The sequence below is a fragment of the Dermacentor albipictus genome, chromosome 1 (genome assembly GCF_038994185.2).
Source record: "Dermacentor albipictus isolate Rhodes 1998 colony chromosome 1, USDA_Dalb.pri_finalv2, whole genome shotgun sequence".
Classification (NCBI taxonomy): domain Eukaryota; kingdom Metazoa; phylum Arthropoda; class Arachnida; order Ixodida; family Ixodidae; genus Dermacentor; species Dermacentor albipictus.
In genome coordinates, this window is record NC_091821.1 from 494,657,524 (window position 1) to 494,938,975 (window position 281,452).

The window sequence follows — 281,452 nt, forward strand, 5'->3', positions numbered from 1 at the left end:
GAAGTTTGCTACTAATGAACGTAAATTAAGACTTTGATGAAATCTAGTCTGGTCTGGAAGTAATGGCATAATAGGAATAAAATACAGTACTCCGACCAGAATGGAGGTAGTAAAAAAATTTTAAACGTTTCGGCTTCCACACGGAAGCCTTGTCCACTGAACAGGCTTCCAATGAATGTAAAACGAATTGGACGGTAGTTTTTAGGAGTGTTTGGTCCAGCAGCCTTAAACAGAGGAATAACAGTCGCCTTCTGCCAGTCCACAAGAAACTTAGCAGTTGATAAACATAGAATAGATATAAAAGCATTTGACCTCATCATTGCAGTGTGTATATTTGAGAATTCGGACCATCGCTGGAGGCGGTGGGATATAATTCTACGTTTCGATTAAGATTTGAAGCATATATATATATATATATATATATATATATATATATATATATATATATATATATATATATATATATATATATATATATATATATATTATTACAATATCATCGAGCGATGCTCAAGAAACGAGCCGCCGCCAGAACGACGATGAAGTTGGTCGGTGCGCTTCTCTCCTCACCACCCATTCTCGCCCACTTCGACCCTTATGCCCCTACACAATTGGGTACGGATACCCGCGGTCATGGCGTAGGTACCGTCTTAGCCCAGGGTCAGCGTGGCCAGGATCGCGTTATTGCTTATGCGAGCCGCCTCCTCACATCATCGGAGCGCAACTATTCCATTACGGAACGAGAAAGCCTTGCTGTAGTCTGGGCGGTTGCGAAGTTCCGCCCTTACCTTTACGGTCGCCCTTTTTCCGTAGTCACTGACCATCATGCTCTCTGCTGGCTTTTTTCGCTAAAAGATCCTACAGGCCGGCTTGGTCGATAGGCTTTGAGGCTACAAGAATTTTCATATTCCATGGTGTACAAGACTGGCCGCCTGCACCAAGACGCTGACAGCTTGTCGTGTTACCCTGTTGACGACTCTGACTCCTCTAATATTGCCAGTGCTTTTTGCGTATTCTCTGTATCACAGCTGCTTTATTTCGCCGACGAGCAACGCCGTGATGCCCACATCAGAGAACTCATCGACCTTTTTGAGCACTCTCCGGCCGATGCTACTCTACGCCTCTTCGTCCTCCGCGACGGTACTCTGTACCGTCGTAACCTTCATCCGGACGGCTCAGAGTTCCTCCTTGTAATACCTAAACACCTCCACTCCACCGTTATAGAAGAGCTCCACGACGCACCTACGGCAGGACATCTCGGCGTATCTCGAACCTATGACCGTGTACGCCGCCGTTTTTTCTGGCCGGGTCTTGCCCGTTCCGTACGACGTTACGTCGCCGCTTGTGAAGTTTGCCAATGACGTAAGAAGCCTTCCCAGCTCCCCGCTGGTTACCTGCAGCCGCTCGACATTCCTGCCGAGCCCTTTCATCGTGTCGGCTTAGACCTTCTCGGCCCATTTCCGGAATCTACATCAGGGAACAAGTCTGTTGCAGTCGCGGTGGACTACGCGACCCGCTACGCCGTAACCCGTGCTCTTCCGACCAGTTGCGCAACTGATGTTGCCGACTTCCCTCTACATGATATTATTTTGATGCATGGTGCTCAGCGTCAATTGCTAACAGACCGGGGCCGTACGTTTTTGGCCAAAGTCGTCGACGACATCATGCGTGCCTGCTCAATACGGCATAAATTTACCACCTCCTACCATCGCCAAACGAACGGCCTCACTGAGCGCTTGAACCGCACCCTTACAGGCCTGCTATCCAAATACGTTTCCGACGATCACCGTGACTGGGACCTGGCTCTACCTTACATTACCTTTGCATACATCTCTTCCCGTCTCGAAACTGCTGGCTTTTCCCCGTTTTACCTCTTGTATGGCCGCGAACCAACGCTACCACTGTACACTGTGCTTCCGTCCCGCCACAGCTTCAACTAGCGATTATGCCCGTGATGCAATCGCCCATGCTGACGACGCTCGCCAACTTGTGCGCGCTCGTCTAGAAGTGTCTCAACACAAGGACAAGCAACGCTACGACCTCCGTCCCCGTGATGTCCATTTTGTGCCCGGTCCCCTTGTGTTGCTCTGGTCAACTTCACGCAAAGTTGGCCTATGTGAAAAACTCCTTTCTTGTTACACAGGACCATATCGCGTGCTCCGCAAAGTGACCGATGTCACCTATGAAATCGTTCTAGCCACGCCCACTATGTCCTCCGCTGTGACAACCAGTGACATTGTCCACGTCGCCCGACTCAAGCCCTACAACTCTCCACGCACCTAGGATATTTAACAGCACCCTGATGGTGCGTTTGCCGCCGGGGGGTAGTATTACGATATCATCGAGCGATGCTGAAGAAATGAGCTGCCGCGAGAATGACGATGAAGTTGGTGCGCTTGGCGCGAGCGAGTGTCGGCCTGGCTGCCTGGCTCCAGTGTAAATAGCCTGTAAATAGCCTGGACTGTCGGTATATATATATATATATATATATATATATATATATATATATATATATATATATATATATATATATATAGTGTAATGGGTGCACTGAACAGTTTCGAGGGTAACGTCTCTTCGTAACCGAGGAGGCAGGTGATGCAGAGCAGGAACAGCTGGTTGCCCGAACGGCTCACACTCGTGCCAAGCACTGGCGATCCGGCTGGCCCACTGGTTGCACAGCAGGCATGGCAGAGACGATCTGGCTGGCCTTGTTCTTGTGGTCTTCTTCTTCATTACAATTACCCCCGGTGCAAACGCGGAGCGATCCTGGCGACTTACGACGTGGAGAAGAGCGGGTCATAGAATTGTTTCAGGCGGCGCACGTGAACAACATCCCGTCCACGGCGGCGCTTGTCGGATGTCGATGTAAGCGGCTCTATGACATAGTTGACCGGAGAGGTGCGTTCGACGATGCGGTATAGTCCATCATACTGCGAGAGAAGTTTTGTTGAAAGTCCAGGCGTGGTAGAAGGCACGGACAACAAGACAAGGGTGCCGAGGGTGAAGTTCGGATTCGTAGCGTCGCCATCACGATTGGCTTTTTGTCATTGTTGGTCAGCGGAGGTAAACTTTCGAGCTAATTGACGGCATTCCTCGGCGTATCTGGCGACGGCTGAAACGGTAGCACATTCTGACGCGTCTGGTGTATAAGGGAATACCGCATCGATGGTATGGGAAGGATCACTACCGGGGAGAAGAAAGTATGGAGAAAATCCTGTGGTACTTTGTGTAGCCGTATTACATGCGTACGTGACAAATGTTAGAAGGATGTCCCAGTTTGTATGCTCCGATGAAACGTACATGGCGAGCATATCACCAAGCGTGCGAATGAAACGCTGTGTAAGTCCGTTAGTTTGACGATGGTACGCCGTGGTGGTCCGGTGAACTATGCGGCATTGAGGAAGCAGAGCTTCAACCACCTGCGACAGAAACACGCGGCCCCTATCACTCAGCAGCGCCCGAGGTGGGCCATGACGAAGAATGAAAGGATGGAGCAGAAAGGATGCAACGTTACTGGCAGTCGCTGCAGGTAGAGCAGCGGTTTCGGCATAGCGTGTAAGGTGATCAACTGCTACAATAATCGATCGTTTCCCAGCCGGTGTTAGTGGTAGCGGCCCGTGCAGGTCAATTCCCACACGGTCGAAGGCACGAGCAGGACACGGAAGCGGCTGTAATAAACCGTGGGCCTGATGAGGCGGAGATTTGCGGCGTTGGCATTGCGGGCACGAGCGGACAAACTTTTGGACAAAAGTTAACATTCCTCGCCAGTAGTAACGTTGGCGCAGGCGCTCATACGTCTTCAAAACGCCTGCGTGTGCAGATTGTGGGTCAGTATGGAAAGACGCGCACATGTCGGAACGCAAAGTCCTAGGGATAACCAGGAGCCACTTGCGGCCATCGGGCTGGAAGTTGTGTCGATACAAGAGGTTATCTCGGACAGCAAAGTAAGTGGACAACCTGGCGACGCAGGGAGCGGGAGATGGGAGATGCAGGCGAGCCAGAAAGGAGTTCCAGAAGAGAGGCCACCCAAGGATCCTTGCGCTGTTCTGATGCGAAGGTGTCGATGTCGACCGAGGATACCGCCTTAATGGTGGAGAGGGAGGCCGTGTCGGCTGGCAGCGGAGAGCGGGACAGAGCGTCGGCGTCAGTGTGCTTGCGACCTGAGCGGTATATGACGTGTATGTCGTATTCTTGAATGCGGAGAGCCCAGCGCGAGGGCGTGATGGTCAGTAACCACACTGAAAGGCCTGCCGTATAAATAGGGGCGAAACTTCCCGACTGCCCAAACGATGGCCAGGCATTCTTTTTCTGTGACGCTGTAATTGCATTCCGCTTTGGTCAGCGCACGACTGGCGTAAGCAACGACGTACTCGGAGTAGCCAGACTTGCGCTGCGCAAGGACAGCGCCAAGGCCAATACCACTGGCATCGGTATGCACTTCACTTGGGGCGGTGGGGTCGTAGTGTCGCAGTATAGGCGGAGACGTCAGGAGACGGCGTAAGCTCACGAATGCGGTGTCACATGCAGGAGACCAGGAGGATAGGTCGTTGGCGCCACTTAAGAGTTGTGTCAGACAGGCACGTACCCAGGATTTTTTTTCGGGGGGGGGGGCACCACCTTCATCATCATCATCATCATCACGTTTTAAGTCCACTGCAGGACGAAGGCCTCTCCCTGCGATCTCCAATTACCCCTGTCCTGCGCCAACCGATTCCAACTAGCGCCCGCAAATTTCCTAATTTCATCGCTCCACCTAGTCTTTTGTCGTCCTCGATTGCGTTTTCGTTCTCTTGGTACCTATTCTGCAACCCTAATGGTCCAACGGTTATCTAACCAGCGCATTACATGACCTGCCCAGCTCCATTTTTTCCTCTTGATGTCAATTAGAATATCGTCTATACCCGTTTGCTCTCTGATCCAAACAACTGTCTTTCTGTATCTTAATGTTATGCCTAGCAATCTTCGTTCCATCGCTCTTTGCATGGTCCTTGCTATGAAACGTCTTTGTCAGTCTCCGACTCTCTGCCCCATATGTCAGCATTGGCAAAATGCACTGATTGCACACCCTACTTTTCAATGATGATGGCAAGCTTCCAGTCAGGAGCTGGCAATGTCTGCCGTATGCGATCCAACCCATTTTTATTCTTCTGTGAATTTCCTTCTCATAACCAGGGTTCCCTGTGATTAATTGACCTAGGTAAGCATGCTCCTTCACAGTCTCTAGAGGCCACAGGTGGTCCTGATCTCTTGTTCCTTTGCCCGGCTATTTATCATTATCTTTATCTTCTGCATATTAATATTTAACCCCACTCTTACACTCTCTTTGTTAAGGTCTCCAATGATTTGTTGTAACTCGTCTGCATTGTTGTTGAATAGAACAATGTCATCGGCAAACCGAAGGTTGCTGAGATATTCGCCGTCGATCTTTACTCCTAAGCCTTCCCAGCTTAATAGCTTGAATTCTTCTAAGCAAGCAGTGAATAGCTTTGGAGAAATTGTGTCTCCCTGTCTGACCCCTTTCTCTATAGGTATCTACCTGCTTTTCTTGTGTAGAATTAAGGTAGCTGTAGAACCTCTGTAGATATTCTTAGGCGAAAGACGAGTCAGTAAGACGAGAAACTATTTATAGGTTATATTTACAACAAAGCTTGCAGCGCTGACCGGTTAGATTCACAGCGCGAGCCCAGTTCGTTCTTCCTCCTCTTTTCTGGAGTGATGGCACCCACGCGCCTCGTTCAAACAAATACCACACGCATGTAGCAATATTACTCCGCCAGTTAATCACAGAAGCAAACAAAATCATCGTCATGCGGCCTTATCAAAATGGCGTCGTGCTTGATAGCTCCGGATGGTCCGCTGTTCTTGAAGAGTCTTTCCATCGGCGGAAGCAATGAGGTGTGCAACAGACATGGACAAGGTGTACGGAGTCTGAGTATATTTCACTCTTCAAAAGTCTGCGGTACAGTTCTTTTCACTGCTGAGCCGGTTTACTCATGAAACTTCACTGCCAACTGAATGGAAGCTTGACAATAAATAGTTGCAGCGAAGCAAGCATTTCAGTTCAATAAAGAATTAGGCTTTCGTCATTCCACTGTAATAGGCGAGGGAAAACGTGTAAAATTAAGCGCTAATAATTTTACTTTTTTGTGGTTACCGCCTTATTTGGGTAACAGGAAAAGTTTGAAGTACGGATTATTTGCAGCCTCGTGGAGGAACAGTGGCTGGTTGTAATGAGGGCGTGGGCGAGGCTTCACTGTAGACTTAAGTTGTCTCCGACTATAGTAGCATTTTTTGTATTAGCTCTGGAAGAATTATAGCGAAATATATATTTGCGGAACAATCACAGTTTTTTTGGATTCCTCGTTTACTGCTCCAAGTGCGAAAATGACTCGTGTTGTTATTTGGGAAGTTGCGTACCGCTGTGTGGTCGCCAGTCCCATACAACCACGTAGAGCGCAGGATACTGCGATTGTAGACGTACTGCGCCCACCGCGAAAGGTTAGAAAAGCACCCACATAAGCACAATAGAGAAGTGGCTACATGAGGCGGTTCGACCGATAACTGTAGAAGCGTCATTCAAAACACGTAATTGTTCTCCGCTTCCGGCGGCGTTTTCTCTACTTCCTTTTTAAATAAAAAGATGTTGATCCATAAATATTTTCATAAGCAACGGTTATATTTGCTATGTTTGTTGTTAAATTCGCCTTTCCTTGCAGTTTGGTTGTTGCCTTGGCTCTCTCCCTTAGTAGATCGCTTGATTTCTCAACTCCTTGCGATTTTTGTTTCCAGTTGCCAATTTTGCACGAAAGGTGCTATACAATTAGGGAAAAACCAGACGAGGTAACGGGTGACAGTCATCTTGATTATGGGTTTAAGGGTTATTGCAGGTTTTCGTGATGGACGATGTTTCACATTATTTTATTTCCCACCTTATCTAACCCATATCACGTGTATATGATTCCGGGCATCTGCCAGCGTCGCGGCGAGCTGTCATTCAACGAAATAATGAAGCAAAAGGAAAAGTTAAACGCAATTGGCGTTTTCTCTGCCCGCAACTCGTTCCACGAGACTACAGACCAGCTGACTAACAGCCGCATCCCTTGCCTGGTCACAGGATGAGCCTAAACAAAGAAGGCTGAACTAACAAAAGCAACAGCTATGCGCGTGACAGTTGAATGAATGGTGACAAATGAACGCATCTCGAGGTAATCGCGCGGGCGCCGAATCTATGTGAAAACTGGCCTTCACATCCCAAGAGATGCTGATAACTACCGCCATCCAAAAGGAGTGAAAAAATTACCGACGATTACGTTACTTCCTAATGCGAAATTTGAGCGCAGCAAATAAGCTCGGCCTCGGCCGCGCGAACGGTAGAGTCTTCTCTGCGACGGCGATGAGCTTCTGCTTCAGCCTCGCTTATTGCTGGTTGCTCTCGACGGCGGCGATGAGCCTCCGCTTCGGCGGTGCGAACGGCAGGGTCTTCTCGGCGGCGGCGATGAGCTTCTGCTTCAGCCTCGCTTACTGCTGGTTGCTCTCGACGGCGGCGATGAGCCTCCGCTTCGGCGGCGCGAACTGCAGGGTCTTCTCGGCGGCGGCGATGAGCTTCTGCTTCAGCCTCGCTTACTGCTGGTTGCTCTCGACGGCGGCGATGAGCCTCCGCTTCGGCGGCGCGAACGGCAGGTTCTTCTCGGCGGCGGCGCTTAGCCTCTGCTTCGGCGACGCGTACTCCTGGATCATCTCGACGGCGGCGACGGTAAGCTTCTGCTTCGGCGGCACGCACCTCTGGATTCTGACGGTGACGGCGCTGGGCCTCTGCTCTGGCAGCTCGTTTAGCAGCAGCAGCAGCAGCAGCAGACGGAGGACTTCCATCGGTCGTCTCGCTCATGGCTCAGAAAGAACTGGCAGATAATTTCGCAGTGGCGAACGGCAGCGGCAATTTCGGCTCGGGCGGTGCACATATACAGATCCGCCGCCACCGATCTGGCTCTCTGATTGCCACCGCACAGGGGTTGCATTGGAGGAGGAGCGAAGAAAGGAATTAAGTTCGAGCCGGCGCTTTGACAACCGGAGACTCGCAGGAAGAGGGGGGAGGGGGGCGGCGTGTACACCCAGCGGCAAACGATGGGGGCAGAAGCGCGCGCCGCAAGCGGACAACACGATAAAGGGAGGAGGGAAGAGATAGCAGCGACTGACTGATGCCGCTGACGCCGATAGTGTGTCAACCCCAGCTGCGGAGTTGGTTTCAGGGACAACGCCGCCGATGCCGACACAAACAATATGATACCCTCGCTTCCTTAGCGCTAAGAACCAGGTCTAGCCGTGGGAAGGTGGTCACGTATTCGTCGACGTGCCAGGGCCTACGTGAAATAACCGGCGCGTCAGCAACTGAAGAGCACCCTATCCGCCACACAAGAACAGGGGGGGGGGACCCTTTCCTCCTCTTTCTGCATGGCGGCGACGGTGTTCTATGCAGTCACGTTATCTTGACTCTCTAGCGGCGTCAGCGGCATCCAGCGGTATCAGTCGGTCGCTGCTAGCGCTGGGGGGATGAAAGGGGGGCGGAGCTGGTTACGAGGCCGACGACAACGCCGACGACGACGCGAAACCCAGGAACGGACGCCAAAGAGCTGCGCTCTAAAAGGCAGCATAATGCTGACCGATGAATAGCTGCCAAGTCTCAACATTAATCTAGCAGCGCTTTAGGAATCTGTGAGGAGTGGTGGCGTGGGTGGGGAGGGGGGGGGGGAGGGGGTATGCCATTTGATATCGTGCCTGGTGTCAGAGGTGATATTCATCATCATCATCATCATCATCATCAGCCTGGTTGCGCCCACTGCAGGGCAAAGGCCTCTCCCATGCTTCTCCAACAACCCCGGTCATGTACTAATTGTGGCCATGTCGTCCCTGCAAATTTCTTAATCTCATCTGCCCACCTAACTTTCTGCCGCTCCCTGCTACGCTTCCCTTCCCTTGGGATCCAGTCCGTAACCCTTAATGACCATCGGTTATCTTCCCTCCTCATTACATGTCCTGCCCATGCCCATTTCTTTTTCTTGATTTCAACTAAGATGTCATTAACTCGCGTTTGTTCCCTCACCCAATCTGCTCTTTTCTTATCCCTTAACGTTACACCTATCATTCTTCTTTCCATAGCTCGTTGTGTCGTCCTCAATTTGAGTAGAACCCTTTTCGTAAGCCTCGGTGATATTCGTAAGAGGTGATATTATCGAGGCAAAATTACGAACAAAGCGTCTGAAGTAAGAACAGAGGCCAATGAAGGCGCGGAGTTCTTTGAGTGTCTTAGGTTTCGGAAATTCTGCCATGGCGCGAAGTTTTGATGGGTCGGGGCAAATGCCGTCTTGTGATACGACGTGACCTAGAATCATGAGCTTGCGCGCGGCGAACTGGCACTTTTTCAGGTTCAGTTGCAGGCTGCGTTGGTCAAGGTCGTCAACACTTGCCTAAGGCGAAGAATATGCGTGCTGAAATCAGGGGCGAACACAACGATGTCGTCGAGATAGCACAAACACGTGCTCCATTTTAGGCCGCGCAAGATATTGTCCATCATTCGTTCAAAGGTAGCAGGCGCATTGCATAGGCCAAATGGCATCACAATAAATTCGTATAAACCATCCGGCGTAATGAATGCAGTTTTAGGGCGATCAACTGCTGACATCGGGACCTGCCAGTAGCCCGAGCGTAAATCCAATGAAGCGAAGAATTAAGCGCCTTGCAAGCTGTCCAGAGAGTCGTCAATGCGTGGTAGAGGGTAGACGTCTTTTCGCGTTATCTTATTAAGACGGCGGTAATCGACGCAGAACCGAATAGAACCATCTTTTTTTGTGACGAGAACCACCGGTGATGCCCACGGGCTATTGGAAGGTCGAATGACGCCGCGCTGAAGCATGTCGTCCACGTGCTCACTGATCACCTGACGTTCCTTGGCGGATACGCGGTACGGGTGCTGCCGCAATGGCGCGTTGGAGCCAGTGTCGATGTGGTGGCTGACGGTTGACGTGCGACCCAGAGTAGGCTGAGCGACATCAAAAGAAGAATGAAACTGGGCAAGCAGGTAAAGAAGCTGGGAGCGCTGCTCGGAAGTAAGGTCGTCGGCAATGAAATGTGTGAATAAGTCAGGTGATAGCGGAGCAGAAGTCAGCTTAGTTTTCTTGAATTACCCTGTTTCAGACGAAATCTTTGAGAATACTCCTTTCGCTAGAACGAAATTTGCCACATTTCCTTGTCCCGTACAATGTACGGGCAAGAGATGCTGCGACACACCCTGCCCACTGTTCTGAATAAATTATTGTCAAGGGGTATAATTTCGGAAACATGTTCACTAGCTGACATGAGAAGTGCAATAATTCTCTTATATCTTCTTTTTGAGAGCCGCGTTTATGTATTTTTTCTTATCTTGCTGCGACGTATCGTGTGCAATTTTATCTTGCTGTGATGAATGTCTGTGTTTCTTTTTTTGACTATCATGCTGTGTTTTTTCTGTTCTTATGCTATGTTCACAAACTCATGTATATACGAGATGTTTTTGCCATTTTGTAAATAGCCAGAACAATACCATGTCGTTTACACATTGCGTTTTCGCTGCGTGCCTTGTACAGGGGGGCTGGGGCCTTCCCTCAAGTGACTGCGTTCACTTTTTGCCCGGGCCTACCCGCATCGTTAATTTTTAGCGATGTAAATAATCTCCACTTTTACTTTTACTTTAAGCCAGCTTTTTCTTTCCAAGTGACGTCTGTTAGGAAAATTTGCTGTTAAATATTTTAAATAGATTGAACAGTTCATTTCGGCAAAATCAAAGGAAACAAACGTACCAGAAAATACATCAGAACAAAAATGTTGCTACAAAAATTCCTACACAGCTCCCCCGTTTTGTGTTTCAGGTTAGAATTGGTACAGTTATTCTTTAATTTAATTTCCAACCCTTTTGCTAAAAAGCGTCCATGGCTATACACGTCAATGTCCACGACACAGGTTAAATCCAGAGCGAGGTCTCTGGTGCTAGAAAACCAAAGCAGCTGTGAAGTGCAAGAAGTCAATAGTTCGCTTTCTCGGACAAAAAACCTATAACTGTTTACCGGAAACTTTGTTTTCAGTATGCTCCTTAAGGAGTCTAACGCATTCGTTGGACGTCCTATAATGCAGTGCAATCGCAATGGCAGTACTTGCGAGTACTGGCATTGCATCCGCACATGTATTGCTGCAGTGCTTGCGAAATGCACGCCCTGAATTAACGCTGGCGTGCAGGAGAAACTGTACTGTCGTATTTCTGCGTTCTCCCCACTGCAGTAATCGTAGCATAGCTAACGCGGCTGCAATGGAAGTGAGCTGCTTACTCGTACTGGCAGCTTTCCCCGCCGAATAAACCCGCCTCAAAGGCTGTCCTTTCTCCCACCACCTGATTAGTCTCTCTCTCTCTCTCTCTGCTACGAAGCCCACATATTTTTTTCTTTCTTTACTGGGCCAGATAGTGTGACACGTCGCCATTCAGGTTGCCTTAAGAAAGCGTTGGCATTGAGCGCGCGTCAGGTGCTTCCCATTGCTCTTATCCGCCGCCTCTCGAGTACGAACATCCCGGGTGGCCTGTCCACATGCGCAGAAAGTAGGGCCAGCGAAGACGTTTTACGACGCCCGCTTCTCGAAAGCGCTTTCCTCGGGGCATGCGTTTCAGGGCGCGCCCAGCCGGCTGCGAGCGAGTAGAGAACCGTGTGGCTTGAGCGGCAGGTGAACTGGCGGCGGAAGCGCTGCCCACGCTCGCGCAGGGCGGCTGTGGCGCCTGACGTGCGAAGGAGTGCGCGACGATGGATCCCGCAGTGCAGGTGGCGACCGACGACACGTTTGCGGCGTTTGACGAGAAAGCATTGCCCCCCGCCACCGGTGCTTGAAGCGGGTGAGTCGCGGCAGGTCTTCGCAATGACTCAACAAAGAAAGCTTCCGTTTATTCGACGATTGCAGTGGGGCAGTGAACCCGTGTAGCACATACGGCGCGACGCCGGGAAACCTGTATGATCAAAATTATTCATAATCGATAAGTATACTGACACGTGAATTTGATAAATGCAGTGGTTGTGTTAAAAATTAAAGAAAAATACTAGAGATCGCTACGTTACTAACGAGCCCGCACTCCCTCGTTTTAGCGAATAATTTATTTATTTACTTATTTATTTTTGTTGTATACATTTGTACATCAATTTAATATGAACTGAGACCCTAAGCTCAAGCACTAAGGGGTCAAAGTGTTCATTATGGCATCGTAAATGTGGAATATGTGCATCGATAAATAATGAATATTACTTTCAACTTTGCCGAAGCAGGAAATATGTACACGCATAATAGATGGCTAAAAGAAAGCTGATACATGTAAACGGCCGAACCTATGCTGAAAAACGCGCGAAAAAACGCACTTGTTCTAACCAGTCTCTGAAAGGTGCGGAAACAAAAGAAGAATGAGAAGAGTAAGACCACGCAGAAAACACACGGGTGCGAATTTACAAGTGTATATGCGCTTCTCCAGGACGGCATTCATACATGTATCGTGCAGCTACTGCAATGATGATTTGCCGACGTTCAGTGATTTGAACAGTGCGTATATATTGTATATGCACTGTGTATTGAGTGAGCTCCTGAACGCTTTGCGGTATGGTGAACGCGAGTTACATTATGTTTCCGGGACATTAAAGCACTGCAGCGTAATACCTAGCCCCTTTATCTTGGATTACCCACTAAATCGCCACTTATATATTTGAATTTTTTATCTCGCAAGAGCGGTAATGCTTTACTACTTAGTGAAGCTCCCTACTGCAACGTTCTGCTGCTTTCAACGATCACCACTAATTCTTTAGTGTAAAGATCCTAAATGCCGCATGTATTCTCTATCATTACACCTGTGTTTGGCTTGCTAATATGCATCTACCACTCTCAGGATGTTTATTGAGGTCAGTATGCAATGCAAGATATTCACTGACATTGGTTATGGAACGTTAATATAGTCATCAGCGAATACTCAGTGATGAAGTGGTATTATTACAAACATTGTTCTTATGTATTAAAACGTGGGCTTCAGGAGGTGGGCGTGTCGAACGACACATATATACGGTTGATAAGTATGCTTTACCTAAGGCAGCAGTTAAGTGCCGGGAACCAAAATATGCTTTAAACTACTAAACTTTAATGCGTAGGAATTTTTGGCTAGACGCCCGATGTCATTTTTTGCTCCGTTCCGTTCGTCTTTGCGTTTGATGTCCCATAGCGTTAGTCTCGAAAAATATGCACCGCCCTCTATAGGCTTCAATGGGCGAATTTCAGTGAATACACAAACCTATGTTCGCTTATCGCCTCCCACTTGTGGGCGCACGAACATACGACGCGATATTATGTCAGCCAACACGGCAGTTATAGTTAGTGCACATATTTGCCTAAACTTTGTCGTGCTGGCTTTCAATTGCTTCGTAAACTCATCACTTCAAACCAAGCATTGTTTTGTAAACAATTAAATAATCACCATTAAAATTGTCGAATGGCAGGATTCGGAAGCTGAGCATCTAGTACAGAAGCCCGATATTGAAGTAATAACGCCATGGACACACTTCATTATCTGTTTCCACACATTCGGCAGACATATTCGTACGAACGGCTGCCATCAGCTTACAATATTCACTTTCCCACCGCTGCGCTAAGCTCGGGGTTAAGATTAGCAAACTGTAATTTTGACACAAGAATCCATAAATAACAACAGCTCATCATCATAACCTAATTTATAAAACACGTTTTTTTTTTAAGTTGAAGCTTGTTTCTCACAGAGAAAAAAGGCACAGGACACAAAACTGCACGAAAACCAGCTTGACGTGGTCCTGATCGCACCTTCACGTAGTTTACTCACACTTTAGGCAAAGTAAGAGTCTACTCGTCACGGATTTCTATTTCTTAGAGCCATGAGGTTTCTCCAGATGCTGTGAAGGCGGATAAGAAAGAACATGTCATAAAGTATACTGTCTCGCCCTGTATGGTACCATGATGGTGGGAGCATATAAATTGCATAAAGTGTTGCAATACCCGGAGCGCTGTATCTACTTTGTCTTTATAAGTTTTTCCTCAGCACCGAGATACGTGGCCTTACACAACCTTATTAGTCTAATTGATGCTGAGAGTATGGGTGCTCACGTCTTTACTATGCTGCGCTGGACATCACGCAAGTATGATATCACAGCACACCTTGTCTTTTCCCTAAGTACTATACCATGCTTCTCACAGGGTACATTTCAAGACTTTAGGGAAATCTTGAATTGCTTGCTTGAAAAAACTAGCGTGGGTGTAACGTAACCATTTAGCTATTCAGTATACTGCAGATCTGCTAGATAAAGCATAATCAAAAGACTAAGATTGTTTATGTGGTTCCATTGTTCTTCCACACAAAGTAAATTAGTCAGGTGGCAATTTGGTAAGACAACATTCGAGCATAACGTCTGCAGTGGCATTGTAGGTCAGCTGAATTTGCACCATATGAACTGTTGATATGGGCAGTTATGTAGTGGATGAGACGACGGCACACATTGAAAACATCTGTGGAAGAAGACGTAGTGAGCCCAGTGGTGAGTGCAGGGTTCCCTATTATTCGGCGGATAATGCCGGTTGCGAAAGCAGTGATATGTGACCTGGAAAGATCAGTGTAATCAGAGTGGCTTTGTGCAAAAAACGTTAACCATCTTATTTGGCTCCACAGATCAATCTATATGGCTGTGTGTGCATTTGCACAAGATGTCAATGTAACATTAAAGGTAAGTGTCTAAAGAAATGAGCACAGGTTGCTTTTTTAGTTTTCGTTTGGGTAAAGTGTCTGGACCTAAAGAATCATTGGTTTTGATGTGTTTCATTTATCTTTGTAAATCTACAAATTTAATAAACCGAATTGGTTCAGATGTTTGTAATATTCACATGGATATCGTTAGGCAATGCCCAGCACTAGTAGAAGGAATATAACAGCAGGCTGCCACAGTGGCACGATCATAGTATTCTGACCACTATGGAGCTACATTACCAGCATAATGCTATTTTATGTAAGCACTGGGCATTACCACAGGTTCCCTGTTTAACGAAACCCAAATGCCCCTTCATAAAGGATTATAAAAACTATATTTATCAGTGAGCTAAATATAATGTTTACCGTCTCTTTGCACCGAAGTATACAACGCCATTTTGAAATTTCAAAAGTGGCTTGACTCCATATTTTTCAGCCACTTACACTGAGCCCTCCAAAGCAGGTTCGGTAGCTTTCTTTTAGCAATGTGAATGCAGTGCAGAAGCATTGTGCTGAATGGGAGTTGTGGGTGAGCACCGCAACAGGTACTTCACCTGCATTTGTAGCAGCCAGCAGTACCGGGAGGGTGCTATATGAGGCATCACAGGATGGTATTGAGTTTACAAAGATAATTTCGCATGCTCCATTGAGCTCCTCTGTGCGTCTCAATATTGGGGTCATAATTATGTCCACGCAGAAGTGGCCATCCTCTGACCGACCGAGCTTGACAACGATGCCTGCACTGAATGAAGAAATGCGAAATCAATTCGTAAGATGGTGACATTTGACGCACGAAAACTAACATGTTCTGTCCACCAAACTAAAATGTGACTAAGAGCATACATAGATCTGTTAGGTGCAGAAGGGTTTGTAATTAATTTCTGAACCGGAGTGTCGACATTACCTCAAACCAAAAGCTGCATAAATTTCTTTATGTGAAGTAGAAAAAGATTGCGATGTCACATATATGATAATTCAGAAAAACAGAAGAACACGAAACCAACTTTGATGACTAAATTGATGGATACAAAGTGCTCAATTTATCAATTGTAAACAGGGATCATTTGTGCAGTCGACTTTCGTTACACTCGACAAGTACGTTGGAGTTTCTTCTGTTTATTTAAAGAGCCTGCGAGAACTGGGCACCATGGTGAGAAAGTGATACTGAAGGCAGCATCAAATTTAATAGATTTGAGGGCGACTAACAAAAACTTCAATTTTGTTATTTAATTCTGAAATTGTGTTCCACGGTGTAATAGGCTTGCAAAATTTCTGTTAGTACCGCTGTAAAATATGTTCGATATGTGTCCTGTGTGGGAAAGCTCATGGAGCACGTTGTCCTAACGAGACTGACCAACTATCTCGAGGATAACGACGTTCTCCCCCTACAATGTTGGGCTTCCGGAGAAATTTGTCCACACAAGATGCAATGCTCCAACTTAAGCATCAAACTATAGATAACACAAGTCGAAAACCAAAGCTATGCTAGGATTGGACCTAAAGAAAGCTTCTGACAGTGTTACCCACGAAACAATACTAAACAGAATAAATGAGCTAGGCTTGGGCCAGCGAGGATACAGTTATATACGAGACTTTCTTACCAACAGAATAGTACACATTAAGACAGGAGACCTTAACTCAAAAGAACTACAGATCGGAAGGGCAGGTACGCCCCAAGATTCAGTAATATCACCGATGCTGTTTAACCTGGCTCCTATTGGATTACGAGCAAAGCTACAAGAAACTGATGGCCTCAATCATACCATCTACGCTGACGATATCACCCTCTGGGTGAGCGATGGCAACAATGGACAGGTTGAAAAAACATTACAACGTACTATAGAAGGAGTTGAACAATACCTAGGAGGAAACGGAGTGGCGTGTTCGGCAGAGAAATCTGAGCTCCTCATTTATGTACCGTCGCGACGTCGCCGAAAACCATGAAATTACGAGGAACGAAACAATCAGGAAATTCACCTAACTACGGCAGAAGGTACGCCCATACCCAAGGTTGAAAAGATCAGAGTATTGGGCGTTATCATTGAAAGTAACGGCTACAATGCAGAGACCATACGCAAATTAGACAATATATCATCTCAAATCATGCGACTACTTAAACAAATAGCCAACAAACATAGTGGAATGAAAGAAGGCAATCTGATTAAACTAGTCCAAGCATTCGCAATAAGCACAATAGCATACGTGGCACCGTACCTACGATGGTACTCGTCAGAAAAATACAAACTAGACTGCTTAATCAGAAAAATCTACAAGCAAGCAATCGGACTCTCCATCACCACCAGCAACGATAGACTACTGCAGCTAGGCCTCCAAAATAAGCTGGATGAGCTAATCGAGGCACAACGAATAGCACAATACGAACGCCTGTCCAAAAATTATGCAGGTAGGCAAATAGTGGATCGCCTAGGTATAAGGTATCACACCCAACATGGCGTCAAAGTAGATATGCCCAGACACATTAAAGACATGATAACCATCCCTCCAATACCCAAGAATATGCATCCTACCCACCATCAGGGTAGACGGGAAAGCAGAGCACGCAATATACAGAAGAAATTCGGTAACAGCAAGGATACCACATTTGTACACGTAGCTAGATACAGACACAAGCGCGCCTACACAGCAGTTGTGATAAATTACGAGGGAAAATGCACAACGAGCACAACAGTCAGCACGCTACATGCAGAAACCGCACAGGCAATAGCTACTGCGCTAGCCTTAGCACAAACACCAGCGGGTGTAATCATCACTGATTCCCAGAGGACCATACGAAACTTCGCCAACGGTCGAATCTGCCCAGAGGCACTACGACCCCTAAAATTAGCTAACAACCGCGACAAAGGTGTCGACCTCATCAGGACGCCCACTCATACACTACCAGACGGTAGCAATGAGGCGGCGCACCGCATGGCTCGAGAACTTATGGACCAAGTCTCGGTTAACCGCGCCTCACCGACTACCGATGAGTGGGAGTGGGAAGATCGAATGACAAGATTTCCCGAAATTAGATAACGCCATCTATTGCAGAGGCGTACCTTCCCGCCACCGCACCCAAAATTAGGCAAAAACCAGTCTGTAGAATGGCGGCAGTTACAAAGCAGATCCTATCCGAGTCCAGCTATTCTTGGTGTATGCACCTAATACAACAAGATTTACACCCAACGGAAAAGTGCAGACATTGCAACTATAGAGCCACCCTGAAGCATATCCTATGGGAATGTACGGCTGTAATACAGAGTAACGGTGATGCAGCTTCAAACAGCGACAGCCTCCGCGCGGGCTGGGAGTCTGCGTTGCTCAGCTCGGACCTGCAGCACCAACTTTGTGCCGTCCAGCGAGCCGAGGAAGCTGCCAAGGGTCAATAACCCTTGGCTGAAACCTAGGCGGGGTCCAGGCCCACCCCACCAAATCGCACAGCACTGAATAAAGTCATTTGAATGAATCAATGAATATATGGCAGTGCAGTGCACGTGAAGAAACGTCAGTATTGTCTCATTGTAAACATGGCCACCTCACTTAACGTGGCTCAGAATGGTACTTTGAGACAAGTACCAGAACAACAACCTTCTGCTGTCATATTCGACAAGTGAAGGAGTAAAGCATATTAAATTTCATTGGAAAATGTAGGCTACGTGTGTGTAATGCATCCTAGTTACGGCAGCAGGTGCAATGCAGTAGATAAGTCTGAAATGGTGAGACATCTGTGAAAAACTCCACACCCAGGTGAATTACCTCAAGTTTTTAACGCCAGTAACTAATGCAGCTGCCAAAGCGGAATTAAGGACTGTTCGCCAAGTAAATGTGGATTCAAGTCATAGACCAGCCAGTCCTGACATGATCCAGCTTCTCAAAGTCTAAGCAAGATGGATGGTATAAGCAAGCAAAGTGTGGCAGCTAATAGAATAGCTTAAGCGGATAGGTAAAAACTGTTTTAAGATGGCATAAAAACAAAGGGACATGGAATGCTTACTGCAAGTGTCATTTTGCAATGTGACAGTCCTCGACCTCATATGGCCTGTACAACAGTTGCTAATATTAATGACGCCCACATAGAGTGCGCCAGTTCCTCCATTGGCACCAGACCTCACTGCGAGTCTCCCCAGTGCTTACTTTTCTTCGGCGAGAGGAGGCACTGGGGGGAGAGAAGTAACGTGTGTCCTGCTAGTCTCGCCAGTGCCTATGAAGGAGGCGCTGGGAAGACTAGCAGGAGACACGTTACTTCTCTCCCCCAGTACCTCCTCTTGGGGAAGAGAAGTAAATATTGTATGAAGAGGTACTTCAAGTGGTGCATGACTGTGCCGCCAATGAAGATTTTTCTTACGCAGACATTCAGGCACTTTGGAAGTGTTCTAAAAAGGGTAATAATTGTGGGAAGATTACGGGGGCGAGTTTTCCTGGAGACATTCTGGATCGCATAATAAATAATTCAGTAGAAAAATTTGCTTATATTTGAGTGGCCTTCATACTTATTTATTTGATTAGGGGTGCATTACTCTAAGGCCACAGTGTCACACTAACCACACCTGTCTTACGGTAGATATTGATACATGAATATTGCGTGTTTCTTATGGACCATGCACGCGGGCGCCTCCACGACGACTACGAATGCTCTCTGGCACTCGAGCTGTCGGCTGAACTGGCCAGCGCTGCATTATCCTTTCTAAATATGCTTTGTAAATAGTCTCCAGATCTTAATTCTTCATTCGCGTAATATTTTCGCGAAGGTGCGGCGTATGGTTCTGGCTCATGTATAAAAGTCTATGCGCTTGACCAGCAGATCAAATTTTTGACGATCGCTGACTGTGTTCGCCATTGTTGTTTTTTGAGTGAAGCCTGTTTTTTAGGGCACAAATACGCGAAACAAAACGTTAGCCGTCACTGCTACGTGAAATTTATGAACTTTGTGAGCGTGCATCGAAGCTGCCAGTGCTTCTTAGTATACACGTTTAACTTCTGTGTTATGAGCAAATAATGTGCAACACAGATAAGCCATTTTCTTCAAGCTTGGACATTGAGGCCACTTCTAAGAATGCTCTGTGACCAAGCTTCTACCCACGGGAGACGCACGAATCATAAAAAATGGCACTTTGTGCACGTGAACAAGGTAACATTTCAGCTTTATTATTTCGACTTGTGCAGCAATGCGAGGCTCACTGGGGCGAATTCTGTGACCTATTGTTCGTCTATGATAGCATGAAAGAACGCAATGTTGCTTTTCAGAAATATACTCCCACGTCGTACTACTGCCACGTGGTACTTCTACTCCCACGTGGTACTCCCACGTGGTACTCCCACGTGGTACTGGTACTAATACTCCCACGTGGTAATTCTAGATCAAGCTACATTACATGTAGAGTGCTTCTGATATGTAAGTGATGCCTTCTCTGCGAAAATGACATTTGTATGGTAATTCTAAATACTGGTGTGCGTTCAACTTCGCTCAGGGTTTGTTTGCTTGTAGGGTTGTGGTTCTAGAGTGATAAATGGCACAAACACTCCGCGCTGCTTAATCGTAATGTCCGCATGATTTTCACCCGTCGACCACGTGTAGTCCATTAAGCTTGCTTCCGCGATTTGTTCTCTGTCGAGTGTGCGGTAATGCTTAACAAATTGACTAGTACACTGACATTCAAGAACGCGTTCACGAAATTCAGTTTATGTTGGAGCACTCGTGATTTGTTTATGGTAGGAGCTGCGCTCGCTGTGCATTCGCATTCCAACAGGCAAAGTTTTGTCAAAACTGCTTTAGAATGATTGCAAAACCATGTTGTCAATCCAGAAAGGACATCTGCGCGTTTCTATACCGCCTGTGGAATAGAAAACGCTAAGTACAAAAATGCGGCCTAACCGTGCAGCACCTGTTCCCCAAGCGTGTATCACACTTGCCTAGAATGGTCAGTGGAGCGAGCTTGTAAATATATTTTGCGAAAAAGAAAGCACATGCCAACGCCGCAGTTAGACTACCAATGGTAATGCCTCATATTCTGTCCATTCGCTATAGAACAACCATGTCTTTAACTCGGTAGTCAGTGCCAGTTAGCTGTTGCGACCATCCACTCAACAAGCCACTCTACCACTCTTGACTCGTGGGATTCTCATTCTACTATATACAGCTGCCGACACTAGCCCTGCAGGCAGCGCTTCACATTCAGCGCTCATGTGTCCAGCATGCTCGAGCATAATCTGGTATATAACAGTACATTTCATTACCTCCAACGTGACCGAATGTCGCCGCTAAAATTTCACTGGAGGCGTCTGGTCCAGAGCAGCAAGCATATCATTGAAGCCGCATCTGCCGTGGCATGAATGCCCAAATGCTGGCCTTTGAATATGATTGTCTATGCTGCATTTTAACACCAAGCCCTGGAATACATGATCAGTAATTATTTTAGGAAGAGTTATAAATCTACAAATAAATATTTTATTACAAATCTGTCGGTTCGTGGGTCCTGCAGCGCCCAGGGAAACATGCTATTAGGCTTGTCGTATATTGTATATATGTGGCGATGAAAACGACCCAAAAGAAACCCTAAAGCCTAACCGCACCCTCTTCGGCACGCTGCTGTCCGTGCGCCAATGCCGCCGGAACCAACTCGCACAGTGACCGCTTGTGGTAGCGCCACGCGTACTTATATTATGCCAGGGTGTCCGTGCGGATGCCCTGGCATGCTATCTCTTTCAGCAATTCAACATAGTGTTTCGTGCAGCCGCGAACGGAGCACTATTGCGTTACACTTGACTTACTCCCAATCTATTATTTCTTATCTTTTCATTTACTGTCCACTTAGCTTTTGCACTTCTTCACAGAATATTTGACCGCCAGGTATGATATAGTTCCAAATAGTGGGACTTCTTTTTGAATTGTATAGCCGTTACAAAATGTAACGCGCAGTAGCACCTAGCGCTGTATTATGTTTTTTTTTCTCGATCCATTCTTCTCGCTACTTTTTATTGGCTCCGAGGCTGTTGAGACGCCGCGAGTCCAGTAGCCGAAACCAACAATTGTTGCGTCAGAGCGAGTGAGGATAGGCCGAAAAAAATTGATTGCGAGAACACTCCTTAAAAGGACACTAAAGCGAAACAATAAATCAGTTTATACTAATAAAGTATTGTTTGAGAACCCTGCAGGCTGTCATTTCAAAAGAATAGTTTGATTATTAGAGGAGAAAATGAAGGTCCAAGTATCAGTATTTGAATTTCGTGCCGAAACCCCAGCGCCGGTACGTCAGCGTGACGTCAGGGATTCCAAAGTATGTTTTCGCGTTTGGGCCGCGCTGGCTGAATAAAGGTTCCCGAAACTTGTTAAGTTTATAATTTAGTTCCTTTAGAACACAATGCAGTCAATCTGTACCACTGTATATAATTAGTAGGCCCTAGAAGATGCCATCAAAATCTAAGACGTCACAGCCCCCAGGTTAGGGAACTTAAGTAGGCGTCGCCACCCGTATTTCGTTCTTGCGCTTTTTCTGGCTTACCAAACGTCTTATCGTTGTAAGAGTGGTGTTTTTGGTGTTGTAGAGCGGTAAATAACTGATGCAGAAGAAATCATTTTTCACTTTAGTGTCCCTTTAAACATTCCCGTCCCTATTATTCTCCTTCTTGTAAGGCATCCACACGGCGTCTCATGACCGGCTTCAACGGAACCCCTGCACTAAGTCGGAAGCCTGTGGAAACATGCGCACGCTCGGTTTTCTTCTCGCCTTCTCGCTGGTAAGCGGCAACGACCTGAACGATTGCCGTTGTGCTTGGCTTGGACTCGACCAGCAGCAGCAGCTCGCGATCTACCAGGGGCGACCGCCAGAGACGCCATCAGATGGTGCCGTAGTACCAGCGGCTTGGGCCTGCTTTCAGAACCGCATCTACGAAGAAGGGTGAGTGAGGCCTCCGTTACGCGCGCCTAAATGAAAATCTACTGGCCCTCTGTGCGTGTATTCTTCCTTGTGTCTATGTGCTGGTGGCGCTACACTGAAATTCCAACTGGTAAAACCGTCTGTAGACGGTTAAGCGCCAGCAGATGACGTTGTATTCCACAGCATGTGCGCCTTTGACGCCAGTGGATATTATTCCGAAGCGTCATTGAAGGAAAATTCCTAATTTACAAAGAAGCATGATGTATTTTTTGTGCAGCGCTCACAAATCGACGGACGAAAAAGAAACACATAGGAGAGGCGCTGTGTTTCTGCTTGGTCCTTCGTCGATTTGAGAGCGCTGCACAAAAATACATCATGAACACTTATTAACTCACTTAGTTTTCTATCGTAATGCAGTTATAAAGAAGCACCCTAGCGGAAGCTAGGGTGCTTCAGGTGAACAAGGACCTGAACTTCGGTCTTTCCGAGCTATTTACTGATCACGTGCATGTACCAGAATGCCGACTTGGGTTTAAGGTAAAAAAATACTGAATTCCTTATGGTCCACCACTAGAATAATGGTATGATCATAGACTGCTTGTCAAACATCGCGAAGAGTTTGAAGTTTACCCACCGTGACCTACTATACATGCACATGGCGCAAGTTTGTAAAAGCAGCTGTGCCTTTCACAAAAAGCTCTCGACATGTTTTTGTGGCACACCTGCGCAGGGGGAATGCCGGCTTCGGTTTGCGTACGCAGCTCCTAGTCGGCCTAACCTAGTCAACATATTACAGCGAAGCTGCTTACCTCTCGCCCCCGCATGCCTCCCCCGCATGCGTTCTCAGAGGGTATACCCTGGGCGGCTTGTGTTCTTATCCTGGTCAGGAATGCGCGCAGCCGACCTTTTGGAGGAGAGAGGGAAACAGTGTGGCGATGGTGCCTGTGCCCGTGGCCTGCACTTCGGTGGCCATAACGCCATGCGTGTTGGAGGGGCCGGCCTTGCTGGAATGGAGACAGCTAGGCGAGAGGGGGAAAGAGTGTGCAACGGCGCTGGAGCATTGGAGACGGGTAGCAGCAGAGGAGGAAATATTGTGGTGACCTTGCCTGTGAACGTAGCCTGCGCTTTTGTGGTTATAACATCACATGCGTCGGAGATGCCGGCGCGGCAGCGGCAGATGAATGGGAGGTGCGGTGACTGTGGCGGCGCTTGTGTCGGCGTAGTGTGCTGCTCTATGAAAAAAAAAAACGTTTTTACGATTCCATAATGTATGCAGCCCATGTATGCAACCTACGCAGCTTGGCTGGTAATCCGCCCCCATATATATGTTGCGGCCCCATGCATTTTTGTTCTTGCTCAGATGGTCCTACCTGGAAGTGGAGACGAACCCGGAAGTAGAAGATGGCATCCAGGCATACGCGGCCGGCGCTCTTGAGGCAGATTTGACTCGTCAACTTATGGAGAATCACTGGTTGAACATGTTCGGCGGATACTGTCGTGGCAACCGCCTTTATTGTAACCGTCTTCGCCGGTTTTTCGATGCCTACCTCAGTTTCTCCCAGGGAATGCAAGACTTACATCGGGAGACGGACTCCTACTGGCGCATGGCAAGTTCTACCGACTTGTTTTTTCACACACCTGCGAAAACAAATCGTCATTACCAAAAGTTATTAAAAAATGGAGCAATAGGTTGCTATCAATACTGAAATAGATCGATGCGTTTCAAATTTTGTTTTCTCTCCTATAAAAAGGAATGTGCAACTTTTAGACGCCTTGATTATACTCATTATGCGAGATCGAACGACTAAATACGGCTGTTTGCTTGCAGTTGTCCACTTTTACTCTCTGTGTATTCAAGAATGCAACAAGCATGACTCAAGAAGGTCAGTGGGAAACTGGTCCTTTTAAGCTTTAAGGAATGTGTTTCAAGAATTATATAATAATTTAGAGACATAGATACCACAAACAAAACATAAGTGACATTTATATATTCTTGAAGGGGCAGCGCAAGAGGACGAAGGCAGAAAGCAACAATACACAGGACAGCGCTATATAATTCTGCTATATAACGAAAGAAAATAATCGTTAGCTAAGCAATCTCACTTTATATTACTTATGATGCTTGCAACCCCTTTTATGTATGTTATACCGGTAATGTATGTAGTGACTTCGGAATACCGGCACAGCATAACATGGCGAACTCCCTCACGAGTTGACTCAATGTCAATGACTGGGGAAATTGAGTGAGCCCGATTGAGTCTTAGGGTCACAAGTCAAGTGAGAGGATATGAATTCATGTGAGCACGCATGAGTCCGAGTGGGCGCAATTCCGACTAGGGGTGAGTCGACGTGTGGTGAAAATAACTTTAACCTGAGTTTTAGTGAGTCTCAATAAAGTGGAAATTGCGTGAGTCTTAGTGAATGTAATTCCGGCTGGGTGTTAGTGCACGTGTGATGGATATAACCTTATCCTGAGTCCTAGTGAGTCCCAGTAAGATAAGGATAGCCTGAGCCTGAGTGGATGGCATTCCGAGTAGGTGTGAGTCGACTTGTGATGAAAATAGCCTAAACCTTAGGGAATCTCAATAAACTGGAGATAGCGGGAATCTGAGTGTTCGTAATTCTGACTTGTGAGTTCACGTCGGATGGAAAATGTACAATGGCAGCCAAGAGCTGTCGCAGGATGCTTGCAATGAGGTGAGTGGCCTCCCGCAAGCCCCGCATCTCCACTGCCAGCTGCTGTTGCACCACGCGGGAGACCCTCAACTCCTCCACCAGCTGCTGATGACGATGCCAAGCAAATTCACTTAATGAAGCTACAAGTTGTGCAATGTAAATGTTTCATTCACAATGTTTCAAGAGTTATAGTTTCAGCAAGATTGTTCTTGAAGGCAGTGCGAACATAAGCATATGACGTCAAGAGTGATAGTACAAACTGTATACGGTCTGTCATGTTACACAAACATGTTAAAAGGCAGCAAATGCCACCAAGCCGCCTTCGCCAGTAAGACGTCAGCATTTGTGATTACTTGAATTCATATAAAAAAGTTAATCACGATGTGGTGGTATCCAAATATTTTGTAAACTGCTATGTGACGGTCTGAGAAAGCAGTTTTAAACAACCCTCCAAATGAAATATATAAACATGCACGAGCCAATGACCACATCAGCACAATAAATACAGATGCCTACCATGAATAATCTTGCTGTAACTTATTTTACCATGCACACTGATCCCCGCTCAAAAATTAAATCCTGGGGGAATTGTGCGCGCCTGCCTATTTTGCTCGAGCAGCATCTGGTGAAATCTGGTGGCATGCGTGTTTGCCGCCTTCGCCAGCTGCCCCTTTCGTGCATATTCATTCACGGTCCTGCAGGTTGCATCTTCTATAGTAGCTGTAACGGAGGTGCCTGTGGGGCTGCTGCCGAGATGACTGTCCTTAAGTATAAAATCAGCAAACAGGATAATAAAATGTCTGTGCCCTCCTGTATAGAAAATTTACTCGTTCAATATCATATGTGGAAGCCCACAAAAATAATTCTGGCCACAACCTGTTGACAATGTAGACACTAAGTTTGGATAGATTTCTTTCTTTATTTATTTGTACACACTGCAGCGCAATAAGCACTATAGCAGAAGTGGATTAACAGAGTAAAATTATACAGAGAAAAGTACGATACAACGATGAGGGTTAAGTGCTAGGACCATTCATCCTGGATAACAGATAGAAAACTTCGGGGTGAGCATGAGTGAATAGAGAATTCCAGTCTTCTATGGAACGAGGGAAAAAGCTGAAATTAAACGTATTATTGCGTGCAAAGTAGGGCATCAAGTTGAATTTCTGATGTCGTCTCGCTTATGACGCTGGCGCTAAATTAGTATAGCTTTTCGCAAGGCTAACGGAAGAATTGACGATGCTGTGCAAGAGATCTAACGATGCTATGAGGTGACGTAAACAGAGCGAAGTTAAATTACAGGAATGGAGTGCACAAGAGGGTGAAAAGTCACGATCATAACGGTGACATATAAGTCTTACAGCTTTTTATCTGAATTGCTTATGGCCTGTTAATCTCACTGCTTATAAGGGTTCCAAATGACAGATGCGTAGTCAACAACAGGACGGATTAGATATTTATATACCAGTACCTTAGTATCTTTTGGTGAGTTGCAGAGTGTACGAGGTAGGCAACCTATTTTTTAGTGCTTTGTTACAAATGTAATGAATGTGATTAGACCATGATATGTAATGCGTAAAAATAACACGTATATACTTATATTCTGATACCCTACACACAGCGCGGTTATTGGAACAACAAAAATGAGAAGATTTTTTACTGAAGGACATAAAAACGGTTTTATCGATGATAATGTTTATTTGGTAGGTGTTGCACCAAGTGCAAAACCTAGCAAATGACTCTTGGAAACAGTAATGATCATGAGAGGAGTTATTAACTTCATATAAAACTTAATCAGCGGCATAAAGACTAATGTTGGAAAAGATGTTAACAGACAAATCATTTATGTGAATTAAAAAAGCAGTGGCCCAAGAACGGAGCCTTGAGGCACGCCAGATGCCACAACAATAGCAGCAGATTCGGTTGAGCTACAATAGACGAAGTGGGAACGAAGTGAAAGAAAACTTGAAATCCACTTAACTAGTTCAGGCTTGTTTAGTACACCGTTAATTATAGCAAAGTGTTCAGAATGTGATGCCGTGTGAAATGGTTTAATGAAGTCGATAAAGATAGCGTCAACCTGGTTGCGAACTTCAAGGTTAAGGAAAATGTCATGCGTAAACTCAGTTAACTGTGTTGTCGCACTAAAACTGCGCATAAACCTATGCTGTATGTTAGACAGCGTATTATTAGATTCCAGGAAAGCACTGTGCTTATGAATGATATGTTCTGACATTTTCCATGGCTGTGTTGTTATTGAAATCGACTAAATAACTGAAAAAAGAGTGATTATGCTTATCACCGGATTTATAGAGAGGAAGCACTTCAGCTAACTTCAATGAGAAAAGAACAGTGGCAGGTAATAAAGATTTGTTGTATATGACCGTCAGATATTTTTATGACCCCAAGGAATAGCAAACTAAGGATGCATTGTGTATCCCTTCCGCACCGGTGAATTTCCTGGTACCCAAGATTATTACGAGGTGATGAATGCCTTGATTGTTGAGGTCAAGGTCAGTCATTCCTTCAAAACAAACTATAGTTGTTATTGGGTACAAAAACGGATTGAAAATACTTGTTGATAGCATCCGAAATTAATGATGGATCACTGATGACGTCAATATCAATTTTGAATAAAGCGGGTGAAGCATCACTAGGTAAAATAGGGTAGCAAAATTTACGAGGCCTAGTTCTTAACAAATGAGGCAATTGTACGCAAAAAAAGAAATCTTTGGACGTTTGCATTTTCAAATTAGGTTCCTATTTTGCCTTGTTAAACCTGTCCAAGTTTATGGGATCCTTTGTAGTTTAGAACGCCTAAGCCTAGGGATACGACGAGATAAATGGAAGGTGTCGCTTGTCATCTAGGGAAGGCTGGCATTAGTTTTCTTAGTTTTAATGGGCACAAATCGTTCAACACGTGACTTCACAAGATCTTCAAAGTAATTAGCAAGACAGTTTACATTCGGTCTGTCTGACAGACAGCAAAAGGTGTCGAAATGACCAGCTAAGAGATAAGTAACAGAATTGTCGTCCGCACCAGTGAAGTCAGGGAAACTATTAAACGTATAGAGTGATCTGGAGGCTAGACAGGAGAGCGATAACAAAACAACTTTATGATGTGAGAGCCCGTCAAGTATTTTCACAAAAGAATTCATTTTTCGCTAAATCAGCGCTTAAGAAACCAAGTCGAGGACGGAATTTAACCTACCGTATTTTCGCGATTCTAAGCACCCCCCCGATTCTAAGCACCTCCCCTTTATTTTCGCGAAAAAGTTAGGAAAAATGTTTGCATGCGAATCTAAGCACCCCCCCCCCCCCTATTTGTTAGAAAGAGCGCGTAGCGAAGGCCACCAAACGCGCTCATTGCTCGGCGGACCTGCACGCTCGCGGTCGATGCTTCTGTTGGACGCGTTTCACGGCCATCTGACCCCGGAGGTAAAGACAAAGTTTCGGAACTTCAATAGCGACGTGGTTGTGATTCCGGGTGACGTGACGCCAGTGCGGCAACCCCTCGGCGTTTCAGTCAACAAGCCCTTCAACGCCAATCTCCGACAGGAGTACGAAGAGTGGGTGCGAAACCCTGACCGGAAGAAGACGCCGACGGGAAAGCTGCAGAAAGCGTCCCCATCAACCATCGCAAAGTGCATTTCGGACGCTTCGAGGCGGGTCCACGTGGACATTGTGGTCAAATCATTTAAGAAGTGCTCGATCACAAACAACTTCGATTTCGATGGGGGCGAAATGCGAAAACACCCGTGTACTTAGATTTAGGTGCACGTTAAAGAACCCCAGGTGGTCAAAATTTCCGGAGTCCTCCACTACGGCGTGCCTCATAATCAGAAAGTGGTTTTGGCACGTAAAACCCCAAATATTATTATTATAACTTCGACGGAACGGAAGACGACCTGCTGTGGGATACCGAGAGCAGCGGTTCAAGCGGTGCGACGAACTGGAGTGGCAGTGATAGTGACTGAGCATCCTACACAAACAGTGGGTTCACTGTCTGCACCGATTTTTCTTTTGAATGTTTGCAAAATAAAATGTTATTTCTCGCACCCATCTCATCGTGATGTCGAAGCGAAAAGAGAGAGAGAGGGGGGGAGGTCATTCTAGGTTTTTCGAATCTAAGCACCCCCCCCCCCCCCTCACTTTGGGAATCGCGATCGTCAAAAAAGGGGGTGCTTAGAATCGAGTAAATACGGTAGTTGCTCTAGAAACAACATGAGTGAGCCCAAAGGAGAAGGAAACATGTAATAAATAATTACAAAGTGCTACGTCACGGCCTGGGGGACTTAGCGAAGGCCAGTGCATGCCAGGAGCATTGAAATCATCCATGCAGATAAATTGTGATGAAACAATTTTAGTCAGGCACGTGGAATATGCAATGACATGAAAGACATCAAGGGAAGAACCGGGTGGACGATATATAACGCTAATTACAATACATTGATTATTGAAGAAAATTTTACACCACACGGTTTCTGTATCCGGAGGTGAGGGCAAAACTGAGAAACGAAGATCCGAGCAGACAAGCAGTCAGTGCCGTGCTTCGAGTCTAAGCGCTCGGCAATAAAACCGGGTTGAGTGAACTCGGAGTCACAAATAATACTATTGTAGCGGCAGCAGCATCGGCGTCGCACGAGAGATGACGTAGATGCTCGCGTCTACACGAGGCACGAGCGGCTGGCACGCTCCGGCACGGGCTAGCGTTCCGAAGGAGATTAAAAAGAATGCTACGTTAAGAGATCGAGTGTCGGTTCTTCCTCTCCTCCGAGAGCCCGAGACTTTGCCGGTCTACGTGGTCTCTCGTCGCCACAGTTTGGTGACTCCGGACGTGATACTGCCATACGTTCCTGTGGTATAGACGACCATGGACCAGACCGACGCTACGAGAGCTCAAGGCCAGAACCCTTCCGAGGAACGCGGTGAGCCCTCCTGTTCCGCCATCACTGTCCGCCTCCCACACTACTGGGACCAGCATCCTTCGGCGTGGTTTCTTCAGGCCGAAGCGCAATTTCAAGTCGCTGGTATCCGCTCTCAAGCCTCGAAATTCCATTACGCCGTCGCAGCGCTCTCACCCACCGCCATTGACGAGGTAGCAGATTTGTTGAACTCCCCATTTTCTGCCGCCGCCTATGACGATCTCAAGGCAGCACTGCTACAGCACACAGCAGCTTCACAATGTTCTCGCATCGCGCAGCTTCTGTCCGCTGAAGAACTCGGCGACCGACGCCCTAGTCAACTTCTTCGCCGAATAGGCCAGCTGCTCGGAAACAACGCGAGATCCATCGACGACACGCTGTTGCGCGAACTGTTTTTGCAACGACTCCCGGCTAACGTGCAGATGGCCCTGGCGTTAGCCTCTACCATGGACCTTACCGCACTTGCCGCTTTGGCCGACAAAGTCATGGAAGTAGCCACCCCAACCATCGCAGCCACGTCACCGTCTCCTGGTGACAATACAACCGCTATGCAAACTTTTCCCTGCTCTTCCGCAATGCAAACTCCGCTCGACTCCTTGTGTGAGCGCCTGGAACGCCTCATCTGTGGAGCGGAACGTCGCCGCACATCTCGTCGCCCACGCATCCGAAGTTCCAGCAGATCAAGACACACAGGCACCCGCAATGAAACCTCAATTACAATGCCTGGCGTTTGCTACTGCCACCGCCGTTTTGGAAACGACGCTCGTCACTGTCGGCGTCCCTGCGCTTGGCAGGGAAACAGGCCGGCCGACCTATAATGGCGACGAGTAGTCCGGCCCAACACACAAGTTAGGGGACAACGATTCTTAGTCGACACAGGTGCTGACGTCAGCATTCTCCCCGCCCAGCACTCCGACCGAAAAACGACACCTGCGGCGTTTTTGCAAGCCGTCAACGGCATCAGGATTCCAGTTTTCTCGTCACGCTCCGTCATGCTAAACCTTGGCCTTCGACGAGCGTTCCGCTGGATTTTCCTGGTTGCGGACGTCCATCGTGCAGTCATTGAAGCAGACTTCTTGCGTAACTACGGACTCCTTGTGGACATCTAGCGACGCCGTCTCATAGACTTCGTGACCTAGCTATCTGTTCCCGGCGTCCCATCACCAGGCACATCGCCCATAGTGCCTATTTCTGCCATGTTGGACAAACCTTTCGCCGCGCTCCTACGCGAGTTTCCCACGTTTACGCGCCTGCCGGACTGGACGCGACCGGTACAACATGACGTTTGCCATCACATCGTCACCTCCGGCCCACCGGTCTATTTCCAACCCCGGCGTTTGTCCCCGGAGAAACTCAAGATTGCTCGCGCGGAGTCCGAACACATGTTGCAACTTGGCATCATACGCCCTTCCTCCACTGACTGGGCATCACCACTTCACATGGTGCCTAAGAAGACGGGAGACTGGCGCCCGTGCGGCGATTACCGGGCACTAAACGTCACAGTTCCTGATCGCTACCCTCTACCGAACATTCAGGACTTCACGGTAGCGTTGCACGGTGCGACGATCTTTTCTAAGATCGATCTCGTTCGCCCCTACCATCAACTACCGGTCGCTGAAGAAGACATTCCGAAGACCGCCATCACGACACCCTTCGGTCTTTTCGAATTTCTCCGCATGCCTTTCGGTTTACGGAACGCGGGCCAATACTTTCAGCATTTCATCGATTCCGTCCCCAAAGGTTTGCGTTTCGTTTTTGCATACATTGACGACCTTCTCGTCGCAAGCTCTTCCGCAGAAGAACATCTTCACCATTTGCGGTTGTTGTTTTCACGCCATGCCAGTAAAGGAATTGTCATCAACGCCGCCAACAGTGAATTCGGTGAACCCGAACTCGAGTGCTTCGGTCATATCGTCGACGCTAATGGCATACGACCTCTGCCGTCCAAGATTCGCGTCATCGAAAACCTTCCCCGACCGACCACACTCACCAAGCTTCGCCAATTTCTCGGATTCATCAATTTCTACCGCCGATTCATTCCCGAGTGCGCACGACTATGGCTCCGCTAGACGCTCTCCTGGTAAACAAACGCAAACAAGTGCTTCAGTGGACTGAAAAGGCAACCGACGCTTTCACAAGAGCCAAGTCATCCCTCACCGATGCCACGCTGCTTCGACACCCAAAGCCAGACGCACCGACTGCCACCATGACCGGCGCTTCAAACAGCACCGTTGGGGAAGTTCTGCAGCAATTAATCGAGAATGCGTGGCATCCACTCGCTTTTTTGCTCCAAGAAACTGAAGCCTGTGCAGTACCGCTACAGCGTGTTCGGCCGTGAATTACTCGCTGTTTACCTGGCTATCAAGCATTTTCGCCATCTCCTCGAAGGCCGTGCATTCACTGTCTTGACTGACCACAAGCCCCTTATGTACGCAACGAATCGTTCGGCGTCCTGTTACTCGCCCCGCGAGATTCGACACCTTTCCTAGACCTCCGAGTTTACAACAACGTTCCGCCACATCAAGGCCACCGACAACGTTCCAGCCGACGTTCTGGGTCGTGTCAATGTCGTTTGCACGTTGACAACGGAACCTTTCATCATCGAGGTCGATTTACTCGCCAGTCAACAGTGTGACGACACTGAACTTCGTACACTCCGACATTCGTCAACGTCCCTGAAATTGGAAGACGTCGTTGTGACCCCAGGTGGTACGGCCGTCGTCTGCGACACATCTAACGACACACCTAGACCATACATTCCGGCATCCCCTTCGCAGACGTCTATTCGAAACCGTGCACAACATGTCGCACCCTGGGATACGCGCGACACAGAAGCTTCTTTCCAATCGTTTCGTTTGGCCTCTGCTAAACGCGCAAGTTCGCGATTGGGTACGCTGCTGTTTGTCGTGTCAACGCTCTAAGATCCAGCGTCACCCCATCCCGCCTGCCAAGTCTTTCCTTCCACCGCATGCTCGTTTTGAGACCGTACACCTGGACCTCGTCGGCCCTCTCCCACTTTCATAAGGTTACTGCTACATACTGACATGCATCGACCGTTATACACGGTGGCCGGAAGCTACACCAATATCTGACATCTCAGCGCCCACTGCGAGCTTTCGTGTCTACGTGAATCGCAAGGTTCGGCTGTCCATTCACAATAATCACCGATCGCGGTCGGCAGTGTGGCTAAGCACTCTTCAACGAGCTACTCAAATTACTAGGAACGACATGTTTTCGCACAACTGCTTACCACCCGCAGTCCAATGGACTAGTTGAACGTTTTCACCGGCATCTCAAGGCCTCCCTTATGGCACATGAATCGCCGGAGAATTCGGTCCTGCATTTGCCCCTCGTCTTACTTGGCATTAGAGCCGCACTCAAGAGCGACCTAGGTTGCTACTGTGCTGAGCTAGTTTACGGCACTCACCTACGCCTTCCGTGCGATTTCTTTGTCGCCACCCCCAAAACGCCTATGCCATCACCTGCCGAATAAGTTGCCGAACCGCAAGCCTTTTTCAGCCAGATACGCCTCGTGCCTAAACGTTCACAAGAAGCAAGGTCCCCGTACGTTTCTCCCGCACTCACCTCTGCTATCCACGTTTTCTTGTGGAACGGTGTCGTGTAGAAGTGAGTGAGTGTCAACTTTATTATTAGAAGGGGTAAGGGATAAGGGAGGCTAAGCTACGTAGGCTTCCAGGTCGTGCTTCACGATGGCGTCCTCAGCTCGTGCCAGGACCCGTGTTTGGATGTCTCGGTCGGTGCCTCCCATTGTTCGTCGGGGGGGGGGGGGTGGCGAGACGAGGTCGGCGGGCGGGGGGTCTTCCGGGCAGCCCCAGAGGATGTGGTTCAAGGAAGCAACGTCACTGCACAGGCAGCAGCGTGGATCAATGACACCAGGGTGGATGTGCGAATACACTAGGGGGCACGGAAAAGTGCGGGTCTGGAGGCGACGCCAGGCGATCTCGGACCGCTTGGGAAGGCTGCCATGTGGGGGTGGGTAGCCGTACCGTTCGAGGCGATAGTGCTGGGTAATGTCGTGGTAGGTGACCAGGGGCTCCGGCACCGGGGCGTCCGACGCGGAGGGGCCCACCGCTCGGTCGACGAATCCTCGAGCGTGTTGGGGAGCCGACTCGTTGCCGGGGTGACCCGAGTGGGCGGGGACCCAGACCACTTCAATGTGACACGGTTCGTCCTCCAGTAGGAGTGGGCGAAGGAGCCGTAAGGTGGTAGGCGAGACGAGACCTCGGGCGAAATTGGAGATGGCGTGCTTGGAGTCGGAGAGTATGACGCTGGCGTCGGTCGAGGTGGCGGCTAAAGCGATGGCCGCCTCCTCAGCCTCGACGACGTACGGCGTTCGAACGGCGGCGGCCGTGATTGTCGGCCCCGAGGGTGCCGAGGAGGGCGAGACGGAGATGACTGCGAAGGCGTCCCCGGGCGAGGCGTATCGGGCCGCATCCACGTAGGCCATGGCCGGGTGGTCGGCGTACTTGGCGTGAAGCATGCCGTGCAGCCTTTGCAGCCACACTACTCCGGGCCATATCGTGTTCTAGAGCGTCTTCCGACGACGTTTGTCGTGAATGTCATCGGCCAATCAGACACAATTGCCCTGGAACGTCTGAAACTCGCCTACATTGAAGCCCCCGCGCCATCAGCTCCACCAGTATGCGACGCGACCCTGCTGCATTCTTCGCCGCCGCCTGCGCACGTGACACCCAAGACCAACGCCAAGACACGCCGCGTCACGTGGACTTTCCATCGTTCGTCGAACTTTCCTCCTCTCTAGGGGTGGAGCCCTCTGTAGCGGCAGCAGCATCGGCGTCGCACGAGGGATGACGTAGACGCTCGCGTCTACACGAGGCACGAGCGCCTGGCACGCTCCGGCACGGGCTAGCGTTCCGAAAGAGATTAGAAAGAATGCTACACTTATACCCCTGTCACACGGTCGCGGCTAAAGTCCTTTTAACTCCCTTCAACTGAGAACGTCTTCATCTCGAGGGAGATGCGCGCCGTGTCACACGGCAGTCCTTTAGCAAAGGAACTTTAAGGAAGTTCCTGGCGAAAGGAGATGGAAGATCTCCCTTGCAGACAGAAGGCAGTACTCTTGTTCCCAGAGTGCTTGAATTTCGGGTTAAGAAATCACCCTTATTTTTATTAATTTCACTTTTACCCGCAATTATAACTGTTTTTATTGCATATAATATAGTATTTGAGCACTGACAAAGATATTTGAGTTGAGCAGCTGCATTCGACTCTCGAACCGGGCGTTCTCGGAATGGCTGCTACGTTTGCCCTGACTGCGCCATTTTTTTGTGTTTTGGTCAACGCTATCGCACGTCTCGCGCATGCGGAATGAGTGATTCACGTCTTTCCCAAGAATATTTAGCAATATATAACGTGTTTCTTTCATGACTGCGTACGAGGTGAGCAGCGCCTAATGGGCCCCCAGCGGTAGCTTTCAAAAGCTCGCTTATAGGCCGTGCGACACGGAGCTAACTCCTTTGAGGTGAAACTCTCTTGCGGTCCTTTAAGGGAAGGAAGTTTGAAGGAAATCCGAGTTGCCCGTGTGACACGGGTATGAGAGATCGAGTGTCGGTTCTTCCTCTCCTCCGAGAGCCCGAGACTTTATACCGGTCTACATGGTCGCTCGTCGCCACACTATGTAGCCATGAGTCAGTGATGCCTGCAACATGAGGGAATAAAGAGAAATAAGAGACACTAAGTCTGAAAGTTTTCTAAAATACTGCAAGCGTTAACGTTCAAGATGACGAGGTTATCGAGCTGGCCAGAACGATGTGAAGTAGGGGATGACCCGGGAGTCGAAAACACCGGCCCGCAAGGTAATATTTGAGTGGGTACTTTTATTAATGTGTTTAAACTAATCCCAGTTATAACAAACCTTCTCAATGAATGCATGATGGTATTTATTTTTATTCGTGCACCATAAAGGCCCTTTTACAGGCATTACATAGGGGGTTATATAACATTACATAACAAATCAGTGAATAAATAACGAAACTGTAGAATCAAAACGAGCGCCATTTGCTGAGACCATAACTTGATAAAACAAACTGGAAAACACACTGGAAACACATAGAACATACTGTAAAAGAGTAGAACTACAATGGTAGTGATAATAGAGAATAACACAATTCTAAGCAGTCGGCACAATACAATTCTAACAGTCGGCACGCAATAATCACTTCAGTTTGCTAACAAAAGTGTCTTGGTTGTTCACAGAAATTATTTCCGCTGGCACCTTATCCCAATGGTAAATGGCAAGGAACAATGGCGAATGACGCATAAGCTTGGTACGAGCGATCTTTTGTTGTACTTTAAAGCCGTGGTCAAATCGGGGAAAGATACGATGGATGGATGGGCCTGTTTGAGATTCCCTTTGAGATATGAGATTCTGTGACTGGCGCAATATTGTAACAAAGAAGGTGAAAGTGAAAGTCGGTAACTTTACGACACAGCCATTGTTACGAAAAGGAACTGATGCTTCTCAGATTTTTTTTTCGAATTGATCTAATCTTGGCAGAGAAATCTTCTGTAATGGATAAGTTTGAGCCCTTGAGTTTATAACAGTTTCATAGGATCACGTTTTTGTCGTTCAAGTCATGAAGATTTAGAGTGATAGGACGAGTGTGACCAGCGCGTGCTCTACCAAGCCTGTGCACGCGTTCAATGTGGGCACAGCTAATCTTCAAGGTCTTGCTAAATACAGACGCAACGTTGGACAACAGTATAGTTGCGTTTTCACTAGGGCTTTCCAAAATACCGTGTATTATCTGATTGTATCTCCGAGTACAATTTTCTAGGTCATATCTTTTTAAGACCAGCTTGGTAATTTGAGAAGGAGTTGATTTCTGCACGTAATTCACAGACTGAAACTAGAGTCATTAGTGATGATTATAATGCACTTACACGCGATTTTAACGTATCAAAACGGCAGGCGACTGTCTGTTGAAACGGCTTGACGCCAGCAATGTTTCGAGCCAACTTATTTCGACCAATCAGTAGTTTATACATATTTCGCATACAGAAAGATTATGAGTTTTATGGCATACAGGAGGAGAGTGTGCGTCAGCAGCCTCATCGAGAGCGGTGTTAGAACCAGTCGCACACCGGGCTTCAGGTTTATTACGGGACTGATTGCTTTCACTGGTTCAAGCTGACTTGGACTGGGCGCCTGGATTGAGTTCTACATCACCACTCAGGATAAGACAACTCCCGCAATGTAAAACGTGTAAACACCAAGGCACTGGAGTGCGTGCGCAAGGATGCAGCAGCAAAAATCAATCATCAGACCGAACACAGAAAGTGTTGGAGTAGTAACGTACCTGCACGAAGAGGAAGCAACGATTTAACATCGTACTGATGCTGCCGCAACCTGGCCCACTGAAGATTAGATCGATGCGCAGGCTATTAATACTCCTGGTTGCAGACGTGACAGACCGGTAGTTGTCGGTAATTGGCCGATCAAGAGGCAGGTCACCGGCATGACTGACATGCAGAAGTTTGAAGAGGGACACGCCGGAACTATCACTTATCGCAGTGATAAGGTAGTCCCAGAGCGAACACTCGGTGGAACTTATGTGCCGGGTGAGAAACGACGAAGCAAGGTGAAACGAAGCTAATCCAGGCATGTGACATCCCAGAAGTTGTGATCCGCAAAACAGGCAAGGCACTGCATGAAGAGAAAGCAACGAATAAACATCGTACTGCTGCTGCTGCAACCTGGCCCAATCAGGTTGCCAAAAGCAAAAAGACACATTAGCATTACTAAATTCTACGTCGAAAGTAATTTCTATATTGTTACTTGTATGCTACAGAAGCTGCCTTACATATGGTATTAGTAGTATAAACTTTTTTAAAACAGGGTTGAAGTGCCTCAGACAGGCTGGCCAACGTTTCGATAGGTGGACCTATCTTCGTCAAAGGCGGCCTCGTCATCCTCGGCGTGTTAGTTTTAAAGGGTTAGTGTAGTGACGTCACGTGCGGGTGTTGTCGCTGGCGGCTGGTTTTAAAGAGAGAGATTACAAGAGGGAACAGGCGTTCTCGTCCGACGTCTGTGAGCCTCATTCTCAAGACGAAGGGACAAGAGTGTGAGAGTGGGCACGCGGGGAGGAAAGAAAGGAAATAGAAGCGGACAAAAGGGGGGAAAAAGGAGAAAAAAAAAAAAGCAGGGGGAGCCAGGGCCGTGCCAAGACACAACAAAGGGGGGGGGGGTGAAAGAAAAAGAAAGAGAAAAATGAAATCTTTAAGAAATACGGGGGCTTGGGAGCGTGTTGGGGATGCGAAGGGTTAGGAGGTATTCTGGGGAGTCGTTGGCGGCATGTTTTTGAGGCATTAGAACGGCCGGTCAAGCAATAGGTCGAGTAATTTTGAAATAGTTAAGGTGGCGACGCGGAGTCCGCGGTGCAATGTGCGGGGTAACTGAAAAGCAGCGGCATGGTCTTTCAAGGGGCACTGCCCCACGCGCTTAACGTAGGTGTCGTTACGGCGGCATCCAGAAGGCGATACTCCGGGTTGAGGCGCCGAAAAAGGCGTATTGACTTCGGAATGTGTTGTCGAGGGGGTTTCAAAAAAAAAAGACTAAAAAAAAGGGGGGGGCAGTGGGAAGGGGGGGGGGGCGAAATCGGTATAGGAAACAGGAGGGTGGCGCGTGCAGAAGCGGGCGCGGGCAAGTGTACATGGAAGAAGGGGATCGTTCACTTGGTGTAGACGTAAAATCCTGAAAGAGTACATTTAAATTGAGTAGTAGGCATTCCTCCGAAATGAAAGAGTAGGTGAGGTTAAGAATTAAAGTTGGCTGGTGGCCTAATGTGTTTTGTGTATTGGTTGATGATATGAGAGTTTCAGATTTAAGTTACAGCTTTTAAAGATTCTAAGTTGCCGCTACTACTAAATTCTCAAACGCACTCCCAAACGTGAATAACATCCTAAGTAAATACTACCCGATTCTCACCAGCAACCAGAAACTTAAGAAGATTTTCCCCGACCCTCCCAGAGTAGCCTACAGACGCAACACTAATTTTAAAGATGTTCTTGTGCACGCCAAACTACAGAAAAAGAAGAAGTTGGGAACCAATCCCTGTGGTCGCCCCAGGTGCTCTACATGCAAACACATTCAATCCACTACTACAGTAAAAAGTACAGCGTCGAATTACACACACAAGGTAACTTCGGCTTTCACCTGCACATCAAGCAATGTAGTCTACTGTCTAGAATGCGCCGCTTGTAGCAAACAATACATAGGTGAGACCGGACAACAAATCAATACAAGACTCAATGGTCACCGCGCGGACACAAAACACAATTTACCCAAAGCAGTAGCCAGCCACTTTAATGAACATGGACATATGTTTGACAAAGCAAGGCTCTATATACTACAAACAAATTTCCGTTCCCCTCGTGAAAGGAAGTACACGGAATCATACCTCATACACAAGTTTAATTGCCTACACCCGACAGGAATTAATTTGGCACGCGGCAACTTAGAATCTTTAAAAGCTGTAACTTAAATCTGAAACTCTCATATCATCAACCAATACACAAAACACATTAGGCCACCAGCCAACTTTAATTCTTAACCTCACCTACTCTTTCATTTCGGAGGAATGCCTACTACTCAATTTAAATGTACTCTTTCAGGATTTTACGTCTACACCAAGTGAACGATCCCCTTCTTCCATGTACACTTGCCCGCGCCCGCTTCTGCACGCGCCACCCTCCTGTTTCCTATACCGATTTCGCCCCCCCCCTTCCCCCTGCCCCCCCTTTTTTTTAGTCTTTTTTTTTTTGAAACCCCCTCGACAACACATTCCGAAGTCAATACGCCTTTTTCGGCGCCTCAACCCGGAGTATCGCCTTCTGGATGCCGCCGTAACGACACCTACGTTAAGCGCGTGGGGCAGTGCCCCTTGAAAGACCATGCCGCTGCTTTTCAGTTACCCCGCACATTGCACCGCGGACTCCGCGTCGCCACCTTAACTATTTCAAAATTACTCGACCTATTGCTTGACCGGCCGTTCTAATGCCTCAAAAACATGCCGCCAACGACTCCCCAGAATACCTCCTAACCCTTCGCATCCCCAACACGCTCCCAAGCCCCCGTATTTCTTAAAGATTTCATTTTTCTCTTTCTTTTTCTTTCACCCCCCCCCCCTTTGTTGTGTCTTGGCACGGCCCTGGCTCCCCCTGCTTTTTTTTTTTTCTCCTTTTTCCCCCCTTTTGTCCGCTTCTATTTCCTTTCTTTCCTCCCCGCGTGCCCACTCTCACACTCTTGTCCCTTCGTCTTGAGAATGAGGCTCACAGACGTCGGACGAGAACGCCTGTTCCCTCTTGTAATCTCTCTCTTTAAAACCAGCCGCCAGCGACAACACCCGCACGTGACGTCACTACACTAACCCTTTAAAACTAACACGCCGAGGATGACGAGGCCGCCTTTGACGAAGATAGGTCCACCTATCGAAACGTTGGCCAGCCTGTCTGAGGCACTTCAACCCTGTTTTAAAAAAGTTTATACCACAGTGTGCCATTCCATCTGCCAGCCCCTTTCTTGTATATGGTATTAGTAGTTGGACAGAATATAACTTCGTTTTGCACAGCGGGATTTAGGCGCCACTTTTTCTTGTAGCTGAATAAGAGAAATAAATTATTTCTCTTTAAAAGGTTAGAACTAGACATTCATTTCTTTCTTTAAAGAATTCGTAATGCAACAGCTGCTGCAGTGCCTTACAAGCAGTGCCACTTATGCGCGGCTCCGTGCCCACAGAAACGTGGGGTGGTGCTCCCGGTGGATGGGGCACCTAAAGGGAAGCTGAAGAGTCTGTCGAATTCAATAAGACGCTCATATATGGATGCGGGAACCTTATAAACCATGTAGGTAAAATTTGGGTTTTTTTTTCACTTAGGATCGACGTAATCGTTGGTTGAAATTGCGCTGTAGCTCCGCCCTCCGTTGAGTGAGCGAGCGGAGCGGAGACCGGAAACCGCGGTGTTGTGACGCCAACTCTGTTTCCTTCCTTCGCAGCGTCCGCGACCGTGCCTGACCGCGCTTGTTTCTGCGTGCGTGCCACCGTAATCTGCTTCGATTGACCCTGCATTCCTTTGTTGGTGCGTCTGCGTGTATGTAGAGTGGTAGTCAACGTGCGTGGTAGTCAACGTGAGTGGTAATCAGCGTGAGTGGAAGTCAACGTGAGTGGTAGTCAACAGATGAAGGTCACTACACGTACTGCATGAACCGGGAAGCTCTTCACGCGTTTAAACCGTCTTTGTAGATTGCCGACAGCTTTGGACAGCGCACAAATGCCGACGATCGCATCCCCGCTTACGTTCCACGAGGAGACATGCAGGAACACAACACTACAGTTGTTTGACCGGAAAGGAGCTCACTAGATCGGCGAAAGATCGGCGAGATCACTAGATCGCTTTGCAAAAAACATACTCACCAAAGAGCATTTCCAACACGAGGAGATCCCAAGACTTTGCTTTCGTTCGCGTCGAAAGCACTGCTCGCACCAGCATCGTTTGCTTCTTCGAGAGGCCGGCTCTTCGCAGTCGGCTCGTACATGTAGGGAGTAACGCCGCGAACTCCTCAGAAAAACGCAGTCTCTCTAAATGTTTCATTACCGTCTCAGAAAAATAGCACCAAACTACTTGGCACCGCGCTTCATGTGTAGCGGCAGCGGTCGGTTACTAGAGTTGACGTCACGAGGCGCACCGACCAATCACAGGTGGAAACGAGATGCGCGAGCTGGGGGTGTCCGCTGCTGCACTTTTCGTCGAAATAAAGTATATTTGCGCTTTCTTTCGCTCAATTTCGATACGATATTCGAGTTCGGAGGGTTGACAACCATTATGTACAGATGTTCACTCATTTTTTCTGGGAAACCTTTCAGCTTCCCTTTAAGCAGCAGGCTTCTCGTCACTGAAACTGTCATGCTGGAACAACAAAGCACAGTAGACATACTATGTGAGCATTGCACACAATGAATATTGTCACATTGTGATGACGGTGAAGAAAGCAAAAAAAGTTAGAATGATGAAACTAGAGTGTTATTGTATGTACGAGTGCCCTCAAAAACAGGCCACACTCAAATAATGGCGACAGTGGCGAACACAGTCGGCCTCGTCGAAAACCTGATCTGTGGTTCAAGCGCGTCAGCTTCTGTACATGGTCCATCGAAGGTTCCAGAGTAATCGCTGGGGACCGCGTGTCTTCCCGAAAGTGCTACACAATTCACGTCGCACACACAGATTACAGAAGCTTGGGTGACAACAGCTAGCGGAAAGAACAATCGATAACATTTGAGAAAGTTCCTATACATGCGGGCGCGTCCCGCACTGAGCAGTAACATTTGTTAGATGGTGAAAAGCGGTCACCCGAAAAACATATACAAGCACATGTGTCAATGCACCCCTCTCGAAAAGCATCGTCCCGATGCTACAAACGTAACAGGCGCGCGAGATTTTCTTCACCTTCAGGCCGCTTCCTCGTTTGCTTGCTTCGCGGCTTGATACAGATTCTGCCGCTTTGAAGAGCTGGCCAGTTACGCTTACGCGTAGAATCTTACTTTAATTCAGCGTAATTAGCTCGTACGTGCATTAGGAAAGAGCTAATTATGATTTGTGTAAAACATGATGCAGTTACTAATCACTAGACTAACATTGTTAAAGCTGGGGGCGAACAATTCATGATTTATAAAACGATACATGATCAATCATGTATGACCAACAAGTTTACGTAGAATTAAGATGTTCCGGTTACCCAAGAAGTCGCAGTTTCGCCCGAAAGACGAAGCGTCGATTGAAATAGCAAATTATTAGAGCACAATAAGAAGTAAGTGTAGCAGATATAGTAGAAGTAAGCGGTAAATCGTCAATGAGGAACACCAACCAAACGGGCCCCAATATTCAACCCTGGGGAACGCCTAGGTTAGTGGTTTTTTGTGTTGAAAGAGAATCATTTGCATGAGGAGGCTGCGTCCAAACATTAACATAAAATTTGTGGATTTTTACATGACAAAACCACGATTTGATTATGAGGCGCACTGTAATGGGTGCCTCCGGAATAACTTGCACCAACTTTAATGCGCTCCTAAATCTTAGCACATGGGTGTTTTAGCATTTCGGCCCATCCAAACGCGGCCAGTAAAATAGCTTTGTTGAGATTAGAAAGGTGCACCATGTATGCGTAACAATCAGCTTCATGAATATACGTGATCTGTGATTGTATCAAATGTCTTAGCCAAACAAATACACAGCTTCAAGGAGTAGGTCCTCGCCTATCGCAAGTGCAACTCTATAGAGTCCTTGGCGGTAACCAGAATGATGATCTAATAAGTTAAAATTACACGGCTGTAGGTTACTTTTTAATTTACTGCAATAAAGAACGGTAAAATGTAAATCGGGCTATAGTTAATGCATTCGTGGTCGCCTTTCTTAAAAAGAGAAATTATTTTTCGTGCTTTCAAGCTTTTCCGAAACAGCAGCTGAAAAAGTTTTTGTTGAATGAATTTCGCCAAATAGCCCAGAGCTCTTTCGATGCAAGCTTTATTTTAAAAGGGGAAATTCCATGAGCCCTGGGGCAGCAGTCTTTACCGATAAGATAGTTTCGTTAACTTACTCTGGTACTGAGGGATACGAGAAAGAAGGAATGGTAACTGTACGTAAATGTGGGCAGTAGGCGTTCTGAGTGAGTGTTTTTCACTGTACGTACTAGTGCGCTGAAGCGACAACTAAAGGTCGTCTTGTTTCACCGTAGCGATGGGAAAACATTGAACTTTTACGAGCAAAGCAATTGCATTATACGGCTCCACTCGCGACTTGCCAAATTAGCACTTTGTAAGCCCCTCTACAACCGTGAAAAACACCCTCTTCTCACTTTCCGCACTTGTGTTAAGTTATCGTTCAATTATATAACTTTCGTAAGGATCTTTATCTCGCACTGCACAAAACCAGTGTTGTGAAAGCTATGGCGCTTTTGCTTAAGCGAACACTCCTTCCTGCAGGTTGATTTACAGATGACGCAGCTTGCCGGTCTCAACGACGTTTTCGAAAACCAACAGCTCAACTACAAGAACCGCTTAACAAGAACATCGAGAGTTTTGTACGTATGCACTAATTTTATGGCGTAATTGGTCCGGTGTCCGTAGTAACCCAAGGCAGTGGTATGTATTATGGGCATAATTTGCAGATTTAAGACAACACTGCACCTGCCGTGATAGCGCAGTGTCTACGAGATTGTGCTGCTGCGATCGGCACGGAACGAAAAAGAAAAAGAAAGAAAATGCTCATGCGGTTGCCTTTAAATGCACATTAGGGAAGTCCGGGTCGCCAAAATATTCTAGAGTCCCACACTACGGCATGCCCTATCACCTGGTATTGACACGGAGAGCCCAATGTTTTAAGGTAACTTTGTCAACCGAATGTCGGCCGTATGCATCTCCCAAAGTGGAGCCTGTCCATCGACGAAAATAAATTCTCATAAGATATTGATAAGCTCGCCGTTCCCAACCTCTTAAAACATGCGAATAAAGTACGGTGACACGCCGAGGACGGTGCTTAAAGACAGGCTTCATTGCACGCAGCCGTGGCATCCTAGGGAAAAAACAGTTCGATTTCACTGCTGAGCCCGAGGTCAGGGGTTCTATCCCGGCTGCTGAGGCCGAAGTTCTGTAGAACGCAAAAGAAGAAATGCGGCGGAGGGCGTCAGTAACTATAATTTCATCGGGCGCTGTAACCGGTTAAACATAGATAAGTAGTAATCGAATGTGTACAAAAACATTTCAGGGTATTTATGAAGGGTGTTGTGTCGGGCGAATCGGTTGTTCCGTACAAACCGAAAGACGAAGTACTAGGGGATTTACGAACACGAGCACTTCTGTTTGTCCGATCCCTCGTCCTTCAGCTTTCAGTTCGTGCGCAACAACTAATATGAGGTATTTGTGCATACGCGTGGTCACGCTATCCTTATCGAAAGAAATGTAGGCTCGAATCGAAGTCAGGAAGATGTGTGCTCTCAACGAAAAACGTACACTGGCGTGTCTTCTTATTCCCAGCACTACGAGAGAGTGCGATATACGACAGGGTACGCAGACTCATAAATGAAGCAAACAGTTGGATGTCAGCTGCAGCTGAGTTACGATTATGGGTGCCGTCTGGGCTTGAGGCCAAGGCGTGTTGCGCGTTTGCGGACGCTGAAGCGGTGATAGAGATTAGCACCGGTAGAGGGCACGTAACAACAGCGCGTACAAGCAGCTAGCACCAGCTCCAGCTCGCTGGACAACGCTTTTAGACGGAAAAGGTTCTAGTACTGAGATATATTAAAAAGCAAAAAAATAATTCCTGCGCGCCCAGCCACTGTGGTGGACGAGGTTGCCGTTAAGCTCATTGATGCACTAGGGCCACAAAGTGAAGAAGCCGTGCTGAAAGCAATAGAAAAAAAACTTACAAGATGGGCAAATACGAGACATTTGACGCCAACGTAGAATGAATTTAATGTATTAACGTAGGAAGAAAAAGGTACAGTTGATTTTTATAGACCGTTGTTCATTTATTTTGCTAATATAGAGGTTAATAATGCTGGCAAATAAAACTGCAAGCATGGGTACAATGATTTATTGGGAGAACACGAGAACGGGTTCAGGAGATGTATTTCAATACTCAGTGTATTGAAATATTGAGAAAAGAAAGGGGACCACTACATGTGGCTTTTATGGACAATACCGGCGCATATGACAATAGTAACCGCAACTATTTGTGGGATTGTAGCTCGCACCGACGCCTCTACGAGCTGATACTAAAGGTTGTCGCCCTCTATCGGCACGGCAAACGATCACGAAAATGAAGTTGGGCGGAGCCTGGTCGCGGCGAAAGCAAGGCGCGTGCTAGTCCGTTCTAAGAGCCTGCTATGCTGGTCCTCTTGTCCTGGCGCTCCGCTGCAACATCTCGGTTCGCGACACTGGGGACTCCGGACTACGATATGACCGACCCCAGCAACCTACCGGCCTTAGGCAACCTTCCCGCCTCATGCTACCTCGCGCGCACAGGGCGTAGCAGCCCTACAGCTTCGCCTGCCCACGTTCGATCTGCACCACATCGCCCCGGAGGCTTCTCAGTATCGTTACTTGCTTGCCAGCCTATCTATTGAAGTTGCTCATGAGGTGGCGGACGTCATCGTTTGCCCATTGGGGGATGTTCTGTACCAGCAACTGAAGCAGAGTATTTTAGACCGCGCCATGGCGGTCTGAGAGCGCGCGCCTCCAGCAGCTGCTCGCCTCCGTGGACTTGGGGGGTCGCCGCCCTTCCCGGCTGTTCTGCAGCATCCGACGGCTCCTAAGCTCACGGGATATCTACGCGAACGGTGCACTGTTGAAGGAGCTCTATCTGCAGCGTTTGTCGCAGACCACCCGCCTTGTCTTGGCCTTGTCTATTCTGGTTGCTGAAGGCATAAGCAAGGACTGTATACAGCTTTTGAGAGAGATTTACCAAGAAAATGCCGGTTGCGTTGAATGGGAAGCGATGAGGAATGAGCAGCTAGTTAATATGTCTAGGAGACTAAGGCAATGGTGCCGTTATTCCGGTTACCCTTTATGATGTACGCGGTAAAGCTGCACAGAGTGCCAGAAGGAATTAATATAGGGCTTAATCTCGTACAAAACAGGTGGGCACCATAACAGAGCAGCAGCTCCGAGGTTTGTTTTATGCGAGCGACATTAGGTTGCTTGTCAACAAAGTAATATGTAACCTGAAATATCTGTGGACACGAAGGTGAACTTTTAGGATTAAAATGTAACGTAACAAAAGCCCAGTCCTACGCTATCCAATAAATACTGTGAGCGCAGGGTGCCAATACATGGCCAAGAAATAGAGCGAGTAAAACAGTACAAATACCTCCCTGCATGACTAAGCGAAGGCAATAGGGTATATGGAAGCTGAGTAATAAGCAATAAGAGCAAATGGGAAGAGAAATGCTGCCCTACTGGAATACTAAGCGCAATGGGAATACAATGGTTATGAGGTGCTCCGGGGTATGTGGAAAGGTGTAATGGTTCCATGACTCACATTTGGAACTGCGCTCGTTTGCTCGATGTAACAGGTACGATCACCACTAGATGGCAGCCAAAAGTCAGCGAACGCATCGCGCTGCGCGCTCACAGGACGACTACAAATGAAGCCATACAGAGTGATGTGAGCTAACAAGTTTTGAATTCGTAGCAGTGCCCCGTAAGATTGATTAGGAAGAATGACTGAGGAATATGAAAGAAACTAAATGGTTTGCCAGAGTGTTCAAGAATTTGTACGAGAATATTCGCTCACAGTGGAGAAAAACAACTAGGATTGTAATTGGCAAGCATAGGGCCGGTATAGTAAGCAACATGACAACAAAGAACGTTAAAGGGAAAGTCAGGGAGCCTGAGACTATCTTCTGGGTGTCGACAGCCGAAGAGAAACATACTATGAGTAATTTCTTTTTTTGCGTGAACTTAAACTGCGTTAGAAACGAGACACCAAGATAGATGAAGACAGGACGAACGCAGACTAACAACTGGCTTATTGAAATCACGCAATGTTGCCTCTTCGATCTATGTGCATGCGCAAGCCAGATCATAACCGTGTGACCATGGAACGCTCCCCCTGGAAAGCCCTATCTACCGAAAAAAAAAAATCATGCTCTTTCTTGAAAAGATACACTGAAGGTTCGCTGACGCACCTATGTGGGTCATGTCTTGCTATAAAGGAAGCTTCCAAGATTTCACGTGTCCTTTGGTCCTTTTCCAGCCCTAACGCCTTCGTTTCGTCAAACATTAGCTTACACTTGTTCCCACATGACCTATAATGAACTGGCACGTGCTTTCCGCTGTCATATTTTAATGACTTAGAGTCCTTCATTAAACGATTGTTAATACATATTCCGCATTGCCCCACATAGAACATTCCCCAGGTCAACGGCAACTCGTACAGCTTCTCTGTTCTTTTTCGCACATGCATGGTCCGTATAGCAAGTTTTCCTCAGGCCCTACTCCAGGCCATAGCTGAGTCGCTGTTGAAGGCCATATGCCACCTTACCACCGCCACTGTGGTTCTGTTGGGACAAAAGCGGGGAGGGGCGAAAGTTTGAGGTAATGACATATGTCCATAAAGTTTGTAATGGAATGAAGAGGGTGGCCGGAAAATTCAGTGTTGATGTGATTTTTTCAGCGCCCTGCAAGTTGTCGCGTTTATGTGGTGTTCCTAACGTAGAAAACGCAAGAGTGATGGTTGTAGCATAAAAAATAGACGCACGTATGTACCCTGCGGTATCCGGCGGTTATTTGAGGCTCCACTGGCTTGCTTGAAGACATGGGGTTTCCTGACAGTAGGGGGAAAGTAAACGTGCCAAATAGAAATTAGGTAAACGTGGTTGTAGGTTTGGTGGTAAAAACGTAGGGAGACAAGAAACAACAGAGGAGCACAAATACGTAGTTCCGAATAGCGGATAAGAATATTTGATGTTGGGCATTTAAATAAAAAAGAAAGTAAGATAGACAAGACATGCGGCAATATCAGAACAATAAAAGCTTGGTGGCGCCGGGAACCAAGCCATGGCTCATGCGACGCCAAACGTCGCAGGCATAGCGCTGAATCGTCTCCGATTCTGTTCAAAAAAATTCTGTTTAATCATTTTTAGCCGCCTGCTGTTTTTCACAAAAAGCGTGTGTAAATTGCTTTCCTCAGCATTGTAAACTATCATAAACACTTCGTGAATATCTCAGGAGCACAGGGATATCATACTTCCAAAGACAGACACTACATTTTGTTAATTATTACTCGTTTTTTTTCACCACGTGTTGGCGCCCATGCAAGTGTGCTTCCATTTCTACAAAGGAACCAAATTAAATCCAGTGACATCTTTGTGAATACTCAAGCTTGAAGCCTAGAATTACATCCACAGCTTTCTTGTATAATAGCCTACCTCACACAAACAATACTTTAAACAAACACCTGATTGATTTGCATATTTTTTCAGTTAAGCTTATTTAAACAGACCACGTGCTGTTTTAAACACCAAGTATATAGCACCTCAATCCGTCCGCATCCACGCTTATAAACCGCTGTATACATAAAATATCTGTTAGGAGCTAGGTATTAACCCCTAAGAACAACTTCTGAGCATTATTTTACAAGGATTGATTCAACAATTGTTAAACTTTGCATGCAATGTTTTGTTATCTGGCCATTTTAGCTCTTTGAGGGCCGCCACCTTGTGAATAACAACACACTAAGACTTAGGACAAGGAGCAATCCTTGGATATCTACAGGGTACAGACAACCTCAGGAGCTGTATGGTAAAGCATCGTCCACTTGGCAATGGGGCAAAACACAAAAGAGCAGAGAAACAGTACTGCGGTGAAACATCCCTCATTTTCAAAGGGGCAACTCGGGAAAAAAACAAAAAAGGGGGGACCTGCCAATTGAGCAACAACGAGCTGAAAAAAAACCTTCCACAGTGAGATAAGTGCAGTTTCACAAGGTGAACAACTAATTGTAACTATAAACCAGAATTTCAGGGCCACAGAAAGATGGGCTAAAAGAAGAGCGACGAGAGACACCAAGTGAAAATGCCTGGTTCAGGAGGATCCTCTCAAAGACGAGAGAGCAAGGAAAGCCAGTGCATCTCTAGGCCTACGAAAATGAAAGGCATCTCCACCATGCCAACAGGTGATTTTATTGCAAAAATTTAAGCACGGGGAGGTAATATTACAGATAACAGAGAAGAGTTAATTGACTTAATCATTAAGAATGACCTCATAACATTAAATAATATGAATAGGAAACCCACATTTGATTGCAATGGAGGAAAAAGTTGGTTTCATTTAACATCAGTATCTTCAAGTATGCATAAACATATTAGGACGCGAGAAATTATTACAGGTGCAACCAACAGTGATCATAGGTACATGAAACTTCAAATATTTGGAACAAATTGTGCTCCAATATTTGAAACAACAAACGAAGGATAAGTAAAAGCTGTAGAACTTCTAAACATAAGTTGGGAAAAAGAGGTAGAAAATTTAAATTCTTCGGTAGAATGAGAAAATATTGTTATTTAACTTTACACTACACTAGATGACGTGTATAAAAAAACAATACAGATTTACTGAAGAAAAAAAAACAAGGCAGAATATGGTAGAGAACAGAGTTATAAATAAGAAGGAAAAAATAGAGCAATGAAAAGGGTGTAAAGAATGCCGAGGAGATTTAAGAGATATTTACAAAGATTATTATTATAGAGAAGACGACTCATATGTGGAAAATTTGGCCAGTGCAAAGAGCAGAAGTTTGGATAAATTTATATCCAAACCAACTAAAGATCCTTTCCATGTAGCATACAAACTTGCTAGAGATCAATTAAGAATCGCTATCATGATTAGTAGTATGAAAAAGAGGACAATTCAAGAACAAGTGCATTAAGAGAGACAGTAGATTGTATTTTAGAAAAATTATGCAGAATGACCAATCCAGTAGTAGTGTGAGATATTCGACGGCTAGACGCCGAGGGCGATCGGCCAAAGGAACAGATGACCCACGCAGCGCCAGGAAGACAATGACGTCCATTCTTTCAGCGACGCGCTTTTTGAGCGCTAAGCAGCCAATCAGGAGGCGCGAAAATAAAGAAGGATATCGCGGCAAGCGGGGCTATCTTATCTACAGATTCCAACTTGGAAGGCGACCAGCACCGCGAATGTTACAGTAGTTAACGGAGCAGAAAACTTTAGTAAAGAAATTTGGGAAAATCAACAGTATAAGGAGATGTTCAATTTACCGATATACGAGATAGATTCTGTTATTAGCGGCTTAAGAAAAGATGTAGCCGTAGATCATGATGGTTTAAGAACTGAGATATTTCAAATGATGTACAAGATGCATAAAAATTATTTAAGCATTTATTCAACAACTGTTTCAAATGGGGACGTTTTCCAGAAAAGTGGGAAGACTCAAAAATAATAATACCGAAAGAGGAAATTTTTGAAAAGCCAGGAGATTTCAGACAAATAGCCTATAATTCCATTTTTAGTACAGTTTTAGAGAAACTGTAAAGATGGAATATATTTTCAGTTAAATAGAAAGAAATTATTAAGAAATCAATAAGGATTGAAACACTTTATCAGGGCATGCATTAGGTAACATGAATATGAAAGTGGCAAAAGCATTATTTTTTTTATTGATATGATATAAGGAGATGTTGGCGCGCAACTTAAGGTGCCGGCTACTCCTTATCTCTTGGGTGGTTCCGTCAGACATAATTCAGGGTTCACGGTTACATATCACATAATCTTTTCCCACAAGCACCAGGACTTATAAAGCAACGTTTCCACAGGAAGACTATGACAAATGTCTCCACACCTATGTAGTCGAAAGTCTAAAAAGTACAAACGATACTGTCGCCTAATAACACATTTTCTAGTCAGCGGGTCAGCGGGTACATACAATATACATGGCAAATGTCTCCACACTTATGTAGTCGAAAGTCTCAATAGTACAAACGATACTGTCGCCTAATATACATTGTCTAGTCAGCGGGTGGTATATACATCGTGTAAATATATTAGCACATACAGTCACAACAGAGCAGTCAACATAACATAATTCCCAAACAGATGGATATATAGAGTGACATTGAAATGAACAGAACAATGAAAGCACTAATAACGTCCAACGATACCGCTGTCTTCAAAAAAAGTCTTTAGTGCTTTTAAAGCGCTCTTCTGCAAGGCCGTTGTTGGCCAAGGGCCCAAAAGTTTCCTTAAACTGAAAGGTCTGCGGTCTAATTTAATTAGCGCTGATTTAAGTCGGCATCTTGTGTGTCGTGATGTGGGCAATCTAGAAGGAGGTGATATATATCTTCATCTACAAATCCACAGTCAGATTCGGGGGTTTCCGCTCGGCCAATTCTGTGTAAGAAATGCTTTGTGTAGGCAGTGCCTAGCCTTAATCGATGAATAAGCGTTTCCATAGTTCTATCTAATGACAATGAAAATTTGAATTCAATAAATGGATCAATATGATATAAGTCAGAGCTCTTAGAATGCTGGTCAAACCAAGTGTTTCTAGACATCTTGAAAGACGTTGTCCCTATGATGCAGCGTAATTCATTCTTTGATATTGGGAGCGGAGCCGTATCATCTTTCAAGTGTCCTTGTCGTGCTGCTTCATCGGCTGCTGTGTTACCAGGAATGTTGCAATGCCCTGGTATCCATTGGAATGCTATTGCATGTTTCGCTTCGCTTGCCTTTGTGAGGTTTTTAAGTGTTTCATATATTATACTGTCGCTGAATGTTTTCCCCTTTGTGCTGCAGAGTGATGTTAGAGCCGCCTGTGAATCGCTGAAAATTACTCATTTTTGTGCTTCTGTTACTGACAATATAAATTTTACCGCACACAGGATTGCGAACAGTTCAGCCGTTGTGGACGAAGTCGCACGAGATAACTTAAATGATTCTTGTTTGTTGAGGTGCGGTATAATGAATGATGAAGTTGAAGAGGTTGCTGTACTGGAGCCGTCTGTATAGACGTGTGTGTATCCTGAATACCGCACATATATCTGGTATAGTGCTAGTTGTTGAGCAGCTTGAATGAACATGTCTCTTTTGCTGAATATCCCTTCTACTGACAATTCGATTTTTGGAACTGTAAGCAGCCATGGAGGATATTCGATGTCTGAGTTCCAAAATTCATTTCCTGGCAATATGTGAAGATATTTTTGAATTTCTATATGAACATAACTTCTATCTCTTTTCATTATGTTTAGAGCCAATGGGTGGTTTTTATGCTGGGTTTGAAGACGGAAATAATGCCGGCATGTTTCTGCAGTTCGCATAACTGGAAATGGTGATTGGCGAGCCTCAGCTATTACAAGAGAACTCGAAGTCGCTCGTGGAACTCCTAGACATAGGCGTAGTCCTCTAGCTAAAAGTCTTTGAAGTCTCTCTTCTGACGTGTGGGAAAGTCCGTGTAAAATGGGCGCGGAATACGCAATTTTTTGTCGTATTAATGCATTGTAAACAGTCAGCATGGACAATACTGATCCGCCCCATGTTGTGCCTGCAAGTCTGCGAAGTACAGTCACTATAGCATTGACCTCGTTTTCGAGTTTTTTTAAGTGGGGTGCCCAGGATAGCTGCCTATCAAGTATTATGCCAAGAAATCGATGCTGTGTGACAATCATTAGAGGGTGTCCTTCCAGATTAAGAGTGAAATTTTTTAACTGCCTCCGAGTGAAGGGCAATACAGCAGTATTTGCGTGTGATAGTACCATTCCTCTTTCTCTCAAAAATTGGTTGATGATATTTATGCCCTCTTGCAATGCCATCTGGAGTAGTTGAGCATTAGACCCAGATGTCCAAATACACACATCATCTGCATACAGTGAAAACTTTAACTTTGATGGCAGTCTTTGCGTTAAATGAGCCATGACGCAGTTAAAAAGGAAGGGGCTGAGTACGCTTCCCTGTGGTACTCCCTGTTTGACAATGTGTTCGTCACTCTTTCCTTCACCCGTCTGAACAAATATTTTGCGACCTGATAAAAATGCAGAAATCCATCGCAAGGACCTGCCAGACAGACCAAGTTCCAACATGCTTAGCAAAACATCAACGTGACTAACGGTATCAAATGCCCTCTTGATGTCTAAGAATACTGCTATAGTCATGTTTCCACGTGCACGCTCATGCTCCACACAGGTTACTATATCTGATATTGCATCCATTGTGCATCTATCTTTTCTAAAACCTACTAAGTAGTTGGACAACACCTTCGTTTCATTACACCACCACTGAAGTCGCGCGTCAATCATTTTTTCCATTACTTTGCATAAACAACTTGTCAAACTAATGGCGCGGAAGGATTCAAGGCACAAGGGCGTCTTACCAGGTTTTAAAATTGGTATGATTCGAGCGACTTTCCAAGAGTCAGGTACAGTTTGCTCTATCCATAAGTTATTATAGATGTCTAAGAGCGCATTTGTACCTGTCGGTCCGAGGTTTCTTAGCATATTGTACGTAATGCCGTCCGGCCCAGCAGCGGATTTTTGGCGACATGATGCAATTGCAAATTGGAGCTCGTTTAATGTGAAAGTGTGATCTAATTGAGTATGTTGGGCCCAGTAGCAAGCAGTAATTTTTCGCTTAGCCAACTCTACTGAAATATCAAATTCTGCACATTGTGATGAAAAAGCAGATCTGGAAATAAGCTCACAAAATTCATCTGCAACTATTATTTCACACGTGTCCCGGGCTACAGCGAGAGAACGAAATGGGAAGCTTTCTGTTACAGGTCCGCTTAAAGAACGAATTACTAGAAAAATTCGTGGGACAGTCGTGTGAGGAGACAGCGTGCCGCAGAAATCGCGCCAGCGCCGTTTGCCTAAGCTTTCCATTCGTCTGCGCATTACATTGTGTATTTTCTGAGCGTTTGTGTATGCTTCTAAACTTCCGCTCCGTCGGTAAGCTCTTTCGGATCGGCGTCGGATGGCTCTTAGGTGTTCATATTCTCCGTCAACTGCAGCATAATCTTTCGGTATTGGGACCTTTGTGCATATGTTCATATCCTGCAAAAATTCTGTAAATGTTTCCTCTGTTGCATGTTGGTTAATTTGATCCGTTAGGCGGTACCGAAAAGCTTGCCAGTTGGTTAGTCTGCTGTAACGCCTGATATCATAGTGCATGCTAGGGTGGTTAACAAGGATGGGAAAATGATCACTTCCGCGCGTTTCCATATCTGTTGTCCATCCCACACCATTCACTAGATCATGTGAACACAGGGTGACGTCTATGCAGCTTGAGTAATTATATCCACGAAGGAATGTTGGCGACCCATCGTTTAAAACAGTCAAGTTGCATTTATCTATGGCGCACTCAATAACATTACCCCGTGCATCACAATGATCACTGCCCCGGATGATGATGTGTGCGTTGAAGTCGCCACATATAAATACATTAGAATGAGCTATTTTGAAGATATCCACTAGCGCATCTACTGAAATCCGGTTTGAAGGTTGTAGATATAGATTAATCACTGTTATACAGAACTTGCCAAAGGATACTTTACATGCGATGAATTCCGGGAAGTCTGAATCACTGGCCTGAATTTGATAAGATGGTAGGTCCTTTCTGACGCACAGGAGCACTGTGCTAACAGTACCTTGACGAGAAGTCTTATATATCACATAATTCGAGAGGCGAAAGTCGTCAGTGATTCCCGCCTCTTGAATGCAAAGTATTGGGAAGTTGTATTGCACAAGCAGTTTACGAAAGTCAGCGCACTTTCTTCGAAGACTGTTGGCATTCCACTGAAATATGGAGACATTTTTGTAGCGGTTATTCATGTAGTGCCTGCCGCAGTTTCGGCCCGGATTGTTGACACAACAGTGCTTCTAGAGGCAACACGGCTTTTACTTCCGGTAGGTTGTTTGCTTCCGGCAAAGCAGATAGGATTGCCTTAAGAGCTGCGAACAGCATTGGCAAAATCAGTTGTGTCACCGATGCTGTGGTATGTTCGCTATTAGCTGGTGTTACTTCTGCAGTAGTTGCATAAGGTCGCTGAGAGAAATGTGTGCGAGTACAGGAGCTTTCTTGTGTATTACTTTCTGCCTGTTGTCCTCTGGGTTTCCGTAGCACTGATGCATAAGACTGGGCGCTTGACTGTGATCCTCTTGATTGGTCTCTTGATGGCACTGTTGGTTGTTCTCTAGAGGAGGGATATCTTGTTGGTGGTCTTGGCTGTGGTGGCTCCGGTGCCCGCTGAGGTGGGTGATCTGGCACTGGATGAACAATCTCGAGGTTTGGTGCGGGTTCATTACGTCGCGGTTGTCTTCCATGAATGAGTTCATGTCGACGCATTTGTGTCGCTGCTTTTTTCTGTGGGCAGCCTGAGAAGGAGGCGGCATGGTTCCCCGCACAGTTTGCACATTTAGGTTGAAGAAGTGACTTGCACTCCTTGTGGTCATGGTCTTCTGAGCAGATTTTGCATCGACGTGTGCTACGGCAGGTTTTCGCCATGTGCCCAAATCTCTGGCAATTATAGCAGCGAAGTGCGGGTCCTAGGTATTCCTCGACAGGGTGACTGGTGAAACCCAAGTAAATTCTTCCAGGAATAGGGCGGTCGTCTCTGAAAGTCAGGATTACCGTGTGAAGTGGATATGACTTCACTGCTCCATCTTCTTGGCGGGAATACCTTATCTGTCTGCGTGCCGATATAACTCCTGCGTCTTTCCAGAAGTCTAGGAGTTGGTCGTCTGTGTACTGCAGAGGCACATGCTTTACTTTCCCAACGTTTCGCCTGTACGACTCTGGGATGAATGGCTTGACTTCCAGGCCGCCTACACTTGAGAGCATCAAAAGGCGTTTCGCCGATGCCAAGGAAGCAACGCTGACACTGAAACTTCCATCTCTGGTCGTCCTGAAAGACTGTACTTTTTCTTTGGCAGCGGAAACTATTTCGGCAGACACTCAGTTTGGATTTACTTGCCAAAAAGTAGTACCTTCACTTGTTGGGCGAAAGACAACCGGAATGCCTTCGGCTCGCTTTTTCTTATACGTGACCACAGTGAATGGTGCATCTTCACCCATCTCTTCTTCATCACTTAGCTCATAAGACGATGTTCTATCATCGTACTTGCCGTCTTCTAGGTGAGGTTTCTTGGTCTCGGCTTCACCATCAGCCATCATTCCTGAATTCACTGAAGTTGATTCTGAGTTGGGGAATTGGGAATTCAGTTCTGAGTTGGGAATTCATAGAAATCCTCTATTAGCAATAACAAAAGCACGTAAGACTGTGGCTAACAGTGCGTCTGACGTTTTAGCAAATACACCCCCAGTAAATCTAGCAATTCAGAATAAAACTACAATGTTGAGCATTTTACTTAGAGATAAACCATTTGTTTGGTATAACCAAACATTCAAAAATGATAAAATATTGAAACGGGCAGAGATCTAAGTTTAATTGGGACAGTGTTTGGGACAGTGTCACTATTGCACAATTACAGACCTATTTCCGTTCTGCCGTTCTTTGGGAAAGTTATTGAGAAACTAATTGAAGTACGACTAACAAAATATCTCTCTAAATTTAATATCATCTCTCCATGTCAGTTCGGTTTTCGCCCCGGGTATTCCACAGAGCTGGCACTTATTCATCTTACGGACCAACTAAAAAAAATTTATTGACGAGGGATTTCTCACCGCCTCAGTTCATCGATCTAACGCAAGCATTTGATAGCATTAATCATAATATCCTATTTTCTAAGCTCGAAGCAATAGGCATTTGCGGTCCCGCCCTTTCGATACTAAAAAGCTACTTATATAACCGGGTTCAAATTGTTTCAGTTTCCAGTGCTTATTCTCGACAGCGAACTACTAACATCGGTGTGCCTCAGGGCTCCATCCTGGGGCCACTCCTGTTTTTAGTTTACATTAATGATTTGCCTAACTGTCTTTCTTCGACAAAATGCATTCTGTACGCTGATGATACCACTATATTTACTTTTCATAAAGATATCTCATCTCTCGTTAACAAACTAAATGCTGACTTAGAAAATATTCGGAGGTGGTGCAACGTTAACATGTTATCTATTAATGCATCTAAGACTAAATTTGTTGTATTCTCTTCACATCAGCGAAACATAGCGTCCATTCCATCTATCAGTCTTGGTCCCCACTGCCTTCATCCAAGTTCATGTTCATCTTTCCTTGGCGTTCTACTTGACTGTAATCTGAAATATCACAATCATATTGCTCACATAAAAAAGAAAATAGCTTATGGTATACGCATATTAATTAAAGCACGCGCTTACTTCACACGTACCACATTGCTCTCACTTTACCACTCTTTCGTCCACTCTCACATTACTTATGGGATCATATGTTGGGGAAACACCTATAATACTTATATTAAGTCTTTACAAACAATTCAGAACCGAGCCATCAGAATAATTACATATAGTTCATGGTTTTCTAATGCCACTTCCCTACTACACGAGAATAACATCCTTACTATTTCCGGGCTCACTACATACAACCTCGGTATATTTTTCTACAGATTTCTGCGTAATGAGCTACCGTCGATCACATTTTCACCATCTAACTTGACAACTAATAGTACCACCAGATTCGCGTTAAATAACAATTTTCTTTTACCACAAATCCGCACTAACTACGGTAAACAAACCGTGGAATTCACTTCCATATCAGTATGGAACACTCTTCCTCTCATCATGAAAACTACAAGATCTTTACACCAATTCAAAAGGGAACTGAAGATGCATTTATTATTGACAAACTAATGAGAAAATTTACTGTATCCGTTTTTTTCGTTCTTTCTTGCTTTTTTGCCTTTTTGTTTGTTTTTGTTCTTGTAAATAAACTACTGGTATATTTTTCACATGCAATTTTTTATGTTACTGTGAGATAAGCTAAACCTTGTTATTATTTGTAATGAATTCTGTATTTTGCTCTGTTAACGTTCATTTCCTGTTGCTTGTATAATACCTTATTATATGCTACTGTTGCTTTGCGATGTCAATTATCATAACTATTTTTGTACAGGAGGTCCCGATACAGTCTTTGAATATGGGACCTCCTCCTGCATACTAAATACATGTAATTGGACCCAAATTCTAACAATAAATTCCGATTCTGATTCTGATTCTGAGTGTTTACTTTATACAAGCCATGGCCGCTACAAAGAGTATGGCCGAACGTTAGGTTAGCCCCACTACGTCATCTCTTTCGTCTTGTTGGTGATCGTCGTCTTTGTCCCTCTCGTGGCACCGTAACAATATCAAGAATACTAGATAAATGGAAAATTCACCTTACAAATTGTCATGCATCCTTTTAGAACATAAATAGACAAGGCTATTGAATGTAATATATATACCGATTGTTCTTGCGATTTAAATAACCCAGGAGCAGCATTCATAGTTTCTAAATATTTCTCTCAAGAATTTGCAACAAGGCACCTTTCATTAATAAAATATAATATTCACATTGATGCCGAAGTTATAGCTATAACAAAAGCATTAGCATACATGGAAGAACCGAATGCATACAGTTCTCAAACAATTACAGACAGCCCGTTAACCTTAAAAGGCCAGAATTTTCCGTATAATTTACATTCACACACACACACACACACACACACACACACACACACACACACACACACACACACACACACACACACACACACACATATATATATATATATATATATATATATATATATATATATATATATATATATATATATATATATACTTACAATTAAAGGGAAAATTGCAAAGGTGAACAAGAACCCTCACATAATATTAAGATATGTAAAAGGACACAGAGGAAACGATGATTATGCAAACGATCTAGCCAAAAAAGCGATACTGTAGGGCGAGAAAGTAGAATTGCCCATAGGTAAAAAACTTATTAGTAGTCACCTAAATTACAAATATATATTAACCGGAACACTCAGTGGAGACAAGAATCATATCGGGATAGTAGTTAGTAAGAGAATGGATTGGAACCATTGAACACATTCCAAATTTATTCTTGGCCAATCAGAACATATCACAATTTTCTACAGGCCATGGCCGGTTTGCGCACTACCTCCAGAGGTTCACAATTAGGGAAAGCAGTGTTTGTATTTGTGGTAAAGATCCAAATTCTTTTTAATATTATTTAGCAAATTGTATAAGAACTAAAATGTATCGAAACCAACTAATAATGAAATTTGGAGAATGTACAGTAGGAAAATAACTGAACCCACATATGACAAAGATGTACTTTGTATTTTGAATGAAATGGTAGATTATGTAAGTAAAAATATTTAGTGAAGAAAGTACAAAATTGAATACATTATTGCAGATTTAAACAGAAAAGACAATTAAAATCAACTATGACTCTGTGTTGCATAAATAAGAGAGAAATATATGAGCTTATATCAATGCAGGGCAATGCATTGATGATGATGTGTGGTGTTTTATGGCGCAAGGGCCAGGTTTGACCAAAGAGCGCCACGACATGTGGTAATGTTGACGATGTATTGTGGATGACATGCACAATGAACTCATCATGGTAGATGTGATATGGCTGTAAAAGGGCCTAAAAAACTTACGCTGTAAATGGAGTGGAATATATAGGTGGTAAAATAATGACGGTGACTAGGACGTGATGTGGGCTATGGCAATGGGCTTTCGTTAAAATATGATGCAATGAAAGCATAATACTGACACCAGAGTTTCAAGAGAGCCCTTGAATGCAGGGCTGTTAGTCGTGTGCTTAAAAGTTGCCTGGCCAGATGATCTTCAGGGTGTCCGTTTCGGCTAAAAACTCTAAGACCGTTTGCAGATTAAAAAGAGGTTCATCGCTAAGAAAGAATGCAGGGTGAAGGGGTAAATTATCGCGATATGCAGCAGGGAAATACTTTTTCCTCTCTGCTTCTAATGCAGGGCACTGAATAAGAGCATGGAGGACAGTGAGATTATTGCCGCACTTAACACAAGTTGGAGGATCGTCCCCAGTCAAGAGATGAGAGTGGGTGCCGTATGTGTGGCCTATCCTTAATCGGCAAAGGAGTACTTCCTTGTACCTTGCTATTTTCCCATTTATCCAGTTCCCCAGTTTTGGTTTTATCATGTGAAGCTTATTTATTGCTTGTTTATCCCATTCGCCTTGCCAATGATTCCGCAATTTACTGCGTGGAAAAGGCTTTAGGTCTGTGGCAGGGATGGGGATATTTGAATCGGCATTGCTAAAAGTTACTGACCCAGCGCTTTCGTCAGCAGCTTCGTTGCCTTTTATACCTTTGTGACCAGGTACCCAGCATATCACAATCACTTGATTGCACATATATAGGGAGCACAACAGACTGTACAGCTCACTAAAAACTGAGTTTTTATATTTTCTTGGTCTAAGTAGGGCTCTGACTACGCTTAATGAGTCTGTAAATACAATAGCCCTAGCAAGTTTTGTAAGCCTAATGTTTTGAACAGCCGAGAGTGTAGCGTAGGCTTCAGCTGTAAATATACTTGTGTGTGGATTTAGTGCACAGGATACTGAAAATGAAGGTCCCAGAGCTGCGTAGGAAACTCCTTTAGAAGACTTGGAAGCGTCTGTATAATATTCTGTACAGGAGTACTTCTCCTGAAGTTCACGAAAATGGAATTGTAGATGTGCTTCTGGTGCCCTCTTAGATATTTCTACAAAAGAGACGTCGCATTCAATTCGTCTGCCATTCCCATGGTGGGAGCAGGCGAGTGGGTGCCATTTGGACATTCTCTGGGACTAAGACACCTGTTTCTTCTGTCAGTGTTGTCAAACGAAGGCTCAACGGGGGTCTAATAGCTGGGTGGTTACGAAATAATCTGGCTGTAGACTCTTCATGAATAAGTGAGTGGCATGGATGCTGAACATCTGATTTGACCTTGAGAGCATAGGAAAAGGTTAAATATGTCCTTTGGAGATGTAATGACCATTCATTACACTCCACATGCAGGCTTTCTACGGGACTTGTCCTAAATGCACCTGTAGCCAGGCGTATACCCAAGTGGTGAATGGGATCTAGCATCTTTAAAGCACTAGGTGCAGCAGAGCTATATACTATTGCTCCATAGTCGAGACGGGACCGTATAAGGCTTTTGTAGAGGCTCAAAAGGCATCTCCTGTCACTTCCCCAAGATGTGCGGGACAAGAGCTTTAGCAAATTCATTGTCTTCAGACATCTCGCTCTCAGATATTTAAGGTGAGGGACAAATGTTAGTTTAGAGACTAAGATGATTCCTAAAAATTTATGTTCGTGGCTGACAGATAGCCGTTGTCCATTAAGATAGATAGCAGTGTCAGGTAATATACCTCTCTTTTTCGAAAATAGAAGGCATGTGCTTTTTTGGGGGTTTAACTTGAATCCATTCTCGTCAGCCCACTTAGATATTTTGTTTAGGCCAAGCTGTATATGTCGCTCACAGATAGAAATGTTGCATGATTTAAATCCTATCTGTACGTCATCCACGTACACTGAATAAAACATTGTTCGTGGTATGACGCTATAGAGGGAATTCATTTTTACGATGAAGAGCGTGCAGCTCAGTACACCACCTTGTGGCACACCTGTTTCCTGCGTAATTTGTCGAGACAGCACTTGACCAATCCTCACACGGAACGTACGATTAGAGAGGTAGCTTTGGATCAGGTTCAACAGATTGCCTCTGACACCCATACTAGCCAGATCACGAAGAAGTCCAAAACGCCAGGCTGTGTCGTATGCCTTTTCCATGTCTAAAAATACCGCTAATAAAAACTGCTTGTGCACGAACGCATCTCGGATATTCGCCTCCATACGGACAAGGTGATCTGTCGTAGATCTACCCTCCCTAAAACCACACTGCAAGGGGTCTAGTATTGTGTTGCTTTCAAGATGATGAATAAGGCGTCTATTTACCATTTTCTCAAAGAGTTTGCATTGGCAGCTTGTCAGAGCTATAGGCCTGTAGCTGCTGACCGAAGTTGGATCCTTGCCCTCTTTGAGAATAGGAATTACGACTGCTTGCTTCCAGGCAGATGGAATATAACTGGCGGAGAAAATGGAATTAAAAAGTGATAGTAGGGTTTTGTGTGTTTCGGCGTGTAGGTGTTCAATCATCTCATAAACTATTCGATCACCTCCCGGAGCTGATTTATTGCAACAGTTCAGTGCAGCCTGAAATTCTACCATGTTAAATGGCCGGTTGTAAGGTTCATTTTTATTTCCTTTCCGGTTCATAGGCTGTCGTTCCGCTTGTCGCTGATATCTTAGAAATGTATCTGAGTAATGGGATGAGCTCGAGATGTACTGGAAATGTGCTCCTAGCGAATCAGCCTGGTCCTCAATAGTGACTCCTTGAGTGTTTACCAAAGGTAGAGGATGAGTTTCGCGGCCTTTTATTCTGTTGACCCTATTCCAGGCTTTCCGCTCGTCTGTATATGAGTTGATGCTACTAATGCATTTTTGCCAACTTTCCCGTTTGGCCCGGCGGCGTGTTCTCCTGCCTAGTGACTTTATTTTCTTGAAATTTATCAGATTCTCGGCAGTTGGACATTCGCGAAGGTGACTCCACGCCTTATTTTGATTCTTACGAGCTTCCTTGCACTCCGCGTTCCACCAGGGAACACGTCGTTTGAAGGGCGATCTATTTGATTCAGGGATACATAGTGACGCCGCATCAACAATAAATGCTGTCAGATATGCCATGGCGTCATCAATAGAAAGTGCAGAGATGTCTTCTCAAGTCATGCGGATGAGTTCTTTATAACGTTTCCAGTCGGCTGACTCGGTTTCCCAGTGGGGGACGTATGGAGAGCATTCATCACGTTTTGTTGATTTTATGACAATTGGAAAATGGTCGCTGCCATATGGATTTTTAAGCACGTTCCACTCTAGATACGGTACGAGTGTACCAGATACAATACTTAAATCGATCGATGAAAATGTTTTGTTTGCCACGCTACAGAATGTAGGCTCTTTATTATTTAGTAAGCGTGTACCTGTAGTGAAGAGGAAGCTTTCTACTAAGCGTCCCCTAGCATCACAACGACAATCTCCCCAAAGAGTATTGTGTGCATTAAAATCTCCGATGACAATATAAGGTTCAGGTAGTTCATTCATAAGGCTTTGGAATTCTGTTTTTAAAAGACGGTAGTTCGGGGGAATCTATAGTGAGGAAATTGTTACCAGTTTATCAAACAGTATCGCACGGACCGCAACTGCCTCTATGTGTGTTTTAAGCGGTAACTGCCGGCAAGTGACACCCTTATCTACAATTATTGCCACACCGCCAGACGAGGTAAGGGCGTCGTTGTGGTCTTTGCGGTAAATGGCATACTGTCGGAGAAAGTTCGTGTGTGAAGCATTAAGATTCGTTTCTTGGACACACAGCACCCTTGGATTGTACTTATTTAAGAGTTCCTTGATGTCGTCTAGGTTGTGGAGTAAACCCCTGACGTTCCATTGTATTATCTGCGTATCCATAATGTATGTGTTTTGTGCTGTGTGTCAAAGAAATATAGATTATATAAGCTCACGATACCTTTTCAGGCCCCTTGATGCGAGCTCTCTCTTTCTTCCCGGCGCGCTCGAGGGAGCTGCGCCTGTCCTTGGGCGTCTGAGACGCCGGATTTGTGCTTGTATCCATCACCTCGTCTGAGGCGGTGGATAGTGCCCGCGGAGCAGGCACTTTCGAGGGAGTGGTGGGCCGATCTGCACGAGCAGTGGCCCTGGGTACAACAGGCCCGGAGGTCTGCTGGCCCTCATTTGCCGGCGACGGAACAGTGTTGGCTGTTCCAGTCAGGGGGGCGGATGGCGTGACCGCCGTCACTCTCCGAGTAACTTGGGCGGCCGCCGAACGATGTGGCGCTGTCCCCCGGCGTGCCACCTCGGTGTAAGAAGGACTGGTCTGATTGTTGGAATGGAAACGTTTGCGTGCCTCTGGGAAAGTCAGATTTAGTTTTACCTTGAGTTCTATTATTTGTTTTTCTTTTTTCCACGAAGGGCAGGATCGCGAGTAAGCAGGGTGGTCTCCTTCACAGTTGGCACAGTGGGTTGCTAAACTGCAAACGTCAGAAGAGTGTTCGACGGAGCTACACTTGGCACAAGTAGCACGCCCTCTGCTGGTTTGGGACCCGTGCCCAAAACGTTGACACTTAAAACATCGCCGTGGGTTTGGAATGTATGGCCTGACACGTAGCTTGCAGTAACCGGTCTCGATTGACTCAGGAAGAATGCTGGTTCCAAAAGTTATGATAATGTGCCTAGTTGGTATTTCTTTGTCATCTCTTCTTATTTTAATCCTTTGCACCTTGACAACGTTCTGTTCTTGCCATCCTTCTAGTAATTCACTTTCACTAAGTTCCAGAAGGTCATCTTCCGAGATGACCCCGCGCACTGTATTCATTTTCCTGTGTGGGCCTACTGAGACGGGAATGTCCCCAAACGCTACAAGTTTTGAGAGTCTGTCGTACTGTGGCTTGTCGCGAACTTCGAGAAGAAGATCACCACTTCCCATCTTTGTTACTTTATATCCTGGGCCTATTGCTTCAGTGAGGGATTTCGCTACAAGAAAAGGTGATATCATACGGAGAGTCTTAGTTTCGTGTTGACTGTGAACGACGTGGTATTTCGGGAAGGACTCTTTTGGTTGCATAAAAAAACTGAAAGGTTCATCGGTGCGCCCCCTCTTCAGGGAGCGATCAGGTAATAGGGGAAAAGCTTCAGCCACAATAAATTGGAAAATTCGGCGGCGATGGTAGCCACCCACCACCGAGCCCAACAAGGGGACGCTACAAGGTCGGGAAAATACCTGCAGATGCCAGCCATGCATCGCCGCTATAACCTAATATACGATACCCAAGGTTGGATAACTACACCAGGTTAACCCTCGCCACCGGGAAGTCTGGAAGTGATAAGAAGCGAAGAGAAGACAGGAAAGATTGAAAGTGAGAGAGAAAGGCGAAGATTGAAGAGAAGGACAGGAAAAGGTGACTGCCGATTTCCCCCAGGTGGGTCAGCCTGGAGGTGCCGTCTATGTGAAGCCGAGGCCGAAGAGGTGTGTTGCCTCCGCCGGGGGGCCTTAAAGGTCCAAACACCTAGCATCGGCTCAACCTCCAGGATCCCCTTTTCCCCAGACACGGCTAAGCCGCGCATGGCTACACGCGGGAGGGGCCAACCCTCGTGTGCTCGGGTCCGTGGTGTCGCAACACACCAAACGCCTGCTAACGCAGACGCCCCTGCGGGGCAGGACAATGCACTGAGAAAATCAAACAGCTGATAATCATTTTTACTCATTACATATATAGCACTTTCGGACAATAGCCGAAATTCTGCAGCACACATAGTAAAATTTGTAATATCATGCTTGTTCTGAAAAACTCACGACTAATATATGTATCACCTCTCCCGTCAATCCCATCTGTAACAAATAATTGGATAAAGATCTACATAATGGTATGACGGCTACGGCTGCCACCGAATTGAGAACAGTATTACCATATCCATATCCATATCATATATCATATCCATACATCATAACAATATCATATCCATATGAGCATCATATATATATTTTCAGTAAGATAGCTGGCCGTAGCCGTAGAAAATGAAAATCAAACAAACTGTCTATTCAATTCGATATCCAAACCTACAGATATAGAAAGAATAAAATAGTATTTCCCCCCCCCCCAAAAAAAAAGAAGCAGGACATCCTCAAACTGGAATTAACAGTACATAACACAACCTGAAAAAAAAATAATTTTCTCCAATCAGTGTAGTTCTTCGTAAAATAAAACGAATATTTGTATCTTTAGGTATAGCAATTGAAATCCCATATTCCAATATGATAATGAAAATAAGAAGAAAATATATGTAAAATACACAGCAGAAGCAATAACAGGTAATAATACGAGCAAAAAAAGAAAGCTATATTAAAAAAATGAATGAAACATCACCATCTATAAAAAAGTGCCCTATACATACTAGGCAAAAAACACCCTTTAAGGAAAAAAACAGAAACAAAAGAAAAGAAAAACTAGAACAAAAAAATGAAATCTCATATCATTGCATTCCCATTCTGAGTAAATATGAGTCATGAACAGAACATTATAAGGGCCTCTGCAGGCTGTGAAAACTGGTAAAAGGGGAACAAAAATAAGACTACTTGCTCGAAGACAAACACATAACAACTCAAGAGAGAAGACATCGGTAACCTAATACCGCACAACACAAGACAGCAAGAGAAAACAGGGAAGTTTACAGGAGCATAAACAGCAGAAGAGTTTAACGTACGTTAAGAAAACCCACACGGAATAACTTTTGTGTAAATTTGCATGAAACAAAAACAGAAGACATTCTGTGAGTCAAGATACCAAGCCATATCATGTATATCATTAAGTTTATACAATTTTTCAATAAATTCCGCAGCCACCGCAGCCCTGGCTGTAGTTTCGCAATGATGGCAGGCTCCCTCCACTTTTTTTATATACATACGATTTTTGACTACGGACCTTTTTATTTAGTTTCCCGATTTGGCAGCCTGCAAACGTAGGTGCAGCAGGCAGGGCGCAGTTTGTTGTTTTACTTATATTATTTTATTTATAATGCCCAACACAGTTTTGATGTTCAATCATATCGAAGCACTGCTTACCCTCATAAGAAATTCCTGAAAAAAATTTGTGACTTGAATGTTGCCGTGTTCGGCGGGACCTAGGTTGCGAAAAAGTACCCGCAGACATACAGTATTAGGCGGGGCGTGTTAAATATGTGCTGAAGGCGAATTTGTATTGCGCTCTTATTGCTTCCTATAGGCGGCCGCTACATTATCTGAAGATGTGCTTTGTGGTGAAGAAATACTGCGATCCTGTGCCCGTTTTCACCATATTTACAAAGTTCTACAAGCATTACAAACACAACTGCATCACGTGTCTGAATAGCTGGCAGTAATTATGCCAAAAAATTATTGATGTCAGTAGCCGAGTAGTTCGGCCTCCAATTCATGCATATCTGTATTGGAGATGCGGTTCAAGTAAACGTACATACTTCAAATCATTACGAAGGGTGCACAAAAGATATTTATTCCTGAAAGCTCAATTGAAATATCTGTTGTTGTAGGTGAGAAAAAAAATTAAATTTACCGCCAGATACGGTGCTCTCCAATGCGATATTTGAGCGCAGCTCTACGAGTGTTTTCATTTAGGGATATATGACGCAAATAATTTTAGAGAGACATGTAGCAGAGTCGGCGATTGCCCAAAATCTGATCTCCGCGTCACTGCGCCGGCTTGCATACATGACTCGTCGAAGGTTGCAGTGTTATTGCTGGTGCCGTGTGGCTTCCAGAAAGTGTTACGCAATTGGCGTCGCGCATAAAATCCTATTACAGAACAATCCGAAACCATGAAAATCGAAACAAGTGCGAACAAGACCAAAACAACCTAACTAAACAAATGCGAGGAGACGATAGGACAGTACGAGCGGAGACCAGATAGGAGTAAGCATCCAGTGATCGGCTGGTTCTGCATGACACCGGTGTCCCGCGCGCACCTCACTGAAGAAACCGCTCTCATTGGTGTCCGCCGTTCCCGACTCGCGTCTTTCATACCCCGCTCCGCGTTCCCTCTTTCATCTCTAACTATGCTTGTTGGCTTGGTTACGCCGCCGCCGACCCTCGGCGTAGGAACGGGAGAGCTGCGCTCTAAAATTTATGTTTAGCGTCCGCCGCGTTCAAGGGCGGCGGCCCGAAGCACGCTTCAACTCGCCGCGCACTTTTCTGAGTCAACGGAAATATGCGGCGGCTGCGAGGGCGGCAACAGGGTTTAAGCTTTTTGTTTTCACATTGCTGGAAACTTGGAAATATTGTGGCTATGGTCGATCCAAATAGGTCGCGAAACTTCGGGCGAAAAGCGGTTGAGAGCGAATTGTCTTCAACATCAGCAAGGGTGCTTTCGGGAGCAGTGATTTAAGCACGACTATGTTTGGAAGGAACGAGCACTGGGAAAGAATAAAACTTTTTAATAACTAAAGCGAGGCTCATATACATTCATTGAATGAAAATAAAATTCCTGGTCCATATTATATATGCGCGACGAGGAAAGAAAAGTTTATTTTATTTTATTATTATCAATAAACAGATTTTTCCAGCACTCACCATAACGCCACTATCACTTGCAATTGAATGGAGCTCTTGAAGTGTGCAAAAAGGCGGGCTCGTAACTTTACCTATTACAACACGTTGTGCTGTTTTGCTTGTCGAAGTTTGAATGTGGTGACGCCGGCAGACTAATCGTTTCTTAATTCGTTCAGTAAAAGGTACCTAGTTACTGCCGCCAGATAGTTGTTTACTTTATCTGTTTTTGTGCAACTGCGCTGGCCGACGAGCGTGGCGTCCGACAATAGGACGAGCACTCTACACCTAACGCTTTCGTCGGCCTCCAAAGAAAGTATGCTCTATGCAGAGGTGCGATTTCGACACCCTTACGGCTGGGCTTTCCCTCCATCGCTCTATGCGATGAAAGCTCGAAACGACCATGAAGTCGAATGCGTGGCATTTGAATATACAGCTGTAATGGCAGTCCACCAAAACAAATTTCGCGCCATCGAGAACAAAATGACGTCACTGGCATTTAACGGACATGGCGTCAGATTAGTTTTTCTTCCGCCGGAAGTGTTCCTTTGTCAACTAGACGGTGTTAAACCCTACTGTACGTATAGTGCGCGCCGATCGACGCGCCACTGGTGGAGACCTTGCGCAGAACACACGGGAGAGGAGCCAGCCGCCAACCATCGTTTGTTGTGTCGTTGATGGTGCTTCTCGGCCTTATTCACGTTTCAGAGCAAAATAGGCAACACTCTTCGCATGTGTCGGGTAGCCAAAGCGTCAAGGAATGTCGAAGAAGAATTGTTGCGGGGCGGCAGCTCAAATACCGGTGAAAACGTGCCAGCGATATCGTTTTAATCGTCCCCGCAAAGCCTAATCAGCGGCAGCAACGGTAGCAATGGATCGTCGCTTCGGGGGGAAATTTCTTGTTCCCATTCTTTCCGTTGTCGCGTCTGTGTTTTTTTCCACTCGATCATAGTTAGACGCGTAAGCGACGAATTTTGTCAGGAGTGCAACATGTGGTTTAAAGGCATTTCGCTAAAGTTTGGAATGCCGTTTGCCGCTTATATTGCTTTCCGCTCCTTTGCCGCTTTGCGCTAGCTAGGCAGCACGACTGCACGAGCGCATTGTGTTGTATGCTAAAGCTAGTGAAGTTTGCAAGAACTGAAGTTGTTGGTTTTAATGTTATCCGATGAATCCTCGCACCAGTTGTCACGCACTTCATGTTTCTAGACCTACTTTAAGCGTGGCTTCGCACATGTTTAACTGTTGCTCGTTGCTGCATGCATAACTCTTGTGGATTCTTTTGAACTGCGAAGTTTTCACCCTGCCTCGTTCGTAAAGCGTATAAATCACGCTTTGTCTTTTTGGAATGATACCAAGCAAGTGCTTCTTTAACAGCTTTATTCTTTTCGCCAGAGGTCATCTTAGATATTGTGGTTTTTGGGAAATGTGTTTAGGAAACAGGTAGTTCAGGGCGAGAATTTTTAATAATTGCTGCATATGGCATCTTTGTACCATTTTTCGCTGAAAAGTTCGCGTCACGTTTGGGAAGTCATCGCACCTCGATACTCCCTGAGCAGACTTAACACGCCGAGTGATTTGTTTGTTTCACAACGTAGTCGTTTCGTAAATATGACTTTTGTGCTCAACCGAATTCTCTCTTATTATGCTTACGCCGCAGAGGACCAAACCCGGCCTTGCCGCCAGCGCTCACAAAGTTTGACTGCCGCTGCTCTGCCTTGAAATATACCACGTTGCACCTCTCTCTAGTATCAGTCAAAGAAAGTACTTAAAGGTTAGTCAAACTTTAACTTTGTACGTTTCCAAGCAGCTCCCTTGGGGAATTTAAGATTGCAATAACCGCAACGGGAACAGCAGTTCATCGGCGTATGCAGCAGGATTCGCATCGGCGATACAGCCCTAACACACACCTTTATTAACCCGTGCGTTTGCTGACTTCGTTGAGTTGTGCGTTCACGTTGAATTGTGTACGCGCCTCCATCAATTCGAAATCACTCTTCTTGAGACGACTTTGACAGCACTTATTCGGTGTTGTCACATGTATTCATCGGCAGAAAAATCACAACGGCATATGCAGACATCGCACCATGCGGATTTGCTTGATGTAAGTCTGCGCTTACGACCAGTGCTTATTATTGAGGTCCAGAAGCAGCATTACGGCAAGGCTAGAAATAAATAAAAAACGACCGAGACAACGCATAACTGAACAACTTTTGAGGGCTAGTTAACATGAATTCCATTTCGTGTACATGTGGTTCATGGCGTTTCTATGCGGGACGCACCTAGCACGTATGTGGACCTTGTGGTCCCAAACACAGGTTACATCGAGTTCATACCCGCTCCCACAGAGGTTCCCTTCAGCTGTCATCGCAGAAAAATCAGTCTGGCACCCGAAGAACGGAGAAATCGCAGCCGCGAACTTCAGTCATCCTTACTTCAAAAGGATTGTCGTGTGCTACTGCTAGGTGACTATCAGTGGTGCCTCTATTAAAACCCCTTAAACTTCGTAAAGTAGCGACACTCTCCTCCTCCGCCTTCACTCCTCGTTTCTGCTCTCTTTCACGCTCCCTCCTGGACCATTGCGCCGCCTACACTGCTCGAGCGTAACAACGGCGCCAACATGCGCTCCTCGCCACTCCGTAGACGCTTCTCGAGCAAAAATGGCGCTGATGCCCGGCGCGAGGGCCCACGTGATGCTATTAGGCGAATAGCGACGCGGCGTCGGCCTCGGTCAGAGCGTGCGAGGAGGAGGCGGCATTAGTCAATGCGTAGCACTACTTTACGAAGTTTAAGGGCTTTAGCCTCTATAGGCGGTGCACTAGGCGTATAGTGCCTAGAGTGTACTGGCTAGTCTGCCGTGCACCCGCTCTTTTCAATGGAGGAGCGTGGTGCAGCCTGCAATAAATCCCGATGGGGGCTGGCAAAGATCGCTGCCGCATGGATGAGTGCAGACTGCGCGTGTCGTCTGCTTCGCACACCTGTTTTGCATCCGTTGCGCCGGTTTGCATATTTTCGTTTTCAGTGTTATTACAGCGTTTCGTGTTTGTTCTTGGGGTTGTCAAAGAGTGAGTCTGTCGCAGCTGTGTTCGTCTGCCTGTCATTAGACGAACTATGCGGCGGCGGTAAAAAAATGCCGAAGCTAAAGAGACAGTTCAAGGAGAAGACATGCTTTGTGCCGTTGTATAGAAGCGGTTACCGCTCGAACAAATACAAATACAAATACCTTTATTTCAACATCAGGGATGTTAGGGGTGCACCCAAAAACCGTATGACTGGCTTGACAGAGGGGCGCACCCCCTTACATAAAAACCGGCTTGTATCGTACATGTACTTGTACTTGTACCGTACATGTAACCGGCAGTGGCGTGTATCCTTGTTCACTCCACAATATGATACGAAGCGGTAGCAGAATGGGCAAGAATGATCAGGAGAAAAGACAGAAGGCTGGCATCAACTGCTGTGGTTTGTGAAAAACATTTCGAAAACAGTTTAGTCGAGCGCGCGTACTCTATCCCCGTGAACCACAAGATTCCCCGCGATAAACCACGCCTGAAACCCTACGCCATACCCACGTGAGTACCAGGAAAAAGAAAAAAAAAACGAGAAAAATTAGCAGTAATGCCTTGATCTACTACACTGCAGGTTATGTTGCATGAAAGATTATTGCCGAAAATTCTTGACCAGTGTGCAGGTTTCCTTTGCGTAAGTAACGGCTAAACCCCATGAGCGCGACAGCGACGAGCGACGGCTTCGAGTTGAACAGATCGCTCGGTCTTGTCGCTCGATGGCTCGATTTTGCAAATCTAGTATTCGTCACTCGTCACCTGGAAGTACTATGAGCGACTAGCCAAAATAGCGCGAAACCGCAACTGGATGTACTTTACTGAAATACAACTGATTGCAGCAAGGAACGAGCAAACGGTTGAGTTTTTATACGTGCAAGAATAAGAACCTCCTGCTGGAACTTCGGAAATATTTTTTGCAGCTCTTTACAGTAAAACACATCAACTTAAATCATCAACGAGTCCCGCTAGATCCGACGCGTAGTTGCGGCCCTCGTGCCGGCAACACCGGGGACACGTCGCTCAAAATCGTCGCTCGCATGGCGTACGACTTCTAGCCGACGAGCGAATGTGACAGCTATCTCCATTGCATCGCTTGTCGCTGTCACGCGCAAGATCGATTCCATGGGGAGCGCTGAAGATAGTGCGAACACTGCTTCATATTGCACTACCCATTTTGAAAATGGAGGCCTTGGCTATCTTAGTCAGGCCTTCTCAACCGCTGTGAAGGCGATGGACGATATTTTTACTGTGTTGTTTAGCAAAAACGAGTTAGGTGTAGCGAGTCTAGCTGATTTTTCAGGTCAGCTGCAGACACTGGCCTTTCCAGAGCTAGGGTGCCCAGAGCATGAAAAACTAGCTTTGAGAGCAGTTGTAAAGTTCTAAGCTTTCCTGAGGTTTTTTTTTTGACAAGGCATCAACAAAGAGAGGGAAGTGCAAAGGCAGCGGCAGAAGCTCCTTAAACTGCGTCACTGCCACTACATTTATCTTCTTCATGTATGTGTTCATTATCTCATCTAGTGCTGTCTTGTACCTGCGTTTGACTGTTGTTACGCTTGAATAAAATATGTGTTACACGTAAATAAAAGATCTGTTTCCTATTTCTGTTCAAGTATATCAGACGTAAAAAGGAATCTTCACGTGTTTACCAGGTATAAAAACGCATAGTACATGGCCGGAACACAACAGTCCATTTTACAGGCTAATTTATATACCCATTATCATACCCTCGGGGCCCAATGGGCAATATGAAGGGATGGGTACATGGTTTACAAACAATCAAAAACATTCAAACCTATGAGGACAACAATAAGATAAATAGGCAGAAACAGTAGCAAATTAAATAAAAAGTAAAAACAGCGAAATTTGAGTCATTTTAGAAGATGATTGGTTACAGCGGTCTTGAACGGTTATGCATCAATATAACATTAATAGAACAGCAACGTAACCTTAAAGTTATTTTACTTTATTACAATAAAAACATGTAACCTAGAACTTACCCTTAAATTATTACGCTGCCATCATCGCTAGAATAAAAAACAAGTGACCTTAGCTACCGCCTAAGAGACACGAAGGCAAACGCCTTGTAAAGCCTACTGTAATTCGCCTTCATCCACCTTAATCCGCCTAATTCAACCCAATCCACCTTAATCCAAACACTCATCAATAATTAAATTTGCTAACTATTAATCGCCTCTTATAGACGGCTCGACATGCATTGGTTTGCTTCTGGCCTTCCCTGGATCGTGTGATGTTCTGTACCTCACAACACGACCTTGAAATATGTATATCTAAGGCTTTTGCCTTACCCGCCATGGTTGCTTAGTGGCTATGGTGTATGGCTGCTGAGCACAAAGTCATAGGATCGAATCCCGGCCCCGACGGCCGCATTTCGATGGGCGCTAAATGCGAAAGCACCCACGTACTTAGATATAGGTGCACGTTATAGAACCCTAGGTGGTCTAAATTTCCGGAGTCTTCAACTGCGGCGTGCCTCATAATCAGAAAGTGGTTTTGTCACGTAAAACCCCATAATTTAAATATAGGCTTTTCCCTTAAAAATTGTGTTTTCTCGTCGCCAGCCTAGAAACACATGAGGTTCCCCGCTCGAAGCCGGGCTGAGCTAGCAAAACCTTTTCACGCATGCGACAAGCGCTAAAGAAGCCTGTTGTAATAAAAACGAACCCAAATCAATAATCAGCTGCCCACATTTGAACTGTAATGTTACTACGGCTTAATAAAAACAAGCGCAGCAGCCTGCTTGCCGATGTTGTGGAAACACGGCGGGCTACGAAGACCGGATGACCTGTGCCGCGGCACCCACCTGCACTGCAGCTGCAGCGCTCCTCCCGGCAACCGCCGGCATTCATTGCATCCGGTGCCACCGCGGGAGGCCACGGACGCCACACTAGCCAGTATTATTATAGGCACTAAAGCTCCATGAACTGCCGATAAACCGCCATATTTTGAACGTGCGGGCTTCTATGAAAGCTTTGCTACCAGGTATATTTACCATGGTGTACCTGGCTGGCTGGCACGGGGTTTCTGAAGGGCATCAAATATTGCCGATTAGTACTAGTAGCTCATATTTGGCTGTCACGTCCCTGATTACGTGTAGGTACAACAGCCGCAATAGAACTTCGGTGGGGTAGCCAGTTTTGTCACTGTCGGGAGGTTGCAGTTTTTACTTCCGTCACCGAAGTATATAATCTGGGCCAGTTGAAACGCCTGTGGTCTGTCGAGCCGTTTTTGTATGCTTTCTTTTTAGAGGAGTCACCCTTATGGCGGCCAGGGTCTCATTTATGTCTCCATCCGATATTTAGGTTCTGTCGGATCAGAGTGAACTCTACTTTTCTGCAGAGCACCCTCAGAGCTTGTAGCTTTCGCATCAATGTAGCACAAGCGCTTGCACTTTGGCACCCCCTCTCACGAGGAACGAGTGCCAGCATAGGTTGAGGTCAACCAAAGTCATGGTAATAAAGCATGTCCCCCGCGTATTTTTCACATACATGAGGAACAGGTTAGAGCACCGCTTCGAGTTCTACACCTTTTCAATAATATGATATGGTGATGGTAGCATACGGTATAGTCTTGGGTACGTTTACACAGAAGTTTGGGAAGACGACGATCTGTTTTGCTAAGATCTTGCGCTTGAAATATCAGTGGTTGTTCTGACTTTGTTGCATTGCGGCAGTCCATAGGCCCGCAGGCAATTGACTTCCTGAAATGCTGGAAATGGGACATCAGTGGGCCGTGAAACTTCCTACTGCCATGTTCATAAAGAATTATGTACTGCACCATGAACGTTACGCTACCTCCGTAAATGCTGCTTGCGCGGGTGGTTTGGCAGAGAAGATTTTTACTAAAATTCGTAGTGAACAGATTCCCAAATCATAAATTATTTCTTTTCTGTTAAGTGTGTTTCCCTTATGTACTTCATTTTAAATCTCACTTTTACGTATATATTTATATTCCAAATTTGAGGAGAAGCGTAATCGAACGTAACTAATTTGGTTTTGTAGTTCAAAATCTTCCAAAAACAAAAAAAGAAGACAAGCACAGCCCGTGAAAACTCGAGCATGAAATATGCTTTAGTAGTTCATTCGTAAACCAAGAAATGGAATTGCTTTAAAATTCTTTATGGTTACTTTCAGGGGTACAAGCTTCAGTTGGAAAAGCATTGGCACGTTGACTACGATGTCTTTCTTTCATCCTGTCGGCCACACTAGGAGAGGAACAGACAGACAGACAAAGAACTTTATTAGTGGTCCTGAGGAACCGGCGTTAGGGTACCTCCTTTTTCAGGGAGTCCCCGTAGCCGTCGCGGGCCGCACCCACGTCGGGGTCGGAAGATCGTGGTCCTCCGCCCTGTCGCAGGCCCTCTGGACAGCCCGTAGTTGCTCTGAGAGGTCGCCGCTCTTAAGGGCTGCCTCCCAGTCGGTTAGAGTGGTTAGCGATGAGCTGCGTAACGCAGGGCATTGCCAGAGCATATGGGACAAGGAGCAATACGCCTCCCCACAGTCTGGACAGTGGGGTTCTACATTAGGCGCGAAGTGACTGAATCTGCCCCTGGAGGGAAATGACCCCGTTTGAAGCATGCGAAACGCCGACGATTGTGGTCTATTAAGTTTAGGGTGTGGTAGCGGAAAGGCCCGCCGAGCAAGTTGATAATGTGTCAAGATTTCGTGGAAGGTGAGAAGCGAATCCCTGTACAGCCCTAAGTCGCCGCCCGTGAGTCCACCTGAACCGCCGCGGTGTGTAAGACCTCGCGCACAGTCATGGGCCAACTCATTGGCGTTAACAAGCTCAGAGTGTACATTGATTCCCATATGGGCCGGGAACCATTTGATGCTATGAAAACCAGCAGCCCCCTCGCTGCCGAGGATGGCCGCCGCCTCCTTTGAGATCGAGCCGGAGGCGAAAGCTCGGGCTGCCGATCTGGAGTCTGTAAAGATATTGGAACGTAGAGGGTCCTTCAGTGCTATAGCTATAGCAACCTGCTCGGCTACTGTTGAAGAAACCTTTCGCACGGATGCTGAATTAATGAGAGTGCCATTACGGTCAACCGAAACTACGGCATAGTGATCAGAGCACTCGTACTGGGCGGCATCAACGAAACATGCCAGATTTGGAGTGGCAGCAGCCGCTTTTAACAGGGAACGAGCCCTGGCTATCCGGCGCCCTACATTGTATTGAGGGTGGACGTTACGTGGCATGGGATCTACCTTGAACGTATCTCGGACCAAGGGTGATAGGGTCACGTTGCGCTCCGTGATGTCCTGGTGACCGCATCCAACGGATTCGAGGATGCGTCTCCCCGCTCGCGATGATGATAGTCGAATTATTTGAGCCACTCGTTGGGCCTCGATCACCTCCGATAGGGTGTTGTGCATGCCTAGTTGCATGAGACGCGCGGTGCTGGTGGTGAGTGGTAAACCCAGCACGCGCTTGATGCTTTTGCGCATGAGGGCGTCGATTTTGGCCTCATCCCCTTTAGACCAGCGCAACGCGGAGGCTACATAGTTAACGTGGCTCATCAGAAACGCGTGGTAGAGTCTGAGTAGATTGCTCTCGCTTAAACCCCCTCTGCGGTTCGAGACCCTGAGGATAAGCCGAAGCATATTCCCCGTCTTCGAAGTAATGCGGGCTATAGTCTGTGAGTTGCCCCCGCGAGATTCCAGCAAGAGTCCGAGGACCCTGATGGTATCCACTCTGTGAATTTGTTGTCCGTCCTTCGTATAGAGGGCTATGGGAATTTGATCTAAGGGTGTGGAGCACCTCAATCCGGCGGCTCCACACAGGTCGGGGCCGGTAGGCAGAGTTCTTAGGCGACGGCCCTAATGCCCAGTAATTGTCAGGCGGTATCGCCCTTCTACATACTTTTCGCTTCCAATTTCAGTTGTACAGACCAACCTGTTGTCAATGTAAGACCGGATTCACATCCGTTGAACGCTCCATCTTGTCGCCGTCACGGCACTCTGGTTCTTAAGGAGACAGTGTTTTCTCGCCGGTTTTTATTATAAAGTAGGACACCGGCAACCATACGAGCATCGACGAAGGTCGCCGGTGTGGTATTTTGGAGGAGAAATGGGCAAGGAAACTGTTTCATGACAGGCGCCGTGACGGTGACGGGACGGGGCGTTTGAGGGCTACATGAATCTGTTAATCCCGCCTAAGAGCACAGCATCTTTCCGTTGTCGCAGACAAATTGACAGCGCAGTGAAGCAGATTTACCGGCCGGCGCCCAGGGACGCGGCAGACGTTCAACATGGAAATTGTTTTCTCACCTAAAACAAGAGGTACTTTGGTTGAAATTTCTTTTGAACGCCTTTCCAAATGAATTCGAACATGCATTTCTACGTGAATCGCACCAATTTACATGTGCCAGAACAGCGCGCTCTTCCATGTCGACGCTCCATTAACTTTTTTGACGCACTTTCTGTCAGCTATCCAGCTATGTGGTGCTGTTGCAGTGTCTAAACTTTGTCAAAGTTTGTAAATAATCGTCAAAATTTGCGTACATTAGCAGTATTGCTTCACCGCAAATCACATTGTGAGACAATGTAGGAGCCGCCAAAGGGTGCGTATAAGAAAGCCGAGTTCCTTTTATAACATCCTGCAGATTTTTGAGACCTTCATGTAGTGTCAATCAGCGGCAACACTGGCGGGAAGAAACGAAGTGAACAGGCCAGGCGCTCACTTAAAAATGAGGTTCAATGAAATGTTTACGAGGAAGCGGAGAGGAATGCACGTGCAGTCAGAAGGCGGATACAAATCTCGTACATATTCACATGCTCTTTAGGTTGTGCTCCCTAACTCGGGAACGGAGCGGAAAGACAAACACAAAAAATGCATGTGAGAAGGGCCATGCAAAGCTTTTTGTGACTTGCGCCACTGAGGTCGTTAACAAGATTCCGCTTGTGACCGACTCACGAAGCTCTCTGCCTCCGTAAAGGCTGTAGCGGGTGGTGTGCACTTACTTGCGCCCGTCAAAGATTGCGGTTGCACCCCGCTATTTAAAACACAACGATTTTAATCAAGTCCACTGACAGACTTGTCAGGGAAATGATTGAGACTGGACAGACATGCGCACAATCAGCCACGTGTGTCAGTGCTCCATCAGTTGCGCTGTCGGACAAAGAAATTAGTTATCCCCTTGGACGTTATCATTTTTACAAGTTTTGCATGTGAATATGCACGAGCTCTGTATCCGCCTTTTGACTGCAACTGCACGCCTCTCCGCTTCCTGGAAAGTTTTTCAGTAAACTTGAATTGTAAGTGAGCGTCTGTCCTGTCCACTGCGTTTCTTGCCGGTAGTATTTCCGCTCAACGGCACTACTGCGAGATGCGCCAACTGGCCAAACAGTCTATGCTTTTTAAGGCGCTTCGCGTAGTATTGTAATTTCATAGGTATTGTTTCGCAATCAAAGTTTCGCCCACCACGGCAAAATTCCAATCGCTGTGACGGACCCAAAAAAATTCTTCCCAAATAGTTTACGAGGGCAAATAGCGCACCAAAATGGCTCACTGGAATTGTTTGGAACAGAATAAGAGAGGATCGACCGCAATGTCTGGTCGCTTGGCGTGGAATGACCGCCGCGTCTAGGGCAAGCCTGATAGCATCCATCTATCAATATCCCAGCGTCCCCATCAGTAGCCATTATAAGATGAAGCCTGCCATGGCGCACACAGTGTAAACGAAAGTAAACCCACCTGGGAGTTTTGAACAGGTGATGTGCCTTAAACCTCCCCATCCTTGAATATTGACTCCGATGTATGGGAGCAAAACAGCGAGCGACATTCCCTCGTTTCGCTCTGTTGGCTAGCTAAGGGAGGAATAAGGGACATGACGCGATTTTACTCCACTTCAAAATCTTGTTCTCCTGTGAAAACTCCGCACAGGGAGTTTAAAAAAAACTCCCCCCGCCGAAGCAGGTTGGTCGCGTGGCGCTTCCCGTGAGGCTGTGCGCCGCGCCAGCGACCGGCCGCGTTCGGCGGAGTCGGTAAGGTTCATGGCTGTGGGTTTGTTTACATCTGTGAAGTTGTCTTCCGTGACAGCATTTGTTTTCCGTATTTCCTCCCAGCCAGTGTTATAGGCGTGCCTGAAGCTCACTGTATCTCAGCTTCAAGTACTTTACCTCCGATCACTTTGCTGACAACGACGAATGCAAGAGCAACCTTTTCAAGTGCGGAAAAAGGCTTATCGATGCCTCGAAGCTGCTCATTGACTCGTGATGTCGGTTCAGGTTTCTGTGTTTTCGTGCTGCGTGACCGTCGCTTGTTTTCTTCAGAACGTGAAATGCGGCTTTTATGTCCTTGTGAGTACATGCTGACAACGTCCGGTGTAATGTTGGAAAGGACCGCGTAGCAATGGCAACAGCAGCCATTGCTCCAGCGATGACGTCCGTGCTATAGTTGCCCATGGATGGCATATTCCAAGTTCGTTGCGGTGATGTGTTGCTAGTGAGAAAGGCCACAGTGCAAGCAACAATTTTTGTGTATCTGTCTACGGATATCCTCGCTCAAGAAAAACGGTAGTACAAAATTATGCGTACTGTAAATAAAGCTTCTTACTGAGCGATGCGAATCGAATTGTTATCGCGCACTTTTGTTTTGATCACGTCGTTGCTTCCGATATTGCATTAACATTATGCTGTATCCCAGACACTGATTTAGAATGTAAGGGTTCATTTGACAGATCAGCGATGTGGGTACTTTCCACAACCGAGATACATTGCTTGGGCGCTGAGGAAGTAGTGCGGTCAAAATAATGTATGACTACGCACGTTTCGGTCTTACGTCGGCTGCTGCGGGTCACGTTCACACGTAATAGATTCATACTACGCTACCAATATTTTGCACAAATTTTGCATGAAGCACACGCACTTACATTTTTCTTGGTTACTGTAACTAGCGCACTACTTTGGGCCGCGAACGCTGGCAGCGTGCGAAGTCGCTTCAGCACTCACATAATGACTTGCTTATTTGAAAAGGTACGCCATGAACTTTCTTTATCAATAGTCTGAATTAACAGTTCTGTATTGATTAAGGTCTTCAGTTAACGTCAGAAAGGCAGGACTCGTATGAGCGAGCATGTGAGTTGCAATTCTGAAAAAAGTACAGTTGCTCGCTAGGCAGTTTCGAGGCACACAGTAGCTTGGCTATATATAGTACTGGCAGCGTTGCTTATTGTGTGTCGTGTGTACGTTGGATGTCTTTCAACGTTCTGCATTTGGCATATCTCTAAGCCATAGCTTATGCTTTGATGACATGTTTCGTTGAATCTGACGCAGTCTTGTGTGTATATTTGAAAATTTGACCAGCGGTCTCTGCATATAAAAATCTTGACGCAAACTAACGCGCAGCGGCTGAACCTGCAGCCACATTCCCTTTTGTTTACGTTTTGCCTGTTTGTGAAACTGCTTAGTTTTCTTTTTCACCCTGCCATAATCTCGTATGGGGATTGAAGCATCAATAAATAATAGAGATTAGTAAATACTTGTTTTTATATTGCCGTTGCACCTCGGACAAACTCCTTTAGTGCAAACTAAGAAAAATAAAATAAAAAAGCCAGAACGCAAACTCCCATGATTCCATGTAAAAATTTTGATCGCACGGACTAAAAATCCCACTCCGATCATACGGAGTATAATAAACTCTCAACCGGGGCTTCACTTCAGGACAAGCGTTATACTCCTACCTCGGAGTTATTTGCGTTCACAGTGCTCAGAACAAGTAGAAGGAGGGGCATGGGGGAAAAGCATAAAGAAGTAGGAGACACCAATATGGCGCATGTTATGTGAAGTTTTTGAGTGAAGTTTTATTACATATTTTTTGCGTAGTCCGCTTTATACTGTCCCTTATCTGGGTAGACTTCTTCGTTAATTTCACTTGTATTGAATGTGTACATTTAGTATCCCACTACACGGAGCTGTTGGTTTGGTGGTTTTATGAGTCCCTCTGATACAGTATTTTTCCCGTTCCATAGTGTGATGCATCGGTGTTCAATTCGAAGAGAAGCGCATAGTCTGGCAAGCACAATACTGCATCAGAAGATATTGTTACGTGTAGAAAGGTACAGACGGAAAAGGCTATTTACACTGGACTGGAGCCAGAGCGCCAGGCCGACTTAGTTTTCGCGCCCAGGGCACAGATCCACTTCGTCGTCGTTCTCGCGGCGGCTCGTCTCTCGGGTATCTACCGATAATATCGTAATACTACCCCCCAGCGGCAAAAGCGCTGTCACGGTGCTTTTAAATATCCAAGGCACGTGGAGAGTTGTAGGGCTTGAGTCGGGTGACGTAGACAATGTCACTGGTTGTCCCACCGGAGGACGTAGTTGGCGTGGCTGGAACAATTTCATAGGTGACATCGGTCACTTGGCAGAGCACGCGATATGGACCGGCATAAGAGGAAAGCAGTTTCTCACAAAGGTCAACTTTACGCGATGGTGAACAAAGCAACACGAGGGTGCCGGGCGCAAAATGGACATCACGGTGACGGAGGTCGTAGCGTCGCTTCTGTTTGTCTTGAGAGACTTGTAGACGAACGCGCGCAAGTTGACGAGCATGGCCAGCACGGGCGATTGCATCACGGGCATAAACGCTAGTTGAAGCTGTAGTGGACGGAATCACGGTGTCTAGTAGTAGCGTCGGTTCGCGGCCATACAGGAGGTAAAACGGGGAAAAGCCCGCAGTTTCGAGACGGGAAGAGTTGTATGCAAAGGTAATGTGGGGTAGAGCCAGGTCCCAGTCCCGGTGGTCGTCTGTAACGTATTTGGATAGCATGTCTGTAAGGGTGCGGTTCAAACGCTCAGTGAGGCCGTTCGTTTGAGGGTGGTAGGAGGTAGTAAACTAATGCTGAATAGAGCAGGCCGGCATGATGTCGTCAATGACTTTCGCCAAAAACGTACGGCCACGGTGTGTTAGCAATTGACGTGGAGCACCATGCATCAAAATGATATCATGTAGAAGGAAGTCCGCAACGTCAGTTGCGCAACTGGTCGGACGAGCGTGGTTACGACGTATCGGGTCGCGTAGTCAGCCGCGACGGCAACCCACTTGTTTCGTGATGTAGATTCCGGAAATCGGCCGAGAAGGTCTAAGCCAACACGATGGAATGGCTCGGCAGGGATGTCGAGTGGCTGCAGGTAACCAGCGGGGAGCTGGGAAGGCTTCCTGCGTCGTTGGCAAAGTTCACAAGCGGCGACGTAACGTCGTACGGAACGGGCAAGGCCCGGCTAGAAAAAACAGCGACGTACACGGTATAGGTTCGAGATACGCCGAGGTGTCCTGCCATTGGTGCGTCGTGGAGCTCTTCTAGACCGGTTGAGCGGAGGTGTTTAGGTATGACAAGTAGGAACTCAGAGCCGTCCGGATGAAGGTTACGACGGTACAGAGTACCGTCGCGGAGGACGAAGAGGCGTAGAGTGGCGTCGGCCGGAGAGTGTTCAAAACGGTCGATGAGTCCTCTGATGCTGGCGTCACGACGTTGTTCGTCGGCGAAATGAAGCATCTGCGAAACAGAGAATACACAAGGAGCACTGGTAATATTGGAAGAGTAAAGGTAGTCAACAGGGTAACGCGGCAGGCTGTCAGCGTCTTGGTGCAGGCGGCCAGATTTGTAGACCACAGAATACGAAAATTCTTGTAGTCTCAAAGCCCATCGACCAAGCCGGCCTGCAGGATCTTTTAGGGATGAGAGCCAGCAAAGAGCATGATGGTCAGTGACTACGGAAAAAGGGTGACCGTAGAGGTAAGGACGGAACATCGCAACCGCCCAGACTACAGCAAGGCATTCTCGTTCCCTAATGGAATAGTTGCGCTCCGACGGTGTGAGGAGGCGGCTTGCATAAGCAATAACGCGATCCTGGCCACGCTGACGCTGGGCTAAGGCGGCGCCTACGCCATGACCACTGGCATCTGTTCGCAATTCTGTCGGGGCGTCAGGGTCGAAGTGGGCGAGAACGGGTGGTGAGGAGAGAAGAGTGATGAGACGAGAGAAGGCGATGGCTTCTGCAGTACCCCACGATAATTGTACGCCTTTCTTCAAAAGATTAGTGAGGGGTCTAGCAATTCCCGCAAAACCTTGAACAAAACGACGAAAGTACGAGCATAGCCCGTCAAAACTTCGAACGTCTGCGGCTGTCTTCGGAACCGGAAAGTCTCGGACAGCGCGAGTTTTGTCGGGATCAGGCTGTACTCCGGAAGCGTCAACGAGGTGGCCCAGAACAGTAATTTGGCGGTGGCCGAAACGACATTTCGACGAGTTAAGTTGCAGCTTCGCCTTTCGAAATACATCAAGTATAGCTGTTAGACGCTCAAGGTGAGGGTCGAACGTGGGCGAGAAGACGATGACGTCGTCGAGGTAGCAGAGACATGTGGACCATTTGAAACCACGGAGCAAGGAGTCCATGTACGCTCAAAGGTGGCAGGGGCATTGCATAATCCAAACGGCATTACCTTAAATTGGTATAGGCTATCAGGTGTGATGAACGCGGTTTTTTTCTCTGTCCATATCGTCAACAGCAATCTGCCAGTATCCAGAACGAAGATCGATTGAAGAGAAATAGCTGGAACCGTGGAGGCAGTCAAGGGGGTCGTCTATACGTGGGAGCGGGTAGACGTCCTTCTTAGTAATGCTGTTCAGATGACGGTAGTCTACACAGAAGTGCCACGTGCCATCCTTCTTCTTAACCAACACTACAGGTGACGCCCAGGCACTCGAAGAAGGCTCAATGATGTTTTTGTCTAGCATTTTGTTGACTTCGCTTTGAATTACTCGGCGTTCCGACGCAGAAATTCGATACGGTCGTCGGTGAATAGGAGTAGCATCGCCAGTAAGATGCCGATGCTAGACCGCGAGCGTGTGGCCTAAAGGGCGATCGTCGAAGTCGAAAATATCTCTTTAGGACGATAATACTTGGTAAAGGTCTTGGGCCTGCGCAGAAGACAGGTCCGTCGCAACCATTTTCTGTATCTTGGGATCGGCGGCCGAGGCTGGCACGATGGGCCTGCTAAGCTCGCAAGAAGCATCGGTTGACAACGCTGCCACGTGACGGTCGCCGATACAATCGACGTTGGAAAGGCAAATACCTAGCGGTAGAATTTGCTTTGCCAATACAAAGTTAAAGATAGGTATGCGAGTGCGGTTCGCAGTAGTAGTAAGTATACTCTGAGGCACGGTAACATCATACTGTAGTGGAATGTCGGGCAAAGGAGTGACGAGGTACTCGCCATCAGGGACTGGTGGGGAAGACAAGAGTTGAATATAGGCTATTGATTTTGGCGGCAGGCGAATAAAGCCGGTGGGGCGTAGGCGGCACTGGGGTACGTCAGAAGGTTCTGCGAGAATCGGCAACTCAAGGCGAAGGGTACTGGCAGAGCAGTCAATAAGGGCAGAATGCGCGGAGAGAAAGCCGAGGCCGAGAATTAGGTCGTGGGGGCAATGAGCAATCTTGGTGAAGAGGACAGGGGTGTGACGGCCGGCAATGCTAACTCGTGCCGTACACATGCCGATAATAGGCACAGTTCCGCCATCCGCAACGCGGCCGACGCGTGCCGATTCTGGGTTGATGAGCATTTTGAGTCGTCGTCGGAAAGCAGTACTCATAATAGAAAGATGTGCGCCTCTATCGATGAGTGCAGTGACAGGATAGCCGTCGACGTCAAGAAGGTGTTGGTTCGTTGGTAACGTGAGCAGAGGAGTTGAGGGCAGGGTAGACAACGCGGCTTCACCTCCAGAAGCTGCAGTGCCTAGTTTTCCGGCTGGGTCCGGGAGGCGATAGGCGGCGAAGAGAAGCGGCGGGGTTGGGGCTAACGAGACTGATGGCGTCGAGGTGAGGACGAGCGGCTGCAGCGAAGGTTCGAAGCAGGGGCATCAGCAACAGTGGGTTCGTGGTGGGTGGCATAGGGAACAGAAGGTCCAAAAGTGCGGGAATAAGTGGCAGCGTATGTCCGAGGAGGTGGTGGCCATCGGTTGCGGCTGTGACGAGCGACGTGGCCGATGCGACAGCAGGGGAAGCACATCGGCCTGTCATCAGGGGTACGCCATTCGGACGGGTTGCGGCGAGATATGGCAGAAAAGGACTGTCGGGGACGGGGAGGGCCGGTAGAGAACTGGGGAACGTTGGGTTGAGACGTTGTGCACACGGAGTTCAGACCCACGTTTTCATATTCCTGTCTGACGACGGCCTGAACCATCGCAATCGTGGTTGCTGGCGGATCGGGAGGCGTCGCGGCGAAAGCTGGCGGACAGGCGGCCTCGAGCTCGTGGCGAATAATACGGGTGACGTCGTCACAGGTGGTAGCCTGACGTGGTCGACCCTCACATGTCGACGTAGCAGCAGTGTTGGGTAGCCGCGTGATGCGGTGTATGATACGGCGGCTCTTAGCCTGTTCAAGGCGACGGCATTGTTTAATGATGTCGTCGATTGTCGACACGTTGGCGAAAACAAGCAAATTGAAAGCGTCGTCGGCGATGCCTTTTAGGACATGTGACACTTCATCAGCTTTAGACATAGCGTCGTGAGCTTTTCGGCATAGAGCCAAGACGTCGAGGATGTATGAAACGTACGGCTCTGTAGATGTCTGAACACGAGACGCAAGAGCATTTCTCGCGGCAACTTTGCTACCAATGGGGTCGCCAAACAGTTCCCTGAGCTTTTCTTTGAAATTGTCCCAACTGGTTATCTCGTCGTCATGCGTCTGGTGCCACACGCGTGGGGTGCCGCCGAGATAAAAGATGACATTGGCGAGCATGATCGTTGGGTCCCACCTGTTATTAGCGCTGGCATGTTCGTATAGCTTGATCCATTCATCAACGTGCTTTCCCTTCAGGCCAGAGAACACACCAAAGTCGCGATGTTGGGCGACCGTGACGACGGGAGCAGTCGGACATGCCGAAGCCGCTGCATAGGTGGTCTCGTCACCGGGAGGCATGGTGACAAGCTCGATATACCGAACACTCCGGAGTTCTGTGGCGAGAACGGGGATCGCTCACCTCAACCAGAATGTTACGTGTAGAAAGATACAGACGGAAGAGGCTATTTACACTGGACTAGAGCCAGAGTGCCAGGCCGACATTTTTTTCGCGCCCAGGGCACAGACCCACTTCGTCGTCGTTCTCGCGGCAGCTCGTCTCTCTGGTATCTACGGATGATATCGTAATAATATGATTCGAACCAATGTTGGATGCCAATATAATTCACCTATAAGTAACTCCCTTCACTTCACCTGTCACCATAGCGGCACAGGAACATCGCAGCTGGCGGCTATCTATGATTAGAGCGGTAAATAATTAAATTATGTTACTCCTTTTCCAATGCTGAGGACTGGCACCATAATTGATGAAACAGAAAGATGCAACTTCTTCTCTGGCATAGACCTGTGTATGGGCTTTTGTCAGGTGCCTCTGCGAGAAGACACCAAGCAATATGCGGCATTCACAACATAATTTGGAATATGCGAATACTGTGAAATATGTAAAAACTCACCTAGTTGGTTCCGAGACATGGTGAACACAGTTTCAAATTTCTACAATCGACGCTTCTTCAATGTATACGTAGATGACATTAAAACATACTCGAATTGTGAAAAGCTCCACGAATATCTGCACCTGGCTCACGTTTGACACATTTATTTCAAGCTAGGCTAAATCTTAATTTGAAGAAGAGGCAGTTATCTTAAAGTAAGATGACATGCATTGCTTGAATCTGTGGTGGGCTGCGCGTAGAGGTAGCCGCCGTAGCCAAGGTTTACTTATGCCGGCTAGCCATGGTCCTGCGCTCAGGTCCAGCGCACTAGCGTGTTCTCGCGCTACCTGCACGTGGGGAATCTTCTTCGCCGGCTCTGGAGGCGAGTCTCGTCTCTACAGGACCCCCTCTTATTGAAATAAAATCGCGTGGTGAGGTAAATGAGTAAAGGAGTAAAGGAGGTAAAGGGTAAGGTAAAGGAGTAAGTAAAGGAGTCCAGGCGAAGTGTGCAGGTGATGTCGTTGGTAGTGCCGAGCTCACACAATCCGAGAGAGAAATACCAGGCAGCAATGGCAGCGTAGGCTGTAAGCGAGGCGCAGCCACAGTGATACCGTAGTGCGACATCGCGACCTTCCCCAGGTTCTCGTACGTGCTCGGGCCTATAGAAGTAGGAGTTCCAAAAGTAGACCTTCTCTCAGCTGTGGACTTGCGTGGAGATAGCGCAAGTGTTCGTCACTCATGTTCTTGGCGTGGAAGTGGTTTTCGAGCTGAAGAAAAAAGAGGCAGAAGTGCACCTGCAAAAGATCAGTTGGCCATGCATCTGCGGAAAGTGTCAGCACAAAACATAGCTCGCCTGCTGCTGTTTGGGTGAAACCTAGAATGCCGATAGGATCAGGGCTGTGGTGGTCGCTGATTTCATCGCAGATGTTGTGTTTGAGGAGCCACCTGGCCTGCGAGTAAAATTTGCGCCTAGTGGAGCCGGTGGGAAATCCTCTGCATCGGTGATGAGTGAGGTGACCCCGAATCGAAAGCGGATAGCTTGCGGTAACGTCCAAGGTAGGAGAGCGGCGGACTGTAGAATATCCCTGGGTTTGGCCCAGGGAATTCCTTGGAAAGAGTCGTCGCCCCGCTGTAGAGGGGTGGGCTGTAGAATATCGCAAAGCGCTTACGTTTCGCCCAGTGAATTCCTTGGAAAAAGAGTCGTCGCCCAGCTGCCTTTGAGCGGGGGAGGACGCACACGCACCGAGTAGAGGTATGATGCTGGGGCCGGCGCGTGCTGACGGGCGGCACGAGTGGTCGCGGGAGATGTACGACGACAAGACGTGGAGTGACGCGACGGTTGAAATCGCGAAAGCAGCTGTGTGTGAGCGCATGGGGGGACATAGTGAGCAAAGAAAGCTGCCCACAAGTCGTCGAAGTCGGGTCCGAGGAGTGGAAACCGGAGCCTGGAACCTTGTTCAGAAGGAAGGGGCTGTCCAGCTACATCAACCAGATGTCCGGTATGTCGATGTAGAATTTGCGGACACCATACAACTGCAAGGATTTCTGCCAGACTGCGTGAGGCCACGTCACTCGCCTTGGTATAGTCCGTACGCTGACGCTGGCATCGCTGACGCTGGCATTGGTGACGCGGGTCACCAATTCGTGGAAGGCGGCGCAGAGAGGTAGCCGCCTTAACCATGATTTATTTAGGCCGGCCTAGTGCAGCGGGATCTCGAGAGCGGCCGAGACCACGGCTACTCAGGATGAATTGTTTGATTTATTAATTGAATTGACTTTATTTTCAACATTGTTACAGAAGACCAGGAGTAAAACCTGATCAAACAACTTCAGAGGACTTGGCCACCCTACAAACACGGCGGCATAAAGGTAGTTGTAACAGAAAAAAAGAAACGTAATGGAAAATACAACGCAGTGTACATAACTCACGTACTGGCAAAACATACTTGCATATGGCACGTGTAATAAAACTTATGCAAATGCTATTTCGATATACAGCAAAATGAAACAATCAGCATGAATTTCACACAAGCGTGTGTTAGTTAAAAATAAAAATATGATTTTCAGCATAATCCCAGTAGTTCTTCGAATGAGATTAGTTAGATGCCAGAGGTTTTCTCTGCAAATTGCATTTAGCAATGGCGCTGACCCACAGCGTTGCCTCAACAGCCCAAACGCGCTCTTTGTTTATAGAGTGTCACTTTTCTTAGCAAAACGAATAATATTGCCTACATTGAGCGGTCTTTCGTATGTAATTGGCTGCCGGGAGGCGAGCAGCAGGCTCAAGGGGAGAGGGCTTCCATGGAGCCGAGCCAGAGCACTGAAGATAATCGGATGAAGAGGGTGGTGTCGGCGTCTGCGATTGGTCCGCTTTCCGCTACTTAGCTTGCGGTGGCTTGTCTAAAACAGCGCCGGCGTGGAACAAGGATAAAATGCCGCTAAAATGGATCGTCAGCAAGTAAGAGTTGGCAGAGCGAGGTCGTAAACATGCCTAAAGTGCTCGAAAACATACACGGCCACGCATAAAGTTTTGTTAGACGCAAATAAACCCATGCTCTCCGGCAGCTGCGAGTAGCCAGTGCCTGAGCGATCGGTGGCAGCCATGTTTTATTTCTTTTATAACGGGGCAGCGTGCGGCTATACAGAAAAAAAATCCAGTTTTGTGGGACGTATTAATGTATCTTTAATGCGTACACGTCACTTTCAAGCGGGGGGTTTTCGCAGTTTTGTGACGTCACGTGACTGGCAGGTCGAGTGGGTGCAGCCCGAAAGCTTTTGATCAATAGCCGACGGCTAATTGCGAAAAGGCGTCAAATGAGAAATAACTATTTTCCTTTGTTCGGTCCAATTCTGCATAATGAGCGTGTACGCGTCATATTAGATGGGGATACTATCGCAGATTTTGTGACATCGCGCGACAGACGGGCGAAGTGAAGGTGGCGCAAAAAGTTTTTGACCAATCGCGAAAGGCTGATTGCCGAATTCGAATAGAAAAGTTTAGAGTAGCTTTACGTTATAGCGCCCTAGGACACTGTTGCCTCGTCAGAAGCCATCCGAGGAGTCGGGGAGAATATTTACCCCATTACTCCTATTACTCCTATTAGGCAGTGTCCCGGCGCTGCTCTCAACACTGAACAGCTTCAGCGCAAAATGTTTGTATACCGGCAGACGGTACCCATACAGTTATTGAATGCAAGACTGCATGTGTATATGTTACAAGGAGTCTGCTGGTGCGACTACAAAAGCTTGAAAGAGATATAAGCATGCATTCGAGCTATCCTGAACGGGTTAAATGATGCAGCCCGTTTAGGTTTGGGGGAAATAGACGGTGCGTACAAAGGAGAGACTAGACGTCCGTTGGCTACGACCGCTCGGTGCCGACTGCTTTATTGAGTACATTTATTCCCTAGAAGGGAGAGCGTTTCAGACTGCTTCCGGAAGGGCTAATAGGGACGGACACTGTACACCTCTAGGTCGATGCTTATTTCCAAAGCAAAATAGCATGACGACTTGAATGGAACTACAAATAAAAAATAATTGGATCTGCCGCCTCCACCACGATATGAAAGTTTATGCTTTCTGCAAATATATGTAAATGTTTCGAAACATGAACACGTAAGAAAGATGTCCGAAAACAAAAAAAATATCAACTGCCCAGTTTCGGGTTGACGTTTTAGTTCCTTTCCTGATGAAGCTTTTTTTTTTCAGGGGTGGAAAATTCTGGCTACTTTCTCAAGGGGTCGCGGAAAAAAGACGTAAAACCATTATTTCTCTAATCGCAAAATGTCATCTTGCTTTTTATTCTGATCATTTGCATGCCTAGTAGGCTGAAGAGAGCCGTCCTTAATGCCAGGCAGGGTGTTCCACTTTCCCAAAGAACGAACCTCCCCCGCGTGTCGCCAGTGCGCGTCTTCCTGTCTGGGCGAGATGCATAGGAAAGTGGGGAACGTTCGGTGCCGTTACCGTTTGTCATTTTAGTGCTAGTTTTCAGTAACTTGGGGCTATCGTAGAGGCAGCGGCACCGCATCTCGCTCGTCGTTCACTTTGATCTCGGGAACTCGCTTCTGCATGTGCGCCATTTCCGAAGCACATCTGCTCTGAGAGGGAAGCCGCTGCGTGCTTTGCTTACAAGCAAATGCGCGCCCTTCGTCAACCTTTTATGAAAACGCGTTCCCTTGTAGCACTGCGCGAAATGACGACAGCGGTGCCACATCAACTTTATTTAGCTCGTTTTGGCACCAGAAGGCACGACAGACATAATGAACAATGAAACGTTAAAGTGTTGGCGTTAATTATTTCGCTGAGTGATAACCACGGAACGCACTATATAGGCGTTATGCAATGTGCTTCGAATGCCTTATCGGTGTCGGCAATATTTAAGATTTTTCGGCTTATTACGAAATTTTTGAATTTTTTTGGTAATTACCTAAAATTAATATTATCCCTTTTGGTGAATGTTTTGCACAACCCACGTAGAAAGTTTACCTGCTGTCCAGGTAGAAGTGAATGTGATAGCAAGCTTAAACTTGCATGGAGAGGGGGGGGGGGGTTGGCATAGTTCGCCTCATGTGCATGCAAATTTTAAGGCGGGGTGTTCGCTGCAAGTTTTACCGAAATTCATCATCGCAGATGTCTTCACGGTTTGTAAAAGGAATGACACAGCCATTAGCATAGGTTCCTTTGGAAAGCTGGATGTGGCAGAAACTACATTGTGAAGGAGCGCGTCGATTTTTCTGCTTGAATTAAGCAGAACGCCTAAAGTAAAGTGCGTTAGTTCATTATGCGCTCGAATTCATTATATGAATTCGAGCGCATATTATAGATATTATAGTTCATTATGTAAGCGCTCGAATTCCTTAGCAAGCATTACGAGGAATAATTCTCCGGTGTCCTGGGCAATTCTACTTAAGTTATTAGTTCTTATTAGATACTATGGTCGCTATTTAGTCATTTTCCATTAGCGGTTAGCATTCATACCTGAAATTTTAGTCTTGAACAGCAGTACATTAAAAGTTGTAGACGTATGGCTTCTTACATATCGAATGCTTTTACAGAGCGATTGGTTTCTCTAGTAAGAATGGGAAGATCCCGGAACAACACGAACGTCATTCAATATTCTTATCTGGAAAAATACAATCAAATAATAAAGCCCTAAAATATAATGAGCATTCAGTGCATGTATCGGCGCCTGTGTGGTCTGTACAATTTCTACAGCGCCAGGTTAAATATAAATATTTTGTTGTTCAATGAGATTTGAATCAGGGTTCCCCATCACCATAGAAGGCTGCTCAACCCTTATATCATTCTCTGGTTGTGAGTATATAGACGCATGTTTCGTCTAGCACAAGAAAAGCTCTGTATTATCGCAGACGTTAGGCCACATCATAAAAAGCTGTGCGGTAGTAAGAGTACAAACGCAGCGTCACAGTAGGCACTACACAATAGCACGCTCCACAGAGTAGTGAGCGCCTATAATCCACTGAGCTCATCCGTTACTCGATGCAACCACTCCACTGCTAAAGCATGTAATTTGGCTCAGCCCCCAACACCAGAAATATTACTTCCACGAAACCGTTTTCAGAGCACTAACAGATTTATTTGTTGTCAAAACTTCAGTAATTTTGAGCCTGAAATTCGTGCATCGTGTAAAGAAAGATCCCACTTACGCACAGGCTCCTCTCAGCGATGGGTGATTTAATGGAGTTGGAGGTGAAGTTCGGCCGCCTCAAAGACCCGCATTCTCTGATGGCTTTGACCTGCTCAGCACTTATCAAGATTGCGCCTGGAAACAAGGACATCTACTTCGCCCATACCAGTTGGTTCACTTACAGAAGTATGCTAAGAATGCAGAAGAAGTACAAGCTGCCCTGGCACACAGCCGCACAAAGCAACATGACAGGTGAGTTCTAGTAAGTGGAAGGATTGACATTCTACTTACATTCTTCGTCGGCTATCACGTGGTAATCTCCCGGCAGCACTGGGATAGTGAGTTCTGCCTGCCACTACTGTGACGGGCAAAACCAAATAATTTAAGAGCACGTAGCAGTAATTCGGCTACAAATCCAGTGCAGAAGTCTTGTGAGTAGGAATATTAGGCCTTTATTAGTATCGCTTCTTCGTTTTGTTTTTCTCCGAGCTCTATGGTGAGTACACAACGTAGGAGGCGAAAAGCTTCGGAATAAGAAAATCACAATACATTTACAAACTTTTCATGCTGTCGTGTTGCCTAGATGCGGTTGATAAAGACGTCGCTTATCACGATTCGCCATTGCGTTATGGAGACACGGCGTCGCTACTTCCGGTATCACCTTAGCTGGCCTGAGGCGACGTTGGAGGCGTTTGCAGGCCGACGCAACTGAACCGCTGGGACATCTCCGCCAGACCTGCAGAGCGTAGCCCCAGAGCTCGGACACGTCATTATGTTGAAGGCACCTTGAGGTTGTAGCTGCAATTGTCCTTGGTTGTGCGCGCTCAGCGCATGGATCGTAGCCGACGGCAGTTAATTTCTCGAAACTAGGTAGCCTTTTCCGTTACTCCCGCCTAATTGTCTCATTTTCTTGCGTTGTCGGGCTACCTCATGATTCCGAGCTTTCGCTTTGCCACTGAGTGAGAAAACCTAAAAGCTTTTCACAAACGCATCTCCGCGATTTCAAACCTAGCAGTGAAGAGCATTGTTCATATAGAGACGAGGGCGCTAACTACTGATCTCTCGCGCAACAACATTGCTATGGATTAGAGAGCTTTAGGATAGGAGCCCTAATATTTTGGGTACCGAAAGAGTTTTGCGTGCGCCGGCGTTGAGATAAAAAGGAATGACGAGCTTTAGAATAGGGGTGTGAGCTTGTCGATTGCGTGTTGAGGTTACAGTGCTATCGCAGCTTCAATGCAAAGCTTTTGTAAATCATAAAATCACATCTGATAAAGGAAACAGATTGGACTTACGTAGTTAGGCGCATAAATAGAATTTTAGACTTCCTCAAATCATCATCATCATCAGCCTAGTTAAACCCACTGCAGGGCAACGGCCTCTCCCATACTTCTCCAACTCCCCGGTCATGTACTAATTGTGGCCATGTTGTCGCTGTACACTTCTTAATCTCATCTGCCCACCTAACTTTCTGCCGCCCCCTGCAACGCTTCCTTTCCCTTGGAATCCTGTCCGTAACCCTTGATGACCATCGGTTATCTTCCCTCCTCATTACATGTCCTGCCCATGTCCGTTTATTTTCCTCGAAACTGGGTTGCCTCCAATACCAGCAAGAAAATAGCCGCGACCTATTTTGAGTGTACTAACTTATTTAGCGTCGATAGCCAAGTTTATCCAAGAAGTCAATTGCGTGCGCGCTGCTAGTGTCGTGGCGTTTGGTGTGTTTGTGACATAAATACCACAGCTTCACGTTATCCTACATGCTAAAGCTGAACCGTTTGAGCGTAAGTGTTCTTTTCGAGTACCTGCTTTATCTAGGTCCTAGCAGGAGTCGTCTGCATGACATTTACCTTTAACACCGATAGCGCACGCCGAGGCAGTGCAAGTAGTTGAATGGGTTATTAAACATTGAATAATTGAAGGTAGAGTATTTATGACAGATATATAGATTCTACAATTAGCCCTTGAAAGACCCAAGGACGTAGGATGGTATGCCGAACACGTTTATAAGCGTTCTGGGTGTCTCTGAAAGGAGGCCCACCTCATTAGCCCATGTAGGCTGGCGTACCCCAACTGATGGTGCGGCGTGGAGACAATTTCGGCCGGTTTTACTCGACATGGTGAGTAACTGTGTCAACGCTAGTTATGGAAGAAATGGTGGACACCTGCTGGACCTGAAGCATAACAAGTGGCTGAGCCTTCAAGCACAAGTACAAAGTGTACAAAGTAAGGCAAGTACAGCGTGTTTAAAATCTGGACTGCGTGATCATGAGTGTATGGGCGTGTGACTAAAACTGCAACGAATTATGTCACTTTTCTACCCATTCAATTCATCCTTTTTTGAGTCCACTGAGCTCATCGTTACATTATCTCCTTTTTCCAACAATGCATATGCCATGTGCACAACTTGGGAAGTGCTGGCATTTCCTGGACGGCATGGCGAGAACAAGTTAACGCTCATCGGTGGATGAAGATTCTACTTCTCTGGTCATAAGCGGCTCCATGCTGTTTAATACTGCTCAGTTTACTGCAGCAGTGGAATCTTCTGTGATCTAGATGGGCCCTACTTATGTCACACACATGACACCGATAAGTAAACCATTCAGACTTACTACGTGATGAAGTGCTTTTACTCACATCAAGAAATTTTAATGAAGATGTCTTGCATCTGCTAATAAATTATCTTTAAATAGAGCCTAAGTGATGTGCAGCTTTGGCGAAGACTGAAAGGTGTTGGTGAACATTATTCATATTACTGTTGTGTATGTATGTTCAAAACATATCAGTAAATTTACTTGAAACCTTGATGTTCCTGCTATCACAGCCCTTGATGGTACGTGCGCCAGTGCCCTAGAATGTGTTACACTCCCAATTACGCTTGTAGTAGCACATCAGGCCTTTCAGTATTTCCTGGTCAAGCTAACATCGCAAGATAGGAAGAAAGTAAAGGAACCGCGCTCTGGGCATTTTCTCTTAAAAGTTATATTCTTCTTTGTATGCTTTATATGTGCACTATGCCTGATTTATGCTCTTTGGCATGGTGACAGCTGAGAAGAATTATTTTTGTTGTAGGTGTCTTCGCAGACAGCGAGCTTTACAGAAGGTTGGTGAATTTGGTACAGTGCTCCTGTTACACAATATACGGGGACCCGGCATACCCGTTGCGTCCGCTGTTCATGCGGCAATATGCTGGTTCTTCATAGGAGCAGTTGCGGCAGAGATTCAATCTTTACTTCCCCTTTCTCTTCCCCTAGTGCAAGGTAGCAAACTGCATGTTTCAACTCTGGTTAACCTCCCTGCCTTTCTCTCATTTGAATCTCTATCTCTCTCTCTCAATCTTGGAATGAGCACAGTCCACTAGGCTGCGAAATCAAGATTCGGCAAGATTGTTGCACCTGTTTGCTGTTATATCGTCAGTTTCATTTTCGTATTGTTCTCACCGATAGCGCCACGGTGCGCTCAACCTTGTAAGTGCACTGCGCCATGTTCCCCTTTCTATCTTTTGATATAAACGTCAGTCTACGTTTGGTCCCCTTCCAGGGAAGTTGCCTTTTTCTGCGGCACTCCTCGCGCTCAGCCGTAGGCCTCCTCCAGAGGCCCCGCGTTTCGGCCATCTCTTCAAAGCAACTACAAGTCATGGAAATACAACTGCTGACGAGGGTGTTTGCAGTTTAGCTCGCACAACAACTGGTGACGAGGTGAACCTTTGTGCAACTGCTAGATCTCCCTCCTGTTTTTGCTCTACTAGTATACTGCCAGCATGGAGACTACGCTGCCTGCTGTTACAACTTCTTTGTTCGCCGCTCCAAGCATAGCGTTCACTCCCCTCCGCCGCCATTTCTTCCTGTTCCGGGTGTTGCTACCCTACCTCGGCAGACGTTGAAACGGTCGTTTCTCACTTTATACCGGCGGTCGGAGGCGAGACTTACACTGAGGAGAGAAGAAGGCTGTTTTGCTTTCGAAGTTCGGCTTCGAGGGTCAACGCCCTTTTTACAACTTAACGTCAACGTCGCGAGCTGACCCGCGAAAATACAGTCCCAAGATATCATCCGCGTGCTGGACAAGCACTGCGAAGGCAGCACTAACAGCCTCGTCCATAGAATTATCGTGAGAGACGACAGCAACCGGGAGTCCTTCAAGGCTTCGTGACATTGCTACAACGCTTGGCTCCAGCTTACGCGTTCGGTGTTCGGCATGATGAGTCCCTCCACGACCAAGTTCTCCAGGGATTCGCGTGGACGAGAATCCGTGAGGGGCTTCTTTATGAGGGACCTTTGTTGACCTTCAAGAAAGCCGAAGAAATTGGACTAAGTTTCGAAATAGTTCACAGGGCACTTCAAGTATTCAATGGGCGTTAGTGCAGCGCATTAATTCTCAGCGGCAAGACGGCGTCGCTAAGCGTTGCGCCCCTTCCCCGGGCGCTCAAGATGGTGGTCTGAGTCAAGCTCCTTGCGAAAGCAGACAGGTTCAAGATGTCTGGTCGCCACCTGGGGAAGCCGGCCAACACGGCTCTCGGCAAAGAATTTTGCAAGGCTGGCCGAGACGCCATGGGCCGTTGTTGCAGACCAACTAGCCACATAGTATCCGATCAAGGCTGCCCGCGAGGAATGCAGCATATAGCGCTTGCAAGAAACAGTGGAATTACGCGGAGACTGTCTCCATTACGCACATCGATATTCTCCTGCAAGCAGAGATCAGCTCACTTCTTCGTATACTGAAGCGGGCTCGCCATCCCTTCTATGCTGACCATGCAGGTACCCAGACCGTGTACGGCAATTGTTCACATTGAAGTTTTCGTTGCCAACACTCCGCTCAAGTTTTTCGTCGATACATGAGCTACATTTTCCCTGAAGAACATTGGATTGTACCAGCAGCACTTTCAAGTTTTTCCTTTGTCTGCTTCTAGCCTCCGACACACGAACTAATCGCAGGAAGAAGTATTACAAGCAGGGCATTTCTCTGGGGTGGTTAAGTATCGCAATATATCTGCAAGAATCACCTTCCATGTCACGCATCAACGCACATCTCTGCTGGGTCTACACGCCATCCAAGCTCTGGACATCGACATACAAGGGACTAGTCACTAGTCCCATACAAGGGACTAGTGGCAGCAGTTGCGAGCGTGCACGAGGGAGCCTCTGACATTCGTGCTAATAAGCATCTGCTATTCCCTACACAGATATCACAAGGAGCGCGGATCCGGCGACACTGCGTCCTGCGGTTTGCTTCTGCGCATGGTCCAGAGGACTCGGGCCTGATCATCGACCTGAAGTTTGCTTCTGCGCATGGCCCAGCCGACTCAGGCCTGATCGCCAACCTCTGCGCAGTGAGGCACCGTCACTTGCGTCAGCGGCAGCACCGTCTACTTCTGAGCCTATATATACGCAACACGCCCAGATCATCGACACTAGTGGCAGCAGTTGCGAGCGTGCACGAGGGAGCCTCTGGCATTCGTGCTAATAAGCATCTGCTATTCCCTGCACAGATATCACAAGGAGCGCGGATCCGGCGACACTGCGTCCTGCGGTTTGCTTCTGCGCATGGCCCAGCGGACTCAGGCCTGATCGCCAACCTCTGCGCAGTGAGGCACCGTCACTTCCGTCAGCGGCAGCACCGTCTACTTCAGAGCCTATATATACGCAACACGCCCAGATCATCGACACTAGTGGCAGCAGTTGCGAGCGTGCGCGAGGGAGCCTCTGGCATTCGTGCTAATAAGCATCTGCTATTCCCTGCACAGATATCACAAGGAGCGCGGATCCGGCGACACTGCGTCCTGCGGTTTGCTTCTGCGCATAGCCCAGCGGACTCAGGCCTGATCGCCAACCTCTGCGCAGTGAGGCACCGTCACTTCCATCAGCGGCAGCACCGTCTACTTCTGAGCCTATATATACGCAACACGCCCAGATCATCGACACTAGTGGCAGCAGTTGCGAGCGTGCACGAGGGAGCCTCTGGCATTCGTGCTAATAAGAATCTGCTATTCCCTGCACAGATATCACAAGGAGCGCGGATCCGGCGACACTGCGTCCTGCGGTTTGCTTCTGCGCATGGCCCAGCGGACTCAGGCCTGATCGCCAACCTCTGCGCAGTGAGGCACCGTCACTTCCGTCAGCGGCAGCACCGTCTACTTCTGAGCCTATATATACGCAACACGCCCAGATCATCGACACTAGTGGCAGCAGTTGCGAGCGTGCGCGAGGGAGCCTCTGGCATTCGTGCTAATAAGCATCTGCTATTCCCTACACAGGTGGGCTTTGGTTTCCATTTTTCTCCAACTCTTGCATATCGCAACTGCTGCCACTATTACAGTTTTTGTCTCGGTGCTTTGTATCCGTCATGCCCTGAAATGCTGAACTCGCAAAGCGTCTTGATGTGCTAGAAAGCGTTCTGCAGGGAAAACTGGCTACGGTGGCTCAACAAGTTCTGGCGAGCGTTAAATTGAAGATGGCCACTGAACCAGAAACCTTTGTTGGTAACTTCAAGAAAGACTTGGAGGAATTGAAAGGGAGCCTGGCTTACTTAAATGAAACTGTTGAGGAACTGAAGTCTGAGAACGAGAAACTGAAGATTACGAACTTGGCACTTACAACTACAAACGCAGCCTTGGAACAGAAACTAAGTGAGCTAGAGCAATACTCACGCAAAAATAATGTTGAACTAAAGGATGTACCCTGCACTCAAGGCGAAGACTGTGTGGCGATTCTTCAGGCTGTTGGAAGTAAAATTGACTGCCCGGTATTGAGAGACGACATCGGAATTGCCCATCGAGTGCCATCTGTCTCAAGCACGAAAAATTTAATTGGAAGGTTCACCTCGAGGGCAAAGAAAGCAGAATTCGTAAGCAAGGTGCGGAAGGCGCGTCTACAGACTCGCGACATAGGCTTTCATGGAACTGAGTCTAAGCCGATCTACGTCAACGACCATCTGACACAGGAAAACAAAAATATATTTTCGAAAGCTCTATCTTTGAAAAAAGAAAATCGCTGGCAGTTCCTATGGACTGATGATTGCCTAATCAAGGCAAGGAAGAACACAGACAGCAGGGTTTTTCGAATTCGAAACGAGGCAGATCTCTCGATTTTCACTAACCATGCGTAATAGCACTTCGCTTTTTCCAACATGGCTTACGTTGAATCAAACGAACTCGCATCGTTGTTGTCAAATCCCAGCTGCTCAGCTATCCATTTCAATGCAAGAAGTCTAAAAAAACAATATGACGAGTTTCACCTGCTGTTATCATCGATCAATATTTCGTTTTCACTGGTTTGTGTAACAGAAACATGGTTAACTGATAGCGATAAGAATTTGTTTTTATTTCCATCATACACTCCGGAATATTGTCATCGCGTGTCATCCAATCACGGTGGTTCCGCAATCTTTATTTCACAAGATATAGAGTATAAACGCCGGCTAGATTTAAATTTTAGTATGCCCGATTGCGAAGCAGTATGGATTGAATTCAATAATTCATGTTTCAATACCGGTGAAAAAAGCACTGTATTTGGCTGCATCTACCGATCACCCAGCTCTAGCATAAACACGTTTTGCTGCGCTCTTGATGAAATTTCGCACACTGTTTCGAATGAAAACAAGAACATGGTTATCATGGGAGACATAAACATCAATCTTCTGAATGAGAAGTGCGCTTACAGCAGAGAATACATTAGCATCTGTCATGGATACGGTATCGAGTCGTTGTTACAACTACCCACTAGGTGCGTCGCTAACTCGACTACTCTCATCGATCATGCACAAACAAACCTGCTTTATCCCACTAAGGCTTTTATCGTACGAAGCAACATAAGCGACCACTTTCCGATTGTGCTCTGTTTTCCACGTCTTAATCACGCCATGGAAACTCTGTACACTAAACCCAGGTTTGACAAAGAACATTTCATAGAGCTAGTTAACAGTTCAGATTGGTCGCGCGTAACATCATTAAATGACGCTGAAGCCTCTTATACTGAGTTATCTGGCACAATTAAAACTTGTATATCCTCAGTAACAACAATAGTTAAGTGCCGTAAACATTTTGCCTCCCCATCAAGCCCTTGGCTTACACCAGGATTGTTGAAGAGCATGCGCAAGAAAGAAAATCTGTATCGTAAATGGAAAAATAGACCATTTAACCAATCTCTTAAGTTTCGGTACAAGAAGTTTTGCACCTTACTGACATATCTACTTAAGCAAGCAAAGAAAACTTACTATGAAAATGTAATAAATGAAACCGGGAACGATTCTCGGAAACAATGGCAGATACTTAATGCGTTTCTGAATAAGAATACTACAAGGAATAGAATAACGAAAATTCAAGAAAAAGGCTGCACACTTACACACCCTGAAGATATTGCATGCGCATTCAGCAACTTTTTTGGTACTGTGCCTGATATCCCTGGGGGTAATGACACTCACATGCCACGCTTGACACAACAATCATTCTATCTCTTCCCAACTACACCCAGTGAAGTTCGAGCAACAATTATGAATCTTAAAACTTGCAGTCCTGATTTAGATTCCATATGCTCGTATCATATCAAAGAAATTGTTGACAGCATATGTGAAGCTTGCAGTCACGTTGTCAATTTAATCTTTAAAACTGCCGTTTTTCCTAGTGACTTGAAAAGGTCAAAAATAATTCCTGTGCATAAAAAAGGAGACGTCACCTTACTAGCAAACTACAGGCCCATATCCATCTTGCCGTGTTTCAGTAAAGTAATAGAAAAACTATTAGTACAGCGCCTATCTAATTACTTGGACAAGTTCCAATTATTACCACCAAGACAGTTTGGTTTTCGTGCTGGATATTCTACTAACTTAGCTTTAATTACCCTCACTGACAAGATCAAAGCGGAAATTGATGGGGGCAGATTCGTAGGACCTGTATTTATTGACTACTCGAAAGCATTCGATTCCATTAATCACAACATTCTCTTTACTAAACTCAGCGCATATGACATAACAGGTCCATCTTTGGAACTACTGCGAAGCTATTTATACGACAGACAGCAACAGGTTTGCATTTCAGGAGTGCTGTCTGACACAAAAATAATTAACACTGGCGTTCCACAGGGGTCCATACTCGGTCCCCTCTTATTTCTAATCTTCATTAATGATTTCCCAAACTGCCTAACTTCTACAGAATGTCTTTTGTACGCGGACGACACCACTATTTACGCCTCACATAACGACATCTTTACGCTAACTGAGCTTTTAAATGATGAACTAAATAATGTCAGTAGTTGGTGCAAAAAATAAATTGCTAATTAACCCCAAGAAAACAAAGTTTGTGGTTTTTAGTTCACACAGTGAACCTCGACATAACCTTCTACCACTGTACATAGCTTCTCACCCAATATTTCTATCTAATGAGTGCTCATTTTTAGGTGTTCAATTAAACTCCTTTCTAAAGCTTAATTTGCATGTCAGCTTCATAAAAAAGAAAGCTGCCTATGGAATCAGGGTGCTTTTAAAGGCTAGAGAGTACTTTCAAAAACACTCTCCTGACATTGTATTATGCCTTCATTTCTAGCCATTTAAATTACGGTATCAGTTCTTGGGGTCTTACATATCGCTGTCATATAGCTCCCTTGCAGCACATCCAAAATAACGCTGTCCGTATCATCTCTCCAGCTCCTTATAACGCTCATGTTACCCCCATCTTCACTGAGTTACGTATCCTCACAATAAATAAAATTATCTGGTACAACCACAGCATCGTTATTTACCGACTTCTTCAAAACCCACAATTACATTATGTCATTGCCAGGAATAGTCTTGCTAATCCTAACACTACCAGGTTCTCTTTACAAAATAACCTTTTACTTCCAAAATCGCGCAGCAACTATGGCAAACTAACTGTTGGTTTTGCTAGTGTGAAAATGTGGAATAATTTACCTATTCACGTGAAATCCTCACCTACGTTATCGTCATACCAACGTTCACTAAGAGCTTATATTAATACTCTGTAAACTGCATATATTCTTTGAAGTATGTTTATGTTGCTTATTGATGTAATTTTTTTTATGTTGTGATAGGTTTATGTTGTGATAGGTGATAGGTGTTGTGAACTGTGGGACCTCTTTCTGTATAACTTATAGTGCATATATGTACCACTAGTGAATGAAGCAATGAAACTTGAAACTTGAAACTTGAAACTTTGCTAACTTGTCACCAAGTTTCAGGGACTCCGGCTGATACACATCTCAAGTTATCGTCTCAGCCACAAAACACCCCAAAGGAATTTTTGAGTCTGTGCTCAGGACAAATTAGGCTAGTAAAGGGCTTCATTCATAACGTTCGTCAGCACCGTTCGGTGCAACTCATATCAGCGAAACTGCTGCCTCTGCACCTAGTACTCAGCGAGCAAGTTTCGGCATAACTGCATCGACCGCAAACAGCTGACATCACCGAACAGGTCACAGCATCTGACTGGATTTCTCCGCTCGTACTGGTACGGAAAAATGACAATTTTTCAATTTTACGTCGATCTCCGGGAACCCAACAAGGTCATAGTGGTCAACGCGTTTCCGCTACCGAGGGCTGATAAGCTGTTGCGTCAACTTCTTGATTCCACTGTTTTCAGCAAGTTATATTTACTATGTGCCTATCACCACGTTCTGTTAGGCGAGAAAAACCGATGGTTACCATTTTCATCACTCATAACAGCCTCTTCTGTTTTAAGCGAGTATGTTTCGGTTTGGCCTCTGCGCCATCCGCTTTTCAGCGAATCAATTCTTATGTCTTAAAGCACTGTCTGTGTCCATCATGTTACCTTCATAATGTCCTTGTTTGGGGGCATAGACAACCTGACCACGATAGAAATTCGCAAAGGCTCCTTTCAAGAATAAGGGATGCGCGCATGTAGTTCAACAATTAGTGTGTATTCGGTGTCCCAGAACAACTTTCCTAGGACATGAAATTTTTCTAAACGGCATTTCTCCGATGGGCAACAAAATCAAGGCGATTATTGAGGCTCCGCAACCAAACGACAAGAAGGCACTGTATTAATTTCTGGGTCTCATAGCATATTATGGGAAACCAATACCGCAATATCCTGACATAGTAGAATGGTTACGGAAACTTCTAAGGCAAGGACAAACATTTTGTTGGGAGTCAGGATATCGCATACAGCTTCCTGTCTATTAAGGAAGTACTTACTTCGCCACCTGTAATGATCATGGTTCAACCACACCTACTAATTGTTGTGACAGTTGATGGTTGGGACGTTGGTTTGGGAGCCGTCCTTTAGTAAAAACGAGGAAATGAGCTCTTTACAGTGGCTTTTGCATCGCAGTACCGCTCAATTACGGTACTCCATTGGCGAACCTGAAGAATTAACCTGCATTTTTGCTTGTGAACATTGGCATGCTTGATTATGGGGCCGTCGGTTCACGCTTCGAACTGTTCACCAAGCTGTTGTTGCATTGCTGTCATACGAAGGTTCTGGTCAGCGTCCTCTAAGAACTGCTCGATTGAGTGCTCGGCTATTTTAGTACAACTCTGTCATAAATTATCGCATGGGTGATCAAAAATGTCACAGCTGATGCATTTTCGCTCCTTCTTGTTATTCCTGAATCTGAACCAGCACTTGATGATGAGATAGTCTATGGTTTCAGTATGCATAACAAACGAAGGGTTTGACAGTTACACTAGCTGATCAAGTTTGTCAGGCTGTAAGAGGAAAGGTAGTAAATTGGCAAAGAAATGCTGCCTATCTGCCGGCAGAATTACAGGCATAGGCATCTTTGACCTGCGCCCGTCCTTGTCCCTCGCTGTCTTTGTGGTTCGTTTGTTCGCGCAGTTAAACAATGTTCGCATCTTTACAGTCTGAATTATCCGACGTGGATAGTTTTCCCGGAGAAGAGCGTATTATTTATCCAGCGTCCTTGCGTCAGAAACTCCTGTCCTTTATTTATTTATTTATTTATTTATTTATTTATTTATTTATTTGTCACAGTACCCAAAGCGCCAGTTTGGCATTACAGTGGGGGGGGGGAGAAGTACATATATCATTGACAAACAGCAGTTGATATAGAATACATGAAAAAAAAAGATACAGATCAGGGCAAATCGCCGTCACAACAAAAAGAAGAAACAAAGAAGCAGAGCATAACCGTACATGTGCGAAGTGAAACAAAGCGGTTCTGTTGACGCAAGCACTAAGTACAGAAGTGCACAAGTGTCATTTGGGCCTCGCCAAACCAAAGCTGACACTCAGAGGCATCTACTGGCGGCTTCACAAGGATAGACAGGTTCAGGAACTTGCCAGAAACTGCTGTTTTGGAACAAGCGGATCAATTTGCCAAATCTTTTGCTCCACTTCAACCTGTTGAATGGCCAATGACATACCTTGATTGGAAGGTCCGAAAAAGCCCTTACGGTAGTGACCACTTCCATATTCTCTTAACTTTAACAAAACGAGCTGATTGCGCTCTCTAGGTTACCCGATGAAAAATCGACTCGTCGAATTCGAAACTCTTTCAAAAGAACACATATTTACAGTGCGATGATTTGATTTCTTTAAACATAGATGATGCTGTGGCATACTTGACACGTTTTATTATTGACGCCTGCGAAGAATATATAAAACAAACTAACGGACTTGCTAATAAGCATCGTTTGCCTTGGTGGAATGACGAATGCAAATAAGCGCGGAAAAAACAAAATAAAGCTTGGGACCTGCTTCGTGACTCTACAACTGCGGAGAACACCATTAATTTCAAGAAAGCTAAATCACAGGGCAGGATAACACGTCGACGTGCTAAGCGAGAAAGCTGGGAAAGGTACATGTGTAGTATTAATTCGTACAAGGATGAGAGTAAGGTATGGAAGAGGGTGAACAGAATAATGGGCAGGGAAACACAACCGATTCCTTTAGTAAACGCTCAAGGCGACACCATGAAAGGTCAGGCAGATTTCCTGGGCAAGCATTTTCGAAATAGTTCTAGTGCATCACACTATGCGCCAACTTTCCTAAAGTTCAAGGAACACATTGAGCGAGAGTGCCTTGGACGAAAATGCGCAGCAGATGAACCTTATAACCGTCCCTTTAGTCTCGCTGAACTGAAGGCTGCTCTCAGTTCCTGCAGCAACTCAGAACTAGGTGGTGACCGTATAATGTATGCAATGATCAAGAATATGCACCCAATAGCATTGAACACACCTCTGTCTCTTTACACCATGTGGGTGTCTGGGCATATTCCATCCTCATGGAAAGAAGCGATTGTCATCCCAATTCATAAGCAAGGCAAAGACCCCGCATTAGCCAGTAGTTATAGGCCAACAGCACTAACAAGCTGTAAGTGTAAGTTATATGAAAAAATGGTGAAGCGGCGTCTAATCCTTTTCCTGGAAAGCAACCGTCTGCTTGATCCCCTTCAATGTGGTTTCAGCGAGGGTAGGTCAACAATAGACCACCTTGTTCACATTGAGGCAAACATAAGAGATGCTTATGTACACAAAAAGTTTTTTTCTTTCTGTGTTTCTCGACTTGGAGAAAGCCTACGACACAGTATGGCGATTCGGAATCCTGCGAGACCTATCTGCGATGGGCGTACGGGGCAACATGTTAAATACGATAGAAAACTACTTGCCTAACCGCACGTTCCGTGTTAGAGTGTGCAATGCCTTGTCCAGGCTGTTCACTCAAGAGACTGGTGTGCCACAAGGGGGGCGTGCTTAATTGCACCCTCTTCATTGCGAAAATGAATTCCCTTCACAAAGTCACTCCATCCTCAATCTTTTATTCAATATATGTGGACGATGTGCGACTAGGATTTAAGCCTTGTAACCTTGCAGTCTGCGAGCGCCAAGGCCAACTCGGACTGAAAAAGTCTTAAAATGGGCAAATGAAAATGGCTTCCAGCTGAACCCCCCCAAAAGCTCCTGTTTACATTTTTCTAGAAACAGAGGCTTGATACAACATCTTGATATTACGCTGCATGGACAACACATAACACAGGAATCAACATAAATGTTTAGGCATAATACTTGACTCAAAACTAACCTGCATTCCTCATATCAAGTATATGGAAGCTAAATTCCCTAAAACAATGAACATCCTGAAAATACTGTCACACACAACATATGGAAGCGACAGGAAATGCCTCATGAACCTCTACAAGAGCCTTGTACGATCATGGTTAGTCTACGGTGCCGTTGTGTATCACTCTGCTACGCCCAGTGCTCTCAAGATGTTGGACCCTGTTCATCATTTTGGTATCCGCCTCGCCACCGGTGCCTTTAGGACGAGTCCCATCGAAAGCCTCTATGTGGAAACGAATGAATGGTCCCTAGATCTGCAGCGATGATATGCTACATTCAATTATTTTCTGTAAGTACATGCTCACAAAAACCGTCCTTGTTGTCCCGCCATAAACAATATGACCTCTGCAACACTCTTTCATAAGAAACCTACAGCCAGAGAGCCATTCTCGATCTGTGTGAGAAAGCTGAGCGAGGATATGGATGTTCCTATTAATGAAAATCGTCTAATGGCTTCTGACAAGTCGTTTCCGCCGTGGTTCTGGTGCATCGTTGACTGCGAGACGTCATTTGTGGAGGTAACGAAGCATGCTCCAGAGGCCTACATTCATATGCATTTCCTACAAAAATAATTTAAATACTCGTGTCCAGAATATAACAGAGATGGTTCCAAATCACATGATGGCGTGTCGTATGCAGCCGTCGGCCCATCCTTTTCTGAGTCCGATCTTCTGCACCTTCAAGCAAGCATCTTTACAGCTGAGGCGTATGCAGTATAGTCGGCTGCGAAACACATCAAGCAGTTAAAACTACATAAGGCGGTAATATACACAGACTCATTAAGCATTGTGAAAACATTTATGCCATGCTTCAACCACATAAATCGAGTAATTGCAGATCTTTTCTCTCTCCTCTGCACTATTTATGCCTCTGGCCAACGTGTAACGGTATGCTGGATGCCTGGACACAGAGGTATTGACGGTAACGTCCTGGCAGACCGAATTGCTACCTCCTTATGCACGAAAGCTTGCAACATGTCCGTAGCCGTTCCGGTCTCAGACCTAAAGCCATATTTACGGAAAAAAACTGAAAATGTACTGGCAGCATAAGTGGGATGCTGAAACCCTTAATAAACTCCACATAGTTAAGCCACATTTAGGATACTGATCGCCACTGACCAAGTCCAGACGAAGTGATGTCCTATTCTGTCGTCTCAGAATAGGGCACACTTACGGTACACTTAGCTTTTTGTTGACTGGTGGAGAACGCGCAATGTGTAGTAGATGTAGGGAGACACTCAGTGTTCAGCATGTCTTCTTAGATAGGCGCGAAACACTGGTAGAGAGGAAAAGACATTTGCCCTTAGCATATATTCAATGTATACCACTTCACCTGGCACTGTTTCTAGGCATAGAACCGCTATTTGACATGCAATCTACCTTAGCCTTTATAAATGGCGTTGACACGTTCCATGTTTTGTGTCCAAGAAATTCGTAACACGGCCTCTTGCGAGAGGCCACGGTTGCGGTGTCAACCTTGGGTTAGCCCATGCCTCCGGGCCCTTGTGCTCAAGGTATCCGCTGAGGCTGTTGTGCTGCTCGTCAACAACAATCACCTGTCGATTTATATTTATGTACCGCTAGAACACCATTGTTGTAAATCCTATACTTACAGCATACCCTACTTGAGTCATTCTCATATTTTTATTCCTTATGTATTTTAAGCAACTTATAGGTCTCAGTTGTAGGCCTCTCTACAGCCACGTCACATCAGCCATTAGTCAATTCAGTGCTTATCACCGCTGCCTTGGCGCTCTTTGGCAACACTTGGCCTTTGCGCCAATAAACACTACATATCATCAAAGATCCTAGATCCTGTCCACCATCTAGGCATCCGCGTAACCACTGGTGCTTTCAGGACAAGCCCTATTGAAAGCTTATGCGTGAAATCAAATGAATGGTCACTCCATCTAAAGAGAACTTTAGACTCCAATCATCAACAGCCATGTTTTAGCACTGCTAACGATAAGACGTGTACTACACTTTTCCATAATCATCCCTCTGTAAGAGAGCTTTTCTCGCTTCATGTGAGGGAGCTTAGTGATGAAATGCATGTCCCACTCCTCGAGCTTCGCCTAATGCATCCAACCACACTGTTACCACCTTGGGAGTGGCAGCTGATAGAATGTGACACATCATTTTCAGAAGTAACAAAACACGCACCACAGATCGAAATCCGATCGCATTTCCTTGAACTCCAGCACAAGCACTCCTGCGCAGAGTTCTACACAGACGCTTCGAAGTCAAATGCCGGGGTGTCCTATGCTGCCGTCGGCCCATCCTTCTCAGAATCCGATGTACTGCATCCGGAAACAAGTATCTTTACGGCCGAGGCCTACGCATTACTGTATGCTGTGAAGCATATAAGAAAGTCAAAACTTCAAAAATCAGCGATATATACAGACCCCCTAAGCGTCGTGAAGGCCTTGATGTTACATACAAAAATCCAGTACTTAATGAACTCTATTCCATCTTGTGTAAAGCGTACATATCTAACGATCATATCATTATATGCTGGGTGTCTGGCCATAGGAGCATCGAGGGCAACGTTCTCGCGAACGAAATGGCCAGATCAATCGCATCGCAAGCTGTTACCCCTACCGCTGAGGTGCCTGTCACAGATCTGAGGCTTTCCTTACGAAAGAAACTGCGAAACCACTGGCAACGCATGTGGGACGCGGAAACAAATAATAAGCTCCACCTATTAAAGCCACAGTTAGGATTTTGGCCCTCTACTACAAAATCGCGACGAACAGATGTCTTATTCTGTCGTCTCTGAATAGGACACACATTTGACACCCATAATTTTCTACTCACTGGAAGTGAGCCTCCAACCTGTGGTAGATGCGGGGAGAGGCTGACGGTACTCCACGTCCTCCTGGAGTGTCGGGAAGCCGAACCTGAGAGACACATTTTTTCTTAGCATATCGGCAGCATATTCCTCTTCATCTTGCAATATTTCTCGGTCCAGAACCACTTTTTAATACAAACACAATCCTAGGTTTTCTCAGAGATGTAGCCTTACAAAGTATTAGTCCATATATTTGTAGCGCTTCCTCTCTTTAGAGGATGCCGCTGGGATAGTCGTACTGTAGAGCACATGCCTCCCGGCCGTTGTGTTTCAAGGGCTCTGGCGGGGCACTTGTGCTGTAGCTAATTTTGGCATCTTACATGTTCTGTATATCATTTCATTCTTCCGCAATGCAGTTTAGGACTTATAGTACCCATCATTAGTCATCGCCATAATCCTATTGCTCGTAGATTTTACGCCCTTTACATCGACTATTTTTAGGGCCTTTTACAGCCGCGTCACATCAATTTCAGAGAACTCTTCATTCCACCGCGAAATCACCAACACTGTCTTGGCGCTCAGTGGTCATACCTGGCCCTTGCGCCACTAAACAGCACACATTCATTCATTGAAGGATTCGGCAAATAGCAGTTCCAAAGCATGACATCATAACCGAAGAACGCACACGACTTCTATGTCAGAATACGTACCGAGTTTCACCCATGGAACGAGAAACCATAACACTAGTCAAATAAATACAATGCGACAATATCATCCAGCCGTCAGAGAGCCCGTGGGCGTCTCCTGCAGTATTAGTGAAGAAAAAGAACGGAACTCTGCGTTTCTGTGTCGGTTATCGTCGGCTCGACAAGATCACGAAAAAGTATTTATACTGCTACCCACGAATAGACGAGACTACGGCCCGGCTCTCCCATGGTAAGTACTTTTCTCCGATGGTTCTCACGACTAGCTAATCAGAAATTGTGAAGTCAACGACGGGATCGACACAGGGCTGCGTTTATCGCGCCCGACGGCCTTTTCGAAATCAGTGTCTCGCAGTTCCGGCTTAGCCGCCGTGGTTGCTTAGAGGCTATGGTCTTGGACTACTAAGAATGAGGTCGCGGGGTCGAATCTCGGCTACGGCGGCCGCATTTCGATGGAGGCGCAATGCGAAAACACCGCGTACTTAGATTTAGGAGCACTTTAAAGAACCCTTGGTAGTCCAAATTATTCCAGAATCGCACACTGCGGCGTGCCTCATAATCAAATCCTGCTTTTGCCACGTATAACGATAACTTAATTTTCTTTTCAGTTCAGGCTTCGCTCAACACCTGCAACTTTCCAACGCGTCATGGATATTGTGTTGTCTAGTTGGAAGTGCTAGACCTACCTTGTCTACTTGGATGACGTTGTCATTTTCTTCGGGAAGTTTCGACGAGCATCTGAGGCGCTTCGTAACAATGCTAGAGACGATCAAGCCCTGGGGCGCGATCTAAAAAAAGTTCGGAAAGCTAGCGGTTCACTTCCCGCTTCCATCACTAAATGGGCCCCTCCCAAGCAGCAAGTGGTATAAGGGAAGGACGCAGCCAATTGGTGAGAGTGTCCCGCCTCTGAAGCGTGCGACATCATATTGCGCGCTAGCCGAAGGACTGCACAATATTTTTGCAGGCCGATTAAATACAAAACATAAATTAAATATTAGCTTCCAAGCTTTCAAGTATAATCTTGCGGTGCGGGGCGTGTACGCAATGCTTAAATAATTTATTATTGTCATTATTTCTGTCTCAGCCGACAGCTAGTGTCGCAAGCGTAAATTGTTAATAACTTTGTTTAGCACAAAATAACGGACACAAGAAAGACGACCGACGACATTTTAGATCCTGCCGCATGAGAGCACTCTCGTTTTCGGACGTTGGTGGTTTCTGCGCATGGTGCCCACTGCGCATGTTCTTCTAGATTCAGCTCTCTATAAAGGAGTGACACAATAAAATGATGTCAGTTGAGAGACAAAAATAATCCTGTCGTCTTTCTTGGGTCCGTTGTTTTTCGCGAAACAAAGTAATTATGGATGCGCACCGACTAGCCCGCCAACGCATTCTGCTGAAGCGTAAATTTTTTGGTGGAGCGCAGTCCCATTTCGTCGGCTACCAAGGACTTGCAAAGTGACGCACTAGGCATGCACTGCCAGCACTTCCATGGTGTCACTACTAATGTCCCATATCAATTTACCGTTTTTTTTACGCCCGTAGCCATTCCCTTGGCCGAGTATCTGCCTTTCTACACATGGCGTCATACAAAGAATGGAACATACAACCGAACATCTAATGTACGAGTCCTGCGCTCCCTGTGAGAAGTAAAATTCAAGAGCGTGGTACCGACGGCGTGCTGTCTACTGGGAAATTGAGAACAAAAGTGTGGTACTCCTGAACTATAGCTAAAAGCGCAGCCAGGCGACAACTTTCTGTGGCAGAACTGCCAAACTGTGCGCACGCGCTCGCACGTGTGGCGATTCTGTTCTTGTGTTACTATGCCAAGTAGTGCCGACGTTTTGCTAGTGGTTTACTGTGCCAGGAAAACCGGATATGGACACCAGAAATAAAAAAAATCAAGGAACAGGAAAAAGTGAAATCATTTTCCTAAGCAAGCTTTTCATTTGTTATGAAATAAATCTTGAACAAAGATGAAAACAATAACTGGTGCGACTTGTGTTACGCTACATCGCTTCCAGGTGCTTACATTCTCAGAATACATGCGAGTGAATACATACAAGTGTAAAATAATTGCGACCTTTGGCTTCGTAGCTTTGGATGCGCTGCTACAGAAAATTGTCGCCGGCTTTTACAATATTTCAGTCCTGTTTCCGCAGTCTTATGAGTTTGAACAACGGAAGCACTGCAGCCGCCATGGTTGAAGCCTTCCGGCTGCTAAATGACAATCTACGTGGTAGGTGCGCTGGGGATAGCAATCAATTCAATCGCACCATGCGAATTTCTCTCTGCAGTTGGCCTTGACAGCGAGGATCACGGGAAAGCTGACACAGCCCTTCTAGCAGCCAATGGCGGTAATTCCGTAAGCAACATCGTGGTCAGTGTCGGCGATAGAGATCTAAGCCAATCCGAATCATGCTTCGCTTCCAACAGCCCTCTAAGTCTCAAGGCCAGTGGCGAGGAACCGTAGCGCGCAGTTCCTTCCTCTCCCCCTCGAGTCGTCACTGGCACACTAGCACCCGAGTCCCGTCCAGTTCCTTGCGTAGCGAGCGAGATGGCTGCGGGAAGAGCCGAGTGTGACGATGCAAATAATTTTCTGTCATCTCTTCGAACACGTATCGCACCTCAAGCCGTTTCAAACACCAAATGAACAACGACAAGCACAGAACAAGTGCAAGTCATAGCCTCCCAAGCAAGCAACGCGCGTGCGTGCACGACGCCTTAGGGTATCCGAAGCAGCGCAGCTGGCATGCCCAGCAAGGGCCGCAAGCCAGCAGCCAAGCCGCAGCAACTGAACCTCTTCACCGGCTCCGCTGTTAGCCGACGACAGGTTGGCTTTGAAAATGGTTGACAGATGCGTCACGCGTTCAAAATTTGTGGTGTTGCCTCACTGTCAAGCCGTTGACACAAGCAAAATTCTGACCAATCATATAAGGCCACGTAAACTTTTGGCTTTCTGAATCATTATAAGACTCCGCACCTGACCGTACCCCGGAAATGGAAAAGTGCCGCTTTGCGTGTGAACAGTGATGGTTTCAGAGCTATGTCATCAGTTAGTATGGAGTCCGCCCGACCCATAGAAGACGTGTGCCACCGCAGCCATGTTCCGGGAGCCCGTCGACAAGAAGGGCTCCCGTAGTTTGTATTTGGGTATGTTACAGGCGCTTGGTCAAGAATCGTTCCTGTATCGCCAAGCTATTCAGCTATCTAACGAAACGTGAAGTCGAGTTAAAGTGGGAAGCGCCGCAAGTCGAATGATTTAAAAAAACTCCCGATATGCCTGCTGTGCCACCACTGCTCGCTCACTTCGACGACGACGCGGAAACCCAAATGCACGCCCACGGAAGTAGCGTAGGCCTCGGTGCCGTCTTTGTACAGAGGACAGATGAGCGTGTCATAGCTTACGCTAGCTTGTTGCTGTCGAAAGCGGAAGCCAATTATTCTGCGACGGAAAAGGAATGCCTTGAGATTGTGGAAATTTTTTGTTTATCTATATGGCATGCTTCTTAACGTCGTAAACGACTGTCACACATCCTGCTGGGTATGCAATGATCATTCAAGACGCCTAGCGCGGTGGTTCCTCAGACTGCAAGCATTTGACGTCACCGTGCTTTACAAGTCTGGACGTAAGCACTCTGATCTCGACGGCCTGTCCTCATCAACCCGCCGCTCCAAGACGACCAACGTAGGAAGCGCCGAAGTCTTCGACCAGCATCAGTGAGAGCACCCGGATCCAAGAAGTCTTGCTCCATGCTTGGAAGAAAAGTCAAAAGTGCCACAAGTCACAAGTGCGTTTAGGCGCGGATTCTCTTCGTTCTCCTTGAGAAACAACGTCGTGGTGAAGAACATGTACCCGGCCAGCGCCAACTACGTTATTGCTGTGCCGTCGGCACTGCAGTCACAGGTTCTACACGCTGTTCATGATTAGCTCGGATGTTCCCGTACGTTTGCGAAGATTCAGGAGAAGTATTACTTTCGACGCGTGAACGCTGACACTGCCCGTTACGTCAAGACGCGCCGGGACTGCCAGCCACTGAAGATAGCAACGACAAAGCCACCGGAATTGCTACGGCGTATGCAACCTCACTGTCGGCTGTCTCAGCAGATTGGGGTGAATTTACTGGGGCTCTTACCGACTTCAACATACGAAAACAAGTCGTTCGTCGTGCCCACCGACTATCTTACCCGCTAGACGAAAACGAAAACCCTGCCCAGTGGTATTGCGGCGGAAGTAGCGAAGTTCTTTGCCCTGCTGTGACATGGTGCGGCAGACGTCCTCAACATCGACAGGGGAACAGCTTTTACAGCTAAGCTTACTCAAGCCATCCCGCAATATAGCCATGCAAGTCAAAGGAGATCAACCGCTTGCCACACGTAGACGAATGATCTAACGAAATGCCTAAGCAAGACGCTCGCTCACATGCTAGTAATGTACGTGGACGTCGAACACAAGGCGTCGGATGCTGTTCTTTCGTACGTGACATTCGCTTAGAACAGCGCCATGCAGGAAACAATGTGAATGACGCCATTCAAGCTAGTTTACAGAAGGTACCCGCTAACTGCCCCACATCCTATGCTTCCGCACGTCACCGACGAAGAAAACCTGTGCGTTGGCGCCTATCTTCAGTGCGCCGAAGCCCGACAGGTCGCCCGCCTGCGCAACCTTCCACGGCGGTATGAATACTTGCCCGGCGACCGAGTTTGAGTTTCGGCCGTGATACGCCGAGGCGGACTGAGTGAAAAGGTGCTTGGATGTTTTTTTGAAATTACTCCACATGTTGGGGCACTGGACTATGAGTTCGTGCCAGACGGCATTACGCAATTGGTCGTCAACATGGTGCATTTGAAGCCATTGTACACGCTATACAGTAGTAATGGGTGATTTTAATGCAGAAGTGTGGAAAAAGCTACCGGGTTAACAGGGGACTGGATACTATGGCGTTGATTCTAGAAACGCTAGAGGAGAGATGCTGGTAGAATTCGCAGAAAGGAATAAGCTGAAAATAATGAACACCTTGTCCAGGAAACGTAGTAACAGAAAGTGTACCTGGAAAAGCCCTAATGGTGAAACAAGAAATGAAATTGATTTTATACTTTCTGCGGATCCCAGCATAGTACAGGATGTGAAAGCTATAGGTAGGGTAAAATCTAGAGATCATAGGTTAGTGAAGGCCAGGATGCACCTCAATTTAAACAGTTAAAGAGTAAAATTGGTAAAAAAAGACAGGTCAACTTAGAGGCAGTAAGGGTAAAAGCAAATAAATTTAGGCTGGTACATGCAAACAAATATGCAGCCTTAGAATAGAGAGATGATGATCATGACATAGAGGTAATGAATGAAACCGTAACGAGGCTGGCTTCAGAGGCAGCAATTGAAGTGGGAGGCAAGGCACCAAGGCAACCAGTAGGCAAGCATTCCCAAGTTACAAAGGACCTAATAAAGAAACAAAAAATGGAAGTGTCCAACTCAAGAGATAAGATGGAATTTGCGGAAGTGTAAAAACTGGTCAACAAGGCGAAAATAAGTGATATTCGAAACTATAACGTGAGAAAGACTGAAGGAGCCGTAAAAAATGAACGCAGCCTGAAATCAGTGAGAAAGAAACTTGGCATAGGACAAACCAACATGTATGCACGAAAAACGAGCAGGCTCATATTATCAGTAATATCGAAGGTATAATAAATGCAGCGGAACAATTCTATACTGACCCGTACAGTACCCAGAGGACTCAGGAGTACTAGATTCAAAACAATAATGAATAGTATACAGAAACTCCTTCTATAACTAGAGATGAGGGCAGAAGGGCCTTGCAAGGCATGAAACGGGGAAAAGCGGCAGGAGAGGATGGAATAACAGTCGATTTAATCAAAGATGGAGGACACATAATGCTAGGCAAACTTGCGGCTCTCTACACGAAGTGTCTATCGACTGCAAGGGCCCCAGAAAACTGCAAATATGCAAACACTATACAAATCTACAAAAAAGGGGACGTTAAAGAACTGAAAAATTATATGCCCATAATCTTGCTTCCAGTATTACATAAGATATTTACCAAAATAATCTCCAATAAAATAAGGGCAACACTGGACTTTAGTCAACCAAGGGAACAGGCTGAATTCAGGAAAGGTTACTCTAAACTGGATCACATCATGTCATAATCAGGTTATCGAGAAATGCACAGAGTACAATAAGCCTCTCTATGTGGCTTTCATAGATTACGAAAAAGTATTTGATTCAATGGAGCTACCAGCAGTAATAGAGACATTGCGTAATCAAGGAGTACGAATCGCTTACGTAAATACCCTGCAAAATATCTATAGAGATTCCGCAGACATCTTATTGTGCACAAGAAGAGTAGAAAGATACCCATAAAAAAGGGGTCAGACAAGGAGGCAAAATATCTTCAGTGCTATTTACCGCGTGCATGTAATAAGAATTCAAGCTGTTAAACTGAGAAGGTTTAGGAGTAAAGATCGACGGCGAATACCTCATCAACGTTCGGTTTGCCGATGACATTGTTCTATTCGGCAGCACTGCGAACGAGTTACAACAAATGATTGGGGGACCTTAGCAGGGAGAGTGTAAGAGTGGGGTTGAAGAATAATATGCAGAAGACAGATAATGATAAATAACCTGGCAAGGGAACAAGAGTTAGAGACCACAAGTCAGCCTCTAGAACCTGTGAAGGAGTACGTTTACCTAGGTCAACTATTCACAGGGAACCCTAACAATGAGAAGGAAATTCACAGAATAAGAATGAGTTGGATCGCATACGGCAGACATCGTGAGGTCCTGACTGGGAGCTTACCGTTATCATTGAAAAGGCAAACATGCAGTCAGTGCACTTTACCGGTGTTAAAATATGTGCCTTCTTCTCGGTTGACGGAGCAGCGCTAGCTGCAACCGCCGCGGGGGCAGATGGCGTAACTGCCGACTCACTGTTTGTGGGTCGGACAGCCGCTGGAAGCCTTTGTGTCGCTGCCCCCTGACGCGTCACATCGGCAAAGCTTTTCTTGGGCAGGTATGAAACCCTCGTTGAAAGTGATATTTTCCTTTACTTTTATGCTCACACTTTCTTTTTCTTTTTTCCAAGACGGGCAGGACCACGAGTACGCGGCATGCTCGCCATCACAGTTGACACAGGGTGGGGTATTCTGACAGGTTTCAGAGGAGTGTTCGTTTTCACTACATTTCGCACAAGTCATCCGGCCTCGACAGTTCTGTGAGCTGTGGCCGAACCTTTGACTCTTGAAGCATCTCAGGGGATTTGGCACATATGGCCTAACACGAGTCTTAAGGTACCCGGCCTCGATGATGTCGGGCAGAACACTAGAGCCGAAAGTCAGTATTAGGTGTTTTGTCTGAATTTCTTTTCCTTCCTGCCTCATCTTAATTCGTTTGACACTGATGACGTTCTGATCACTCCACCCCTCCAGGAGTTTAGTTTCAGATAGCTCTAGCAAATCAGCATCGGAGACGACGCCAAGGGTGGTATTCATGGTACGGTGTGGGGTAACCGTAACCGGAACATCGCCAAAGGACACTAGATTAGGTAGTTTTTCATGCTGTTTCTTGTCACGAAGCTCCAGTAGGAGATCGCCGCTTGCCATTTTCGACGCTTTGTAACCAGGTCCAAAGACTTCATTCAGTGAGAGATTTTGCTACCAGAAAAGGTGAGATCATTCTCACCGTCTTTCCAGATTGATCAGAGTGGATGACGTGAAAGCGGGGAAAGTTGGTTGCCCCAAAATTGAAAGACTTCGGTGCGCCCTCGTTTAGGAGGGCGATCAGGAAGTGTGGGAAAAGAATTTTCCCTGAATAGGCATAAGGAATTCAGTGACAGCGCCGACCACCCACCACAGAGCCCAACGAGGGGACGCGGCAGAACTTGCATACAAGTCTGCACGACGCCAGCCGTACGCCGTCACTATAACCCAATATGGTGTACTCAAGGTAGGACGGCGACACAGGGTTAACCCTTCCCGCCGTGGAGAAAGGAAGTAAACGGATGAGAGATGAAGACATGAAAGGTCAAAAAGTGAGAGACAAAGACGAAGATTTGAGGAGAGAGAGACAGGAAAGGACGACTGCTGATTTCCTCCAGGTGAGTCATTCTGGAGGTGCCGTCTATGTGTAGCAGAGGCCGAAAAGGTGTGTAGCCTCCGCCGGGGTGCCTTAAAGGTCCAAACACCCGGCATCGGCTCAACCCCCAGGATCTCCTTATTCCCAGACACGGCTAAGCCGCGCACGATTAGACGCGCGAGGGTCCAACCCTCGTGTGCTCGGGTACGTGGTGTCGCAACACACCAAACGCCTGCTGACGCAGAAGCCCCTGCGGGGTTGCCTTGGGAGTTTGATTTTCTGCTGATACTTTGTAGGTTTCTTTTCTTCAGTGCACTCATTCCATTTCTTGTTCTGTTTGCAGCATTGCGACGATGCGCTTTAAGTTGGGGGCGTCGACACGCGTCTATGTTCGTAGTTCTTCTGTCACTAGCTAAGAAAAGTAAAATGTTGTCGCACCTCCAAAGTCGCGCTTGCATGCACAGGACAGTCTCCATTGTTACAGCCGATTCTATCTGTTGTGTATATTGTCACGGGAAATTGTGTATTCAGATCCTTTGTGCGACACGAATTGTGTTAAACGTTCTGGAAAGTACGTGAGCACCATTGATTACGCTGGAACCATGTACGAGTCATGGATAATAAGTACTCGACGGGTCTCAGTCGTAGGTCAGATTTCAACCATCACCGACTGTGGTCACCGCTGTCTTTGAGTTCGAGTGTCATTTGCCTTTGTTCACCCAATAAAGTTTTGTAGTTCACAGTATTTCTACGGCATTCCTCACAGTGACTACAACGCTACAATCTGATACTAATTTGGGGCTTAAGCCGCTGGGGGTGCATCATGAGTTTCCGTTAAGTGTTGGATGCTTGACCTGATTGAGTTAGGCAAGCAGATCTTTGTATTTATCTTTGTATATAGATCTTTGTATTTAGGCCACCATTGGAACATGAACCTGGCAACGTTTAACGCTAGAACGTTATCTAGTGAGGCGAGTGTAGCAGTGGTATGGAGGAATTAGAGGGCAGTAAAGGGGATATAATAGGGCTCAGTGAAGTTAGGAGACCAAAAGAAGCATATACAGTGCTAAAAAGCGGGCACGTCCTGTGCTACCGGGGCTTAGCGGTGGGAAGAGAACTAGGACTCGGATTCCTCATTAATAAGAATATAGCTGGTAACATACATGAATTCTATAGCATTAACGAGAGGGTGGCAGGTTTAGTTGTAAGACTTAATAAGAGGTACAAAATGAAGCTTGTACAGGTCTACGCCCCTACATCCAGTCATCATGACCAGGAAATCGAAAGCTTCTATGAAGACGTGGAATCGGCGATGGGTAAGGTCAAAACAAAATACGCTATACTAATGGGTGACTTCAATGCCAAGGTAGGCAAGAAGCAGGCTGGAGACAAGGCAGTGGGGGAATATGGCATAGGCACTAGGAATAGCAGGGGAGAGTTATTAGTAGAGTTTGCGGAACAGAATAATATGCGGATAATGAATACCTTTGTCCGCAAGCGGGATAGACGAAAGTGGACGTGGAGGAGCCCGAACGGCGAGACTAGAAATGAAATAGACTTCCTACTCTGCGCTAACCCTGGCATCATACAAGATGTGGACGTGCTCAGGAAGGTGCGCTGCAGCGACCATAGGATGGTAAGAACTCGAATTAGCCTAGACCTGAGGAGCGAACGGAAGAAACTGGTACATAAGAAGCCGATCAATGAGTTAGCGGTAAGAGGGAAAATAGAGGAATTCCAGATCAAGCTACAGAACAGGTATTCGGCTTTAACTCAGGAATAGGACCTTAGTGTTGAAGCAATGAACGACAATCTTGTGGGCAGCATTAAGGAGTGTGCAATGGAAGTCGGTGGTAACTCCGTTAGACAGGATACCAGTAAGTTATCGTAGGAGACGAAAGATCTGATCAAGAAACGCCAATCTATGACAGCCTCTAACCCTACAGCTAGAAGAGAACCGGCAGAACTTTCGAAGTTAATCAACAAGCGTAAGACAGCTGACATAAGGAAGTATAATATGGATAGAATTGAACATGCTCTCAGGAACGGAGGAAGCCTAAAAGCACTGAAGAAGAAACTAGGAAAAGGCAAGGATCAAATGTATGCATTAAGAGACAAAGCCGGCAATTTCATTACTAACATGGATGAGATAGCTCAAGTGGCGGAGGAGTTCTATAGAGATTTATACAGTACCAGTGGCAGCCACGGCGATAATGGAAAAGAGAATAGTCTAGAGGAATTCGAAATCCCGCAGGTAACGCCGGAAGACTGTAAAGAAAGCCTTGGGAGCTATGCAAAGGGGGAAGGCAGCCGGGGAGGATCAGGTAACAACAGATTTGTTAAAGGATAGCGGGAACACTGTCCTAGAAAGATTGGCCGCCCTATATACACAATGCCTCACGATTTCGAGCGTACCGGAATCTTGGAAAAACGCTAACATAATCCTAATCCATAAAAAAGGGGACGCCAAAGACTTGCAAAATTATAGACCGATCAGCTTACTGTCCGTCGCCTACAAAGTATTTACTAGGGTAATTGGAAATACAATCATCAAGACCTTAGACTTCCGTCAAACAAAGGACCAGGCAGGATTCCGTAAAGGCAACAATAGACCATATTCACACTATCATTCAGGTGATAGAAAAATGTGCGGAATATAACCAACCTTTATATATAGCTTTCATTGATTACGAGAAAGCGTTTGATTCAGTCGAAACCTCGACAGTCATGAAGGCATTGCGGAATCAGGGTGTAGACGATCCGTATGTAAAGGTACTGTAAGATATATATAGCGGCTCCACAGCCACCGTAGTCCTCCATAAAGAAAGCAACAGAATCGCAATAAAGAAAGGTCTCAAGCAGGGAGATACGATCTCTCCAATGCTATTCAGAGCGTGTTTACAGGAGGTATTTAGATACCTGGATTGGGAAGAATTGGGGATAAGAGGTAATGGAGAATACCTTAGTAACTTGCGATTCGCTGATGATATTGCCTTGCTTAGTAACTCAGGGCACCAACTGCAATGCATGCTCACTGACCTGGAGAGGCAAAGCGGAAGGGTGGGTCTAAAAATGAATCTGCAGAAAACTAAAGTAATGTTTAACAGTCTCGGAAGAGAACAGCAGTTTACGATAGGTAGTGAGGCACGGGAAGTGGTACGGGAATACATTTACTTAGGACATGTAGTGACTGCAGATCCGGATCATGAGACTGAAATAACCAGAAGAATAAGAATGGGGTTAGGTGCGTTTGGCAGGCATTCTCAGATAATGAACAACAGGTTGCCATTATTCCTCAAGAGAAAAGTTTATAGCAGCTGTGTCTTACCAGTACTCAAGTACGGGGCAGAAACCTGGAGGCTTACGAAAGGGTTCTACTTAAATTGAGGACGACGCAACGAGCTATGGAAAGAAGAATGATGGGTGTAACTTTAAGAAATAAGAAAAGAGCAGATTGGGTGAGGGAACAAACGCGAGGTAATAACATCTTAGTTGAAATCAGGAAAAAGAAATGGGCATGGGCAGGACACGTAATGAAGAGGGAAGATAACCGATGGTCGTTAAGGGTTACGGACTGGATACCAAGGTAAGGGAAGTGTAGCAGAGGGCGGCAGAAAGTTAGGTGGGCGGATGAGATTAAGAAGTTTGCAGGGACAACATGACCACAATTAGTACATGACCGGGGTAGTTGGAGAAGTATGGGAGAGGCCTTTGCCCAGCAGTGGGCGTAACGAGGCTGATGATGATGATATACAAACTCATGACTTGTTTGTGTACAGAAGAACTTCACATTGGCCTAGTTGGAATTTACCGTATGTCATATTGACCGCAGATAAGACGGGGACAGAGGGAGAAAACACATAAACAGCACGGGCGGTATCTTTAGGCAAAAAGAACATGCGCAGATCGCAGCAAACAAGAATACACATCAGCTTAGCGTGGCAACCAATTATCAAAAAAATCTATTTCCGATTGAAACAACCTAATGGAGGTATCGCTAACACAGTCTTGGCCTTTCTTGTTTATGTTATAAGCCTCCATCAGTTCACGTGCAGTCTGGTCATGGCTTCTCCCCAGAATCTGTTTGTGTACTTTAGCATGCAATATTGCTGGAAATTAACGCTGCTCTGTTTTCATATTTTATTATGTTTGTGCTCCTCTATGGAATACAGGGACATGTCGCCCATGCTTTACAGCGGTTGGCAGGCGCTGAAATAAACAATTATTAAGCAAACAATGGAGAAGTCAAGTTACCCGCCGATAAGAACCGGATACGTGATGTGAAAATCAATGCCAAGAATCAGCGCGCGTGGGCACTGAGAAATTGCGGTGGAGAGGAAAGTTGTGCGGTGGCCAGCTATGCAAGCTGATGTGCGCTTTGCTCCAGTCGATGATACGAACAGTGCTGCAATTCGCAACGCGTACGGCTCATGTTGGTGCAGGAGTAAGGACCTTCTCGATTCGCCGTCTGAATGCAATACTCCTAATGGAGAGGTGGATACTTGTGTCGATCCGCGCAGTAATAGCAATGCCTTCAACGAGAACTTAAAGAAGGTTTTGCTTCGTGGCTAACGTGAGCAGGGCTTTGAGAATAACATTTGAATGTCGACGTCGCAGCTTGACCTTCAGTAGCTGTAGTTGTTACAGAAAACTCTAAAGAGACACGTCGCAACGTCTTGCTTTGCTATCTGCTATCTGTTTCTGCTATCTTACTGTTGTACAATATGGTGCGGCGCAATTTTACTGGGTGTGGTCTCCGGTGCTCGAAGATATATTATTTGCTCAGGTTCCCATTTCCGCAACCTTAAGACGGCGACTATACAGTGTGTCCTAATAACTTAACTTGAGCCAAGAATTTAAAATTGAAAGGCGCGTCGGACGCGCATTGAGCCGAACGCATACTATTCGCAGTATCTTATAGTAACTGAGATAATTTTTAGTTTTCCTATAACTCACTAATTAACTGAACTTATTTACCCAACTTTTTAATTATTGGCTCAGGACCCCACCCCAAGCATGATACGCAGATCTCCGATCTAGTTGTTGTCTGTGTCCCTGTCCTTGTCCTGTGGTTTAGCGCCATCTTACTGCACGTGTTCCCATCTAGCTGTTCCATTTACGCTACGTTTCACGGAGTCCTTCATTCCGGGTTGCAAGGAAAGCCCGGGAAAAGTAAAAAAAAAGGCACGTGACGGAGCGCTTGCGCCGTCGTATCGTGCTGCTCTCAAGCGTGCCTTCGGTGAACAAGGTCGGGTCCCGTCGGATGACAGCGAAAATGCGTGCTGCTCGCAGATCGCTGCCGATGAGATAAAGAACGGCCTGGCGCTTCCTCGTCGCCACTCACGATGCACGCGCGTTTTCAATTGATTTAACATTTAATTTTCTTATACGTCTCTATATTTTGTTCGTGAGGCCTACATTATTTCAGCGTGCCAGGTCGCTAGGAAGAATCGTTATCGTCCTGTTAGCGCACCTGCTACACTGCCCGGAATGATTACGGCAGAGGCCTCCTCGTCGGACGAATTATTTGACAGCGCACCGCGGCCTCCCGCACGAAAACAGAAAATGTTGTTTTCGTCTGTCTAAATCTATGTGACGTGCGTTTGTAACGAATTTCAGTAGTACTTCGTTCGCCGACAAACTTCCTTGAGTGACAGCTATCCTGGAATAATTATAAAATCAAAAAGACGCCTTGCAGCTAAGCGTGCTTGAGAAATGTTTGTCCTAAACTTGCCAATACTTTTCTCTGGCTGTTGCAATAAATTTTCGGCGGGATGTAAACCCTTGTGTGAAACATATAAGAAACGGCTGGAAACAAGGTGTCCGAACGAAATGTTTTTCGCTCTGGTTATAGTTTTCTCCGAATGAAAAGTACTTCAGTTCTGGTACTGTTCAGGAAGGCAAAAGTTGACTCGCCATCACGACCCTGCGAAAGTAGATATGTCGCGAAGTTGTTGCGAAACCACCACTCCAACTGCTGAGGAACGTATGCAGTTCTTTATTGATTGTTGGGATGCTTGTTTTGAGCTTGTCCTTTATTGAAACGTATGCTGTTCTGTGTGTTGTGTGGGTGACCTCAATGAATGTATGCACTGTGCGCTTCACTTTGATGAGCGCTTGGAGCCTCTGCCTTTCCGGGGTAGGAGGAGGAGGAAAGAACTTTATTGTGTGCCCTGCGAGTTGGTGGGGAGGGCCAAAGGGCCCGCCTAGGTGACGGCCAGGAGTTCTTGGGTCCTGGCGGCATCCTCGGCCCGCTGGACGGCCCATAATTGATCTTCGAGGGCGGGGCTGAGCAGCGCGGCTTCCCAGCGCGTGCGAAGGCTGCTGCTAGAGACCGCGTTTTCTTTATTGCTATTTAGCCCTCGGCATTCCCATAATATATGCTCCAGAGTGGCTCTGGACTCACATGTTCTGCATTTGTCCGTAGGATATACATCCGGATATATGATGTGCGAGAGCGCAGGATTCGGGTACGTCCTAGTTTGTAACTGCCGCCATGCGACAGACTGCTTTTTTGTCAATTTTGCGTGAGGTCGCGGGAATATGCACCTCTGTAACCTATAATGTTTCGTAATGTCATTATATGTTGTCATTCTGTCCTCCCACTCCCACTCATTTACCGCACCGTCACGTCCGGAAGGTGTCGGGGCGTCACTTGCGACTGCGGCTCGGTCCGTAAGCCCTCGAGCCGCGTCATGTGCCGCCTCGTTGTTGCCGTCCTCCGCGAGGGTGTGAGCGGGTGTCCAGGTGATATATATCTTTCTTTTGTAATTTTGCCCTCCTGCAAGAAGAATTCGTAGTGCCTCCGGGGAGATTCGGCCGTTGGCAAAGTTTCGTATTGCCGTCTGAGAGTCGCTGACTATCACGGTTGCGTTAGTCTGAGCTGCTGCGAGCGCTATGGCTACTTCTTCAGCTATCTCGTTACTTGTGGTGCGTATCGTCGCGCATGTCTTGCACCGTTTATCCCTATCGATTACGGCTGCCGTAAATCCCCGTCTGCGACTGTATCGAGCCGCGTCTACGAACACTGCGTCCTTGTCGCTGCCGAATTTCTTCTGTATTTGCATAGCTCTGTTCTTTCTTCTGTCCTCATTGTGTTCTGGGTGCATGTTCTTTGGTAAGGGAGGTATTACCAATCTTTCCTTTGTATCTCTCGGGATGTCCACCTTGACACCATGCTGTGTGTGGTAACCTATGTCTAATCTCTCTAGGATGTGTCTGCCTGCTCTAGTCTTAGAGAGGCGTTCATATTGTGCCGTACATTGAGCTTCAATGAGCTCGTCTATAGTGTTGTGTAGGCCTAATTGCAGCAACTTGTCCGTGCTGGTGCTGATCGGTAGTCCTATGGCTAGTTTGTATATTTTCCGAATGAGGCATTCTAGTTTGATCTTTTCCGCGACCTGCCATTTTAAGTACGGCGCTACGTACACTATTCTACTTATTACGAAGGCCTGTATTAACCTGATCGTGTTTTCCTCTTTCATCCCGCTATGTTTATTTGTTATCCTTCTGATTAGCCTCATGATTTGCGCTACAGTTCCCTCCAGTCTTCTGAGGGTTTCTCCGTTGTTGCCCTTGGCTTCAATGAGGAGCCCCAATACCCTGATCCTATCGACCTTGGGTATGGGTTTCCCATCGGCCGTCTTTAACTGTATCTCCTCTCTATGAGTGAGCTCTTCCCTGTAGTTGCCTGGTTTGCGACCTCTGCGAGTCGGTCTGTACAGTAACAGCTCCGATTTCTCTGCCGAGCATGTTAGCCCTGTCCCCTCTAGATATTTTTCGATTGTTTCGACCGCTGTTTGAAGCGTTTGTTCTATCTGCCCGTCACTTCCGTTTCTCACCCATAGGGTAATATCGTCTGCGTATAAGGTATGATTTAGACCCTCGATTTCTTGTAGCTTGGCTGGCAGCCCGATAAGCGCCAGATTGAATAGCATCGGTGATAAGACCGAGCCCTGTGGCGTACCTGCGCTGCCTATCTCGATATCCTCCGAAACTAGGTCCGCTATCGTGATCTTTGCCTTTCTGCCCGTTAGAAAATTGCGTACATAATCGTACGTGCGTTTTCCCAGTCCTAGTTCGCCTACTCTATCCAGTATCGTTGCATGTGTTACGTTATCGAAGGCCTTTTTTAGGTCCAACCCGAGAATTGCCTTTGTCGATCTGCCCGAATCGTCTATGATCTGATGTTTTAGTTGTAACAGAGCGTCCTGCGCTGAGAGGTTTCTCCTGAATCCTATCATCGTGGGCGGGAGCGCGTCGCAGTCTTCGAGGTAGGTGGTTATCCTCGCTAGGACCACGTGCTCCATGAGTTTCCCCACGCAAGAAGTGAGAGATATGGGTCTCAAGTTCTCAATTTTCAGTCGCTTGCCCGGTTTAGGTATTAACACGATTTGTGCCGTCTTCCATTGCTGCGGAATCTGCCCTGCCTCCCAGCATTCGTTAATATATTCGGTTAACTTAGCTATAGACTCATCGTCCAAGTTCCTTAGCGTTTTATTCGTTACACCGTCTAGTCCGGGTGCCGACTTGGTATTGAGTTTCTGCAGGGCTGCCCTGACCTCTGACTCGCCGATTTTGCTGTCTAATTCGTCATTTACCTGCCCTGTGTAGTCAGGGTGTACGACGGGCAGCACTTGCGAGATGTATCTTTTCTCGATTTCCTTGAGGAAGTCCTGCTCTGTCCCTCGGTACGTTTGTATTAGCCGATTTATATTTTGCCTATGTGCCGACTTTGTCCCGTCCGGGTCTAACAAATATCGAAGGATGTTCCACGTTTTTGCCATTCCTATCTGACTGTCCATGTTGTTGCATTTTTCCTCCCACTGTTGTTTGCATAGCTGCTGGGCGTACTTTTCTATGTCCCTGTTCAATTTGGCTATCTTTCTACGAAGCGTCCGGTTGTGTTTTTGTTTTTTCCATCTCCGTTGCAACCCTGCCTTAGCTTCCCACATGTGTAGAAGCTTACTGTCTACGTTCTCTAGATGCGCCTCCGGCGGGACCATTTTCGTAGCTGCCGCCACATCTCCCTTTAGTTTTTCGGTCCATTCCTCAATACCTTGTGTCGTGTCGTCGGCCTCCTCCCTTATTTTCCTGAATTTGTCCCAGTCGACAATCTTAAGTGGTCTACCCTTTGTCTTGCGCGGTCCTGCCCTTACCGTTATTTCTAGTATATTGTGATCGCTCCCAAAGTCGTGTTGCGTATTTGTCCACTGCGCGTCCCGTATGTTCTTGGTGAATGTTAGATATGGCGTAGTATCCGCGCAAACGCTGGTACCTATTCTCGTGGGAACAGATGGGTCGGTCACGAGGGTCAGACCTTCCTGCTGCGCGTCTAGCCATAGGTTCCTGCCTTTTTGAGTTTCGATTTTGTAACCCCACGCCGCGTGTTGGGCGTTAAAATCGCCTCCGATCACTACCGCTCGGTTGTCCGCTATGGCTAGGGTTTTTTTAAAGAGCGATCGAAATTTATGGTGTCTGCACTTTGGACTGCTATAAATATTTAATACAAAGAGGCTGTCCTTCGTTTTCCGCATGGGTATGAGTTCTAATAGAATGTGATCGATTGACTTAACTTCCGTGTCGTGTTGAACGACCGAGTGATTTCGCTTTACCAACGTCGTTAGCGCCTTCGTCTCCCCTTCGGCTCTACCAAAGGACTTGTAACCCGACAATTTTGCCAGCCCATTTGTTTCCTGCATCATTATAATATCCGGGTTTTCTTTGTCTTTAAGGTGTTGTTGCAAAATGTATCGTTTTCGATCGTATCCTCTACAATTCCATTGCCAAATCGTGTATCTAGTCCATGGCGGCGTTACAGGTTCTCCAATCCCTCGGCGGGTACGGGGGGCCTAGTGTACGGCTTAATGGCCGTCTTAACCGGTCCCCCCCTACTTGTTTGCGGTCCCCATATTGCTAGTTTGGCTTCGAAGTCAGCCATCATTTGTTGCACTTGCTGTAGTATCGCCTTTCCTAGCGCCTCCATCTTTGCCTCTATCTTCGCCTCAAGCCTCACTTCCAGTTGTTCTAGTTTAGTTTCAAATTTTGTTTCGTTCTGTTTGATGCTGGTTTCGATTTTCTGTTCAAATTCCTCCTGTCTTCCTTGGAGCGTCGTGGCTGGCTTGGGTTTCTTTACTCCGGTTTCAATCGGAGCGTTCTCGGTCTTACGTTTATTGGCGGTGAGGGCTACGTCCTCTTCCATTGCTGTCTCTTTTTCCTCCCTTATAACTCGCGAGCTTTCCTCGTTGTGTGGCACTTTCCCGCTCCTCAAACGGTCGTTCTCTTGCCTGAGTTTTTTAATTTCATCCATGAACGCAATATTGCTCTGCCTGATTTGCGCCAATTCTTTCTCTAGCGTCTTAACTCTATTTTGAAAAGCAGCCTGTGCCTCCGCACGCGCCCCGGAAGCCGCGTCCGCCCAGCTCACCTGTAAGGGTCCTGCGGCGTCGTTGACGTTGCTCTTTCCTTTTGGGCTCTGCGATCTTCCTCCCCCCTGTGCTCTGGTAGATTCGGTATTACTGGTCTTGGGTCTGGATCTCGATCTGGACCGCGATCTCGATCTGGTTCTATTCGACGTCGAGCGGTCCCTTTCCCTTGCCTGGAGCTTGGGGAAATCTTCTAGTCCAGATCCGTCCTTTGTCCGATATTCCGACCGCTGTCTCCAGTCTTCCCGTCCTGGCCTGTACAGTCTTTCAGCTTCCCTTTCGTGGTACATCGTTTCTTCTTCCTCTCGTCTGACTCGCTCCCAGCGGCGCCTCTTTACCAAATACGGTAACTTGTATCTGGCATTACATCGGCGATCCGCCGTAGGATGGTCTTTGCCGCAGAGCTGGCACTTCGCTTCGCACTCGTGGTCCTGTGGCGGGTTCTCCAAGCCGCAGCCTCTGCATATCCTGCTGTTCGGGTTCGGGCAGACATCGGCTCTGTGACCAAGGCGTCCGCACTGGTAGCATATGTCTATTTGCTTCCGGTATAGTGAACACTTGACCAGTTCTCTTCCGTATCTCACGTAGTTTGGGACGTGATGCCCGTCGAAAAGGATGATGACATTCGTGGTGTTTCCCATCCTTTTGGCCATGAGGACCGTCGGATTCTTTGGTGTTACAAGCATCTCCACTATTTCTCTAGGAGACACCTCGTGCGTTACTCCTCTTATCACTCCCTTAGATGTATCCTCCGGAGCCGACTCGTACGCGTTGGCTTCGAACTCCTTGTCTCCCATCCTCAGTCGAGTGATAGTCCTGTATTTTTCGGCGCGCTCCTCCGATGGCGTGCTGATCACTAGAATGTTCTGTTTGTAGTTGGCACACACCGTGTCATCTTCCGATTCCTTTCTGGGGATTCCCGCGGCGTTGGCGACGCAGCATTCTAGGCGATTGATCCCATAGTCGGTGACGTTGAAGCTGTCACGTGGGCGCACTATTGTCTTGTACTCCGCCTTCGGCAAACTGGGCATCCTGCTTGCCGCCATGATTTGTCTTGCTTTTTGTCCCTTGTTCCACCTATTACTGAATGCGTTCTCGCTGGAGAAGCGCGCTGCCTGATCCTGGGTTCCGTGAGATTTTGTCCGCTCACTGGCACATCCTCCTCTCTTCACAACACGCCAACCTGCTTCGTCCTCATACTCTTCTCTCGGTATATCATCCCCTTCGACGCTCACCGTTGCCATCTTGCAGCTCTAACCCGAAAAGAGGCGGGGCTCCAGCCACCGGGGCTCCAGCCACCAGCTTCGTTGGGTCAGGCTTAGCGGCCGTGTCGGCGTGGCGCTATATAAAGTGGTCGATGTGCCGAAAATAAACGGTCCACCTACTTGAGAACGATATCAGGGTGGTCCGTGGAACTTGCACTTCCTTTTCGATAATAAGGCGTCGGTGAATTCTTCGAATGTACGCCGAGAATCATTCAAAATCTGCGGAGCCGACGCGACACAGATCCACACAGATCCGACACAGATCCATCACGACCCTGCGAAAGTAGATATGTCGCGAAGTTGTTGCGAAACCACCACTCCAACTGCTGAGGAACGTATGCAGCTCTTTATTGATTGTTGGGATGCTTGTTTTGAGCTTGTCCTTTATTGAAACGTATGCTGTTCTGTGTGTTGTGTGGGTGACGTCAATGAATGTATGCACTGTGCGCTTCACTTTGATGAGCGCTTGGAGCCTCTGCCTCTCCGGGGTAGGAGCCATTAAATTTTTTGCTTGCTTACGGGGTCATGAGCCATTATTGGTGATAAGTTCTGATTTTGAGCTTGTTATTTATTGAAACGTGCGATGTAATGTGCTTTGCATGCGTCATTCCAATGATTGTTTACATGGTTCGCTTCACTTCGCTGATTGATTGTAGCCTCTGCATTACTGAGGGGGATGAGCCATTGCATCTTTGCTTGCTTAGGGGGTATGAGTCATTGCCGATGATAATTTTTTTCACAAATGAGCACAAGATCTGACGAACACTGAGAGGCAAACAGCTTCGCTGTAAAAACATTATAAGCAACGGTTCATAATGGTTTTGGTTCGCATATAAAAATTTTCGAGACATTGTTACGAAAACAATCTTCTTCCCAATAGGTGAATTCTGAGACCATGATCAGTGTCTTCAGTTAAGGAACGGAGAATGATCTCGGAAGTAGCATGTCATGGAATGCACTCGCGGAGAAGTGTGAGACCTCTGTTCCGACAAAATCAACTCAAGCGAACACAAACTAACGATAAAACTTCGGTAATAAAGCGTTGTACCCCTGGAAAACGAAACCACAAACTCTTCCGTGCAGGTCTTGGGTTTTGCTACTATGCCGGTCTGTTAGTGTACTTAGTGGCAGGGTTAGATTAGTCGAGTGCACGACCGGTTATCGCTCGCACTATCCCGGCCTGAAATATGGTCTCATACAGACCTCCGGTGTATGCGCGAATGCTGACGTTTCCTGACATCGGTTGCTTCGGATTGCCGACCTTCCCGTTGAACGGAAAAGCTATAAAAATATTTCGGTTTCACTCAAAAACAAAAAATTATATTTTGGTTATGTTTTAGTTCCAGTCAAAAATATAGTTTTTTTTCTCGTTTTTGTATTCGTTCCATTGGGACACAATGGTTGCAAATATCTGCTCCGTATGCATATGCATCTCCGCTTGAAATACAATTGTATGTCTTCTAAGCTTTCCTAAGGTAGTCTCCAAATATGTTGTGCACTGATTTTTCAATCTGCGTTGGGTGGAGAAGCACTTGCTTATTTCTCGTGTTATGGAATTGTGTCAGGGTGTGATGTGCGGGATCGTAGTGTTTGAAATACACACGACCACAGAAGCATACTGGAATACTTTATAAAAATATTTTTAAATAAGCCTTTCTGTGTTAATTGCAGGCCGCATTGTGCCCGGCCACACCATAACCATGTCATCTTATCCTGGCTGTCTCAACTCGTTTGATGACTTCCATTTGACGTCCGCAGGCTTGGTAAGTAGAAAAATAAGTAGTTGTGCAATGACCTTTCTCTGTCATGCATGCGAAAGCAACTAATCTTGCGCGATTAAGTGAAGCATGACATTTAGCCCGCCAGACATCGTCGTTCTTAATTATTCCAGCGAAAAAAATTTGAGAATATGCAGGTAAACTAGACATTCAATTATTACAGACTGGATTGCACAGCTGACCGCCAGTCGGACACCGTCACTTTCGATTGTTATCAGACACGCTGTTGATAGAAATTATTGATTGCGATCGACAATGATCACTGCTAGACAGTCCAACAATGCGGATCAGGTTTGGGTGAAATCATGTGCTACAAGGGGGTTGAAGTGCGCCCAAACAGGTACCATATTTATAATACACTTTAAAATGGCATTATAATGTACCTAATTTGAAAAAAAAAACACTATTTCTTCTGTCATTACTGGTAAGGCGTTCGCTCTATTTTACGTTTATTTCATTTCTGCTATACTCGCGGACAACTTTTCGGGGCAACAAAGGGAATGCTACGGATGTGCAGAATCTGCACATGTACTTATACCCGAAGTCGCCCGTTGTTGCGCGCGTTTCGATTTTAGTTTCAGTTTGTCAACCTTCCATAGCTCTTCTGAATGTTTGAAGGCAAAGATAATTCAGTAAGAAATCCAATAGCCAATCGACGATGTTGCATTTGCAGCTAGTTCGGCCTCAGGCAAATAGATTAACTAATGAAGAACATTTGAGCACGAGAAATGGTCATGTCGTAGTGATGTTCACGATTATGTGGCGCGTGCCCCAGCTTCATATTAAGACCACGGTTAACGCGGTCTCACCACGGATGTTTCGACACTTCATATGCCAACCTATTGTACCTTTCAGAACCCACTCCTGCCCCCAACATTGCACGGATATTTACATAAGAACTTGGATGACTGGCTGAGTGAATCGAACGTGTCGCTACGTTCAACTGCTGGAATGATGCCACGAAACCCTGGAACGTGTACTTCAGCTTAATTGACGCTGCCCGCGCGTGGTTACGAAACAGAGAAGATGTGTTATCACATCGTGGCGTGAATTCCAATGTCACCTTCTGGAGTTATGCATGAAGGCCGACCGCAGAGAACGCATTGAACGTGAACTACAATCCCTCGTTAATAAACGAGAAGAAAGGGGGTTAACCGAGGGGCCCGATTTTTATTAGTCATATCACGAGAATCCAACAAACACTGACGCCAAGGACAACATAGAGGAAATGAGTTGTGCTTAATAAATGGAATGAATAAACGATAAATAATGGAAATTAAAGTGGATGAAAAAAACAACTTGCCGCAGGTGGGAACCGAACGCACAACCTTCGCATTTCCCGTGCGATGCTCTACCAATTGAGCTACCGCGGCGCTGTTTCCCTATCAACTTTCTTAGGTATTTATGTGTACTAGTAAACCCTGGGAGTGTTAGCCAGCGCCACCACTCACAGACCTTGGCGGCGGGCGTGGAGCGTCCTTGTTGCCACAGGCGTCACGAGAACGTGATCTTTTTGGGTGAAGACAACTGGTCAATAAACCCACATATGCTACCTGAAGGCATCAATGTTGCTGGATTCGAGACCCTGTGTAATAAACGAGAAGAAAGGGGGTTAACCGAGGGGCCCGATTTTTATTAGTGATATCACCCACAACCTTCGCATTTCCCGAAGGTATTGGTTCGGTTCCCATCTGCGGCAAGTTGTTTTTTCATCCACTTTAATTTCCATTAATTTATCGTTTCTTCATTCCATTTATTAAGCACAACTAATTTCCCCTATGTTGTCCTTGGTGTCAGTGTTTGTTGGCTTCTCGTGATAATCCATCGTTAAGATGCCGAACGAGGCTGTCACGCTGTCTGTAGAGGATATGACTCGAGTTTTTAAACAGGCAGATCCTGCTATGCCAGAGGACATAATGTTACGCCACCTGATGAACGGTGCGAAGGAGCAACTTTGTGCTGGTCTGGAGCGGAGCCCACCAAAGAGTGAGACCGAGTTAATAATTATGGCATTTTGCGTGCCAAAACCACCATCTGATTATGAGAAATACCGTAGTGGAAATTTCGACCACCTGGGGTTCTTCAACGAGAAATTAAATTTAAGTACATGCGTGTTTTCGCAATTTGCCCCTATCGAAAGTGTGACCGAGTTTCTCAATGAAGCTGTAACCATAGAAAAAGACTTATCAGCGGTCTGCCCTCCTCGACTACCAAGTGAATGCCGCGTCAGCTACCGCATTGTTCGCCAGCTTCGGGAGCACTAGCATCATATGGGCTCGCGAAATTGTTCGCTCTGTTGTCCGCGAAGAAATGGAGAAGCACTAAGGAGTGAAACAGCCAGGAGTCGGCTCCATCGCCAGTGTAATTCGCTATGAGGTTCAGCAAACAGTGCACAGTCATCGATGCCCACTGAGGCCCAACGCGGTGCCCACCGATGCGGGTCCGGCTCCCGTTTTCGCATATATTCAGCACCGTACTTATGCGGAATCCTTCGGAAGCTCCATGCCTATTTCTCGCCCTGCCATCTCAGTTCCAACGACAACCCCAGTCGCGATCCAGTCAGCACATACTGGATTGGGCTAGGATGGTCGCCGTACACCCCCATGGAAGTCTGATCTCTGGCGTGCGTCGGATAGCCGACCCCTCTGCAGGCTCTGCTAATATTACGTTGAGGCCGGTCACATCTACCACAAGTGTCCGTATCGATAACGTGGCTGCCCGGTTTCTCCATCAACGCGCCTCGATCTCAAGTAGGCCAGAAGCCAAGATAAATAGAAGAGTATCTGGTGCAGCAACGGGTAGCTTTCTCACGACGTCAGTCGTGTTCACCGTCTCCGAGGCGACACCTATAACCAGCGAAAAAAATACACGATGAAGGATACAGAGGAAGTAAAATGCACCAGTGTTCCTTCTATCTCTTTGAGCGAGAAAGAGATAGTTTTCCTAAAAGGCAGGGTTTCAAGATGAGGTAGTCAGAGCAAAATGGTTTGTTCATCAATGTAAAAAATTTGTACGTTGCTAAGGGAATTGCGCGCGCGTCGGCGGTTTATTGTTCGAACGTGGATCCATGTTTTCAAAATATATGTCAGTTGCTAGTGCAGCTTTGTGTTGTCTGTTGTTTCTGTCATGTTTTCGTCTCAATTTGTTCGCTGGTTTTCTCAAGTGTCAGTATAAACCAACTGGCCCAGCAACCACCACTTCTCCGAGGCGGCCCTCACCCATTAGTCCGAATTTCAAGGCGACGGCACAGGCACGCTCGCCAAGCCCCTGTCGAGAAAACTAAAGGCAGCGGCCTTCGGGATCGCGGTCACTGGGGCCCTAAGTGCCGAAAACCTCCATCGACGCTTTGCACGGAATGTCGCAGATTCACTGAAAACGGCACGTTCCACGCGTAAGGAAGGTCACATCGATCACATCCCCGTTTGAGTGCAGTGGTAAAGAGGAGTCTCGCTTGTCAGTCCTGTGTTGATAGACAGTCAATAGGTCAGTGCATTGGCGGACACAGGTGCAGATTATTCAATTACTGGCGGAAAACTGCAACGATTCTTTAGAAAGTTATCGCCCCTTGTAATGGAACGCGCATTCGCACAGTTGTAGGTAACTTTGTTGTTCCACTGGGTCTATACTACTAAAGTTAAAATTCGTGCGCCGAAATTTGTAGCCGCCTGCCTCGACCTACGTGACTGTTCTCGTCAACTCATTCTTGGTATGGTCTTCCTTTCCAAGTACGGCGCAAGTATATTCTTCGTGAGCGCAGTGTCACTTCGTCGACACAACGTTCCATAGAACAAGACACCGATGGCTATTGCAAACATGCGATGCGAGTTGCTGACGACAACGTGACGTTACTACCACGAGTGCTTGTTCCCATAGCAGCCATTTGCGACAACATCTCTCTAAGACGGGGACGCGGTCGCCGAAAGCAACTAAGCACTTTTGCTGCTTGACGGTGTATGCACTGCCCGAAGTCTTGTTCGCGTTCGTGACAGGCAATCGAAAATACGCATAAAGAATTCCATCTACCAACACAGACAAGTTTTCCTTGGCACCGCCGTGGTCTATGGAGATCCTGCAGCCAACGTCGCATCCGAGAAAATGAATTCTAATGACCATTTTCTTGACCACATCGACGCCAATTCGAAGTTTTCGGACGAAGGAAAGGGTGCGCTTCATGACCTTGTAATTGAATTTCAGTCTTGCTTCGCATCTTCGTCTAAAGTCTGCCAAACACACCTCCCCAAACACCAAATTATTACGAAGGGTGATGCTCAGCCTATTCGACAACATCCCTACCGTATTTCTGCTAAAGAACGTGAGGCTATTCAGTCGCAAGTAAAGGAGATGCTCGACGATGAAGTCACTCAATCATCCAGGAGCCCGTGGTCACTGCCTGTCGTTCTAGTGAGAAAGGACGTCACACCACACTTCTCCATTGATAACAGGCAGCGAAGCGGCATCACAAAAAAAAAAGACGTTTACCCGTTCCCTCGGGTTGATGACTCTCTAGACAGGTTGGGGCACGCTGAGTATTTTTGATATATTTATTTAAAAAGTGGCTATTGGCAGATTGAGGTTGATGAGCCAGCCAGAGAAAAGATGGCGTTTGTAACCTCAGACGGTCATTATGAATTCCAGGTTCTTCCTTCCAGGCCTCTGTTGTGCCCCAGCCACTTTCCAGAGGATGACTGATACCGTTGTCGCTGGCTTGAAGTGGAAAAGCTGCTGTGTATTACAACTTGATGAGGTAGTCCTACTCGCTCGAGACCTTCGACTAACGTCTGAATCACTTAAGAATGGTCATGGAAGCCACTGGCTCGGCTGAACACGTGCTAAACTTTCAGAAATGTCATTTCGGCTATGAAGACTTCAATTTTCTTGGACTAATCGTGAGTAAAGATGGTGCACGCCCCGATTTGGACAAAACTGCAGCCGTCGCCATTTTTCCTGTTCCTTCAAACAGAAGAACAGTGAGACGATTCCTTTGCTTGTGCGCTCACTGTTGTGGATTTATTGCCAATTTCTTACAAGAGACAGCTTTCCCATATTTACGGCGTCGCATGCAGACAGCACCTGTACTTGCCCATTTTGATAAGGAGGTCGATAGAGGTTCACACGGATGCTAGTAACGTCGGCTTTGGGGTTGCACTTGTACAACTACCTGACCGTGTTGGGCACGTATTAGCTTACACCAGTCGTACATTCTCTCAAGCCGAGACCAACTATTCCAGAGAAGGAATACCTCGCAGTCATGTGGACAACGACAAAATTCCGGACTTACCCTTACCGCTGTCCCTTCAAAGTGATTGGTTATAACTACTCGATGAGCTAGGTAGTTATCCTGTAAGAGTCCACCTAGTGGACATGCCCATATCGTCTAGTGCAGAAGTGCTGATTGACTGTCGCTCGTCCCTGCCGTGGACACGCAGCCCAGCCCAGCCAATCATAACTTCAACAGCTGACGAAATGGTCATGTCTACTAGCTGGGATCATACACAATACCTCCCCTGGTTGGCAAATTTCAGAGGCCCGTCTGGGTGTCTAGCACGGTGGAGTTTGCGCTTAGAGGAGTTTGGCATGACGATTGCGTACAGATCCGGCCTCAAAGACGAAGACGCCGATGCGCTTTCCCGCGTACATATGCGACACCCTGCTTTGAGCTCTGAGGGTGAGGATGGCTTCCTCGGGGCAGGCAGTGGCTTGCCATCAGCCAGCCAACCACCATGGCTGATCAGTCAACAGAAAGGAAAGGTCGCTGCCGCCCGAGTGCTTTTCAGTGGAACACTAACTCTCTGCGGTGGCGACACGCAGACCTTTTCCTGCATCTCATGCAGAGCGAGGACTACGTGCTTGCTCTGCAGGAGGTGTACGCGATGGCCGAAGACCTGTGACTCCCGGGATACACCGGTTACTCAGGCGCCACCACCTGCACGACACGCGGCTGCACGGACGCGCCGTGCCTGGACGACGCCCACCAGCCCGGCAAGCCACGGACAGCCATCTACGTTCGGTGCAACCTGCCGAACGCTGTGGTTCCAGTGGCCGACGTCGTAGGAGGCCCCCTGGAGGGTTGTGCTGTCACGGTGCGTCTGGGCAGACAACCCACGACCGTGGCGAGCATATACACACGACCAGGACAGCCATAGGATTCCTCCATCCTTGACCAGCTGGCTCTACGCCTGGGGAGGCAGGCATTCCTGTGTGGCGATTCCAGCGCCCACCACACAGACTGGGGAAGTTGCCGCTGCTCCAGCCGAGGCTGAAGCCTCCGCGACGCCATCAGCAGAGCCGGACTGGTGATCTTGAACAACGGAGGGCCCACCTATTCCGCCGAGGGGTGAACTCAGCCATCGATCTCTCCCTCACCACAGAACAGTGCTCCTACTCATGGGACACAACTCCGGACACTTGGGGTTCGGACCACTTCCCCATTGTGATCACCTCTGTGCACGGAAGGAAGCCAAAGACCAGAATATTCCACGTAATAGACAGGTCTCTGTTTAGGAAGCACTGCAGTGAGGTGGCCGATCGCTGTGACTTTCTAGATGCCATCGCGGAGTGCGCCGAGGCGGCTACCGTTCAGTGCTCTGCGCCATCGGACACACCTGCCCCGGATCTCCGCATACTCTATCTCCGTGCCTCCAGACACCGCACGTAGTGCAGAGCGATTCGGACGGGTAAGGCAGAGCACTGGAATGAATACAGACGAGTGGACGCCTGCTGTAGGAGAGAGGCCCGGCGCAGGAGGAACCAGAGCTGGGTGAGCCTGCGCTCCAGCATCAAGGACCGTACAAGAGGCCCACTAGCCTGGCGACTACTCAAGTCACTCACCGGCAAGAGGACGAGCCGTCAACCCGTCCTCGCTGTAGCCATCTCGCTAGGAATCAGCGAAGAGGCCTTCGCGGAACTCCTGGTGGACCGGTTCGCCCCTCCCGTGCCACAGAATGCAGCCATGCTGCCGGTCAAAGACCCCCCTGCCCAGCTGCCCACGTGCCTACACAGCATCCACCCTGCTTGGACGTCCAGGCAGGTCGCTGCCCTCTGCCAAGAGCCACTTGCCCTGCACGAGCTCCAGGCGGCTCTGAGGCGAGGGAAACGCCGCAGCGCACCAGGAGCAGACGGTGCAACACCACAGATGCTCCGCAACCTGGCCACCAGTGAGCAACAGCGCCTGCTCGAATGCTTCAATGAGATCTGGCAGTCAGGGCAGCTGCCAGAGGCTTGGCGCACAGCCATTGTGGCACCCATCCTCAAGGCCAGAAAACCGGCTAGGGAACTGTCATCCTATCGACTGGTCTCCCTCACCTCCGCTGTCTGCAAGGTGATGGAGGCCATGGCTCTGGCACGACTGGGCTGGGTGGCCCGTGCTCACGGCATCCTGGCAGATCAACAGACGTGCTTCCGGCGGCGGCGGTGCACTGCGGACTCTATCGCTGACATGAGGTCCAGCCTAGTGGACGCCAAGGCCGGCGGGGACCTCGTGATGGTCTTGCTGATCGACGTACAGGGTGCCTTCGACAGCCTCCCTCCCGCAGTTGTCCAGCAGGGCCTGAACCTCCTCGGCATCTGTGGCAGCCTGCGGGAGTTCCTCTCGTCGTTCCAGCACAATCGCCCCCTCAGGGTACGTGTGGGTCAATCGAAGAGCGCCCCCCGTCCAGTCGCTGCAGGCGTGCCACAGGGGTCAGTGGTGAGCCTCTTCCTTTTCAACCTGGCCATGGCACGGTTGCCTGCTGCCCTGCCGATCGACCCTCACTTCCGCGTGCAGGCCTCAATCTACGCGAAGGACATCGCCCTATGGGTGCGGGGACCACCGCAACACATCCGCAAGGCACGTGCGGCCCTACAGAGAGCCCTGGACACTGCGGCTGCCTACTTGTGTAGCATCGGCCTTACCATCTCGGCCAGGAAGACCGAGGCCTTGCTGCTGCATCCCAGAGCATCTGCCCACTGCTCAGGTGCCCGGCTGCGCTTGCAGGGCGTCCAGATTCCATGGAGCAAGGCAGTCAGATACCTGGGGCTGCGCATAGACCATCGGCTGACCTGGCTGCCGGCTACCAAGGCCCTGTGCGCAGAGACGCTTCGAGTCCGCAAGGCGATCTCACAGCTCCTTGCCCGTGGACAGGGCTGTACCACCAGATGGGCCATGCAGCTATTTGAAGCTGCAGCCACTTCATGGCTTCTGTATGCCCTCCCTCTCGTGGCACTGCCCCCACCCCGCCTACGGGAACTGGAGCTGCAGCACCGGTCAGCAATACGGCTCTGTCTTGGCGTTCCCCGAACCTCACAAGTGGCCGCCACTTTGGCTGAGGCAGGTGCCTGGCCCCTGACATTACTGTTCCTGCAACAGGGGCTACGACACATTGATCGTTTACACCATGCCGCAGATGGCCAAGCACTCCTGACCCACCTACGCTCCCGCCCAGCATCACACATGGGACGGCTGTGTGGCCTCTATAAGGAAGTCATAGGGGACCCGCCTGCAAACGCTGTACAGCCTCGCCCACCACATCGACCACCAATCCCTATCTCGACGGAGCTGTCAGGTTTCTCGAAGAACCGTTCCCCAACATGTGCCCTACAGCAGACGGCAGCCTCTCTTCTCCAAGAGAGACTTGGAGACCACCCTCACATCTTCGTTGATGGATCTGTGATACCGTAGACGGGCTGAACCACAGCAGCTTGCGTTGCACCGGCCCTACAAAAGCGCAAGGTGTGCCATCTACCGGGAGATGCAAGCTCTACCGCAGCAGAGCTAGCAGGACTCCAACTTGCTGTGGACCTACTTGCAGAGGAGCTACCAGTGACCCCGGCAGCCATCTTCTGTGACTCCAAGGCGGCACTAGCCTTGGGGTTGCGCTGCTCTCTTCAAGACAGACGGCCCTTCAGGACGCAGGATGTTCACTATCCATGCATTGGCTACCGGGACACGTGGGGATCCCGGGCAATGAGGAGGCGGACACACTTGCAAAAAGTGCCCACCACTCGAGCGTCCCCCTCAGCCCTGCTGTAACGGCCGCAGACTTCTCAAGACACAGGCTGCGCCGGCACATCATCGCCTGCCACCCGGACAAACGGGTATCTCTGAGCCGGCCTTCACGGTCTTTTCCTCAGCACGGCCTCCTACGAAGGGATACTTCGTTGCTGCTCCGACTGCGAGTTGGCTGCTACTGGACGGCAGCCCGCCGGCACCGCGTTGGGAAAGCCACCTCGCCAGCCTGTGTCTCCTGTGGTGAACCAAAGACTCTGGAACACATCTCGCTGGCCTGCCCTGTTCACCTGCAGCACCGCGGCCGACTTCTGCAAGAGTTCCACAGCCTGGGGCTCCCATGTTCACGACAGGGAGATATCCTATTCCCCTGTCGAAATCAACTACCAGCCTTCCTAAGTGTCGTCGAGTACCTAGACTTGTCGGGGCTCTCGGCGAGACTATAGGAAATCTTTACAAAGACGGATGGCCTTCCGGCCATCCCACCACCTCAGGCTTCCTGATTCGCCACTACTTCGCTTCTACTGGGCCACCTCCTATACAGTCTAACTCCAGCCTACTCCTCCCGTCGAACCCACTGGGCCTTTCCTGCCGGGCTGCTCTGATGCTGCTAAGACGACCTTCTACCTTTCTCCCTCCTACCCTCTCTCTCTTTTAATCCCATCTCCCCACCCTGTCGGCGCTTAGCTGTGCTCCCGCACGGGTTGCAGAAAATAGTGCTAGCCTTTCCTCCTTCCCCACAAGAACCATTTCTCTCTCTCCGACTCTGACTTCACATCAAGGCAGCGAGCAGACAAAGAATTACGGCCTGTTATCGACTACCTGAAGGTCTGAAAATCTCAACTTCCCCGGCATTTTGCTCGCGAGTTATCCACCCTTTCAGAAGGAGCATCCTGTACAAGAAAAAATGTCCGTGATAGCGACAAGGCTTTTGTCCTCGTTGTGCCTACCCGACACGCGTGATGAAATCGTCTTTGTGTGTCACGACGAACCAACGTCAGGGCACATAGGCTCTTCGCGAGCTTTCGCCGAGTGCGCCAGCACTACTATTGGCCACTACTTTTGTCTAGCCTAGAGCACTGTGTGAAAGGTTGCCGCGGGTGTCAGTGCCGCAGAGTGCCACCAGTGAAGCCGGCGGGCCTATCTCAACTAATTTCGCCACCTAGCACACCGTTCGACCTCGTGGGAATGGACCTTCTAGAACCCTTCCCTTTGTCCTCCACCGGAAACAATTGATTATCGTTGCAACGGATTGCCTCACTCGTGATGCCAAGGCAAAAGCACTGTTCCGTGGCAGGACATCCGAAGTCGAGAAGTTATTCATTCACCACATCGTCCCGTGGCAAGGCACCCAGTCGTGTATGATGACGGACAAGGGGACGCCCTTTACAGCAGTACTGATGGAGGACATTTTCAGACAGAGCTGCACGAGTCATCGAAAAACAGCATCTTGCCTTCCCCAGACTGATGGACTGACGGAGAGGTGCAACAAAACCATTGCAGACATACTATCAGTGTACGGGGACGCACCACACAACACTTATTACGAAATTCTTGCGTACATCATGTTTGCTGTAATACGGCAATGCGGGGATCAACGCGAGTTTCGCCTTTACGTCTTCGTTACGGACGCAACGTGAGAACAATGCTCGATGCTATGCTTCCGTGCGCAAAAAAATTAGTTCCTCCCGATGCCAAGCAATATACTCAGTACGCCGAAGAAGCCCACCAACTGGCCTAAGTAAACATCAGTTATCAACAAGATAGCTATGCACGACATTACAACCTCCACCGTGGAGATGTTGCCTATCACCCAGGCGATCGAGTCTGAGTGTGGAGCACTATTCGGCGGCCATGTATGTGTGAAACATTTTAATCCGCTATTTCGGACCGTACATGGTGCTGAAACGCGTAACAAGTGACGTTATTTACGAAGTAGTTCGGACGGCGTCTTGTCTTCGAATCCGCAGCTTCCGCCCTAAACTGTGTATGTCATACGGCTCAAGCCGTACTTCACAGAGTTGCTCTTGTGCCCGTGTGGCATTGAGGCGATGTGTGCAGAAGGGGAGGCTAATGTCATCTGGTGTTTTGCGGAGAAAAGCGCGCATGGAAGACAAGAAAGGAGGAAATTGGACTGAACGGCTGTAAGAATCTTGTCGTCTTGTTCACCTTGTCGTCCAACCGCGTGAGAATATTTCGCTTTGTTTCAGTAAGGATATCTCAGTTTTGTCAAAGATATTGCATGTATCCCGCAATATTCGCATGTTTGCAGATGACTGCGTCGTTTGCCATACCATTACTAACATGTCTGACCAAATCTCTCTTCAGGAGGATATTAACCGCTTGCAACAATGGTGCGATTGCCGGCTAATGACACTTAACCCAAATAAATGTAAAGTAGTGGAATTCTCCCGGCGACGTAACCCACTAGCTTACCCATACAAAATAAATAACGTAGACGTAGAAACTGCACAGTCTTACAAATACATTGGCGTTACCCTTACTAATGACTTTACTTGGAGCACACATATTACTAACGTCAATTCATCTTCTAATAAATCTCTTGATTTTTTAAAACGAAACTTAAGGCGAGCGCCCAAGCATGTGAAATTGCTAGCCTACAAAAGCATAATCAGACCTAAACTCGGATATTAATGTGGCGTCTGGAGCCCTCATCAAGCATATCTAATCAACGCACTTGAATCAGTGCAAAACCGTGCCATAAAATTCATCCATTCAACGTATTCATATGATGTCAGCGTGTCATCATTGAAAAAAAGAATACGGATTGGTTGCTCTCACTGATCGCCGTCGCATCTCAACTATCTCTCTCTCTTTCATTAGTTTTATTATACTTCACTTAATCAACCACCTTACATTATTCCCGCTGCCCGTATATCACATCGCACTCGGCACGCGTACCAAGTTGGCCGCCCCTGCACTCATACTACCACTTTTTCAGGCTCATTCTTCGTTCGCGCAGCAACAGATTGGAACAACCTGCTCCACCGAATTGCCGCCATAACCTGTGCACCTACATCATGCAAAAACTAACAGACCATTTTTCAGATTAAAAAACAAAAATTATGGGATATGCTATCTATGTGTGTACTAGAGGGAATTATGTACCTAATTTTGACGTGTGTTGTATTTATAAGTTGTGTTCTGTTATTCCTAAACTGATGTATAATAAATATATGTACGCCCACCCCTTATTTAGGGCCCCTATGGGGCTTTTGAGGTAATAAAATGAAATGAGATGCACCTGATGTACTCATGTCATTTGAAGTAGTGGCCTCTATTTTTGAGACTCTTCAAATCACATATTAAAAACATAGTTTGAATGTCCGATCAGCAGCAGAAAGTGTTTTTACAGACACAAATGAGAACATGAATATGAAGTCTAACACAAATATTGACAACGTAACAAATAGCGAGAAAATTTAGAGCGCGAAGAGAGCTGCCGTGAAAATCCGAAAAAAGTTTACTTTGTAAGCGGCGTTTGGTAAACAGAACACAAAGAAGAGAAGAAAAACACTTATGATATTTCTTGCTAGGCACTTGTCTGATTTCAACTAGCCTAGGAGCTTGTGCTCGAGTTTGGGCAAAGCTCGATTATAACGCTCCGAACATTCTCGTCAGTTTCGCAATACCTGTCCGATGGCTCGTTTTCGATTCTTTCCCCATGAGTGCAGTTCCGCCTCCAGTTTGCCTTGCTTACGAAGTCAATTCATGCATGCAGAAGTTTTTCAACGTTGTGAAGCCTAAATACTGCGTTATCTACGGCTACGTATTCTATCACTTGGCTCCAAACTATATGTATTGAATTTAATTCGTAGTGATACGGCGGCAACCTCAAATCGTCATGACGAGCTGATTTGGCGAACGTGTCAATTTTGTACCCGGTATACTTGCGCTTATGCTCATTCACAGGCTGCAGCCGCTCCGCCTTTAGCTGGTGAGTATAAAACGGAATGTTCTTGCTTCTCAACGGCGTCTGAATATCGCCTTTTGTTGTGGATGTAGACGGAACCTTTTCAAGCTGAACGCTGTGATAGCTGGCATAGTCCATGACAATAACGCTTGCGGGTTCAGTTTTCAGCGATAATTGCTGAATAAAACACTTCTCAAAATGGTCATCACCCGTCTGTGAATGGTAATCACCAACACTCTTCTTTGCACGAAAGATGGGGCGCGCTCCATCTACAAATCCCTCCTCTCTGCCTGCGAGGAGCACAATGAGGCGACCACCCTTGCCACATGAAGCTCGAAGACCCGTTATTGTTCCTTTTTGAAAAGCGACTTGGCATGTCAGAACGCGGCTGACTTTCCACACCATTTCTTTTGTGCGTCTTGTAGGCTCCCAGGTCTCGTCTAGGGCAGAGTCCTTCAATGGAAATGGTGCGCACACTTGGTATCACTCTGCATTCCATAGCACATACGTTAGCGAAAGTTTCCCAATCCACAAAAATTGGCAGCTTCACAAGACGCAAAGAGCATCGAGCTCAAAGCAATAGTTCGAAGACGGCACTGTAGCCCCGCCATAGTCAAGTGACGCGTAATGAACGAGCGTTTGGTGAAAATACCTTTTTCTGCTTCCGCATCTCTCGCACGGTCCGCAGGTACTTTGTGTGCCACACGACAATGTGCTGCCTTTTTCAGAGCCTATAGTTCCATTTATTCCCCCGCAAAGTGAAGCCAATGTGGTTTAGCATTCTGCGCACAATCCTTCCAATCAGACCAGGCATCTGCATTCATCTGGGCACCTAAGGAAGGCATGTGGGTCAGTTGGTCAGACATGTGGGTCAGTTGGTATGGCATGTGGGTCATTTTCACCGACGTAGGCAGCTCGTTACTCATGAAATATTGATGCGCCTTGCGTCTCAAGGCGCCAAGCGTGAAGCTATCATACAGCTGCATATTCGTATTTCACTTTTCTCATGTCTTCTTCCCCACATGAAGTCAGGTATTCTCCGCTTTGTAGATGGGGGCGGACCTTGAAGTGCCTCTGCTTATATCATACTCACGGAACGCACAATCATGCCGGTCAGATGGTTCAGTCTTATGCACGGCACCGGTAAAGAGCTCTAGATGGGCACTTGTGGTAGCAACATAAACGATGCCTATCAGCTACTTCGTCTACTTAGACGAAGTAACAACCATTTGTTGGTGAAGTTCGTCACAAGCTTCTGTGGCGAGGGGATGAAAGAGCCAGAAGCTAACGAACGCTCACCTGAAGGTGGAGACGCCATTCTTCCCTTGAGATGCACGCAAGAAGTGGGGTGTTCTCACACTTGCAAAAGAAATTACTAAGTACAAAGTAAAAAAAATATAAACAGCGCTCTGGTATGTGCTGCGTCCACTTTTATATACCTTCCTGTAGAACATGAAGCAATGTTATTTTTTAATTTCTCACGCAGGAAACAGGGACGCAATTGTGGTATTTTATTCTTTGGCGGTAACACTCGCGTAGTTTGTCTCTGTAGCCTTCTGTTTACTGCGAAGAAAAGTTGTACGCGAGTTTGGTGATGTAACGGATTGTCAAGCACCTGGTAACATTGGCCGTCACGTTTTTTGTCGTCTGCTTGTTGCGCCAGTCGCGGCGTATTTTCGGCTGCATCAGAGAAAATGAGCTCTCTAGAGAACCACAGAATTGCTCTGCTAATGGCAGCTGCAAATATTAAGCTTGAAATAGGAGCAGGAAAAGCAAGAGTGATAAGATGAGGAGACGCTGACTTTTACCGAACAGCTTATGCATAGCTGGTGCCATCGCCTGTAACCTGCCCATGCATCGCAAAAGGTGGAAGTTTGACCAGAATGACAGATGGTTCGAGGACACCATGCCGCACATCAGAGAACAATTCCTCACTTAATGCTTTTTTCCGTATCGTCTGGGGCATTTGGCTATATTGTGGAACCATGCCGGCACCCTCTGCAGGCTTAGGAGATTGTCAGGCGCCCGGAAATATCAGTGGAAAAGAGAATGGCTGTGGGCATCTACAGGCACGGCTACTGCTAGCGGGAACACGGGAGCCCCTGGGAGCACTGCGTGGCGGTCCACCGCCACGTGAAATCTTGCCGCGCAGGCGCAATCAAACTGAAAGGCGGAGCACCCGCTGCGCCGTCTGCTACGGTCCTTACCTTCTATACTTTCGTTACGCTCGCGTTTGTTAGATTGTGCGGGGCCTCACGTTTCAGCACCGCTGGTTAACCATGTGTAGGGAGTGCCTGGACAGCGATTTTTCTATTTGTGGGTGAAATCTTCTTGGAAGGCATGAAATACAATAGCAAACAACACGTTCGCCACACCAGGGCACAGTACGGAAAAAAAAGTCGCATACGTAAGATCGCAAACATAATAAAAAGTACTACACCCGTAACATTTTTGAACAAGTGAGCTCACTACATAAAAAGTGCCACTTTAAAGGAAGCCTTAGCTTTGGTGTTCCTATCTAAACACACGGAAAAGAAGAAATTGTTTCGTCGGCAACCACTACGCCAGATTTGATTGCTTTTGTCGCATATAAACGAAAACGTTAAATTGTAGTGACTGTTAAAAGCACATTTTTGTTTACGCCATCGAACTAGGCGCACAAACTAGCTATCTCTCGCGCCTAGTATGCGCTGAAGCGAGATGCGGCACAAAATCGAATACGCTCACCGCTGCTGCCGCTGTTCATCATGCACGCCAGTGTCCTGACAGCGAGTGTCCGCGGTTATCGAGTGAGATGTGTTCGCGATTGCCTGTGCGCGCGTGACACCGTCCTTCTTAATTTATTTGGTAAGGGAATCATTACAGCAGTTCAGGCATCATACAAAACGTGTAATCTTATTTTGTATCACTGTCTAAAATTTTCCTGTCGCAATCAATGCATTGCCTGTCCGGCAAAATTTCTACTTTTTTTCGCAAGCAGTCATCATTCGCCTTCACCTTGCGATCCTTTTACGTCGACGGCATAATCGTGGGACTTCCTAAGGTGGATAAAAGTGCAACAGTATGCAGTCAAACGCGAAAAATATTCTGTGACGCAAGCACGGAACAGGCGCAAGTGAGCATCCAGTTCCGCTGGTTTCTCGAAATGCTTCCTGTGCGACAAGGTTGCTATGGAAGACGAGAACGGACAGAGTTTCGTAATCGAAGCCCTAGGCGTACCCTGTAAACGTGAAGGCAGTCAGGGTATTATCAATGTACGCGAAACCCAAGCGCAAGGTGCTTCGATCATTAGCAAGCGTGTACAATTCTTTTGCGCTATCTAGCGCTATTTCCGCTCAGAGCAAAGCTGCTTTTTGTAGGCCTGTGGAAAAGGAAATGTGCATGGGGTTTCGCCATTCACTAAGAATAAACAAGCTGGAACAGCTGCTGTACTGAATTTGGTAGAATGAAAGCACGTGGCATTCAACGTTTTGTCTTCCTGCGGGCAAATTATGCAGCCTTCTCAATCGACCTATAGGCATTCCCAGACGCAAGCCCCAGAGTGTACGTCACCTGTATCTACGTACCGGAGTTTGCAGCTACCGGCATCTATGACACACAGCTCCTGAGAAGCAAGAACCGTGTTGCACCAGTAAAAGATGTTTGGCTTCCGCTTCTGGAGCTATTAACCTGCGTCATCGTCGCGAAGTTGTGATGCGATATACTTTTTTTAATTCATAAAATGAGTTATAAGGCCACTAAATGGGGAATGAGTTATGGGGGGGGGGGGGCATAGAATCAAGTAAGTACATACAATCTCGAAACAATGATAATAATATAAAGAAAGCACCAGCCTAGTGCACAGCCTAAAAGTAAGAGAAACATATGAGCTAGACATAAAGCTGTCTGTATATGACTACAATTAAAAGGAACTGTATAAGTTAGTAGCAAACGTATTACAGTACTAGGAAAAGGTAGGAAAAAATAACATCGAACTGGGAGTGTGATATCAATGGTTAACAACGATTAAGCGAGTTGAGTGAGTGCCTGAATTTTTTACGGTCAGTATATGCCACTATGTAATCGGGGAAGCTGTTCCAGAGCCGAATGGCACGTGGAAATGCAGGCGGGTTAAATGCTTCTGTTTTACCATAGATGCACGTGAAGCTATGATGATTCTGTAATCTATGCGACGTGTGCGATAACGTTTCTAGGTGTAGAGAGCATTTGTTAGTGTGGGGGGCGTATTTATGAAATAATGACAAAAGGGCTAGGTCGCGACGATTACTTAGCACCTGAAGGGAAAGGTGAATCTTTATTTGATTTACGCTAGAACGGTAGTCATAATTCCAGGAAATGAAACGTGCGGCTCTATTTTGTATTCATTCCAGCATGTTAATTGCGTAATTTTGGTGGGGAGACCAGACTGGAGCGGCGAACTCAAGTAGAGTGAACAAATGTTTGAAATGCTAATCTGCAGATAAGTGAAGGTGAGTTCCGATGGTTACGTCGCAGGTAACCCAGTGATCGAGGACCACTGGCAAAGATGGCGGTAATGTGAGAAGTCCAAGAGAGATTTGTTGAAAAATTTACGCCTAGATATATAAATGATGAGGTCCGAGATAATGGGACATTTTTAATACAGTAGGGATAGTCCAAGTTAGTGCGTTTGCGGGAGAAGGATATCACTTTACATTTTTATGAATTTAGAATCATTAGCCAGCTGTCACACCAATAAATAATTTGGTTAAGATCATTTTGGAGGATCAGGTGTTCATCAGAGCTGATAATACAACGATGGATAATGCAGTCATCAGCGAAAATGCGCATGCATGATGATAAGAAGACCATGCAATCACTGTGATTTCTTCCTGTTCACTTTTGGACCGAGTCACTCGTCGCTTTGCGCTGAATTCGAGGTACGCCGACAAAAATAACGCTGTTCGTACTTTATCGAGTCCGAAATTCCTCGTTGTTGTGCCGGAAGGACAATCCGCTTGACTTTGTAGCACAATGAGTATCATGTTCTTGTTATTTCGCGGCAATCTTATGACGGCACAGCCCAAACATCCTTCATGATCAGCAACAACCCATTTCTGCTCAGTGTACTGAGAAGAACAAGTTGAAGACTTGATTTAAAAAATTCCGCCTTCATTTCAGTCTTGGAAAGCGGATGTATAGCGAAGCTGTTGTCGACGTTAGACACGCAGCCCCACCAGAAGTCACGTATGGCACGCGCGCAGACTCATGTGGCGCAGTGCACCATACCTGCTCATTCTTCTAGACCCTCCTCCAAGCACATATGCCTTATTGAACTAATTCAGCTTTAAAGCGACGCTATTACCCCTAGCCCCCGGGTGCATCCTCCGCATGGGGGGGGGGGGGGTAGTAGCTAGGCGGCTTGCCTCCATATCTGGGGCACGACACGTGCACAGGAAATGAGACAGGTAGGGGAGAGGGATGAAAACGTCCCTCGCCATGACGCTGCAACACTGGAGATGATGGGTACGGGCAAGAAGGAAAAAGAGTGGCGACAGCGCTGCAGCAATGGAGCCGGGTACGCGAAAGGGGAAAGAGCGCGGCGACGGCGCCTGTGCACGTGGCCTGCGCTTCTGTGGTTATAATAACGTCAAGCGCGTCCGAGGTTCCGGCACAGCTGCAGCAGTGGTTGCGGCAGATGCAAGGGAGGTGTAGCAACCGCGACGGCGCTTCTGTAGGCGTAGTAGCGTCGTGCCGTATGAAAAATTTGTGTGATGCCATAACGTACACAGCCCACGTGTGCGGCCTATAGACAGCTTCGATAGTAATTCATCGCCTTATAAATGTTGCGGCCCCACGAATTTTTTTCAAAGCAAACTGCGTCATGGAATTCGTAAAATACGACTTACACAGAAGCTGCAGAGGTGGTAGCTTCGGATTCTAATTTCAATGTAGGAAAAAAGACACTTCTGTTACGCAGAAGCTCAGACAGGTCCCTTCTTCAGCTGCCATTTGAGGTCCGAGTGGCCGCGGCCGCTACGTGGAGGTGCGGTTTCGGACAGTTTTTGCCATAATGTCGATTACAGTCGCAGCGCACCCTGTGCGACAAATGCAACGGGCAGAGCGCCCACACGTCAAGGAAAGGTATACTGTGTACACACGTACGTCATCCGCGCACGAACGTGTACGGAATTGGCGGAGCTTGAGCATACATTCTCATTCTCCTGTGTCCACCAATATGCGCAAGTGTGTTATTGAACTGAATTTCTGAAATGAACTTGCGTCGTAAAATTCGTAAGTACAACTTACGCACAAGCTGTATACATGATAGCTTCGGATTTTAATTCGAATATACGAGAATAAAGGCATGGTCGATTGACAATTTTGCTTGATGACGTAATGTGATGATGTTACCACGTCAGACTTGACGTCACGTGATCAAGTCTTCGTCAAATGATGCTGTCACTTGATGACGTCATGCGATGCGTTTTCTCAAAATAATAACTTGCCTCAGTGATTAGGTTGTTCTCCCAGAATGCTGCGCATTCAGCCTTCTAACTACAGGAGCCTAGGCACTTGGCCTAGTTGTTTCCTAACATGAGCCGAAGCAACGCAAAATAAGAGGATGTGAGAAAAGGACTTAAGACAGCGCTGACTAACAACAGAATGTTTATTCTTTCGAGCAGCATCTATCGGAAACAACTAGAAAACAGGAAGTGCAGTAAAAATAGTGTGATCAGTTGAATAAGATTGAAACTTTTGTCTCGAGTGAAACTGAAAAGCGCTCCAAAACAACGCCACTGTTCTGTATGTGCAAGGCTTCAGAGTTCAATCGAGCGTGTCTATCATGATAGTTTGCCCGCATGGCGCAATGTCTAAGAGGCTCGCAGCCACAGTCAACGCAATGCAATAGCAAGTAACTAAGCGTACCCAGGAATGCTGCACATTGTGTGATGACGACGCGCTCAGGAGAAACACTCTACTGCTTCCAGGGCCATTTCTTGCATCATGATGCGGATAATTAAGTGCTGAACTACGCTCAGTCGGCAGACCTACTGCTCTAACCACTGTACAGTACTCACGGATTGAAATAGGACATTCGGAGCGCGTAGCCGTCGCTACATGCAGCGCCCCCCGTGGATGCTCATGGAACCAAGGTGCTGCATTGTGGTGTAGCGCGAGGGGGAGAACATCTACGGAGCAGATTTACTCCTTCCGGTCGCCAACGGGCCGGCCTGTGGTTTACCACACTGCCTGCGCGGCGCTGCAAGGCTTGCGCGTTCGTGTGCCGACCGAAATGGTTCGGCGGTGCGCATTGCCCGTTTTGCGGCGGCGTCTGCTTGCGCATCTTGCTTGCGCGTTTTGGCGATGCGGCACGCATGCTATGCAATTAAGACACAGGATTCAGCTACGTGATATCGCCGTACGTGCCTTCGTTGACATGATCAACACTTGCACAAAACAAAAGAAAAGAAAGTTTATTTCGTCCATTTTGTAACGACAAAAAAGAAAAGAAACCGTCACAGGCCTGTCCTCGTGCAACATTTAAACGAAGTCTCAGTATTTTGTTGGTTCGCCCCTAGCAGCGAATACGGCGGCCATTCTGCGTGGCAAGCTTTCGTAGAGGCTATCGCCCAAGGAAGAAGGCGCTAGCTTCTCCCATTCTTCTTGAAGAGCCGCCCACAGGTTGTCCGAAGAACACCTGTGGAGCGGCCGACGAGACAGGGCCTTCTTTATTTCAGCCCATACATTCTCAATAATATTAATGTCCGCACCTTGCGGAGGCCAGTTCAACACAATCACACACTTGTCTTCCAGCAGGCGAGTCACGGATGCTGCGGTGTGAACTGGGCTCCGGTCGTGCTGGAAGTAAAACAAGCCGTCCTTAAATGGGCCAACCAGGGCGTACGGCATAAGGACGGTGTCGAGGAGGTCTAAGTATGCTGCGGCATTAAAGCGGCCGTGCAGGCCTGCAAGCAGACCCAAGCCGTCTTTGTAAATACACCCCCACACGTTGACCCTACATCGACCGCTGCTTGCAACACGATGCAGATTTGGGGTGTCGAATCTGGCTGAAGGAAGCGGAAAGAACACAAGACATTATTTTACTTCACTGCGATTGATAACCGCGATGACAGGGGTCCGTCTCTTGAATGTTGACAGAATGCACTGCCTTTAGTGACCATTTCTACGAAGTGCTTGTGTTTAACCCACGAAACAAGGCGCTGGTGAAAAGTTTTTTGGCGTGCGCTCTCTCCTCGCGGTAGCGGAGTGCCCGGAATATAAAACCTAGTTTTTGATGAAACGCATACCTAGCCGCTACATACCATCTATCCCATATATCATGCGCTACGGGAATGTAAAGAAAGATAAACATTGGCGGATTTTTTTAGTGAAGCTGTGTAACCCCCGAATTTGTGAAGGAGTCCACCTGCCTCGTGCTTCGTGTCCTCCACGCTCGCTGCTGCTGGTCCCATTCTGATGTAAACGTGCTCTCGTCCGTAAAAAGGACATTCTGCCACTCTTCCGCTGTCCAGGACCGATGCTCCTGTGCAAACAGCAGCCTTTTGATCCTGTTTTCGGAAGAGATGAAGGGCTTAATCGCCGCCACACAACTACGAAGGCCACTTGTGTGAACGTTCTCGCGTACTACTTGTGTGCTGGCAGCTAGCCCCAGGTCGTTTCGTATTTCTTTCGCCGTCATCTTCGGGTTTCGTCTTGCTGCTTCAACTATACGCTCGTCGTCAGAGTCGGTCGGAGTCCTCTGGGCAGATTTGTCAAGCAAGCATCCGTCCTGAAAGCCCGCACAATCCTGCTCACTGACGAGCGGGGGCGTACGGTCATATCGGCGATTTGTTGCTGCGGTAAACCTGGTACAGACAGTCACAATCCGCATCCATTCCGAGATGGGTATGCCTGGCATTGCTGCTCGTGTATGAAACGGAGGCGCGTCTTGTGTTCGCCATCTATAACTACCTGTGGCGCGGCTTCTGCTGACGTCAGTACGACCAACAATGCCGTGTGTTATCATTTCGGGGCTGAATAAAGAAGGCAATTTCTCGTCGGCTACTACACAGGTGTTCGCACGAAATAAGCTATTCTTTTGTGCAGATGTTTATCATATCTACGAACGCACACAAGGCGCAATCTCGCAGCTGAATCCCGTGTCTTGCTTGCACAGCATGCGTGCCGCATCGCCAAAGCGCGTGCAATGAGAGCGTCGTCTGCTCGCGCAGGTGTGCACCGTCGAGCCATTTCAGTCGGCACACGAAGGCGCGCAAGCCTTGCAGCGCCACACTGGCAGTATGGTAAACCACAGGCCGGCTCGTCGGTGACAGGAAGGAGTAATTCTGCTCCTTAGATGTTCTCCCCCTCGCGCTATACCACAATGCAGCACTTTGGTTCTATGGGCACCCACGAGCGGCGCGCTGCATGTAGCGACGGCCACGCGCTCCGACTGTCCTATTTCAATCCGTGAGTACTGTACCTATGTATTCGAATAATAGCTCGGGAGATAAATCTATTAACAAAGCAGCAATGCCCAGCTTGTCGCGTTTGTATAATTTGAAATTCATAGTATTTCTTATAACAGCCCGCCTAAAACGAAGCTGTTCCTTCGACGGGAGCGAATAAAGCCTGCTTGGCGATCGCGCAGGCGGTGATGGAGACATCATTGAAAAATACCAACCACCAGTTGCTACGCTATGTACGTCCCAACGGCGGTCCGCTGACTTGGGTCCGGAACATGGTCGCCAGCAGACTCTCTACCAGCGGCTCGCAATGGGCCGCCATCTTCTCCAGGTTGAACAGCGGAACGTGAGCATATACTTTCGCGCTCGTAGGACCAGCTGGTTCCCACGCTGTTGGGCTTTTGCGCCTGTTTTGTGCCGCTATTCATTTGACAGCCATGTTCAACAAGCACGCACAAGTTAGCCCATCACGTTCATTCGTCTGAATTTGTCAGAAAGGTGGCGAATTATATGTTCTTGCAGGTATGAAAAATAATTAGCATCATTCCAATTATCACTATTTCGACACGCGTCCCTCTCTTCAATGGTGCGGCACGTATCCGTGCACTGGTAATGTCCTAGAGAAAAACTCGCTTAGGTGCTCCAACTGTGCCCTAATCCAAGAAGCTTAGCGTTACCGCCAAAAAATGAGGCTTTGGAAATTGGGGATACCCTAAGCGTCAGCGGTAAAGTAGACGCTCTCGTTTTCTGTACGTTATTCTATGGTCAAAAGTGCGTGTGCATGCATTTCTTTATTAACTGCTGGCCGACCGCACTACGACGTGCACTATTCTGCGCAAAAAAAAAGACATTATTCAGTTTCGAAAATGACCAGCATAGTTTTCAATTGCATGGTCAAAAAAATTATAACTGATGCAGTTGCTCACAGCCGAGTTTGCTATACGTGATTGCCAGAAGTTATAAACTCGTTCAGATAACTTTAGCAAAGTGATATGCGTTCGGAATACCAGAAATGGGAAAGGAAAAGAGCGACATGCAGTGCCCGAGAAGGGCGCAAAGCTTGGTCTTTATCAAAAAAAAAAATATTTAGGGCCATCTTCATTGCGAGGTGCATAAAGAGCGACGCGGACGGTAAATTATAAACAGGTTCCATGTACTGCCCTCTCTCTAGGTACAACAACCAGTGGATGGTTCTGGACTACAAGCTGTTCATGCCATGGGGAAGCCTGCAACCCGGAACGCTATGGATAGTGGAGCAACTGCCGTACGTAGTTCCGCTTCATTGGTGCTGTCTGACCAAGCGCTGTTTGCAGTATCTTTCAACACACGCGCATTCGAGCGTCTGAAGAAACAAACGAAAAAACGTGCGTAACTGACAGCTTGACTCCTGCTTCGTTGCGTCATTTCAGACAGGTGTCTGCTGTAGTATATGTGCTCCCATGGGTCTGGTTTATAAAGCAACACAGTTTTATGCGCTGTAAGCTTTAAGTGCGAACGTCACTTGCGTCTCTGAGCAACATTGCGCGTTTAATGTGTAGTCTGTCCGGCATACTCTGTGTCCTCTTGAAAAGAAAAGACTGCGAATGTGTGCTACCTTGCAGAAATCCCCACATGATTTCGATAGAACGCACTTACGTGCCTAAGAATTTTTGAGCAACAGCCTTTTTTCGCGTCCTAAAATTTGTGCTCCCATGTACGTCACTTGTAGTATTTGACCCATTTCTACCAAATTTAATTTCGTGACGTGAGTAATTTACTGCAAATTTCACAATAAACTAGCGATTTTGTCTTTTCATAAACATCGCCAATAACACACCACTTTATTAGGAGATGTCAATATATATGCACAAAATGACTCGTCTCATTCAATGAGCACAGTGCGGGCGCCTCGAACACCGCACGGAAATAGAGAATTCTGAATCTATACATTTCCACTACACGAGCACACTTAACAAGCTCCTCATTTCTACGAAACGTGAACGCCGCCTCACGCACATTTCTTAGGGACACTGGGAAACATTGCACACAGCGGTTGTTTGGGGCGTTCGAGAAGTCGATGTAGATGGAGATTCTTGGAAATTCTCCGAGGGATTGGCCAAGAACTGGGCTGTTTAAAATAACGCAACACGAATACAACATTTTAGAATAGGTATCCTTAAACTAAGAAACCGTCGACAAGATACGAAAAAAATTGATATAGTATGGTCTTCTCTGAATATTCTCTGCACATTCTCTTCTCTGAATATTGTCTCAGTATTTAAAGATGGTATATGACAGCGTAGCCTACTAATAGTTGCGTCAGTTCTCGTTTGGAATATATTACATTTCCAGGTGCAGGAAAGACGGTTACAATCGGGGTAATTTGCGATAGGTGGCACAAAGAGCTCTCGAAGCATCGCTTACCTCCGAAATCGTGCCCTACGATCAAACGTTATCCAACGACAATTTAAATGGCCGGGCCACCCATCGACGTCTTCGCCACTGAATCTGCCGTTTCATTTAAAACTATTCCTGTATGCTCAGGCAGGCAAATTAGCCGGATATTACTTAAGTGGTGAAGGCCTAGCGAGTTAAACGCCGAGAGACCTTCGAGTCACTTCATGCAGTGAGCAACGTACTCAAGGATAAAATATCGGTTTCGAACACTGTAGAACCCACTCATGGGTTTAATTTACGAAGGGGAAAAAAGGACGAATTGTGAATATTGCTGAACATACTATTAACACTGTTCTCTGAGGCGTCAGTCGCTAGGACTAGATTTGTTTGCATTTCCTTTAGGCAATCCTCTAAATAGGCATTTAACATTCATAAAACAGGTGTTTTCCCTTACTAAGACATTGTCATGACAGTGTATTTGATGAAAATGTTTCTTCTAGCAAACCGTATGGATGTCTTTAATTTGAATGGTCAGTGGTTTGAGAAAAATGTGTGCAAATTTAACTTGAGGTATGCGGAATCTAGGCCAATGTTCCTGAAATATCATACCGTGCTAAGAATAAAAAATAACACAGCTTAGCTCCGTCGGGTTAGTGATTCGAATGTCTTAAAAATGTCTGTACGTCAAGTATTCATAACCGAGTAAAAAATGAAGTCGTTGGTTCGAGATGAACAGTTGTTTCCATCCATCCATACTATACACTACATCATCGAGCACTAAACTGCCTTCTAATGACTGCTTTTGCCGGTGAACAAAGGGCGAAGCTTACATGGCGGCGTTCCATAGTATAATAAACCCTAAAACTCGTGCACCACGCGTATATGCGTGGGGCAGCTTGGTTACAACGTGGTTCTGCGCATCTCTGATCGACTGTAGCGTATTGCGCGTAAAGAACCCAGCACTGCAACACAGATTTTTTCAGTATGATTTGTATGCGTAAGCCATGAATGCCATATATCACACCGAGATGCTTGACAGTCTGTACTTCTGCAATGAGGTTGAGCTGGTAAGATAAGGAAATATGTACCGAGTCCATCCGAAGGAATACAAGCAATGAGAATTTGTTCACACAGAGAAACTCGAATGGTATTAAGCCACTCTTCAAGAACAGATAAATACGTTTTTTTTTCAAGCTTTTATGCACTGAATCCGCCCACGTGTCAGTGGGCACGTCATCTGGGTATGGAACGGAGCTCAGTAATATATAAAATAATACTGGAGACAACATTGCCCTTTGAGGAAACCGTTTTTGACAGTTTATATGGTCCTGTTGAAAAACCGCTGTCAAAACAATAAAATTATCTTTCACTTATAAACTCAGGAATTCATGCTCGGAATAACTTGGACTTTTCATATATGGTTGACTAATACCTCATGTTCAATACTATTGTATGCTTTTGTGATCTCCACTCTTACTAATACTGCATACTGCCCTTGCCATTGTGCATGTTGCATGCGACTTTCGAGGTCAATATGTTCCTATAATATTGAGCACCGTGGTCTGAAACCAATTTGGCCTCTACTATGGAGCTTTCTTCTAATAATAATCGCAACATGTACATTTAGTATTCATTCTATCAACTTTACAAAATTTCATATTAAGGCAATTGGCCGGACGCTGTCTAAGACATAATCGTCCACCGGTTTTTAGAGCAACAGTATAATGTTTGAAATTTTTCGTTCACAAGAAATTCACGCTCTTCTGACTTAATAGTTTGTGCTGTTCAGCAGATCAACTTGTGACTCTGCATGAAATTTTAACAAGGCCGAAGTGTCTCCATCTATGCCCACATCAGCGACTGAAGTCTCTGTATTACATCTGACAACCGAACCATACATGCTGTCACGGTGTAGTGACTGTCAGTATAGCCACAGTGGCCCAGCACAAGTCACGAAACTATTTATTTTGCGTACCTATGCCTATCAAGACAAGTAACACTCATCAAAAGGATAACAGCGACCACATACGTCGAAATCTCGTCAGCGGATCAAGCGCGACGGCTTTTATACATGACTCCTCGAAGCTTCCAGCGCTGTGGCTGGTGCTCGCGTACCTTCAAGAAAGTGTAATACTATTGGCGCCACGCATACAATCGAATAACAAGGTTCAGTGATAACACAGGCGCGTCTTGCGCCGAGCGGTAACGCTTACCATCTGTTAGACGGTGAAAAGTGGTGACTGAAGAAAGACAAAGCACACGTTTCAATGTTTCACTATAATCATCACTAAAAGGTAAGGCGAGGAAGTCCAGGATAGAGATTCTGCACTCCTATAGCAATAACCTGCAGCGAACAAGCCATTTCATGTGGAGATAACATTATAGATTCCACGTTAAGTGGTGAAGGAATAGTTTTCCTATATGGAAAAATGCTGAATATAGCTCGTTTGTTATTATGTTTGGAAATAAAATTAAATATTTCATGTCGTACTCATCCGATAATTCAGGCACAATGCGTTTGAGTGCATCTGCAAAGAATTTACAGTCTGACCCATTTCTGCGGTGTTGGTTACCTAAAGGTTTCTTCTAGGCGGCTCCTATTAGTCTATTCCTATTAGACTATTAGTATTAGTCTATTAGTCTATTAGTCTATGCAATGCGCGCGCGACGTCGCTCTTATGGCGGAAGATGTGCTCAATGGCTGCAACACTAGCAATTAGGAGACACAAGCAGCAGCCAGAACGAAAGACATGCAATATAAAAACGACAAGAGGCGCAGAAAACAAAAGGCCGAAAGTGCGAAGCATGGCACTGGGGTGAACGAGGGTTGTGGTGTTCGCAATGTTGGCTGCAGCGAGTGGAACGTGAGTAGACAGTCGCCGGGCAGATCCAGGAGGCAGCCCTGCTATTTAAGAGAATGGGACGGTGACATGAGTTTTGCCGTGTGGGTGATGGCGAGTGGCCAGTCGGTCGAGATGACTCAAGCCTGCTCCACAACCTGGATCACTCCGCACCTTGTTTAGGGTCCCAGACATGGTAGCACCGCCTTCTCTCAGCGAATGGAGCAGCTACCTGTTACTGGACAACGCATTATCACGACCACTAGTACCGGAGCTGACAGGTTCGACACGGGGATCTGCGCTCCGCCTACTGCCGCGTCCTCGGCAACTACCACGTCGCCTTGGCCGTCGAATCGCACTCGAGTAATCAGTACTTTCGCAATGAGTATGAAATTTTGATTTGCTGTGGTCGTTAGCGGATGTAATTAGGTAAATATATAGCGCAGCTCTGTGACGGTGATCACGCCCCATCTATTTGTTGTCGCATGATGTGGCTCTGCTGTAGTCCAACTTGTTAAGGGGGGCTCTACCTTTAACCCGTGGCTTTTGGTGTCAATAGACAGTCTCTGTGTACAAACGCCATTGTATTTTATTCGTGCCAAGACTGCCCTCGCACGCGTGATGCTTTTGTAACAATCTGTCTGCACAGTCTGTAACTTTTCGAGCAGTCGTCATTGCACCAACAAGAAGATTTATTTTAAACTGAGTGAAACCTTAAGTTCAACTTTTTAGAGGAAACCTTTAAAACAAAATAAAATATGCTATATGCTTTCCTTCGGAATTTGCTCTCGGTAAGGAAGTCAATGAAGACCGGTAACTGCTTTGAAATTTATCACAGGCTATGTAAGTCGGTACCTGAGTTGCTAAAGATTTTAGCGGGCATATAATTTCAAACATCACCGGTATGTGCTCGCTATTGGTCGCGTAGTCAACATGACTATCAAGAGCAAATGCCGAGACATGCGCCTAAAGGTGTACTCTTATTACTCCTATTAGGCTAAACCACTTTTTATCGATGTCGCGAGATTCATCTGAAGTTAAACTGGACTATTTCAGAATAGCGATGCTGAAAAAATTACATCGGTGCATTCAGCAGAAATGCAGTTACTGGCAATCAAGCATCCCATGCGCGGTGCTTCTCCTCCTCCTTAACTGACTTGCACTGCGAAGGCTACGGCGGAGTGAGGCTCGTCCACAGCGCTCCGCCTACTTAACGGCGCTGGGGCATCGCAGTGCAAATTTCATTGTAGGTGTTCACATTTACGCCAACACTTCAAATTTTGGTCCCTACGGCGCGCGAAACGCGGCTGTCATCAGCGAGCCCCAGTGCGCTCAGCCAGCGTACTTATCGCGGCACCCCGCGGCGGCCGCGATGCGGTATCAGTCCGCAGCTACATGCAACAGTAGCGCCTATTCGCAGCGTTTGCTTGGCACACGATAGGGTTTGAGTTCGCGCTCGCGCTCATATGCAGTGCCGTACCAACTATTTCTCCAATGATGGGGCAAGCGCACCTCCCCCCTTCATTCCTCCTTCTGTCTCTCTTGTATACATGTATATATATATATATATATATATATATATATATATATATATATATATATATATATATATATATATATATATATATATATATATATATATATATATATATATATATATATATATATATATATATAGAGAGAGAGAGAGAGAGAGAGAGAGAGAGAGAGAGAGAGAGAGAGAGCAAGAAATGAGGAGTTCCGTGATGAAGGCTTGACCCTGACCGAGACGTTGGTAAAGACTAAGCGTTTCGCAGCTAGGTGCGCTTTTTGTGTATGCAGTGTAAACTAGGCCATCAAGAGAAACATTCGCTTGTGCATATACATAATCGTTACCATATGAAGTCAACAGATAATGATGCCAAGGAAAGCATCGGCGAAATTAGCTGTAGTTGAAATTGAAATATAGAAAATAATGATGGAAAAAGGGAAATGAAAGTAAACGAAACGATAACTTGCCGCCAGTGGGAAACGAAACCAGAGTCTCCGCATTACGCGTGTGTTCCACTGCCAATTTTGCCAGGGCGGCGGCTATCAATCCGACCACTTATTTGGGTATTTATTTATGTTTACTGGATCTAGCCTTGCGACTGTTAGCCAGTGCGACTTGGAGCCATGGTAGACGGATATAGAACCTCCCTTTTTGCGCGATGGCACCACGTACCACGACAAGTTTTGAGAGTAGGCACGTGGCTAAAGTACCCTCGTATGCTATATAATGACATCAAGGTTCGAACATTTGACACCGTCACTATGATTGAACGAGAAACAAATATAGAGAGGGGCTATTTGTGTATGAACGTAGGGTTAGAAGAGACTGAAAAATGCTTCAGTGAAGGTCATATTTGTCATTCACATACCTAGTTACCAATCACACATAATTAACCTTTACAAACCAACGTTGGAAACATATGTTGAAGAGTGTCGCTGAAATGAGACAAAAAGTTCAAAGCATTTCTGCTATCACTGTCAAGGGAATGTTAAACAACGCAGGTGTTTTGGAACACGCTAAAGTGAACTAAATTGTATACCTACACGTTCCACGTTTATTTAATATTCGTGCAGGTGACTGATAAAGACTGAATTTACAAAAAAGGTGTAGAGAGATACTACTTATTTATTTATTTATTTATTTATCCCTCCCTACTGGGACTTTGGCAGGTGAAGTTATCAAAAGAAAGGGATCACAAAATTTGCAAAGATGTAGAAATACCAGATCTGCTATCCTTCAAATAATAAAAAAAATACCACCGCCTAAGCTACGAAACGCTACAATTTCTTGAATAATACAACTTCTTGTTTCATTAGTCAAAAGCGCGGATTTTATTAAAACATATCTGACCTTGCTCTGGATATGTGCTTCTAGCATGCATAAGAAATTCGCATCGTAGAATGATTTGCATCACAGAAAAACGAAAAAGTTCGTCATGCTTTTTAATCAAATATCTACGTAATGGCGGCCAAACGTTAACCTCACATTTTGCGGTCGTTTAGGTTGGAACAATCTAGCGGCTCCAAAAAGTAATGCTCTGCAAAATCGCTCGACCACTCTATATCGGGAGTTCATTGAGATCATAGACTTTCTCACTATAACACCTAGAGGATAATCTGGTGCCACCGTCTATGGGAGTTTCTTAAGGGGGCACCGTGCCGTCATGGGAATGGCGGTATATGTGTCTGCGAGGCTCGTGTTGGCTGGTGTTGTAAGAGGCTTCGTCGAAAACGTGGATATGACTACGTAAATAACGCGTTCTCAAATTAAAATCTTCATAAAATGTTTCCATTCAGGCATATTACATCTTTACTCACACACGATGCATGACCAAACGAAGAAAAGCAAGAACAGACGACCAACTGTTTCAAAGGGAGCGCGAACCTTGTCGTCTGTCTTCCAACTTTAGCGGCCCGCTGATACTTTTTACGTAACATGTAGTCGTACACACAATAACACGTTTTCATAATTAAACAAACCATGTTTTCGCGTAATAATAAAGCTAAAACAGCTTTTCACGTGCTGTTTTAGTAGAAAATGAATCATTGTGACAGACGGAACGGTACTTGCCAAGCGCGTCTTCAAGGTGTCCTGTCTCTACGAGAACGATGCCAATCCGAAGTCACAATATACCGGCATTCCCATGCATACCACAGCGCAGCAGCGCCAGATTTCCCTCTAGGTAATGTAGTGAGAAATTCTATGGTTGAGATCAGTTAAACCTTAAATAGAAATATAAACTTTATTGTAAACTTTTTGCTGTAGATGGCGTCCGCACTTCGGCTACAGGGCCCCTGCGGGGCGTGGTGTTTGCATATGGGAGTCTGCTATCTTACGCAATCAAGTGGCCAGACAAGATTGAGGAGAAGGCTACTGTTGAAAAGCGAGTGTGGGAGAAATAGGTGACTTCACGCTTCCCTTGCGAGCTTCAAGGATTGCGTACCACTGCAAAATTTGAGTGAGATGTAGTTAATTTATTTCCGCTTATCCTCTGCTACCGTCAACACTAGTAAAGGAGGAAAGGTGCTTAAGGTCCTAAGTTGGCACCCCTCGATGACTCGAGTGCACGGTGGCAGCGTTGGAAGGAACAGCCGTTGTCCGGTAAATAGACGCGTTATTCCAACGCCAAGGCCTCTATCCGCGTCCAAGCCTGAACCTCCGCTCTTTCCCACAAACAAAACCTGACTTTTTAAACCGTTCGTTGCAAAACAGAGTCACAAACCAGCCAATCACACATGCGGGTTCCGACCATTGCAACCAATAGCACAATAACCTTCGTAACGCACATGGCATTGGTGGAAATAGTGGCACAGTCTCCTCCAACGCTCCCAGTCAGCTCGGACCGTCTTCCCTTTTGTTCCGAGCGAGGGTGCAGACTTGGCGGCTCTTCTACGGCGCAACTACTAAGCCGTCCTTCTTTCCACGCGTAGGTGTGTCCTGCTTCCCCTGTTCGCGGAACCGACCCGCGTCCTTCTTTTCTGGTCGTTAGCCGACACAGCAGCGTGTAAAATCATCCTGCGCTTTGCTGTATTCACATAAACTGAGCAAACGGAAGAACAGCTACAGCACCTCCATAACTTCAAACTGGCTGATGTTTACAGCAGAGCAGCATATACATCTTGCGGCACGTATTTTTTTTTGTTTTTGCCAAGCTCGAGGGGTGGTCAGGACCCTTTAATTTCCATCTACTTTCTCTAAGGACATACACAAATGCGTTGCATACGTGCAGTGAAAGTAGGTGCTTGCGTTTATTTCCGTTTTATTTTGCTTGCGCACTCATAATTTTAAAATTGATCGCTGCCTAATCGACCAAATCTAAGCGACGAGGGCCCGAGTTTGAAACAGACGACACGCTCTGCGGGCGCCGCACCGCCGGCTCCGCGCCGCCGGCGGTCCCCGCCACTCTAGCGCATTGAAACATTAAGCGAGCTCTTGAATGTTTTCCAAGAGCTTCGGAAAACGACGCTTGGCAGGTGAGTCGGACTCGGAAGGAGAGCAGAAAACATGTGGGGACGCTATGAAGGAGAGCGGAGAGAGACTGCCGAAAAGTGAACTTGGCAACCCGGCGTGTGGTTTTCAAGATTTCCCCGGAACGAATGCATAGGGCATCGAAGGAGTCGGAGTTCCTGTCTGTCTGACTCCGTGGTCTCCACTGGAAAGCTGCTCAATGTCGAAGCTTTGGCTCCAAGAACAAGTGCGACGACCTGTATTACAAAACAAACCGGCTTGCTGAACTCGCTGCCTTCTTTGCTGCTGCATTGCCGACTATTGCGGTAGCAACACGGTTTTGCAATACACTCTCCTTGACAACCTTACTAGGCGGAAACCTCTTGTGGGAACCTCGCGACAAAACAAAAGTAAAGCCCGTTTCACGCAATGAAAGCTGTCAAAACACCGAAGCTGGTGGTCGTTTTCTATTGTTTGAATTCGTGTTTAGCGCAATATTTGTGAAACTGCTTTGTCTCGTTGTCGTTTTCTTATATTCGAGCTTCGTTTCCGGATTGCTCACACTCTTCAGTTGCGCGAGGTTGCGATCACACCACAGTCTGTCACATACCTTGCAGCTGCGGCCGTACTCACGGTCCAGGAGTTCTCTCTTGAAGGGTCTATCGGCACCTTCTGAGGGAGGAGTCTCTCTGCGTCTATGCCTCTCCTGGCGCTTGGCTTGGGTTGCCTCCAACTGAAAGGGGGGGGGGGGGGGTTGGCTTGCCTCTAACGTGGCTTGGATTGCGCTTCCCGTTCTCGATCCTCGGGGGTAGCGGCTTCCCTCCGCTGGCGCTTTCCTTGTGCTTCTCGCTCTCGTACGAGCTCCCGCTGCCCCTCACGCCCAACGGAATCCGTGAGGCGAAAGGGCGCGCGCAGGCGAACACCTGCTTCTATACGTACCCCTCCCCTCTCCCTCCTTTGGCCTATCCCCAATAGTGGGTTTGTGCCAATAACTTGCCCACCTGCGCGACAGCGGACGGCGAAAGCTCGACTTAGAATAGCTCCGCTGTTACAAGCACTGTTGGAAGGAGAGCGGTTACGTTTCCGAGCTCGCGCATCGAGTATGCGAGCAGGCGGGTAGAACGGATCAGTAAAACTTGCAAGTCCAATGCGTGATTTTGGCTCGCGCCCACTAAACACTTGGAAATTTTACGGCCATTGTCTTATGGAAGCACATTTCCGTTATTGATGCTGCTTCCATCCTTCGGAGTTGGTATCTTAACACTTTTAAGCGAGCGTTCCTAGCTACATTTACCGTGTTAGCCATCTGAATCAGGCACGTACCCAGGGGTGGGGGGGGGGGGTCCCAGGGCGGTGCTCGGACCCCTCCCCCCAAAATTACATGGCAAAGCCCCCCCCCCCCCCTCCCCGCCCACACGACCACTACTCACACACATTCCTAAAGTGCTGACAAATCAATCTATTCGGCAGTCAACACTCTGCTGCCTTTTACAGCGAGTGATGTATATGGCTAACCTTACATGGTTTCTTCGCCATCCATCAAGAGAAAAAATTATCATGTGGGCCGATCCTGGTGATAGTGCAAAAGGAGCCAAGCTCAATCGTGCATACCCCTGTGGGCTCGGGAAGCTGTAACGCACCCTTCGAAATGTTCGGGATGAGCCCACGTTCGGGGAGAGCTCAACGCCTGCTTTAGCTCAGCCGCGGGTCGGCCCGGCATTGCACTACCTTTTGATGGACCCACCTATGCCGAGCGCTAAACAGCTGCTTCGCTTCGGCCGTGGGTGGGCCCGCTATTGCACTGTCTTCGGGATCAGCGCACGTATGGGGAATGCTTAATGCCTACTTCATCTCTGCCGCAGGTCGGCCCGGCATTGCACTACCGTCGGACTCACCCGCAAAGGAGGTGAAGCACTTTGCTTTTCGTTTGAGAGTTTTGACTGTCGTCAGCTCTCGCTGCCATTCCACCTTCACAGAGTGGAATGGTTGTCAATATTTTCACTCCTTTGGATGGCGGTAGTTATCGGCATCTCTTAAGGTGTAAAGGCCAGTTTTCTCATCGATTCGGTGCCCGCGCGAATAACTAGAGATAAGTTCAGTTGTCTCCATCTATTCAACGATCACGCGCATCGCTGCTGCTTTGTTAATTCAACCTTCTTTGTTTAGACTGATCCAGGGACCAAGAAATAGATTCGGTTCGTAGTCAGCTGGTCTGTATGCTCATAGAGCGATTTGCGTTCGGAGAAATCGCCAATTGCGTTGAACTCTTCGTTTTGCTTCATTATTTCCTCGAGCGATGGCTCACCGCGACGCTGGCAGGTCCTCAGAAGCATGTACCCGTGATATGGGTTAGATAAGATGGTAAATAAAATAACCTGAAACAGCGTCCATCATCAGACCCTGCAATAACCCTTAAAACCGTAAGAAATATGATTGTCACCCGTTACCTCGTCTGGATTTTCACGAATTGCACAGCGCTTGTCGTGCGAAATTGGCAACTGGAAGAAATTGTTGCAAGAAGTTGAGAAATTAAGCGATCTGCTAAGGCAACAGCCAAGACAGCCAAGGCAACAGCCAAAAAGGAAGGAAAAGCGAAAATTAACATATTTAACCGTTGTATGTGAAAACATTTATGAATCAACATCTCTTTATTTAAAAAGGAAGTAGAGAAAACACCGCCAGAAGTGTAAAATAATTCCGTGGGTTTTAAATTACGCTTCTACAGTTATCATTCAAGTCGCCTGACGTAGCCGCTTCTCTGCTGTGCTAATGGGAGTGTTTTTCTAACATTCCGCGGTGGGCGCAGTATGTCTAGAACCGCAGCGTGCGGCGCTCTACGCGGTTGTACGGGACTGGCGACCACGCATCGTTACGCAACTTCCAAAATAACAACTCGATTCGGTTTTGACACTTAACCTGGTAGAGCCGTAAACGAGGGATCCAAAAGAACTATGATTGTTCCGCAATCATATATATTTCTCTATTTCCGAGGCTAATTAAAAAAAGGAACTACTAGCAATCTTTATTTTATACCGTCGCTTGTTTACTTGTTCTTGGCAGTGTTCTTCCTGCGCTTCTGTCATGCGCGACTCCATTTGATGTGGTTCCTTCTTTGCCATGTAAAGGAGAGGTGTATCTCACAGGCGTACCTGTGAGGCACACCTTATTTCAATTCTCTTTTGCGGGTTTACGCGTCTTTATGGTGAATGGTGGGCATTATTCACATTTGTACTAGCAAAGGTAACTCCCCCTCTCCCTCATTTGCATAGAAAGAGTTACGTTGGGTTGCCCCTCCCCCTCCCCCCCAAGAAGAAAGAAGATCCTGGGTACGTGTCTGATCTGAGTACTAATTCGCTGGCATAAGCATTGAAAGGGGCTGGCGCCTAGTCTGCGTACTGCCTTTCCTACGGCCTTTCCTATTGCTTTTCTCAACGGAAATTTTAAATATCTGCAAAACCGTCGCACTGTTACAGCTGTCGTTACCGTACTGAAGTGCGGTAACGCCAGCATATTCATAGGTTCCCTGAGAACTGCCATAGCTCCTCTCCTAAATGACCTCCTCCCATCCATTATTTATAGCACCTCCGTCTCTTGCTCAGGTACGAACGATTGAAATAGTCGGCTAGGTGTGCAACTTCGCAGAGGCAACATTTATCTTGTACAATGCAAAAAGAAATCTATGGGCACTTTGCTGAGCTAAACTGCGATAGGCGAAAGCCTATGACTGCCTTTGCTGCTGTTGTCTGAACTGTTCTGCGAACGGACGCTGTCATGACTGCGAATGTTGAATGCAATCACAACCATAAGGCTGCAAGGTCTGTCGCCGATGTGCGCGCAACCCCAGGTGCATGTGCCCGCTCTCCCACGCGCCCACTAGCACAGCGCTACTGGCATGGCGCATCCTCTGCTTGCTCCCCTCGTCGATGATCACTGCTTTCCTGCGTCCACCATGGACTGCACCCGGACACTCGTGAACCACTAAAGGCTTACGCCTTAATAGTTACTACAGTCAACAACGAAATCCAAATTCACGTCCACCAGCACTCTGCCCGAATAACCAGCAATTTTGACATTGTAGCGGTCATGAAGCAAGTGGTTCAACACTGAAGATGAGAGGTCACTTTTCCATTTCAGATGGACACAATATACCGGCAAATGTCACAATCACTGACCCAGTCCGGAACCGCATATTGTCCATGCGATCACAGGGGTAAACTGCCACAACTCCGGCCATACTGAGCTTCACCAGTGTCTCAGATGGGCGTAATTGCGAGTAAGCTCCACGCGCAATGCTCTTGGTGCATGCGAGATGTGGTGGTACATACGACTCACCGGGATACACACAAATGGCGAGCACTTCGGACAGTTTGCTACAGAAATCTGGTCTGGCCGCCTGCACACTATCGCTCCGCGAGCGAACTGTCGGACATGAGTCCCACAGTTCGCTCGCCGAGCGATAGTGTCTGGTAGCGATAGCGATAGCGTCTGGTAGTGAGGAGTCACCACATGGAGTTGCTCTTGAATAACTTTGGCGTTCTTCGACGCGATATAGCCCTTACGCAAGGGCACCAGCATGGCTGCTACATTGCTCACTCCACTGTGAAGAAAGAGCTCGAAAGTAATTCATTGGGCAGGAGAGAGGCTGGCTACGCGGAATGCCCCCGCCTAGGAAAGCTTCTGGTGCAGCCTCAGAGAATGCTGAAAATAAAAGTGATTGAATACTAAGGAACAGAAAAGTGTAACCCAGTTACAAAAATTTAAGGAAATCTGCCTGTGCCGTCTGAAGCCAACAGAAAGCAGAACACCGTTTCAGAACACCAGAATCGGGCGCCCGGATCTCGCACTTGTTGTGGTTGCCTCAAATCATCGCTTGTACCCACGAGGGGGACGGGCCACATTGTATTGATTACCATGACCTCGCAACAAAATGGGAAAAAAAGAGAGGTAGGGAAATATTAAAAGACAAGCATTAGGCAAGTAAACGATACAGATTTTGATAGGGCCCATACATGAAATCGAGAAAAATTACACGCAGAATCTTCCCTGGGAGTCATCTGAACCGACTCGAGGGCTTTTATAAGGTTATTGTGGTGGGGGTGCGTGACCATTTGCTACTATACACCCGCTGTTTCGGCGTGTATGGAATAATTGCGAGAAACACCGGGAAGGAATTGGTGAATGGAGAACCACGGGCCCAAATGTTAACTGAGACCAGCATGCGACGAGGAAGAGGCGAGTAGTAGCAATGATCTCTCATGCAATAACATGTAATGGTGCGTTTGGATAATGGCACCGTTTCGTGGAAGATGAGAACTGACCGTTGCGTGTTGTAATACGTGCTTGACGTAACTGAACAGTGTCACGTTCGCTAGACGTTATACGTAGACGTGATCGAGAACGCTGCCTCCTCTCGATGCGAACCATTATCAAGCGTGATCAACCGCGTACTGCAGGGGTGGCTGCTTTTGGTGCAGCCCCTTTTTTTGAAGCGATCAGGGGCGAAGATAGGTTCTTGTGATGGTATATAGTGGACACAAAGACAACCTTGGTGCAAATAACAGACAAGGCCCATTGTGCACAAAAAGCGAACTGTTTACATTATAATCAAGAAAGGGATTAAGTTATGATTACACCTCAGCAAAACTCAAACAAAAGTGCAGTCATAACATGTATGTAGGAAAGGGTGGCACCCGATAATAGTCGCATGGCTACGATCACTTACAACATCTCCTGAAAACCTTGCTTCTTAAGGCGTTTTTACTTGTCAGTCGAATCTAAGTTCTGCTTCTGGGGGCAAGACTCAATTTTCTGCTGCCAAACATTCGCGAACCCACTTTTCACAAGTTTAGAATCAGCAAACTTATATGCTACAATGCCTTTTCAAGAATGCGAAGCATGAAGCCTGCAGCTAGGAGCCTCAGACATTATTTCGTATCTAAAACTTTCATAATACAACTCATGGACACTTTTTATTTCTTGTAGTCCTGTCGCTTGTATGCGAAGAAGAAAATCGTGTCAACCAACGAATGCCCTTCGTTTGGGCTATTTCTTATTAACATTGAATGTCATGCACAAAACGATTAACTCTCTCATACCATGATATCCACTCTCATGCCATGCTAGGACTATGTCGCTCAGCACGGACGCAAGGCAAGAGCGTAAGGAAACAATTTGCTCTTGGAAGTGGAACGAATCCTGGTGTGAAACGAGTGCCCAACGCATGTAGGACGAAATCAGTTTGACGAAGTGATATACGATCATGCGGCAAGAGTTCTCGAACTTAACTGATCAGTGTTTTATTTATTTATTGTCCTGGCCTAAACATAGATCAGCCGACATGGTAGAAAATAATAAAGTCGTTCATGGCGACTGAAAGGGTGGTAGTGTATTGCGGGTACACGGGTTGCGTGCATATGGGAAACATTTCAGGGTTTCGAGGCGACCAAGGATCACCGTTCTATAAAACAGACGAGGAATGCTGCAGAAAGACATCCACATGTGAGTGCGATGGGCCCGTTTCAGTCAAAACTATACGAAAAGCGCACTGGTCCTCGTGGGCTTTTACTAAGCGCTCGAAACCTCCACGAGGATGCCGGTCACAAAGAGCGCAAACCTCTCTGGGACCGGTGTCCTCGAGGAAGTGGACAGTTTTTTGCGCGCTAGCGTACATGCCCCGTCTGTGAAATGGACGAGCTTATGTGAGTCCCCACGAGGGAAGCGAGCGGTGGAGGATGAGTGCGCCTGGAGGTGGAGAGAATCGCGCGACACAGGGAATTCGCTGAGCGCGCGGTAAGGCAACGCGACATACAGGAAAATCTAGGTGTCGGTAAGCGAAGCGGGGCGAGTAGAAAGGAGGAGCAGCGTTGGGGAGGAGGAGGTTGACTTCCTCTGACAGTTGCAACTGGTGCTGTGTGCGTCTGCTGATCGAGAGGCCGAGCGCCGAGCGAAGAGTAGCGACCCAAGCGGCGGCAGGCCGAACGCGAGTCGACCGACCACGAAGTCGCCGCGAAGCGCTGAGCACGACCTCTACATGTCCGGCAAAAGGCGCAGGCTTGGCGTGCTCAGGAGACTCCAGAAGAGGAAGAAGGGGAAAATGAGCAGTGTGAGCAGTACATTAGCAAATTGGTTGAAATAATAAAGCCGGTGCATTCCATAACAGTGCATTGCCACCTTTGCTAATAACACTCTACACTTAATAAAAGCTGACTAACATACAAAAAATACACAATAAAAAATAAGTCTTGAAAACACCCGCCACACACACACAATCAAAGCATCTTTAAAACATTATACTCGCAATGCCCAAAAAGGGAATCGCACCCATACGCCTAACCCGCAATCATGAAGTGAAGCGTCACTGCAACTTTTTGCCTTGGCTTGAGCTCGATGGAAGCCATTGACCTCCGTGAACTTATATTAGTTGTTGCATCAGCGGCCTTGTCTTCCGAAATAAACGCAAACCCACGTTCATCGTCAACGCGAAATAACCTATTTTCAGCGCCCCGCCAAGTGGACGCTGACTATGTAATCTTCCTTTACCAGAGTGCAGAGGTTTAGTGCAAAAGGCAAGTAATCCCGCCGATTCTAGTTTGATCTCGCCGATTGCTGTCGGCCAGCTTGGTCTTTAAATGCAGCTGTTTTAGAGCGCAGTTCTTTAGCGCGCGTTCCTGCGTTGAGCGTCGTGGTGCCTCACCGATGCTCTAGCGAACGAGCGACAGGTCAAAGGTGAAAGCGAACGCGGAGCGCAGCGGTAGATGAGCAAAGAGCGCACGGGGAGGAAAATGGAGGACGAGTCGGCAGGGAAAGGTTTGAGGAAGGAAGTGGAGGGGAGACGGCTTGCGCATGCTCCAAGTTGCCGGTGCCCGCGGCATCCACCGCTGCATGGGCGGTCTCAGGTGTGCTTTCAGAGTATGGAAGGAGCAGGGTATCCTGAGGCGGGGAGTAAAATTCAGGAGGAGGCGGCAGGGAAAGGCATGAGGAAGGAAGTGGAGGGGAGACAGCTTGCGCATGCGCCAAGTTGTCGGTGCTCTAGGCGTCCGACGCCGCGTGGGCGCTCTCATGTGTGTTTCCAGAGTAGGGATGGGGCAGGGTTGTCCTGAGGCGGGGAGGACTACGCTCATCCGCGGCGTCAGCTGCTGAGGTGAGTACGCGGTACCAGCACGTTGACATGTGTCACTACATGTGTCACTGCACCTGCAAGGGGCGATGGCGAGCGGCTACGAGTAACCCTCGATGTGAATCTCCTTTGTGTGTTGTCAGAAGAACTTCGTTTTGGCCTAGTTGGTGTTTACTGCACATCATATTGACCACAAATAAATACGGGGACAGCGGGAGAGAACACATACATAGAAAACATACCTCCCGTGTTGTTTATGTGTTCTCTCCCGCTGTCCTTGTCTTTGTGTAGGGTCAATATGATATGTTGCGTGTGGTCGCCGTTGACACTGGTGCAATGATTACCCCGAGATGCGGGGCTGCTGTCGTTCTTGATGGAACTAAAGAATGCGAAGAAAAGCGCAGTGCCGCGCTAGACGGGCTGTCCGGCGACGATGACTACGATATGGGGCCATAGTAGTGCGCATCGTCTGCATGGAAACAAAGCGCGCTACTCACAGCGTTCTCTTCCTAATATGAACCTATATAATCATAATACAAAATATTCACACGCGACATGAAAGCACGTGTAGAGCTGCGATAAAATGTCGCATATGGAGTGTCCTAATCGTCGGCTAATTTTTTACAACGGCAACCATCTCGGCATTTGGTTTCTATAATTGCAAACGGAAAAATAATCTCGTCCAGCCTAGGATAATTGCAATACCCTGGACAGAACTTGAGAACTTGAGCAAGCTTACTGAAGGCGCTGGCTCCGGTCTCAGAACAATCACATGTTCACTTACTTTCTTATTTGTCCTAGTTCTCGGTATCGTGAGCTTTAGTTGTCCCCTAATGAATTTCAGGACAGCCAAAGCGAAGCTATCCGGCCAAATGATCGCGTCTCTTCTTGTCTATTTCTGAGAAATTTACGGACCTCATTGGAATTCGCCTTTAATAAGCTATGTGCCTTTTTCGCCCCCATTATTCTGGTGAAACTGATTACATAAAAAGCAGATGTCACTGCTGGCAGAATCGCTAGCACGTTATTGATGACGTATTTTATCAAAGCAAAAATATGAAGTGAGAATGTTGAGAAAAATCCACAAACATTGTTAGACATGATAGTTTTGCAGAAACCGGCAAGGTGGAGAGACGTAATTATTGGAGGACAAGGCAATGGGTGTCTGGGTTTCCTTTGTAGCAAATGCTACGATTGGGTGGATGTCTAACTTTCCCTTTAATAAAAGTGTGTTAGTTCAGTCGTTAATGCGCATTCTCGGGGTCGCTCTCAGTGCATTGGCGGTGCTTTAATAGACGCCTTTGCGCATGGGTGCCCTTGTGCTTATCCATTTCACACTCGCTATATTGTTGCAGGGGTTTATCTGCTGCAATAAAATATAACTATTATGTTGTTGCACGCGTTCTCTCTTTGTTTCCATTCAGGGGTATTATGGAAAGTGCAGACATCACCACAGTTTTGCAGAAACAGGGCTACTGGGCCAGCTACAATGAAGCGTGAGTACAAAGGATGGTTATTTATTGAATACCTTACATGGGAGCATTTTAATGCGAGGTATTCTTTGCAAACTTCAGGCGCTTTGAACGTATATATGTAGCCTCCTACGTCGTGATGACATCATGGTCACTGATTCAACTCGGTATATATGAGAATAGGCATCATGGCGTGCGGGTGGCATGACATGCATGCGCATATTGCATGAATAACATGTCATGCCATCAATGCCGTGACCTATTTGTCAGTGCACGTATGTGATGACATAAATGGCAGATGCCGTTCTGGTCATTTCTTGACCTGAATGTACGTCAGAATCTCAATGATACGCATGTGTGACCTGACATGGATGACATGACTAAAATGCGGTCACATGAATGACATCTATGTCATGTCATGAATCACATGACAGTACACAACTGAAGAGACTTGCACGAGATGTCAGTCAGGTCATTTCATGCAATCATGTCTTGTAACACATATGATTAGCATATCCAGGAAGCAAACGACCACAACTTCATCAACGCATGTCTGTTATGTCATCTATGTGATGTGTGTCATGTCATTCATGTCATGAATATCCTAATCCATACATTGTTAGAAACTGGCCTTACAAGAATGACATTTATGTCATGGCATAAAGACCTGTCATGAATGAGATGACATTATTAGATTAAACGACATGAGAGGGATTTCTTTAACTGGGTCTATTCTTGATATGCCTGTTAGAGTATGCATGCTTCAAATGAATGATATGTTATGACATGCATGCTATATGGTATCACACCATGTCTCTATGTACAGCCATGACAAGAATACCACATATTGATGTCCGGGGTGCACGCTTACAGGGTTTCACATTATTACCATGAGAAGAACTGATGCCGACCCAGTTGATCAATTTGTCGACTAACTTGGGTCTAAGGCTGTATGCTCGTGTTAACGATCACATCATGGCAATAGCATCGTCATTCAGGCTTCATAATACGGCTCTCGCCTCTGATTCTCCCGTGCTACCTGCACTCGAGCTAGGTGGCACGCGTAAAAAAATCCCGGCTTCTGGGCAGCAGAACATCGAGTAGTGGTTGCATCCATTGAAGCATCGCTTTGAAAGCAAATTACCCAGGTGGGTTGACTTTCGAACAGTGGACTGTGACGCGCCGCCACCTTGTTCCTGCCGAAGATCGTACCGAATTTGCAGGGCCCTTCTCGTCGTTAGCAGGCTGCTTAATGAAACAATGAGACCTGCTTTTTCCTGGTGCACATAGTATCCCAGTATGACGACGCTGTACCGAATCGCACTACGTGAGCACCCTCACGGCTCGGCCAAGGCGAGCAGTGCACCACATAACTCATCCGAAGGGCTATGAGAGGACACGTTTGTTCTACAGTGCTGCCAGCAAGTCACCCGCTTCAGTCCTCTACGTGATGCTGCATGCTGCCGTCCATGAGCATTTAGTTTTTGCGTTTCTTCCTCATCTCGCGCTTCCATGCGTCTTGTTCACATAAAATCGGTCGTTCTTAGAAATCTTGCAATCGTCGTAACCGTCATTGTCATCTTGTTGCTGTCGTCGCACACGCACGCTCTCGCGTTAATTCTATTTCAGCGTACTCGGGCCACACACATATACTTGATTTACATAAACACATTCTTCCACCTGACAACGTTTTGCGGAACGCAAACAAGGCTGCATAGCAAGGTGTCTGGAAAACGCTTCACATAACAACGATTCCCACTGTGCGTGGGCTCTGCACAATATTTTCTTTTGTGTGTGTGTGTGTGTGTAACCCATGATACTTTGCGTCGCTGGTTGCTGCCAGCAGCTGCTTCTCGGGAAACCTCAACACAGAACAGCGCGTGAGAAAAATGCATCGATAAATGTGCGAAATGGTGTTGTCATGCATTGGATGAAAGAAACACGTGCGTCAAACATGCGCCTTTCAGGTTGGCCTACGAACGGATGAGCCCTAAACGAATAATAAAGCGACATACAACAGGCAACGGTATACCGCAAAACATAGTGGACACTCAGCTTGATTGAATTATCCAAGCAATGCGCGGAGCCTGCCGTGGCAGAAGATTGCTCATGGGTAAAGAGAAATGTGAAGGTAACGTGAAGTAAATCACAACGCTTAACCGTGGCGAAAGCGTTTAGATTGGGGCAAACGTGTAGACCGGCGCAAACGTTTGCGCAGTAACCTTAGGTCCTACTGCAGCCGAAATGTCAGGCTCAGCGTCGCAGAACGTCGGAAATAGGTCAGGAACACTTTTAGAGGGCTCATGCTAAACAGAGAACACATGGTAAACAGCAGGAATGAGCTGTGTACCGACAGTTGTCCACATCTGCTAAATGCTACTTTGTGGTCCACTTCATCGAGGACCAGTTTTGTAATGTGCATGGCGTGTCTCATAGACTAGTGCTTTGTTGCGACGTAGCAGTGGTCTTCGATCATCACTCAGTAAAGCCTTTCTGAAAGGAAAGTGGTCAAGCCAATGATTTGCTTAACCTGCAAAGCTTCGTTGAGCTCAGGTAAAATACCACTGCTGTATTATGTCGAATTCTCCTACTCTGATTCGAACAGCTCCTTTCGCTGAACAATGTTTTCCAGTACTTCATTTACATCGCGATTCGTTCCTGAAGATCAAGCGTCTCATGCATGAGAGGAAGTTTCGTATCACGTGGCACATCGCCAGGTCTTAAAAACACCTAGAAAGCTTCGGTTTACATAGATTCCAACAAGTATGTCGGCTCTTCTGTGTAATTATTTTTCAGTTTCCGAAATCAGAATGGATATCTCCAAAGGCAGAATACTTTCACGATACAGTTAGCAGTATCTCAGAAAACTGAACTGCATCAAAAAGGTGGGGGAGCTAAAAAAATTGAGGAGAATAGTTTAGAACAATTGCGCGAACTGTAATAGGGTGACAGAACTCAATCCCAACTGAAGGTATGTGCTCACATCGGTTTTAACGGGAACCTTAACATCTACATGATGGCGTTATCGATGTCGCAGCTCAACGAAGCCATTTACTGCGCATCACATGGCAGCATCAAAGGAGAAGAAGAAAACAAAAGGGGTGTGATTATTGAGTACACTCATTTGTTTGCGCTAACTCGCACAAGTTTTATTACACGTTGAAAACACACATGACAATTCGCAGTCCCTGCTACACAGCATACACTGTTGCTCATCAAAGTACAATTAGATAGCGCCTCAATGCGTTGTCGTTTCTCAACACGTTGCTAAGTTTTGCGGAGTTGGCGCTGTCCGCATTCCTGGGCCGATTGCGGAATACTGCAGTATCCAGTTGCTAGTGAATGTCCCGCTGTGTAAGCGCCACTGGTTATGTCGTCACTGGCTGGGTGTACGCCATCGTCGTCACGCCTACGTCGTCATACAGTCGTCGTATCGCCATCTCGCACTATCGTCTTGATACAATCATCGTTATACAGTCGTCGTCATAACGTTGTCGTCGTTCCATCAACGGCATTCCATCGTAATCATGCTGTCATCATTCCATCGTGATTTTATATCAACACTTAAGAACACTGTTGGTCCTCAGACCGTTGCAAAGATTCGTTACAATAAAAACATTAGTACGAATTACTCGTACAATATAGAAAGTACGCTATTCAACTTCTATTTACAAGTATTGCACAGTAATGCAATGGTACATCGCTGAAACTACTATGTCAAGTTTACACAATTTAACAGCAAATGAAGTTCTACAGTACCGCAATCAGAACATAAATATTTAGTTAGCACAACATGAGCATGGAGAAATAATATGAACCCGCGTGGTTGCTCTGTGGCTATGTTGTTGGGCTGCTGAGAACGAGGTCGCGGGATCGAATCCCGGCCACGGCGGCCTCATTTCGATGGGGCGAAATGTGAGAACACCCGTGTACTTAGATTTAGGTGCACTGTTAAAGAACCCCAGGTGGTGAAAATTTCCGGAGTCCTCCACTACGGCGCGCCTCATAATCAGAAACTGGTTTTGGCACGTTAAACCCCATAATTTAAATATTATGAGCTTTGTAAAGGAATCGGCACATGAAATTGAACGGTGCTATCAGTACATCAATTTTTAATTAACACAACATGGACACGGAAAAGCTATATCAGCTTTGTGTACCAGACTGCGAAAGAAAATTCCTTGAGCTGCTTCTCAAAGTTTTCTAGAGAGCTACTTCGTACAAGAGATAATGACAATAAATCCATTGTCGAGTTTTTTCCAATCACTGCATGTACAGGCGCCCAAATCTTTAACTGGCGTGCGCGAGCGGCGACTTTTCCGTGCGTCAGCGCCGTATGACGGGGCGACGCTAGAAAGAGTCTGAGGCTATGCGCATGCGGGCAAAGCGCGCTCAGCTGGGCCCATCGTTTGATAGGCTGTTTCCAGCCTCGCCCCGTCATACGGCGCTGACGTACGGAAAAGTCGACGCTCGCGCACGCCAGTTAAAGATTTGGGCGCCTGTACACTGATACGCTGTTCATGTACCTAAAACGTTTGTTGATTTATTCGTTTCAGTATTCTTTGTCGGCGCTGTGTTAAGTATTCTGTTGTACCTATGTTTATTTTTGACAGCAAGTAACATAATTTTAGCTTAGCCAGCTGTCGACGATCTGCTGACGTGGGAAGTTCTAATAGACGCAACATTTCTGATACTGACTCTGTTAAGAAGTATATTCAAAGACTGAAACTAGTCTGCCTCCTCATTTGGATCTACCCCATTTCGGAGGGGTCTTATAAAATGTTTGCGTGTGCATGCGTAAGGTACACTGTTTAACCGCGCTGGCAGCACGATTCAATTTCCGCCTTAGGTACCGCAACTTTCTTTCGCTGCTAAAAAAAGTGTGTTTAATATGCCTCTTCCATTTTAAATTGGTTGATACATTTACATCTGTCTTTAATTGCGCCAACTTTGAGAGAGGGGTAGAGCCTACAGTAAAATTGTGAATGAGCACGCCTTTACTCTTATTTGTCACGCGTAGAGCAACAGTTTTGGTCTGATTTGTCTCCATTTTCGAGGTAGCGTACCACTCACTACCGACTGCCAATGTCATGAACGCTTTCAGGTCATTTGCCTTTTTAGTAACCTTCTAAATAAGGCAGTCACCGGCAAAAAGTGGCACTGTCGTGCTTAGGTGAATGCTACGTGTATTATCATATATATAATATAAAGATCATATTGAACCTAAGAGAGAACCTTGCGGAACTCATATAGTAACATGTAAAGATCAGCTTTGTAACTGATTACTTCCACATGATGTGTTCATCCTGTCAGGTACGCGCTTATCCACTGTAGAATGTTATCGTTTATGCAAAGATACACTAATTTTTTATTCAGGCTGTGGAATGTTGTCAAAGGCTTCTGAAAATTCTAGGCACATTGCATAAATTTGGCTTCTGTTAATTAAAGCATCCGTAAAGTCGCCGACAGTTTAAAGAAGTTGTGTTGTTGTAGAGGGATTTTGTCGAAATCCGTGCTGATTGGGAGGAGTGCTTTTGTGTCTTTCATGCATGTATAGATAGGTTTGGATATAATGTTTTCCACAAGCTTAGAGCAAACGCAAGCCAAAGAAATTGGACGGTAGTTCTCGACTTTTTGTCGTTGTCCAGATTTGTGGGTTGGCTCAACTCTTGTCGTGAGCCAGTCTACTGGAACTTGTTAGACGTCGGTAGACGGCTCCCACAATAAAATACATTCTGGCTAGTTTAATATTGCACCAAATACTTTCAGGATTTGCAATTCCCTCCTTTAGCATAGCATCCATATTTTCGTTGACTATTGTTACGTGTGAGAAGACACAGAAGAACGAGGCTATTTACAGGTTGTGTTCACTGGAGCGAGAGAGCCAGGCTGAGCCTCGCTCGCGCTAAGAGCTGCGACCAACTTCATTTTCGTTCTCGCGGCGGCCCGTCTCTTGAGCGTCGCTCTGTGATATCGTAATACTATCCCCCCCCGGTGGCAAAAACGCCGTCACGGTGCTCTTAAATATCCAAGACGCGTGGAGAGTTGCAGGGCTTGAGTCGGGCGACGTGGACAATGTGACTGGCTGTCACAGCGGAGAATGCAGGGGGTGTGGCTAGAACGATTTCATAGGTGACATCGGTCACTTAGCGGAGCACGCAACTGCTTTCCTGTGTAACAGGAAAGCAGTTTTTCACAAAGGCCAACTTTACGCGATGGTGACCTAAGCAACACAAGGCTTCCGGGCACAAAATGGACGTCATGGTGATGGAGGTCGTAGCGTTGCTTCTGTTTGTCCTGAGACACTGGTACACGAGCGCGCGCAAGTTGGCGAGCATAGTCAGCATGGGCGATTGCATGACTGGTGACAGCTACTTGAAGCTGTGGCGGCCGGAAGCACAGTGTCCAGTGGTTGCGTCGGTTCTCGGCCATGCAAGAAGTAAATCGGGGAAAAGCCAGTAGTTTCGAGACGGGAAGAGTTGTACGCAAAGGTAATGTAAGGTAGAGTGAGGTCCCAGTCACGGTGGTAGTCTGAAACATATTTGGATTGCATGTCTGTAAAGGTGTGGTTGAAACGCTTAGTGAGGCCGTTCGTTTGGGGGTTGTAGGATGTGGTAAACTTACGCTGTATTCAGCAGGAACGCATTATGTCGTCAATGACTTTAGCCAAAAACGTACGGCCATGGTCTGTTAGCAGTTGACACTGAGCACCATGCGCCAAAATTATATCATGTAGGAGGAAGTCCGCTACATCAGTTGCGCAGGTGGTCGGATGTGCGCGTGTTACAGCGTAGCGGGTCGCGTAGTCCGCCGCGACTGCGACCCACTTGTTTCCTGATGTAGATTCCAGAAATGGCCGATAAGGTCTAAGCCAACACAATGGAAGGGCTCGGCAGGGATGTCGAGCGGCTGCAGGTAACCAGAGGGGAGCTGGGAAGGCTTCTTGCGTCGTTGGCAAAGTTCACAAGCGCCAACGAAGCATCGTACGGAACGGGCAAAGCCCGGCCAGAAAAAACGATGACGTACGCGGTCATAGCTTCGAGATAAGCCGAGGTGTACTGCCGTTGGTGCGCTGTGAAGCTCTTCTAGAACGGTGGAGCGGATGTGTTTAGGTATTACAAGTAGGAACCACAGCCGTCGGGGTGATGGTTAAGGCAGTACAGGATACCGTCGCGGAGTACGAAGAGGCGTTGAGCAGCATCAGCCGGAGAGTGCTCAAAACGGTCTATGAGTGCTCTGATGTAGGCGTCACGGCGTTGCTCGTCGGCGAAATGAGGCAGCTGTGATACAGAGAATACGTAAGAAGCACTGGCAATATTGGAGGAGTCAGAGTCGTCAACAGGGTAACGCGATAAGCTGTCAGCGTCTTGGTGCAGGCGGCCAGACTTGTACACCACGTAATATGAAAATTCTTGTAGCTTCAGAGCCCATCGAAGAAGCCGGCCTGTAGGATTTCCTAGCGATGAGAGCCAGCAGAATGCATGATTGTCAGTGACTAGGGAAAGACGGCGACCGTAAATTTAAGGACGGAACTTCGTAACCACCCAGACAACAGCAAGGCATTCTCGTTCCGTAATCGTATAGTTGCGCTCCGATGGTGCTAGGAGGCGGCCAGCATAAGCAATAACGCGATCCTGGCCACGCTGACGCTAGGCTAAGACGGCACCTACGCCATGACCGCTGGCATCTGTACGCAATTCTGTAGGGGCATCAGGGTCGAAGTGGGCGAGAATGGGTGGTGAGATTAAAAGAGTGACGAGACGCGAGAAGGCGGCGGCTTCTGCAGCACCCATCGAGAATTGTACGCCTTTCTTCAAAAGATTAGTTCGGGTCTAGCAACTGTCGAAAAATCTGGGACAAAACGACGAAAGTACGAGCATAGCCCTACAAAACCTCCAACGTCTGCAGATGTCTTCGGAACCGGAAACTGACAGCGCGAGTTTTGTGTTGATCATGCTGTACTCCGGAAGCGTCAACGAGACAGCCCAGAAGAGTAATTTGGCGGTGGCCAAAACGACATTTGGACGAGTTAAGTTGCAGTTTCGACTTTCGACATATATCAAGTATAGTTGTTAGGCGCTCAAGGTGAGTGTCAAACGTTGGCGAGAAGACGATGACATCGTCGACGTAGCAGATGCACGTGGGCCATTCGAAACCTTGGAGCAAGGAGCTTATTATACGCTCAAAGGTGGGAGGGCGCTGCATAATCCATACGGCATTACTTTAATATGGTATAGGCCATCAGGTGTGATGAACGCGGTTTTTTCTTTGTCCATATCGTCAACAGCAATCTACCAGTAACCAGAACGAAGATTAGAAGAGAAATAGCTGGAACCGTGCAGGCAGTCAAGGGCATCGTCTACGTGGGAGTGGGTAGACGTCCTTCCTAGTAATGTTCAGATGACGGTAGTCTTCACAGAAGCGCCACGTGCCGTCCTTCTTCACCAACGCCACAGGTGACACCCACAGACACGAAAAAGGCTCAATAATGTTTTTATCTAGCATTTTGTTCACTTCACTTTGAATTACTCGGGGTTCCGACGCAGAAGCTCGATACGGTTGTCGGTGAATAGGTGTAGCATCGTCAGTAAGAATCCGATGCTTGACCGCGAGCGTCTGGCCTAAAGGGCGATCGTCGAAGTGAAAAATATCTCGGTAGGACGACAATACTTTGCAAAGGCCTTCAGCCTGCGCAGAGGACAGGTTCGTCGCTGCCATTTTCTTTATGTTGGGATCGGCGCCCGACGCTGGCACGAGGGGCTTACTGAGCTCGCGTTAACCATCGTAGATAACGCTCCCACGTGATGGTCGTCGGGACAATCAACGATGGCAAGGCAAAGACCTTGCGCTAGAATCTGCTTTGCCAATCCAATGTTAATGGCAGGCATGCGAGTGTGGTTCCTTAGTAATAGTAAGTATACTGTGGGGCACGTTAACGTGATACTGTAGTGGAATGTCGGGCAGGCGAGTGGCGAGGTACTCGCCATCTGGAACTGGTGGTGAAGACAACAGTTCAATATAGGCTATTGTCTTTGGCAGCAGGTGAAGAAATCCGGTGGGGTGTAAGCGGCATTGGGGTGCGTCAGAAGGTTCTGCGAGCATCGGCAATTCAAGGCGAAGGGTACTGGAAGATCAGTCAATAAGAGCAGAATGCGCGGAGAGAAAATCGAGGGCGAGAATGAGGTCGTGGGGGCAATGAGCAATTACAGTGAAGAGCACAGGAGTGGTGGCGGTCGGCGATGCTGACACGTGCCGTACACATGCCAATGATAGGCACAGTACCGCCATCCGCAACGCCGACGACGCCTGCCGACGCTGCGGTGAGGAGCTCGTTCAGTCGTGGTCGGAAGGCGGCACTCATAATAGAAAGACGTGCTCCTGTATCGATGAGTGCCATGACAGGATAGCCGTAAACATCAAGAAGGTTGTGGTTCGTAGGTAACCAGAGCAGAGGATTTGAGGGCAGGGTCGACAACGCAGCTTCACCTCCAAAAGCTGCAGTGCTTAGTTTTCTGGCTGGATCCGGGAGGCGATAGGCGGCGAAGAGAAGCGACGTGGTTGGGGCGAACGAGACTGATGGCGTCGAGGTGAGGGCGAGCGGCTGTAGCGAAGGTTTGGAGCAGGGGCATCAGCGGCAATGGATTTGTTGTGATGGTTGACGGGTGGAGGCAACGCCCCTCACGTAGTGAACGAGACAGTCGTTCCAGCCGAAGAACGCCGGGTTTATTCACGCTCGGAAATATAAAGAAAAGATAAGGGGATAGGGAAGGTGTGACAGAAAGAGTGCGCACATGCGCACTGAAGGAAATAGCTTGCTTATCATGTTCATGGGTTACCGCATTTCTTCACCCTTAGTAACCAATACGCACGACAGGTTTCCTTGATCGTGTGGAGCGACGTAGCTCCTGAGGTTGCGCTTCTGGTATTTTATCAGGTGTTTCAGAGGTCCTTGGTTCCTTTAATACCGGGGAACCCGTTGTAGGAAGCTCGACAGGTCGACGGCTGCTGGGGTCTCATCTGTGGTCCGCTTACGAACTTGATCCAAATGGCGGCGGACAAACCCGTCCGCAGTCTTAACATCCAGGAGGCGAGCGCCGGAAGTAGCTTCCACAGTGCCTGGGGCCCACTTATCGCCGACGCCATAATTTCGCACGTACACATAGTCTCCCAGTGCAAAGTTCCAGCTTGAGTCATTCCCAGCTTTAGCAGGGCAGGCTCTGGGAGGAAAAGACATGTCCAGCCTTGTGCGCAACCGGTAACCTAATAGCATCTCTGAAGGAGAAGGGCCTCCTTGGTGTGATGCGTTTCGATAATTGCACAACAGCCGGGCCAACGACGTTATGATGCAACTGCCTCCTATCTTCTTTAAGCCTTCTTTAACGGTGCGCACGGCTCGCTCGGCTAGGCCATTACTCTGGGGGTGATAGGGGGGTGCCCGAATATGTACTATTCCATTTCGCTTCATAAACTGCTCGAACTCCCATGCTGTGAATGGCGTCCCGTTGTCTGACACGACCGTTCGCGGTATACCGAAACGGCTAAATATTGTCCTGAGGGCATTAACGGTGCTGTGAGCGTTAGCCTGCGACATGGGAACCGCCTCAATCCACTTTGTGTGTGAGTCGACGACTACCAGAATCATTTTCCCTTTGATTGGTCCCGCATAGTCGATATGCAAGCGCGACCACCTTTCGCGCGTATCGGGCCAACTTACTGGTTCTTTAGCCTGAGGCATCGGTAACGTTTGCACGCAGTTGTGGCAGGTAGCTGCAATGCGCTCGATGTCGTGGTCTAAGCCGGGCCACCAAAATAAAGACCTGGCTTTTGCCTTCATAGCGGACACGCCTTGGTGGGCTGCATGTAGTAGCTTTAGCAGTTTCCCTCGCGCATTTGTCGGCACTACAAGACGATGACCCCAGTAGAGCACTTCTTCAGTAACAGACAGCTCAAGCCGTTTTTTGTAGAACTCTGCCATCTCTTTCGTTTCCATGTCAAAACTGCGCGGCCAACCTTCCGGTGTGTACTTGCGTACCTGTGAGAGTACCTCATCAGCGACGGTGAGTGCTTTGAGTTCCTTTAACGGCACGGCAGGCTGATCCCACTGGTCCAGGGTCAGTACAATTTGGGCCTCATCCTCCTGGTCCGCTTCGTCCTGTGACGGTTGAGGCAGGCGGCTCAGAGCATCGGCATTGCACATGAATTTTCCAGGCTTATGTTGCAATCGATATCGGTAGGCCCCGAGTATGATTGCCCATCGCTGAATGCGGGCAGCGGCCATAACCGGCGTTTGCCTGTCCGCTATTAGGAGACCCAACATGGCTGGCGGTCAGTTATTAGTGTGAATTGCCTGCCCAGCAGATAATCTCGGAACCTCGTGACACCGTAGACGAGAGCTAATGCCTCACGCTCGATCTGCGAGTAATTCTTTTCTGCGGCAGTGAGCGTCCGAGATCGGAATCCTAGGGGCTGATACTGTCCTGCAATGCGATGGAATAAAGCCGCTCCCACGCCGTAGGGTGACGCATCAGCCTCTAAAAATAGCTCTTTTGAGGAGTCAAAGTGAGTCAGCACCGGAGCGGAACACAAAACGGCTTTAGCCTTCCGGAATGCCTCATCCTCAGGCCCTTCCCAAGACCATCTCGATTTCTTTTCTAGAAGTCGGTATAAGGGGCTGAGGAGCGTGGACAGATTAGGCAAGAATTTGTTATAAAAAGTGAGCATGCCCAAAAATGACCGAAGCTCCGTAACGTTTCGAGGAGTCGGAGCCAGCTTAATTGCCTCGATGTTCTTTTCTGACGGGTGCAGCCCTGCGGCATCAATTCTATGTCCTAGATACGTAACGGACGATACGCCTAGTCGGCACTTGTCCGCCCGGAGCTTGATGCCGTATTCCCTGAAACGCTGCAGAACTGCTTGCAGATTCTTATTTGGCTGATCCTTCGCATCTGCTATTAAGACATCATCTAAGTACGCTTGAACCCCTGGAAGTCCTTGCAGAACGTACTCAAGTTCTTTGAAAAATCGCAGGTGCAGACGCGATTCCAAATGGCAGTCGATTATAGCAGAAGAGGCCCTTGTGCGTATTTATAACAGCTAATTTACGCGAATCTTCGTCTAGAAGAATTTGGTTGTAGGCATCGCGTAAATCCAAGATGCTGAACTGCTGTCCCCCGCGAAGCGTAGCGAAAATGTCGTCTGCTACGGGTAGAGGATACCTTTCCATTTCACAACCTGGGTTCAGTGTTACTTTAAAATCTCCACAGATGCGAACTGTCCCATCGCTTTTCAATACAGGAACCACCAGGGTGGCCCATTCTGCATAGGAAACAGGCGAGATAATGCCGGCGGCCATGAGACGGTCTAACTCGGCGGAGACCTTGTCTAACAGAGCGAACGGGACATTTCTTGCCTTGCAGAACCTTGGTGTTGCTCCGTCCTTTATATGCAGCCGTGCGGGTGGCCCCTTTATGAGTCCCAAGCCCTCCGTAAAGAGGTCAGCGTACTTCTCCATCACGGGTGCTGCTCCTTGACTCTCCAGCTTCACTTCGGTTGACTGCGACGTGATCTGAAGAAGCGGCGCCCCTTTTATTTCGAGTTTCTGCAGTAAGTCACGGCCACAAAGGCTAGGGCCTTCGCAGTTCAACACTACGAGATTGCAATCAACTGTCGCAGACTGATAGGAAGCTTGCATTTGCAGAACGCCCAGCACTGGTAGCTTTTCAAGGTAATATGAAAGGGTTAGCGCAGCCTCACAAAACGGTGGTCACTTATGACGATGAGCTTCGTATATTGCTTTAGGCACCACGCAGACAGGCGAACCGGTGTCAATTATCATTTTCAGCGGAATTCCATTCCACGTGACAAGTTTCTGTATGGGCGGAACGAGACTTTCATTACTTTTTACTGACCATATTTGCAATGCATTGTTGCCGCTGTCTTCCATTTCAGCTGAACATTCGGTTATCGCCAAGGTTCGTTGGGCGGGAACTGTTCGCGAGCATACTCTCGCCAAGTGACCTTGTCGCCCGCATTTGTAACACCGGCGCCTTCGCAGCGAGCACGCAATGGCTTGATGCCCTTGTCTGCCACAGCATCTACATTGTTGCACTGTCATACTCGGTTCATTCCTTGATATTGCGGGTTCCCCTTTCCGCTGAAAGTTGAGCGCATCGATGGCGTCACCTTGACTGCTTATCTGTTGCGAACCTAGCTCTGCACTTTCTGCTGCTAGAGCAAGTGGTTCGGCTTCCGCGAGAGTCAAATCCTTCTTCGCTAGTAGCTGTTTCTGCAAGTTTTTCGACCGCACTCCGCAAACGATGCGATCCCTCAGCATTCGCTGCAACATCGAAGAGAAATTGCAGTTATGGGCTATTCGACGAATTGCTACGATAAACGCCTGCATAGACTCTCCTTCTTGTTGGCTTCTTGAAAGAACTTCAAACTTTCCGATATCTCGTTAGGAGATGGATCATAGTGCTCATTCAAGGTTGAAACGACTTCTTCATAGCTTAGTGAGCTCGGCTTTCTAGGTGCTACTCTACCGCAAAGAATTTCCACTGTCCTAGATCCTAACGCCGCAACCAACAAGGCTCTCTTCTTCGCGTCGTCTGTAACCTAGTTTGCTTCAAAGTAAGCGTCGACTTTTACGAGGTATGCGTTCCACCTATCTGTGTCCTCTATGAAATCCGGAAGCTTGAGGGCCATGGTCGCGGCTGGGCTGATGGGCGTCTTCGTGTCGTGGCTGGTGCCCGGTCGCTGTTACGTATCCGTGGGGTTCTCGTCGCCACTGTTGTGATGGTTGACGGGCGGAGGCAACGCCCCTCCCGTAGTGAACGAGACAGTCATTCCAGCCGAAGAAGGCCGAGTTTATTCACGCTCGGAAATATAAAGAAAAGATAAGGGGAGAGGGAAGGTGTGACAGAAAGAGTGCGCACATGCGCACTGAAGGAAATAGCTTGCTTATCATGTTCATGGGTTACCGCAGGATTCTTGGCGGGTGGCATCGGGAACTGAAGGTCCAAAGGTTGGGGAATAAGTGGCGGCGTATGACCGAGGAGGTGGTGGCCATCGGCTGCGGCAGTGACGAGCGACGTGGCCGATGGGACACCAGTGGAAGCAGATCGGCCTGTCATCAGGGGTACGCCTTTCGGACGGGTTGCGGCGAGATATGGTAGTAAAGGACTGCCGAGGACGATGAGGGCCGCTAGAGAACCGGGGAACGCTTGGTCGAGACGTGGAACACACGGAGTTTAGATCCATGTTCTCAAATTCTTGTCTAACGACCGCCTGAATCATCACAATGGTGGTTGCTGGCGGATCGGGCGGCGTCGTGGAGAAAGCTGGGTAACAGGCGGCCTCGAGTTCGCGGTGAACAATACGGGTGACGTCGTCGCAGGTTGTGGTCTGACGCGGTCGACCCTAGCATGTCGACGTAGCAGCAGTGTTGGGTAGCCGCGCAATGTGGTGTGAGATCCGGCGGCTCTTATCTTGTTCAAGACGACGGCATTCTTTTATGATGGCGCCGATAGTCGAGACGCTGCCGAAAACAAGCAAATTGAAAGCGTCATCGGCGATGACTTTTAGCACTTTATCTGCTTCGGGAATATTATCTTCAGCATTGCGGCATAGAGCTAAGACGTCGAGGATGTATAAAACGTACGGCTCTGTAGATGACTGAGCACGAGACGCAAGAGCCTTTCTCGCGGCAACCTTGCGCCCAAAGTGGTCGCCGAACAGTTCCTGTAGCTTTTCTTTGAAACTGTCCCAACCGGTTATGTCCTCTTCATGCGTTTGGTGCCCCACACGTGGGGTGCCACCGAGATAAAAGATGACATTGGCGTGCATAATCGTTGGGTCTCACCTGTTATTAGCAGTGGCGTGTTTATACAGCTGGATCCATTCGTCAACGTCCTGTCCCTCCAGGCCAGAGAGCACATGAGGGTCGCGATGTGGGGCAACCGTAATGATTGGAGCAGTCGGACAAGCCGAAGCCGTAGGAGAGGCGTGCTCGTCACCGGGAGGCATGGTGACATGCTCGATGTGTCGACCACTTCGCAGTTCCGTGGCGAGAACAGGGATCGCTGACCTCCACCAGAATGTTGCGTGTGAAAAGACACAGGCGAAAGAGATCATTAAAGCTCATTTACACTGCAGCCAGACGGCCATGCCGACTCTCGTTCGCTCTAAGATCTGCGACCAACTTCATCTTCGCTCTCGCGGTGACCGTCTCTTGAGCATCGCTCGATGATATCGTAATAGTATTATACTACTCACCCTTTCGGAACGCGTTCCTTCCTAAATGTTTTGCAGCCTGGTGGTGCAATTCGGCTGTGGTGTATTTCGGGTCGCAGCCATATTTCTGTTACAGTAGTTATGCGCGGGTCATAGCTGGCCAAGATATATTCGAAGGCACAAATTTTATTCACGGCACTTCGGACACTTATATTTAGTAAGCGAATTCACTTGAATTGGGTCGCGAATGGCTTTAGTGAACTTTCATCTCGGGCGGTGATAATTTCTGCTCGTGGTTGAGCTCAATTCGGCTGTTTTTATTGTAGTCCAGAAGTAAACGTCTGTGTACAACCTTATCGTAGCTAAGATGCATGCGCTGTCCCGCCTCCTTTTCCTCTTTTCCAGACTGTCTTAATAACTTGAGCTTAGCTAAAGTTTCCTTGCAGAAGTCGCTGCCTACCGATACGAGGGTACACTTGAGTGTTGTGCAATTTTTAAATATTCAATTTATCTCGTGAATCGTCTAGCTTTGCCATTTTGACACCATTATCATGCCATCGTTATCATACAGTCTACGTCGTGCATTCACCCTCATACAGCCGTCGGGATGCCATCATGGTCGTTCCATCGTAATCATGCTGTCATTCAATCGTACATAGGACGCCGTTCTCACGCCGTTGTCGTCATTCGTTTGTTGTCAAATAGTCGTCGTGATCCATCTTAGTCGTTCCACCGTCGTCATCAAATCTTTGTCTACCCGTTGTCATCGCTCCGCTGTGCTCACGCCATTAACGGCACGGTACCTCCTTTATACATTAGTCGTCGTCAACTTATCCTCATTTCGTCGTCGTCGTGGTGTCGCTATACCACCCTTATCATTTCATCAACATCATCCGATTGCGGTGAATATGCTATCATCATACTGCTACCGTGGGCGCCTGTATGTGCTTCGAACATACAGGCATCCAGGCATCGAACAGGAGCGTAGTAGCTTAAAGAAGAACGAACCCTATAAAACGTCCTTTACACTGCCAGGTCATAGAAAAAGTAGGACCTTCAGACCACCAAGCGATTCGGCGAGCGCGATGTCGGGAGCGTAAAGGCTTTTTTCTTACATACATATAGCTCAGCAAGGAATCAAGTAACTGCGAAGCACTGTCATGAGTTTGTCCATGCACCATGTTGTTCACCATGCCACATATCATGAAATTCCAACCACCATAGGCCGTGAAATAACTTTCGTCGAAATTTGCAAGGCTCTAACTCCTCGAGGCAGGCTTTTGCTAAACTAAAGGCTGAAGTGCCGCTGTAATACCTACCAACTCTTACAACACTTTGAAAACTGGTTCTATGTTCTCGGCTAAGCAGGTATGACTTCTCACAACGCGGTTCAAGTTAGCAAATGAAACGTGTGCCGTAAACTTAATTATGATAAGGTAAGTGAAGTCTGTTAACCGCTTCATGAACATAAACACAACCGTAACGAATGTAATAGTTGACTCGATTACATTATTCTCGGGAGGATGCATTTCGCTATATGCGACAGGAGAGGTAATAAATGTTTTCAAAATAATTGATGAAATTATCGCTTATTGCAAGCTCTACAAAACCACATTCATTAATAGCGTGCTATATTTTATTTGCATGAGTTATGGCTTGTACACTCTATTTATTGGATTTCCTTTCTTTTCGTACGGGAAAGTTCCCGTACGCGCTACCTTGCAGGGCGGGTCTTTGGAAACGCAGTTATATGTACAAAACGACAGTCCACGGAAAGAGCTCGGTTTTTTATTCCATGATTGGTTAAGTAACGGGCGCAACGTTCGAAATGCAATATTCTGGTTCTGAGAGGTGCCGCAGTGGAATGCCGGAATTGGTTTGACCACGTGCGTTCAAAATTAATGTGGACCTAAGCGTGCACGTCCATCTAAGCGCACAAACCTTCACACTAGCTTAGCTGCTGAATGACATAACCATTCAGCGGCTGCGGTGCATTAAACATCGAATATTTCCGTCTCCTCCTCTGCCTTCTCCACGCAATTAGTTCGTGCCGCACGCACCCAATCAATACAACCACCCAACTAATAGCTTGACGTAGAAGTTCCACGGAAACCCGCAAAGACGAAGAGAAGTTATAAATAAAGGGAAAATCAGACATCCACCTGTTCGTAGCAATTGCAACAAAGAAACCCATGCGGGTTCCTCGAAAGAAAAAGCTTCAGAGTTGAAGAAAAATTCATCCTGGTGGGGGACTCGCACCCGGGACCACAGCCCTTGCGGGGCAGCTGCTTTACTGTCTGAGCTAGCGAGGCGGCTAGCAGATGTCAGGGCAGAGTTTCCGCAGAACTTCTACGTCAAACACTTGCCTTTCCTTCGTGTTGTCGACAAATTCGCCTTCGCCCTGCCATCTGCTAGCCGCCTGGCTAAGATGGTAGAGCGGCTGCCCCGGAAAGGCGGTGGTCCTGGGTTCGAGTCCCGGACCAGGACGAATTTTTCTTGAAATCTGAGGCTTTTTCTTTCGAGGAACCCTTATGGGTTACCTTTGTAGCAATTGCTACGAACAGGTGGATGTGTGATTCTCCTTTTATTAAGCAATAGATTGTATTTAAAAAAAACGTATTTTGAGAACGCAGCTCTTAGGCGCTCATTCATGCGTTGAGCTTCGGCGTGCGTCGTAACGAAGCGAACGAGCATAGCGAAGGATGAAAGAGCGAACACGCATCGTAGTGGGAGATGAAATACGGTGACAGCGAGGACAGCGCGAGGAGGTATGCGGATGAGGTAGGGAGTAAAAGCACGAGGCGTAAAGCAGAAGCAGAGAGTATGGCGAAAGGGTGAGGAGGAAAGCAGAGTGCTGCACAAGACTGCTAGATGACGCCATTCCTGCGTTGAGCATCAGGGTCCCATGATCTTAGTGAGGGAACGTGCATGAGACTGCTCGCGCGTTTGTTCTCGTCTTCTGCCACAGCTGGCTACAATGCCGCTTATCATGCCAAATTCCCATAATGCCCCTCCCTCTGCAAAAGCACTGACGGCACTGGCCCGTTGCCAGTCGGTGCGGGGATTTCGGTCACAAATTCTTTGCCTCAGCATATCGGGAAATGAAAAGACGTACAGAGGTGCGCTCGAATTTTGCATTAGGGAGTATCCTAGCCACCGAACAATTTTTATGTCAATTCTCTAGCACTACTACAGGTGCCTTACGAATTAGATATCGAGTACTCAGCATAGATGGATGTCAATGTGAAAGCTACAGCAGCTAGGCAATTTCATACTAAGCGAAAACGCTTTGGTCCTGTGTTTACTGGCTGCGAGCACTGTCCACGGTTTTGTAGTTGGTTAAACCAACGTCTATCGCTTCTATGGCCGCATAATAAATGAATATGACAGTGTTTTCGGTGTTAAGCTTCTAGATACATTATCTTCAAATAAACAGAATTTGGAAAAGCCTAACATCATCCATGGCCATTCTGTGTATACTAATACGATATGCTGTTTCCAATACACGATTAAGTAAATAAATATATATATAATTTCACTTCAACAGCCAAGAACTCGGCTAGTTGATATGATAAATATCAATGCCATTCTAAAGCCGTTCTTAAAAGCGCGCGCATCTTTCTAGTCTGTGGTTTCTTTCGTGGGGAAAGCACAGCATCCCCTAAAGAACAGCAATGTTCAGTCACAACATACACTTTGACGAAAAGTGCAGGAGAAGGAAAGGAGTGTAATGTTATTCCGTGTTGGAGTTACATGAAGTAATGATAGCTACCTGGCTCTTTGCGCAACATCTAGCCCCTGCTAATTCAGCGACTGTCGTGCAGGTACTTGCCAGCTATTGCACTTGAGACACGTCCGCCGGGATGGGAACGAGCCAGGAATCACTATGCCCTTTCGCCTCGAGCTCACACAGTTCGCGTGATGCATGAGCATGCGACGGACATGGATGCCATGAAAGCATTTATGAGGTGGGTATGCTTTTAACGCAATCTGGAGTGCGACATACACTGACACTAATACGTAAGTGTAGCAGTAGTAGCCAAATAAATAGTTAAAAAGAGACATGTTTTATGAATAAAGCCTGCATGCTGCATGGAATAATATTTATGTAAACAGGGGCCATATCATGGTGGTGTCGTTTATTGCATTGGGCGGGCTGAACTTAGCCTCAGGCTTTTATAAAAATGTTAGCAAACGATGTGGTTTCGTCGAATTTATGCCGAAACCCATAGCACGATATCCATTCACTACCATCGGAAAAAACTCAGTACCCGTCCTCTCTGCGAACAAGGTTGACCTTCAGCGAAGCTGCGTCTGTGGACCCCTTAATGGCGAACTGCACCTCTGCCGCGGGTCGGCCGGCATTGCACAATATTCGGGATCGGCCCATGTATGGGGAGTGCTTAACGCCTGCTTCACGTCCGCCGCGGGTTGGGCCGGAATTGCACAATCTTCGGGATTGGCGCACGTATGGGGGAGTTTTTAGCTTACCACGCCAATGACACGAAAATGTTCTTGGACGGTAGAGGTGTACAGCTTCGCTGTAAAGATAACGCTTCTAGCCCACCATCGCAGGTCAGGGAGTGGTTATCGACAGAAGATTATTTTCGTAAGTTGCAGCGGTGAAGAATTGACTTGATAGCTTCGTAATATATGCTCTCCGCGTAGTTTCTGGACTACGTGGGACCCTTTCCACTGTTGTGTGGTGCAGCCTTACCAGGCGCATTTTTGGTTACATACGCTAGAGTAGGCCTGTGATCACAAAAATCTGCCACTCGGGCTTGTGTACACTCGACATTCTTCAGATAAGAGCTACGTACATTTATAGGTGTTCCGCGCACCACACCAGCTACCGGTATGTTAGCGCGAACACATATTTGTCGAATCCCTTGAAGCTTCGGTGGGTCCTGCCTAGGCGTCGTGTTCAGCTTCAAACACCCAGGACGAAAAAGAAGTGTTATTTTCCATCGCCCTGCTTGAAGCAACCCCCACCCCTTTTCCACCACTTTATGCCCCATATCTACGAAGAGCAAATGCACTATTACAATTTATTTTTATCGCTCAGTGGCATCATGTATCGCTTGCTTCTCTTAACGGCATAGAATTGCCATAGGGTGTTATAGGTACTAAGGAGCGTAGTCCCTGCTTTCAGTAGCTTTGACTTCAATCTTTCAAGCACGAACATTTTCTTTTATATCTAACAACGGTTGACTGGCTGTGTTCGGCCACATGTGTATTACTCATGTTACATCATATAATAGACACAAATTATTACTGTATTTCATACCACCATAACGTCCCTGTTTACACTTTGCAAGTCAACATTTATTGTTAACTTCAATGTAAATTGTTATCGAAATGGTGCTCGATAATTTGCGGGAACGTGGAGTAGGGTCATAATATTTGTTAGCGCATATATCACGACGACAGCAGAATTTGAAAGGCAGAACAAGCCATTTGCATTCCACTGTTCTTTCTATGATCTACGACATGTTCCGCATAATGGTGGTGTAGTGCGCACTATCACGATAGAATTTGCGCGCTCTAAACTTCCTTAGGCAAAGCTGCTTTCCTTTTCTACTTTGAAGGTTCACAGTGCAAAGTGGTGTGTGCCCACTTCCCTGCAACTACAGCCAACCGATACGCGACGAGGTAGCTTCTATGTGTCCGCGCTTCGACTTGCTGCCGCGCGGTCCGTCAGGAGGGACGGACACAAAGGTAAGCACGCAATTGTAAGCAATTTCTGCATACTCATTCAGCCTCATCACTTCAGAGCTTGTATAATGTTGGACCACGACAGCGTGATGTAATGTGTTTACATTTACAGTACTTTTTCATATATGCCTCAAATACATGATTTACATACAAGAGTTGTCAACAGCCACACGCGAGTACAGTCGCGGCCACTCTGTGTAGAGCGCGCGAGCAGACGGCCTTGCTCTGCGGGGCGACACCGTGCGGCAGTTGCGGGATCTGACGCACTGTGCCCATGAGGATGCGCGGCCTAATAGACGTGCAGGTCGGTGCACGCTGCTTTAAACCAGAAATTATGTTAGGAAGCGCACGTGTTTTGCCGGTTGTGCGCATTACCCGAGGGCGCCATCTTACTACGCGCGATGACAAGGGAATTGCGCACGTGAGTGATAGCGTGTGCGATTCTGTTAGGGCACTTGATATGAAAAACTATTGCTTCACCAATCCCAGATAATGTTATTGGCCATTGAAATGACAACATCCCATGCGTGCTGCCTATATTAGACATAGAAGTCAAACCTTTTCGCAGAACTTATTCGCAATGGCTACCCGAGTCACAGCGGATGAGCGACGCGCAATTGCTATTATGGGGCGCACAATGTCCCAAAGAGCGATAGAGTCGGGCGCGTGTTATCAGCTGAAACGCGTAATCTTTTGGCATGGCGATACCGAGAGCGCCCTGAGGAAGCGTACACATTCGGTTAAACGACTGCCCGTTTCAACGTTGCCACTCGTGCAATGCAGTTCTGCATGTATATTAGGCCACGCATGCTCCTGGGCACAGTGCGTCAGATCCCGCAACTGCCACACGCTGTCGCCCCGCAGAGCAAGGCCGTCTGCTCGCGCGCTCTACACAGACGTGGCCGCGGCTGTACATTCAAGAATGTACCAAGGTTTTATAATGATAAGTACAGTATCAGTCATGGCGACTGACAGTGCGACAGACGCCAGCTCGTTTCGAAGGAATCATTGGGAGAAATCTTTTATCGCATCCTATTTAAAGTTGGCTGAGAAAAACATATTAAACGGAAACGTCGGCACGTTTGTCCTCGGAAGCAGAGATAATGCGCGCACAAACAGATGCGATGCAAGTACTATGGTCATTCATGGCCTTAACAGTATACGCAGGAACATTCTTCCTTAACAAGGCCCTGGTCACCTTGCGTGGTAGGCATGGTATGCTAGCGGCGCATTGGCAGCACCCCACAAGATTTCCTGCCACGAAGAACCTGCACAGATTTCGTGTCTGCACTCTAAAAATTTTCACACCCTTATGGGTGTAATGCGGGTGTATTAATCTTTTCACCCTTGTAAACACCCTTGAAACACCCTTTTTTAACGGAAAAGGGCGTTCAACAAGAAAACACCCTTGGAACACCCCAGTCTTTCTAATTTACACCCTAATTATAAGGGCGTAAGTGAACAAGCTTACAGTATATGATAAATGAACATTGCCAGTTAAGGCGTTGATATTGGCTATACATGAAACGCGCGCTACCTGCGCTTGAATCAGGTAGCTGGAATGATTAGATCGGGGCACCTAGGCAGCAGCGCACTGGCTCCGAACAGTGGTCAAAAATGAAGTTTCCCACGAATGTTGATATCGAACGGATGACACTAACGCGCAGACTTTGCATAGCCAGATATCTGCAAAAGGCTTCATATGATCAATGGCAAAATATTTACAATGCTATCACTGAATACTTAAAGGTGTGCAACCAGTTAGACTGGGAATGGTTAGGAGTGAAGGCTAACGGTAAATAGCTCACCAACTTACGGTTTGTATATGACATTGGCATACTCAGCAACGCTGCAGCCTATTTGCAATAAACGTTTGAGGAACTTGTCGAAGAAAGTGTAAGTCTGATTGAGAGTTAGTATGCAGAAGAGAAAAGTAATGTTCCGCAGCCTGGCGAGAGAACGAATGTCATGGCCGGCAGTCAGCCTCTAGAACCTGCGCAGAAATACGTTTATTGAGAGTAATTACTCGCAGGGGCCTCTGATCAAGGAATTTAACAAAAATAAAACATTAGCTGGAGAGCTTACGGCAGGCTTTACTACATCATGACCAGGGAGCTTACTGCTAACCATTGCTTTCTACCGTTACTAACGTATGGGGCCGAAACTTGGAAGTTACCAAAGAAGCTTGGGAAGACGTTGAGGACCGCGCAACGAGCGATGGAAGAAGAAGAAGAAGAAACTTTAGTAAAGAATAGTCCGGCAGTTCTTGATGTGGTGGTCTCAGGTGACGGCTCGAAGTTCTTGGACTCGAGCGGCATCTTCGGCTTGCCGGACGGCCCAGAGCTGGTCTGCCAGCTCTGAACTTCTGATAGCCGCCTCCCAGCGGCGGCGACGCCTACGGAGAAGGTCCCCGGCGGCTCCCGCATCCGGGGCGGCGTCGGGTAGAACGGAGCTCGAGCCTTCTACTCTGGCAACAGCCGCGATTATGGACGCGTCGCCAACGGAGCTGCTTTGATTACCGTTGTTGCCGGTACACTCCCAGAGCATGGAATGAAAATTATTAGGCATGATGATAATAGACTAGAAGACAGCGATGTGTATTAGAGAGCAAACGGGGATAGCTGATATTCTGGTTGACATTAAGAGGAAGAAGTCGTGCTGGGCAGACATTGCAATGCGTAAGGGAGAGAACTGCTGGTCTATTGGAGTTGCAGAATGGGTGCTAAGGGAAGGGAAGCACAGCCGAGGACGGCAGAGAATAATGTGGACGTGATGGAATCGGGAAACTTGAAGACACGTGGAACCAGTTAGCACAAGACAGGGGTATTGGAGATCACTGGAGAAGCTTTCGTCCTGCGATGGACGTCAAGATAAGCTGCTGATGATGATGATGTGACGACATCCATTTCATTTTTTTCGACATTTCATATCATGTCATGCATGCTTGTCATGCACGTTCTGATAGCTCGATTTGCGTCTATTGCGGAGGGGGGGGGGAGGCTAGTAGCGGCGTAGCCAAGTGGGGCACGCCGGGCACTTGTAACGCTCACTAACAGTAAAATTTTCGCTGCTATGGCAATGGCCCCGCTCCTCTGCCCTCCACGGTCAATTGGGACCCCCCCCCCCTCACACGAAAAAATTTTCTGGTTACGCCACTGTGGGCAGGGGGGTGTAAGATTGCTCTAGACCCCCCCCCCCCCCCTCCCTAACTTGTCAACGGAAACGGGGGACGGGAGGGCAGCTGCCGCCGGGCAGCAAACCTTAGGCAGCCCAATTACCGGCTGCATTTCCCTTTGGACGTGAATACTGCTCTAATGCCATTACACTGCAGGATTTGTGGCGCTTCGAGGGCATGCAACAGTAAAAAAAAAACACATACAGCCATCAGCAAGTCTTAGCTTGAGCAGATCTTTGGGAGCTGGGCAAGACTCTCACAAAAAAAAAAAGCTTGGCACCCCTCTTACAGGCATTGTCAACTCTTGGTCCTACCGCTGACTGTACATTTCCGGTAAAAAAAAAATCACACAGGAACTCCTCTCAGATTTGTCTAAGTGTGCGTAAGCATTGTGACTCTTCCTCATCGACACGCAGTCCATGTCGTCATCAATGTTATGAGACTTGATCCGACAAGTATAAGCGACAGCGCTGCGGCGACACGAGCTGCTCTGGTCGGCGGCGCAAGCGAAGTACTGCAGGTGGCGGGGCCAGGCGCGCTTGTGACGTTCCGTTCGTTTTGAGCCGTTATCGCTCTTTAGCCCTCCTCATCCGCGACGAACCATTATCAACCGTTCTCCGGCGGCGGCTGCTTGTGGCACGGCCGCGCGAACCGTATCTTGAAAGCGAACTGCATTGCGGACAGAGTGTGCCCACTGCTGAAAACTTCACGCGCTGTGTTCTCACCGTTTACTTCGCTTTGCAAACAGACGCGCGTACACCTATCTTGAAAGTGATCTGCGAAAAGCGCATAGTGCGGCAAAAGCTGAAAGCTTCGTGAGCGCAGTGTTCTCGCCGCTTCGGTCGCGTTGAAGCGAGAGCTAGCACGAAGGTGAATTCACTCGCTGCTGCGGGTTCTATTTTGAAAGATATCGTGCGGTACGGACTGACGGGCGGATGGTTTTTCTTGTTGGGGAAGTATAGAAATGCGTCCGTTATAAAAAAATATCGCAGGGTTCGCGAATTTCGCGATAAGAACCATCACCAATCTACTCCCCCGCCCCCCGCTGAGCGATGCCGTCTTGATCGCCCCCCTCCCAACCCCGGGTAAAGGGACACTACCTTTCTATCTCAGTTGAAGAAAAGATTATGAAACGTTAACAACGACAATAACGGCATTTGCTAACAAGTTGTCTTGTCTAACGAGTGGCCTCTGAGATTTGCGCGCGAAGCTGGCGCGCGCGAACCTGAGAGACCATAATTGGCCGCTTAATAGCATAAAAAGACAAAGATAATGCCAAACGACACACCTAAAAATTCAAACAAAGAACTGATCTTAGCTATACTGACTGGGGAAAAGAAATAAAAAAAATTAGACAACCGCAACACACGCCACTAAAGCCACCACCGCCGCCATAACGCGGAAGCAACAGTTGGCAACATTCACTCGCGCCTCATTGCTTCGTGCGCTTCGTCTCCGCAACGACAGCCGCCATCTTCTCGCGCCTCACGTTTTGTATGGTTTTGTTCTCTGCAATCCGCGCACACAGCTCATCGGTGGCTGCACATCTGCTCGGCGTCGCAATGCGGCCTGCGTCATTTTCTGGTGCTCGCGCAATCGGTGTGAAACATGTCGCATGTGAAATGTTTGATAGAAGTGCCTCACGTCCAAGTCAAGCCGCCGTACGGGTGTATGGCTGTGTGCCCCGTTCTCGGAAGCGTCGACGGGTTTCCGGCATGCGGATTTCAGGTACGTGCAAATGCTTTTCGCCCTCCTATTGAGCTCCGGAGCAAAGCGTGCAATATTTCATGTGAAAGATGCAGTGCCCGTCATGATGGTGTGAATTTCGAGCGGCAAACGAGAACTTTGGCACTTAGAGCACACCGCGGCTGCTGAGTCAGCGTGGAAATTGTTTTACGTTACCGTGATATGTTGCTGTCAGTCTAATCTGCGGCTTGTGGACAGCTAGTCCACTGACTTTTGCTTGTGGCAGCGATAGGTATATAAATGGAAGCGGTATTAATTTTCGAGAGCAGAGAGTATTTTCGCTCGATGTTTGGTCGTGTTCATGGCGTTATGAAAGCTAGAAAACTAACTGGCTTGATTGTGCTTAGTTCCAACTCCAAGGGGCGTAACGTTGGCGCTGTATGTTTGTTTTCGGTGTCATATGAGTACCACTTTCATGCTTTTGTTGCATGAGAGTGGTTGCTGCTACATGCCTTCTGGGCAGAACACAATAAAAGCAATTTCCTCACTCATACGTATGCAATGTGACGTAACAAAATTTTCAGCGTTTTATTCGGAGCGTAAATATCCAGTATAGTTTGGTAAGAAACTCAAATTCTGTCTTAGCTTAGTAGGCGTGAAACAAGTGAAACTCTCATTCCTTTTCGAATTATTCGCCCGAACCGCACCGCCCGCAGATGCGTCATCGGGTAATTGACAGTAGCTTCGCTACGTGAGTTGTTTTATGCGCCAATATTGCCCGGTTAATTATCCTGTTAATTTATGCCGACGCTCGTTCGTCTTGATTTTAAGCGGTTACTATCCCCGAGTACCGAACGATGCCAAACTTGTGAGGTGTAGCAAACGCGGGAAATTCAAAGTGGCGTGGCTGCAAGTTCCTGTTTTTACGTTTCTTGCATTCAACGCCAACAGACACAGTATCACTGATTTATTTTCCATTTCTGCTGTACTTGATCAATCTAATGTGACAACTGCGTTTGCTCTTTAATGTTCTCCATTTACTGTGTATTCAGCTTGGCTGCCGCCCTCTCTTCAGAGGATGCCACTGTGATAGCTCTTTCGTATAGCACATGCCTCTAGGCCCTTGTGTTTCAAGGGCTCTGGCGAGGCAGCAGTGCTCCAAGTAATTTTACCATCCTATATATTTTCTATTTTGCATCATTCTTCCACGATAGATTTTAATGTTCATAGTATTCGTCATTTGTCATCACCATAATTTTATAGCACGTAGATTTTACGCACTTTACAGCGACAATTTTTAGGCCAGTTCACAGCCAAGTCACATCATCCATAATACATCGTCAACATTACCACTTGTCATGGCGCTGTTTGGTCAAACCTGGCCCTTGCGCCATAAAACACCACGCATCATCATCATCAGCTTGGCTGCCAGAAAATGCTTGAATTTCTTTCCGTATCAAAGTGACGAAATATTTCACTGACGGCCGTGTGTGAAACACGCAAGATGACAAAACTGATAGCAAAATGATGGGATATTTCTTTTATAGCGTTTGGACTCGACTTTTGGTGAGGATGTCGATCGACCTTGGGCCTGGTGACAGCACACCCGACATCGCCAAAGTGCAGCCTATCAGTTGAGTGCCCCCGAATGGACCATCAACATCGGAAAATGAAGCAGAGCCAGGTAGGGGCAATTTTTACTTTGGAACAGAATACTGACAGCTGCCTCTTTTTTTAAGAATTAGATAACATATTTATAAACCAATCCTTTCTCTTTGTGCAGCCTATATAGAATTGTTTTTTGCTTGTTATACAGACCTTCAGAAAGCAGTTCTTCTGAACCCTTTTTACATGCACAAATAAATAAAGAGGAGTGCGCTTTCTGAAGAAATTGATGCACTGAAATGTGCGTTCGACACACAGTGAGATGTAAAATAACCAACTTTAAAGCGGTAAAAAAAAGTTTGAAACATGTTCTGACATCATAACCCGCCTTGGCATACGGATCTAAATATAACAGCAACAGAAGTGCATGCAGAGAAGTGTTTGTAAATGTTTGCAAGATATGTACATTGTCTAAGAAATTGTTTTTATTTACTTGGAGCTTCTTGGTGCCATGGCAGTGCAGTAAAAGCTCAAAATGATGCCCCTGCTCCTAATAAAGCACCTTTAAATTTTAAAATTAAATTATGGGCTTTTACATTACAAAACCTAAAGTTTTGGGAACCTGGCTTCTTTAATATACACCTGAATCTAAGTGCATAAGCGTTATTGCATTTTACCCTCATTGGAGGGCAGCTGCCATGGCCTAGATTGAAGCTGGGACCAGCATGACTGAGCAGCATGGCATCATAGTAAGTGGGCTATAACACCAGGTCAAAATGAGAAATACCGCTTAGAACTACCAACTTCTTGGCTCACAAGCACTTTGCACTAAGTTAGAGGAGTATGGAGTACTGACAGCGACCGTTTATGTACCAATTTCTTTTGAGGCTGACTCCATTATTAGGGTGCGAAGCTTCAATTAGTCAAAACTAGCCTAAATTACAGAACCAGCTCAAAACACGCACCATGTATAGCTGGATTTGGATGGAGTCAATTCATGTCGCCGAAAATGGAAGTGGCAGTCACACTATTTCATGCATTTTGCCTAAAACATAGTCAATAATAATTAATCAATTTCTAAAATATTCTTTTCAAAAAGTTTTTTTCAAGCACGAAAGGAGGAGCCAAATGGTGTTCAGGTGCAGGAGCGGTTAGTTGCATGGCACTACTTGCATGTGTTCACTGGCTTCTTTCAAGCTTGAAAAAAAAAATTTGTTGCACCTACTGAGCAGTAGAAAGCTGGATTGGGAATTTTTCAGGATGCTCTACAATTTTCGCACTGACGCTTTTGCTTTGAATAAAATATTTGAGCAGTTGAATAATTGTTAATAACTAATTACCTAATTAGAAAAATGCAGCAATTGGTTTCACTTCCTCAAAACCATGGCAAACGACATTACCTTGGTGTTGTCCAGCTACGTGGCACTTGTACATATTTAAAGCTTGCACATGTCATACAGACAACCTGGTAATTACAAGGCATATATAGATTTGGCTAAGTTGTGTGAGCCAGCCATGTCTAGCGAATCATCAGAAACAGCCATGTTTCTCTGACTTAAGGGCATGATAAGATTTACATGCTCGACACCTTGTATCAGTGTGCTCTAGGCCTGTTCGTAGTTCTGCTGATACATAAACAATATTTCTCCACGTGTAAGCTCATATGCATCTTTCAAGTATATTGCCTCGTGTGTCCAAAGTAAACCATCTTCGCGCTTCCTTCATTATATCTTCATATGTTGCTGTGCTAAATTTTTAACATGCAACTGCACAAATTTTCATCTAGTTTTCATATTTCCTCGTTGTTTGGTGGCTTTATTTCTGAACAAGTTGTTTTCGTTAAACCCTCTTGCACACAGCAGTACTCAGCATTTCAGCTTAGAGTAGGTTTTTTTTCAGATTGACATTAATACACCTTGCCTGGGCAATGTAAGGCATTCTACATAACACGGCCCTGCAATAATGTTTTATAATGCATTCCAGCATCATGCAAAACTGTTTACTTACCAGATTAGAATATTTATAAGTGTTGGAAGTAACAGAACTGGAAAAAGCCAGCAGATAATGAGGCCAAGGAAAGCATACAGGAACATGTTTTAAGTTTTTTTATATGAAGTATAGAAATGATAAATTCTAGGTAAGTGAAAATGAATTAAAAGATATCCACCTGTGGGTGGGGAACGAACCCATAACCTTCACATTACGCATGTGATATACTAACCACTGTGGTACTACGGCCGTGTTCGAGCGTCGACAATCTGAGGGGCCATTGTGGACGGTTGAATGCTGCCTCGGTGGCACAGTGGTTAGTGCATCGCATGCCTAATGCAAAGGCTGTAGGTTCGTTCTCCCCCCATGCCTGGTTGTTTTTTTTACCATTTTCATTTCCCTTTATCATTTCTACATTTAAATAGAAAATTACAAATAAGTTTCCACGTGCCTTCCCTGGCATCTTCCAGCTGTGATTCAGAAAAATTTTGACCCTCAGTATCCTTTCTTCTCGTTTGGAAGAACAAGAGCTTCATTTTAAAAATAATGAATTCACCTTGTTCAGTATCTCAATGTGGTCTCAAATCTTATCACAGCATGTGTATTACTAAATGAAGTTTTTGGTAAGGTGATGATATAGCATGGGACCTAATTAGTAGCGTTTGTGTACAGGTATATGACTAGTCTGTGCTACTCGATCATAAACAATTTACCATAGTGAACATTCATCACAGTTGGCTTTGCAATGTTTATGAAAAATACCACAATTGCCTACTAGACATGTGACTGCACTAAAACTTGGAATTAATGAGCAGTAAGATTTATAGGACAGCAAAACTTAGTTTATTACTCCTGTTTCTGCCATAGTTTCTTACAGTAATTACTAGAGGGAACTCTGGTGCTGGAGTCGTACCACCATGGGAATGATGGGAAGCACATGAATTTGTCTGATATTCGTGCTTGTGAATTCAGACGTTCTTTTGGCTTCGTATATTATACGCTATATAAATCTTATTGTCGTAAATTTCAGCGCAGTCTGTACTCTTCGAAGTGCAGAAGACGGCGCCAACACGCACAATTGCTATTAATTGCAACGATTGAGCTTGTCCACGTGGCCAAATCGAAAGGCGCCAAGCGTCTCTAGGCACTGGTATGCCCGCGATAAATTTATCATGGCGTTGCACTCGCTTGTCGTTACATGCCTCCGTGGCTTAATGGTTTCAATATCAGACTTCTGTTCTAGAGTTCCTGTGTTTGAATCCTGTCGTCGGACGATTTTAATGTTTATTTATTTATTACACAGTTTATTGTTGAAAATGACTAGTTTACAAAGTCACAAAGCCGTTTGAAGCCAAACAGACGAAGTTTAGGCAAATCCATGTACTTCCCATAATTTCCATGCTGGTACAGCCGTTCTTGTTTGATCTCCTGTGGACACTAACGTCAGAGTTCCCTCTAGTAATTATTGTATGAAACTCTTATTTCTCCACCTCACTCGTGTAGAAGCGGCACCACACCTGCTGCGTAAACATGCACTACCTTTTGGCCAAGTGCAGGGAATGCTGTGAACTCGCCCTGTGCAAAGCCTGCACTAAGTAAAACAAATAACAACATGCAGTTGCTGCCACGTTGAACTGGTGGAATGAGTAGTGAAATGCAGCACCTCCTGAACTAGTTCAGAAAGTGCAGGTTAATCAAGTGGAGATTATATAGTAACAGAAGTTAAGTGATTCTGCATTACATTCACGAAATATACTTCATGATACTTTTCCATTTATTTCCTCAGTTATTAAGAATCCCTTTTGCATTGTTGGACAAAACTACAGAATGCCAACATATTTTCTAGCATTGACTGGTAGCAAACACGTCAAAACTTGTTCTAGTTTCTGGATTGCCTCTTTAGCCGTTAACCCCCAAGTTAATTCCGGAAGAATGTACCAAATTTTTTACGTACTCAATTTTTCGGTGTCATTCTCATTCTAAAAATGTATTACTTCATTGGTCTCTGGTTAGAAATAACACAAAAATAAGAGCTGCCCTTGAGGGCAGCTTTCCCTCAATGCCGACTGTAACTCATCTTTGACAATAAGAGCAGCATATCATCGGGCAGAAAGAGTGCGACTTGTCATTGGCGATATTGGTACTACCTCCAGTCACTAGTACAGCTTGGGATCAATGGTTAAAGGTTGCGACTTTGTTGCTGCCTAATTTTAATTCTGCAGCTGTTACACTTGGGTGTAGCGTGTGTATGTACGTGTGCATGCATTAAAATGACTTCACGCTAGAGCAAAGCAACTGCAGTGCAGAGAGGCATTAGTCATCTTTATATATTTGCTTTGTAAAGATGCACTAAGTTTATCTTTTGCAGTATAGACTTGGCGCTCATTGGCCAAAGATGCCCTTGTGCTACTAAAAGCTATCAATTATTTCGCTTTCGGTCTGTGAGTTTTAATTTGTTTTTCTTGAACTGTGCAATTCCCACTCACAGGAGTGCATGTCATCTGAGGTGTTCCTTTTTCAATCAAGAATGTTTAGGTTGTGTTTGTGAAACTCGATTTCTTGCCTCAAACGAGCTTGTGCAAACTGACCAAGCTGATAATTCTACCTGCTTATATATTAAATATGTTGCAGTTATGAACCCTCATAATGAATGACACATAGTATAAAAATTTTATCTAATGAAACAATTTAACGAAATTTTTCATGTTTTTCGTGTTCATGTTCACTTCTCTACTCTAGTGTCCTGTCTGCATGCCTCACTTCGTTTTTTTGCATATTAAATATCGTATAAACGTAACCATGCTTTTTTACCACAATGCAGGGGGAAAAGGTTCCGGTAACACCATGCATTCAGTATGGTGGCCCAGATGTGTATGCAAGCAACCTCCTTCACCTGGACCAAGAACTACTGTGCAGTGTCTCGCAGACTTCCATGCGAAGCCCTCAACATTCTCGTCTCAGTGGAATGGCTGCTCATCTATCTGCGTGTCCATCACCAAGACGGCCAGTTGTAAAGCTCCTGTACCCGTTTAAGAAAGCTTAATGATTTTTTTATTTAGTTTTCATGGTTGGCCGTAGAATCTTAACATTTTTGATGTTTCTAACATTTTTACCTGGCACAAAGTGGTGCAATAACTTTAAACCAGTGTAATGTATTTAAGTGATGCTCACTCTAATGCCTATCTGGTTTTGTTTGTGTTTAAGAAATTTGAATGTCTAATAAGGTAACGGCATTTGAATTTGTCATCATGGCTCGTTTCAGTGAGCTGCTAGGAAATAAGACGCAAAGATTATCACACGCCAGTTGTAGCATTTTTGTTTTCGTGAGTAAAGTATACACGTTTCAAAAGATGGAAAGTGAGGAAAAGCCTCAAGAACATAATCAACCTAGGATTGTCATGTCCTTACAACTCTGCAATGACTAATGCCTCACACATCTTGGGAGCACATTGGTCGCAATGCCTACAGGTATACTTGATAAGAGAATAGCTTGCACTCAGATTTGCCACGCAGTTGATGGCTGATGGCTTTTGTTTGTCGTCGTCATGTTACTACTATGTATTGAATATTCATTTAGATGTGCTGCGGTTTTTTTGCAGTCACCTATATATATGTTCTTCGTTTCAATAAACATTTAGTTGAGAGTTAGCGCTCATCCTCTCTGCTTCTAGTCTGTGTCCGTGTCACTTCGCGCTACAATCCAAGATCATGTTACTGTACCAACTCGCCCAACTTTCTATCCTTGTGTTAAAGACAGACTCAGACTTGTTCTTACTTATGTCACCGGTTATTTTTGTGCTTTATAATAAGATGCAGTGCTTTTCGAATGAAAACATGTAATAGTTCGTAATCAGGTTAATTAAAAAAAACTTCTGCTTAAAATTTAATTGAGCAAGCCTGTGCCATTATTCGGTGCTTATGTCTTTGTATTGGTATGGTTTTACTCCTTATTTTCCTTCTTACACTTAAAATGTGCAAACATTATTATGTAACCATTTCTCTTTAATGAAATAAATACTTCTGCCATTTCGTCACAAATTATACAATGATTTTGTTCAATTACATAACCTTAGACTAGCTGATTGTTATTCTGGTAGCTTAACTTACAATGCCTGTGGAATATTCTATGCAAGCATATGGTGAAAAATAAACTAAATTATTGGGTATAAGCAGGTCACTGGCAGTAAATGGAGCATACATATATTTCAGGAAATAGTGCATGCTTATATATTGAGCAGCATGCACAGCTACACATGCTGTTTTGTTCGTAAATGCTGAAACATTATTCGGCGTGGAAGCACTTTGTTCTTTGGCTTTCAGTGCTACCTTTAAGTCATATGTGTGAAAGTACTAGTAGAAGCATCCCGTGGGGATAAATGACAACTTCGATGAATAGAGGTATAACATGTGTGCTTAAAACGGCAAAAAACTTCTTGACAGGCAAACGTATGCTTCTCTAGTACTGCATTTGTTACCGTCGCCAATCCATGCATTGCTTGCGCTCTATTGCATTCAATATGAGCTACAACAACGAGCTGTGTTCTCTTTCCCTCCTGGTCGAGCTGGTGTTGCGCAAATTTTTGACCAAGAAAAGTGGAGGTTTTAAATTATTTCTTAAATGCATCCGTGCTTTTGGCTGTGTGCTGTTTCCACGGGGTTATAAGTACTGGTGCACGAAGGTGCGGGAGATCCTGTGTCCTTAGTGCAGCGCGCATTGTTATTGCGCTCTGCATCCTGCCGGCAGTATACTATCACTGCAGAGGAAGATTACGAAAAGCATGGCCTGTGTGCCTTGCTGCAATGGCGAAACCTTAAATTGTTTGCCTGAAAGGGTCGCACGTTATGCTACCACATGACGGACCAGAAGCGCAATATGAGGACGCCTCACAGATTCTGGCTCATACTGAACAAGGTAGTACCATAGCTAAGGCTAGGCAGCGTTCACAACAGCTAGTCTGCCCATTAACTACATGGCTGTAGTGAACGCTAAAATACTTGCAGGGATAACACCCTTTTGGAAGGGTGTTGTCCATGCTACACCCATATTGAAAGGGGTGTGTCTGTGTTACACCCCATATAGAAAGGGCGTTTGTTTGTTTTACACCCATAGGCGAGGTGACGTCATATTAACACCCCTTCTTTTGTGGGGTGTTAATTTGCATCCCGTTGCTTGGGGTGTAGCAATACACCCAAAAAGGGTGTCACCCATGGGACAAGTCATTTACACCCTTAAGGGTGTTAAAATTGTTAGAGAGAGAGTTAGAGTGTGGCCGATCATTTTTGAGCTACAGCCTTGGAATAGAGTTACACTCAACTTAGATAATCTGCTACAGCTGCGGAATGTCGAAAATCAGCTTGCGCGCGCGCTACCTCTTCTATTCCAGGTATACGCTTAGTTGTAGTTTCTGGTGACTTTTGTCGGGTTAGTGGAGGGCTACATATTTTGTATGAAGGTATCTTTTTCTTGGGGAGCTGTAGTACGCGAGGTACTGAAGCAACTTAGGTCGCCAATGGCCGGGCGTTTCTGCTTACTTCGAGGCGGACGGAGCACACAGCGGGACGTGTGTGTGCGTGTGTTTGATCCTGCAATCAGCCTCGGAAATCAGTTGTGTATTTCTAAAAACTCTGACGAATGTGCGCTTTTTGCAACATTTGCACTGTAATTGTAAGCTTTCTTTAGAAGCAATAATTAGTTAGGAACATAAGCAATAATCCTAACAGTGTGCGTACCGTTCTGATGGTTTATTGTACGCAGTTAGCACCAACCACTGAAATAACAGCTTACTGTAAAGTGTGAATCAGATTTTTCGGGTGGTCGACCTGCTGGCGGAGGATTGTGGATTTCAGTGATAGCTGCTCTTTTGTAGATCTGTCTCTTGTACAGCGTATCGCATGACCATACGGTATGAACATGCGCACTATTATTGCTGCGTTCGCTTGTGAAATTGTTTTCGTTAAAGATGGCGACCAAATCGGTCGCTTAGCCACTATACATAAGCATACGTAATTCAGACTTTTGAAATCGCAACGAGAAGCAAACTCTTTTTTTTCTGTCTTGTTCGTACCGTCATCTACGACAAACTCACCAGTTTTACGAAAATGGGCTCCGAGAAATAGCCGTTGCACTCTTTCTTTGAAATTCTGTTAGGGCATTCCTGCTTTACATAGAAAAAATGCAATGCCAAAAGACAAAGCTTATATGGACCTTGCTGGTTCACTGACCAGAGTGATCACTGTGTTAAGCGACGCTATCAGCCTCTACAGGAGCCCAACGTAGATATAATGGTAATTTCAAGACTTGAAACGCGTTAAAACGAAGCTCGTAGCTGACGCATATGTTTTAGAACGAGTAGCACTTAGATGTTCCGAGGTTGCATTGCGTTGGTTGTACACGAGTACGCTTACGGTTCAGTTCCTGCGCGAAGCGATTAGATCGTGATAATTTCCAATTCAGGCTGCGAATTCAATGACTACGCTGCTCATTACAGATTAAAAGCTGGTGCAGATAAAACAAATTACCCCACGTAAGCACAATGTGGCTGGTGATGGACATCAACAGAAATGTCCACATTGCTGTAGTCAAACGTTCAACGCGATACCATCTGGTATTCTATTGTTCGAACGTTTGTTGTCGCACAGACATCCGACCATACATGTTCATGCAGGCTTGGAAAGGTATCTCTGAAGTGTTTTCCTGGGACTTTCTCTTCGGGAATTGTGTGTACCACTAAGTGCTGTAGATGAATATGACGTACTCGTGCCATTCGACCTATGCTATATTTTCACAAGCGTCCAAGTCGATGTTGCCGTCGAAGCCTCTACGCACTTGCTTCACAACGACCCGGCATTACAGGCTCGCACCCCGTTGGACTTCACTGAGCTGTGCCTTGGTACGGTTTTACTTGTCCAATACGTACTTTTTTGTAGAATGGCGTACTCTACCGCAATGGTCGCGACTGCAAACCTGACAATGCAAGCACTTGAAGCCAAGGCATTGGAGTCATTTCAGATCAGATGCAAACAATTCCTGAGATATCTTGACAAATGCTTCGGCGTCATAGACAAGAAAAACACGCAGCGTTTCCCTGGCAGCCCAAGTAGCGTCGAGCTTCCCATCAAGTGTACTGTAGAATAATATAAAGACCGTAAAGCTGCACCAGTAATGCCCTGCCTATATAAGCCGCTTCTCAATGAACATCTCGTCAGCCTGGGTCAATGAGTAGGCGCCGGAAGAATTCTCATCGCTCGCAGGCATCAGCGACCCACGCTTCTCTTCTCGGAGGGCACGCGCGCACTTCTCCACAGTGAAACCAAATAGCGCGGCACATCTAGAAAGAAGAGCGAGAGGAGCCTGGCTTCCACATGATGCGTTTCTCAGCGTTCGCACGCACAGGCGCGCCATACATTTCTTAAGTCACGCACAGGTTTCGCAGCGGCGGCGCTAGATAACGCCGAGTGTTTGGGGATAAAATACAACCCAAGGGGTCTAAGCTTTTCTTTAGAGTGTAGCTCACTCTTAAGCAAAACTACACCCTCCGGATCGTATCTTGCCACACAACAGTACTCGTCATCTGTCTTGCCCACATTTCCTTTCTTTAACGCTGCGAGCCCGGTACTTGTAAGTCATGAACGGCATGCGCGTTATCAGCACGACAGAGTATTCTCGACAGGAAAGTAGTGAGCGCAGCGTTTAAGGAAATGCAAGTACGACAGATGACGATTATCGTTGTGTGGCCAATATACACCCCTAAGGACGTACATTTGTTTGAATACGCTCTATAAAAATTGCAGCTAGGGCAGACATATAGAAAGTCTATAGATCAATCATCAAATAATTAGCCTCCTTCCTCTGAAGAGAGGCAGTGCAAGGACATGTGATAGTAAATCTATACAGGCCTCCTAAAGATAGAAAATATGACTTTGCAGAAGTCCTTACGGAGGCAGTGAAGATTGCTGGGGCCAGAGACAGACTCGTGGTGTTGGGAGATTTTAACGCACCCAACACCATTTGGGGTTATCCGAGGGATTCTGCCAAGGGAACGCGTCTCGTATAAGCCATATCCAAACTAGCGTTGAGCCTAATTATGCTCCCCAGCACGCCTACGAGGATGGGTAACAGCGTAAGTAGAGACACGTTCCCAGACCTCACCTTTACACGTAATGTTAAGGACGCCAAGGGGACAAACCTCGAAGAGAACCTAGGAAGTGATCACTACATAGTCAGCATTTCACTCCCGACTCCCAAACTACACAGCGTCATAGGGGACGTGGTGATCACTGACTGGGAAAGGTTCCGACGACACGGTCCCCCACCCGACTCCGCACCGGAGTCGATGAGGGACTGGTCAGAGTGCATAAGATTGTCACACAAACAAGCATATAAACGCATCGCAAGAACAGCAGAGACGTCTGCAGAAGACAGGCACCTGCCCCACCTGTCGGAGAGCAGGCGCAGTCTGCTGAAGAGGTGGAAAAACCAGAGATTGAATAGGAACCTCCTCCGAAGAATCGCTGCTCTAGCGGAAGAGGTGAATGAATACGCTAACAAAATTTCATCCGAGGGATGGATCCAGTTCTGCAGTTCGCCACAGGGCACCCTGAGCACCGCAAAAACTTGGGTCATGCTGAGAAACATGCTCGACCCAGAAAAATCAAAATCGGTGACGAGCAGAGCATTACAGAGAATCACGGACGAGTTTCCGGATACGGATCAGGAAATAGACAGATACACCGTCGAAGACACCAATACTACCAGGAGTCCAATTAACTACATGGGTGTAAAAAACGAGAGCCTCGACGCCCCGTTAACCAAGGGACAGGTGTTTGCGGCAGCTCATGCGGCCGAAAGAAATACTACCCCTGGTGCAGACCAAATTACAAACGCAATAAGTTCACAAAGGCAGTGACAACCATTTTTACGAGCACTATTGGTTCAAAGGGAAGATCCCCGATGAATGGAAAGAAGCCACAATTATAATGATACCAAAATTTGAGATGAAGCCATCCCTGCAGCCACTGAGAGCAATATCTCTGTCGTCGTGCATAGGGAAGCCTTTAGAACGGATTATTCATACTCGCCTTCAAAACTTCATAGAGGACCAGGGCGCATCCCCAGCCACTATGCTGTGTTTCCGCAGTAGCCTCTGCACTCAGGACGCATTCCTCCTATTACAAGAGGAAGTCTGGAGCTCCGTACCAAAAGGAGGAGAGCATTTAATACTATCCCTTGATCTAAAAGGAGCGTTCGACGATATCTCGCAGAAGGCCATCCTATCCAAATTAAACAACATCGGATGTGGTGAAAACACCTTCAATTACATAAGGGCTTTCCTAACAGGGAGGAGTGCTACAATAAGCGCAGCACAAGTCACGTCGCAACCTTATCAGATGCCAGACAAAGGTAACCCTCAAGGAGCCATCATCTCTCCTCTGCTCTTTAATATTGCCATGAGAGGGCTCGCGCGGGCCCTCGATGATGTACCGCAGTTGAGATACACCTTATATGCAGATGATATCACTTTATGGGCAACGCGCAGATGCCTGGCTAGCAAGGAGCAGACACTCCAAGAGGCTGCAACAGCAGCTGAAAATTTCGCCAGGGCCAGCGGGCACAGTTGTGCCCCAGGTAAATCCGGAATTATCAGGGTACATGAAAAAAGATACAAAAGTAATGGAGACGTAGACATACAAATTGAAGGATTCAAAATAAAACAGGTAACCGTTGCAAGAATTCTGGGTTACTGGGTTCAGAGGAAGGGAAGAGCAGACCACACAATAAGCATGTTAAAATCAGCGACGAAACAAGTTGCCAGAATGATACAAAGAATAACGTATCACAAAAAAGGGAATGAAGGTAGCGAACACAATTAGATTAGTACAGGCCCCTGTAGTGAGTAAGATAACCTACAGTTTACCTTTCCACACAACAAACAAAAGTGAAGAAGCAAACATTGATTCTATCATTAGGAGCGCCCACAACGTGGCCCTGGGGCTGCCGGTAGGCACACCAACCCAAAAACTATTAGAGCTCGGAATACATAATACTTACTCCGAGCTAAAGACGGCGGTACTGACCGCGCAGGGAAGTCGTCTAAGCCAGGCGATGGTGGGGAGAGAGATACTCGCAAGGGTGGGCTTTCCACCGTACCCCCTGTTACCTGGACGAGGTATTGGTAGCAATCCCGGATCCCGTCCGATGCAAGATCTCGGTCGCTTCCTGCCCAAGAATATTGACCCAAACCAAAACAAAAAGTGGAGAGAGGAGAGAGTAAGTTGGCTCCATAAACGCCTAAAAAACAAAACAAATGTGTTGTATGTGGAGGCTTTCAGGTACAACTGGAGACGGGCCGTAGCAACCGTAATTGGCAGCGACAGGAGAATGTTGAGTGCCTCCCTGTACACGTCCTCGATCGCCAAGGTGGAATGCTTTGCCATTACTTAGGCAATAAAAGAGCAAGAACGGAGCAAGGAACCACACACGATTATCATCTCCGACTCGCAGGATGCATGCTGTTTCTTTCTGAACGGCCGCCTCCCGATAAAGTTAAAAATTTTCTAGGCGGGATATTGACAAACGAATACAAGTTGATCTGGTGTCTGGGACACACAGGCCTGGAGGGAAACTAGAGTGCGGACGCTTTTGTTCGAGGGCTCACAAACCGAACAGAGCCTCGACCGGACTGTCAATCCCCCCAAACATTCCAGGAGGAGCCAAGCGAGCAGGACAACAACCAATCCCGAATGGCCCCTCGCGATATTCTTGCTCACCAGCGTGGCATGTGACAAAAATACAGCACTCCCCACAAATCATTAGAAGGGGAGGACGCCATAGACCTCCGCAGAATTCAAACGGGGGTCTTTCCAATCCTACAAAGCTTAAACAAAACTTTTTCAACGCTGTATGGTGTGGTGTGTCCGTGGTGTGGCGGCTCGCCATCGCTATATCACATTTCGTGGGGCTGCCAAAATGGACCACTATTTCCAAATACCTTTTTAGGCAAATTTCAGTTATCGAACACTTTGGAACAATGGGCGGCACAACTCGGCACCTCTGACCCGGAGGTGCTGCTTGCGCTTTTGGATCACGCCAGGCAGGCGGCAACAGCCAGTGGAGCCCTGGACTTGGGGCCGCAGCCATCGAGCTCTTAGCATTTCACCCCACCCCCATTCAATAAAGTTATTCCTTCCTTCATTCCTTCTATAAAAAATTACGCCCTTTGGGGCTTATCTTGTCGCACAACAATATTCGTCATTTGTCTTGCCCGCTTTCATTTCTTTAACGCTGCGAACCCGGTACTTCCCATTGACGAAGGGCTTGCGCGTTATCAGCTTGACACAGCATCCTCGACCGGAAAGTAGCGAGCGCCGAGTTTTCACGAAAGGAAACGCAAGCAAGGCAGATGACGAATATTGTTGCGGGACAACCCTTATGAAAATGGTTATGCCCTTTATGCTTACTGTATGTTTCCCGCAGTTCACATGAGAAAATGTCCTTTATGTTTCCTCCATGTTGAAATTTGGCCACTGCTTTTATGTTTCCTTCGTGTGTCCTCCCTTTGTGTATCCCTTATGTTACAGTACTTTATGTTTCCTCCATGTTGAAATTTGGCCACTGCTTTTATGTTTCCTTCGTGTGTCGTACCTTTATGCATCCTTTATATGGCCGCAGTGATTAAATCCTGTATTTTACGTAGACATGCATAGATGAAGAGTTCCGTGTGCACATTTTATTTTTATAAACTTTTCCTGAGTTAAAAAGTTTTGCATTGGTTTTCATTGTAATGTTACTGTTCCCTACATGATGCAGCGCACGGATTGAAACTCTGCTATGGCACAGAAATTCATGCCAATTTGTTCTAAAATTACAACGTAGTTAGACTTCATAGATTATTTCAGTATAACACTTGGAGTACCACTGTGCGTTCCTCACTGCAGTGCTGCTGTTCTAGTTATGTCTTTGTCACTATAATAAAATGTAATTTTTGGATAGAAAGATCAGGTTGGATCAGTGCTTGCACTTTTAAAAGAAAGTTTTGACTATACTTTGCAAAGGTTTGTCTGAAACTACGAACAGTTTATTGGATTATCTGGACGTTACTTCAATTTGCCACGTCTGCTCACAGCAGACCTCTGGAATGTGGTGCTTGGGTGAGAGCTCACAAGGCACCTGAAAAACAAAACAAAAGCCAATCTTTTTCACTTATTCAAAAATATTCATATAAGCAAGAACAGCCTGGCCTGTATGCACACAGCTAAGAAACGTGGAGCAGTCAAAAACAGCTCTTAAAAACATCAGGGCAACACAGAAGCTTTTAACTAATTGTTGTTTGAAACAGACTGAGCTGCCAGTCCACTCAGGTATTAAACTGCTCACAAATTCTTTTAAGCATCTCTGCAACAGCTGCTAAGTAGTACATGACCTTTAGGAGTAGGCAACTGGCCAACAAATCTTTGTGTGCCTGCTTGTACAGATGTCTCGTAGTTATGTCTCAAGTGGTTACCCTGTTATATGGTAAAATTCAGGCGGGAATAAAACCAGCAGCAAACGTCAGACTACCTGGGAAATTATCACCAAAATTTAAATATCTAGTAAATCAAACGAATAATCGATTACGAAGAGTCCAAAACCTAGGCCGCGATTTTGTCGCGATCCCTCTTCCGATGCTACTCTTTTTGCTCATTGATCTGACCGACATTCCGCTATCGTTATTAACTAGAACAGCCAGCCGTGGAAGGTGGGCTATAAGAGTGTCAAACATCGAGTGGAAAGCATCGCAAGAAAATCGCATTCTTTATTAGGCAGTGCTACAAGCCACTGTCTTTAACAATCGCAGGCACTGACATCCTGTTCTTAGGATGAAAATATTAATGAAAACGAGCGTCTGATTGACATGCCTCGATTAAAAAGAAATTTCGCTGTTGTAATGTCGGTCTATATTTGCCCTACAATATAAAAGACAAATACGCGAGCACGTCGAACACAAACAATGCAGACAAGTTCTCGCGAAGCTGGACTTCAAACTGAACACTATCAATAAAGTAATCTTCACACAAGCTAATATCTGTTCAAGTGTCAAACATCGCAGTCGCGTGCCAACTCGCGATGCCCGTGACACATCGACATGCATTACACACGTAACATGCGGAAATTCATATCTACGGAAGAATTTCTTGCCGGGAAACTACCGAGAAAACAGTAGCTTTCAGCGTTTACGTAAATATTTGCCAATTAAGTCCCAACGATCAGCGGTGGTAGCCCATCACTGCATAAAGCAAATAAGCGGTAAGAAATAATACATTTCACAGAAAGTCCCCTCGTGAAACGCTTCGCTAAATGTGCACAGCAACGTGGTCAACATACGCTCCGAAAGTGTTCTGTTGTCGTTCCACAAAGCTTACTACATGAACCATAAGCTGCGAGAATGCGCGCAAGCGGCAGACCTGCTTACCTTCAATGCGGTCGGCAAACGGGTCCTTTGTCTCGCAGGCACCACGCGACGACGCTCTTCCCGGCGCGAACACGGTCGAATTGCCGATGAACACCAGCGCACGAAAGCACAACTTTCAACAAATGCTTCCACGCACCATAATTCGAAGCCACAGTACCAGGTATTTCACGAGCGAACGCGGACAGGTGAGAACAAAGGCAGCACGGACGGACGCTGTAGTACACATAAGACACAGGCGTATCACAGGAAACATAAGGCGAACGAATGGCGTTACACGAGTCCAGATGTTTCCTGATGGTTAATGCACACGATGCGGATCACAGTTTGTTTAGGCACTTCGAAAATATGATTCAATTACCGTGTAACTGCAACGAGCACTCTTACCGCGCACGCCAACACAACGTGGCCCAGCTCAACCGTCACAGTGCGGCAGCGCCGCACTGCGGCTAACAATTGAATTTAGCCTCCGAGATCTGCATTTCCTTTTAGGGCGTGTATATTGAAAAAGCACGGCCTTCGAGATTAAAAAAAAATCGTAGCTGAAAGGAAGGCTGGTATTTAAACACAAATTATCGAGTTTAAAGTGTGTTGGTGCGCTGCATTGTTTTCTTTAAGCATATACAGAGATTTTAGACGAACTATGCGCGAACTTTTGCCGGCGGAGACGAGCCAATCAGCGCGCACCATGTGCAGCTCCGTCTGCTTGACATGGCGCACGGTGTGCGGGCAGCCGCGATAGCTGTGACACCCACCGATCAGAAATTCGGGATCGCCACACATATACACGCTTCTTATGGCGCCCAGTGGCGTGTTTTTGAGAATGTCAGGCCTTATCTTGAATTGGTGGAACCATATTTCCCGTAGCGTAAGGAATAAAGGCAACAAAATGTGGCGATGGCTGGCTTGCAGCGGCAGCGGAACTTCGGCCAAAGTGAAGCAGGCGTACTGCTTACATGCTCGCGTAATCAAATACGGCCATACCCCGCACACAACTTTCATACTCAGCCAACTCACAATCATAAATTATTCAGTTGTACGCCCAAGCAAGCATTTACGGGATCCGCGCTGCCATTCTTCGCGTGCTAATATCGACACAGCAGTTACTCTTACTTGTGGTCAGCGCGAAAGCGACGAGAACAGCTACTTTAAATGGTTGTATAATCATATACGCTCACTAGCAAAGCGGCAGATTGGCCGCGGAGGCGTCCGCCTCTTTTGCGGTTCATGCAGCGCAAGCCATCGAATACTGCGCGTCGTGCCACCGCATCTCCAGCCGCCGCGCAATTGTTATTTGTCGTGAGGGATTATTCGCTGCATGAGGCTTTGATGTACGTATGCACTGTTGATGGCGCGCGGTGATCAATACGGCCAAAATAGATAGGGAGGGGGAGGCAGGTGCACCCCCCCATTTTTTTTTACTTTGATACGCCAGTAGTTCAAGTTAATACATCTTTCAGGTAGGTGATCTATCTGTAGCATGTGTAAAAAGATTATCACTGAGCGCACTCTATGTTACCTGGATGTGCACTCGAGGGAGTACACAGCCAGGTAACATAGAGTGCCCTCAGGTAACATAGTGCTCACACACACATAATTTATTTATATATATATATATTTAAGCCAGATATATAAATTCAGTAGATTATTTCCCAAACTGGAGGCGAAGCGGAGCATCTGAAAGACGCCTGCTATGAGAACCGCCTTAAACACTCAATCAACTATATTTGATAGCCAAGCTGGCGCAAAACTTTCATGAAATTCTTGCATATTAGGTTAAATACTGCAGATTTCTGCATATGACTTGCTACTGGAGAATAGCAGGTTGAAAAAGTAAGAAATACTTTACATATTAAGAGAATGCATGGCATAAATCATTATATACACCATCCTATTTCATGGCATGGTCGATTTTCCGCACAATATAGCCACAATTAGTGCCGGTCGGCATGTCTAGTGCGAGGGGTGCAAGCAGTCCCTTTTCCTTGAATCTGACAGTGACTAACATACAGTACAGATAGCTCTAACTGTACTATTCGCAAAAGATGCTTACAGCGCACATTCTGTTACCTACATGTGCACTGAAGTGCACATGTAGGTAACATATAAAGAGTGCATGCACCATATATAGATTAATGCTCTATGTTACCTACGTGTGCACTGAAGTGCACACCTAGGTAACATCCCGCCGTAAACACAAAGGGCACATACTACAATAATTATAATAAGGGTTGTTTTCTTGGGGCAAAGGAAAGGATAAGTCAAGATTTAGTACTTAAAATGACTCTGCAGAGTGTATCAACGGCTGTCACAAAGTACAGATATATCTATCTGCCTTTATTATATGTACAGACAGTTGCTATGTGCACTCTATGTCACCTACATGTGCACTCAAGTGTACCCTCAGGTAACACACAGTACGCACCCAGTTAACATCCTGCGGTAAACATAAAGGACACATCCTAGAGGCATAATAAAGGTCACTTCCTCGAGGTATACGTTAGGATGAGTATACATGTGGTACACATAAGTTGGCGTCCCGGAGGTCACCCAAAGGACAAGGAATCATAAAGGTCACATAGGGCACAAGAAGGAAACATAAAGGAAACATAAAGGCAATGACCATTTTCATAGGGGAAATATACACCCCAACGGGTGCAACTGTTTTAAGAGTGTATGTAGGCCAGTATACTTTCTAAAAAAATGTTTACACGCTTTGGAGCTTATCTTGTCCTCAAACAATGTTCTTCATGGCCTTGCTTGCGTTTCCTCTCTTGAAAACTCGGCGCTCGCTACTTTCCTGTCAAGAATGCTCTAAGCTTATAAAGCGCCACCCGTTCGTGATTAGGAAGTACCGGGCTTGCAGCGCTAAAGCAACGAAATGCGGACAAGACAGATAACGATTATTGTTGTGGGTTGTATACGGTTGTGTGGGAGAAACCCCAGGTCTGATGTGTTTATTCTTGTTCCCTAGCTGGAGCCTTTGTCGGCATTGAGGATGATGAAGTAGGCCCGACCGGTGTTTGTCCTCCACGACAAGTACCAGCGAACATTGTTTAACTGCGCGAGCAAACGAACCACAAAAACAGCGAGGGACAAGGACGGGCGCAGACTTGCAGCTAAAGTTTATTCCACAAGGTACACATATAAGTACACATCCGACATACACCACTGCGCGAGCGCGAAAAAAGGCAAGGTAAAAGAAAAGTAAAACCTTGTAAAAGCGAAACGCGACCTACCTACGCTCGTCAATAAACCTCATCTCACTGTTATGTAAATAAACTGAGGTATCACTGACACATTGATGCCTCAGTTTATTTACATAACAGTGAGATGAGGTTTATTGACGAGCGTAGGTAGGTCGCGTTTCGCTTTTACGAGGTTTTACTTTTCTTTTACCTTGCCTTTTTTCGCGCACGCGCAGTGGTGTATGTCGGGTTTGTACTTATATGTGTACCTTGTGGAATAAACTTTAGTTGCAAGTCAGCGCCCGTCCTTGTCCCTCGCTGTCTTTGTGGTTCGTTTGCTCGCGCAGTTAAACAATGTTCGCTAATATCTACCAACTCGCCCAGCAACAAGTTCTACTAGACAAGTACCATAAGCTCAAATACAGAAAGAGAAATACCGTAGCGTCCAGGAATGATCTGTGAACTACAGCACCGTTTCTCTTTGCAGATTACCAACAGTGGCCTGTTCGAGTCCCTGGAGTTCGAGGCCGCGAGCGGACCGACCGCGCAGGGCGTGCCGCCGTTCAGCTGGCACCGCAGCCCGTTCCGCGCAGTGGCTGCGCACTATGGCCAGCCGGACACGTGGCGATTCGGATTCGTGCGACACCACTGGGGTCACTGCTCGATCCCAAATGATTGGCTTTTCTAAGGCCAGCCTTACCGCGTCTACACAGCGCAGATATGAAGCAGTCGTCTCATTCGGTGGCGAATGTTTTCAGCACCGCCAATGGTATGGCGCCCTGTCGGTACGCTGACCAACGAATGACCCCGTGCAGAAGCTCAGAAGGAGTTACGGTGCCCAACATTTCAAGCGGCGACGCCAAATGGCACCTTCCCGCTCGTCGTGCGACTTAATTAGAACGCTTACACAATTTTAGCATGCACACTCGCAGTGTTGTCTATTGCGATTGTGTCGAAAAGCATCGCAAACGTCGTTTGAATTCATTCTTGTTATGTAAAGAAAAATCACAGAAGGATCCATATTTCAAAACTTAATCACTTCCTTCGAAGCTTACCAAAGTGAAATTACAACCGAAGAGTACTGACCGCATGCAGGACATCCGGATTTGGAAAATGCGGAGAACATCGTCTGCGTTGTGATCTCGGCATGTCGGACTGACGTCAATTCATTTGGCTGCTCAAAAAATTAATTTATACTGACGCTGTTGCTGCTGGGTACCACATAAAGTGCCAAGCAAGTTTTCAACCTTAAAAAGAGATTGCGTTGTTTTATAATACGTCGACCCCAAGCACTGCGAAAGAGTAACGAACGGAAAAATTGGCAAAAAGTTCCTTTCTTTGTGGAATCACAAAGCTTTTTCTTCCACAATAGGGAAATATTTTAAAGCACGGACTGGTGGACTAGTTGATATCACAATATTTACACAGTATCGCAGGAGCACATGGCGCTGTGTCCCATCTTTTTCTTTCGTCTTCCATGTGCTTCTGCGCTACTTCGTAAATAATGGGAAATTTCCAACAATTTGGCCACGCTCCTAGCACCTATACATGTGTGGCCCGAACGAGCACTTGCATCTTCAGTTATAGAGGAAATCGTAGGGGAAATTTAAATGACCGGAATAAAACTGCAAAATATTTCATTTCTGTACTGTAATTTTCTAGAAATGTGTCATCGGTGATGTCTTAAACGCGCCCGCGCAACACTGAGGGCGACTGTATTCTAAATGTGAGGAAAGCCGAACTTCTTTTCAGAAAAAGCTGCCATAGACGGCGTTCAAATTTCCAAATGGAAGAGCGTTTCCTTCTTGGCATTCGACAATTGTATGAGTCAATCATTATAACCAAATTTACCCTCGGACAAAGCTTTTTTTCTTTTTAAGTTTTGTTTCTCGGCTTCTTAGCGTAGGTCGCGTGAGATTTTCTCCTTTCTAACCATCGCTGCTTCAGTGGAGAGTCACTATAGCCAGAAATCTCGTTTCACCCAGGAAAAGTTAATACGACTCCTCTGTCAGGCTACTGTGATGCGCGAAACATAGCACAACAATCTGATAGACCACGACTAAGAAGCAACATTAGAGATGTTTTAGAACAGGGGCGCCAAGAGCTTTGTGTTTGTTAGCACTGGGGCACGCAGGAGTGAATACTTCTAGAGTAAAGTTCTGGGTTGGCGGATAGCGTCTTGCGCATGCAGTGACACTATGGCATCAATTAAAAGCTAGCATAAATAAATATATAAAATGTACCATTTCATGATAATAATGGTAATTTTGACATTCCTGTATCCGCAGTTACTTGCAATTTAGAGGTTATTCTATTAGCAGCAAGCAATTAGTTGTGCGTAATTTGGGTAGCCAACTGTACGTTCCTTCATCAGCCAAGTTACACCGTGTTGGGCACACGAGCCATGAAATCGACAATCGGATTCAGAATCAGAAGTGTCTAATGAATAATTCTTCACAACACACGCTAGCTCAAAAACATTGATAACCGCAGTCAGTTCTCCTACCTTGCGAACTTTGAGCGATACCACGAGTCGAGCCCAGTTTGGTGCAAAGTTAGAGCTAGTGGTGTGCGCCGAGACGTCCACGCGCTGCGCTGCCGACTGTTCTCGCTGCGCCGTCGCCACCGAAGCAAAACTGATCAGCGCGCCGCTGCCGCTCTTGCTCAGCGAGATCAGCGCACCATTTTAATATGAATAAATATTTTTTTGAAATAAATCCAGCTTCGTTTGAGATATTGTGTTTTCGTGTTTGATTTTCTTCCCCTGTCTTCAGCATAGAATCATGCCAAAGAGGGAGGCGAGCAACGAAGCACCACATTACAAACGAAAGCAACCCTGCTCTCCGCGCGTCTTGCCGTGCGTCTCGTGAACAATAGGCGCCAACATCGGATTCCGAACCTTCTACTTCAAAAGCGCAATATGGCGCAACGAGAAGAAAGAGCGGACTCGGAACGTCGGAACCACGGCTTGAGAGTCGTGGACACTGTGGTCATGGGTAGAATAAGAGAGATGTCTGAAAACGCCATCAATGCGAGAGATGAAATTTGTAGCGAGGTGGAAACTTCTGGCCCCAGTGTGCTTAAGGTGCCAGTAGGAAGTTTTCGCATTAATCTGTTGCGTTCAAAGGTGAAGTCTGGTTTGTTTGGCAACATTTTGTACACTTAGCGTACCTCACTGGCGAAAGCACAAGATAATTGGAAGGCACTGCTACGTCTTCGAGAGCAGCTTGACGACCAAGTCATCAAAGGAGGACGACTCAAAGGCTTTTAAATCGTGGGTTGAGCGCTTTTGGTTCTTTATGGAGCTAAACTGTCTGCTCTTAACCGTTTTGTCATTTCATTGTGAGAATTTAAATATTTCCCTAGTTTTTTTTCGCAGCTGCAAGGTAAAACCCCATGCGTGCCCAGTAAGCACGCTGAACATGCAGAGACTCTCGATGGAAGTTCACAAACGGCAATACCATTGCAAGAAGGGGGCAGTCGCGATGGTCAAGGATTATTTCCGAATGTTTCCCAGGTGCAATACGACAACGTCATCAAGAAAGGGCTCGCTCGCCAGAGACCTTGTCCTTTTGAGCACCAGGGACCTACTGCCTTTTTAGGATGCTGAATGGCGAAGGATTCAAGGTGGACGACGACTATAACGCTGTCTGCATTCGCATTTGCTCTATGATATTATTATAGAAGTAAACAAATAGCCGCTTCTGTAGGACTTCGTCATAAAATACAAAGTGATTAGAGAGCTCCAAGAGCTCCCTGATCGAACGAGCTTGTGGAGGTCAGCCCTGGATGATGTGTACCGTGTCATTCACAGACAGTTGAACATGGTGGCTCAGAGGCCGAGGTTCTGTGCCGTCACGTACGATCTGTGGACTGACAGCTAAATGCGGCGAGCCTACATCATGTTCACTTGTCACCATGTTGATGGTATGCTTGGCATGTTGTTTTCAGATTCCTGATATCAATAAGCGCGTGCATCAACCCCTGTATTAACTTGTTGCACGTGCTTCCAAAATACTTTTCGATAGTTTTCATTTAGCTTGAACTTACGTATGCTTTCACACAACAAGACAAAGAAAAACCAACACATGTTTCGTTCTTCCTTCTATCTTGAAAAATATATCATGAAGCCATTAAATCATAGCATTATACTAGGCTGGTGTAGTGAACACTGAAATGTGTTTAATTTTTGGAGGAGAGGAGAGATTTGTAGGCGGAGAGTGATAAAAATGAAAACAGAATAATGTATGTAAGAATCCTGTTTCAGATAACTTTCATTTTTTTCTGACCACGCTGTTCACACTGTAATGATTGCTGTTATTTCAGGGAACTTCGAGCTCTTATCATTCACTCTGAGTACGAGACACATGACCGAGAGATACAGGTGCTGCCATCATGAATGAGTTTCAAAGGTTCCTCGAAGAATTCAGCATGGCGGGAAAGGAAGTGTGTGCGGTAAGGAAGTGTGTGCGGAAGTGTGTGCGGAAAGGAAGTGTGTGCAATACTGCCTGTGTGCATGAAGCACACAGGCAGTATTGCGCATACGGAACATCATGCACCTGTACATTCAGCATGGTCTACACACCCTGGTCATCAAGGATGGATTTCGATGAGTCCCAAAATTCAACAGTTTGCTAGACCAATGCTGTGACATCGTGAAGACTGTGCACTCCTGGCCTCCGAACTGGAGGAGATCGCGGACTCAGAACTGAATGCGACTGTACAGTCGTCGGTCAGTACAGCCGAAGTGCTTGAACATGACAAAAATGACCCTGTACGTGATGAAAGCTGTCAAAACAGTGGCCGCGCATACAATGTCGCTCCTGTAGAACGGGTAGGGGCAGTCACACTTAAACCGAACACACCGACCAGGTGGCATAGCACATAATCAATGTCTGAGAGCATCGTGGCCAATGAGGCTACGCTCAGGAAGTTGTTGGTTCGGCTAGGGCGCCCGTTCCCTGGTGCGGAGGACTTTTGTCTTATTGAAGGGATCGTGCAATTCCTGAGCCAGTTTGAATGCGCGGTGGATCTGCGTTCACAGAAAAAACCGAGCACGTTTATTATGCTTATCCTTATTCGGAGCGAGCTGCTCGCTTCACTGCAAGGCGACATTCCCGGAAGTAGCGTAGTGCAAGAAATCAAAAGAGAGATGCTAAAAAGATTTCAGCGTAGGTTTCCTCTGACTGGTGGCATGGCCACAGCATCGTTTCTCGATGCTAGATTTAAAAATCTAAAAGCTGTTGAAGAGTATGTGTCAAAGGGGTACATCAAAACTTGAGCTTGAAGCAGGCGCATTGCTATATCAGGGAACGCGATGTTACAAAGCCAATTGAATGTTACACGTGCACTAACAACGCTTTGACGTCCTTAGCAGGACGTCATTCCAATGCGCCACAGCAATGGACCAGCGAAATCAATGCGGAGTGTCCTGCACCTATAAGTAAAGCTTTCGCGCAAGTAAACGCCGTGTTAAAATTTTGGAAGGGGGGCTAAGAACGATCTATCATGGTTCTCACGGCTAGTTGAAAAAATTATGTGTATTCCGGCCACGAGCACCTCGAACGAGCGAGTGTTCTGGGTGGTTGGTCTTGCCCTTCGACCTCGAAAAGCCAATTTTCACCCGCTCACGGTAGATAAACTCTTGTTTATTCGGGGTAACTACAGCGTTTGCGAATTTTGCGGTTCAACGAAATTGTTTTATCCCAGTTTTGCCAGTTCGTTCGTTTCCTAAATAAAAATATTTCTACACGTGTACGGCATGGTGCTGTTTGTAACATTCATATGAAAATTTGAATACAACTGAGAGTGATCACTGCACTTTACTATAAAGCAATTTCGACGTGCTGACTAAAAAGCCATTCTTTACTGTTTCCAGAAATAATTTCGCATCCGAGAAATGCTTCCATTTCCACTAATCCGCAATGCGTTCATTCAACCTGGTGATGAAGAGTTAAGAAATTGAGCAATGTGTTTTCTACCGCATCGTAACATAGCTCGGCTGACGAAATGTTCGCGTGCTGCAAAAAAAAAAAAAATATTTTGAATTTTTTTCGACCGGTAAAAAAGGCCATTTTAAGAAAAGTTTGTTAAGCGAAGGGTGACTAATAGTCAGAGTAAGTGATTTCAATTATTACCCAGTCGGGAATGTGTGTTATAACTTCTGCTGATTGGTTGACAGCATAAGGCCTGAACTCGGCAAAAGTTGGTCATAGAAGAGATCTAATACTTTTTTACCTATAACATATTGTTTAAATAATCTTATACGGTCATTTCACGCCAACTGTCCCAACCATGGTGCTCAAAGAAAGTCATTTTTCTCCCAAAATTCCAAAATATTACACGTATATAAGCACTAGCTGAACAGTATTTTCCCTAAATATTTTGAGCGGGAAAAATTTGGGCCACATGACGGACATTTCAATTTCGAAATATGGTAGAAAACCAGGTGCAAAAAAACTAATTTGCGAGAAATTGTCCGTTTTGCGCATTTTCTTAGAATTCGCGTTTTTACGTTGTCTGAACATTCTTGTTTCATTATAAAACAGTTTTATAAAATAACTTGATGCTTTCTAATCTTAGCACCACCTGCTAAGTCGGCTGCAGTAACATATCACCCTAAACAACTCGCTCATCGAACAATCAGCCGACTATATCTTGACGATACGCCTATGAACTGGGTGCGACAACACCGTTATCTGGGGTTAATTGTAGATGATCGCATCTCTTGGCGTTCTGCTGTTAAATCTGTACGACGCAAGTCGCGCTCCCTCCTTAAGTACGTGGCCGCCTTGACTGCTAGAGATGCTGGCTGCGACTAAACAACGGCTCTCCAGGTGTACCAGTCATCCGTACTCTCAGGCATAATGTACGCATTACCAGTTTTAAACATACCACCTAGTTTGATGGCCCAACTGGAGCGAGATCATCGCGTTGCCCTTCGGCTAATGCTTGGATTACCTCGTGAGGCGCAATATATTGCATTACTCACTGAAGCGCATCAGTTACCCCTGAGGCTGCAAGCTGACCACATAGCTCTGTATCATTTTGAGCGTCTGCACCGCGCATCGAATGGTCAGTCGCTCCGTGATCGTCTCATTCACCGCCCGTTATCTCGCGTGGGAAAAATGGCGGCATTATTTATGAATATCACTACCATTTCTGAACATGCTGCTTCAGATACGTCTCCGCCTCCAAAAGATATCACGAAACACGTATTCCCCATTTACCTCACAATCCCTGACATGCACAAAAAGTCTGATATGCCTGTTTCGGCAATATTAGAATTGGCTCAGTCTCATATGTTCGAAAACTTTCCGATTATCTTCTAGTATTCACAGATGCATCTGTACACAGCGACGGTCAAGGCGCATCTGCAGCTTTTTTCTGCCCTTCAACTCAAGTACGGCGTATCTTTCAAATACCTCATCCAACTTGCTCAACAACTGTGAGCTAGCAGCGATTAATGTTGCACTGAAATACCTGCAAGATGAGTTAACTACACCGAAGGTTGCCATCTTCACGGACTCCCGTGCTGCCCTTAGCAAGTTACAACGCAGGGAGATTGATTGTTCCCTTGTGCTCAACATTACTGACTCTACGAGCAAAATTCCATCACGTGGAGTATCTCTCGTTGCTCAATGGATGGAATGAATGGAATGAAGAGGAATGAATGAATGGAATGAAGAGGCTGATCGGCTTGCTTCAACTTGCGCTCATAACAACTGTGACTGCCCAGAAATTTTGGGCAAGCTTGATGACGCTCGTCTGCTGATTCGTCGCCACCTACTCAAGCAGCATCCAGACCAGCGCGTCGCAAATGGAACATTCCAGCTCCGTGTTCATGGTGGAGGCTTGCCTCGTCGCGCTAGAGCACAACTACTCGAGTTGAGGGTTAGTTGCGTGAACGTACACGAACGTTAATACAGACAAGGACGTGCGGCAAGTCCATTGTGTACATCTTGTGGCTCCTGCGAGACACTTGAGCACCTTATATTTGAGTGTCCTGCTTTCAGTGCTCAGTGCATGTCGCTAGTGAGAAACTATCATCTCCTTGGCCTGCGGTGTGCGACACTCGAGGAATGTTTATACCCCAGTGGTTGTGCATCTAAACGTGATCAGGCCCATCGCGCCTTACTTACCTTTCTAGAGTTAACCAACTTCGGTTCACGTTTGTAGCATGAACATTGAACATTCGGTAGTAGCGTGACCTTCAGTGACCGGCCCTACTGTGTGCGATCTGTGCTGTGTTCTACTTTAGTCTTTAGATTTGTCCTGTTGCTCTTCCGTTCCTCTTTCCTATCTTCAATTTCTGTGTTGCTGTCACCTCCCTTCAGAAGAGTAGGCAGGCGTTGTGCCCCTTCCGGTGACAGTTGCCAGCCTGCTCTTCGATTTCCCTTTCCTGTTAACTGTGCATATGTGTTCAAAACAATTTTTTTATTTATATACAGCATACTGCAGACCCTAACTGGGTCCTAGCAGGAGGGGTAATACAAAAAGGACGACAATAACAACTGCAAAAAGCAAAGCAAATTACATTGCAGTAATGAGAATATATAAACAATAGTAGGAACAGAAAACAATAACTCTACAACTCTCAATAAGTAATTTTGTCCAAGGCATCAATACTGGTTAGTGGATCAGTCGGGATTGAATTCCATTGAGTGATTGTGCGCCGAAAGAAAGAGTATAATAATAATAATAATAATAATAATAATAATAATAATAATAATAATAATAATAATAATAATAATAATAATAATAATAATAATAATAATAATAATAATAATAATAATAATAATAATAATAATAACAATAATAATAATAATAATAATAATAATAATAATAATAATAATAATAATAATAATAGATGAAAATGCGCAAATTACAGCGCTTAAGAAATTTTTTCACAAAAAGTGGTCAAGGCAGAAAACCTCACAATAATTTTAGAGAACTTTCTTTAAAACGTACTATTATGCAAAATTTTATTTTAGCCTATGTGCTGCGCCAAGAGTAAAATAACAACTTTAATTTGACAAAAACGCTATTTTTGCCTATGTTCAGAGCGAGAGAGAAGGACGAAAGGGGAAAGGAAGGGAGGTTAACCAGAAGGGAGGATCCGGTTTGCTACCCTACGCTAGGGAGAGAGGGAGGGGAGGTGAAGTGATGGAAAAGCAGAGATAAAGAAAGAAAGGAGCATAGACATACAATCACAGTCGGTCACTGTCGCCGCATACTGTCACCGCACAGCACAGTAGCACTCGCAGCACTATAAACATCTGTTAAGGCTACAGCCTCTTGTCCAATTCTGTTGCCCTTAAAAACTGCAACAGTGCCCTCGTCGCCTTCTGCTGCGATGGCTTGTGACGGCGGCATATTAACATAAGTTCCTCTGTTAGAGGTCTTCGGTCCAAGCGCGCTATCGCGATTGCGAGTGATCGCCTCTCTCAATTATAGCGAGGACAGTCACAGAGAAGGTGTTGAAGAGTGTCCTCGTTACCACAGTCATCACACAGGGCATCGTTGGCCCATCCGATTAGGAAACCAAAACACTTGGTGAAGTCCACCCCTAGCCCCTAGTTTGACTGTGCGGCGTTGGGCACCCAAATTCAATGGCACCTGAATTAGCGGCCGAACCCTCGACCTTTGGTTGGTTGAAGTCAAACCCACGGCCTTTGGTGATAACTAGGGCCAAGGTAATGAACCTACAGTTAAGGTCGTCAAACGTCTCGATACGGCGATGAGAATTCGTTGGACATTTCGTTCAAGGCTGCCCTTTTATCAAAGCGTCGGTCTCGGTTTCCAACACTACTGCGCGCTTGCGCCAAATACGGTGTTGAAGGTGCATAGGAGGCGGAGTCCAGCAGACCGATGCGACGTCATAGGCGGTATTTCCAGACCGATTCAACAATTGTGATTGACCGAGATAGAGTCATCAGATTCACCACTCTATTTTCCTACGGAAGACGACAGTATTACAAGCTGCGACCTTGGGTGTAGTGGTAGGATTTCGTGTCCTCATGGGCACTTAGACATAAGGCATGCTTATACATTGGGTGGGCTTTCGTATCTAGTGCCAGTGTAACTAATGTAAAACAAACCCTTTTCCATCACTGCTACTACCGGACATACTCATCATTGTGCCTGAAGGATTCGCAGCCTAAACGCTACGCCGAGCCGCAACATCATAGTTAGTATCAACACTCGAACCCTTTGATTGGAGCCGAAACCACGTAAAGTGCAATTAATTAAGACATTGTTAATAAAGGCAGAAGTAATTAACATATAGTTATTTTGGCACTCGTACCCTTGACTTTTGGTGGTAGTCCAACCCACTTGGAAATATAGGCCAACCGTAAGTAAATGTGATTTCCATTGACATCGTGAAGATCGAGAGTCGAACCCACGAACTATGGTTGCAGTCTAACCTACGGCGTTTGCTGTTAATTAACGCGAAAATGAGCATTGCACTCGAACCCAGGACCCAACATGAAGATATGGGTAAGCCGGTCATATCTTTAATTTGGATTCCGATTGACATCATTACTGCTTTTGGTGTTTATTACAGCGAAGTTAAATAAAGCACAGATAATTAAGATAGAGATAAACAAGACGCTCAAACACACGATCTTCGGTGGCACTCGGGCCCATGAGCGTTGGTGTTAATTAGGGTGAAGTTATTTAGGCCAAACTATAATAAAGTAGAGTAAGTAACCCACTCGAACCCACAACTTTTGTAGGGAGTTGAACCCATGAACTTTAGTGTTGCTTAAGGGGAGGTTTTTAAGGCACAGACAGTTAAAATAGAGTTGATTACCGCACTCAAACCCACGACCTTGGTGTTATTTGAGGCGATGTAGGCTAAGGCACTGTTAATAAGAATTGGGTTAATTAAGGCACTCGAACCCATGACCTTTGGTATTAGATAAGACGACGGTTTTAAGGCACAGTTGTTTATTTATTTTATTTCCAGAGTAACCCTAAACGCCCTCGGATAGGTTATTACACAGAGGGTGAAGCTAATACAATACGTGAGCACAACAATTAGTAAAGTTATTTTACCGAAATCGTAACGCTATTGTAAACACTGTGGATTATTGAACAATGAAAATTACGAAGAAGATTTACAAGGAAAAGCATACTACAAGCACAACACAAAATACGCGAGAGAAATGATACATGCACTTTGAATTCCAGTTACACTACATAGAAAAATTTGCACAGAGCATGTACAGGGTGTCTCAGTTATCATGAAGCTAGATTAAAAAATATTGAAATGCCACGTAGCTGAAAAAAACAACGTAATGTTTTTTTTTTGCCGTGTTCAGTTCATGGAATCGCCCAAGCTCATCGACTACGACGTCAAGTTGTAGAAAATCAAGGAAAATGGGTTTACTTAGCTTTGTTACACAGCTCCAGTGCGGAAGTTCACTCCATGCAGGAGCAAGTTAACATATCAGTTCACATTAACATCCTCTATCTCACTCTCAAAAAGTATCTGCTTCTCATCGCGTCGTCTTTCCTAGGAGAGTCGAGTAGGGAATCTCAAGTCTGTCCAGCAGCAAATCAGCATCGTCGACTCCATTGCGATACCACACCCAGGCTATCCATAAACTGCAATAGCTCCGCGTCGAAGAAACTGGTTTGGAATTTGTGGCAAAAGATATCTGCCGGCGACACCTGATTCGTTCGTCATTGCCAACCCCATTCTTCGCTCAGTCTGGTGGGTGAAGGGCGGGCGGAGAGTCTTTCATGGAATCCTGCAGCAGCCGGCTTTCATGCTGTCTTCACGGCTGGATAAGTGCCGAGAGATGGGTGTTGAGTTGACTCATCTAATTTACTGCGCTTATCCATTCGTTGGCGGGGTCCCTCTCGTTCATCCTTTTCTCCGGTTTACACGTAAATGAGGGGGGGGGGTGCTAATACTCATTGTCGAAGCCAAGTTGACGGCTGGTTAGGAGGTGCGGTGGTTTGACACTTGGCAAATGTTAGCCTACAAATAATTTGTTAGGTCAAAACTAGAATTTGCATCCCCTATTTGGAATCCTCATTAAGCATACCTAATTAATGATCTTGAATCTGTACAACATCGCAGCGCTTGTTTCATCCACTCGTCATATTCCTTTGATATCAGCGTTTCCTCCTTAAAAACTGCATCCGCATTATCCCCTTCATCGCTCCGTCGTCGCATTGCCAGCCTATCTTTATTTCAGAAATTCTTTCATAGCCCTATGCGCATCGCACCTTATATCCTTCCTCCTACACGCATATATCACCACACCAGCCATCAGCTACAGGTTTCCTGTCCATGCTCACGCTCTGTCACGTTTTCAAATTCTTTTTTTCTTCGCACAGCTGTAGACTGGAACGGCCTTCCTAACGACGTTGCTGTCACTATGTGCCCATCGAAGTTTAACGGAAATGTAAAAAAAAAACTTCCTGTTATTGTGACTGTGTATTTGTATTCTTGCCACGCATTATGTAACGCTCCACTTATTCGGGCCTTTAAGCTAATAAAATGAAATGGTCAGTTAACTTCCTTGTTAGTGCTTAGACGTAACAGCCGCCGCTTGAAGATAGGTTATTATTCGCAACCCGCGAAAAATCCTGCCTTTCCCCCCCTCTCTGGATCTGCCTGTTCGTTTCTTCATTTTGGATTATGTACCAGTAACACGTGTTTCAAAGACCTAAACATTCTGTCTTTCCACCTGGTCACTTGGTCGCTTGACACTTCAATATAGGAACGACTCAACTCCCATACGCATCTTGCAAAATGCACTGCTTGATTTTCGGGCTGTGTAATCTGTAAAATTATGTTGCAGGATACTCTGGCTACCTTCCCTCCCACTTCTGTAGTAGCAACATGACAACGGGATGCTGTAAACGATATACATGCTAGATTTGACAAACTTGTTTTTATGCCTGAGCTCATAACGGCCGCAGCTGACCGCGGTATGTTTAACCTTCCTACAAGAATATATAAGTTTAAACAGTGCTACGAAAACAACGTTCATATTTGTCATCAAACAATGAACAATGAAGAATGAAGAGCTGCTTTTGTGAGTCAGGCTACTACTCGTAAGGTTATTTGGACAGAAGTAGGTCACCTCGTCAGACGACCTAGAGCTATCGAAATTTAACGGCATTCCCGTGCATTCTTTGATATTATAAACTTGGCGCCTAACTGTTGACTCGTCGCACTGCAGTGGGTTCTTGTATTCACTAGAACATTTGCGTTCTCGAAGTCGGTGTAGTTTTTGATCGTTACTTCTAGTACGTCGCACACACAGGCCCTTTTACGCGCTGTTTTTATTATATATTGGGTTCGTCGCGACGATACTCTTCCAGCGTAGTCGTAGGTAGAGGAGGATCTTCTGTACTGCCGCAAATAGGAACCGCAGTTCCAGCAGCTGCGCATTTCAATTGTGCGGATGAAGAATAACTTTGCGTCAGGTGTTCAGCCAGCGTAAGGCAGGCGCAGCAGCTCAAGGTGTCTACCTGTTTTTAGCGAACAAAATGACCGTACATATATGCGCGAAGTTTCGGCTAGGTAATCGGCGCTGTGGCGTGCTACTTTGCCTTGATGTGGACGCGGAAAGTTGAATGCGAGCCCTTGTAGTCTCATCTCGAGATATTAGCAACAGCGGTAGAGGTACACCGCTTCGCTACACTGGTATCAAATCGACCAGTAGGCAGGTTCCAAGGCAGGTTCAAATTTTATTTATTTTATTTATTTATTTCATACTGCAGACCTAAAACAGGTCCAAGCAGGGTGGTTAAACATAACAATATTACAAAGCATTATTCAATCAAGTGAGGTGGTAAGATACAACAGTAATGCAATGATTCAATAAATTGAAAAAGGCAACAACGCGTTATTCCAGTCTGTTATAGTTCGGGGAAAAAAGAATACTTGAATACATCCGTCCGTGCAAAATAAGGTGTTAGTGAATTGGGATGATGGTGTCGAGTAAGCCTAGACGTTGTACTGAACAGATACGATGCAGGATTAATTGATAAGTCTCCATTAATAAGCATGGTAAGAAATCGAATTCTTAAGTGTTGCCTTCTCTGCTGAAGGACTTCAATGCCATTATCACGCATTATTCGTGAGGGGGAATCATAGCGAGAAAATTTAGAATATATGAATCGTACGGCTTTTTCCTGTACCCTTTCGAGACATTTAATATTTTGTTTAGTAAACGGGTCCCAAACAACACATGCATATTCAAGTTTAGGTCTAATTATCGAATAATAAGCAAGCAGTTTTACACTAGGTGGGGAATTTTCAAGTTTATGCCGCAAAAAGTATAATTTACGCAAGGCTGAAGAACAGATATTCTCAATGTGTAAATTCCATGATAAGTTGTTAGTAATTGTGACGCCCAAATACTTATATTTTGTTACTTCCTGCAAGGCCAACGAACCTAATTTGTAACTAAAGGTTAGTGGAGCTTTCTGACGAGTGAAGTGAAGAAAGACAGTCTTTTCAGCGTTAAGCCGCATTCCCCATGTTTTGCACCAATCAGTAATGCCAGCTAGAGAAGCATTTAATCAGTTTAATCATTGGTTGAAGTGATTTCCCTAAAAAGCACACAGTCGTCAGCAAACAACCTAATTTGCACGCTGGGATGGATTGAAGTAGTAATATCATTTATATAGAGTAAAAAGAGCAGTGGCCCTAGGACACTTCCTTGAGGAACTCCCGAAGTGACCGGAAGACAGCCACACTGTTGCTGATTAATTTCCACGAACTGGCGGCGATTTGTTAGGTAGTTTGCTATCCATGCGATTAATATTACAGGGAGCTCAAAATGTTTAAGTTTTAGTATTAATTTGTCATGTGGAACTGTATCGAAGGCTTTGCTAAAATCAAGAAATACGGCGTCAATTTGACCATTTTTATCGAGGCATGAGGCGAGTGAATGAATTACGGTGACAAGTTGTGTAACTGTTGAATAGCCTTTTCTAAATCCGTGTTGAAAATTAGACAGTATCGAATGTTTATCTAGAAATTCATTCATCTGATTGGCAATAAGATGTTCAATTAGTTTGCAACATGAGGATGTTAATGATATTGGCTGGTAATTTTCTAACAATGAACAGTCGCCCTTCTTGAATACGGGTACAACTCTGGCTACCCTCCAGTCATCCGGTAATTTTCCAGCAAGCAACGAAGCATGAATTATAATAAGAAGGAACCTTGCAATAGTTTCAGCATAACGTTTCAAAAAAATGCTCGGAAGGTTGTCAGGACCGCAAGAAGATTTAGTTTTTAAGTTAACTAGCATCGAAACTAAGCCAGGGTATGAAATAAAATTAGCTTCGGATGGGTGAAACGTTTTGTCTGTAGGTGAACTGGTTCCAAGTCTGCAAGCTCAGCGCTCCAAATAACACAAAAAAGAAATAACGACAAACGCACAGAACAACGTGTTTGTAGCTGTTTCTCGGTTACGTCATTTAAATTCTTGTCCTTCAGAATCTGAACTGTGCTACACCGAGCGGCCCAAGTTTCTACTCTATTGAACGCCGCCAAATGGTTGTCTTTTATGGAACACATGTCTCTCGGTTCACGTATAGCTCATTTTCCTTCACTCCTTCCGATTTGCGCTAAATGTAGCCAAAAACAGAATAATACATTTCGGACAAAGTAGGCACGTTCGTCACCCATATGACAATCACCACTGTGGAATGTTGAAGCCTCGGAAATATTGGCTACTCTGTGTGCAAGATCCTAGTGATGCAAACAACTTCACTGCGCTGGCGTTTCGCAACTGCTTCGACTACGCGGGTCTGGGCACGTGTATCCGAGTCAACGCTTTGTGCATTTCCAGAAATATTGTTCGAAAATACCTACCACATAGGTTGCGACGCGTCTAACCGAACCACGTGTTGGCGCTGCGGGTGGCTACATTTCATTCAGAACTGGCAGAGACCAGCATCATTTGGCAACGATAGGGGCGAAACGTTCAAGCCTGTGAAATATTCCTTCCCCTGCGCGCAGATTATCTTTTTCTTTCTCTTCTTTATTTTTACGCAGAGTCAACTTTGCCATCAATATTTAAGCATGAAAAGACCGTCTCAGAATTTATCTACTGCAATCGTATGATCTGGTTTGAGCATTACATCGGCAACCCAACAGGCATTAGTTTTTCTTCAATATCTTGCCTTGATCGTATGGCTAGGAACGGAGACACTACATTCACGTGCTGACGTGCCCTGGGCTTGGCTAAGCTGCCTCCGCGTTTGCAATATATGTGCATGACACCGGTCGGGCTCAGGGAAAACATTGTTTAGGCAGATTTCACAGACAGTGGCTCAGTGGACGACACGGCCTTTTTACCCCAGCTTCAGAGGACATGTAAGCGTTTTCTGAGTTTCCAACCCCTTGTCCAAACGCCTCGAGCAGCGTGGATGGTGCTCGTGTAAAAACGGGGTATAGAAATGCATTCAAAGCTGTCCAAACTTTCCGTTTACGGAATAAACCAGGATTAGTGTGCTTCATTATTCCTGAATTATTTCGACAACTCTATGGAGCAGCAGTTTTTAATGTTTCTGACTCAGTGAACTTTTTCGGTGTGGTCGCTATCCGATTTGTTTATTTTCAGCCCAATGACTCGCGGGTGTGTTTAATTGAGATATATTTTTTCTTGCTTCGCACAAGGGGCTTCGTAAAAGCTTGCAACGAAGACATATGCGTGGAGGCGTTTGCTGAAGAGTGGGCTCATTCAGTTATTCTGGACAGGTGATCTATACACCAGAACACCGTGAATTCAAAGCGCGCCGCCATATTGATGAGCGCCGGTCGCGCCATCTATCCCAAGCGCCGCGAAGTATCAGGCTTGGGCTGCCACGCCGGGAGATGCGACCCGGCGCGAAAGCGAAACTTGGGCTTTTTAGTTGGGCGCAAGGCGTGTTTCGTGTTTCTTCTAACCTGTCATTTTCGCTGTCTCGATTCAATCAAACTTCAAGACCTCATGCAAGTCCGCAATAGCCACACTGAGTGCTGTGTAGAATGCAGAAGCGAATACGTCGGGTGAGTACGCTATTACGTTTGTACAAACCGCGCGCTATATGCTAGAACACGTGTGAGGTTTTTGGCACGTAACCTGTGAAGGAATTTACAGCACTGTGTTTGTGTCACATATTGTAAAAGCCCGCAGAACATTGTCCTCTGCACTTCCAGTTTGGTCTTGTTTGTCATGGTCACTACTGGGTTGGCCGCGTTTGACAACCAACTGGCGAGGTCGTTTGGCTGGGCTTACAACCTGCCTGACTAGCAGACGCCTGCCCTTCACCACCTGCACATTGAAAACAAAATAGATGTTATAGTAAGAAGGGCTGTAGTTCTTTCCCATGCCATCACTGTTGCGAAGATATAAGGTCCTCTCAAAATGAAATAGAAAATACACCAGGCCAATTGTATCGTGCAACCACTTAAGAGTACAACATTCAGAACACAAGCCTACAGCACTCGAACAAGCAGCATATGATGCTAAATCTGCACTCATTGGAAAATGAAGTAGTACAATAGTTATAATGTTCAACTACATGTGCAGTCAAAGCCCGTATAACAGGGCGAGCATGACAGTTGCAGGTGTTGTACAGTTGCACAAACCATGACAGGGCACATAAAATTACCATCCCTACTTAAAGCTGCATCATCAGGGACCGCTTTGGTACAAGACAACAACCGCACCTGCATTCCAAGAAATTAGCCCCACCAACTGCAGCTACCTGGCATAAGACCTGTTTCGCTTGTGGGAGGCCATATCGGATTGTTGGCCCGCCCTTAAAAGCGAAAACAGTAAAAAAAAAAAGTACTGGTGAGAACGAGCAAAATTTTGTTACATAAAACAACAATAATTAATCACCTTATTTTCCTCGCCATATGAACGGAAATATTTTGCGCTTTCCCCCGCATAACAGAACAGCCCCCACGCAGTTCAGAGCTCAGGTGGCTCAAATGAATTCGTTACGAATGACACCTGCAACACCAGCTCGTAAAGACAGACGCGCTGCAAGAACACCTTCGGCGACGAGCTATCGTTGCTTACGTTTTTGTGGACGCATACTATGTGACGAGCAGACTTCGGTTTACTTTCATTAGCAATAACGCTCACCAGCAGGGCAACATACCATTGCCTACACTTAATAGTCATGCCGTGCAGCAGCTGCAAGTATCGCTAACCGCAAACTCAACTGTTCCGCTTAACCGTCGGGAGCTCTGCCTGAATGAAAACACGATAAGGCTTGCCTTCTTGTTATAGCCAAGGGGAAGCACCGGCGCGGGATTCTGCTCTGTAGGCTTGTTGTCCAGAAAGTGCTCGGAGCAAACCTGCGTGTTACACATATTACGTTCGTAGGGCGCAAAGTTGAACGTGGCACCAAAATATACACAGATCGAATACTCACTCGTGCATTTTCACTGGGTTAGTAGTTCTTCCTATTCACTGCAGCTATCCACCGGTGGCGCAGCTTGTCATTCTTCGTTGCGGATGGAATCGGTGCAGGCTGAAAACACCGCACCGGCAGCATTCCCTACGTGTGTTGTGCTCTTCGCAAACAGCGCTAAGCAACCTGCTCCTTTTGAGCTGGTTGTTTTGGCATCGAAACACGACGCAATGATGCCCAGATGACTTCTTGTACTTTGGATCCGCATGAACGGGCACATTTCCGCACTTTGAAGTCCTAGAGGTGGCTTCTTGATGGTGGCGTCTTGAGGTGGCGTCTTGATAGCGTCTTGCCATGTCTGCTGGTCGCCCGCGAACACACTTTGGCAGCCCAGTACAAAATGGCGCTGGTCGACCGGGCAATCCGGGTGCGAGAGTATGCGTTTGGTTAGTCTGGGTGCGAGGCTAGCGTGTTCTGGTCTATAGAGTGGGTGTAAGTTTGCGTGTGAGTGGGGATGCTGTGTGGAGGTAAAGTGCGAGAGCCTTACTACGCCAGTAATCGGCACTTCTCCCTTTTTTGCTATGTAACAAGTGCTACTCAGTCTTGCCGACATTCCGAGGTAGAAGTAATTTCTTTGCTGTTTAGCGATACAACGCTCGCTGACGAGTCATATTTTTTTTATCATCGACGAAAGCCCAGCATTGCGAAAGGCCTGCAACACATGCATTCCTTATGTAGCATAAGTCGGCGGACCTGGTCACGCAGATTCATCTCATTCCTTAATGTGCCAGTTACTATGTTTTCAGAAAACTACTGTACATGCCTTCCCTCTGCCGCTCTGCATTTTTCAACATGAATGCAGCTCAATGCGTTAGCGAAACCCATTAGCGAGCGCCGAGTTTTCACGAAAGGAAACGTAAGAAAGGAAGATGACGATTATTGTTGTGGGACAAATATACACCCCAACGGGTGCAACCGTTTTAGGAGTGTATGTAGGCCAGTATACTTTCTAAAAAAATTTACACGCTTTGGAGCTTATCTTGTCCTCAAACAATATTCTTCATGGCCTTGCTTGCGTTTACTCTCTTGAAAACTCGGTGCTCGCTACTTTCCTGTCAAGAATGCTCTAAGCTCATAAAGCGCCACCCGTTCGTGATTAGGAAGTACCAGGCTTGCAGCGTTAAAGCAAGGAAATGTGGACAAGACAGATAACGAATATTGTTGTGTGGCAAGGTACTACAGAAGCGGTGTAATTTTGTTTAAGAGTATAGGGATGTGTGGGAGAAACCCCGCGTCTGATGTGTTTATTCTTGTTCTCTAGCTGGAGCCTTTGTCGGCGTTGAGGTTGATGAAGTAGGCCCGACCGGTGTTTGTCGTCCACGATAAGTTCCATACGCTCAAATACAAATAGAGAAATACCGTAGCGTCCAGGAATGATCTGTGAACTACAGCACCGTTTCTCTTTGCAGATTACCAACAGTGGCCTGTTCCAGTCCCTGGAGTTCGAGGCTGCGAGCGGACCGACCGCGCAGGGCGTGCCGCCGTTCAGCTGGCACCGCAGCCCGTTCCGCGCAGTGGCTGCGCACTATGGCCAGCCGGACACTTGGCGATTCGGATTCGTGCGACACCACTGGGGTCACTGCTCGATCCCAAATGATTGGCCTTTCTAAGGCCAGCCTTACCGCGTCTACACAGCGTAGATATAAAGCAGTCGCCTCATTCGCTGGCAAATGTTTTCAGCACCACCAATGGTATGGTGCCCTCTTCGTACGCTGACCAACGAATGACCCCGCGCAGAAGCTCAGAAGGAGTTACGGTGCCCGAAATTTCAAGCGGCGGCGCCAAATGGCACCTTCCCGCTCGTCGTGCGACTTAATTAGAACGTTTACACAATTTTAGCAGGCACACTCGCAGTGTTGTCTATTGCGATTGTGTCGAAGAGCATCGAAAGCGTCGTTTGAATTCATACTTGTTATGTAAAGAAAAATCACAGAAGGATCCATATTTCAAAACTTAATCACTTCCTTCAAAGTTTACCAAAGTGAAATTACAACCGAGGAGTACTGACCGCATGCAGGACATCCGGATTTGGAAAATGCGGAGAACATCGTCTGCGTTGTGACCTCGGCATGTCGGACTGACATCAATTCATTTGGCTGCTCAAAAAATTAATTTATACTGACGCTGTTGCTGCTGGGTACCACATGAATTGCCAAGCAAGTTTTCACCCTTAAAAAAGATTGCGTCGTTTTATAATACGTCGACCCCAAGCACTGCGAAAGAGTAACAAACGGAAAAAATGACAAAAATTTCCTTTCTTTGTGCAGTCACAAAGCATTTACTTCTACAATATGGAAAAATTTTAAAGGACGGACTGGTGGGCTAGTTGATATGACAATATTTACACAGTATCGCAGAAGCACATGGCGCTGTGTCTCATCTTTTTCTTTCGTCTTCCATGTGCTTCTGCGCTACTTTGTAAATAATGGGAAATTTCCAACAATTTGGCGACGCTCCTAGTACCTCTACATGTGTGACCCGAACGAGAACTTGCATATTCAGTTATAGAGGAAATCGTAGGGGAAATTTAAATGAGCGGAATAAATCTTCAAAATACTTCATTTCTGTACTGTAATTTTCTAGAAATGTGTCATCGGCCACGTCTTAAACGCGCCCGCGCAACACTGAGGGCGACTGTATTCTAAATATGAGGAAAGCCGAACTTCTTTTTAGAAAAAGCTGCGATAGAGGGCGTGCAAATTTCCAAATGGAAGAGGGTTTCCTTCTTGGCATTCCACAATTGTATCAGTCAATCATTATAAACAAATTTACCCAAGGACAAAGTTTTTTCTTTTTAAGTTTTGTTTCTCTGCCTCTTAGCGTAGGCCGCGTGAGAATTTCTCCTTTCTAACCGTCGCTGCTTCAGTGGAGAGTCATTATAGCCAGAAATCTCGTTTCACCCATGAAAAGGTGATACGACTCCTCTGTCAGGCGACTGTGATGTGCGAAACAGAGCACAGCAATCTGATAGACCGCGACTAAGAAGCAACATTAGAGATGTTTTAGAACAGGGGCGCCAAGAGCTTTGTGTTTGTTAGCATTGGGGCACGCAGGAGTGAATACTTCTAGAGTAAAGTTCTGGGTTGGCGGATAGCGTCTTGCGCTTGCAGTGCCACTATGGCATCAATAAAAAGCTAGCATAAATACGTATATAAAATGTACCATTTCATGATAATAAGGGTAATTTTGACATTCGTGTATCCGCATTTACTTGCAATTTAGAGGTTATTCTATTAGCAGCAAGCAATTAGTTGTGCGTAATTTGGGTAGCCAACGTTACGTTCCTTCATCAGCGAAATTACACCGTGTTGGGCACACGAGCCATGAAATCGACAATCGGATTCAGAATTAGACGTGTCTAATGAATAATTCTTCACAACACACGCTAGCTCAAAGAAATTGATAACCGCAGTCAGTTCTCCTACCTTGCGAACTTTGAGCGTTACCACGAATGGAGCCCAGTTTGGTGGAAAGTTAGAGCTAGTGGTGTGCGCCGAGACGTCCGCGCGCTACGCTGCCGACTGTTCTCGCTGCGCCGTCGCCACCGAAGCAAAACTGATCAGCGCGCCGCCGCCGCTCTTGCTCAGCGAGATCAGCGCACCATTTATATATGAATAAATATTTTCTTGAAATAAATCCAGCTTCCTTTGATATATTGTGTTCTCGTGTTTGATTTTCTTCCCCTGTCTTCAGCATAGAATCATGCCAAAGAGGGAGGCGAGCAACGAAGCACCACACTAGAAACGAAAGCAACCCTGCTCTCCGCGCGTCTTGCCGTGCGTCTCGTGAACAATAGGCGCCAACATCGGATTCCGAACCTTCTACTTCATAAAGCGCAATATGGCGCAACGAGAAGAAACAGCGGACTCGGAACGTCGGAACCACGGCTTGAGAGTCGTGGACACTGTGGTCATGGGTAGAATAAGAGAGATGTCTGAAAACGCCATCAATGCGAGAGATGAAATTTGTAGCGAGGTGGAAACTTCTGGCCCCAGTGTGCTTAAGGTGCCAGTAGGAAGTTTTCGCATTAATCTGTTGCGTTCAAAGGTGAAGTCTGGTTTGTTTGGCAACATTTTGTACACTTAGCGTACCTCACTGGCGAAAGCACAAGATAATTGGAAGGCACTGCTACGTCTTCGAGAGCAGCTTGACGACCAAGTCATCAAAGGAGGACGACTCAAAGGCTTTTAAATCGTGGGTTGAGCGCTTTTGGTTCTTTATGGAGCTAAACTGTCTGCTCTTAACCGTTTTGTCATTTCATTGTGAGAATTTAAATATTTCCCTAGTTTTTTTTCGCAGCTGCAAGGTAAAACCCCATGCGTGCCCAGTAAGCACGCTGAACATGCAGAGACTCTCGATGGAAGTTCACAAACGGCAATACCATTGCAAGAAGGGGGCAGTCGCGATGGTCAAGGATTATTTCCGAATGTTTCCCAGGTGCAATACGACAACGTCATCAAGAAAGGGCTTGCTCGCCAGAGACCTTGTCCTTTTGAGCACCAGGGACCTACTGCCTTTTTAGGATGCTGAATGGCGAAGGATTCAAGGTGGACAACGACTATAACGCTGTCTACATTCGCATTTGCTCTATGATATTATTATAGAAGTAAACAAATAGCCGCTTCTGTAGGACTTCGTCATAAAATACAAAGTGATTAGAGAGCTCCAAGAGCTCCCTGATCGAACGAGCTTGTGGAGGTCAGCCCTGGATGATGTGTACCGTGTCATTCACAGACAGTTGAACATGGTGGCTCAGAGGCCGAGGTTCTGTGCCGTCACGTACGATCTGTGGACTGACAGCTAAATGCGGCGAGCCTACATCATGTTCACTTGTCACCATGTTGATGGTATGCTTGGCATGTTGTTTTCAGATTCCTGATATCAATAAGCGCGTGCATCAACCCCTGTATTAACTTGTTGCACGTGCTTCCAAAATACTTTTCGATAGTTTTCATTTAGCTTGAACTTACGTATGCTTTCACACAACAAGACAAAGAAAAACCAACACATGTTTCGTTCTTCCTTCTATCTTGAAAAATATATCATGAAGCCATTAAATCATAGCATTATACTAGGCTGGTGTAGTGAACACTGTAATGTGTTTAATTTTTGGAGGAGAGGAGAGATTTGTAGGCGGAGAGTGATATAAATGAAAACAGAATAATGTATGTAAGAATCCTGTTTTAGATAACTTTCATTTTTTTCTGACCACGCTGTTCACACTGTAATGATTGCTGTTATTTCAGGGAACTTCGAGCTCTTATCATTCACTCTGAGTACGAGACACATGACCGAGAGATACAGGTGCTGCCATCATGAATGAGTTTCAAAGGTTCCTCGAAGAATTCAGCATGGCGGGAAAGGAAGTGTGTGCGGTAAGGAAGTGTGTGCGGAAAGGAAGTGTGTGCAATACTGCCTGTGTGCATGAAGCACACAGGCAGTATTGCGCATACGGAACATCATGCACCTGTACATTCAGCATGGTCTACACACCCTGGTCATCAAGGATGGATTTCGATGAGTCCCAAAATTCAACAGTTTGCTAGACCAATGCCGTGACATCGTGAAGACTGTGCACTCCTGGCCTCCGAACTGGAGGAGATCGCGGACTCAGAACTGAATGCGACTGTACAGTCGTCGGTCAGTACAGCCGAAGTGCTTGAACATGACAAAAATGACCCTGTACGTGATGAAAGCTGTCAAAACAGTGGCCGCGCATACAATGTCGCTCCTGTAGAACGGGTAGGGGCAGTCACACTTAAACCGAACACACCGACCAGGTGGCATAGCACATAATCAATGTCTGAGAGCATCGTGGCCAATGAGGCTACGCTCAGGAAGTTGCTGGTTCGGCTAGGGCGCCCGTTCCCTGGTGTGGAGGACTTTTGTCTTATTGAAGGGATCGTGCAATTCCTGAGCCAGTTTGAATGCGCGGTGGATCTGCGTTCACAGAAAAAATCGAGCACGTTTATTATGCTTATCCTTATTCGGAGCGAGCTGCTCGCTTCACTGCAAGGCGACATTCCCGGAAGTAGCGTAGTGCAAGAAATCAAAAGAGAGATGCTAAAAAGATTTCAGCGTAGGTTGCCTCTGACTGGTGGCATGGCCACAGCATCGTTTCTCGATGCTAGATTTAAAAATCTAAAAGCTGTTGAAGAGTATGTGTCAAAGGGGTACATCAAAACTTGAGCTTGAAGCAGGCGCATTGCTATATCAGGGAACGCGATGTTACAAAGCCACTTGAATGTTACACGTGCACTAACAACGCTTTGACGTCCTTAGCAGGACGTCATTCCAGTGCGCCACAGCAATGGACCAGCGAAATCAATGCGGAGTGACCTGCACCTATAAGTAAAGCTTTCGCGCAAGTAAACGCCGTGTTAAAATTTTGGAAGGGGGGCTAAGAACGAGCTATCATGGTTCTCACGGCTAGTTGAAAAAATTATGTGTATTCCGGCCACGAGCACCTCGAACGAGCGAGTGTTCTGGGTGGTTGGTCTTGCCCTTCGACCTCGAAAAGCCAATTTTCACCCGCTCACGGTAGATAAACTCTTGTTTATTCGGGGTAACTACAGTGTTTGCGAATTTTGCGGTTCAACGAAATTGTTTTATCCCAGTTTTGCCAGTTCGTTCGTTTCCTAAATAAAAATATTTCTACACGTGTACGGCATGGTGCTGTTTGTAACATTCATATGAAAATTTGAATACAACTGAGAGTGATCACTGCACTTTACTATAAAGCAATTTCGACGTGCTGACTAAAAAGCCATTCTTTACTGTTTCCAGAAATAATTTCGCATCCGAGAAATGCTTCCATTTCCACTAATCCGCAATGCGTTCATTCAACCTGGTGATGAAGAGTTAAGAAATTGAGCAATGTGTTTTCTACCGCATCGTAACATAGCTCGGCTGACGAAATGTTCGCGTGCTGCAAAAAAAAAAATATTTTGAATTTTTTTCGTCCGGTAAAAAAGGCCATTTTAAGAAAAGTTTGTTAAGCGAAGGGTGACTAATAGTCAGAGTAAGTGATTTCAATTATTACCCAGTCGGGAATGTGTGTTATAATTTCTGCTGATTGGTTGACAGCATAAGGCCTGAACTCGGCAAAAGTTGGTCATAGAAGAGATCTAATACTTTTTTACCTATAACATATTGTTTAAATAATCTTATACGGTCATTTCACGCCAACTGTCCCAACCATGGTGCTCAAAGAAAGTCATTTTTCTCCCAAAATTCCAAAATATTACACGTATATAAGCACTAGCTGAACAGTATTTTCCCTAAATATTTTGAGCGGGAAAAATTTGGGCCACATGACGGACATTTCAATTTCGAAATATGGTAGAAAACCAGGTGCAAAAAAACTAATTTGCGAGAAATTGTCCGTTTTGCGCATTTTCTTAGAATTCGCATTTTTACGTTGTCTGAACATTCTTGTTTCATTATAAAACAGTTTTATAAAATAACTTCATGCTTTCTATTCTTAGCACCACCTGCTAAGTTGGCTGCAATAACATATCACCCTAAACAACTCGCTCATCGAACAATCAGCCGACTATATCTTGACGATACGCCTATAAACTGGGTGCGACAACACCGTTATCTGGGGTTAATTGTAGATGATCGCATCTCTTGGCGTTCTGCTGTTAAATCTGTACGACGCAAGTCGCACTCCCTCCTTAAGTACGTGGCCGCCTTGACTGCTAGAGATGCTGGCTGCGACTAAACAACGGCTCTCCAGGTGTACCAGTCATCCGTACTCTCAGGCATAATGTACGCAGTAGCAGTTTTAAACATACCACCTAGTTTGATGGCCCAACTGGAGCGAGATCATCGCGTTGCCCTTCGGCTAATGTTTGGATTACCTCGTGAGGGACAATATATTGCATTACTCACTGAAGCGCATCAGTTACCCCTGAGGCTGCAAGCTGACCACATAGCTCTGTATCATTTTGAGCGTCTGCACCGCGCATCGAATGGTCAGTCGCTCCGTGATCGTCTCATTCACCGCCCGTTATCTCGCGTGGGAAAAATGGCGGCATTATTTATGAATATCACTACCATTTCTGAACATGCTGCTTCAGATACGTCTCCGCCTCCAAAAGATATCACGAAACACGTATTCCCCATTTACCTCACAATGCCTGACATGCACAAAAAGTCTGATATGCCTGTTTCGGCAATATTAGAATTGGCTCAGTCTCATATGTTCGAAAACTTTCCGACTATCTTCTAGTATTCACAGATGCATCTGTACACAGCGACGGTCAAGGCGCATCTGCAGCTTTTTTCTGCCCTTCAACTCAAGTACGGCGTATCTTTCAAATACCTCATCCAACTTGCTCAACAACTGTGAGCTAGCAGCGATTAATGTTGCACTGAAATACCTGCAAGATGAGTTAACTACACCGAAGGTTGCCATCTTCACGGACTCCCGTGCTGCCCTTAGCAAGTTACAACGCAGGGAGATTGATTGTTCCCTTGTGCTCAACATTACTGACTCTACGAGCAAAATTCCATCACGTGGAGTATCTCTCGTTGCTCAATGGATGGAATGAATGGAATGAAGAGGAATGAATGAATGGAATGAAGAGGCTGATCGGCTTGCTTCAACTTGCGCTCATAACAACTGTGACTGCCCAGAAATTTTGGGCAAGCTTGATGACGCTCGTCTGCTGATTCGTCGCCACCTACTCAAGCAGCATCCAGACCAGCGCGTCGCAAATGGAACATTCCAGCTCCGTGTTCATGGTGGAGGCTTGCCTCGTCGCGCTAGAGCACAACTACACGAGTTGAGGGTTAGTTGCGTGAACGTACACGAACGTTAATACAGACAAGGACGTGCGGCAAGTCCATTGTGTACATCTTGTGGCTCCTGCGAGACACTTGAGCACCTTATATTTGAGTGTCCTGCTTTCAGTGCTCAGTGCATGTCGCTAGTGAGAAACTATCACCTCCTTGGCCTGCGGTGTGCGACACTCGAGGAATGTTTATACCCCAGTGGTTGTGCATCTAAACGTGATCAGGCCCATCGCGCCTTACTTACCTTTCTAGAGTTAACCAACTTCGGTTCACGTTTGTAGCATGAACATTGAACATTCGGTAGTAGCGTGACCTTCAGTGACCGGCCCTACTGTGTGCGATCTGTACTGTGTTCTACTTTAGTCTTTAGATTTGTCCTGTTGCTCTTCCGTTCCTCTTTCCTATCTTCAATTTCTGTGTTGCTGTCACCTCCCTTCAGAAGAGTAGGCAGGCGTTGTGCCCCTTCCGGTGACAGTTGCCAGCCTGCTCTTCGATTTCCCTTTCCTGTTAACTGTGCATATGTGTTCAAAACAATTTTTTTATTTATATACAGCATACTGCAGACCCTAACTGGGTCCTAGCAGGAGGGGTAATACAAAAAGGACGACAATAACAACTGCAAAAAGCAAAGCAAATTACATTGCAGTAATGAGAATATATAAACAATAGTAGAAACAGAAAACAATAACTCTACAGCTCTCAATAGGTAATTTTGTCCAAGGCATCAATACTGGTTAGTGGATCAGTCGGGATTGAATTCCATTGAGTGATTGTGCGCCGAAAGAAAGAGTATAATAATAATAATAATAATAATAATAATAATAATAATAATAATAATAATAATAATAATAATAATAATAATAATAATAATAATAATAATAATAATAGATGAAAATGCGCAAATTACAGCGCTTAAGAAATTTTTTCACAAAAAGTGGTCAAGGCAGAAAACCTCACAATAATTTTAGAGAACTTTCTTTAAAACGTACTATTATGCAAAATTTTATTTTAGCCTATGTGCTGCGCCAAGAGTAAAATAACAACTTTAATTTGACAAAAACGCTATTTTTGCCTATGTTCAGAGCGAGAGAGAAGGACGAAAGGGGAAAGGAAGGGAGGTTAACCAGAAGGGAGGATCCGGTTTGCTACCCTACGCTAGGGAGAGAGGGAGGGGAGGTAAAGTGATGGAAAAGCAGAGATAAAGAAAGAAAGGAGCATAGACATACAATCACAGTCGGTCACTGTCGCCGCATACTGTCACCGCACAGCACAGTAGCACTCGCAGCACTATAAACATCTGTTAAGGCTACAGCCTCTTGTCCAATTCTGTTGCCCTTAAAAACTGCAACAGTGCCCTCGTCGCCTTCTGCTGCGATGGCTTGTGACGGCGGCATATTAACATAAGTTCCTCTGTTAGAGGTCTTCGGTCCAAGCGCGCTATCGCGATTGCGAGTGATCGTCTCTCTCAATTATAGCGAGGACAGTCACAGAGAAGGTGTTGAAGAGTGTCCTCGTTACCACAGTCATCACACAGGGCATCGTTGGCCCATCCGATTAGGAAACCAAAACACTTGGTGAAGTCCACCCCTAGCCCCTAGTTTGACTGTGCGGCGTTGGGCACCCAAATTCAATGGCACCTGAATTAGCGGCCGAACCCTCGACCTTTGGTTGGTTGAAGTCAAAGCCACGGCCTTTGGTGATAACTAGGGCCAAGGTAATGAACCTGCAGTTAAGGTCGTCGAACGTCTCGATACGGCGATGAGCATTCGTTGGACATTTCGTTCAAGGCTGCCCTTTTATCAAAGCGTCGGTCTCGGTTTCCAACACTACTGCGCGCTTGCGCCAAATACGGTGTTGAAGGTGCATAGGAGGCGGAGTCCAGCAGACCGATGCGACATCACAGGCGGTATTTCCCGACCGATTCAACAATTGTGATTGACCGAGATAGAGTCATCAGATTCACCACTCTAGTTTCCTACGGAAGACGACAGTTTTACAAGCTGCGACTATGGGTGTAGTGGTAGGATTTCGTGTCCTCATGGGCACTCAGACATAAGGCATGCTAATACATTGGGTGGGCTTTCGTATCTAGTGCCAGTGTAACTAATGTAAAACAAACCCTTTTCCATCACTGCTACTACCGGACATACTCATCATTGTGCCTGAAGGATTCGCGGCCTAAACGCTACGCCGAGCCGCAACATCAGAGTTAGTATCAGCACTCGAACCCTTTGATGGGAGCCGAAACAACGTAAAGTGCAGTTAATTAAGACATTGTTAATAAAGGCAGAAGTAATTAACATATAGTTATTTAGGCACTCGTACCCTCGACCTTTGGTGGTAGTCGAACCCACTTGGAAATATAGGCCAACCGTCAGTAAATGTGATTTCCATTGACATCGTGAAGATCGAGAGTCGAACCCACGAACTATGGTTGCAGTCTAACCTACGGCGTTTGGTGTTAATTAACGCGAAAATGAGCATTGCACTCGAACCCAGTACCCAACAAGAAGATATGGGTAAGCCGATCATATCTTTAATTTGGATTCCGATTGACATCATTACTGCTTTTGGTGTTTATTACAGCGAAGTTAAATAAAGCACAGATAATTAAGATAGAGATAAACAAGACGCTCAAACACACGATCTTCGGTGGCACTCGGGCCCATGAGCGTTGGTGTTAATTAGGGTGAAGTTAATTAGGCCAAACTATAATAAAGTAGAGTAAGTAACCCACTCGAACCCACAACTTTTGTTGGGAGTCGAACCCATGAACTTTAGTGTTGTTTAAGGGGAGGTTTTTTAAGGCACAGGCAGTTAAATAGAGTTAATTACCGCACTCAAACCCACGACCTTGGTGTTATTTGAGGCGATGTAGGCTAAGGCACTGTTAATAAGAATTGGGTTAATTAAGGCACTCGAACCCACGACCTTTGGTATTAGATAAGACGAAGGTTTTAAGGCACAGTTCTTTATTTATTTTATTTCGAGAGTAACCCTAAACGCCCTCGGATAGGTTATTACACAGAGGGTGAAGCTAATGCAATACGTGAGCACAACAATTAGTAAAGTTATTTTACCGAAATCGTAACGCTTTTGTAAACACTGTGGATTATTGAACCATGAAAATTACGAAGAAGATTTACAAGGAAAAGCATACTACATGCACAATACAAAATACGCAAGAGAAATGATACATGCACTTTGAATTCCAGTTACACTACATAGAAAAATTTGTACAGAGCACATACAGGGTGTCTCAGTTATCATGCAGCTAGAATAAAAAATATTGAAATGCCACGTAGCGGGAAAAAAACGACGTAATGTTTTTTTTTTGCCGTGTTGCTGCGAGGGTGGCATTCGCTTCATCGAATCGGCCAAGCTCATCGACTAGGACATCAAGTTGTAGAAAATCAAGGAAAATGGGTTTACTAAGCTTTATTACACAGCTCCAGTGCGGAAGCTCACTCCATGTAGGAGCAAGTTAACATCTCAGTTCACATTAGCATCCTCTGTCTCACTCTCGAAAAGTATCTGCTTCTCATCGCGTCGCCTTCCCTAGGCGAGTCGAGCAGGGAATCTCAAATCTTTCCTGCAGCAAATCACCATCATCGACTCCATTGCGATACCACGCCCAGGCTATCCATAAACTGCAATAACTCCGCGTCAAAGAAACTGGTTTGGAATTTGTGGCAAAAGATATCTGCCGACGACACCTGATTCATTCGTCATTGCTAACCCCATTCTTCGCTCAGTCTCGTGGGAGAAGGGCGGGTGGAGAGTCTTTCAGGGAATCTTGCAGCAGCCGGCTTGCACGCTGTCTTCACGGCCGGATAAGTGCCGAGAGGTGGGTGTTGACTGATCTAATTTACTGTGCTTATCCATTCGTTGACGGGGTTCCTTTCGTTCATCCTTTTCTCCGCTTTACACGTAAATGAGGGAGGGGGGAGGGGAGTGCTATTACTCATTGTCGAAGCCACGCTGACTGCTGGTTAGGAGGTGCGGTGGTTTGACACTTGGCAAATGTTAGCCTACAAATCATTTTTCAGGTCAAAACTAGAATTTGCATCACCTATTTGGAATCCTCATTAAGCATACCTAATTAATGATCTTGAACCTGTACAACATCGCAGCGCTCGTTTCATCCACTCGTCATATTCCTTTGATATCAGCGTTTCCTCCTTAAGAACTGCATCCGTATTATCCCCCTTATCGCTCCGTCGTCGCATCGCCAGCCTATCTTTATTTCAGAATATGTTTCATAGCCCTATGCGCATCGTACCTTATATCCTTCCTCCTACGCGCATATATCACCGCACCAGCCATCAGCTACAGTTTGCTCGTCCATGCTCACGCTCTGTCACATTTTCAAGTTCTTTTTTTTCCTCGCACAGCTGTAGACTGGAACGGCCTTCCTAACGACGTTGCTGTCACTATGTGCCCATGGAAGTTTATCGGAAATGTAAAAAAAAAAACTTCCTGTTATTGTGACTGTGTATTTTTATTCTTGCCACGCATTATGTAACGCGTCATTTATTCGGGCCTTTAAGCTAATAAAATGAAATGTTCAGTTAACTTCCTTGTTAGTGCTTAGGCGTAACAGCCGCCGCTTGAAGATAGGTTATTTTTCGCATCTCGCCTAATTCCATAATTATTCCTTACTATTTAATGAACTTCTCAAGTATTATAACTGGATGAAAAGTGTCAATGAGAAAATTGTAGAGCAACATAAAAAACTCCCGGTACAGCTTTTAGCTGCTCAATACGGGCTACATAAAAGTGTCTTTCGAGCGTGAAAGTCGACCTTGAATATACGCAGAATTACCGCAAGACTGTCCACTCGAGGCACTTTGTATGTGTTCGCGGGCTTTTTTCATGCTATGCAAAACACTTTTATGTAGCATGTATTGAGCAGCAGAAAGCTGTATCGGAAGTTTTTTCATGTTGCTCTACAATTTCTCATTTACACATTTAATCTAGTTATAGAATTGGAGGACCGTATTAGGTTATTAGGAGTAAATATCTGATTAGACAAAAAATGCAGAAAAAAAAGAATCGGAGTAATTCAAGGCCGACAGCAAAGAACATTACATTGGTTCTACCCAGCTACGTGGCACTTGCATATTTTAATATCTTAGTGCATGATGGTTAGCACACCCTGTATGTTGACAATGAGACACTGATGATATAGCTGTGTATAAAATATTTTCACAGACTACCTAAAATATGCTAACCATCATCCCACACACTGCAAACAAGGTATCTTTAAATGTCAAGCGTCACGAGAACGTCGCATCTTACTTGAAAACTAAGACTAAATGTATAGACTCGATCACCTTAAGTAAACTGTGTCGTACACGAACCACTCGAACAATGGCCTTAATGGAGCCTGAACTGATGCAACGAAAGTTGAGCGAACCGAGACCACCGAAACCGCCCTTAGGTCACGAGAACAACGCCTCTTCTTAGATTTCAATTCTCAAATACACTCCCAAGCGTGAAAACCATCGTCAGTAAATACTACCGAATTCTCAATAGCAACCAGAAACTACTTAGCGAGATGTTTCCCGACGCCCCTCCCCCCCTCCTGCGTAGGGTAAAGACACAACGATAATTTCACGGATATTCTAGTACATGGCAAACTAAAGACAAAGACGAAGCCCACATATGCGGCCTGTGGCCGCCCGAGGTGCTCTACATGCAAACATTTACATACTATAATAAAAAGTACAGCATCGGATTACCTTCCCAAGGTTACTTCAAGTTTTCCATGCACGTCAAGAAATGTAGTCTACTGTCTAGAGTGTGCCACTTGTAAGGAAAAATACACGGGTGGGACAGGACAATAAATTTATACTAGCTTCAACGGCCATTGCCCAGATACAAAACACAGTTACCTAAAGCAGTCGACAGCCAATTCATTGAACCTGGTGAAATATTCGATAAGCTAAGCTTTATAAAATACAAAAAAATTTTTGCTCACCTCAAGGCAGAAAATCTGCAGAATGCTACATCACACACAAGTTTAAATGTCTACACGAGACAGGGATCAATTTGGCACGGAGCCGCTTCAATTGCTAAAGGCTGTAATTAAAACCTGATAATGTGACATCATTTCAAAGGCACAAAGCACGTCATGCCGCCATTATTTTTTCAACTTATGTATTTTTGTTACTAGAAGACTTACTGGTTGACAAGCTCTAAATTAGCAAACACAGGCCCCTAACAACACCTATGGCTTCTGTTAACTTCTATAAAGGCTTCCTAACCTATCGCTCATCCAACACCCTCCTATGTTCTTTCTTTTTCTATTTTTTTATACCGTAGCTCTTAGAAGACAATTCCTGCGTTGAGCGTCGGCGTCCCTGGGAGTAACGGAGCGACCAAACACACGGAAAGGTGAAAGAACGAACGCTGAGCGCAGCGGGAGTGAAAGACGGCGAGAGCGAATAGAGCGCAAGCAGGAAGCGGAAAAGGAGGGTGCAGCGGACGCATGAGGAGGAAAGCTGACTGCCGCTCGAGACATGCTCCACAGCGGCGATCAGCCATGCCACGAGCGCGTCATGGGTATTTGATTGCAGAAAACCACAGAAGAACTGGAAAAAAATTTGAAAAAGAAAGACAATGACATCTCAAAGCTTAGAGAATGTGTTGAAAGTGCTGAGCAGTACTCAAGAAGGAAAAATGTTGAAATACACGGTGTTCCACAGACAGAAGGTCAGGATCTGTGCCAGGTCTTGGTGGATCTTAGCGGCAAGCTTGATGTCGCCTTGCCTGAAAGGCACTCTTTGGAAGGGGTACACAGATTGAAGGCACAGAAGGACAAAATCGCTCCTATAATCGTCAGGTTTACAGAACAAGCAACCCGAGACTTCTGGCTGTCAAAGAAAAACGTCCTCCGAAAAAACAAAATTTTCATCAATGAAAACTTAACGAAAACGCAGAAAGAACTTTTTTGGAAATGCAGAAAACTTGCCAAAGAGCTCGACTATAAGTTTGTGTGGACACGAAAGGGCAAGATTCTAGTTCGAAAGGCTGAAGGCGCGAGTGTGATAATCATTACCACTGAGAATGATCTTGCAAAAATGTCCTAGATGGCCTCGTTCAGTTCTTTTCATGATTGGGACCTTCACGTTACAAATACCCTAGCTGACAACAAAACAAAACGAGAACTTGGCTTAGTACACATAAATGGGCGCAGCATAAAGAAAAATTGGGATCAATTATGCGCATACTTACACACGAGACTCTTTAACATCGATGTAATTGTGATTACCGAGATTAATCTGAATGCAAGTGAACAAGGTAGATACACGCTGAGGGGTTACTCACAGATTGCTTTATGCCGAGAAAATCGAAGAGGAGGAGGAGTTCTTGTATTTGTGAAAGATAACTGGGTTTTTAATAGGCTCGAAGTAGCTTTTGATTATGCAGAAGTTGTTATTGTCACCCTAAGTAATGTAGATGTGATATACACCGTATGTGCGATATACAGGCCTCCCAACATGAACACAGATTTATTTCTAGAGGAGCTAAACTCTCTGTTGAAGAAATATATGAATGAGAAGCAGCTTATACTAGTAGGGGATTTGAATATCGACCTAATGCAAGTGTCTAGGAAAGCGGTGACAGATTATCTTAATTTACTAGCAGAATATGGACTGGTCAATGTAATTAATGAATACACTAGTGAATACACTAATGAATGTTTGGGTTCAAGAGTAACGAAAACCTGCATTGATCATATTGTCGTTCGGCTCGGACAGCAGCGCTATGCAAGCGGCGTAATTAAAGTCAAACTAGCAGATCATTACTTCATATCACCTGTAGTCATGTCTGACAATGATGCAGAACATTGCGAAATAAGAACAAAAAAAAAAATTGGAGGACGCTTAAGCTTCGCCTTCAATAGTGGGACGCGACAGCGTTCCCGTCGACCTGCCAAGGGGTATAAAACAATGCGCTACGGCACAGCAATCACTTACGATGCGCCCCGCATCGGACTTAGCGCCCACCTATCACGCGGTGAGCGTCGAGCAACGCAGCGTTCGGCGCGGCAACGAAACGTGCGCCTGAGCGAACGAAACGAACCAAAGAACTCGGTGTCTCGGAGGGGAAACGATCTACGCCAGCCAAACGTCGTGATCGGCACGGGCAGAGAGATAGATAGTAATCTAAACCGGGAGCACGGCGAAGCGTCGTCAGGGGAGAGGGAGTCCCGCGACGCGCCTGGCAGCGGTCCCAATGCGCGCGCGGCGCGCCTCCTGTCGGGGCAGCGCCGTACATTGAGAGGAGGGGGTCTTCTGTGTTTGCCGCAAGATGGCTCTGCGTGTGCGGAAAGCGCAGAAGAAATGCAGCGGAAACGCACTTCGCAACTCGTGTAATTGTGACTTCTGTACGTTACATGTTCATAATTACCGATATACACCGCAGTATAACTTTCCACGGCTCGTTTCGAAGGCAACACCGCATTCACTAGAGGCGCGTTTGCACCGCTTGGAAGCATCGAACTCGTGGCTGAGTGGTAGCGTCTCCGTCTCACACTCCGGAGACCCGGGTTCGATTCCCACCGGGCCAATCTTGGAAGTTGCTTTTTATTTATGAAGCGCCTGCCGTGATTTATCGCTCACGGTCAACGCCGCCGACGCCGACACCCGACGCCGACGACACCGGCTTTTCTGCGACACGAGCTCCTTAACGCTATCGCGTTAAAACTAATTATAGACAACGCAGATGATGACATGTACAGGCTCGTCCACTCTTAGGGTGAACACGGCTCACCATGGCCGCGCTCCGCGGGGCGCCAGTGCGTCCGGTGCGGCGGCGCATCGAAGCGAAGCGGCGCAAGCGCACACGGACCCAGGGGAGGTGCTTCGCGTTGTCTGCTACAGCGCTGGAGCGCACCGCCTCTTGCTTTGCTGTACACTTCGCTAGTGACTGAGTGACCGAGGCGGCATTGCGGGAAGGCGTACTTCACTAACTAGAGCATTTTCCAGCTGGTTCCGTCTACAGCTTGTGAACAGCCTGCTTAATCAATATACATAAACAGAAACAAGAATTTCACCACATAAATCACTTAGCATGTTTTTTAAAAGTGATGAGGGTAAAAATACAGTCATTTTCTTCGCGTTCTTAATTAGGCTGGGGCCTAGAGGCGACGCTTGATAGTCGTGTCAGGGACGTCACTCAGCCTGAAGCTGTTCTTAATTTCTCCATGGTGGAGGTCGGGTTTGCAGCAGCCGCAGCAACAATGGTCACTCTTTGCCGGGTTTACGGGGAGCATCCGTAATTCTTCCATCCTACTTTTAAGCCTGGACGATTCTATTTACAGTTTTCAGTGGCCTTTTTGTCATCTCCGATATAACGCGTTGAGAATAGTTTTGTAGGCACAGATCTACAGTGCGTCGTCTTTCTTTTTCCAGTACCCGCGACATGGCTAGTTTCCAAAGCACACCGGGGAAATGAAATTATCCTGCGCTGTTACAGCGTTTTTATTGCCGAAGTGCCATGGCAACCAGCAACCGAACAAAATGTGATTCATCATGCAAGTGGACGGAAATGCGTTTAATGGAAGCACCTCTGGTGTCTTTCGATTTGGCGAGTCATCCCAGAATCTGTAACTCCTGAGTTGCCAGTCACCCAGTTGAGTTGTCGTTGGCTGCACCGCATCATCATATTAAGCTAGGATGGGGTAGCATGACCTACACAAAACAAAGGGGGGGTGGGGGGGGCTCAGCGGTTGATCGGGCTGACGCCCATGGTCAGATAAAAATTAGACTGGCCTTAACAAAGCAATGTGGCGTGGGCCGGGCTTAGCGTTTACAAACGACGAGTCCGTTTGCCGACCACCGGCATGCTGTGGGCAGACGACACCATGCCGGCCTCATGACCGTCGGTTTAAATGTCGTGGCCGCCTTCGTCCAACACACGGACCGGCCACTTCCCCACGACGGCAACAGCATCGCTTGTCCGCGGCAAGGGTTCCTGTGCCGTATTCATATTTGGGTTTTACCTACTCAGCCCAGCCCACCCTCGCCTACCCCCCCCCCCAAAAAAAAAAGAAATAAATTCCTCCTAATCTCCAAATTTATCCGATGCCCTCCTCTATGGTGTAACTCCATGTGTCGCTTCGGGACGTATACCGCACAATTAGCAAATTATTATATGCTAGTGAGAATATGTATTTGGCCCATTCTGAGGAAGTACTGAAACGAAATAGAAGCGAATAACGACTTAATTACCCGGCAAGACGTAATTTAAACTAGAAAACAGACATGTAGATTATAGATTTCCCACTTTAATTACCGATTCGAAACGGACAGAAACAGCATTCACATGCGGCAGGCATTGATTCCAAGGAGAAAAAAAAACAAAAAAAAACGTCGGCGCCATAAATTTTACTTCACCTAATCAATGTAATCAAATAATTGACCGACGGTTCCTAAAGATGAGAGTGCAACATCTCGCATCAGGTAGCCGTCAGAGGACCGGCACCGCTTCGGTGATTTTACACAAGCTGTGACAGCAAAAATGAATTTAGTTTTTAAAGGATGTAGAAAGATGAAAAGGGGGAGTAAAATGGGCGCCAAATCAGTTGCTATGCCGGGGAGAGCACTTTTTTACATCGCGTAAGCACTCCATGCTCTCCTACCAGCGACATTATAGCGTCAATAAGAGAGTGGGAAACAGCGGATATCACTTAGTTGTTGTCGAAGTAATAGTATTGCCCTCCTTAATGGTAAAATCCATGGGAAACATGATGATTCGTGATTGAGCAATCGCTCTCTAACTTTCTGCGAAATTTATAGCGGGTTTCGGTCGTTTTCTTCAGTCAATTAAGCACATTCGTTCTAGCATCAAGACATGCGCGAAACGGTGCGCTAGGCTCATCACATGATGACTCCAACCAAGAGCGCGCCTAATAGGTTTCTCGGTATGCACTACACCAAGTGCTGTGAAAGTAAAATAAGAGGGCCCCAGCCTAATAAAGAGCGCGAAAAAATGACTATTTTTACCCTCATCACATATGAAAAACATGCTAAGTGACTTATGTGGTGAGAAGCTTGCTTCTGTTTATGTATATTGATTAAGCAGGCTGTTCACAAGCTGTAGACGGAACCAGCTGGAAAATGCTAAAGTTAGTGAAGTGCGCCTTCCTGCAATGCCGCCTCGGGCACTCAGTCACCTGGGTCTAGCGAAGTGTACCGCAAAGCAAGTGGCGATGCGCTCCAGCGGTGTAGCAGACGACGCGAGGCACCTCCCCTGGGTCCGTGTGCGCCTGCGCCGCTTCGCTTCGATGCGCCGCCGCGCCGGACCCACTGGCGCCCCGCGGAGCACGGCCACGGTGAGCCGTGTTCACCCTAAGAGTGGACGAGCCTGTACATAAAGGACACAGATTGGATTTCACTTTTACATTTAGACCAAGCCAGTTTATATGCCAAATTTGTTGAAACTTTCAGGATGATATACGTAAAGTCCTCTAAAATCATAACAATCAAGCAAAGAAATCCTAATACAAAATGGATTACGAGTGATATTATTGAGTTATGCTTTCAAAAAGACAAAGCATGGCATAGGTGCAGAAAAGAACCAGGCAACGAACAACACAGAGTGGAATTTCGAACTTTACGAAACGCCGTGACAGCTAAGTTACGCCTGGAAAAAAGAAAATATTTGATGCGCCGATTTTCGGAATGCAAAAAGGACGTGAAAAAGACTTGGACTGCGGCAAACGAATTAATGGGCAGATCCAAACGAGCTAGCGTCGAAGATACCGTGAAAACAAATTTCCCAAATGAAAACATACAGATGCTATGCAATAAATTTAATGAAACTTTTATTTTTGCAGCAGAGAAGCTGAAAAAAAACGGAGAGTGACCAACATTTGGAATACGAACCGAAACGCACATGCGCGCAATCAGCTTATCTTCCAGCGATGACCGAAGTCGATCTTTGGACGATAATTCAAGGCATGGCATAGTTCAAGCCACCGGGGTTTGATAAAATCCGCCCTCGAGATTTGTACTTCAACTTTCACAGACTAAAAGAAGTACTTTTAAATATTCTAAACGGAATTTTCAAAACGGGCATAATACCCAAAGAACTAAAAATTGCAATCGTAAGACCTGTCTACAAAAACGGAAAGAGAAGTGATTGCGCAAACTACAGACCGATAGCAATATTGTCCACAATAGCGCATATAATGGAAAAATATGTGGTCTCTGTAATGCAGTCATTCTGTGAAAAGTATTCTCTGAATAACATGGCACAGTTTGGTTTTACAAAGAATAAAACACAATTAGTCTGCTTGAAGAATTCTCTGACTATATTAGTACATCAATAGAAAATAATAATGTAGTGTTAGCCCTATTTGTAGACCTATCAAAGGCTTTTGACACAGTAGTACATAAGATATTACTCAACAAGCTAAAGAATCTAGAATTCAGAGGTCACTTCTATAATTTTTTTCTAAATTATTTTACTGATCGACTACAATGCGTTAAACTAGATGATAGCTACAGCAATTTCAAATTAATAACGTGTGGTGTGCCCCAAGGAAGCACGCTAGGGACAATACTCTTTAATATATATGTCTCAGATCTCGGCCTCCTACCACTGAAATAAAAACTTTTTCAGTACGCTGATGACACTGCGATAGCGCTACAAATGAGTGACTATAACTCGGAATGTCAAATCTTCCAAAGAGACATATCAGTAATCGTAGAATGGTTCGCACATAATTCAATTTTTATAAATCATCAAAAAACTAAACTAATCTGCTTCAGGAATCCACATAAGGTGCTTGCATTTAACATGAATGTATATTTGCACACTCCACATTGCAACGCATGTATTTGTCAACCATTACAGTTTGAGCGTGTGGTCAAGTATTTAGGAATTTTTTTTGATCAGCATCTAACCTGGAATAACCATGTCATACACGTTTGTGGAAAGTTAAGAGCTGTCGCGGCCATGATGTATAGTCTGCGCGGGAAAACGCCTACTAACCTAAGAGTTACAATATACAAGGCATTAGCAGAATCGGTAATTACATATGGTATACCATTATATGGTACATGTTCTGACTATAAAAAGCAAGCGATTGATCGCGTAGTCAAGCGAATTGTCAACAGCATAACTAATGGAACCGGACAAGAACAATCAGAGAGAAAAGAAAAGTATAACATTCTAGGAATACTTCCAGTACAGGAGCTATTTAAGTATGTGGTTGTAACACGCTATTATTATTCAAATTCTTTTAAAGTATTGGTAAAAAAAGATGTTGAGTTACGAAAAACAGAAAGGTATTTTAAGCCAAGGGTGTTAACAAACTATGGAAAGAAAACAAGAAAGTATTATGTCCCTGATACCTTTAATGAACTTGATGCAACACTGTATGATATCAATTCAAAAGGTAAAATGATGAAAAATGTGAGGAAGTGGTATTCGACTGTTTATTGTAATATGTGATTTCTTATTGGGATTCTTACGTGAGTGGAAAACGTAGTATTTATTCTTTGTGTGTTAGAATATTTTACTTTGAAGTTGTATAATTTTGAACGGCAATTGTATGTTTCATATCTTTATTGAAAGCTGTACCACCTGCTGCTTGGTCTTCTAACAAGCACGATGTGCTTAGATTGACCAGCAAACAAAATCTGTCAACAAATGTATTTGAAATAAAGTCTGATTGATTGATTGATATCGAATTTGTAAACAAAGCTTTGCCTGCGTGGGATTCAGACCCACTGCGCATGCGCTACTTCGACTGCGGCGCCACCGCTTAAGAATGCGCTCCGCGCGACCGATGCGTTCCCATGTTTACGCTTGCTTTCTCAGCAATGAGTGAAGCAACCGGTGGAACGGCTTCGTCTGCCGGTGCTGCTAAACGAGCAGCCCGAACAGAATATAAGCGCCACCAGAAAGAAGACCTTGTCTTTCAGAATCAAATTATCTACCGCACTATATCGTGAATTCCAAACAGCTGCGCAAAAAATTCGCATCAGTGAGTATCGTATTCGCCGCTGAATGTTTTGCTGCCGCCTTGCCACCCCCACGCTCTTGTCAATTTGTCTTAGAAACCACAGCTACAGGCATCAATCAACAGCCACTCATTTTCTTTTCAGTCTCACCCTTTACAGCAAGCAACTACCTACAACAATCGCGCGTGACGTACTCTACTAACCTGTTAAGACTAAACTGCCGAGGATCACAAGACCTCATTTGACGATCATAGATTGGCCTATCGAAACGTTGGCCAGTCTCACTGAGGCATCTCTTCTCTGCTTACAACTTGTATAACACAGTGTACAATTCTTGTCTTTTCAATGCACCCAGAAAAGTTGTCAGCACAATGCTGGGCAAGATTGACAATCGTTCCCTTACGGAAGCCAGATTACTTGGTCCCTACTTCCAGTCGACATCAGCCCGAAATACTTTAGCAGGAGTATACTGCTTTTTAAATAAAATGGGCCCAGTGCAATACTATTGCAAGCGTGAACATACCCATTCCTTTTTTAAATATTATCTTCTTGAATTCCTTTTCTCATCCCATCGCCCTGCACAGAGTACCGAACCAGGTTATTAATCTGCCTTCCCTCCCTCTCTGGATCTGTCTGTCTGTTTCCTCATTTTGGATTACGTACCAGTAACACGTGTTTCAAGGACCTCAACATTCTGTCTTTCCGCCTGGTCACTTGGTCGCTTGACACTTAAATATTGGAACGACTCAACTCCCATACGCACCTTGCAAAATACACAGCTAGATTTTCGAGATGTGTGATCTGTAAACTTATGTTGCAGGATACTCTGGCTCAATTCCTACCCACTTCGTTAGTAGCAACATGACAACGGGATGCTGTAAACGATATACATGCAAAATTTGACAAAGTTGTTTTTATGCCTGAGCTGATAACGGCCGCAGCTGACCGCGGTGTTTTTAACCTTCCTACAAGAATATATAAGTTGAAACAGTGCTACGAAAACAACGTCCATATTTGTCCTCAAACAATGAACAATGAACAATGAACAGCTGCTTTTGTGAGTCACGCTACTACTCGTAAGGTTATTTGGATAGAAGTAGGTCACCTTGTCAGACGACCTGGAGCTCTCGAAATTTAACGGCATTCCCGTGCATTCTTTGATATCATAAACTTGACGCCTAACTGTTGACTCGTCGCACTGCAGTGGGTTCTTGTATTCACTAGAACATTTGCATTCTCGACGTCGATGTAGTTTTTGATCGTTACTTCTACTACGTGGCACACACAGGCCCTTTTACGCGCTGTTTTTATTATATATTGGGTTCATCGCGACGATAATGTTCCAGCGTAGCCGTAGGTAGAGGAGAATCTTCTGTACTGCCGCAAATAGGAACCGCAGTTCCAGCAGCTGCGCATTTCAATTGTGCGGATGAAGGATAACTGTACGGTCAGGTGTTCAGCCAGCGTAAGGCCGGCGCGGCAGCTCAAGGTGTCTACCTGTTTATAGCGAACAAAATGATCGTACATATATGCGCAAAGTTTCGGCTAGGTAATCGGCACTGTGGCATGCTACTTTGCCTTGATGTGGACGCGGAGAGTTGAAGGCGAGCCCTTGTAGTCTCATCTCTCGATATTGGCAACAGCGGTAGAGGTACACCGCTTCGCTACACTGGTAGCAAATCGACCAATAGGCAGGTTCCAAGGCAGGTTCAAATGGTTCCAAGTCTGCAAGTTCAGTGCTCCAAATAACGCAAAAAAGAAATAACGACACACGCACAAAACAACGCGTTTGTAGCTGTTTCTCGGTTGCGTCGTTTAAATTCTAGTTCTTCAGAATCTGAACTGTGCTACACCGAGCGGCCCAAGTTTCTACTCTATTGAACGCCGCCAAATGGTTGTCTTTTATGGAACACATGTCTCTTGGTTCAAGAATAGCTCAGTTTCCTTCACTCCTTCCGATTTGCGCTAAATGTAGCCAAAAACAGAATAAGACATTTCGGACAAAGTAGGCACCTTCGTCACCCGTATGACAATGACCACTGTGGAATGTTGAAGCCTCGGAAATATTGGCTACTCTGTGTGCAAGATCCTAAAGATGCAAACAACTTCACTGCGCTGGCATTTCGCAACTGCTGCGACTACGCGGGTCTGGGCACGTGTATCCGAGTCAACGCTTTGTGCATTTCCAGAAATATTGTTCGAAAATACCTACCACATAGGTTGCGACGCATCTAACCGAACCACGTGTTGGCGCTGCGGGTGGCTACATTTCATACAGAACTGGCAGAGACCAGTATCATTTGGCAACGATAGGGGTGAAACATTCAAGCCTGTGAAATATTTTTTCCCCAGTGCGCAGATTATCTTTTTCTTTCTCTTCTTTGTTTTTATGCAGGGTCAACGTTGCCATCAATATTTAAGCATGAAAAGAACGTCTCAGAATTTATCTACTGCTCTCGTATGATCTGGTTTGAGCCTTACATCAGCAACCCAACAGGCATTGGTTTTTCTTGAATATCTTGCCTTGATCGTATGGCTAGGAACGGAGACACTACATTCACGTGCTGGCGCGCCCTTGGCTTGGCTAAGCTGCCTCTGCGTTTGCAATATATGTGCATGACACCGGTGGGGCTCAGCGAAAACTTTGTTTAGGCAGATTTCGTAGACAGTGGCTCAGTGGACGACACGGCCTTTTTACCCCAGCTTCAGAGGACATGTAAGCGTTTTCTGAGTTTCCGACGCCTTGTCCAAACACCTCGAGCAGTGTGGGCGGTGCTCGTGGTAAAAGCGTGGTCTAGAAATGTATTCAACGCTGTCCAAACTTCCCGTTTAGGGAATAAACCAGGATTAGTGTGTTTCATTATTCCTTAATTATTTGGACAACTCTATGGAGCAGCAGTTTTGAATGTTTCTGACTCAGTGAGCTTCGTCGGTGTGGTCGCTATCCGATTGCTTATTTTCAGCCCAATGACTCGCGGGTGTGTTTAATAGAGATAGATTTTTTCTTGCTTCGCACAAGGGGCTTCGTAATAGCTTGCAACGAAGACATTTGCGTGGAGGCGTTTGCTGAAGAGTGGGCCCATTCAGTTATTCTGGATAGGTGATCTATAGAGTGGGTGTAAGTTTGCGTGTGAGTGGGAATGCTGTGGGGAGATAAAGTGCGAGAACCTTACTATGCCCGTAATCGGCGCTTCTCCCTTTTTTTACTATGTAACGAGTGCTACTCAGTCTTGCCGACATTCCAAGATGGAAGTAACTTATTCGCTGTTTAGCGGTACAATGCTGGCCGACGAGTCATATTTTTTTTATCTTCGACGAAAGCCGAGCATTGTGAAAGGCCTGCAACACATGCATTCCTTATGTAGCATGAGTCGGCGGACCTGGTCACGCAGATTCATCCTATTCCTTAATGTGCCAGTTACTATGTTTTCAGAAAACAACTGTACATGTCTTCCCTCTACCACTCCGCATTTTCAACATTTTAACTCTTAGTAATTTTCAACAAATTTACCACTCATTGCCTTCCAGTATGGTGTTTTTCAAACACTAATGTTGGCAGAAGGTTTGACTACAGGATGTCATTTTGCGTGAAAGAGTGCTCTCGTGAGCGTAACATCTCATCGGCAACGTTCTGCTGCAAGGAATGCCATGAGCTTTGGTATGCATTCGTCACTATTTCACAAACCGCTGCTGCTTTGTTAGTTGAAACGTTGCATTAATGTTAAGCTCATTTGATTTTCTAACAGAAAGAATTGTGCCCTCTCATCCCCTGATTTGCCTCACTTGATGCTTTGTTTTATAATAGCATGGTTGACACCATGAGAGTCAGTGTGGCGTATAATTGTGTGTATTGTGAGGTGGGGGGACTGAAATAACTTCAGCAACTTTTCCAGATGACTTGAATCAGTATTGTGGAATGCTGTTTGCTTCGTTCACTCACTGTTACCAAATTTCACTTTGGTTGTGGCAACAAGTATAATGTAGTTCGCTAGCGCTCCTGCAACATATATAATGTGTAGACATCTGTGTTCAAAAAAAGACAAGCTAATGGTTTGCCCGGAGCTAAGGTCCATATAGACCATTAAATTTTTAGATTACACCTGTGGAAATTACTGGTGAATGAAAGCCAACCCAGGAGAACTGCCCATAATATTATCTTTCATTGTAATAATGCTGAAGCTTTGAACAACATTTGAACTTGGACTTGCTTAACAAATGACAGATTTCATTGTTCAAGTAAGACAAAGCTTCCACAGGAAGACCAAAACTTGAAGCCGTCCGCAGCAGCATGAATATAAGCAGCGGTCAATATTTCTGCGATCTTGCACCTGGTTATCATTATGCCCATCCCATCTTCTTCCACAGGCTGTTTTTTACTGTTTTATGGTCATACCCAGTTTAATTTTATTATCTATATTTTTGAATATTTCGTCAATGTAATTTTTCTTGCTCGGCTGTCAACAAAATAAATATTCATATTTTTCCTTCATTTACCATTTACACTGATCTTAACCAGATGCATCTTGATCCAAAACTTATTTTCGTTAATTCTATGTTGCCTTTTTCCAAATGCGCAAACTGTTTATCTTAATACCTTTTGTGACTTCTGAGAAGATAAAGTCTGCTGGATTAATGACTGCTTACATGTTTGCATCACTTTCTGTTTTGGTCACCCCTACTCTGTGCACGAACCGACAGCAGTGCTCATACCCACTCCATCACAATGACCACTGCAAAGCACACTCTTCCAGCCTCTATTTTTACACTTTGGCTTCTCTTGACCTATTCTATGCATCAGCTTCCCCTCCCCGAATGAGTCTATGGGCCAGTGAGCTATGTACAAAAAAGAAAACACTGCCAAGGAAAACGTTTGCTACACTGACGAGAAGCGCCTATGTCGGAATGTCGGCTGCAGCAACATCTCTTGTTCCAACAATGTTAGTCTACGTACATGTTTTTCTAACACAGAACGTACTGCTTCGTTATGTTCTGTGATTTTCGTTTTTTGCCGCTTTTTTAGGATGGAAATTTACGAATACTGATTGTTTCTTCTAACAGCAACAAGTTTATCGTTGCAAAGCGTTTGGGGTCAAGAACAACGTTTACCAGGAAAAAGTTCAAGACGAGTGAAAGAAAATGAAGTTGCTTCTGTGGTCTTTGAACTTCAGGACTGAAATTTTGCACCTTTTTGTATATATGTTATGCAGTGCATTCACATTACAAAGTGCAAAGTGTTTTATCTCTGCAGCCATGTCATTGTGTTGGAGAGGAAATATTCTCAATGGTGACCTGCTGCTTTGGCTATGAGCTGCGTTCATGATGTTTCATTTAAGGAGATGTGCTATCGTGGACAAAAGTACCCTGGAAGTGGGAGCGTCGACCGAATTGCATCTCTGTGTTCAAGACCACTGGAAACATGGGTCACGTATGCACATTCTGAACGCAGATGTTAGCGCGGCTGATCCCGGCAAATAGCGCACCAATAAAATTCGGTCGGCTCTAGCGCGTCCTGGGCAATTTTTTTCCCGATGGCAGATTCTCCAAACAATGGATATGCTCTGCAACACGAAATGCGAGAAGCACACGTACTTTAACGGATATAGCGCAGATTCAGCATAAAGAGTATTTAGCTTTCTGAATAAGAGAAGCACCTGTATTTCAACGGTTATAGTACAGATTCTGCATAGAGTTTGTTCCGTTTTCTGAATACGAGAAGCACCCGCACTTTAACGGTTATAGTACAGGTTCAACATACAGACTCTTCCGTTAACTAAATACATCAACACTCGCACCTAGTACGAGTGCTGTATCGTATGTATTACGGTCTCTCTGTTACAGCTGTACGTTCTACGGGAATGACGTTTTTTTATTTACGGAAAAACGTTCGGTGACACATTACCAGCAGATCGTCTGTAAAGTAAGGCAATTTTTTTTTTACTGTGTAGGTCACCTGCCCCAAGAACGAGTGCCATTGTCTAGCGATACTGCGGCGAAGCCTGCGCGTGGCCTTCAAAATGTATGGCGCGGGCATGCGTGCGGATGGTGAGAAGCGCATCACGGGACAACCGAGTTCCTCTCTCCTGTTTCCTTCTAAACTATCTGTGCCTGGAGTGGTGTTACCGAGAAGTCCGCGCGTCGCATCCTAGGCGAGAAGCGTAGCGAAGTGGTGGTTGCTAATGCTGAGAATTGTTCCCTCGCTTTCGACACACCCAGTGGTCCATACTTGGTGTTCCAAGTTTACGAGAGGTGCACGGAGGAGCGGAATATGCTAAGCGCATTCATGGTGCTTCTCGCTAAAGCTTTGGCGTGGAATGGGTATGTCGCGAAGTCGGCACGGAACGCAAAAAGTACCGGCTAAAGAGAAGAGGCAGGAGAAGCGCGAGCTCTCTGGTTCGCAGAAAGTGAAGATGAATATGAAAGGATAGCTTTGCAAGGATGTCGTGTCTTAAGTCTTTCCTGTTCTCGCGACATTGGTGACCTCGGACCGTAGGAGCAGCCGCACCTTACGCCTCGCCGGCGCAGCTCGGCATCACTGCTAAGAAGTTCTTATAAGGAATTAGTTTCTGGGACTAAATGACATTGGCACCTGTCACATTTTCATCTTGCAGGAGACGCGGGCTATTTTCTGGAGCCATGCATGCTAACACCTGTCCCGGGCCACCCAGATAGAGACACACCAGAGGGGTGGTGGAACGGGGAACACGCCTCCATGCGGAATGTTGTAGAAAGGTGTATTGGGCTTCTGAAGAGCAGGTTTCGATGCCTTCAACGGTGCCGGACCCTCCTGGTATAGTGGTAGCCTTTGTAGCTCTGCATAACATAGAGTTGGAGGCAGGCGAGCCACATATTGTTGATGATGATGACGACGATGTCGTGCAAGGCGTACTGCCGTCGTGCCGTCCCGAGCACGAGTGGACAGTTGTCACGGGAAGCAAGGCGCGCACCACCACCAGACGACGCGCCCTTGAGAGGAAGACTGCAAAGGAACCTTGTGATCAACCTTTTCAGAGGATGACAGGCATCACACGCTGCCTACCTGAAAATGGTGCGGTGGCGCCTGCGCCACTCCAGTTCTCACCACTAGGAGTCATATACTCTTCCATGAGGCACACCTCCCATATGCTTGCGGGGTGAAGAGAGAGAGAGAGAGAGAGAGAGAGAGAGAGAGAGAGAGAGAAAACATTTATTTATCATGAGTTTGGGTGACTTGCTCGCAGGGTTGAGCCCTTAGTTCAGGGCCCCATTGGCTCGCGCCACTCCGCGTGCCCGCCGGATCAGCCGTCGCTGCTCTTGCGGGTCTGAGCTGGTCAGCGCAGTCTCCCAGGAGGAAGGGGAAGGTGAAGGAATAGGGGAGTAGCCCGGAGGGTGTGGGCACTCCCAGGTGCAATGATATACTGTGGGCTTTGCTCCACAATAGGGACAGTATGAGGGATTATGTGTGTGAAGTGAAGATAAAAGAGGCAGGGAAATGAATTAGTTTGCAGCTGTCGCCACGCGACGGCATCTTCTCGATTAAGGGAATTATGTGGTGCAGGGTAGTGGCTCCTGGTATCTCTGTAATATTGTAGAGTTTCAGTGTAGTTCAGTGGTTCTGTCGGTGCGTCGTCTGGGTTGGACAGCTCTTCCAATGGCGCCCGGTTAGCGAGCTCTCGGGCTACCGCATTAGCGCGTTCATTACCATGGAGAGAGGCGTGTCCAGGTGTTCAGACGATACGCACCCTGTGTAACGCTGAGAGGTGTAATGATGTAAGGATGCGGTGTGTGTAGGGTGTCACCCTCCCTTGTGCCAAAGTCCTGCAGGCGGTCTGAGAATCAGTGACCACGGTTATAGGTCCATCCGGCGCCGGCATGGTTGAAGCGTGTACATTGGCTAGGGCAATAGCAGCCTCTTCCGCCGTGCCACTGTCCACAGTGCTGAGCGTGGCCGAAGCTCTCAGAATGTCTGCACTGCCTAGTACGACTAGACATAGGGCACGTTTTTGTGGGTAGCGGGCCACGTCGGTGTATAAGACTGGAGTGTTTGATTTTCATCGCCAAATAGGCGAGCCAGGGCTTGTGCACTTGCCTTTCGCCGACCTTTATAACGGTCAGGGTGCATATTCCGGGGAATTGGGGCCACGTGAATTTTGTTGCGAATGCTAAGCGGAAGAAGTTTGCGGTTTTCCTGTTGTAATTTTCTTGGTATTTGGTATCCTAGCCGGGATAGAATGTGGCACCCTTGCATTGTTCGTTGCAGACGTTGCAATTGGCTGTTAAAATGAGCTTCAACTAGTTCGCGGATGGTGTTGTGCACCCCCAGTCGTAGTAGGAGCTGTGTAGACGCACGTTGGGGTAGTCCCAGCGCTGCCTTTAGTGCCGTACGGAGGAGGGTGTCTATCTGGTGCATCTCAGTCTGAGTCAGATTATGATAGGGGAGGTGGTAGGTTAATCGGCTAATTATGAGGGCTTGCACGATTCGGAGTACGTCTTTTTCTTTCAGTCCTTGTCGGCGGTTCGTAATGCGCTTTATCATGTGCGTTATTTGGGTAACATGTTGGCGGAGCACGTGTAGGGTATGTGTGGCCTTCTCGTTGTGTTGTATGTGAAGTCCTAGTACACGTAGTCTGTCTACCCTTGGAATAACGTTGCCATTGAGATGCAATGTGATGGCTGGTGGAATATCGGCCTTGTTCCGTTTTTTGAATACAAGGAGGAGCTCCGACTTCTCAGCTGCGCATGTGAGTCCTCCGGCTGTCGCATACTCTTGAACTATATTTACGGCTTCCTGTAGTGCATCTTGAATGGCGCCGTCTGACCCTGTGGTCACCCAGATTGTATTATCCTCGGCGTACAGGGCGTGCTGCACGTTCGGAAGTTTGTCGAGGAGCGCTGGTAGCGTTGCCATCGCCACGTTGAACAGGCTGGGTGAGAGAACCGAACCCTGGGGAGTCCCTCTGCCGGAAAGTTTTATGATATCCGACCGAATATCACCTAGGCCGATGGTGGCTGTTCGGTCAGATAAAAAGGCTCGGATATAATCATATATGCACTTTCCGCATCGGGAGAATGCAAGGTTGTTTAGAATGAGGTCATGTGAGACGTTATCGAAGGCTCTTTTGAGGTCCAACGCTAGAATGGCTCTTGTTTGAGCTTTACTTGGACCATCCACAACTTCCTCCTTAAGTTGTAGGAGTATGTCCTGCGCAGACAGACCTGGTCGATAGCCGAATAAGGTATTGGGAAAGAATTGGTTCGCTTCGAGGTGAGGCTGGAGGCAATTTAGAACTACGTGCTCGAAGAGTTTGCCAATACACGATGTCAAGGAAATGGGTCTGAGATTTTGGAGGGACAGCGGTTTCCCGGCTTTCGGAATTAAGGTGATATCGGAGTGTCGCCATTCCTGTGGAAGCGTTCCGTTTTGCCAATTGTCGTTGTAGTATGCAGTGAGTTGCCGTATGGCCTGGTCGTCGAGGTTGCGTAGCAGTGCTTAGTGAATGCCGTCTGCTCCGGTTGCCGTGTTTCGTCTTATGCCGTGTAGGGCTGCTCTCACTTCTGTCTCTGTAATATCGTCGTCCAATTGGGTTGCTTCCTCGTGTGGATAGTCTTTGTACTCCGGTAGGTGGCCTGTAGCAATGTATCTTTGTTGCAGTGTTTGGAGGAGCGCGTCATCATTCATTTGTTCTTTGTGGATTAAAGTGCGGACTGTCTTCGTTGTGTGCGTTTTTGTGTGCGTTGGGTCGAGCAGTGCTCTGAGGAGGGACCACGTTTTGGAACTACTCAGTGTGCCATTGAGGCGGTCGCAGAGGTTGTGCCAATTGCTATTAGTGAGGCTGGTGGCGTATTCTTCAGCTTCTGCGGTGATCCGCGCGATTCTTTGTTTCAGCCTACGGTTGTGCCTCTGCCTCTTCCATCGTTTGGTCAGACCTCATCGAGCATCCCAGAGATGGAGCAGATGTCTGTCCACATCCGGTGTCTCCGTTGTTGCAGTAATTTGCTTAGTGACCGCTTTAAAATCTGCTTGTAGCTGTTGTGTCCACTCGCGTAGAGATGGCGGGTCGTGTTGTTCAGATGTGGTTCTGTTGCACCGGAAAGTGTCCCAGTTCGTTATTTTAATTGAACGTTCTGGGGTGCGCATGACAACTAGTTGGACTTCTGTGGCCAGAATGCTGTGGTCACTGCCCAGATTCTCCATTAGGTTGTTCCAGGAGCATTGAGTCAACCCCTTGACCATTGGTAGGTCAGGGCAGGTATCCCTGCTTACATTGTTACCCGTTCTGGTTGGTTTGTCAGGTTCTGTCAGCAGAGTGAATTGATGAAGGTTCATGACGTGGGCTAGACGGCGGCCTTTTGGAGTTTCTGTTTGGTACCCCCAAGCTGGGTGGGACGCATTGAAATCTCCCAGAATAATCAATTTTTTGGCTTGTTTACTGGTGGCCGAAAAAAGTTGTCCGAAGTCGTCTCGTCGCGATCTGGGTGCACTGCAGATATTAAGTGAAAACAAGCTGGTTTCATATCGATTCCGAGGTACAATTTCTAAGAGCACATGCGGAATGTGGGAGCTGTCGAGTGTGTGCTCTATCACTGTGATTTGTTTGGACACAAGGGTGGCAGCTAGTGGTTGTTTGGTGGTGTCATGTTTGTCGCTGTATGCATTGTATCCAGTGAGTGTGGGAGTGCAATGTACTTCTTGAAGTGCTATAACGTCTGGTGGGTGAGGACGTGTGGCTAGGAACTGTGTGAGGGAACCCTTCTTCCTTCGGTATCCTCTATAATTGCATTGCCACACCCGGAGGGTGGTGGTAGTGCGCCTCTTAGGTTTGCTGGCCATGATCTGTCTTGCTCAATTTATTCATTGTAACAAGTGCGAAAACAGTCCCTCCCTTAAATTTTGCTTAGTTTCGTGCCAAGGCTACACTAAAATGCATAAGGACATCACGGTTAAAAATGCTCATTTGCAGGTCTCATGCGGTTGTCACGGCTGATTTGCACTACAGAATCATTTGCACCCTAAACAAGTGTATTGATATTTTGATGACCTTTATATCATTTTGCTTTCTTCCAAAGTAAGCACACGATCAAAAGCAAATTTGGCATGACCAATGCCGCCAAAAGTGGCCAAAAGTGATTGAAGTAATAATTTGACAGATATTGTTAAAATTACAATGGCCTCAAGTGCACAATGTTTAGCAGTGAGACTGTCATTTATAAAGCGGACAATGTGCGATATAGACGATCACCACAGTCTGAAACACTAGCATTAAAGGAAAGACACAATGGCATGATGAACGTTAAGTTATGTTTATTTTCAAGTAACGAGTTTGCAGCGCAGCCATTAATAACTTGTGGCAAAGCTAGATCCTATGTACATGGTTTTGGAAGCTCAAACAGGAAATCAACCTTTTTTTGATAGTGGATTGCGATTGTAGTGTCGTGTGTTCTTTGAAATTGTTATGCACTCTATCTCTATGTCATTTACACCATTTCATTTTGACTCTTAACAACTGCTGTCTAGTGGAGTACTACATACGCTCACTGGTGCATCACAACACCTTGGCGGTGACATAAAGCTAGATGAGGCAGCCTCACTAGTAAAGTATCTCGAAACGTAGGCCAATTAGGCTCGTCCTTTAACAGTATGTAAAGCAGGAAGTCGTCTTTCTTTCTTTCCCAAAGCGAAGGTATTGAAATGAGTTTATAGAAAAATACAGACATTCCTTCCTGCACAAACGAAGCCAGGAAGTGCGCTCGTGCTGTAGAGCTCCCCCCGCACCTCAATAGCCCGGCCTAACACTCTGTGGCTCTGCAGCATCTGCACAGTGCTAGGTGATACCTGCGCATCGTTGCAGTCAAACGTCACGTGCAGTGCTGTGTAAAGCACATGCAGAATTGCGCATTTTATGTTTTAGTGCGTGCAGGTAGTGAGCAATTGTGATGCACTGGGGCCTTACTGTTAACGCGTGGTCGATCTGTAATTCGCGCAGAAACATTTGTATTGTTTCACACTAATTTGTGCCAGGATGCAAAGACAATACTTGGACCGTTATCATCCTTGCTGCAGTCTTGTGTTGTTCTATGTATTTCACCTGCAAGTACATCTAGTGAATATTCTTCCCTATAACATAATTACAAGGCAGTATGTGGATGTGTGCTTAACTTGCAAAGGCTCCAATAGTGCTCCTCTGCAAATGTTGTTAGTTTTATTGTCAGGCAATCATGGTGCAGTGAAAGTCAATCGCACAATGTGAATAGAAATGCTTAAAGGCTTCACATGTGCGTGCTTCGTGAGGTACACAGAAGTTCGTGTTTGTTTTTGTAGTAAATGCAGCCAAAAATATTGTGCTTCTTTTCAAAGGTCACGTCAGCCGTTTCATATGTCAGTGATATAGCAATGCAGTGGAATCTATAGAAATAACGTCAGCCTGTCCTTTCCTACGAAGAATTTTAGGCACTAAGATGGTAAACACCGGGTTCCTACGAAGAATTTTAGACACTAAGATGGTAAACACCGGGTTGCTATTGCAACCGGTGTTTACAACAGCTATTGTGGGAGCATTTACTTTGCTATGTAACACTGTGTTCCAAGCAAGCACTGCATGTTCAACAATTGGCGGGGGTAAATGCATCGCCTTGCATAAAGCCACAATACAGCTACAACTTTGCACACAAACATACATCACAGCTCTGTTGCTGCCGATAACAAAGGCCAAGAAGTGATGTGACGTTTGCACTGACTCACCTACGCGCATACAGCGGCAGAAACCACCAATTGCTGTGCTCTACGGAAAGCGGCTTTGTATCTGCGTTGTAAACATTTTCCATGCTCCACAGCCAGCATCTGATTCACGTACCTTCCAGCTGCATTTGCACGCTCAAAGATGAAAAACAGCGTTTGTCCTTTATGACGATATCCTTCCCTTGTTCGAAATAATATTCCATGTCGTAAACAACTGACACATGCATACTGTATATAGGTGTGCACATGAGAATGTGAGATGTCTGCTGTTGCCCATCAGATATTGTGCTCTGTCATATGAATGTGGGTATAACAGTGGCAACAATGTCGTACAACAAACATATGTAAGATGGCTGTGCAGGTGGTGTAAAGCTATGAATAATTAGAAAAATACATTCATTTAAAGGTTCTTTTTGCTTTGAATGCACACTAATTTCATGTTACATAGCATTTCGAAACTTCTTTACTCTTTTTGAGCTTTTATGCTCGCCTTCCCGTGAATAACAAAATTTGCATGTAAAGAGGAGTCCGAGACAGCACTTTTAAAATGCACATATACCAGTCGTGGTTGCTCAGTGGCTATGGTGTTGGGCTGCTGAGCACGATGTTGCGGGATCGAATCCCAGCCACGGAAGCCGCACTTAAATGGGGGCGGAATGCGAAGCCCCTTAGATTTAGGCGCACACTAAAGAACCCCTGGTGGTCGTAATTTCCAGAGCCCTCCCCTGCGGCGTCTCTCATAATCAGAAAGTGGTTTTGGCACGTAAAACCCAATAATATTTTTAACTTTTTTAGACGTATACATGGAGATTTGGATAGATAACTTGCGAGTGGATGGCTTCAGTAGGTATCATACCGAAGTGCAACTGCATAAATGTATCTGACACTTATGGTTTTAGTGAAACAATCTGCAGTGTCATACTGAAACTTTCACGGCATGTGTTCGCATTTATATGTCACAACACCTTGTCGTTTTTTTTTGTTTATCCCACATAATGACTGTATATCTTTCGGCTTGAAATTGCTTCACTAGTGTGTAATTTACATAGCTTTTACCACTGAGTGCTTATTTGTGCATGCCAAGCTGGTACCAAAGACAAACATGACAAACTCCTTGAAGATTTGTGGTTTGACCTGTGCTGCAAATTTGGTTAAAATGTGCATTTGCTTAGTACTGTGATTTTTTTAGCGATACTGCAAGCCTTTACATGTTCATCTAGCAGTGCATAACAAGGAAACCTAAACAAAACTGGAAAAAGCAATGAAATGTGGTAATTTTCACAAAGCGAACAAATAGGATACAAACAGAAGGTACCGATCCTACAAACTAGCCCAAGGGAGAAAAAACAGGCTACGGGTAAGAGCTGCGAAAAGTTCAGACGCGTTGGTGAACAATGAAAACAGAGTTGCACAGCGCAACGTTGTTGCAGAGCATTTTGACGGCAGATAGCTGGGTGTACGCCCTCGGTACAAACATGTCGGGTAGCGGGTTAACTTTTTTCACTGTTTTTCGCAATGTACTATGTCTACGATACATTTCAAGTGAATGGATGGGCTCTTTCCAAGTATTGAAGACATGACACGGTTGGTGCTCTTGTATCTGACTTTCCTGCAGGCAGTTCTTGTACGGATTGTTATGTAAACTTGATAAAACTCACTGAAATGTTGTAAATACTTTTAAAAACAGTGTGATTTTCGTGGTTTTGAAGATGCAAAGTGTCTGATCAAACATTATATTCCATGGGCAGAACGAAGTGGTGGCTCATTAGCTGTGGAATTAGCTGTTGCTTCCTGGGTACCCAAAAACATACTGCAGCACTTATTTTCAGTGACACATATTAGAGGCTCAAGTGATAACATTACACCACTATAAGATAAGGCAGTGTCTTGCAAATGAGTGGTCATGGTAAGTGCAGAAATTGCCGCATAGACCCACTGTTCATGGTTGAAAAAGAAAATGTCCTCACCTGTTATATCGCTGTGAACGCATAAACGAGGAAGATATGGAAAAAAATGTACTTATCAACTTCCTCGTTGCTCAGATAAAATAAGGTATGAACTTTTAGAGCTGCCATAATTTGAACAACATATACATTCATAAAAGATCCACACGTCACGATGACTATTATGAATTTGCGTAAATACTGTGTGGGACAATTTACATTACATTCAGCCATAAATATCAGGCACACACAAGAAGTAAAAAAAAACTTTGAAAATAAACATTCATCACATGACTAGAGCAAACACCAGGTGCAAAGATAGAACCAAATAACAAAGAATAAGTAAACATTCAAACTACCCATAACATAAATATTGCACCGTTCATATGTTATGTTCACTGTTAATATGTTCCATGCCATAGTTGTTATGGATTCATATCGCAAGGAAGATGATTGCTTGAGATGCATTTCAAGTTACATTCAGCTATCAAAATGAGCACACTCTCGAAGTCTAAAAATATAACATTTTTCATTACCTGACCAATAACGACGGTCAGGTGCTCAGATAGCAACAAAGTACAGAAAATAATTGAGCTCTGATAGTAGCAAGAGGTATTGCTATGGCTTTGCATGGCATGAAATAAAAAGGTGCATTGCAACATTCTGCGTTATGTTCAGCCATAAGAATAGCTTTGCTGTAGGTGAGCTGTTGTAAAACCACTTAGGCATCAAGCCTTGCCAAAGGCTCGTCGCTAAGCGCTACGGCTTGCCAGGTATAAATGTCGACATACGGACATGGGCACGCTCTGCCTTGCTTGCCAAATAGCTAATATATATGACCACATCCGAAGCCCCTAAAGTGATTCCTCTCGCCCACTGACAGTTTCCAGAAGGTTCACATTGATATCATCGGTCCTCTACGTCCATCATAAAAAAAATCACTACGCCTCAACCACGGTCGGCCGTTTTAATGGATGGCCGGAAATCACGCCACTTCCAGACATCACGGGGAAAACTATCGACGACTCTGTCATAAGCTCATGGATATCATGATTCGGCGACCCATCGAAGATTAAAACTGATAGAGGCCGGCAGTTCTAGAGTGCACTCTTCTGACAAATTACTAAGCCGCTCGACATACATCACGTCAAAACGACTGCGTATCACCCGCAAGGCCGAGGACTGGTTGAGCGTCTACACCGACAAATGAAGGCGGCACTCATGGCCAATGGCGACTCAGCAAACTCGGTTGATGGCCTTGCACTAATACTTATTGGTCTGTGTGTTGCTTTTAAGGAAAGCCTGCAGAGTTGCCCAGCAAAGCTCGTTTATGGAACCACCCTGCGTATTCCGGCCGAATTCGTCCAGCCCTTCCGCCACTCCACAACCTGGGACGCACCCTCATTCTTCAAATGACTGCAATACTCGTTCACCGTGTATTGACCTATCCAGCCTCACTACAAGACCGCAAGGACCATCCTTCACCTTCAAGGGCATGAATTCAACTTCCCATGTTTTATACGTACCGATGCCACAGGGCAGTCAGTGGAGCCTCTCTATACAGGACCACAAGGCCAAATACTTCACAATTGATGTCGTTGAGAAGCCAACAGTCGTTGCCGTTGACAAAGTCAAACTTGCTTTCATCGAAAACAGCGTCATTCACAGTTTTGACATTGCCCCGCTTTCTCCACTTCCTACTTCCTCGCCATCACTTTCTCCTACCCCTTGATGTTACAAGTGCGTTCACTGACAGATTCCGTCTTTCCAGGGGGACCGTGTGGCGAGAGAGAGAGATAGAAATAACGTTACTTAGCCCAAAATGTGGTTAAAGAAGGGGATAATACCTAGAAGTTTCCCTCCTCTTCCCTTTTGATGGCGGCCGTCAGCCCCTGGGGCCGCGGCGGCGTCTTCAACCCTTTGTACTAGTATTGTTTGAACACACGGGTCTTAGCGGAGCGGTACGGCTTCCCATTGCTCCTCATCCCTTATCATTAAAGTTCGATGCTGCGTTTGCGAGCTGTTATTGATATTATATTCATTCTTTGCGTGTGCCAAGATTATGTGTTGAAGCTCGGCTCTGTTGTTACACTGCTTACATATGTCTGTGCATATGCCTGGGTAACAGTGACTGAAGGCAATGAGGTTGTGGAAGTTGTTGGTTTGTATTACCCGTCAAGCTGCCGATTTTCACTTGGTTAAGGAGCAGTGTGACGCCGGTTATCTAGCCCTGGCTAACCTGTAATGATCTATCATTTCGCTATTGCACACCAGCCTATCTCCACCCGACCGGCGGATTGCGAATGAGTCCTTGCAAATGTTGGTGACGTGGTATGGTTTGCGAAACTTGGAGCAGCGTCACGCGCATTTTATTTGCCTGGCAGGCCAAAGTTGACCGCTCTGCCAATATTTTATATCCCCTGACGCGGTATCCGTTGAAACCAACCCAAAGATTTGGCACTCCTTTGGCGAGATGCGTCCTTGAGCCTAATTTAATACGGTGGTCTTGGAATCACTTATTATTATCTGATATTTGGAAGACGTTGTTGCTGTTAGTGCAATGGTGACCATTTCTTCTACCTCTGGCCTGGTTGTTAGGAATGTGCCTGATGCCATTGCATCTAATTGATTATTGACTAGTGCCACTGACACTGCGTCGTGTTCGTAGTCAGCCGTCTCCGCATACATAACGTCTTTAAATTTTCACACTTTTTGCCTAATGCTATTGGTCTTTATTTTCTTCATTCTTTGTTCTGCGAAGGACGCATGTTTTTCGGTAACGGTGGGATATATAGGTGTTTCATAATATGCGCTGGTTTTCATGTCAGTTCTGGTTCTATTGTTGATGCGCAGTGATTGTGAATGTCTTCCTGTTTGACTTTTGGAGAGCCTCTCTATGTGGACAGTTCTACGAAATTATATCAATTCTTTTAGGGTGTTATGCAGTTTCAGTGCCTCGAAACGTTCGTCCGAAGTGAAGAAGTCTGTCCACAGACAACGCAGTGCCGGCGAAAAACGAAGAGACAGGGGAGCAGTGGGTCCTGCGTTCGAAAGAAAATAAAGATAAGTCTGAAGGGTTAGCGTTGCAAGAAGGTCGTGCCTTATGTGTTTCCTGTTCATGCGGCACGCTCATTTGAAAGTGGCACATGCCAAGTGCCTTTGTGGCGCAGCCTGCTATTGCGTCTGGTTGTGGTCCTTGGGGAGCCTTTGTGACATGGGTTCCCATCTCTTTAACGTCGGGTAAATTTAGTACATCTCATTCGCCATAGTAGAGGCACATTTACTTAGCTACCCACGTTAGCGTTGTAGCACCTACCGACACCGCGACGCAGAGGCGCCAAGGTCAGCCGGGGCCTTTGTGCTGGCTGTGAAAGAGGAGGGAAAAATTTGGCAGTCAATTTAGCACGCGGTAAAGTGAACGAAGGCGAAAGCCGGCCTGCTCACGAGACATTAATCACCAGATATTTTGATTCTAATGCCTTCTTACTTCCTATTAAATAAACAAATTATCTTTTATTTACAAAGACGCGTTGCTAATTTGCTATACTTTCGCTCGGTTTGTGACATTTTCTTTCAGAAAATAACCTGCGCGCCGATTGGCCTCTGTGTTTCCTTTTGTTGCTATTACGTGAGCGAACCACCTAAATGTGACGCCGGCGCCAAACTGAATTTAAGAGAAACCAAATCAGTACAGAATACAGCTCCTGGCATCTGGTTCTCTGCGAGGGTACGCTGCGGCTTGTTTATCTGTTTATCTGGCCAGCGGTACAATCACACTGCCCTGCTGCCGTTGACAACCTTCAGCCCGCTTGACTTCCCTGATTAATTTTTCCTGGTTGCACTCCTCCTGCTAGGGCCTTTGGTAGTGTTGATCTCTTGAAGCAAATGGGCTGTATTCGCTACTGGCTACACAACGCCATGCTCTGGCGCGAGCACTTCCTACCAGCTGTGCTAGTGACATAGCCAATTTCATTTTTGACGATGTGATTCGGCGCCTCCGCTCTCTTATGGCCAGAATACATGGAGCGAACTTTCACGACAAGGTTCGGGCGGCAGAAAATCTGCCACGGTGCGACGCCGTATCTTCGTCGGGCTGCGCTACATGGAGCGAAGACACGGCGGCCGCCGCCGGCGAGTCGCTGCGTTGTTATCAGTATGGCTAGACCAGGCAAACGCGCTGTAGTGAAACACATGACACAAAAAAAAGCTTTACCGACAAATATTATCGCTTTTGAATTGCAGAACACTCTAAAAACGCGTAAACGTTTATTTAGAAATGATTTCTAGTGTTTTTTATGTGTTTGAGACATTCATGCGCAAATGTAGTTTAAAGAAAGCGGCGATGCCATGCGTTGTGGCAACACTGGGCGGGAAGCCTAGTCGGAAGTCGGGGCGGATAGTGAGACCTGATTGGCTCGCTTTGAGGCGCCGCTCGTTTGCCGCTTCCGGTATCGTCGACGCCCGACGAACTTTTCTGCGCCAGCTAGATCGGCGGCGAACGACGTTTTCTCCGCCGCCACGCGTCGCGCGTAGGCCGCCGGGCGTCGAACGCCGACTATTCGTCGCGTATTCGCTCCATGTATTCTGGCCTTTACCCTGTTAACCACAGACAGCGGCCAAATGCTTTCGGTTTATCGTTAGTCAACGCCTTTTTCAAAAATGCCTTTATGGTTGCCAACGTCGGTAGCTACACTTCGCTCAGGGATTCTTCGTCTTGCTGTGGCTACCGCCACGCCACGTTTGCTTACGTGAAAAGCTTCTGACAGATTATGTTGGCCCCTACTGCACCATGCACAGTCACTAATGTTACACATGACATGGCTACTATAAACCTAAGGTCTTCGTCTGCCACAGTCACGAGGGACGTAGTCCACGTCTCGCGCGTTAAACAGTACAACTTTTGACACGAGCCCTAATTGCACCAGGACGGTGTTTCTTCTGCCAGCGCGTAGTGTAGCGTTTGATTTTGATTTGTGACACGCCGACCGTTCTGTTGCTGGCGATTGGAAGATGACGACGACGACGGTCTGGTCATTTGGTATGCCCGCGCTACCAGTACCGTTGTTGCGGCATTGAGCTCCTTGCCTTGTAAACGTATCCTCTGTATATAATTGATGCCTGTAACAGTAGGGATGAACAGAAAGCCAAATTGGTTGCGACAAACTTAAGC

The 281,452-nt window shown here is 46.4% G+C and overlaps 1 protein-coding gene, 1 long non-coding RNA gene and 1 other non-coding gene across 5 annotated transcripts; 2 read left to right on the forward strand and 1 right to left on the reverse strand.

Annotated features, from left to right (window-relative positions):
• The first annotated feature begins 11,585 nt into the window (after positions 1–11,585).
• LOC135908806 (putative phospholipase B-like 2) lies at positions 11,586–240,511 on the forward strand. Of its 3 annotated transcripts, none has more exons than XM_065440637.1 (12): positions 11,586–11,908; positions 22,440–22,704; positions 24,044–24,290; positions 44,300–44,397; positions 93,162–93,388; positions 132,123–132,214; positions 154,760–154,920; positions 155,746–155,838; positions 174,309–174,380; positions 193,412–193,555; positions 195,176–195,305; positions 240,253–240,511. In XM_065440637.1, the coding sequence occupies exons 2-12, from the start codon at positions 22,508–22,510 to the stop codon at positions 240,451–240,453; spliced, it is 1,662 nt and encodes a 553-aa protein (XP_065296709.1). In that variant the 5' UTR covers positions 11,586–11,908; positions 22,440–22,507; the 3' UTR covers positions 240,454–240,511. The 3 variants fall into 3 exon arrangements, with proteins under 3 accessions (XP_065296709.1, XP_065296710.1, XP_065296708.1); XM_065440636.1 differs by lacking the exon at positions 240,253–240,511 and adding an exon at positions 220,878–223,126 and having other exon boundaries at positions 11,591–11,908; XM_065440638.1 differs by lacking the exons at positions 174,309–174,380; positions 240,253–240,511 and adding an exon at positions 220,878–223,126 and having other exon boundaries at positions 11,587–11,908.
• Positions 133,530–133,602, reverse strand: TRNAS-GGA (transfer RNA serine (anticodon GGA)). Its single transcript has one exon. It is a non-coding gene; the product is annotated as a tRNA-Ser (tRNA).
• LOC135908808 (uncharacterized) lies at positions 199,904–207,792 on the forward strand. Its single transcript, XR_010566430.2, has 3 exons — positions 199,904–200,205; positions 201,711–201,847; positions 206,579–207,792. It is a non-coding gene; the product is annotated as an uncharacterized lncRNA (long non-coding RNA).
• Positions 240,512–281,452: the final 40,941 nt, after the last annotated feature.

Excerpts from the sequence above, each read along its gene's own strand:
- LOC135908806 (XM_065440637.1), top strand. The coding sequence starts at position 22,508 with ATGCGCACGCTCGGTTTTCTTCTCGCCTTCTCGCTGGTAAGCGGCAAC. Across the intron at positions 154,921-155,745 it reads TCCAGGTTGAACAGCGGAAC|GTACAACAACCAGTGGATGG; the intron begins GTGAGCATATAC and ends CCCTCTCTCTAG. Across the intron at positions 195,306-240,252 it reads CAGGAGGGACGGACACAAAG|ATTACCAACAGTGGCCTGTT; the intron begins GTAAGCACGCAA and ends TTCTCTTTGCAG.